The 263128-nt window shown below is 38.8% G+C and overlaps 1 protein-coding gene across 1 annotated transcript; it reads left to right on the forward strand.

Annotated features, from left to right (window-relative positions):
* Positions 1 to 105499: 105499 nt before the first annotated feature.
* LOC5578878 (protein jim lovell) lies at positions 105500 to 243286 on the forward strand. The gene is made up of 4 exons (XM_001664037.2): positions 105500 to 107199; positions 146930 to 148658; positions 160429 to 160563; positions 240580 to 243286. The coding sequence occupies exons 2-4, from the start codon at positions 147005 to 147007 to the stop codon at positions 241305 to 241307; spliced, it is 2517 nt and encodes an 838-aa protein (XP_001664087.2). The 5' UTR covers positions 105500 to 107199; positions 146930 to 147004; the 3' UTR covers positions 241308 to 243286.
* The last annotated feature ends 19842 nt before the right edge of the window (positions 243287 to 263128 follow it).

Below are 263128 nucleotides of genomic sequence, written 5' to 3' on the forward strand. Positions count from 1 at the left end.
CAATTGATGTCCTACAGGGCGTTAATATGCACCTTATCTAAGATCTACGTGAGACAAGGTCAAATTAATCCAGGGCATCAATACAGATTGGAATGTTCAATCGATACAGGGCATTAAGGTGCACTTGATCTACCTAAGACAAGGTCAAATTAGTGGAGGGCGTTTATACATTTTGACAATTATCCCACAGGGCGTTAAAATGCAACTTATTTAAATCTTGGAATATTCGATTGATGTCCTACAGGGCTTAAAGATGCACTTGGTCTACGAAAAATGAGGTCAAATTTTCCCAGGGCACTGATAAAGCTTAAATTTTCAATTGTTGTCCTACAGGGCCTTGAGATGTATTTGATCGATATGAGATAAGGTCAAATTACTTCAGGGCGTTGATAGAGCTTGGAGTTTCTATTGATGTCATACAGGGCGTCAAAATGCACTTGATTTACATGGGATGAAGTCAAATTAATCCAGGGCGTTTATGCAGCTTGAAATTTTTAAATAATGTCCTACAGGGTCGTAAAATGCAGCTGATCTATATGAGACAAGTTTAAATTACTCTAGGGCGTCAATACAGATTGGAGTTTTCAATAGATGCAGGGCATTGAGGTGCACCACATCTACGTAAGACAAGGTCAAATTAGTGGAGGGAGTTTATACATTTTGACAGTTGCCCCACAGGGCGTTAAAATGCAACTTATTTACCGTTTTGACTCATATTTCGAACACTTAAGGCCAGCTGTGACTTCAAATGCATCTGAGGGGCACAAATTAGTCGATATTTGTGAATGTTTTAATTTCTTCGCAAAGCCTAACTATTAGCTGTTGAGTGTGCCGTTAATTATGTTTATTTTAACTTATTTAGTATTGTTTTAACGCAGAAGTATGGAACAACATTTTGTTTCGAATGCCGAACACTGTGTTCATTCTGTCTCATATTCCGAACACCTTGATTCAAATTACGAACAGCACGAATAAATTGTATTCAAATGAATAATTTCGCAAATAAATTTATCTGAGCTAGTTCTACTGACCTCGAACTAGAGAATCATCACTACTACTGAGGTCTTAAAGAGATTGGAATATGTTTAAATTGAATTGCAATTGACTGCCATTTCGTGGTAATTTGATGACATATTTCAGCGAAACATTTCAACCAAATCGCCATACAAAAACCAAGTGTTCGGAATATGAGTCTGTTCGGAATTTGAGACAAAACGGTACATGTAACAAGGTCAAATCACTCCAGGGCGTTATTAAATATTGGAATATTCGATTGATGTCCTACAGGGCTTAAAGATGCACTTGGTCTACGAAAAATGAGGTCAAATTTTCCCAGGGCACTGATAAAGCTTAAATTTTCAATTGTTGTCCTACAGGGCCTTGAGATGTATTTGATCGATATGAGATAAGGTCAAATTACTTCAGGGCGTTGATAGAGCTTGGAGTTTCTATTGATGTCATACAGGGCGTCAAGATGCACTTGATTTACACGAGATGAAGTCAAATTAATCCAGGGCGTTTATGCAGCTTGAAATTTTTAAATAATGTGCTACAGGGTCGTAAAATGCAGCTGATCTATATGAGACAAGTTTAAATTACTCTAGGGCGTCAATACAGATTGGAGTTTTCAATAGATGCAGGGCATTGAGGTGCACCACATCTACGTAAGACAAGGTAAAATTAGTCAAGGGCATTTATACATCTTGACATTTGTCCCTTAGGGCGTTAAGATGCAACTGATTTACATGGCATGAGTCCAAATTACTCTAGGGCGTTGATAATGCTCGGACCATTCAAGTGATGTGGTGCGTAAAGATGCACTTGGTCTACATAATGTGAGGTCAAATTACTCCAAGGCGTTGAAAATGCTTGAAATTTTAATTGATGTCATGCAGGGCGTTAGGATGTTACGACTCTATTTGGGACAAATTACTCCAGGGCGTTGATACTGCTTGGAGTTTTCGATTTTGATATATGTGGAATAAGGTCAAATTATTCTAAGGCGTTGATAATGCCTGGAATTTCTATTCGATGTGGTGAAATTGCTCTAGGACGTTGATACAGCTCGTAAATTTCGATTGATTTTCTACAGGGCGGTGATATGCTCATGATATATATGAAATTCTATGCAAATAGGTTAAAATTACTCCAGGGCGTTGGTAGGTACAGGTTGAAAATTTCGATTGATATCTTATGGGGCGTTAGATGGTTGTTGATTTCATACATTATTTTTTATGTCTTCGGGTGCAAAATTCTAAAAAAAATCTGAGAAAAGCTTCTTAGTCGTCGACTAAGCGCGACTAAGCAGGACGACAGGGCTGATCTTTTGAACAAAAGTCAAAGCTATCTGACAATGTTTTGAGCACCGAATTCAAGAGCGTTATTCCTAGATTAACAAACTCCAGACTGAGTCCCGTCTTATACAGAGGAAAGATTAGGCCCTCCAATAAGCTTGTAGGCAGTTCTTCATCCCTTATCGTTAACAGAGGTGCTGGAAATGTTCAGATCGTCTTTTCCAGCAGCTTTACTATTCTGCAGCTCCTTGATCGATTTTGTAATCTCATTTGGCATTGGAGACTCCATAGTAGGCCGTCCCTTATTTTTCGAAAATACGAAATGTTATATGTTCGTTATTGTAAAGTGCTCGTTTTGGTAAGAAAAAAGTCAGGCAAAAATTTCCGTACTCATGTTACGTACACTAGAGCAGCGAGCTCGATTTGGCGCACGGGGGTCATCTACACCTAACACCTTTAAGGTCGTTGGGGGACCACTTGGCGTCCACGCACGGACTTCAAATTTTTACCAGAATTTTTTCTATTCTATTCTATTCTATTCTAAGTGCTTGCACAGCCAATAATGAAAAGCATCCTGGAAATATCGGAACGTCTCCTGATATTTTCTTGTCAGTATTAATATTTGCAGCATATCAGTGATATGTTACAGATATTAAAATGGCCAGGCCCACTGTGCAGACTTCGGTTTGAAGATAATTTGAAAATTTTGCGGCGATCAGATTATTCACGTATAACATGATAGACGAATATTTTCCAATTTTTGCAAGAAGAAACGGGGACAACCGTACCAACCGTTCCAATTCAGAGAAAAAGATACAATCGTTGGGAGTGGCTTTGCTAAGAATGTTATTGCACACTCCGTTTGTGGTCCTTTTCCGTTTCCTGGGATGGGACATGGTTTCTCCCTCTCTACGTGTTATTTCCGCGAGGCAATTCAAAATTTTTATATTTCCTTGCAATACCCAGAGCCAAACTAGTTTCAATCCTGCCAAATCAGTCCAGTTTTATGCCAGAACAAAAAGGTATCGAAATTTATGATTTTTTATACAAAAGTAAAAGACGCAGAACCTTCAATGTGGTGCCTCTTGTGATTCTCCCAGCAGTTTATGCAGGAATTACTGGATTAGTATACTTGCAAGGATTTCTCCACATGTTTATCTTCAATCTGCTCTGAGAAATACAATGCGAAGATTTTTCAGCGGAATAATCCCTGCAAATGTCTATAGGGAATCCATAAAGGGTTGTCAAAATTAGATTCCTTAATGCCATCTTTTTAAATCTTTTTTTTTTTTGCTTCAGGAATTCCTGTATGAATCGTACCCAAATTTCTTCGTGATTATTTGAGGGATTTCTTCAACCAGTTTCAGATATTTCTATAGTCTACCCCAGAATTCAATTTCTCAAGGGATTCATCTAAGAGATGAAGTCTTCAAAGGCTCATCCGTCAAAGAATTCTTGTATCAATTCCTCCTATAATTCATCTAGAAAATTCTACCAAAAAACTATTCATACCCGGTTCCGGAAACCCGGTACATCCGAAATGTCAGTTTCCATCGCAGTTTTATATATGTAATTCACATCGCTACTATTCGGTTAGAGTAAGGTGGGGCAAAAGTTCGACCTTAGTGGTATAATCAAAGTTTCCAGGAAAACAATAGCAGTTAAAACTAAACAAATACCATACAGTGCAGCTTCAACATATTGGCTATAATTTTACTGAACAAACTTGTGTCAAAATATTTACCCTTTTTAAGTTATAACAGTTTCAAAATTGATTGTCTTAAACGAACTTTTGCCCCATCGGTGGGGCAAGAGTTCGAATCTAGTGTGGGGCAAATGTTCGCAAATGAAAAACACAAAATATTGATCCTTTTATGACAGGCATAATTTACACCAGCCGTAAACTTAAGCTTGCCGAAAAATACACACTAAATTTTCAAAAAAAAATTGCCCAAAACCGGGTTAATTGTAAAATACTCAAAAATAGCAGTTTTTCGCAAAACTAAATGGAAATGCAAAATTTTGGTGACAGATTTTACACGATCAATAAATTCAACTAAATTTGAAGATATTATGTGGATTTTAGGCAATTTGCAAATTTTTCCGTGATTTTATACTTGGGTCGAACTTTTGCCCCGCAGATTCGAACTTTTGCCCCCAAATGAAATGTGTCCAATCCTTTATGATGTTTTTGTTTGGATGTATTTTGCCAAAAGGAAGAATGGATGGTTATTATGGTCCTTTTGGAGCACCGGAATGGCCACCGTGAAACCCGTAATATGGAATCACTAGGTTTTAGCACCAAAACTAGTCATGCAACGGCTTAATCTTCATGATTTTTCATCCTTGTAACTTTGCAAGTTCAACTATAGATAAATGACCACTTTGTTTCTTCTGGACCACCGAAATAACCCAGGAATGACCACCGGAGATACCCGTATTGTGGGACATTTCATTTTTTGTACCAAAACTAGGCATGCGACGGCTCAATCTTCATGATTTTGAATATCTGTGACTCTGCCAGTTCAATTATTGATGAATGAACACTCTGGCTTAACCCCTCTACCGGCAGATTATTTTGTTTTACGCAATAAAAATATCAAAACCTCGAAAAGTTTTGTGTTTCTCGATATTTTTCACCATTTTTTCCAAAGTTCTCAAAATAATCTTTAAAGTTTAAGAATTTATGTCGATATCTGTAATTGGTGATCTGGTTCTAAAGATATTCCGATATTCCTTGGGGACCTTCATTTTTTCACATAACATTCTCAATATTTTAATGTTCCCAAGCGTGAATATCCGAATGCGATGAAAATTCTGTAGCATGAGATATTTCCGTAGGTTATAGCTACGCGTCAGTCCCCCAAGGAATTTCTAATATCTCAGAATCCAGTTGATCAATGAACAACATTGACATAGATTCTAAGACAAGACGAGCTCTTTGAGAACTTGTGAAAAAATGGTGCAAAAATATCGAGAAATACAATAGTTATCGAGGTTTGAACATTTTTATTCCGGTAAAATATGAAGCTGCCGGTAGAGGGGTTAATGTATCCACCGAAATAACCCAGGAATGCCCATCGGAGATACCCGTAATATGGGACCACTAAGTAGGCATGTGACGGCTCAATCTTCATGATTTTGAATGCCTGTGACTCAGCTAGTTCAATTGTAGATGATTGACCACTCTGACTAATTGTGGCCGAAAAAAAAAATTAAAGTTCGTAGACACAAAACACAATTTGGACAAATTTAGATGTTAAATTGTGAAAAATAATGGAATTGTTCTGGTGGACTTCGATCCCACGACTTCTAATACGCTGGGCTGGGCGCGTTAACCAACTACACCACAGAACGGGTAACGATTCTGCAGCGCCGTCGGCCAACCTGAAACCTAAGAACTGGATATTCAAAATCATGAAGATTGAGTCGTTGCATGCCTAATTTTGGTACGAAAACTGAAATGACCCATAATATGGGTATCTCCGGTGGCCATTCCTGGGTTATTTTGGTGGTCCAGAAAAAACAAAGTGGTAACTTATCTATAATTGAACTAGCAGAGTCACAGGGATAAAAATATGAAAATTGAGTCATTGCATGCCTACTTTTGGTGCTAAAACTTAGTGGTCCCATATTACGGGTATCTCCGGTGGCCATTCCTGGGTTATTTCGGTGATCACAACAAGCCAGAGTATTCATTCATCAATAATTGAACTAGAAGAGTCACAGATATTCAAAATCATGAAGATTGAGCCGTCGCATGCCTATTTTTGGTACAAAAACTCAAATTTCCTACAATACGGGTATCTCCGGTGGTCATTCCTGGGTTAATTAGGTGGTCGAGAAAAAACAAAGTGGTCATTTATCTATAAAAAGGGGGGTCTGTAGCCTTGAGGTTACGCTTCCGCTTCATATGCGGAAGATCATAGGTTCAATTCCCAGCCCCTCCACAAAAAAACCGTCCAGCCACCAGAAGACGCCTCACGGAGGATCGTGCTTTGGGGAGCACATCCATCCTCCGTCAGTCATGATGACTGAGACAAACTGACCCTCTTCGCAGGCAGCTAGCCTCACTAACAACAGAGCTCTCTCCTACCTGCTCCGTGTGAGAGTAAAAGAGTAGGAGAGAGTGAAAAGCAGATGTAAATATAGATAAGTTAAAAATAGATCTGTATCGGTAAAGAAGGTACAGATCAAATGATTCCGGCACAGTAGTGGCCACGAGCACGGAGTGCCTTAAAAAAAAAAAATATCTATAATTGAACTAGCAAAGTTACAAGAATGAAAAATCATGAAGATTGAGCCGTTGCATGCCTAGTTTTGGTGCTAAAACCTAGCGGTTCCATATTACGGGTTTCCCGGTGGCCATTTCGGTGCTCCAAAAGGACCATAATAACCATCCATTCTTCCTTTTGGTATGCATACTACATCCAAACATAAAAAATCAAAAGAATTGGATACAATTCATATGGTTTTGGGGCATAATTCCGAGTAAATTCATCGAATTGTCCAGATTGGCTACCTTCCGGGACACCTGGAACCGGTTCCGCATGGACCACACTGGACCGAATTTTTCAGGGGATATGCACCGGTAATTGGTTCATTACTACAGAGAAATTTTATGCCAAAATATCAATCAACCAAATAGTCCCGATTCGAATTACAAATACAAAACTGCGATGGAAACTGACTTTTCGGATGTTCCGGGTTTCCGGAACCGGGTATGAATAATGGATTGATTTGAGAATATCTATTCACAGTCCACGTGAATACCTATTCAACAATATGAGGACGATTCAGATTACTTGTTTAGTTACGAAACTACGAGTTGTCAAAGTAAGGGTCTCTAAAGGGACTTTTTTCAGATGTAGCAGGTTTTCAGTGGCCACAGTGACCAATTCCGGATCTCCAGAATAGACCTGTGCGCCGCCGCGCCACGCCGCCGCCGCCGACTCATTTTACGTCACGCTGACGCCGATTGAGGCATCGGCGGCGCGCCATACGCCGATCAATATTAAGCCGCTGATTTTGTATTTTCACGCCGATAATATATATCAGCTCAAAAAAATTAAAAATATTTTGGAAATTCCTTAAGAAATAAGTAAGCATCTTACGGGAAATCATACATAAATGCGTCAAGAGATTTCTTCACAAAATCATCAAGTGAACTCTACAAGAATTCTTCGACGGATTCCATCGAAAATCCTTTAAGATTCTTACCTTCTAGAGTTTCTTCAGGAATTAATGTTCTGTACATGTGGATTTATTCAAAATTGATTCCAGGAATTCCATCAGGACTTTTTCCAAAGATATAGTTCTTCTAAGGTTCCTCAAGGAATTTCAAAAGGTTCTATTTTTGGCGGTTCACCCAAGATTTCCCTAAACGTACAGTATTGGACAAAACATTTGCAATTTTTTTGATTTTCCATACAAAATGACCAATTTTGGTAAGCTATATCTCAGTTATTTATGGACCGATTTGAATGAAATTTTCACAGAACATCAGATATAACTTGAATTTTACCATATATTTTTGGATAATTTTTACAATCACGAGTTTATAAGTTTTAACGGTTTATCTAAAGTGTAATTTTCGACGAAAAATTCAAAACCATTTATCTCAAAATCTGATAGCCTACACAAAAACTGTCTTCAGCAAACTTGTTCACCTCGTTGAAATCTTCAACTTTGCTGAAGATACCATGAAGCTATTCCTTCAATATGTTTAGTTATATCATTTATGAAAAATCGACAAATAATTCACTTTAGTCAAACTTTTACTGCTTTTGAACTTGTGATTGGAAAAATCACTTAAAAATATATGTCAAAATTCAAGTAAGAATATCCAATGTTTGATAATAAACCCTCTCTTTTGGAATGGTACACAAATTGTGTCACGCTAATTTTCAACTTTTTTGGCCACCTCTCTTGTCACGCTTTTTGTATGAGAACTCATTTTTTTTTGTAAGGCTTATCACGATTGGCTTGACCCCCCTTGGAGCGTGTTGTAATTTGTGCATGATCTTTTTCCTCGATTATTTCTTTATGAAATAATAGTTTTTATAAAAAGTGATTGAATAATTGAATCGTGTGAAAGTTTCATAATTTTTCGTTTCGATATCATGCACTTTCAGAGGTCGCAAAATGTTTGCTCAATTTCTAAGGCGCGACCCGCTTCAAGAAAGTTGGGAACTACTGCTCTAAAAGGCGTGTCGCCTATGTCACCACATGAAAAATTTCCCAAAAATGACTATAATGAACTACAGTCAAAGCTCCATGACTAGTCATCGATTCATAGAATTTACTAATTATATGATGATGCTTGAAAACATTATTCCAAAGGATATCTGTTCCATGATTTAAAATCTCCATTTATCGATGCACGAGTTCCTGAGAAATATTTATCCAAGTTCTTCCGTCCATCTTTTAAGGAACTATTTCTAAACTTTCTTCAGAGATTATTGAAGCAGTTTACCTAGAAAATATCCCAACAAATTTCTCCAAGAGTTCCTCCAAGTTCATGCAAGAGTTCCTCAAACAAATTCGGCAGATATTATTCCAGAGAAAACTTCAAGAATCCCCCCAGATATTTCCTAGTGTTCTCCATTGATTTCTCGGGTAGAAATCCTCACAAGTATTTTACCAGCATTTTTTTCAAGTTTGCTTCAGGATTTCCTTTCAAGATTTTTCTTGGAATCCCAAGAAAAAAATCTGGGATACATGAATAGGTACTCATTATTTATTTTTATTAACGTTTAAACTTTAAACTTACTTGAATTTATGATCTATACATCTTCGTAATCAATTATAGTAAGATTTTGTACATGTTTTCTGTTCAAAGAAAATAAAATGTGGATATTTCTCGAAGCTGTAATTTTCTTATAGATTTTATAGAAATGAATCAAAGAATATGGCTACAAATATTTTCTTTAAAAAAAAAACTCAGTAAAATTCTACGAAACTGAGTTCATAAAAGCTTGAGTATTAAGGCTTGGTAATAAATGTGAGCACAAACGTGGATGTGATAGTTTTACAAGTGTTTAAAGTATCAACGTATTTGGGGCACCATTGAATCCTTACCAAAATAGCTAGACAGAACTCTATTTTACTCCTCTATAAGCAGATTCAATTTTTCAATTTTCGCCACAAAAATATTTAAACCGCAATATTTTTTGCTTTCGTTACTTTTACACTTTATCAAATTAAAAAAAAACACTTCTATTTTAAAAATGCTTATTAAGCTCAAATCGGTTGAACCGATTAGCTTCATTTTTTCACAATAGACTATTATCAAAATATTGTTTTGACAAACAAATAACCGAAAATGAGAACATTCTATAACTTTCAATTATGTGGGTAATGGCTACGAGTCAGTCGCTCAAATCCGGAATATCTCTCGAACCAATTGACCAGTGATCAAAATTAAGACAGATTCTAAGTGTTTTGTTTTATCTCATAAGCAGATGAATTGAATGCACCTGTAAAATTCTGAACTAGTGCTGCCAATGAAATGTAATGTGTTGTTAACAAAATGTGAATAGTAGTAATAGAAGCTTAATTTAGTTTTGCCCAATTGGGATGATAGTGTTACCTTACACATAATCCGTAAATATAAGAAACTAATTTAATGTTTGGAATGATATTAATAAAGAAATTAAAAGTAAATGGATTCTAAAAACAGAAGAGTTTTTCAGAACCGATAAAAAAACCGGTGCAAAAAAAAAACGTAAAACAAAAAAACTAAAGCAAATTATTTTTTTTTATTGTGGTATAAAAACAATGCTGCCGGTAGATTAACCATAAAGATTGTAAGAAAGATATGGGAAATGACAAATTTTACGGTATTTGAACCATACGTATACTCAAAATTTCATATTTTATATTCTCGATTTTTTTTCTGTTAAATTATCCCCACGCCGATGTACGCCGCCGCCGCCGAAAACTGTCAACGGCGTGACGCCGATGACGCCGCCGCTGATTGAAATAATTTCGGCGCACAGGTGTACTCCAGAAGGGTTTCTGAAACTAGACATATGTGCCTTTCATTTTAGCCCAACAGAACAAAATTCGGTCAACACACTGTTTTTGCGAGCTTTTTGAATTTTGAACCCTAAGTCACAATTTGTAACTTTTTTCATGGAAGCTCCCCTAGGGGTCATTCAAAACTTTTGTTTCCGTAAAAACAAAATTTCCCACAAAAAAATAATTGTTAGAAAGTTTCAAATTGCTAGGTTATTTCAATCAAGAGTTACATTGATTTGAATTTTGAAATGGGTCAAAAAAGACCCAAGGCCCTTAATAAGGTTTAATGAAAAATCCTTCTCCAGGTATCCTGAAAATAAGAAAAACCTAGATTCTTCTTGTATTTATGTTTCATGTGGAAATTAATGACGATTTGTTTAGCAAAATTTCAAAAGAGTGTAGAGAATACCTTTCTTAAATGAGTGGTAGGAGTCCACGGCTACAAAGCAAAGTCATGCTGAAGGTTTCTGGGTTCGATTCCCGGTCGGTCCAGGATATTTTTGTAATGGACATTTCCTTGACTCCCCTGGGCATAGAGTATCATCGTACCTGCCACACGATGTACGAATGCAAAAATGGCAATGTTGGCAAAGAAAGGTCTCTGTTAACCCGTATAGGCCTGAGTGAAAGCAAAAATACTGAAACCCTCACCGCTCAGCGAATTCTTAACGGATTCAAATGATTTTTTGTCAGTTCACTGGCCCACATATCTAGTTTCTGGAAGTGGCCAGAGGAACTCGGAAATATTCCTTAGGCCGGAGTTATTCCGGCGAGTCACTGGGTCAGGTCGGGTAAAAAAGGGCTATTTTTTGGGACATGTCAAGTTACCTTTATTTATTTGCAATGACAATCATTTTGACTTGCATAAATCATTAAGATCTGATATTCAACATTATATATGAAGAGTTTTGCACCGTTTAAAATATACCTGATGTGGCCATTCGGATGTAATGCCCGGAAGAACCGGCTGTAGATTTGTTGGATACTAAACCGTTTCAACTCTCGAAAAGTAGGAATCAAACTTAATTGTGCTTTAAAATGCGTTCTCATAAGCTTAGCACAGATGTTCAGATACAAATTGGCCACTTTATTGTAAGTTTGAGGCGTCCCGGGACCCGAAAATGGCCATTTTTAGGATAAATCAAATGCAGGACTCATAGTTATCCAATTCAATCGTTTCCCAAAAGGTTTACACATGCAATTTTCTTGAAATTCCGTCAAGTAGTGGCCACATTATAGCCGATTCCGGAAATTATCTGTGACTTGAAATTTGCCTACCTTCAGGGGCACAAACGCACACTACCCTTCTCACCCGATCTGACCCAGTGATCCACCGGAATAACTCCGGCCACAAGAATATTTCCGAGTTTCTCTGACCACTTCCAAAAACTAGATATGTGGGCCAGTGAACTGACAAAAAATCATTTGAATCCGTTGAGAATACGCTGAGTGGTGAGGGTTTTCAAATTGTTTCTGTCACTCAGGCCTATACGGGTTAATAACTGTGGAAGTGCTAATTAAACACTAAGCTGAGAAGCAGGCTCTGTCCCAATGGGCCTTAATTTCAAGAATAAGAAGAAGTTTCTTAGAAAAAACTGATGAAGAGAAAACTTGTTTTTTAAACAGGTTTTTACGTAGATTCTTACGTAATATAAATTTTGAGTGTAATCAGACACCTCTATTTACATTAAAACCAATTGATTCCGGAAAAGCTTCATATCATTGCTATGAATTAAGATATACAGTCAAACAAGCTCATGAGATAGGGTTTCTCGTAGTTTCTTCGGTAAAATAAATTTGAAGTGTTATAAGAATATATCTATTTCTTCTCAAACGTGTTTACTTTACTTCTATAAGCTAGATAAATTCGAAAAAAAAAACTACATGCCATTGCTTGTTTTTCGATTTGCAGACAAAAAGATTGATGAAATAGGGCTTTAAGCAGTTTCTTATGTAACATAAGTTTTGATTGTTATCATAAGTTTCTTTTCTTATTCAAGCAGCTTTATTTGACTTGTACAATTGATTTTATGTCAAACTTAATGTAATTTCTTTGAATTTTAAGCCACAGACAAACAGGTGAAAAAGTTTTTTCCTTAATTTTTAAGTGAAATAAATTTTGGGTGTTTTCAAAAATGTGTATCTCTTTTAAAATTTGGCAACATGACTTCGACAATCAATCAGCCCTGTCGTCGTAAAATTTGAGCTTCTTAGTCATATCCTTTTGAGGAGGGCGTTGCTATAGCCCACAGGGCGGTTGTACTCCCAGGCGTTGAAAAGTGAGTCTCACAGGAAAATTGTATCTAATTAATATATATTCCAAACACATGAGAACTAATATGCATTTTCACATGTTTAGTTTGTGGTCAATGCTCATTCCAATTGAAATGTGAAACGGAGAAAGACACATAAATTGAAAAATATGTAGATGGCATCATAATAAGAGTGGATATAGCTATTTCTAATTTGATCGGTGATAAGTCAGAGTGGACCAAGTTCAAAACTTGAGAAACCGGATTATTCTGTTATTAGATCAAAACTATGCAAAATCACCATGGCAGCGATAACTTCTCAGGAATGCGAGAAAATGCAAAACATTCAAAGTAATTTGTCATATTTTTCGGTATTGAATGATTTTTCTTCTCATTCGTTAATAGAACTTGATCCATTTTACATTATTCGATGAATTGGATTTTGATTTCTGTCGATTTATCATGTGTGGGTAGTTACTCAGAAATTACAACGATTTCTGTGCAGACAGAGTGGACCATGTGTCAGAAAACAACGAATTGATTGATTATTTGTTTTTGTAGTCGATTCCAGAATCCAATGAAAGTTGTTGGTAGTTATATGGTGTCTGTTTGGAATATCCTAGAACCCGCTCATTTTACCAGTATATTTTGGCCGGTATTCAAGATTGTTACTCGGTTCTTTCTGACTTAATGCATATTTGGTCTTCAACGTTCTGACCTAACAAAACTTTAGTTTTCAAGTTATCGTAGTGTTTGAATTATTCAAACGATTTGTGAATATTTACAGTTCACTCGAGGAAAAAACCAGCGATTGAATACTTATCACTTTGTTGTACGAAATATGTTGTATTCATAAATTTAGACAATCGTTCATTTCAAACGGCTAATACCATTGCTCACCTAGTTTTTACAGCAGTTCTAACTCAGTTTTTTCTTAGAGAAGTTTCAAATATGACGTCCATCAGTTTTCTGGATTTCTAGAAAGTGTCATGCTTTTTCCAATACCTAATACATGCACTGTCACATTTTCGTAGACCACCCCTCCCTCAAATGATGGATGCCGTTTTTGGGTGACCCTTTAGTTAGCTTTTTGAGGGTGACCACAAAATTAAAAACAAATGTTGCACTAATGGTGATTTTTTTTAAATAAAATTCAAGATGACCAAATATAAAATGACCAAAATTATTGCATATGAAACCTACATAGGGTAAGTGTACCAGTTATGGCCATAGCGGTTTCCCATTTGGCCATATGTGCAGCTTCGATAACTATTACATTTTTAATCTTTTCGAATGTTTTAACATCACGATATATCCTATATCTTAATGTTAAAACACACAAAACCTTTCAAAATGTGGAAACCAGCGCTGGGAAAAGTTCTGAAATTCACACTACAGTAGGCAAGCGCTGCAAGTCACAGTCAGCGAAGCCAGTGAAACTCACGCTTATTGTTGCTGTAGGAAAAACGCCTTGAAAATAGCAAAACACCCGTTGCTAAGGGCAACCCAAAACTACTGTAGAAAAATGTTCTATTTCCCGCATTTACAGCCTTCAATGACACTACTGATTTAGAAAATTTATGTACCCAACATAGGCTACTTGATGAGATTAACAATTTTGAACTACTGTACTGCCCATAACTGCAAAACAATCACATTCGACATTTTTGACAAAATGGAGTTAATACCATGGAGAGTCAACAAATGATATATACTTTCGATCAACTTACTGAAATCTGTGAGATTGTTCTAGAAAATTCGAAAAAAATACCAAGTTGTTTTGTCACATTGGTAATTATAACCGCATAACAGTCACATTGAGATTATAAATGGGCCTCGTAATGTGATAGCAATGAAATTTCTATCAGAATTATTTTCTGACAATTCACCTAATATGCGATATGATTTGTACAAAATATCAGCCTGAAATAAGCACGTTTGAATTCCTGGCAATTTTTAGAAATTTTTGTTTCCTCCCATACTGCCGTAAAATGCACACTTGGTATTCCATTTACTCAATGCCTACTTTTGTCGAATGTTACAAATATGCAGTTATGGGCAGTGTATTAGAAGAGCCACGTGATTTTCTCAAAAACTCAAGCCTACTACTACTACCATTCCCAACTCTGGTGGAGACATTCAAGTTATCTCGTATGGTCAAATAGGGAACCACTATGGCCATAACTGGTTCGCCTACCCTACTTTGATTTGTGTTTTAGGATATATAAAAAGAAAGATACGTGAAGAAATATATGAAACGTATAAAAAAACTGAGCTTTTTTTCAAACTGCTATCTAGCGTAAGTGGGATCCACTGATATGGCTGAGAAGCAGAAAGATTTCCGAACAAACAATTTTGCCATAGATGTCATTGATTGGAATAAATACGCCTCGAAATGCGGCTTATGTGGAATTGCCGAACAGATTTGCCTGCAGTTCTTATGGGAAAGGCTATCAAATATATCGAGGATGCCGACAATAGTCACAATTACATGTGATGTTTGAAGTATTGTAAAACGTTTCGTAATAGTTTTCAACAAGTCTGCCTGTGTGATCCAAGACAGGATTGAACAGCGCATAAATGTAACAAATATTTAGTTTGTCTGCGTATGTCCGAGAAAATTACAAATAAATCACGGCATCAGCTTAGACTGCTGAAAATACGTAAATTCTCTTGTATTATTTTATATGAAAAATTAGAATCAAAAAATTAAGTTCTCGAACTAATGTTTAAGGTTTTTTAAAGCAGGACATCAAGAAACTTTTAACCTTATTTTTGGTTTAAAATGGAGGTTCGAACTTCAGCCAAATATATTGCTTAATTTAAAATAAATTGTCACTCTTGAAGTGATATCAAAATGCAAAAACTTTGACAATTGCGTTTTTGATGCGTACTTGATAATTATTTTTCGTCACTATCACATGCAAATTCTTGGCCCAAAATGAACAAGAATACGAATTGATTGTCTTTAGAACATATGAAATGATTTTTTTCTGCTTCAAAACTTCAAAAGTTACTTGAGATGATTTGATCGATATTGTTGCATGCTGAAGTTATGTCGAAATTTCAACAAAATTTTTATTTTCACACGAAAAAGTGATTTATATACCAAAGGAATATCCGAATTTCAGAATTTAGTGGTGGCAATGGGTCGTACAGCTCGGAAATTCCAATTGTTTTTCTACAGGGCGTTAATTTGCTCCTGATTACTCTAGGGTGTTCATAAAGATGTACCTGATATGTTCGGATCGAGGTCAAATTTTTGCAGAGCGTTGATAAAGCTTTGAATTTTAAATTATTGTTCTAGATACAAATGATCTACATACGACAATGTCAGAAAACTTTGATGCGTTTTAGAAGCTTGTATTTTACAATTAATATCCTTCAGGGCGTTAAGGTGCACCTAATCTTATTGAAATGAGGTCAAATTACTCCAGGGCGTCGATACTTGGATAGCTTGGAATTTTTAATTGATTTAGGGCTTTAAGACGCACTTTATCTACATAGGATAAGGTCAAATTTGTCGTAGGTACCGCTTAGAATTTGCAATTGATCTTAACCAGGGCGTTTAGATGCAGCTGATCCACATAACACAAGGTCAAACTATTTCTGTATGTTGAAGCAGCATGGAAATTTCGATTGATTTTCCAAAGAGGTTTTAATATTCTCCAGATCTTCCAAAGATAAAGGTGAAATAAAGTCAAATTACTCCAGGGCGTTGAAATAGCTTACCAATTTTAAATGATGTAGGACCAATTTTAATTGGATACAGGACGTTCAAATACACCTGATCTATTTAGAATACTGTCAAATATCTCCTGGGTGTGGATACATCCTGTAATTTACAATTGACGTTCTACAGGGCGTTAAGATGCACCTAATCGACAAAGGATAAGGACAAATTACTCCAGGGCGTTGATACAGCAACGAATTTATTAAATGATATCCTACAGGGCGTTAAGATACAGCTCATCTATTTGAGGAAAAATCAAATTACTCCAGAGCGTTGATACAGCTTGACAGTGCTATGAGGTGCGCATGATCTACTTAGGATAAAGTCAAATAACCGTAAGGGTACAGCAAGGAAACTTCGATTGATTTGCTATACACGGATAAAAATCTGATCCCCACACCATGATTTACAAATCATGAAATTCATAAATTGGTTAGGTCATAATATCAGGATCACAAATCATGGTTCCTGGAGTCATAATCATGATTCCTCATAAGCGTAACATCCAGTGTGAAAACACTAAGCGGCGCTTTTTGCTTCATCTCATTCGTATCGATCGCTCTAACTTCAAGATGACGAAGTGGTTGAGTGGTAGAGTGCGTGGCTCACAATCGGAAGGTTCTTGACTCGAATCTCAATGTATGCTATTTTAACTTTTTTTATTTTGTCGATCATAAACGGATGCGCGACTCAGCATTTTTGGCTTTTGAATCATGATTCCGAGCAATCAGTTACAAAAACCTAACGCGTGTGTTGCGTTACGGCAATCTGACTCATGATATCATGAGTCCAAATCATGGTGTATTTTCATAAGACGAAAACACGCTGGAATCATGATTTCATGAGTCATAATCTTGTTTTTGGATTCTGATTTCTACCCGTGTAGGGCGTAAAGAGGCTTCAGATTTCGCCAAGATCTTTGTGGACTCTTACTTCAGGGCGTTGATACAGCTTGGAATTATCAAATTAAGTCCTAAAAGGCGGTCACATGCACTTAATCTACATGGAAAAAAGGCCCAAATTAATGCAGGGCGTTGATGCAGCTTAGAGTTTACAATAAATGTCCTACAGGGCGTTAAGTTGTATCTGATATACATGGAATAAGCTCAAATTACTCCGAGGTGTATCAACGCCATGGAGCACGAAGGATTCGATTGATTTTCTACAGAGCGTTCAGATGCTCTAGATCTCGCAAAGATCTGTGTGGAATAAAGCCATTTTTTCCAAGGGCGTTGATAAGGCTAGGAATTCAATTGATATCCTACATAGCGTCAAGATACACCTGATCTACATGGAATAAGGTCAAATTACTCCAGGACGTTACTACAGCATAAACATTTCGATTGATTTCCTACAGGGCGTTGATATGTTCTAGATCTCACAAAGATCTATGTGGAATAATGTCAATCTACTCCAGGGCGTCGACACATATGGATCGATTTATGTCATACAGGGAGTTAAGATGCATCTGATCTATGTGAAACAATATCAAATTACTGCACGGCGTTGATAAAGCTTGGAATTTTCAATTGATGTTGATATGAACCTGATCTACATAGGGCAAAGTCAAAACACTCCAGGGCGTTTATACAGCTCGGAAATTTTGATAGATTTTCTACGAGGCGTAAAGATGTTCCAATGTGTGAAATATAGTCAAATTAGTCTAGGGCGTTGTAACAATTCGAAAATTTCGATTGATGTCCTACAGAGCGTCAAGATGCGCCTGATATACATAGTAAGGTCAAATAATTACAGGGCGTCGATACAGATAAGAAATTTAGATTGATTTTCTACAGGGCATAAAGATGCTTCCGATATTGCAAAAATCTGTGTGGAATAACGTCACACTATTCCAAGGCGTTGATACAGCTTGATCAATTGATGTCATACAGGACGTTGAGTTGCACCTGATCTACATAGAGCAAAGTCAAAATACTCACGGGCGTTGATACAACTGTCTTCAGACCGTTAAGATGCATCTAATCTACATAGAATAAAGTCAAACTACTCCAGGGCGTTAATATAGTTTGTAATTATTAAATGATATCCTTCAGGGCGTTAAATGCAACTGATCTAATTGAGACAAGGTCAAATTACTCCAGGGCGTTGATACAGCTTGATCATTTTCGATTGATGTTACACAGGGAGTTTAGTTGCACCTGATCTACATGTTGAGAAGTTAAATTAATTCAGGTCGATGATACAGCTTGAATTTTCAACTGATGTCCTAAAGGGCGTTAAGGAAAATATCTGAGAAAAGCTTCTTAGTCGTCGACTAACCGCGACTAAGCAGGACGACAGGGCTGCAATCAATTTTATGGAAAATTCCATTGCTTTGAATTTTTATTTATAGGCAATAGGGCTCAGAGCATTAGAACCTTATATTTTTCTAAGACGATGTGCAATGATATTTTTCTCCAAAAGAGATAACTTCAGGCAATTAAATGGTAGAAGAAATACATAAATCTGTTCATAATAAAGTTAAAATTTTTTGTTGATTTCGGACATTTTTACAAAAAAAGCCTCTTATTACTGTTTTTTCTTCTTGCAACGGCCACGTTTAGTATTTTTCTTTTGAAGATTTAAACTAGAAGCCCCCCATCATCTCCCCTTGCTACGACTTTGTCTGATATATTTCCCTGCAATACTGGTCCTGAATGTATCCAACGGTAAACTAATATATTTATTTTTGTCTGATAGCTGTGATATGAGGTAGTAACGCTGTTTTTTCCTGGGGTTGACCATCTTTGCTCAGCTCCTTACTTTCCATCCACCATGCTACGACCACGTGTGCTTTTTTTCTATAAGCGTTAGACAACAATATTTTCGTAAGTTATAAACTTTTAGCATTTAGACAAATATTTGTAAAGTTATGATTTTTATTAAATCCGTGTAACGCTATTATGGGGTCACCGTCGTCTACGGCTTTTTATCTCATAATAGCGTGACAGTTAAACTACTTTTTTCGTAGACGCTTCAAACTGGGCTAACGAAATTCATACATTTTGTCTTATGAAAGATGGAACTATTATTGCAATACGAACGCAATATCAAGGCGTCAATAAGCGCGTATTGTTCGCACGGGCTAGTCAATCACAAGGCTCTTGGTTCGAATGCAGGCTGTCATGAAAAGATTTTTCGTGTATTTTGGTTTCATGAGGCAAATCTATAAATTTCAACCCGATATCTTATGGTGAATTTTCATAAGAGATTTCTATGTATTTCGATAGCCCATTTGCCTCAGTTTTAATTCTTATACAACTTCTGATGGTCTGAACTAGGCAAATCCTTCACAACTCATCCTAACTATAAAACTTGTTACGCGCATCCTACTTATTCTTATACTTCAATGTTGTAGTTCTGTTAGTCAACCCGACAAAAAAGACGACAATTGTCAGAACGGGATTCAAGCCAAGAAACTTTCAGTTGAAAGCCAAGTTCTTTGCCACACAACCAATTCTTCGTCTTGGGTAATATCTCGTTAGGCCAAAAAGGTTGTTAGGCTGAAAGGGCCATTAGGCTGAAAATGATTGATAGTTCTCATAGGTCGTAAGGCCGAATGAGTGATTCAAACGTTATTTCAATCATACGATCCTTTCGGCCAAAATTTAATGGTCTTCGGCCGAACGACATTCTGTCTAAAGGTCTGCTTCCGTCATGTTGATTTCTTGGTGATAAAAACGAATGAGTTGATACAAAGCTCACCGTTTAGTGTTGTCACTTTGGATGTTAGGCTAATTAAAAATCATTATTATCTAAGGGGTGCGGACTTGAACATTTTGGTCATTTAATTCGAGCAAATTTTTTTCCATGAGTTCTAACCGTTGTTTGTTTGTCTGTCTTGCAGGAAACCATTTTCAAAGTGCATGGTTAATAGACTTCACACAAGACATCACCAGTTTACAGCAGACAATAAATTCAATAATTCTACAGTTTCTGGACTTGAATTATCAACAAACATATTTCAAAAACTTCTGAACGATTATCGAATAAATAGAACGTTTCGTCAAAAGTTGATGGTTTTTGTGTTACATAAGATATACAACATTTTTTAGCGTGACTAGGCATACTCGGATCATTTTTACGAGAATTGTAGTTTGACAGCAGCCTGACTGGGAAGTGTACAACGGTCAGATGAACTTATTTTGGTCACAATCGCATTTACTTCATGTTGTTCGCTATGAAGAGGATATGAATACAAAAAAAATAATAGCAGTTCACCAACATACTACTATATTTAGGTATTCTTCTTTTTAAAATAAAAAAAATAATAATATCGTCGAAAAACACCTAAAAATTGTAATTACGTTTACTTGAATGTTAACGCTTTTTCACGGTTTGCCCTCCGAATGTGTTGGTTTTCATGATTTGCATATAATGGTTTTAGAAACATATTTTTATCCATATAGGTAAGTTGGATAAAGTAAGGATATGGGTATCAGCTATGATTAGTAATGCAATCCAAGCTATATTCACGCCTAACCAAACGAATCTTGAATTTCCAATGCGTATTAGTGTTACTTTTCGGTATGTTTTAAAATGAACTTGTTCTTTACTAGACAGTTTTTACTTGCTAATTTTTTTTTCCCGAAGATACCATCATTTTGGTGCGTAGGGATCATGAGATACGTAAAGATATATGGTATACGAAAAGGGTCATCATTTATGAGAGCCTATTGTGAGTTAACAATCCTCTTGAATTCAAAATATACGGATTTCAAAGTGCTTCCAAACATCAAAGAGTCATGTTACCGAACTTCATTGCTATAAGCACATTCATTTACTGTTTATCACAAATTAATGTTACCCCCAAAATACATACACACTCCTCAAATTTCCATTTCTCATGAATATGCAGTCCCCATCCATTACGAACTCTAGCCAACAATGCTCGCTCTAGTGTACGTAATAAAAAATAATCATCGATGAAATATATTCATATCGACGATACACGCTCGCAAGGACCGACATACTAGAACATATATCTCTTCGTCTGCGTCCTCCGCGGTCCTGTCCTGCGAGTGCTGCCCAAATCGTTCCATCCAAGAAAGCAGAACTGCTTGGAACGAACGAAAACAGCAGAAAATCAATTCCGTCGCTATAGTTCAAGGACCAAAACCGACGGACTCCGAACCGCTGGGAAACCTCCGAAAGTGAAACAAAATTTGCATTAATTTCCTCCCCGAGTCAGTCGAACGGGAGAAACCTCGGTGTTCAGTCAGACTTGTACCGTTATGATACATATTCCGAACACTTTAGACTAACAGGCTATTTCCATCCTTCAAATGTAATTTGCTGAATATGCTTCAAAATTATTGTATTGTGAGTGAAAGTTATTTGCACTTTCTATTCCATTTCGTTCTAAGGTGAAAATAAATCTAAGCCAAACCTCAAATTTTCAAGAGCGCAAATCTGGAGAACCAAACATCCGTTTAAGCTGAAAATTGAATCAATTGGTCACTAGCTGTTAGTGACCAATCGATTAAGTTTTCAGCTTAAACGGTTGTTTGGTTCTCCAGATTTGTGCTCTTGAAAATTTGAGGTTTGGCTTCGATTCATCTTCACCTTAACATCATAAAAGACTGACATCAGATTTGCAACATGATTTTCTGATTATTTGCGGCGAAAATCTAAAATTGGCCTCCGAACTTATGCTATTTTATTGATGCTTTCAAAGAAAAAGAAAAGCTATTCGCGATATCTTTCAACAAATAACAAACATTTGGCGTTCTTCCAAATTAATAATGTTAAATCTTTCTATCTATATCTTGTCGCTTTTATAATTCTGTATAGTTTTTGCAACATATGTCATAGAGAAGTCTGAGCATTTACAAAATTTGTCAACGGAAATCCTTCCTGAACTTTGAACTACAGAGTCGTTAAAAATCCTATAGGTTTAAATTACTGTCGACAACATTGAACTTGTTATGCAAAAGACCGTCCTGCCATGCACATTTACTTTTATATTTTAATGAAATGTTTAAACAAAATTTACATTTAAAACATGAGCGTTCGCAATATGAGCCTGGTTGGAATATGAGACAAAACGGTACCTTACCAGTCGACCAACCAACCCTTCCATCCAGTTATCAACACATATAAAAATGCTCGCACGCACTCGTAAAAATTACGCAACTAATGTGGCTCAAAGTAAAGTTCGGTCGCATTCGCTATGAGGATAGAAGAAGGATAAGGAAAAAAAATAGGAATGTGTATAATGAACAAGTTTATTAATGTGAGCTCTTGATGCATTAGACGGGTTTTCGATTCCGCGGACGGGTGAGGTAGGAATGTTTTTCCCATAAAAGTAGATGTTCCACATGAATATGTCGGCTTGCGAGGAAACAGGGAGGACGGGACTGGTGGCACAGGTAAAGTAAGACGAAAATAGTTCGAAAAATTAAGCGAAAGGGTGCCCCTACCAAGGGAACGATTTCGAGGAATAGATTGTGGAATTCGGCGGTTCATATCCTCGAAGGAAGTTTTGGCTTTTTATGAGATCTTGATACGAACAATATCAGGAGTACTGTGTGGCTGGAGTTTGGCAGTGAAAACAAAACTAAACCATAACACAAATGGAAGAGAAGGGTTTTTCGTGTGCCTATATGTAGATTTGACATGCAATCCTCCCACTCGGATGTGTTGTGCTCACTCGAGCCAGAGCTCGAATGTCATTGACTTGAATTACAAATCAAATAACTGGCAAGGGTAAATGGGTTTTTATGGATGTTATTTTTCGGAAACTTATCGTTACTTTGGCACCCTATAAATTTGGAAAGCGTTTTTAGTTTAGTTTTGTTTATATGACCCGTCAATTGGAAGTACTTGAAATCATTAGATAGTAAACGTGTAGTCGTAATAATACGCTACTTAATTGCTATAGAAGTATACCGAACGACATAGCAGACATATATCCTTGTTTTTCAGGATTCATGTTAGGCGGTATCAATGTTGCGGAAATCATCAATGGCGGGATCGTTGAGACGGGATCAATGTTGTGATCAATGATTCTCTGCTGCTAACTCCTTCCTGATCTTGAGTGGAACAATCCCACTTCGTCAATGAAACACGCCTCACTTAAGGTCTGCGTATGAGTCGTCTTGTGGACCCAATATAGATTCCAATACATTGCCACAAGCATGACAGACTCTCGAACTGGCTTGGTGTGAGTAAGTTCGAGTTACCGAACAAGGTGTGATTTATTATTAATATATCCATCAAATCGACAGTAAACTACCAGTTTGTAGTCAAAAACCCTTGAAAACCAGAAATCTCGTGAAATCTCGTAGGGGAAATAGTTTTTTTTTCACAAGAGCGCAATTCACTCTGAACAGTTATGAACACGTTCATAAAACACTTTAGCTTCGTTTACTCGCGAGCACGACAGATGCGAGTAAATCAGCACTCTGATGCTCGCGAGCATTTTGTTTTGTTTTTGTTCCGATTCAGCACACATGTTCGTCGCTTTCCATCACTGATGATCAGCTTTCGGGTTTTATACGGGTTTGCGTGAAGCAAATGACTAAGTACGATAGTTCCAAACCGATGTTCATGAGATTACACACTACTCCATCCAACGAATCTATGACAAAAGGTCGAAGAACAAAAAATAAGGGACAAAAGGTCGAAAATCTTTTTTCAAAGAAGGAAATTGTATTTTCCCCCAAGTCAATCATTTTCGACCTTTCGTCATTTCGACCTTTTATCCTTTTGACCTTTTGTCCTTTCGACCTGAGCAAATCTGACTAGATCAATCCGTTCTCGCATTTTGCACTACATGGTTTATGTGTATATTGAAGCACAGTGGACTCAGCGGAGAACATTGAGGGAGCCCTAACCTAGTAGTCCGCATTAGGGCATCACTGTTACTAATTTGCACAATAAATCTTCGTTCTCAAAATAATCAGTAGATAATTCCTACCGTTCAACTGGTACTCGCCAGCGCAAAAGTTCATCAGCCAATTTGTTGATGTTGACACAGTCGTAAGCACTTCTTATGTCTAGCATACTCAACAGCGCATGATCACGGTTAGTTAGTTAGTTAGTTAGGGCATCCTGCATCCCTTGCCTTTGCGGAATCCGCAGATTTTCTCCGAGAAAATGTCTTCAAATTCCATAATCCATTCGATACTGTTTTTAATCATTACCTCCATAACTTTTCTTAAACAAGACGCTAGCGCAATCGGTCTGTACTATTTGGCCAAATCGGATCATTAGCCAGAAAATCGGCACTATGTTGAACATTTTCCATCTTTCAGGAATAACTCCTGTGGCGAAAATTTCATTATAAACCCTTGGGAACACCGTGCTCGCAGCAGCAGTAAGCTTTCGCAGAGCGGCGTAGGATATTTCATCAATACCAGGCTATAAATCACTTGTTTCTTCTAACACTCTCTCTATGTTTTGACTGGAAAAGTAACCTTGATCCACGCCATCCAACAAAAGAGGCAGACTAGGATGCTCTGGTTCTAGGGTAGACGAAGAGGCCAGTCTTTGTAGCAGTTTACATCTTAAAGAATCAATTCTTTCCAAGACTTCTACTGAGTAAGACTCCCATTTTATGCAGCGAAAAAGCTCTAGCATTCCCAACATTGCACGAAGAAAACTCCATCTCAAACACAATAGAGTCGTGAAAGGATTATTCAACGTGTCCTATGTGAAGCATAAGCTGATATCCGCTGATGAGACCGTTTTATCGATAGCACTAGAGGCTCTTGATCGATCGAATCTAGTGTGATTTCCATTGTTAAAGACAACCACTCCATCGATTCCAGAACGTCCCTTGTTGACGGCTCTCCTATCATTTTCTGCATAACCCAAAGTGAGTGCTTTGCATTCCAATCTCCACCCACTATGAATGTTTTGGGGATAGAGTTAAGGAATAGTTCTAGCTCCTTTGCGTTTAGAACTTCGCTAGAACTGTTGATTGAACAACAAACAACGTCGATCAGAAAACGGTGTATGCTTCCGATCGCACTCGCTTTAACGCTTCATGCTAATGCCTCTTCGTCGTTAGATTCTAATGCTCTTGTAGCTTCTGTAGTGCACGATGTTGACGCTTCTTCAGTTGTGGCTGAGATAGATTCTACAGTACGCTGAGTACTCCTTGTATTTTCCGACAAGATGCTCCTATCTTTATCTTTCCACATAACCATTCTGCAGCATTGCTTATGAGGAGGTTACTCAGAGAGTGTAGGGATGCCGCACCACCGACGACTCACTAAAACCAGCCCATGGTCTCAGACCGTTTTCTCCCCGAAACCACCTTAAGGGAGTTTCTTCAGGGAGGGACCAGTGTATATTGCACTTAACACATGTAGCAGAAGTCGCCTAGGCGCACTGCTTCTCCTTGCCGACTTCAACAATGTTGACACTTTACGTTCAAAGACCTCAAAGGCTCTCAAGTCGACCTCTTCCAACGTCCAATATTCGTAGCCGTACAGAACTACCGGAAGAATTAGAGTCTTGTACAACGTGAGTTTGGTCTTCGTCTGTAAGCTGCGGGATACGCCTTTTTACTTCGTGGGTAACATCATTATCGCAAGTCACTAGAATTCCAAGGTACACAAATTCTTCAACTACTTCAAAAATATCACCACCTATCATTACCTCACTACCAACATCACCTATGGGCCCACGATGTCTACCAGCGACCATGTACTTTGTCTTTGTGGTATGAGCCCAATTCACGTTGTCTCCCTTTTAAAAGGAACTTATGCCTCTTCCACGGCTCGACAATCAAAGATAATAGTGCCATTTTTATGCACGCAAGCTTGCCATATTGCTCCTTCTAACGCTATGTAGAACAATAGGTATGAAAGTGCATCGCCCTGCTTCAATCCGTCTAAGGTTACGAAGGATGTTGAAATGTCATCCGCAATCCATATACTTGATTTCGATCCTTCCAACGTCGCACGAATCAGTCTAATCAGCTTCGTCGGAAAACCATGTTCCATCATTATTTCCCACAACTCGTTTCTTTTAACTTGAAATCAATGAACAGATGATGAGAGTCCCATTTTGAGTCTACAGTTACTTTATTTACGACAAGGCATGAACAAAGAGCTGTCACATGATATGTTTTGGTGTAAAAACAGAAATGTCCCCAATGACAGGTTCCTCCGGGAAATTCCGGTGGTCCCAAAAATGGCCACTGTAGTCAATTATCCATTTTAGGTCTACAATAGCCCTATTTAGTTCGAGACATGAAAAAAGAACCGTCGCACGATATGTATTGGATCATGGACGAGAACAGCTTTCCCGGGAAGCTCACAAGATTGATCAGAGCAACGATGGACGGTGTGCAAAACTGCGTGAAGATCTCGGGCGAACACTCCAGTTCGTTCGAGTCTCGGCGGGGACTACGACAGGGCGACGGACTTTCGTGCCTGTTGTTCAATATTGCGCTTGAAGGTGTCATGCGGAGAGCCGGACTTAACAGTCGAGGCACGATTTTCACGAGATCCGGACAATTTGTTTGCTTCGCGGACGACATGGATATTATTGGGAGAAAATTTGAAACGGTGGCAGATTTGTTCACCCGCCTGAAACGCGAAGCAACAAGAGTCGGGCTAATGGTGAATGCGTCGAAAACAAAGTACATGCTGGTTGGCGGAACTGAGCGCGACAGGACCCGCCTAGGAAGCAGTGTTACGATAGACGGGGATACCTTCGAGGTGGTGGACGAGTTCGTCTACCTCGGATCCTTGTTGACGGCTGACAACAATGTTAGTCGGGAAATACGAAGGCGCATCATCAGCGGAAGTCGTGCCTACTATGGGCTCCAGAAGAAACTGCGGTCAAGAAAGATTCACCCCCGCACCAAATGCACGATGTACAAAACGCTCATAAGACCGGTAGTCCTCTATGGGCATGAGGCGTGGACTATGCTCGAGGAGGACTTGCAAGCTCTTGGGGTTTTCGAACGCCGAGTGCTAAGGACGATCTTCGGCGGCGTGCAGGAGAACGGCGTGTGGCGGCGAAGGATGAACCACGAGCTCGCTCAACTCTACGGCGAACCCAGTATCGTGAAGGTAGCTAAAGCTGGAAGGATACGCTGGGCAGGGCATGTTGCAAGAATGCCGGACAACAACCCTGTAAAGATGGTGTTCGCCACGAATCCGGTCGGAACAAGAAGGCGTGGGGCGCAGCGAGCTAGGTGGATTGACCAGGTACACCAGGACCTGGAGAGCGTGGGTCACAGTCGAGGATGGAGAGAAGCGGCCATGAACCGAGGGAATTGGCGAAATATTGTTGGCGAGGCTTTATCAAGATAATTGATGTAAAGCCAAATAAGTAAGTAAGTATGTATTGGAGTTCAATTTCAAGTGTCTCTAATTACAGGTTCCCTCGGGGACATCCGGTGGTCCCGGAAGTAGTCACTGTAGTCAACTATCCATTTTGAGTCTACAGTTGCCCTATTTACGACAAGATGTGAAGAATGAGCCGTCGCATGATATGCTTTGGTGTCAAAATCGAAATGTCCCCTATGCAAGGTTCCCCCGGGGCACTTGGCGGCGCCATGAGTGGCCAAATCTGTACAAGACTCATTTTCAATTTATAATAGGGTATTTTATGATAAGCTAGGGAGACAATAATATTGCGCGACATATTTTGAGTGAATAAATTGTTTGATCCCAATTCGGATCCACTACCGGCACCGATTCCGGGTAAATGGCCATATTTTGATTGTTTCTGGACCGATCTTAATACTTGGCGCACCAATCGCTTCAGAATTTGATCTTCTATCTTCATGTGTAGTAAAATTTTGATTTTTTAGCCGAGACCTTTGCTAAAAACACGTCATAATTTTACTGCATAAGACATGCTTTCGGAAATCCGGATTATCACCAGTATCCGGTGGTCAATTTTTGTCAAAGTTACAGCATTCCAAAGTTGGCCCAATTTTTGCCTGTCCCAGTTATTTTGACAACCCCCTGTATATCAAATATTCCATCATTTGCGATACTTTAAAAATGGGGAGGGTACAAAAAAAGGGCGGAGGGCTCCCTGCAAATCTTAATACAACTCTTCATATTGTATTTAAAGTTGAAAACATTATATGGCACATGAATTCCGCTGTCCTGAATATAAAACACTGTGTCGGTTTATTGATTGATTAGATTAGATTTTTAAATATAAAATGAGGGATTCCACGGAGGCATGCAAGTCGATTCTGATCGACCATTTCAAAAATATCTGAAACTTTGCACAGTTTTTCAGTTCCATCTAAATCGTCATTTTCCGATATGAAATCTTCAAGTTGAGTCACGACTAACTTTTCAAAAGGGTGTATGTGAAAATGGTTCAAAAATATTCCAAAAGCTGCACAGCAAAAACGGATCGTTCGATTGTTAGACAACTAAAGAAACAAAGTTAGACAACTAAATAAAGATTACAAAAAAAAATACACACAGTAAAAAAAATTTTTTTTTGCATTAAAAAACATCATTTTTGTCACAAAAACTCAAATATCTCAAAACTCTATCGGAATACCAACGTAATTTGAGGGAAAACGGTCCATTATATTAGCTATCTACCATAAAAATTTGGTGATGGTAAGCCAATAAACAAAAAAGTTATGACATTTCAAATATTTCACAAATTTGACACTTAGTGAAAACAATTTTTTTGACGTTGGATAACGTCTTACGGCAACATACTGGGGTACAATTTCGAAAAACGAAAAATCGCTCGCGTCACGAAAAGTGGTTAGATTTTGACTGTTAATAACTTACTAATGCCCGGATAGATTTTCTAGATTCTTGCACCAATCGATTGGAAATCTTTCTACGAATCTACTCCAACAATGAAAACTATTGATTCTCATGGCTAAACTATTGAAAAATTGAGAAATATCGAAGCATGTCTTATTTTTCGAAGAAAAGCACATTTTTCCTGTGTATTCCTGACACAGACATCATTGAGAGATATCTTAGCCACTTTCGTCTTTCGAAGGGAAACGCCCCTTTCGGTCTTCTTCTTACTTCTCTTTATTATCTCGTGTTCAGTCGAAGCCAATCAAATTCCACTTCACGCGCACGCGCACGACCGCATTTTAATTCAATCGTCTTCGGTAATCTTTTGGTGTGTTTCTGTCTAAGAATGGAATGAAAACCCAGTTCGATGGATTGTGACTACCACCAACCGTCCTTATCAGGACGACAATTTAATTTTGAAAGAGAGTTATGAGAATTTTACACCGTGAAGAGCGACATTACTGGTGAATGGATGTGATGGATTCATATTTCGATCAGTCATTTGCCACATGCATGCCAAAGCAATCAGTATAAACTTGTCGAATTGAAAGCTAAAACATATCAGCAACAGCTTTGTTGATGATTTGATTTGGTAAGAAATTGTCGATCGAAACCAAATAAGCGCATAGAGAAAACTGCAAAAATGCTACCGCCGCCCGACGGGAACCTAGCTAAAACTTTGTTTGCCGTTGAAAAACTAATCATCCGAAATTTAAATTGGTAATTAAATAAATTAATTAATTGATAATAGGTGAAATATCTTAAGCCGTAACTCTTTTACGTGGAATACATTGTTGTGGCTCTGAAAAGGGCCGTTTTGCTTGAAATTGCGTCCTAATTCAATTTAAACTCGTTCGCCACGGATACGACGAGCCAGCTAGAAGGCCTTCGGCATGATGGTGACACGCTTGGCGTGGATCGCGCACATGTTAGTACCCTCAAAGATAGGCCTCGCTCGCTTCCTGCTGGGCCATGACGCCAAGCTGTGTAATCGCAAATCGGTCTTGAAGTCCTGAGCGATTTCACGGACCAGGCGCTGGAAATACAACTTGTCGATCAGCAGCTCCGTAGAATTCTGGTAGCGACGGATCTCACGCAGAGCGACCGTTCCTGGCCGATAGCGATACGGCTTCTTGACTCCTCCGGTGGCTGGGGCGCTCTTGCGAGCGACTTTCGTGACCGGCTGCTTGCGAGGGGCTGCTTTCCAGCCATCGTCGTAGTAGTGTTCTCTGGACGGATTGAAACAAACGAATGATTGAATTTGCGCGGCTGCCGGTCCCTTTTATGACCTTCTCTTGCGAGCGAGCGAGACGAACAGTGAACAGCGAGCGAGCAAGAAGAATTCATCCATCGCGTACCGCATAAAAGCAGCCGAGCCGGCGGCCGAGCATCAGTTTTGTTACAATCGTTGCCGAAGTTAGACCGGCCTCGGAAAAGGAAGCGCCAAGCGTGACAACATCCAGTGCATCATCACCAAGCCCGCCATCCGCCGTCTGGCTCGCCGTGGCGACGTCAATCGTACCTCCGGTCTCATCTACGAGGAAACCCGCGGTGTGCTGAGCTGAAGTCATCCAGAATTCTGTCGGCTACGCTCTGAAGTGGCAGGGCCATACGCTGTACAGATTTGGAAGCTAAATCGTCCCCATCACCGACAGCAAAACTACCACTGAATTCACAAAACCTGAGCATGAAATGGCGATCGACGATATCCTCACCCAACCGTCCTTTTCAGGACGACAATTTAATTTGGAAAGAGTTTCGAAAATATTTCACGCAACATTATTGGCAATAGTCACAGCAACAGAACTGTCAGTGAATCAAAAATAATAGTTTTGGTGAAATTTTTAGTGATTTGCGGTAAACATTTTACCAAAATCAGTAAAATTCCAACAATATCTACAAATTTTGTTTACCAAATGTTCCGCTGCTGAGTTATTATCAAAATTCGTAACTCACCCTTAGTGTGTGGACAAGAAAACCAGCATCAATAATTTACAATCATTAAGGTGAAGAAGAATCGAAGCCAAACCTCAAATTTTCAAGAGCACGGATCTGGAGAACCGAAAACCCGTTTGAGCTGAAAACTTAATCGATTGGTCACCACCAGCGAGTGACCAATCGATTAAGTTTTCAGCTTAAACGTATGTATTGAAAATTTGAGGTTTGGCTTCGATTCATCTTCACCTTAAGCTGCTGCAAATCCAGTGTCCGGTTTGTGAAATCGCTGGCTACGAGATGGCTGAAGGAAATCAGCTCAAGCCGCTTGTTCAAGCGCCCATCATCATCGCCACCGCAAATCTTATCGGGCGAGGAGGATTTCAACCTGTTCGCTGGCAAAATGTGTCCGCGTTACTCGATTCTCACAGTTCAATCGGCCCTTTTCAGTGCCAACAAATATGTCCTAAAGAGTTATTTGTGTAATATTTGCTAATGTGTTTACCATATTCTTACATTTATTCATCTCGTAGCATCATACAATATCTGATTAGTTATGAATAATTGACAAAACGACAAATCGAGAATGTTTCCGAGTCGTGCTGTCGGAATGCAATAAATATATTTTCTATTGTTAAGGAATGATTCAAATATTACATAACCCAAAATGTGCCAGTTCTAGACCCCCTCCTTCCCCACGTAACAACTTTTGTATGGAAGATTTAAATTGTGTATAAGGGCTGTAACACTATGGAAGACCCTCTCCCTCCCCCTGTGACGGAACGATATATTTGAACGATAAGGCCTGATGTCGTCACTGCGTTCGCATGTTTTCCAATCTCCGTTGTGATGCGCCGTCATTGCCAAAGCCAAGATAAAATTTTCCTCAGTACCGCCAGATGCAATTTCTTCTTAGCAGACGCAAAAGTTATCTTCTTTTTTTTGACGTTGGATAACGTCTTACGGCAACATATGGGGGTACAATTCAGAAAAACGAAAAATTGAGCATGTAACGAAAAATGGTCAGGTTTTGACCGCTAATAACTCAGTCATTTATCGATAGATTTTCAATATTTATCCATGAATCGATTGGAAATTTATCTACGCGTCGATCCAAATGGAGGACACTATTGATTATTAGCAACAAACTATTGAAATATCGTAAAACGTTGACCCCTTTCTTATCTAACCAATCACGTTCAAGCACATTTTTCGGTTCCGCTTCCCACTATAAAAGCGCACCGCACCCTGCTTCTTCCCTCATTCTTCTTTTTGCCGTCAGACTGTGAACACGGTCGGCGAGCAAATTTCGAGAGTCATTCGCGTCCTCAGTTCAGTTTTCAATAGGACGCGAATACAACACGCATTAGAACCGAAGAACCACGCATTTCGGAGCCGCAGCAACTGAAGCCGCTCATTTGAGTGCACCAGCCAGCATAATCGTTTTCGGCCAGAAATCGTCGCTACCAGCCAGTGCTCCGCTGTCATTGCCATGCGGGAGGCTAGCGCGGTCATTCTGGTTCATTAGATCGAGCGGCACAGCCGTCACCGTCCGTGTAATATTCCCTAATTTGTTCGAGATGGCTGAAGAAAATCGACCAAAGCCGCTTGTTGAAGCGCACATCGTCATCCGCACCGCTAATCTCATCGGGCGAGGAGGATTGAAACCAGTGCACCGTCAAAATATGTCCGTGTTACGCAAATTCAACAACTCAATCGGCCCTTTTGAGAGCCAACAAATGTGTTTTAAAGAGTTATTTGTATAATATTCCCTAATGTGTTTACCACATACTTGCTATAATCTCTTAATTCATCTCATAGCATCATACAATAATTGATTTATTACGAATAATTGACAATACGGCAATTTGGAGCTGTTTCCGAGGATGCTGCTGCAGTGCCGTCGGGTTGCAATAACAGCATAATGCTAATCTGTACATCCCTTACCCAGACATCAGTTTCATATAGCCTATTTCCCAGATAAGAAAACGAAGAATATGAAAGGAGGAGCATCATCTGCTATTCTAAGGGTATAAAGCATTCCTCCTTCGTTGAATCTGGTTTCATTCTGTTTTCGCTTTCGAGCTGGTAAGAGCTCCTCCAAACCTGCTCAGCTCCTCGCCACCAGAGGCAAGCTGTTGTACGAGATGGCTGAAGAAAATCGACCAAAGCCGCTTGTTGAAGCGCACATCGTCATCCGCACCGCAAATCTCATCGGGCGAGGAGGATTGAAACCAGTGCGCCGTCAAAATGTGTCCGTGTTACGCAAATTCAACAATTCATCAATCGGCCCTTTTGAGAGCCAACAAATGTGTTTTAAAGAGTTGATTGTGTAATATTCCCTAATTTCCCCTTTTCAGGGCCACAAAATCAATGAAAAGAGTTATTTTGAATTAATACATTTGAAAAACAATTCTTCAATATAATCTCCCAAGCTTCTGAATACATGTAAAGTGATTATTTTGTATTAATACAAAATAATAACACACAATGTCTATAATAAATCAGAATTGACATGCAACAAATAGTGTGAAAATTAATTGGATTTTTAGCAAAAGAAATGTTTCATAAGTTTGTGACTGTCTCAAGCCAGCAAATAGAAGAAGCTAACGTTATCCAACGTCAACTTGGCGGTCGTATCTCGGAAACAACCTCTTACTTTTTTGACGTAGAAGTACGTCTTTCTTCTCTATACAGGAGTGAAATTGGAATTTCAAAACCAAGAGCGTTACGCTGGCATGAAATATTTTAAACGTTTATAACTTTTCGCTAGCTTAACGAAATTTCTTGATTAGCACCTCAATCGAAAGATAAGACATCAAAGCTTCATGTCGTTTACTTACTGAATCCCACATACCTGTCCAAATAGTTTAATAACTGTTTTAAAATAGAACGTTGATTTTAAGCAAATCTATAAATAGGGGTGGCTAGAGAAAATTTGACGTCATTTGCTTTTCACTCTCCGATTGGCCCGCACCTCAGCAGGCGACAGATCGGCTAGCTCTGACCGGGCGTGCTTCTCAGGCACAGACATCGATAGCGATCGACCCCCCGTTTGCCTTGCTTCGCTCAAATCAAACTGTCGAGCGAGCGAGAGAAGATGCCGTCCGAAGCTAAAGCCATCACCGCTGCCGCCGCCTAGAAGAAGAAGAGGAAGCAGTCCACAGGTGAATTTGCGGTCGAACTGTGAACACGGTCGGGCGAGTCATTCTCGCTTTGTGGTTCACCGCTTGTTTGCGTTCACCCAGCCATCCTCATCGCCGCCGCAAATTTCATCGGCCGAGGAGCTGTTGACCCGCGCTTCAAAATTTCGACTCGTGATGAAATCATCATTGGTGGTCAAGAAGCAATCCCGTTAGGAGCAAATACCAGAAGCCCCCTGAGTTTTGCTGGTCCGAGCAGTGTCATTTATCCGTAACAACATCGAAGCTAACAAAGCCATCGGTTCTTTTCAGAGCCATCAAATTTGTGGAAAAGAGTTAAAAGAGAAATATTTCCGACTTTATTTATAACTTCTAATATTCCTAAATCAATTTCACGGCTTCACACAAAATTTCATTTGTCATGAATAATTTATGACTCAACCATTTGAGATTGTACTCGCGGACGCTGCTGCAGTGCCGTCGGGGTGAGTGCTCAACATTTCACATATATTGTAAAATAGAGTGGCTTTTCCAACAGCGCCTTTTATGTTCCATATTTTATGGGAACACTTTGATTAGGAAAATTATCCCATGTAACAAAATTGCGACATATTTAGAATGCTTTTGAAAAGACATTCTCATTGAAAAATTGTAATAATTTTGGCACCCATGGATCAGAAATTTACCGTCATAATAAAGAAAACTATTCATTATCAATAGCTCGTATTGAATATTTAGTTAATGTCAACCATTCCAGCAATTCATGTTCGACCAATTTGTCACGCATTAGCATTCTCCGCAATTTTCAAGTAATTCCAAGCCCAACATATTATTGGCACATACCCATTTCCCAGATTGGTCGATCAGAAAGCGAAGAGCACAAAAGGGAGGAGCATCATCTGCTATTCCAAGGTTATAAAACATGCTGCCTTCGTTGGATTCAGTTTCATTCCATTTCCGCTTTCGAGCTGGTAAAAGCTCCTCCGAACTTGCTCAGCGAGAAGTACCTCGCTGCTAGAAGCCTGCTGAGCTGTTAATCCAGAATCGCTAAAGATTTCAAGATTGAGCTACGTTTCCAGATTTCAACTAAATCCCTGTGATCCGCTACCCTGTTGCTGTTGTGCACCCACGAAATATTTAGCTGGTTTGTCGAATAAACTGAGAACTTATTCACATCTTCTTATTATTATTCTTCTTCTTCTTCTTCTTGGCATTAACGTCCTCACTGGGACAGAGCCTGCTTCTCAGCTTAGTGTTTTTATGAGCACTTCCACAGTTATTAACTAAGAGCTTTCTTTACCAAAGTTTCCATTTTTGCATTCGTATGTCGTGTGGCAGGTACGATTAAACTCTATGCCCAGGGAAGTCAAGAAAATTTCCATTACGAAACGATCCTGGATCGACCGGGAATCGAATCCAGACACCTTCAGCATGGCTTTGCTTTGTAGCCGTGGACTCTAACCACTCGGCTAAGGAAGGCCCCAACTTATTCACATGCATTTGCAACTTTTTCGATTTTCCATACAAAATGACCAACTTTGGTAAGTTAGATCTCAGTTATTTATGGAAATATTTTCGAATGAAACTTTCACAGAACATCAGATGTAACTTGAGTTTTAACATATATTTTTGAATATTTTTTCCAATCACAAGTTTATAAGTAATAACGGTTTGACTAAACTGTAATTTTCGACGAAAAATTCAAAACTTTTATCTTAAAATCTGATAACCTTACACAAAAACTGCCTTCAGCAAACTTATTCATCTCGTCAAAATCTACAACTTTGCTGAAGATACCATGAAGCTATTCCTTCAATATGTTTAGTTATGTCAATTATAAAAAATCGTCAAAAAATTCACTTTAGTCAAACTGTTACTGCTTTTCAACGTGTGATTGGAAAAATCACTCAAAAATATATGTTAAAATTTAAGTTATGTCTGATATTCTGTGAAAATTTCATTCAAATCGGTCCATAAATAACTGAGATATAGTTTATCAAAGTTGGTCATTTTGCATGAAAAATCAAAAGAGTTGCAGTTTTTTTTTCTCAGCGAAGAATCACACCATCAACGAAAATAGCGCGAAAGCAATAACCAATCGCGTGCGAGTAGCGAACGGAGTGATGAAACAACCAAGCGAGAACCCCACCACTCGCCATCGGTGAACGGAGCTCGAGCAAATAAAACCACTGGTTGTTCTGCTCCCAGCTCATTCACAAATCGAACGGCATAACGAACGGATCAAAGGGGGGTCGGTAGCCTTGAGGTAACGCTTTCGCTTCATAAGCGGAAGGTCATGGGTTCAATTCCCAGCCCCTCCACGAAAACACCCGTCCAGCCACCAGAAGACGCCGCACGGAGGACCGTGCGTAGGGGAGCACATCAATCCTCCGTCAGTACCAGTTGGTGACTGAGACAAACTGACCCACTTCGCAGGCAGCTAGCCTCAAACGACTCAGGAACACGGCAAAACGAACCACCACAAGAGCAATGGACTATGGCTTATGGAAATCGATTGGACTAACAGCAGACCACTCTCCTACCTGCTCGGTGTGAGAGCAAAAGAGTAGAAGAGAGTGATAGCATATGTAAATATAGATTAGTTAAAAATAGATCTGTATCGGTAAAGAAGATACAGATCAACTGATTCCGGCACAGTAGTGGCCACGAGCACGGAGTGCCAAAAAAAAAAAAAAAATAAATAAAAAAAACGAACGGATCAAGCAACGGAGCAGCAAAGAAGAGCGCGTGAAAGCCACAGCAGTGTGCGAGTAGCGAAGCAACGAAGCGAAAGCAACAACTGAAAAACATTCAGTGGACGGATTAGTAGTCAGCGCCAACCGGCGACCTGTTGGAAACTAACGCCAGCGAAATACACACCATCTGCCTCTCCTTACCATTCATATTCTTGTACTTGATGAATTCAATGAAATGGTTTGGTTTGGCGATGGAGCAAAGAGTTATTTAGGATGATTTTACTTGACAAAGAGTTGTTGATAAATATTCCAATCAATAAGAGTTGTTTTGAAAAAGTTCACTTTAAGCAGAATTTTCCTCGGAAAATTTCTGCTTTACCAAAGAGTTGATAATGAAATTCCTGCAGCAAAGGGTCGAGTTACTCCCCACAAATATTTCCAGCCATGACCAGTCATGGCCCCCGCTTCCAAAATTCTCGAGTACGGAAATTGAAAAATGTATTAAAATTGCGACAGATAGTTGCTCATTACAATTGGTCAGGAAACAGTTTATTGAACAGTATTTAAAATCTGTCGCAATTTTAATACATTTTCCAATTTCCATACTCGAGAATTTAGGAAGTGTTCCCCCATTATATGATAAATCAACGATGCTGTTAGAAATACCATACAATGCTGAGTAGTATGATGTTATTACGGTCCGACGGCGCTGCAGCGGTAAATTCTCAAATTCATGTAATTATGTGGGGTAAATTATGTGAACCAAATTGTAGTATACCGCGATATTTAGATCATTATAGATAAATCAGTGAATATCATCCAATAAACCCTTTTATGAACGTATGTTGGCTCTGCAAAGGGCCGATTGAGCTTGGATGCTGTGACCACGAGTTTACCACGAGTCGAAATCTAGAAGCGCGGATCGGTCAACCTAGAAATCTTGAGCGATTTCACAAACCAGATGCTGGATTGGCAGCTTGAAGATTAACCGCTCAGCAGATTTCTAGCAGCGAGGTACTTTTCGCTGAGCAAGTTCGGAGGAACTCTTACCAGCTCGAAAGCGGAATTGGAATGAAACTGAATCCGACGAAGGAAGCATGTTTTATAACCTCAGAATAGCAGATGATGCTCCTCCCTTTTGTGCTCTTCGCTTTCTGATCGACCAATCTGGGGAATGGGTATGTGCCAATAATGTGTTGGGCTTGGAATTACTTGAAAATTGCGGAGAATGCTAATGCGTGACAAATTGGTCGAACATGAATTGCTGGAATGGTTGACATTAACTAAATATTCAATACGAGATAATCAATAGTTTTCTTCATTATGACGGTAAATTTCTGATCCATGGGTGCCAAAATTATTAAAATTGTTCAATGAGAATGTCTTTTCAAAAGCATTCTAAATATGTCGCAATTTTGTTACATGTGATAATTTTGCAAATCAAAGTGTTCCCATAACATATGGAACATCAAAGACGCTGTTGGAAATGCCTCTCTATTTTACAATTGTTGTGGAATGTTGAGCACTCACCCCGACGGCACTGCAGCAGCGTCCGCGATTACAGTCTCAAAATGTTTAGTCATAAATTATTCATGACAAATGAAATTTTGTATGAAGCCGTGAAATTGATTTAGGAATATAAGAAGTCATATATAAAGTCGGAAATATTTCTCTTTAACTCCACTAATTTGATGGCCCTGAAAAGGGCCGATGGCTTTGTTAGCTTTGATGCTTTTACAGATAAATAACACTGCGGGATGTTATCAGTTGATTGCCATGGTCAAACGGGGAATCCTCAACTCAAATGTATAAATTTGAGCAAGTTATTTGCTTATACGACGAACCGAAAGTTTCGTGGCGAAGATGGCGCACAACAGTAACAGGTAGTGGATCACCGGGCTTAAGTCGAAATCTGATGATGGCGGCGATGACGATGGCTGGGTGAACGCAAACAAGCGGTGAAGCGCAAAGCGAGAATGACTTGCCCGACCGTGTTCACAGTTCGACCGCAAATTTTCCTGTGGACTGCTTCCTCTTCTTCTTCTTCTTCTTGGCGGCGGCAGCGGTGATGACTTTGGCTTCGGACGGCATCTTCTCTCGCTCACTCGACAGTTTGATTTGAACGAAGCAAGACAAACGGGGGCGTCCTTCGCTATCGATGTCTGTGCATGAGAAGCACGCCCGGTCAGAGCCAGACGATCTATTGCCTGCTGAGATGCGATCCAAGCGGAGAATGGAAAGCAAATGACGTCAAATTTTCTCTAGCACCCCTATTTATAAATTTGCTTGAAATCAACGTTCTATTTTAAAACAGTAATTAAACTATTTGGACAGGTATGTGAGATGAGTAAACGACATGACCCTTTGATGTCTTGTCTTTCAATTGAGGTGCCATTCAAGGAATTTCGTTAAACCAGCAAACAGTTATAAGAGTTCAAAATATTTCATGCCAACGTAAGGCTCTTGGTTTTGAAATTCAAATTTTACTCCTGTATAGAGAATGTTATGTTACTTTCAAACTGTGCGGCATAATCTGCGTTTGCATTTACGCATTCAGTTCCCGATGGTTAGTGCCTGTGCTTTTACTGTTCATAAGTCGCAAGGTGGAACTTTCCCCGAGGTCGTATACGACTATGACAAAAGCCAGGATCAGCAATTGGTATATGTTGGTTTGTCGCGGGTTACTTCACTGCAAGGACTATTTTTGACAAACTCTACCAAATTTTTTAAGTTCCATCACGCCAAAAGCAGCAATTCTCCCAAGAGGGTTGACTTGAGGAATGAGCTGCAGCGCTTAGGCAATCATCGATTAGTGACGGTTTGAGACGAACTGCGTGAAATACTGGATCATAGCGGCCAAGCCTGCATATTGATGAGTAGGTGTCAATGTACAGAGCCTAAATGCTCATGCAATGGATATTGCTACAGCCCAAAGCACTGGACCGATTCTATCGATTCTAACGATCGAAGCACCCGAACTATCAAACATCTAATCTATTGGAGGAGTTTGGCGAACTACAGCTGGAGCCAGAATACCCAACCAAGCAACACAAGGAAGCAACGACCAAACAAACAAATTCAATCATCTGGCATTATTCCTGGAACACCAAACACTGGTTCTCGGAACCACAGAACGACAAATGGTTCTTTTCAGGACTACCAAAATGAGTCCAAAAGAGTTAATTTTTGAAAACTTCATCCGATCAATAACAATACAAAATTAGTACACTTACAAATTCATACACATGACAAATTATTAACCATCGTAGTTCTACGTTAACCCCGCGGTAATGTAATAGACATTACCCACCCCAAATTTTTCATTGTTAATTTTTTTTAGGACCGCAGTTTGTTGCTGAATTTTTTGTTAAGGGTACCACATGAGGTTAACAAGTTGTTTTCATGATATTTTATTTAATTATTCATAACTATTATAGCATCTATTAGAAAGTTAGACGCGATCCAGTGTTGTGATCTAAAGTCTTGATAGTGTCATATTTTTTATTGTACGTAACTGAAGAAAAATTCTCTCAATAGTGTTGAAACCTTTTGATAAAAGAAACCTATAAGAAATCTAATATTGAAGACAAAAGCTACAAAAAAAATTTTCTATACAGGTATACGACTAGTTTACCTGCAAAAAGTTTACCTCGTAGAGAACAAGGCGGGTCTATACTCAGGTGATCTAGTATACGTAAAGCAGGTCGGTTTGCTCGGCGCTGGTTTTCTCCACAAAGTAAAAATCTGATTACACCTGGGTATAGACCCGCCTTGGTAGAGAATAGACTTTGTTAATCATATTTGGGAGAAAGCGAGTAACTTCAACAACATCAAAAACATGATAGGTACATACCATGAACATACTCACGAAAAAGCTAAAAATATACTACCACTATGGTTATAAAAGATTTAATTGTAAAATTTTTCTTCAGTCAAGCAAACGACACCAAACTAGTCAGTAAAAACTTAAAAGTGATTTTGTTTATTAAAATCTAACGAACAACATGAGTAGTCACTTTCTCAACTGTTGCAGGCTGTTTGCAGAAAAAAAGTGTTCGAAAGAGCTACGAAATCTCACCGAAAGCACCATAGATAAACTGAAAGCGGCTGGTTATGCTCCGCTGATATCTCCATTGAATACAAATTTACGCATTTGTACGTCCTGCCGTTTAAACGTTGACAAACGGGCAATCTGTACATCATCGGTGGATCAGGTTGCAGGAAGTTCGAAAACAACAACAACTGAGGAATTACTAGATGCACCGACAACAACTGAGGAGTTACCAGAAGTACCAAGTGCAGATAGTCTTGCCACGGTACCATCAGCGACATCTGTTTCAACAAATCAATCAGAAGATGAGTGCATCCAGAAGGTCAACATCGAACGCTTCAACGAAGGGATAGCTGGAATAAAAGTGACTCCGATTAAATGGACGAAGATGGGTTACGTCAATTATCCCGAGAAAAAATACCGTGAAATCAACGAAGCTATACGAAGAAACCTCTTCAAATTAGGACCTGAGGATGTGGAAAATACAGACTACGATGAGGTAATTATGAATATGAAGGAAAGGTTCTCGAATCTAGCCACGACAAGGAAAGAAAAATTATTGATTTTGTCGATGCTGCCGAGCTCGTGGTCTATTCAAGACGTCATTGATGAGTTCCAAACCAATAGAAATACAGCAAAAGAGGCAAAACAATTCAAAAATAACTGTCTTGCAACCAAAAATGCTAGGTCGAGTACTTCATTAACAGATGAGACAAAAGAAAAAATAATTCAATATTTTGAAGACGATGAAGTAAGTAGAGCTATGCCTGGCCAAAAAGATTATGTATCTGTAAAAAAAGATGGAAAGCGTCAAGCAATCCAAAAACGATTAATGATGACTACTTTGAAAGAAGCGTATACACGCTTCAAGGAAATTAACGAAAATATTAAGGTAGGTTTTTCCTCATTTGCAAGCCTTCGTCCAAGGCAATGCAAGCTTCTATCCAATTCAGGAACACATAATGTTTGTGTGTGCACAACACACGAAAATATTAACCTAATCTTACATAGTTTGAAAAGAATCAATTTATCAAAGGATATTAAAATGTTAACTGGTAGTCTTTTGTGTGAAAATACAACATCAAATTGCTATCTACGATCTTGTTCGGATTGTCCAGATTCTTTATCATTGGAAAATACTTTATTCGCTGAGTTTGATGAAAATTATATTGATCAGTTATCATTTGAGCAATGGGTGACCACGGATAGGTGTGACCTAGAAACTATTGTAAAACCTGTAGATGAGTTTGTGTCATTTTTTTGCTTGAAATTAGAAAGTTTAATTCCTCACGACTTTATTAAAACAGAGCAATCCCGCTTTTTAAAAAATACGAAAAATACATTACAAGATGGTGAATTTTTAGTCATTTGTGATTTTTCTGAAAACTATAGCTTTGTATTGCAAGATGAAGTGCAGTCCCATCACTGGAACGTACAACAAGCTACAATTCATCCATTCGTTATTTATTTCAATGGAAGTACGCAAATTGAACATTTTAGTTTTATTGTAATTTCCGAAGATTTAAGACACGACTCAGTAGCTGTAAATTTGTTCATTGATAAAATGATTAACTTTTTACGCGTTGATAAGGATAAAGAAATCAGAAAGATATTTTTCATGTCTGATGGAGCAGCATCGCAGTACAAAAACCGTAAGAATTTTTCGAGCCTATGTCAATTTAAATCAAAGTACGGAATTGATTCAGAATGGCATTTCTTTGCTACGTCACATGGCAAAGGTCCTTGTGATGCTATTGGAGGAACCATAAAGCGCATGGCCACAAGAGCAAGTTTAGCCAAAGAACGTGAGCATCCAATTAAAACTGCAAAAGAACTATTTGATTGGGCGAATCGCAGAAAAGAAGAAGATTTAACAAAATTATCATTTTGTTTTACTACTACTGAAGAGAACGAATTAACGGCATCAGAGCTCAGCGAGCAATATAATAACGCGAAAACGATCCAAGGAACCCAAAAATTTCACTGTTTCATTCCATTGTCAGAAAATAAAATTAAAGCAAAACTATACTCGAACTGTACTGATAATGATGCAAAAGTGTTCGATATTGTAAAAAAATTGAATAACAATAAATAAATAAATAAGTATTAATAAAATGTTTTCATGATCTCATAACGCATACCCAAATCCAAAACTTTTAAAGTTTATATATAACATTTAGAAACTCATCGATCATACTCTAAAAAAAAATATCCTGGTAAAAAAAAATTATTTTCGTGTAATCTGTTAATTCATTTTAATTTATACATATATACATATACATATAATATTTATACATATACATAATATTTATACATATAATATACATAATACTAATGAAAACATGAAAACGACTTGTTTAATTCACGCAAGGCCCTTAACAATAAAATCAGCAACAAACTGCGGTTCCCGTTATAATTTACACCAAAAAAAAAATTTTTTTCTACTAAATGTGAAAATTGTGACATGTTTGAAATGTCATAACTTTTTTGTTTATTGGTTTACCATCACCATGGTAGATAGCTAATATAATGGACCGTTTTCCCTCAAAAAATTACGTTGGTATTCCGATAGGGTTTTGAGATATTTGAGTTTTTGTGTCAAAAATTATGTTTTTTAATGCAAAAAAAATTTTTTTTTTACTGTGTGTATTTTTTTTTTTTGTAATCTTTATTTAGTTGTCTAACTTTGTTTCTTTAGTTGTCTAACAATCGAACGAACCGTTTTTGCTGTGCAGCTTTTTGAATATTTTTGAACCATTTTCACATACACCCTTTTGAAAAGTTAGTCGTGACTCAACTTGAAGATTTGATATCGGAAAATGACGATTTAGATGGAACTGGAAAACTGTGCAAAGTTTCAGCTCAATAGAAAAAAATTAATTAAAAAATTTACCAAATTTTGGTGCTGTTGCTTGGAATCACTCAAATGCAAAAAGTTCAAGTATATTTTAAAAATGAGCTGGGCAGACACGAACAATCTGAAAACGCCATTATTTTTGTTTATTTTTATACTTTCAAATCCGGGGTGTCCGGTCTCTGTGCATTCAGATCGACTTTTTTTGTCGAACAGTATAATTTTATGCAGCTGCTCACTACCGTGCTTGAGAAGTTCGGCCGGGAGTTCATACTTCCCAGCAGCCTTGTTGTTCTTCAACTCTTTAACCGCCTTCTTAACCTCATCTAGTGATGGAAGCTCTACAGCTTGACCATCGTTGTCGATATTCATTCTGTTCTCCGATGCTCTATCTTTCCTCCATTCAGTATCGTTTCGAAGTGCTCTTTCTGCATGGCAGCCACCATCGTTTTATCTGTCAGCAAATTAGCTTTACGGTCGTTCAGTTGACAGTTGCCCTTCGTACGCGACAGACGTGCTTACTCTTTTCACAAGCTTCTCGCGAAAGCTGTAGCGATATTCAAGATGTCTTCTTCTCGGAAATATTATTTCAATCACAAATTTTCCCTTCTCTCGATAATAGACAGTGTTTTTGATATACACTTCCAAAATTAGAATTTATATTCAACCGTCGAAAAGTTTTGCCACAAATGTTTCCTATTAAAGATGTGTTGCTCATTTGAGCTATGCTGTGAAAAGATTTTTTTTTGCGTTAGAGCCTTAAACATTTTAAACGAAAAATTATCTGCTCTCGTATATAGGCTGTTTTTGCATTAAGTCGCATTGATAGATCTTTCGATTAGAGCTTTTGATATTTTACAAAAAAAAAATCCATTCTCAAGTAATTTTCATCGAGTGTTACGTCCAAACTGGGACAGAGCTTGATCTGCAGCGAAATATTCTATGAGCGTTCCCTTGATGAAACATTGCGAACTTTCTTTGCAAATTTACGGTTTGATATTTGGGTGTTTTCAAACATGTATATCGCAACAAGCTCAAAGATACTCTATGTTCTGAGATGTAGAGACCCGTCACGAGTTTTATTTAGTAATGCTCTCTAATGTCACAACATTTTTTGAAATTCTTAGCTTGTTAAATCTCTGGGAAGAACAGCATATGTTCAAAAGAAGAGAGAATATGCTATGAAAGCAGAAAAACAAATTCCATCAATTTATTTTGTACATATAAGGAATACTACACTATACCAAATACCCCTTTGAAAATACAATTAGAAAAAAAACAGCCAATTTTAAAAGAAGGAAGAATAACTATGAAGACAAAAAACTCCAATAGCTTGGATCAAGTTTAATCTTAGACATATGCAAGAGCAGCTTTACTTGAACGGTTTGCCTACTTTTCCTTCAATGTCGGTTCCCCAAATGTCGTTTCCCCAAACGCCAGTTCCCAGAATGCCAGTGCCGCCAGAAAACAACCCGTTTCCTCGAATAGCTTAATTCCCGAGAAGTTTTTAGCTCTTATGATTGTCATAACTTTTTGTGTTTCAATGTGGTGAACGAACCGGTCATCTGATATGCACCCTTCTTTACTTGATTGGCAGTTCTTTCGAGTTTCACCATCATCGGCACTTTTGGCAAGATGTATTTAGTCGAGAATGAAGTTATTCTTATCTATAATGTCTTCTTCTTTTAATTGCTTATCATTCATTCTAGCCTAGCCCAGTCCATGAAGACTATTCTTGCACCTGTTTGAACTGCATCACTTTTCGGGCAAACGAGTCATTCGGGGGTGGCATTCCGGGAAATGATATTCAGGGAAACGACAGTAGCACAATCATGTTAAGTAGATGTAAAATTGTTAAACAGCATTTTCCCCTTAAGATTTTTATTGGGTCTGCCGATGAACCACGTAGTCATTTATTTTTGATTTTCAAAACCACCTGCTGCCCCCTTTGTGATCTTTGCTCCGTACAAACGTTTTGAAATTTGTAAGGTCCGTGGTCTTTGGCCAAACCATGACCCAATAAATGATCAAGTGGTTTATTGACGGCCCCTTGGATGGTTTGCCTGAGACAAGGGAAGTAAACACTCGCCTATTAAAAGGTTTTTTTTTGAACTCAATTCCGATTTTATCCGCATGAGATCCATAACAATGATTTTGACAAAATAATATTTTGGCTGATTTGACGTCTGTGTCCGGAATTCGAATCAATTTAGTAGGTACATTTATAACGCAAAAAAAACTAAATAATCAAATTTATTGTTTCCACTCTATAAAAACGTCCCAGGTAACCGATAAGCATTTGAATAAGCCGCCCAACAGAATGCTTATAGCACTTGATCTGCTTTATGTTTTATTTGAGCAGTTTGATTGCTTAGCTGTCTTAAATCAGCAGAAGCACTGCTTTCTAAAATCACTCTGTTGTTAATAAGCATTTTTACTGCAAGGTATGTTTCAGTTTTGAGCAGCCGAAATGCTTGTTTATTGCTGTACAAGTGTTAAGGAAGAAGAGTACAGATTGCATGTTACTAATTATAAAAGTGTTCCGTCTCTATCACGCCAATGCCTCATGTGTGGGATGGCTTTGCCATCTGATGAAGTAGCGGAAGATATATCAAAAACAAACTACTTTTCGTTCTTTCACCTCTTTAACGCATGACGGTTTCACAAAAAATATCAGCTGAAGCCATACGAAGGAATAAAATCGTTTGCACAATTTCATTTAATTTCAATTTTATTTTTATTCGAACGCGCCGGTATCAAGCTCGCTCTTACATATTCTGCATCCTGCTGCACTGCTTAGGAACAAATCAACGGGTAGCTTAAGTAGGGTATTAAATTTTCGCTCGGCGCTGAATCTTCTGTGGCATATTCTGCAGCACGGAGCATCATCGTTAATTCTTTACCATCCACCAGTTCGTGAATTCGAATCTCAATCCAGCATACAGTCAACAAAAAACTGCACCACATCAACAACAAAACATTAAAAATAGCAACGGCGACAGAAAGAGAAAGAGAATGGAGATGACAGGATTTTTATTTTGTTTTGTTCTCCATGGGTGGCGTTACACTTTTTTGACAGTAATACACAACGTTTCTGAAGGAATAGCATTAAAGCAGCCCGTTATTTCGTTAAAAACCTGCTTTGGTGCAGCACTTAAGGCAGCTATAGGTTCAAAGAGCATTTAATGCATTGCCGTGCTGACGCATATAATGCTGTATGAATGCTATTTGAAATGCTTATTGGTTACTTGGGGTTTAATAACGATTCTGGGGAATGTCCCATTCTAGGGAATGGTTTTCTGGGGAACGTCATTCTGGGGAATGTCGTTCTGGGGTTTGACTTTCTGGGAAATGTCCTACAACTTTCGACCTTTTGTCCATTCAACCTTAGGTCCATTCGACCTTTTGTCCATTCGACGTTTTTTTCATTGGACCTTTTGTCCATTCGATCTTTTGTCCTTCGACTCTTTGTCATCTTCTGTTCTTCGACCTTTAGTCTTACAACCTTTCTGTGCCGCTCTTTTCTGTCGGGACCACGACGCTTCCCGAAGCATTCAAAACTCCAGGGAGGCTATTGTATGCTCAGTCGGCAATTCGATCAACCTACCTTGAGTATGCCCAAGTTCTTCGCTTTGTTTGCCTCTGCAAACGGCAGCCTAGCCGCCGACACCTGGATGCCCTGTGGGTCCTTTCTAAGGTGGATGGCCTTACTGGGTACGTCGATGTCACACTGCACTTTAAGGGCCACCGAGACCTCCGCTACAAGTCGTTTCTTGAACTTCAGTCTTCGTATCCTTTCGGCAGCATAGTGATTCCCTGCTTTTACTGTCCTCCAGCAGTCCTCTAGAAGGACTCCGTTCAGCTCGTCATCACTCGGCAACGCTGCTTCAAGATACTGTGCGTAAACATTGGCGACATCTGGTTGTTTCAGTCGTGTTAGTAAGTATCGAGACGAGACGTCGATACTCTACACCGCACAGTGGTATCGCCCATAGGTCAAAAATGGAAAAATAAATTGTCTTGTTTTTCGCTCCCTTTCTTTATGATGATCTCAAGAATATAATAACATAAATTTCATAAACGTTTTTGAATAATATTCATAGTAGAGCTATGAATAATGAAGTATATTTTTCATGTTTTGAAAATACGTGAAAAATTTGTGATTTCTGCATGTGTCTTCGTAAACCAGAAATAATCATTTTTCCAATCAGTTTAGGTTACAGAACCTTAGTACAGAATTAAATCTATCATTTCCGACACATTTGAGAGTGTCATTGACATTTAGGAGCCAGTACTGATGTGAGTAATGATGATGGAAATATTCTCATTTCATAACTTTACTTTATTTGAAGTACGTTTTTGAATATGTTCTTAACCCGTATAGGCCTGAGTGAGAGCAAAAATACGAAAACCCTTACCACTCAGCTAATACTTAAAAGATTCAAATAATATTTTGTCAGTATACTGGCCCACATATCTTGTTTCTAAAAGTGGCCAAAGGAACTCGGGAATACTCCTGTAGCCGGAGTTATTGCGATGGGTCACTGGGTCAGGTCGGGTAGAAAAAGACGATTTTTTGGGACATGCATATTACATTTTATTTATTTCCAATGGCATTCATTTTATTTTGCATAAATCATTAAGATCTAATATTCAACTTCATAAATGAATAGTTTTGAACCGTTTAGAGTGTACCGGATGCAGCCACTCGGACTTAATGCCCTGAAGAATCGGCTCTAGATTTGGTAGGTATTGAACCGCTTCAAATCTCTAAAAGTATAGATCGAACATAATAGTTCACTAAAGTGCGTTCCCATAAGCTTGACACAGATGTGAAGATACAAATTGTGCATTTTATTATAAATTTGAGGCATCCCGGGGAACCAAAAATGATCATTTGTAGGATCAATCAAATGCAACTGACATAATTATTCAATTAAATCGATTATCAGAAGGTTTACGCTGATGCGTTTTTCTTAAAACTCCTTGATATAGTGGCCACATTATAGCCGATTCTGGAAATTATCTGAGACTTGAAATTTGCATACCTCCAGGAGCACAGAAACACAGAACTCTTGTCACCCGACCTGACCCAGTGATCAACCGCAATAACTCCGGCCACAGGAACATTTCCGAGATTTTTTGACCACTTTGAGAAACTAGATATGTGTACGAGTATACTGACAAAAAATAATTGAAATCCGTTAATTATTCGCTAAGTGGTGAGAGTTTTAGTAATTTTTCTTTCACTCAGGCCTATACGGGTTAATCACATTTGATAAAACTACTGCCATCAAATGATCATGTTTGAGAAGGAAATTAAATCTGTGAAGGTTTTAGCTGCAAATATTTGCAAATAAGTGAGTAGCGTGCCTTCAAAGTTGTTGGTTTTTACCAAAAGAGGCAATGATAAAAATATTCATAGAATTTATCACATACAAATGTGTTTGTAAGTATTTTGGAATGAATGAACAAAATAATGAAATTTTCACTGTAACAAATTCAACTCGATATGAGTGCACTTGCAACATTGTATATTGATTCAATAATTGTTTTCAGTGAGTGCGTTAAGGCAATTGAATCCTTATTAATTAGTTATGGTACAACAGCATGACACGACTTCCCAAAGTGTTCGGAGGAACTACATGAAAATTTTCTTGTATTTTTTATTAGTATCAAAACAAGATCTCCAACAACATTCCAGGATGTCTTCTTTCTGGCGTTACGTCCCCACTGAGACAGAGCCTGCTTCTCAGCTTAGTGTTCTTATGAGCACTTCCACAGTTATTAACTGAGAGCTTACTATATGCCAATGACCATTTTTGCATGTGTATATCGTGTGGCAAGTACGAAGATACTCTATGCCCTGGAAAGTCGAGAAAATTTCCAATCCGAAAAAATCCTCGAAAAAATTCGAACCCACGACCCTCAGCTTGGTCATGCTGAATAGCTGCGCGTTTACCGCTACGGCTATCTGGGCCCCTATGGATATGTAGATTCCAATGATAAAAAAATAAAATTGAGAGGAAAAAAAAATAAGCAACACAATATCCACAAATAATCAATTAACTATTTCTTAGCTGTAGGTATTTGAAACATGAGGGTTAATTACAATAGGAGACATGTTCGTTATTTGATTTTGGTAAAGATCTGATGTCTAATTAAAATTATAAATTAATAAGAAATACAGGTATTTATTAGGTATGTACATCTTGAGCACTTAAAAAATGTCTTAAAGCTTTTTATATCCATATGCTTATAAGCATGTAAAGCAACTCTGAGCATGGAATCTTCTTAAATTGGAAAATAAAAATCTTGAAATCGCTTCCAACGAATACATTACCTGGTCCTTCTCAATAACATATTAAATATTTTAGTTAGTCTTGGATATACAAAGATAGATAATTGATAATGAATTATATGAATTGTATCGCAATCGGCCTGTACAAATCAGCAAATTTTAAGCGTTGATAGTGACAACGAGCAACTCTGATGAGAAGATCCTGGAGCGCTGCTTTCAGATTTTGGAGTTCAAAGCATTGCATTTGAAATACAATTTTTCTTGCACCAAATGAATACCAAGAAACACCCGAGAACGTATCTTAAGTGGTTCAAGCTTAAAATTTGGAGCTCCGATTTGAATACCCGTTCGTTCCATTCCAGCTCATTGATATTAAAAATGCAATTTACTTAGTTGACATTTTCTAATATCGCAGACATTCAAGACATTCAATGCCTCTGACAAAATTTCCCCAAAACAAACTTCAATATTGGCTAATTCTTAAATTACCGAAACGGTCAGCTTCCATCACCTTTAGCAACGCTGGCTGGCTGAGACTGGTTGTGGCCGGAGGGTTTCGGTCAGTCTGTCGGACGCGGAGTCTGTGCTTTTGTGTCTACCAACGAAAATAAAAAAAGAATCCTCCCGTCAAGGTCGACAAAGAGTGGGAAAAAAAAAGAACCTTAACAATAAAAGAACTTGCGGGGGATTTTCCAGCGAGTTTTTTTTTTCATTTTCTCGCTTTCGTCTCGCGCTTCTTCACGAGGATGGTCAGTTTCACACCAAGTTTTCCGTTTTTACGGCTTTCCAGCAGTTTGCACTCTCCAAGTCACAGCAGAAGTCGATAAAAGTGGGCGCGGCGGCGACGGTAGAACGTCTTCTCCGTGAACTCCAAGCTACAGATCGATATTCTTCGAGATTTCGCTTTTCGGTTCATTCATAGCTGGCAGACTTGGAGTTTTTTTTTTTCTGGCGGTGCAGAACTTCCAGAAGTGATGTCACGAGGAAAACTTTCAATTTCTAAAATTTCCTTTTCTTCCTTTGGCCCAGAGGAAAAAGAACAACGAAGCGTAATAATTTATGGCGCTCCTCGGGGCTCTGCTCGATGAATGGATTCGAGGGTGTATGTGTGTGAGTGCGAGCTTGGTGTGGTTTTGCTCCTTCGGGCTACCAATCCGAGAGGGAAATCTATCTAACGAGATAAATTTTAATGGTGCTCCGGATTAAGTGAGTTTTAATTTAATTACAGAATGCGGCGAGGAACATTCACGTTCGGGCACATTAGAAAATCGCAAAAGTGCAAGAACGATACACGTCGCGGCACGGAACTAAGCCAGAATTAATTATTCTAGTAAATTCGCTCCTTTGGTGGTTGGGCGCACCTGATGGCCTTTTTAGGGGTTTATGAAGGTTTTTTGGCGGTGGGGAAGGAGGTGCTGTTCCTAACCGATGCATTTAATCGACTTTTGTGGGCTACCCGCCACAGTTGATTGGTGCTCCGATAGTGAAGGTGATGCTGCCATGGCTAACGCTGCTGGTTCTGTTTTGGCCAGCTCAATTAGGCCAACGGCAAACTTTGAAATTAGCGCAGAAAGTTTATGCCATGACGAGAGCAATGGTGTAGATAGGGAATAGATGTTTAGTTAGAAATTTCAGCTACATAACAGTTAGCAATACTTAAATAAACAATTCCGACTTTTTTGGGAATCATCGACGACCAAGAGTTTTCACATTTTACTTTTGGATGAATTTGAGAATTTTTTTGTTTTGAGTACAATTTGAAAAACTCCTAAATTTTGAAAGTAAATAAAGAGCCAAATTAAGTACTGTACCATACAATTCCAGCTAGAAATGTGTATCTTTTGAAAGAAACGAGTATAATAAGTCCATTCTGAAGGCCAAATACTAGATTAAGAGTTAAGTAAATGACACTGAAGACAACCTTACAGTTGAGGTTGAAATACTCGTATCAGAATATAAGAACTTCTGGTAGGAATTAAATCGTACAGCACTAAATTCAGTTTATTTTTCACTCACTAGTCTATGGATTCGATTCCCAGTCGGTCTAGGATCGCTTCGTTGTGAAACTTTCCTCGATCTCCGTGATTGAATTAGAATTCGTTGTAGCGAACACATTATTACTTGTATATATTTGGAGTCATACACTTTTGTGATCTACTTAGGGGTCCTCCATCAACAACATGATAATTGATGATGGGAGTCTGGTCAATGACCACGGTCCATATAAATTTTAAAATTTGTGTGTGGACAAATAACCACAAGGGGAGAGGGGGGTCTAAAAATAAAAAAAAAACCACGTAGTTAATGAACAGTCATTCACTTACATTTGATGGCGCTACGTCCTTCAAGACATGACCTGCGCCACAATGTTACGCAAACTAACTCGGTCCACGGCTGCTAATCTCCAGTTTCTCGATCGCCATACACTTCCAAGATCTGCTCCAACTCCACTTGGTCACTCACTTGGTCCACTCGTTGGGCCCCTCTTTGTCTTGTATCAGCCGAATTCGAGATGAACATTATTCGGATTGTTGTACAGCATTCTCACAACGTGGCCCGCCCATCGTATCCTTCCAATTTTTGCGACTGTCTGGATACTGGGTTCACCGTAGAGTTGCGCAAGCCCGTGGTTCATTTTTCTCCTCCATACGCCGTTCTCATATACTCCAAACATCTTTCTAAGCACACGTCGTTCAAAAACTCCTAGCACTTGCAGGTTCATGTCTCATGTACGTGGAATACTACCGATCTTATCAGCGTCTTTACAAGGTACATTTAGTACGGAGGTGGAGTTTACCAGATTGCAAGGTCTTATTGAGTCCGTACCTCCTCGAACTTATCTCACGTCTGCCAATGCAAGCCCTATCGCGCTCGGTACCTCCAACCAGCAGATAGTTCGTCTTCGACGTATTTACAATCAATCCAATCTGTTCAGGAGGGACGAATGACCTTCGGGTTAAAGTCTCTCTCGAACAACAACAACAACCAACCCGTACTGCTTCACGTTCAAGCGTGGTAAATTGCTCAGCAACCACCTGGAACGTTCTTCCGACACTTCTGTTTCCCTGTCGTCAGCAAAACAGACGAACTGGCTGGATTTATTTAGGATCGTATCCCGCATGTTGAAGTCCACCCATTTCATTACACCTTCTAGGGCAATTTTGAACAGGAGGCAGGGAGGACCATCACCTTGTCGAAGTCCTTTGCGTGCTCCAAACGGATCTGATAACGCACCCGATATCTGCACACAGCACTGTACACTATCCATTGTTGCCTTGATCAGTCTAATCAGTTTCCCGGAAAAATCATTCTCGTCCATAATTTTTCATAGCTCTTCGCGGTCCATGAAAAGGTGGTGCGTAGGAAATTGATATTCACGACACTTTTGAAGGATCTGTCGTAACATAAAGATTTGGTCCATTGTCGATCGCCTGTCCTCGAAACTGGCTTGATAAGTTCCCACAAAACTGCTTGCTAGCTGGGATAGATGGTGGAAGATGATTTGGGAAAGCACTCTTTAGGCTGCGATAATTTCTTTATTTCTTTATTGTTGTTGTTTCCTTCCGACATTGAGGTCTTAATGAAGAAATCTTAAAAAAGTTAATTAAATAAACGAGATCTGTGCAATCGCTGTCTGAATGACTCTACCGAAGAGTTAAAATCAAACAGCTCGTAACCTTCTACAAAACCTCTACTAATAGAATTAATCGGATCATGCTCCGTAATTTGTATTTTTGGATTCATCCTGAATAACTCGTCTGGACCGTAAAACACGCTCAGGGGCATAGGGTCGAATACGCTCCAACAATGCTGCACAATCTACTTCGCTTCGAAATATTTTCGCTCCATATACAGCTCTATCGATTCTGTGACGTACACGTAACGGTTCAATTTCCAGCAAGGCACAACGATCCTCATAAGGTGGTAGCATATCAGAATGACGCCAAGGTGGATTTATCAAAGCACGCCTCACGATTTTTTTTTGAACAGTTTCTATTTTTGCAATCCACACGGCTCCATATGGCGACCACACAATAGCGGAATTTGGGGCAAGTGTGGCACCTTAACCCTTTGGGGCCGGCGCGGTCATATATGACCGCAGAACAAAAAAGGCTGTAAAAAAGAACCAATGAACAAATGTATATACTGTCTTCGGCAAAGTTGTCCCAAATATACTCTTTTATCAGAAAAAAATATGAAGTATATGCCTTTATGACCTAATTGACAACCTGGAACATCCTGAACATCCTGAAGTTTGGAAAATTGAACTATAAGTACATACAAAGCGTGAAATGCTGTTTGTGAACATAAATGATGTTCAGGCTAGATAATACAGAATTACTCTTTTAACGAAAACACTATTTCACTTGCTTTGCTATGTCCTGGGATGTTCTAGGACGTCCAAACTGTCCTGAAGCACACTCTTTGAAATCTACAACCGTAACAGTAATTGTTTGGGTTAAAAACAATAACATTACAAATTCAAATAGAATCTACCAACCTCTGAGAATCTCAAGAGCTATTTCAACGAACGTTTGGGATATTCCAGGCCCTCCAAATTACCCTGGAGTTCAGAACTTCAGGTCTACACTTGTTCCAGTAGTTATTCTCGCTAAACTGAGTGAAGTTATATAATCTACAATGTTTACTGAACCTTGTCACGGATCAAAAGGCTACTTTAAGAAACGTTTGAGGTATTCCAGGCCCTCCAAATTACCCTGGAAATCTGAATTTCATGTCTACATTTATTCAAGTAGTATTTATTGCTAAACTGGGTGAAGTTATATAATCTACCATGTTCACTGAACTTTCGCACGTATCAATAAGATGTTTTAAAGAACGTTTGGAGTATTCCGGGCCCTCCAATTCATCATGGAGTTCAGAACTTCAGGTCTACACTTATTCCAGTATTTTTTCTTGCTAAACTGAGTAAAGATATATAGCTTACCAAGTTTACTGAACCTTGTCACGGATCAATAGGCTAATTCAAGGAACGTTTGGGATATTCTAGGCCCTCCAAATTACCCTAGTGTTCGTAACTTCAGGTTTACATTTGTTTCAGTAATTTATCTCACTAAACTGAGTGAAGTTATATAATCAAACATGCTCACTAAACCATCTCATGGATCAATAAGCTCTTTCAAGGAACGTTTGGGATATTCCAGGCCCTCCAAATTACCCTGGAGTTCAGAACTTTAGGTCTGCACTTTTTCAAGTAATTTATCTCGCTAAACTGAGTGAAGTTATAAAATCTAACATGTTCACTGAATTTTCTCACGGATCAATTATCTGTTTCAAGGAACGTTTGAAGTATTCCGAGCCACCCAGATTACCCCGGAGTTCAGAAATTGAGATCTACAATTGTTCTAGTAATTTTTCTTACTAAACGATGAAGTTATTTAATGTTCACTGAGCTTTCTCACGAATCAAAAAGATATTTCAAGGAACGTTTGGAGTATTCCAGGCCCTCCAAATTACCCTGGAGTTCAGAACTACAGGTCTTCCCTTGTTCCAGTAATTTTTCTTTCTAAACTGAGTGAAGTTATATAATCTACTATGTTGACTGAACCTTCTCATGGATCAATATGCTGTTTCAAGGAACGATTGAGGTATTGCAGATCCTTCAAAATTTCCCCAGGACTTCAAAACTTCAGGTCTACTATTTTTCCAGTAATATTTCCTTCTAAACTGAGTGAAGTTATATAATCTACCATATTCACTGAACCTTCTCACAGACCAATTGGCTATTTCAAGGAACGTTGGTGATATTCCAGGCCCTCCAATTCACCCTGGAGTTCAGAACTTCAGGTCTACCCTTGTTCCAGTAACTTTTCTCGCTAAAATGATCAAAGTTTTCCCTTTGGGGCCGGTACGGTCATTTATGACCGCAGTCGGGAAATGGCTGTATAAAAAGAACCAATGAATAAAATTTACTGTCTTCGGAAAAGTCCTTGCAAATATACTTCCCTGTCAGGGAAAAATTTTAGGTGTATGCTTTAATGTCCTACCTGGCAACCTAGAACATCCTGAACATGCAGAAGTCTGACAAATAGAATAATTAGTATGCCAAATAGAATATTAGTAATGCCTTTTGTAAATACAATTGATGTTCGTACTTGGTAATACATACCTATTATGTCAAGAAAAACGCTGCTTCACAAGCCTTTTCATGTCCTGGGATATTCTACGACGTTCAGACTATCTCGAAGCTCAATTCTCGAAATTTACAGCAGGTGTTGCTTGCGCTAGAAATAATCAGCGATGCCAGATTTCTTTGGAAATCATTCCGTAGACGAAAAGTGATAAGCGGGGGGAGAGATCCCCGGCATTGCAATTCCGTAGATTTCCGTTGGAAAAATCCGTAAATTACCGTAGAATAATGAGAATTTCCGTAGCTTTCTGTAGAAAATATACATTTTCCGTAGAATTATCTTACGGATTCGTAGAAAGTGCTCAATTCCGTAGATCTACGGAAATTTCCGTAGATCTGGCAACGCTGCAAATAATAATATAACTCAAACGGAATCTATTGACCCCTGAGAATCTCAAAAGCTTTTCCAAACTATCCTGGAGCTCAGAATTTCAAATCTGCCCTTTTGGCAGTGTTTTTTTTCGCTAAATAGAGTTCAGTTATATAATCTACCAGGTTATATAAGGCCCCCATAGCCGAAGCTGTAAAGACGCGGATATTCATCATGACCATGCTGAGGGTTCCGGGTTCTATTCCCGGTCGGTCCAGGATCTTTTCGTAATGAAAATATTCTTGACTGCCTTGGGCATAGAGTAAAGGGTGTCCACGATGAAATTGCCACACACAAAATTGATTCACAAAATTCGAGTTTTCATCCGATTGCCATCAAAACTTCAGAGATTGATAAATAACTATTAAACTTCATTTTACCATTTTACTCGTATTTTATTAACAGTCCATACGTAAATGCCCGCACCTTGGCCTCAACCCCGGCTATGAGATTCTGCACAATCTGTGAATCAACCGTTTTTTGCATGTAAACCCATACTTTCATGGACAACGAAACATATGTGAAGGCTGACTTGAAACAGATCCCCGGCAACCTGTTTTTCACGGCCAAGGATAAGTTCAGCGTTCCGGAGCATGTCCGCACTCAGAAGAGGTCCAAATTTGCGAAGAAATTCCTGGTTTGGCAACTAACACTAAGCTGAGAAGCCAGCTTCCTCCTAGTGGGAACGATATGCCAAGAAAAAAGAAGAAGATTCGTCGACAAACACATATATTCAAAACGTGTTTCTACTCGTTTACGCATTTAGAATCGACTGACGTTTTCACAAATTGTTCTCAAACAAAAGGTGAAAAGCAGGGGGGTTGGAAATAGTATATTTTTACGTGACATAATTTATGGATGCTTCCCAATAGATGTCGCTAATTATGACTGGAAACTTTGTCGAATACACCATGTTTCGGAAGTGCTTCGCTTCGTGATTATTAATTTATTACCACTAAATCCTGACTCTCATCGCGTTGTAGATCTCATGTACTGAACATCCCTACAAGTTAGATAATCTAGAACATTCGAAATGATCTGATAATATTTGCTGAACACTCAGAAGGTTCAGAATATACGGTAGATTACAGTTCATCACCTTGTATGATGAACAAGGTTGTTATTACAAGCATAGACTTCAAGTTATGAACTCAAGAGCAGTTTGGAAGACCTAGCACCTCCCAAAAAAATATTTGTCATCATTTCTTGTTATGTTTAGCATTTTGAGCACCAAAACTATTCAAAGGCGTTCAAAAAACTGTATAATAGTTCTTGGAAAAAATCAGGCCCTAAAGGGTTAAGCAAATTGTTCTCTAACTTTGCCCAAAGCTTATAAAATCCACTTATTTAGCCTCATGATGTTAGTTGCACATCTTTTCATAACCACTGTATCATTCAAAAAGAAAATAACTGCAAATAGTATTAGTTTTGGAGCTTCTCAAATACCATCCAAAATAACCTATTTTTCGACACTATGGGGCAAGTGTGCCACCCATATGGGGCAAGACGGCCACCGAATGAACATCGCATGTAATTCTACTTGTAATGAAATTTTCTTTATTTCTTAATAATAATACTTACAAAGCATACGCTAATCGATAATTTAAAAAAATAATTTAAGTTTACCGTAACAAGGGGATGATTTATAACAAGGTTCAAAACATGCGTAGCTCTCTATTTCTCAGTTCAAATGACTTAAATAATTATTTTTGTCTCCATTAAATAGAATATATGTATTACCCTTATATTACGGCGAATATGTATAATACTACACTAGATCAGCACTAAATAACGGTGAAATATTGATGTAAATATGTAAAACGGTATTCAATAAGCCGAAAAACAAGATATTTTTTGAATATTTAGAGAAAAAAATCCCTTTGGGGGCAAAAATGTCAGTTATTCCCCTACTATACTTCAGAAACCACTACTGGTGCCTCATTACGGCTTATTATTATGATTTTAATGATGATGTTTACATTTTTATAAATTTAATTCCAACAATATTCGTTTACCAAATAGGTGGCACACTTGCCCCTATAAGTGTAGATTTCAACCCAACTGGTATTCGTATGTAGAACTAAATACTTTTTTCGTTCAAATTCCACAATAACTTACACATTTTAATAGTTTCACGATCTACAGTACATAAGAAAAATCTGTTAATAATTTACCTTTTACCATGCTATTTAGAAACTACGAAATCTTATAAAAATCCACTCCAATTTGGTTGTCTTTGCAAAAGTCGATGTTAATACATGAAAAATAAAGCAACTTTCATCATATTTTAATCATTGCACTATGAACTATAAGGGAACATACTGTTAAGCTCAAAGAGAAAAAATATATTGTAGTTTTTATAAAAAGCAGGGGTGGCACACTTGCCCCAAAGTCCGCTAGATGCAAAATCGATGATAGATCTGACAAGAGAGCAATATGTACAGAAATGGAGATTTGCTTCGACGGAACGAAATGATGCAACATTTGGGAACGCTTATTATGAGGAAGTTTAAGCAACACCAACGTGTTAAGGTATCCAAAAGTTCTTGAAGTTATCTGCAGTCAGCTTGCAGTTCTTACTGCTAAAAATAGCTTCAGGTCGCCTGCGTAAATCAGCAATCCATTATTAGCGAGCCAAATAGTCACATGTACCACATGTACTCCATTTTTTGAATATACATGATGGGATACCCAGGACGATAGTGCAATTATGAAGGATAGTATTGAACGAAGCAACTGCACCATCCACATCATTACTTTGATACACTCCGGACCAATCCGCCTGCAAAAGCATTTGATCCAATGCATTAAAATCACCTCGATGAAAATCGCGTTCAGACAGATCGATATCTTCATAAAATGATACTGGTGGCAGCGCAGCTACAGCAAACTCGAGGGTAGGATGATAGCGATCAAGTGGAACATCCTTTTCGATTGCCAACGAGGCAAATTCATTGGTCCTAATCGAGTCAGTGCTGAATACTAGATCCAAAATACAATCACTGCAGTTGCGATTCAAATTACGTTTTCGTAATCCATGAAAAGCCATACTGTCAAGAAGGATTTGGCTCGACGAAGATATATGTGATTGAAGTGACAAAAGCATAACGGTTGTTAGTTTTCCAGATTAGGCGAGGTTGATTGAAATCGCCGAACAGTATCATAGAACTGGAACCATTTTGTAATATGCAAATGTTGGACATACAATCAAGATGATACTGCGAAAACGTCCTGTCTTGGCTTTTATCAGGAGGGATGTACAAAACGCCAATAAAGATAACAGTTGTTCGAATGGAAACGTTAACCCACAATTATTCAACCCTATCTTCAGAAGCAAATACAACCTGCAATGATCCAAACTTTTTGTGTACGCCGATAAGGACGCCACCACCACGACGACTGGAGCTACTCGTAGAAGAGCGAACAACAAGGAATACCATGTAGTTGTTTTTTAACAATTGACGACATTGAATAAGATCGTCCAACCATGCCTCGGTGAAAACGTTAGCGTCATAATTCAGATCAGATGTAGAAAGGAAAACGTCATCAATGTTTGTCCTTACGCCCCGAACATTCTGTTAATAATTACGTAGTTTACCTGACAGGTCTCTTGAAGCTGGAGCCAGTGCCAATCGTCTGTCCAAAGCGGGTTCACGTGAACTGCAACTCGAAGATATATCAGGCGAATGAAACTTGCAGGAAGACCAATACTTGCCCGTTGTCACCGGTTGGAAGACCCCTTCGTCATCCCTGACCACAGGGGCTTCGGTGAGCTTTCTTCCATCCGGCAACGCTCCTCAAGTAACTACTAGCACGCTAATTTGCCTTTTAGGGCCTGTGAGGCTGTTATACGGCTAATACAGGGCATGTAAGCACTGTAACAGCGTTATATTAGCACGCAGGGTGAATTAAAGTGTTGTTTGGATACATGGCTTGTACCACGATTTGCGACTACGATGCATAAAGAGATTCAACAAAGCACTTACACTAATGAAAAATCTCGTAAGGAACTGGCATCGTGTGTGTGAAAAAAAGCAAAAATATCTCTTTCCTTGTTTTGCTCACAGAAAACCGTAGAAAACATCAGCAGCTTCGTAGTCACGAACAAGGCGGGTTCAGCCCTTAAGGTGACAAATTATGCTCACTTTGAGGAGAAAACCAGAAAGGGTAGGCGAGGAAGGCTGGCCTCGTGTTTACAAACATTTGTGACAGGTTGTCCGACGATTGACTTCTGATTGGTTGGAGAAATAGTGTTGTCAAAAATTATTCTAATATGGCCGCACCTGCTCCTTGTGTGCTCTATACTTTTTTTTTTCAATTCCTTTATTTGGTAGGCCCAAACGCCCTGAAGCTTAACGGGGCCGATCTGTAATACAATTTTCAAATGAAAACCAATAAACTAATGGGGATCACAACTTGTCTGCGAACCCTGACTTGCACACATTTTTTTATTGTCTTTCAAGCGCCTAGTTGATAGCCTTCGTTTGTAGGTAGTATCGCTTGTTTCATATGGAGAAGATGAGCTGCTCCCGTTGTCGTCGTCATCATCGATCATGGTGTTTTGCGGGTTTGCTCCCGTAGGTACTACTATCGGTGTGGACTTTGTTGGTGCCGTTGGTGCTTCGTAGTCAGCTTCGTTGTTATGCGCTTCTTGATCCTCAAGTGAGTTGATAATATCGACAAGTCCGTTACTGCTCATCGGTGGGAAATCAGCGTCGTTGAACATTTTTTCGATTGGTGATGATGGTGTGGCTGATGTGCTCGGCTGTATTGCGTTTTCAGATGCGGTTATCTCCAGACATTTCTGCTTGGGATGAACCGCCTTGGAGCACCATTTACACGTCCTCTGCTGTTTTTTGTGTTCAACGAAGCAGACCTCGTTTTCAATCGTAATGTACGACGGAATCGAGCCCTTCAGTCGCATTTGCAGTACTCTCACTCCGTTGGGTACACCCGGGAAAAACTGCCTCCATCGCTCGCTTTGGATTGATATGACGTCTCCAAATTTCGTCATAAAATCCCCGACAGTTTTGTGAGGTACAGAGGGAGGGAGGTCATGTACCCTCACGGTCACTGCCTCACTGTCAACATACACAGGAATCTTGAATTCCTGGTTGTTGCAAACGAAGATTCGCCTTATATTGTGCGCTTTTTGATAGCGCAGCGCGGTATCGTTGTCCACCATTTCGATGAAGACGCACTTACGAGTGTTATGTAGCTGTATGCTTCTAACATCTGGAAGTTGCAACTTCAACTCGTTTTCCAGGAATTGGTGAACTTTCCCAGCTTCAGGCCTCGCTGGAAGAACGCTTAAATCCACCACTAGCGTATTTTTACGGATAATATACATTTTTACCGAAACGGAGCTCTCGAGCGAAAGTAAGCACGTCCGACGAATACGAGAAAAGACTGTCAACTGGTGCTCTATACTTCTTTCTCTCTTTTCTACAATTTCGTCCACACTTATGACAGCACGGTTTAAAATTCAGCGTTATTTAGGCCAGGCAGTAATGTTTGTAAACAAAATAGCAAGTTAAAGATGGCCTCCTAACCATTTTCGCCAAGTGGGATCACCTTACTCTGGCTACAGAGTACAATGAACCCGCCTTGGTCGTGAATAGGTTCTGACGTCGAAAATGTACGAAAAGTGTCTTTCATCAATCAAAGCGTGGTCAATTTGCGATTCATTATGTTGAGGTGATCTCGAGGTGTACTAATACGGGAGACTAGAGATGGGCGAAAAGAATCGAAGCCGTTGAAAAGACCCGGATCACTCAAAAGAACGAGTGGCTCGTTTTTGGCGAGAGTTGGTTCATTTGATCAGCACAGATCAGACAACAAATGACCCGGACAAATAAAGAATCGATTATTTTACTCTATTCCTCTTCGATCGTTTCTTGGGGTTCACAGCTTGACACGTGCCTTGCTTTGCGCGCCACGACATACATGCAAACACAGTATGCTGCAGCTCGCACTCTCAGCATATACAGTCAAACAACTAATTTGCCCCGCCCAATTGTATACAAGTAGATGAAATATAGAGAGAAAAGTACCTACTTGAATGGCAAAGCACAATTTGCTTCTTCCTTTTGGTTCGGGTAGGGGGAATCGACCCTGTTTCTATGGGAGAACGTACGATGAATGAGAGAGCGAAAGATACGAAAGCTACGTCGTGCAACACGGAGTGAGCCACTCTTTCTTCTGTTCGCTCGGTTCAGTCCACTCTTCCTTTGCGAGCCGCTGAGCCATTGAACTGTTCAAAAGAATGGATTCGGATCGGATCCGTTCACTAAAATGAGCCGTTTTGCCCATCTCTACGGGCCACCTTATTTGTTGGGGGACGCTTCGGCAAGATACTGAAGTCCACTACACGAGTCTTCCTGTACGAAAACATCTTGTGTTTCACACAGTAATCGCGAGAAGCTTGAAATATGAAAAAAGACATCGTTCGCGCACGAAGGCCAACTGTCAACGCCGTTCATCATGTCATTCATTCGTAAACAAACTGATCGACGTAAATTTTGGAATAACCTTCAAACTTCAAGTCTGTATTGTAGGGCTGGCCATTAGACCTGTTCATATTTGAAAAAATGTCTGGAAATCTTCCGGTCAAGCAGTATTCTGAATTCTCATGCTAAGAACAATGTCTGGTCAAATTTTCAACTCATTTGATAGAGATTACACTATTTTACGATGTTCACCTCACGGTTTCACGGTTTGTGATATTAATTAAACAATACGGACAGCATGACCGCTTATTTGAATTTCCATCTAAAGACTGATGAGACTTTATTTACCTAAAGCCTTAAATACTAGTTTACAAATTTCTCCTTTGCTGTTTACTGTTTATGCTTAACGGGTAGCTCAAGCTCAAGAGCGGGTAGCGCCCTTGGCATTGGACAAATGTTGTTGAGTTTTTCTGTTATGCTTTATTGTTTGGGTTTTTACTTATGCCGTTATAAACTGAAGGTTTATGACGGTCGGGGTTTTTTGTGATGGTTTGCTAAAAAAAGGTTTTCTTCTAATTGTTTTATGACTTGGGGATTTCTGAACTGAACTATTAATTTATCTAGTATGCTAATATGCTACACCTCCCTTTTTAAGAAAAATGTTGATTTTATGAGACATTTTACAAATTTTTTTTTTTTTTGCTTTTTATGATTTTATTAGCCTATTTTTGTGTACAATTGATGATTTGTTCGTTTTTATATTGACTATTGTACAATTTGGTTCGTTTATTTCCGTTACTGCAAATGGTCCTATGTAGAAAGGATCTAACTTTTTCCGGTTTTCGTTTGTTAAGTAAACTGTATCTCCTATCTCTAATTTGATTGGATTTGTTGTCATATTGCTATTCTGCTGTCTAGTTGTCTTACTTTGAATCAAATTATTGTTTGCTATCTGATTTGAATTCTGAATTTTAAATCTCAATTCGTTATAATATTGATCTATATCATAAATTGGTTCGGATGATGAGTGTCTGATTAAATTTTGAGGTAGACTTGCTTTATGACCAAAAATTAGTTCGTAAGGTGTAAATCCGTGTTCCGTGTGTGGCGTTGTGTTAAAACAAAATTCATAGTATTTTACCCAATCATCCCAGTCCGTTTGGTGGGCGTTAACGAAACATCGCAGATATTCGTTAAGACATCTGTGATTCCGTTCAAGCGCACCAATGGTCTGAGGGTGATATGCGGTACTGAACGTTTGTTTTATTTCCAAAATTTTACATATTTGTTCTAAAATTTGGTTATTGTATTCGGTCCCTTGGTCTGTTCGTAATTCACAGAATTGACCGTATTTTAGAATAAAATTTTCTACAAGTGCTTTCGCAATTGTATTAGCTTCTTTGGAAGGAATAGGAATTAATACGATGTACTTGCTTAAATTACATTGTATGGTAAGAATATATCGATTTCCATTATTTGTTCTAGTGAAAGGTCCAGCTGTATCTGCTGATACAACTTCGAAAGGTTTTGAAGGAGTCGTCGTTATGACTTCTGCTTCCTTCGTATGTCTAAATACCTTATTTAGTTTACATTGTTCACAACTTCTAACGTAGTTTGTGATGTCAGTTTTCATATTTTTCCATTTAAAATATTCTCTTATTTTAAGGTAAAGTCGATGCTGACCTACATGACCACCTACCGAAGTAGTATGATACTGTTGTAGGATGTTTCTTATATCTTCCTGCTTTGTTATAACTTTTGGAGGCTTGAATAAAATAATTTGATAGTTGGAAATGGCAGTATTTGCGATTTCCTTTAAGGTATGCAGGGAAATATATTTGAATAAGTTATCCTCCATTGATAAAGCAATTAAATTTCTTCCATATTGGCCAAGTATTTTTCCGATTTCCAGAAGCGCAAACTCTAGCGTTTGGCTTCCATTAGCGCGCATTAGTGTAATATTAGTTGTTCCTAGGATTTTTTTGTAATTATGGTTAAAAATTGTCATTCTCAACTGATTATGGTGTACTTCACAACCAAGTTTAAGAAGTTTAGTGGTCTGAGAGGGATTTTCGGTTTGCCATGCGGTGAGGTGATCAGTCTCGCTGCTAGCTTCTCCTTGATCCGTTGATTCGTTCATGTTAGCTTTTTTCTTCGTCATGGCTCTTGTGTTAACCATAAGGACACTTAAAGCTTTTAGTTGCTCTGAAGTAGTAGGGATAACAATGCGTGAGAGCGCGTCCGCACAAACGTTTGCTTTCCCTGCTACAAACTCGATATCAAAATCGAATTCTTCTAAATCGACTCTCATCCTGGTGAGTTTCGACGTGGGATTCTTCATATTGAATAGGTAGACCAGAGGTCTATGGTCTGTTCGGACCAAAAACCTGTTTCCATACAGATATGGCTTGAAGTAGTTAACAGCCCAATGAATTGCTGTTAACTCTTTTTCAATTATTGGCTTATTGCGTTCTCCTGGGGTAAAACTTTTGCTTGCAAACGCAATTGGAAAATCTCCTTCTTCATACATTTGTGAGAGTACTGCACCACATGCTATATCTGACGCATCTGTGGTTAGTATAAACTTCTTAGAAAAATCTGGGTAACGCAATATTTGGGGTGACATCAGGTACTGTTTGAGTGTCTGAAAACTCTGCTCGTGTTCTGATGTCCATTGGAAAATTGAACCTTTCCTTTGTAAATCGTTTAAAGGTTTAGCAATGTGTGCGAAGTTTGGCACAAATTTTCTGTAGTAGTTGCAGAAAGCTACAAATCTGCGTGCTTCTTCTGCATTTGTAGGTGTTGGAAAATTTTTCAAAGCATCAAATTTGGAATTATCTGGTAGGATTCCTCTGTCAGTTATGTTATGACCTAGGTATGCAACTTCTGTTCTAAAAAACTTGCATTTACTGGCATTAAGTTTCAAGTTATAATGCCTTAATCGCTCGAAAATTCTTCTTAAGTTGTCAAGATGATGATCTGTAGAACATCCTGTGACTACAATATCATCGATGTAGATAAAAGCACATTCTGGAGTGAGTCCAGCCATTGCGATGTTCATCATTCTTTGGAAGCTGTTTGGGCTAACATTCAACCCAAACGGTAGTCGTTTGAAATGAAAATGTCCATTAGGTGTGGAAAAAGCGGTGTACTTCCTAGACTCCTGATCCAAGGGGATCTGATGAAATCCGGCCATAAGATCGAGGGTACTAAAGTACTTGGCTCTTCCTAACTGATCCAAAATAGTGTCGATGCGTGGCAGTGGAAATTTATCTGCCAGCACCTTTTTATTAAGTTGTCTGAAGTCGACGACAAGTCTCCATTTCTTTGAAGCGTCGTCTGATTTTTTCGGTACTAGAAGGATTGGAGAGTTATAAGAAGATACGGAAGGTTCGATAATATCTTCCTCTAGAAGTTTCTTTACCTGGTCCTGAATTTCCTGTTGTTGTGAATGTATACACTTGTAATTTGGTATATACACTGGTGCAGTATCCTTCAGTGGGATGTGCTGCGAATAAAAGTTATTGGTGTCTAGTTTTTCTCCTGGTAGACAGAATATGTCTGAAAATTCTTCAATCAAGTTTCTGAGTGGCTGCTTCGCATATTGCGGAACTTGTTCCATGTGGGTTTCCGAGAAAATTTTTTCTACTCTTATCTTCTCGTGGGATTTATTCCTACTGTTTCGTGATTTTATACAGTTGTACTCATTTAAGGAGTCAACTTTTGGCTTAAAATTAGTTATAGCCACTTGTTTATTTGTGGTATTTATTATTTTAACAAAAGGGGTGTTTGGCGAAACTATAGTGTTGCCACAAAACACTCCTGGAATGATTTCTTCTGACAGTACCACTGAATCGGTGGTAACGCTAAAATTTGGAAGTTTTCTAATAACTTCGCATCTAGCTGGAATCAAGATACTGTTATTAAGTTTATCTTCTATTGGTACTGAGACCATACAATTATTAAAATTAAAATTGAGTAACCAACTTTCGTAATCTAACGTACACTTATATTTTACAAAGAAATCTCGACCTAATATTCCATCGGTCAAGATTGGGAACTCATTTCCAACTAATTGGAATGAGTGATTTACGGTTAAACCATTTGAGAATGTTATGTTGGAATTGGCTTCACCAATCGTAGTGGTGACGCCATCTGTAATTCCTGTGACTTTAAATACTATGTTAGGATTAAAAATTTGCGTGGCATTCAGCTTGCCTTGCTTAATAATGGATATCTCTGCTCCTGTATCTACAATAAATGTACATTTGCAGCTTGCCATTCCTACGAACAGTGTGACAAAATTTGCTGCTGACGTGTTGACTGTGTAGATTAATTTTGTGGGGTCATGTTTTGACCCAATTGTCCTAAAAAAGGCATGTTATTTTGAGCAAATAACATGGGGTTTGACGCTGTGGGCATCATCATTCCTTGCTGCTGGTTTCCCATTATTGCCATAGGCATGTTTGTTGGCATGGTTAATTGCACTTGTTGCGGTTGTGCGCTTGCGGCGTAAATGCGCCCTGATTGGAAGTTGGATCTTCCGCGTCGACCACGATTGTTCTGGTAACCACCATATCTTGGATATTGGTTAGATTGTGGTTGCTGGTGCTGAGGGTTCCTGAAATTTTGGGAATGTTGGTGGTGTCCCCTGTTGTTCGAAAATCGTCGGTTGCCACGATTATTGCGGAACCTTTGATTTTGGTCTTGGTGGTAGTTGTTACCTCTAGCGTTAAATGAAAGGACTTGAGTCGCACTCGAGTTGGTATTTTCCAATACCTTCTGTATTGCGTCTTTTATGTCTGTGAAGGTCCCTGCCTTCAAAATTATCTTAGTTTCCTGGGAGTTGGTCCCATTCACCAATGTTTCCACTCCTGCCTTTGTTGCCATATTGTTTGCAACTGGCTCCGGAATGTCGCTCTGAATGTATACTGCTTTCAGTTTGGTGGTAAGAGAATCCACCTCTTCACAGAAAGTTTCGGCTGAGCCCTTCTGTCTTACTGCTTTTAGTTTCGCAGTGATATTTTCGGGCGTGATTTTGCTTGCACATCTACGTTTTACATCTTGTGCTAGGGCATCTATGGTATTTATTGCTTCAGGCAAACCCAATCTAGCTTTGCCTGTGAGTCGTGTTTTAAGAAATTTTATTGCCGTGGGCACCTGATCAGCTGGTGTCAATTCAGCTAGTAGGTTTACAGAGTCCACGAATGCTGCTAGACCATCGGCAGACCCGTCATAGGTTTGGACGAGTGCCGTGGCTTCTTTGATTTCAAAAGGCATGGTGACTGATTTTACGGGGGTATTTTTGAGCCGATTGCAAATAATTGCAGTTTTGGCTATTGACTTGAATGTTGGGAGTATTTTTGAGTTGTCTAGAATTTTATGACAATCCTCGAATACTGGTTTTAACTTTTCGTAATATGCAACTTCTAATTGCCAATCTTTCGGGCTAAGTCTGTATTGGAAAGAATTTAGAACCGTTTTATACTCCTTACGAAGGTCTTTAAGCTTTTCTGATTTTTGCAAGATTCCCTGAAGAGTTCTGGCTCTATTTATACTTTTCTTAAGGTTTTGATATTCCCTTTTGGTTTCATCTTCTATGAATCTTAGCCTATTCATTAAAATTTTAAAAATTTCCAACTAAATCTGATAGTATAGAAAGGTTTTACTGATATTTGTGTATCAAACTTTTACATTTACATTTGGGGTATAGGGTTTTACAGTAGGTTACATATATACATATATTTTTGACATACCATTGTATTTAGCTTTTCTGTAGTCGCTGCACATGCGCCATCTCGTTTACTCCTTGTTCGTGTTCTCGATCACCGATTTTTGAGCTGCTGCGATGACGATCTGCATAAGTTGAATTTCTGCTTTCCTCTTCTTCTTCTCGTTAGTTTTGATCCATTTTCTGATGATTAACACTGTAATCACTATCGCTATTATTGATCCGATTGCTATGGGGTATACCCAATTGCTTGATAAATCACTTTGTCCGTTTATGGTGTAGCTCAACGCTTCTTCCGTTGTTGATATCAGCGGCGTCGTTGGCACCGTCGTCGTCGATGTGAACACTATGGGCCAACAGCCCCGCACCCCGCACGCGAGTTTTATCATTAGTTAGCTGTTTTTTGCGGTTCACACGCGCTGCTCGATCGCATTGCCTCGTTGTTTTTGAACGTGTTCGTTTTTTGGTACTTATTCCACAGTAGCTTTGTAATGTTTTTTTTTTTTTTGTCGTTAATTCACACGCGTTTTCGACAGTTTTAATTCATTGTTCATGTGACGTTTTTTTTTGTCTATCACTTGCTTCGAACGTTGTTGAGCTGGATTTCATGTTGAATCACGTTTTGTACACATTTCACTGTCACTATTTCTGCGTGCGTATGTTGTTCAACTGTACCTCTGATTGCGCCGTTTGGCGGATCTTCGCACTTGTGTATTTATTGTGCGCGCGCATGCACAAGTAGCCAATTACGATTCCTACCATTATGATGAATCCACCCGCAATTATTCTTACTTCAGTGGTGTTCTCGTTGTTATTGACAATTGTATCACTGAACCAACCCATTTTGTTGCTTTAAACGTTTAACACTTTTACTATATTTAACACTTGAAGACTGCAGATCATAGTCCGGTCGCCATTTACGATGTTCACCTCACGGTTTCACGGTTTGTGATATTAATTAAACAATACGGACAGCATGACCGCTTATTTGAATTTCCATCTAAAGACTGATGAGACTTTATTTACCTAAAGCCTTAAATACTAGTTTACAAATTTCTCCTTTGCTGTTTACTGTTTATGCTTAACGGGTAGCTCAAGCTCAAGAGCGGGTAGCGCCCTTGGCATTGGACAAATGTTGTTGAGTTTTTCTGTTATGCTTTATTGTTTGGGTTTTTACTTATGCCGTTATAAACTGAAGGTTTATGACGGTCGGGGTTTTTTGTGATGGTTTGCTAAAAAAAGGTTTTCTTCTAATTGTTTTATGACTTGGGGATTTCTGAACTGAACTATTAATTTATCTAGTATGCTAATATGCTACACTATGCTTCAAGTTGAAAATGTGTTTTTAGGCTTATTTTAAGGTTTGAAAATCATAACTCAATACTAATAAATCAAAATCACATGCTTTTACCACCTATTGAAAGCTAATTCTATTCTGGTAAAGTTTGTCGAACACGCCAGTAAGATTAAATAAAGTTCAAACATTGTTTGATCGAAATTTGTTCTCCACGGTACCCAGAAATCACGGTGTTCTGAATATATATGCTATAAAAACCACACATTGGCATTATTTTCCCAGGCCCTAGTCACCAGGAAACGAACATAGTAAATCTATGAAACCATTAACCATTAACAGCTTACATGTTGCTTTAGGAAATAAATTACAAAAAATGCCCGAAGATCGAACAACCCATCCCAACCTGATGATAGTTAAATCGTGCATGACACATGTACCGTCGAATGAATGAATTGAACAAGTTAGCATTGCTTTTTCTTTCCGAGTGATGATTGTTTTGATCGTATTTCACTGACTATTCAGAACGATTTGAAAACAATCATAATCATCGACTGAGAAAAAGCAGTGCTAACGTGTTCATTTTTTACATTCCTTGAAGCTCATTGTGGTGTTCTTGGCTCACCCACAGCGGATTTACGAATGTGCTAATTACCTATTTTTAACAATTTATTTTCGTAAGATAAAAGGTATCTTTGAACGGGGTTGAGTTTTAAAAATGCATAGTCATCATGTTCTGGAAATTCAAAATCCAAAATTTGCATACAGGTATGTTTTTCAGGGAGAACACTCCCCAAAAATAGTGATTTTCTAGAACCTTGAAGCACAAACCTCAACCAAACTATGTTTAAACTTGCTCCAATCATAAAACCGTGTTCGACAAAAGTTCGTAGAATTGAATAAACTGCTATGAAGAGGTATTTCCGATAAGTTTTAATGTTCCGTTCAGTAGTTTCGAATTTTTAAAGCTTGAAAATAGTCCAAAAACACATAATTTATTTGAAGCACATTTAAATTTTCTCCAAATTGACTGAAATTTTGAACAGAACTACATTTTGATATGAAAAATCAAAATGTTGGTTGACTGAGGAACTTCCAGACATTTGAATAGGTCTACTGGCCATTTGAATGGTTATGCAGCAAACATCTATTCTGGCAACACAATACTGAAAGAAATTTATGTTTTTCCACCGATTAGGTTAGATTAAGATTAAAAATCTTGATAAAACTTTTAATACGCTCCGTTAACCTACCGTCTGTGGGAAAAACAGTTACTTTTTGTGCGCTTCAGGACCACATTGACCCCAAATTTAAACAGCAACAACTTCGCGAAATTGATTTTTTTTTATTTTTCTGCAGTTTTGGGAAGAAAATTTAAATGAGTTCTACTAGAAAATACAAGAGAATTTGATAGGGAAATGGTTCATCACGTGGAGGGATTGTTGCGAAAAAAGGTTTTAGAATAGCGAATTTTGAATCTTTCATCGCATCATGACGCCAGCCCAAAAAAGCTGTTTCCTGATTCCCCTAAGTATCTATGACGCTCTCTAACTAGATCATAGGATGGTTCTAAATTCTTATGATTTGGAATGTTGACGTTGACATCAGTTGAAGTTGCAATTTTAGAGATAACTTTCCGTTCTACGGTTGAACAGAGAGCTACCGCAGCTTTCACATTACTGATTTCCACAAAGAATCATCGATCGGCAGCGATGATACCTTGGAAACCATACTAATGGTTGTTGTATTTCAACGCTTTGGACTCTATTAGTATACTTTGATTAGGTGGTTTCGTTCAAGTATACAATGATTTTCAAGCCTGCGGTAGAACTTTGACAGCTGCGGTAGAACTTGGCGGCTACCGCAGAATGGAAAATTTTCAAAAGAACCGTTATATATCAATAATTAATGTAAACTTGACATTTTTTTAGGAAAATTTTTGAAGATCATGTTTTTTTGCGTATTCACCAACAATTTAATCGCATGATTTTTGTTTAAAACAATGTAGAGACAATATTGGAAAGGTTTTGCTTGTTATTAATTCTTGCGGTTTATTTTTGATAGACAAATAACACATAGTAAACAGACCATGTATTTCTTGAATTAAATTAAGACACTTTGCTCAATCTGTTTTTCAACAAAGTGTTCCACTGGTAAAGACACACCAAGATGACTATGCAGTATAAATTTAATCAGGTATATTTAGGCAATGAATTTTTATTTTCAAAACACTGTTTTAAACTTTAAACTAGGTGGCTCATTTTGCCCCGCCCCTACACTTTTTATATAATATTCTGTTTTCCAATAATTTTGTTTACGAACATATCTAATTTATGGTATTGTTCAGTAAAATCAGAATTTTCAATGGATTAGTAAAATTAACCAGAATAATAAATACAATCGTTTTATAACATTAACCTCCCAAAACTATAAAATTTTCATAACAAAAGACAAATTTGTATATTTTTGTGAATATTTAGAATATTGAAACGAATATTCTTACGGTTTTTATCGTGGTGGCTATTTGATGCATCCTCTAACAGAGCATAATGACAATAGACCTTAAAACACAGTTTTGAGGTCAAAAAGGTATGTTCATATTTCCCCCATTGCTTCTAAGTGACGAATCATGTAAGTTTGCAACGTGAGAGCTCAGTAAGGAATTATTTAATTCTGTGTTTCACCATATTTACATCATGCCAGATTCCGGAGAAACCATAATAAATTATATGAACTCGATTTAATTCGATTGTCACAAAGAAAAGTACAACTTTTTTGAAAGCACCAGTTTTCAAGATTAAAGTAAGAATCTCGAGACACATGGGTTTGAAACATTTGGTGCCTGCAATTTGGCCTGCTTACTGGAATACATAAGTTCTTAACTTTAATGTGCACCAGCGTCTCCTACTGGACCCCTCTGAGGTCATATTGACCCCAGAACACAGACAAAAGGTTGAGCTCGAATGTGCCTGAATATGCGAGAGGTTATCTTAGCTATTATTTAAAACCGTTTCTGAACCTCTTGATTCATAGCGTGTGTGATTAATTTACCCTTGTAGTATAAGTAAGTATGTATTGATTTTTCATGTATCTCAGGAACCGCGTACAACATAGGTAGATATCAAATAAGAATGGGTAGTCCCAGCAGCTAATACACGGCAGTCAGATACTTTGAAAATACAAGTGCTGCAATTTTTAATGTCTTGTGTTAATGGTACATTGTTGAGAATCCTGTTGATGATGATTTTGGGAAATTACTAGCAGACTAGTTTGAGATCTTAAACATTAGTTAGCGGAATCATATAAATTCTATCATTGTCTTGGAAAGACAAGCAAAACCAGGTTTTAAGGTTTGCTTTTAAAAGACACTGCACAGCTCCTTTGAAATACAATTTGTGGAAATTTTGCCGGAAAACAAGTATTAAAATCAGGGTTTTTGTTCATAATCAAAAATTGTCCACGAAGAAAACAATAAAATTTACTGTATTCTTATAATATATTTTAATCAGGGCTTACTAGGAATTTGCTACGCATATATCTAATGATATATCACAATTCTGAATAACATTGCGCTTCAAGCTTGTGTACGTCATCAAAGATCACACTGAAGATCCGGCATTTATTTGAAAGGAATTGCTTAGAAGATTATGTGGAAAATGCATGATTTTATATTATTTTTCTTAGAAACCCCCGGATATTTCTACGGTTTTTTATGGGTTTTATCAAACATTTCTTAGCTGTTTCACTGAAAAGTCATTATTTTTTCGGCCATGTATCTGTCTATTGCTTTCTTGTCCATTGCTAATTGACATGTGTTAGTAATAGATTCAAGATTTTGGGATTTGTTCAAATCTTCTATCTATTCTATCCGATTAAAGGTCTCCTAAAAAAAATATTGCAAAAAAATTCTCGACTGGTAAGATTAAAACCCGCGACTCTCAGGATAGTCTTGCTGAATAGCTATGGGCCTCGCTATGGAAAAAAAGAGATGAAATTTTCATGAAATACTGTTCCGACATGTATAGCGTATTCGTGAATAAAATTAAAAGCTAGAACTTAAGATGTATGTACCCTTACCCCGCCTATGTCCCGCTTTTCGGGGAAGCGTTGTTGTGCATAAAAGTAACACACCATCCAGCAGCAGCAGTAGTGATTAAATTCGCTCGAGGGCTTTAGGATATCCTCCCACACTTTCGTTCTCGTTTGTAAATATCGACGGCAAGCCGTAATGAAGTTCCTCGCTACATTCACTCATCTTGGGCGCTTGTTTGTCGGTTCGCGTCCGCGAAAAGCCCATCAAGCTTGTTTTCGATTTTCCTTTTTCCAGCGCTTTGCCTGACGGTCACCAAACGAACCGACGACGGGGGGATGCCGAGATCCACCTCTTCCAATTACTCGTCTTGTCAGCTGCGTTCGGTCTCCATCTTCGTCTTCGTAGTCGTCGTCGTCCTGCGAATGTCTACATCAACAAATTAATGAGTTAAAAATTTAATTCTAATTTGCGCCAATCTCATCTTGCTGTTGGGTGAGGGTATGTGATATTTCGAATGATTCCGTGAAATACCGTTAAGATAAAATCCCGCAGAATAATACAGATTCCAATAAGGTGAACTTACGTTTTTTTTCGATTTCGTTTTGTTTAGTGAAGTTGAAAGAAATATGACAGAGTTTTTTTTATAACAGACAAAAATAGGGCGAAATTTTCCAAATTGTTTTCACCACTAACTCTTGAATCTCAAATATCTGAATAAATATATGAAACAACGAAATTTGTTATGGATTTTTCGATTCATTTTCGTCTTAGTCTTACTGAAAAATATTTGAAAATGTAGATTTCTCAAAATGATTGATGTGAGTTTCTACAGAATTCCGAATTTCGAAGATTGTTTTTTTATCCTAACAATTCGATTGCAGTTACAAAAAGTGGTTTGAAATATTGGTCAAGCATATCACTGTCCGCTCAAGAGTATGCTTTAGAGAGTAACATGAGAAACATGAAGGGCCGCTCGACAACGGACAAGATGTTTACTTTATACATACTCTCAGATAAATTCCGGACGTATAACTCATCATCTATTTTTGATTTCAAGGCCAATGAAAAGAAATGATCTGTGGCACATAATGTTTGAACATGGTTTTCCGGCGAATCTAATTAGGCTGATACGTGCAAGGCTGAATTGTTCGAAATTAAGTGTTCTGTTTGCAGATGATGTGTCAATCTCTTTCGTGACGTGAGACGGATTAAAGCAAGGAGACACCCTTTCGAATCAATTGTTCAATAATACACTCGAGGTTGCTATAAGAAGATCGGACCTGCAGAGGAACACCACTATCATCACACGGTCACATATGCTCCTTGGCTTTGCGGACGATATCGACCTTATTGGAATCGATCGCAGTTTAGTGGAAAGGCCTTCGTGTCTCCGAAGAGGGAGGAAGTGAGGATAGGCCTGACCATAAATTCAAACAATACGAAGAACGTGGTTGCAGGTAGAGATAGAGGTAGGGCTAGTATTGGTGATACTGAGGAAGTGTTTGACAAGGATGTGGTTGAAGTTTTTGAAGCGTGTTTTACTTTGGAACACTTATGTCTCGATTACGGAAATAGCGTGCTAGAAAAAAAAATACATATCGCATTCCCTTACTCTGCTGGCCTGGGACGGGTGTTATAGCTTCCAGAGATAGAGTGGTTCAAATTGATGTCGATATACTTTGTAGCCCTGGAGAAGCACCAGTTGTCGAAGTTTATCCGCTCCGTGCGATACTCTGCACTTCACTTACCTACTTTTTGTGTGCAATTTGTGCGCTGAGACCACAACTTTTTTCTCTGCTTTCTTTCCATCTGCAGTCTCCAACTCAATCCCACTCATCCAAGGGATGCGTTTCCTTAGCAGCGAAAGGGTTCGCTACCGATGATGGTTAAAAAACTTGTATAATTAAGAAAAAGCCAGCCAACAAAACCATCATCATCATCATCATCATGCTTCCTTTCATCACCGATGGCGTCGCTCTGAAGAGATAGGATTCGATTGCACTTTGGGAAGACATTAACTGTCCCGTCCTGTTGGACGGGCAGCACGTGACAAAGTTTCAGCTGAGAGCTCAGTGTATTGAACTTGACGAAGATTCGAAAAATTCACGGAAACTTCTTCTGCAGTCTTTGTTTTGAAATTCCAATATAAGCATAACAGTAGAATATAATACTGGGCCCAAATAGCCGTAGTGGAAAACGCGTCGCTATTCAACAAGATCAAGCTTAGGGTCGTGCATTCGAATCCAACCTGTTGAGGAACTTTTCGCGTGAGAAGTATTCTCGAATTCCCAGGGCAAATAATATTTGTACCTGCCACACGATATACACATTCAAAAATAGTCAAATGAAAACTATCAGTAAATAACTGCGGAAGCGCTCATGAGATAGACGAGACAATAAGGGCATAAAATTGTCCACCTTACGGATGCTTGCCGTACAGATGATTGCCAAGTTAGGCATCCCAGAAAATCAAAATGTACGTATAATGAAATCACCTGGAGGCTTTGCATGTGGAATATGTCACTTATAAGATATCGCGAAAAGGCCTTCTACGTACAAAAGTGAAGGCGATATACGTGCATATAAGATGTGATGAACAATAAGCAATACAAAGCGAGTGTATAAATTTTCTACCGAACTAACTTGTGATCTTATGCGACTTAACTTATGATAACAAATGTTGATTTGACAGCTGCTACGGATTGATTCGATTTACTTTGCACGAATATACGGGACGAAACAAAATGTACAAATGAACTCAGAAAAAAAGCGTTTTATGCGAGGAAACTCATGAAATATCCACCGTGTTTTGCGGGTTTGATGTAATTAGTACGAATAAACGAGTTATTGTGTTAACTTTTATGCGACTTCTGGTTGTCTAGAATAACAGAAGTTTGCCATATTGGACGATAACCATAACGTATGATTGCTATAACATACGTTAGCAATAACAATAATATTGAGCGATATATTGTTGGAGCAAGTCTGAATAGCGTTAGCGTAGTTACGGTATACTTCGTAGATTGGATACAAGCAACACATGTTTCTTTTTAATAATCTCATCCTGACTACTTTCAGGAACAAGGCAGGGGAGTATACCTTGTTCAAAATCATAAACAAGAATAGTAAAAGCATGAATATCACTATTTCCGGCCGCGCCCATCTTTACCGTAAACATTTGTTTTTTAAGTGTTTTCAATTTAATCTTTTGAATGCCGGCAATCAAAAGAGAAAACAATAGTTTATTTATAGTATTAATAGTATTTCGATAAAAGCTTGTCGATTATGCAGTAATATTTTTGCTCAAAGCCAGTAAAAAGCAAAACCGATCCCTCCAGAGTCATCGGATTGTATAAAATAACGATACGCGTAAAAAAAATCTCCGGCGACGAAAACACGCGCGAAACCGTGAGCAAAATCTATCGGACGACGCAAAACCGAACTGTCCTGCTTGGGCATCACGATGCACTCTATGTTGTTGGAGCAAGTCTGAATGGATTTTAAGGGTATGCGGTATGAGTATTTTCCTTGGTGATACGAAATGATTTGCGACATTTTCAACTCTATTCGTAGCGAAACGAAACGAGTAATTGAAATTTTCCGTAAAAACCGATTTGAAAACCATACGATTTTTTTCTGAATACTGCGCTATTTTTTTTTGTCGATAGTTTTAGTATTCAAACACGTATGGAGACTTTTTAAATTTTTGGCAGCTTAATTCAATTTGTCAAGAAAGGGGAGGGGGTCTTTCATCTTACTGCTAGTCTTCTGTCTATTTGGACGACAAACATATCTCTAAACTGCCGGTAATATACAAGTTCCCCTATCTGCTACGTCTATTGTTGACAGCCACCCACCTCTTCGTTACCCTTTTTGAATTAATATTCTACAAATTTTGTAAGAGCTGTAACCTAGGACAGGACGTGACAGCTCAACTAAGACTGCCCCGTTGTTTTTCAGTCGATTACGTTGACGATACAAAAGCCAGTGCTACCAGTATCCTTTTTAAGCAAATCTTGCGAACAAATTCTAGCATTAAGGCTCATAATTTGGTTGTTTCTTGTACGCTTCTTTCATTTAGTGCAATAGAAGTTGCAGGCTATTTAAAAAAAACAGGTTTATATTCAGAATTGGATATATTTTTAGAGAAAATTGAAACAGTTTCCATTATATTGCTCTCAATTAAATATTTTCAAACATTTTTGTATTGTAGGAGCACATGCGATAAACGTAAGATCGAATATAAACAGATTTGAAATAAAAAGATTTCATGAAACATTTCCAAACTTTTAGTAAAAACTCTATTTTATGAACTGGCAACACGGCTGGGCTATCAACAAAGTGCCCTGCTGTAATCCAACTCAACGATGTGAAAGTAGGCCTTTGCCAAAACGACCAATTAGGAGTGGTCTTTTCTGACAGGCAATTGGTTTCGTTTTTGTATTTTGACCTGACACGTCTTGTCTTAGGCTGTAACATTTGAAGACACCCGTCCACCAATTCCCTTCAGCGTTATGAAATTTGTGAATAGGTCTTTTTTCGTTTTGGTCCGGAACTGAACTCGGAATTTCGCAAAATTTCGTTTGTTTCCAATTTTCCGTGGAAATATTTAAACAATTTGGCGAAACGAAACGAAATTGTAAATCAAATATTCCGCTCGCATGAGTTCCGTGGAATTCCGGGAAATTTCGTTTCGAACGGTATTTGACGGAATCATTCGGTATTTCACATGCCCTTAATGGGTATACATTGGGAATGAAAAAAGTCTTCTAATGAGTAACAGAGTAACGATAGTGGCAGTGAACATCCCCGCGTTGAGTAAAGGCAGCAAAGAGACAGCGTTAAAAAACGACCTATTGCTAAGATGGTTCAAAAGATTCATTTTGCTCTGATTCAAATTAGAAAAAAAATACAAATAAAGAAAAATCTGGAAGAGGTGAAACAAAAACCAGCAAGGAAATATGAACGTTTTTTTCTTTACTGATGTATATATGTATATATAATGACGTTTTCTTTTTAATTCTAAATCGGTTTTGCTTGAAAATACTAGGTATAAGAAAAGTTTTTTTTTCTGAAGACGTTTGATTTTCACGGTTTTGTGTTGTAGTTTTTTTTATGTGCGATTTCTCTTGATCAAAACCTTTAGCTTGAAAAAAGCTCTCCTTGATTCGTGCAATGCGGTAACAAATTTCATTCTTTTATTCGTATTCACGCGTCATTTTTTTCACGTTCCGATGACCCTACTGATGGCGGCACTGCTGTTTAATTATTACTGAGTAGTCAATTAAGCCCAACATCTTAATAACAAAACCGGTTTACATGCAAGTAATTAAAAAATAAAACTTAAACATAATTACGTATGCATAAAATAAAACAAATATCTTTTTTATTAAATGCCAGCATTTGAAAGATTAAATTAAGAAAAACTTAAATAACAATTACCCATAGTCCATCTATGACCTTTTACCACTCCCAACCTCAGCCTCCATAGCATTTATGAGAGTGTCGCTGAGTCGGTGGTCTCTCATTAAGTAAGTGCTACATTAACATTTCCTTCACCTATCCCAAGTTACGGTAAAGAAAGACGTGGCCGAGAATAACGATATTCATGCCCTTGGTATTATTGTTCAAGATTGGATCAAAGTTTGTTACCCAGCCTTATTCCTGAAAGCAGTCTGAATGAGATTGTCAAAGAGAAATATAAAGATTGTTAGTATCCAATCTACGAAGCATACCGTAATTCTATAATTTGTTTGACAGATAAATCAAGGCGTCGTCCGATAGATTTGGCTCACGGTTTCGCGCATGTTTTCGTCGCCGGAGATTTTTTTTTTCCTGTTTTCAAGCGTCTTGCTGGGTAGTGCTTCGTGAAGCCCAAGCAGGACAGTTCGGTTTTGCGTCGTCCGATAGATTTGGCTCACGGTTTCGCGCATGTTTTCGTCGCCGGAATTTTTTTTTTATTTTCCTGTTTCCAAGCGTCCTGCTGGGTAGTGCTTCGTGAAGCCCAAGCGGGGCAGTTCGGTTTTGCGTCGTCCGATAGATTTGGCTCACGGTTTCGCGCGTGTTTTCGGCTCCTAAGATTTTTTTTTTGTTTTGGAGCGTCTTGCTGGGTAGGTGTTTGGAGGGCACAAGCAAGACGGTTTGTTTTCGGGACGCCAAGAAGTTTTGCTGTCAGTGTCAGTTTTGTGTTCAGTCGAGGATGGATTACCAACTGGTGAGTTCGTTTCATTCTTGTGATAACACATATTTTCTTGAAAGCGTAACTTTTGAGTAATTTTAAAACAAACTTTGTATGGTTCGTCACTATAAGTGTCGGCATTGTGTTTTTTTCTTGTACAATTTCAATATACATATATTTGTCTCTTTTATACGTTATTAAAAATTATCTTTTGAATTGTTCGACATTGTGAATGTTGACGTATTTTTTAAAACTTGTACCATATCGAGACAAGATGCACAGTGGTACTCATATGTAATTTTCAAACAAACTATGTATGGTTCGTCACTACAGGTGTCGGCATTATTCCTGTTTCATATAATTTAAAATATGTACATGTGATTTTCAGTTTTCGTCATTGGTAAAAACATCTTTTGAATAGAGTAGTGTTTGATCCTTCGACCTTGACGCTTGCTCCTGCGGGGGCGGGCGATGGGGGCAGGATCAAACTTGTCGCGCGTCGTTCGCTCAGAGAAATGAAAAAGCGCCGCGGATCGCTAGTAGTGTTTGATCTATTGATCGCGTCGCTTGCTCTTGCGTGGGCGAGTGACGAACACTTGTTCGGAGTTAAAGGCGATTATCGAATTATTTCGCGAATCCGGTTAGGCGTGATTATATCATGGCTCGCATCACCAAACATTGGTGACTCCCAGATCTTTACCTTATCCCACTAACCCAGTATCCTCTCCATGACAACCGTGGAGATGCAGAGGTGATCTCGGTCTCTAGTAACAACGGTAGTCACACTAACATTCCTTCCATTCCCCGATGACCGTAAGGACGTGGCCGGCGCCGTTATTGACTTTTAAATTTGAGCTCTCGATTTGTGCACATTGAAGAATGGTAAGCTAATCCCAAGCCCCATTCATTAATTCCCTGTGCAACTTCGATTGTTCTGGTCAATCACGGAGTAGCAACTACGAATTGTACGGTCATCTATGCTTATGCTTATGCTTATGCTTAATTTGTTTGACAGATAAATCAAGTTAGGATAACCCTATCTTGAAAACTTGAAGGCTGTAAAGTAGCATCACGCCGTTGCTGGTAGTATTGTTGAGTTCCTTCTTCGTCGGTCTTGGGCGATACTCCTTCTAAATAATAATATTATTTAGTAAGTTAGGATATGATAGTTTGTGAAGAGATTATAAAGAACCTTTGGTAAAAATACAGAACATCAAAGGTATAACTGTTGCGAATCCTCCATTAGGTTGATTTTAAGTTATTGAGGCCTTCCTTATACCGAGTGATCAGAGTCCGCGGCTACAAAGCAAATCCATGCTGAAGGTGTCTGGGTTCGATTCCCAGTCGGTCCAGGATCTTTTCGTAATGGAAATTTCCTTGACTTCCCTGGGCATAGAGTATCATCGTACCTGCCATACGATACACGAATGCGAAAATGACAACTTTGGCAAAGAAAGCTTTCAGTTGATACCTTAAAAGAACACTAAGCTGCGAAGCAGGCTCTGTCCCAGTGAGGACGTAATGCCAAGAAAAAGATGTATTTTGGTGACAAAATCGCATTACAACGAGAACCACGCTCATTTACAACCTCCATTCAATAATGTTTGATGATCCCATGCTGCATGCGGCAGCCACGTTACTAAACAATACTTCTTGATGTTCCACCAATATGACAATGACTGGTCCCCGAATCCCTTTTATTATTTTACAGCTTGCTGCAAGCCTCTCTCGCAACTCTTCGTCTTCTCGAGAAGCTCATTCAAAGTAACATCCAAACTCCCTGCCAAAGCTTAGCCCAATTCTCCAGTAAGTGCATACGTTTGCATATCTCTCAACTCCTCTTTTCCCGTCACTTTCTTCCAGTTACCCTTGTGTGCACTGTCAGACTTCCATTCCGAATCTGGCTTTTTATGGCCCCAAACAACAGTCGTGAAACGAAAACAAAATTCCTTGTTCTCGTTCGCGTTGTGCTCCGTCTTTAATTACTATTGTAAACATGTGTCCTTTCCAAACATTGAACTCTTTCTTCGTTTCGTGCTTCGTTTCTCCATCCGAGCTGAGCTGAGTGTATGCAATGCATGTTTGCGCTTATTGCCCCAGCAGCCAAAACAGTTCAAGGATAAAAAGGAGGAGGGCGTGTTTGGGAACGAACCCATCTTCGTTTGGCTCGGAGAAAGTGACGTAGAAAACAATTGCCCGCCGTTGTCTGGCCCATTGTTCGATGTTCGGTTTTATTGCCTTCGGGGGTTCAGCGATAAACGTTCTACCCACGACGACGAAGAACAGTAACATGCGGAACAAGGTTTATGCTAGGTAGCAGATTGGACTAATCGTTCATATGGTTGCATCTTAGTAGGTTATTTAGCAATACTTCCTTTTCATGGAATGAGCTACAGGAACATTTTCTATCGATGATTTCTAGTTTAGAAACCTGGCCCGCAAAATCTCAATTCGGTTCAGGGTTGCCATTATGCCAGATTTATCTGGCACTGCAAGACTTTTAATCGAGGAAAAGACAAAAAGACAAACCAGTCATTTTACAAGACTTTTTCAAATTCAGCCAGACTTCACAGACCGACGGGTAGCCATACTTACTTTAATTACGCAGGATTTAGATTTTTTTCTTATGACTGGTAAACTCCCTTTTCAAAACAATAGTTTGATGAGAGCCTGTTGTTTAGAAATGAGGCAAATTGGTGCAATCGTTTTTGAGTAATGAGTATTCATGTGTTTGGTTCCACTCTGGCCGTAAAGAGATGTTGAATACTTCGAAAAACATCATTTTGTAATTTTAAGTTTACTTGAAGATAAGTCAACCGATCTTTATGGTTTTTTTGAGAGAATCTTCTTGAAATCTGACATTGTTTTGCCTTTTTTTGATAAATTGAGTAAAAACAAAATGGTGGCCAAAGGAGTTTTATATGGGGAATGTCGTTCCCCCAAAAAAAATCATTATATTTCTAAAACCAAGTGACCAATGATTCAATAGCGATACAGATTTCAAAAACAAAAGAGTTTTTCAGAACTGCTAAACTATTGAAAAACAAAAAAAAATCATCTTGAATAAAATATTGTTTTGTGGTAGAAAAATGATGATGGCAGTAAAGGGGTTATCCTAGTGACTTTGATTATTATGCGATGGTATTTTAGAATTTAAATCATATTTACCCTAGACTCTTCTGTTTATTGAAAAATGATGCTGATGTGAATTTAGATTTTTTTTCTATGTTGTATATTTTTTTTGTTACCGTTTAAATTCGAGTCTAGTAGTATACCTGCACAATGGTGTCTGCCAGACTTTGCAAGACTTTTTATTTTGAAGTCGCCAGACATTTTCAAAAATCTAGTAGCAACCCTGATTCGGTTTATAGTGGAAAAGCAAAATCAAACATTAAACTACAATAACGAATAGGGTAGAAGTACCGGTTTGGTCAAAGCACCAATTGTAGCCATAGTGGATTATACGCTGTTTTACACAGAAAATTAGCATGAAACATTCCGTGTTTAGTATATTACATTCACATGGTAGAACTACATATATTTAGTCATCCAGATTTATTCAAAAGAAACAAAAGAAAAACATAATCATCCTTACAGTTTAAATTCCTTTAATCCTAATTAGGTCATTCTTATTAGAATGCAATAACCAATTTAGGAATCAAAGCTAACAAGGGAAGGTCACGATGGTGTTACACGGGGTTTTCAATCGGACTATTTTTGTTAGATTCTACATGTCGAAATATGAAAAACCCAAAGCCTTTCGGGTGATGAGCCAGTGGTGTAGCCAGGAGAAGCACTAAAAGGGGCAACTTTATACGTTTATAATATTATTGAGCTATTTTAAAATTTGACAACATATTTTTTCAGTGTATATTGTGATGGTAGAGAACAGAATTGAAATTAATGTATGTTTAAGATGTATTTTTTCCATGTCATAGGCGCAATCGGGATGGGTTTCTTCTTAGTATACTATTCTAATAAAATCCTTTTTTATGTCCATATTCCATGCTAGGTACACCTGTGGCATAAAAATACATTATAAACATACATTAATGTCAATTTTGTTCATTACTCTCACAATAAATACTGAAAAAAATATTTTTGGCAAATTTTCAATTGACTCAATAATATTATATTCGTACAAAATCGACCCTTACGGAGCCCCTCCTGGCTACACCACTGGTCCATCACCCGAAAGGCTTTGGGGTTTTCCATGTTTCGACATGTAGAATCTAACAAAAATAGTCCAGCTGGAAACCCCGTGTAACACCATCGTGACCTTCCCTTGTAAGAATGTGACCGAGTGTACGTGCTGAAGATTGTTTTTTTTTTTCGCTCTGATTGATTCCCGTTTTTTATGTGTTTATATCGTTATTCGTACGCTACCGAACGATTAGAGGCAGTTGATACTACACGTTATCATTTTCCATCGTGTTGCAGCATAATAACTGATCTTAACTACTGAAAACGATTGAAGAAGCAAACTGTTTTGGTGACATTCTTATCGAAGCAAAGGATTGTTTTGCACCGATCGACGATCGACGATTCAGGCCGTTGTCAGTTTCTTTTGCCGACGCTTAACACCACCTAGCTTTGAGAAGCGGAATCACGTATCAAGTTAGGGTGTGACAAAATGGAACAAAATTGTAACTCATGCAGAAACGAATGTTGCGCTGATCAATCTGTAGTAGTTTGCGAAGGTTTCTGCGAAGGTATCCGTCGATTCCATGCTAAGTGCGTTGGACTTTCCGACGAAGAAGCGGATGTTTGTCTCTATCGAAATATAATGTGGATGTGCGATGACTGCCGTATATTGATGGAAGATATGCGTTTTCGTTCATCTATTAACGCTGTGAAGTCAATGAACAATCCTGTTACAGCCGAGGTTGACTCTATTAAAAGTGAAATTACTAAGATGGGTGAAACGTTGAATGAGTTGAGCGCTACAATTGACTCCCTGATCTCTACCTCTCAAACTTCATTGCAAAATGTATTTTCATCGTCGCCAAATGAAGTTCCGCCGCTATCATCAACAAAAATTCCGTCCAACGATCCATCTTCCGGTTATGTCGAACAGCGTAAAGAACCGAATGATACGTTCAAGCTCTACCTTTCGAATATTGCCAACGATGTTACTGCAGATGAAGTGAAGCAAATGATCAACGACGCAATCTGTGTTGACCGAATTTACGCAATCCATTGCTTGAAACCAAGTTGGAAAGACGTTTCTACAATGGACTTTATCTCGTTTAAAGTAGAAATCGATGTGAGACACCGAGCTGAAGCACTAAAAGCATCAAATTGGCCAAAAGGAATTCGTTATCGTGAATTCAAGGATCACTCAACAACGACGTGGCGACCTGATCATTGACGAAGTCCAATTATTTGAAAACGTTTCTATGTATATAATCTGCTGATTTGCGAGCAAAGTTAATGAACTAGGTTTGAGGATATTTCATGCTTGAATATGTATTGTTGTTAATTGTCCTATGCTTTGTATGAAACTAGTATTAGTTTTAGTATTAAGAAATCAGTCTGTGCAGTTTAATTACTGAAGATGGTGATCAATAAATAAATAAATAAATAAATAAACTTGTGCTGGTGGCCTATATTGACGAACGCGATTTTCAATGCAAAAATGTGGGTTATGCTCACTCCGATATTCTTCATACATAATATAGATTTGAAGCTTTCATATGCCATTCTGAAATTCACATTGATAAAGATTTAAAAAAAATTTGTCTTATTTGCAGTCAGAAATGTCTACTCTTAGGCTGGGCAGAACCGGTACTTCTTCTTCTTCTTCTTCTTCTTTCTGGCGTTACTTCCCCACTGGGACAGAGCCTGCTTCTCAGCTTAGTGTTCTTATGAGCACTTCCACAGTTATTAACTGAGAGCTTACTTTGCCAATGACCATTTTTGCATGCGTATATCGTGTGGCAGGTACGAAGATACTCTATGCCCTGGGAAGTCGAGAAAATTTCCAACCCTTTTCGCCGCGATCCTCGACCGGTGGGATTCAAACCCACGACCCTCAGCTTGGTCTTGCTAAATAGCTGCGCGTTTACCGCTACGGCTATCTACCCTAGTTTAAATAGCAAAAGCTCAAATTGCCAAAGTCGGTAACCCGTTTACAGAAATCTATACAACTGAACGTTTGGTAATTCGTTCGGAGGACGAATAGATTACAGAACATTTGGTTATTCGGATATTGCAGTTCAGCTGTCAAAAAGACCGAATCTTCGGTAACCATTTACCGAAGAACGGTAATCCTGGTGCTCACATTTTTCCTCGGAATCTCACACTCCCACTGAGGAAAAAACAAACTTGACAAAGTTTATCAATCAAGAAGCTTTATTTCATCAAACAAATGACATATTTGCCTTCAGCCGGCTTCATAGAAATAGAAATAAGAATTCGCAGGGCCCTCCAAAACAAGGAGAGGGACGCAGCCGATGATTTTGAATTGACACGATGTCAGTGTCAGCGTAATCAGAAACAAATTGGTTCAGAAGCGTACAAGAACTGCCATCGCTGATATCTGGGCTGCAATTTTTGAAAGTTAATACATAAAACATACGCTGTGAACTAGACTATCGAAATGCATACATTTTGTCTTATGAAAGGTGGAACGGTTATTGGCGAAAGCGTTTTAAGCACCAACTCACATCAAGGCGTCGATAGGCGAGTGGTGTACGCACGGGCCTAACGATCACAAGGTCCTTGGTTCGATTCCAGGTTGCCGCGAAAACATATTATTGTTCTGAAATTTTGGTTTCATGAGGCAAAGCTATGAATTTCAATCCAATTTATTATGGCGAATTTACCTAAGTGGCTTCTATGTATTTCGATAGTCCATTTGCCTAAGTGTTAACTAGATCGACTTGTCTTCATCACTATAACATGTGCAATTTATTAAATTAATATCGAATAAAAACAAACACCAATCCAACTACAACAGAAAACATACTGTCAATAAGCTTGGTACCGATGTCGTTAATCATGAGAGAACGATTACCGAAATTTCAGTTCAATATTTTACAGTTTTCGGTAACATTGAAGATTCACAGATCCGTCGTTAAGAAGTTTGACAGATACACCATGAGTCACCGAAACTCATTAACTTCAATGATGAAGTGCTGTCAGAAAGTGGTCGTTAATCGAAACGTCGGTATTTGGAAGAATTACCAATCAGTTTCCACAATTTTTTTTACCGCTTACTCTGTGCATTGTACTCTGTACCCATAGTAAGGTGATCTCACTTGGCGAAAGTAATTAGAAGGGCATTTTGAACTTGTAATAGAGTGAGAGCAAAAGTAGAAACATTATTTACGTATTAGATTTACGTATTAGAAAAAATCTTGACAACACTGTTTCTCCAATCAATGAGAAGCCAAACACTGTTTCAGATGTTTGTAAACAGAACAGCCAGCTCTTCCTCACCTATTCGCTTTGGTTTTCTCTTCAAAATGGGCTTATTTTATGGGCATTGATGAAGCCACCAAATGCAATACTACAATGTTGGTATGTTTTTTCACTATAGATCAAAAGAAAATGTCCTTGGCTAGCATTTCATACAAAAAACGCAACAGAAAAATATAATGTGGCACATTTATTGATAAAAAAAAGTTAACAAAGAGAGCCTATGAATGTTAGATACCCAGTCAACATTTTGGTTGGTATAACTTTTGTTATACATCATTCTATATGAATCAATTCAATCGTATAGAATGCACGAAAAGGCTATATAGCTACCAAAGTGGAGGCTATATACGAACTTGGCACGACTTTTTCGGACTTTCTGCGATCAGATATACGATGCCACAAAATTTGGATGAAAATAAAAAAAAAGTTTCCAGCGAGTCTCTAACGCGAGACCTTTTGATCAGGAATCAGGCACCTAACCACTGCACCACCAAGGGTTGCGTATCTGATGGGTGATTATTTGCCAATATTAATACATGTTTCATGTACAGCGACACATACTTTGTTGTTCTTTGAGCCCCATCGTCAGCAGATAGACAAAGTTTGGGTGGCAATTTTTGCTAAGTTATTGCGATTTCATACGATGCTTTCTGGATTGATATATGATCTGTCAGTTTATATAACATAACGCGATTCTATGTTGCACTATTTACGACATGTTTTGTTGTCAACACAGATTGTCGTTTATGAATCGTATTGGGGATTTATATACAACTTGTATTGACATTGATAACGCTTAATATGCCATCTTGTGTGATTCTGATTTTGGACGCATGAATATGTGATTTTGGATGCACATTCTTATACGATACGTGGTTCACTGGGTAGTCCCTTTTGAAAAGTAACGGTACATGTTAGTGGTACATGTTAGACAAAATGTTCGTTAATCCAAACAAATGCTCCGCTATCTTATCTGTACGGATTCGGGATCCAGTTATTTCCGCATACATGCTGCATGGAACCGTGATTAAACGTGTTAACTCATAAAAACACCTGAGAGTTGTGCTGGACTCTCAATTGACGTTAAAGCAGTATGCTCAACATGTAGTCGAAAAGGCGTCCAGAATCATGGGCTTTATCATGCGTGTTGTTAAGGACGTAAACAATGTGCACTGTTTGAAAACAATGTACTGTTCATAGATCCAATCCACACTCGAGCATTGCTTAGCAATTAGGCATCCGTACTTTCAAAACGGTTTATTAGGGATCAAATACGCTACTCATTTTTATAATTTGCACTAAAGAGCTACACGACATTCACGAGACGCGACGAAGACAAGATATAACACTTATAGTTCTTACAGTTCTTAAAAAGAAAGTTTTAAAAAACCTTTTCGTCGACCGGTTTTAGGCGCGATATACCCCATCTTCGGAACAATGTCCGACTGATTACACTGTATTTTCATACGGTGTTCGCACTCGACCAGGTCAAAGAGATGTTACGTAATTGTCGTGTATGCAGGATTTAACAGACACAATGTGATGGCAGGGTCATCTTCGTTCATCAATGGTTCGGCACACACATAAATTATGCACACATAACTCAAGTAAAAGCACACAAAAAAATACTTTGAATATCAAAAACTGATCTTGTTTCTTCTGTTGGAACAAGTAACGTGCACAAAGGATCAAACACTACTCAACTCGACCTTTTCATCTTGCAAATATATTGTCTGTGGTAGATAGAGTTAATATATAAAAAAAATTGTATGCGAGGATAACACAATGTTTCATATATTTATTTTAGTGTGTATGATTTCTTGTCAGTGTACAATAGTTTTTAAATGAATCTTTTGAGCGTGATTTTTAATGAAAATAGTTAGAACTTCATCGCGTGATCGGGAAGTCAGTATAATAAAGGATTTTGTTGCGGACGGTTGTGCTGGTTTGAAACCAGTTCATCTATATTCGGCCGATGGCGGAATCGGTCGAAAGTGAAATGTATAAGTCAGTGGTTCTCAACCTTTTCGGTGCTGCGACCCCTTTTGAAGCTTTATAAATGCCTCGCGGACCCTCCAAGGTGAATGTTCTTGAAATGAAATGCAATCAATCAAATGCAACAATCCTGCTATGATCCATTGGAAGAGTTTACTAATAATTGAGCCAGGAATGCAGATTTCTGACTAATAGCATCTATTCAAAAGTATGACAAGGAACCTCCATAAACTAAGTTAACAAAATCCAACCAAAAATAATGCAGGGCAAGTAGGATGAACCCCTTGAGCACCTTCATCTTTCACTTTAACATTGTGGATTGTTCTCCATCCGAAGGTCTGAAACTCTGCAATAAATCGCATTTACGTCCGGTTTTAGAATAGAGTAAAGAAGAACTTGGGACAACGATTCACTTTAAGATGGTGAATTTTGCTCGGCCGAAACTTTGCAATTAAAACTTTTCTTTTTAAACAACGCATTTCAGCCCAAATATGAGCTCGATAGCTTTCAAAATATCCTACCGACGTGAAAAAAAGCAAAGAATAATATACATTATTCAACATTCCAAATCACCCTGTTTCAAAGTTAGTACCAAACGCTTAAGTTTAGGCCAGAAACACATATTTACTCAATATTTAAATGCATTTTTTTGGATTACGGTCAAAAAACATTTTTCCTGATATATGAGATTATGTCACACCCCTTGGTTTATATTTTGGGTGTATTTTGTTTACCCTATCCATTCTGCTTTGTCAGATAGGAACAACCCCAGTGTTGAAAACTTGAACGACTAAGCGAACGTCAAACTTGATCAAAAGTCTCAAGGTTCAGTAAAGTAAATTTATTTTTGAATAAGATATAGGGAAAGTGTACTAGTTATGGACATAGTGATTCCCTATTTGCAAAATTTGGATAATTTTTACATTTTTAATCTTTTCGAATGTTTTAACATCAAGACATATCCTGTATTTTACTGTTAAAACACAAAAAACTTTTCAAAATGTGAAGGCATTCAATATATCACGTATGGCGAAATAGGAAACCACTATGGCCATAACTGGTATACCTACCCTAGCTGTTATTCGCGCGGAAAAATTTGCCAAAACAGTAACAAGAACACGCCCTACCGTGTTATCGATTAAAAAAAAGTTTTAGTCAAAAATTTTAGGACCCTATTGAAGTTCATCAGATATTATCAGCTCTGGATGCTCTGCATTGAATATTTTCAGAGACTTGCTAATGGGCTGCTATATTCTGCTGTGGGGAGATTTTATCAAATGTTTCGCCAGGGAAGCTTTGTCTTCGACGGATCGTCAGATATTCCGTCTTTCTGTGGAATCTTAGCAGAAATCTAACAAAGATCACTGAGAAAAAATCTATCGAAAATTTTACTTGAAAACTTAATGAAAGATTCACAACACTTCCGCGAATGGTTTTTGTAAAAGCTGTTAAAAACATGCTTTGTTCACTACTTCCAATAACCAACAAAGTTCTAAGAAATTTTTGCCAGGAAGCTGGCAAAATCAGCTAAGAATTTAACTATTTTCAAGATCACACTGAATTTAACTGGAACGGATCAGCGTTAAGTAATCATCTATGGCTTGCTATGTTAGCCGACAGAATGACATTGACGTAATTTCCCGGTATTATCACAATTGAAATAAATAAGAGAGGTTACGGCTTAAAAATATTTGTTAGACGCAAAATTCGCAACTGGGTAATAAGACAGCATCCATTTATTACGTAATGCTAAAATTGGAAATTTATTACCCTCGTCCGTAACGCTTTTTGTATGAAAAATTTTAATTTTTTGTGTGAACCATAACGCTTTAGCCTACTCTCCCTCTCCCCCTAGAGAGTTACGTAATTTGTGGACGGCACCTTATATACAGTCATCTCTCCCTGTGTTCCAAGGGACCATCGAGTTAGCCATGGAAACCAACTTTTACTATGGTTTTCTATCTCGATATCGAGATACGGAATATCGAGTAAGGGAGAGTTAACTGTATTAGAAAAAGATTTCCCATATCGAGAAACGACACTTATTCTCATTGGCTTCACGGACTCCCTAGGGGTCTCGTCACGGCCCCCTAGGGGTCCGCGGACCACTGGTTGAGAAACCCTGGTTTAAGTGGATTCATTGTCAACTGTTGTTAATAATTTCAAAAAAAAACTTGAAATGTAGACTTGTTTGTATGTAAAGATCATTCAGAAATTTTGAAAATATATGTTGAATATGCAGTTTGATAATCTCGGCTTTTATTTTTCCAAAACTTTAAAGGGGAGACAATCCTACGTTTCGGTTTGGTCAAGCCCCTTGACGCCTCCCACAATGACATTGGCTCAACAAACCTAATTGGATAGCGGTTGTAAAATAACGAGGTTTTTGTTAGACTGAAATTTTGTCACAATGCACAAATTTGAAGCTTTTCATACACTTAAATTATTTAATGGAATCCGGTGATTTTTTACAGTTTTCGGAAAGAAATCACCGGAATCTTTAAAATTTTACCGAAACTATGGCCTGAAAAATTTTAACGAAACTAAGCATAAATGGCTCCATTTGGAATGATGCACGTAGATTATCATTGAAACTTCTCAATATTTGAACACATCTAATTGCTTTCATGAAATAACTCCTCTACCGATAGTTTACTTTTTACCACGACTAGAATGGTACCAGAAACGTAAAGGCTCATTTCCCAGAAACGGTACCATCAATTTAATTCATTTTTTTACAACAGACTCTCATCAAAGTTTTGTTTCGAAAAGGTGATAAAACTGTGTAGCCTGAGATGTTCACGTAGATTATGGCTACGCGTTGGTCTCCAAGAAATTCCGGAACATAGATGGCCTTCTTTAGCCAAAAGGCTACAAAGCGAAGTCATGCTGAAGGTGTCTGAGTTCAAATTCCGGTCGGTCCTGGATCTTTTTTTTTTTTTTTTTTTTTTTTTTTTTACTTATCTCGTTTATTTGGCAGGCTCGGGCGCCGTATGGCATAACAGAGCCGAAATCTTTTCTTTTTGTTTACATTATATACATTTTGAAATTTGTATTTATTTTAAAAACTATGTTAGTTTGGGAAAGTTTTAAGGTTAGGGAATACATTTGTACATCAGGAAAGGAAAGGATTTTTCGGGATATCTTAAGCTACTTAGACTACTATGCTGATGAAGCTTGAAGGGACAGGATGTCCAGATCTGTAACGAGTCTAAACAAAAACGGTTTATGGGAGACACGACGAGAAGAGGACAATTTGAAGGGGAAAAAGAAAGACAGGGAACGAACGACAATCAAACTCGGACATTGATACGCTTCAAAAACAGATAGATAAAATTCATATATTCTAAATCAAGGCCCGCCAACACTTCCCTGACAGACTTCTGCTGTTTTCCTCGGATCCGGAGAGTTTCAGTCAGTTCAGATCTGATGCCACGATGTTCACTGCATCCCCACACAACATGCTCGATATCCTGGTAAGCCACGCCGCAAACACAGAGATTGCTTTCTGAGAGCCCAATACGGTGGGTATGCGCGCTTAACGAATAGTGATTGGACATAAGCCGACACATGACACGAATGAAATCACGGCTCATGCCCAACCCCTTAAACCATGGTTTTTTCGACACCTGTGGAAATATGGAATGCAGCCATCTACCCATTTCTCCGTCTCTCCATTTCTGTTGCCAGCTGATCAAGGTCTCCCGACGGGCCAATGCAAAAAAATCATCGAAGGCGATTTGACGCTCGTAAACATCGCCTTCTTTAGCGCCTACCTTAGCCAGAGAGTCCGCTTTCTCATTGCCCGGAATGGAGCAATGGGAAGGGACCCAAGCTAGGGTAATAGTGTAAGAGCGATTTGACAAAGCACTCAATGCTTGGCGTATTTTATTCGGGAAGTACGCTGAGTGCTTCACCGGCTTCATTGACCGCAGAGCCTCCAGAGAGCTTAGACTGTCGGAAAAAATGAAGAAGTGCTCGGGTGGGAGAGAACTGATATACTCTAAGGCGTAATGTATAGCTGCTAGCTCAGCAACATATACAGAACATGGCTTTTGAAGCATGAAGGAGGCGCTATGAAAAACGTTGTAAACACCGAAACCAGTGATATCATCCATTTTTGACCCATCAGTGAAGAACTGCCGGTTCTCGCTGACATGCCCGAATTTACTTGCAAACATGGGAGGGATAAACTTTGAACGAAAGTGATCTGGTATACCATGGATATCTTGCTTCATGGACAAATCAAATACTACAGAGGAACAGTCGAAGTCTAGGAAGTTATCACGATTGGTGTTAACCGAAGATGGGCTAACCTCCAGCGTCATGTACCAGTAGTACACACTCATGAAACGAGTTTGCGGGTTATGTTCAAGCAGCTTTTCGTAGTTGTCAATAACCAATGGATTGAGAACCTCACAACGGATGAGGAACCTGAGTGTTAACTCCGCGAAACGATCTGTCAGAGGCTGTACTCCTGCAAGTACCTCTAAACTCATTGTGTGAGTCGAGTTCATGCAACCTAGCGCGATGCGAAGACAACGGTACTGAATCCGCTGTATCTTCAGCATATGTGTTTTCGCCGCGGATTGAAAACAAAAGCTACCGTACTCCAAGACCGACAAGATGGTTGTTTGGTACAGCTTGATCAGATCTTCCGGATGGGCTCCCCACCATGTTCCGGTTATAGTTCGCATGAAGTTGATTCGTTTTTGGCATTTCTGTGTCAGATACGCAATGTGTTTTCCCCAGGTGCATTTGGCGTCGAACCAGACCCCAAGATATTTAGAAGATAAGCTATGAGTGATTGTTTTACCCATGAGTGTAAGCGGAAACTTGGCAGGTTTGTGTTTCTTTGAAAAGACAACCATCTCAGTTTTCTCCGCAGAGAATTCGATACCCAGCTTTAAGGCCCAAGTAGACAAATTGTCCAGAGTATCTTGTAAGGGTCCTTGTAGTTCGGCTGCTGTTGGTCCTGTGACAGAAACAACACAGTCGTCTGCAAGCTGTCTTAACGAGCAATTTTCCATGAGACAGTCATCAATGTCTCTCACATAAAAATTATAAAGAAGGGGACTCAGACATGAGCCCTGTGGTAGACCCATGTAGCTAATTCGTGAAACTGACAAGTTGCCATGAGTAAAACTCATATGCTTCTCGGACAACAAATTGTACAAAAAATTGTTCAAAATTGATGAAAGGCCACTTGCGTGGAGTTTGTCTGAAAGAACATCAACACAAACTGAGTCAAAAGCACCCTTAATATCCAAAAACACTGAACCCATCTGTTCCTTTTGGGCAAAGGCAAGTTGAATTTCTGAAGAAAGCAGCGCAAGACAGTCGTTCGTTCCTTTGGCTCTGTGAAAACCAAACTGCGTATCTGACAGCATGCCATTCGATTCAACCCATTGATCCAGTCGAAAGAGAATCATCTTCTCTAACAACTTGCGAATACACGACAACATCGCAATTGGCCGGTACGAATTATAGTTCGACGCGGGTTTCCCGGGTTTTTGGATGGCTATTACTCTCACCTGCCTCCAGTCATCCGGAACAATGTTACACTCCAGAAAGTGATTAAACAAGTTCAATAGGCGCCTCTTTGCGACGTCAGGTAGGCGCTTAAGCAAATTGAACTTGATTCGATCCATTCCTGGAGCGGAATTGTTACATGAAAGGAGAGCAAGTGAAAATTCAATCATCGAAAAAGGTCTATCCATGGCGTCCCTATCCACCGGAATATCTCGTCGCACGCGATCAACAGGAACGGAATCCGGACAAACTTTCTTAGCGAAATCGATAATCCACCGAGGAGAGCTCTCTCGATCTTCATTAACCGACGATATATTACGCATTCTTCTTCCGACGGTCCAAAGCGTTCTTAACGAGGTCTCACGCGATAATCCTTCCACAAAATGACGCCAATAACCGCTTTTCTTCGCTTTAACCAAGCTTTTAAACTTGCGTTCAAGGGAAGAATAGCGCTCATAGTTGTCAATTGAACCACGTTTCCGAAAGTCTTTAAACGCGGCGGATTTCTCGCGATAGAGTGCCTTACACTCTTCATCCCACCACGGATTGGGAGGCTTCTTGCGAACCGACGGACCAGGCACAGGACGGCGTTGGGCTTGAAGAGCGCTGTTGAGAATCAACTCGGATAAAAAGCGATACTCTTCCAACGGAGGAAGTACTTCTACCGCTTGCTCTCCATCAATGATCGTTTCCGCGTACTTTCCCCAGTCAATGTGTTTCGTGAGGTCGTAGGCGAGATCGATGGATGGAGACTGTTGTGTTCCATTGGAAATTGAAACTACGATCGGCAAGTGATCGCTACCATGGGGATCCTGGATTACCCTCCATGAACAATCCAGCGATAACGAGCTTGAACATATTGAGAGGTCTAAACGGCTATCCCTAGGACTTCCATCTTGAGCTGGAGGTGCCACTCGTGTAACTTCCCCAGTGTTGAGAATTGTCATATTGAAGTCGTCGCAGAGGTCATAAATCAACGTTGATCGGTGGTCGTCATACAGTTCTCCCCAGCCTGTTCCGTGGGAGTTGAAATCCCCAATGAACAACCGTGGTTCAGGCATAACTGAGCAGATGTGAGAGAGATCTCTGCGAGATATCGCCGATCTCGGAGGAAGATATATGGAGGCGACACTGAGGCTTTTGCCTCGGATAGTCACCTGACATGCAACGACTTCAATGCCTGACATCGGCGGCAGATCGACTCTGTAGAACGAGTGATGCTTTTTGATCCCCAAAAGTACTCCTCCATATGAGTCGGATCGATCCAGGCGAATAATATTAAAATCATGGAAAGGAAGGGTCACATCAGGTGTTAGCCATGTTTCTGATAACGCAAAAACATCGCACTGTAAATTACTAACTAAAAATTTAAAACTATCTAATTTAGGCATAATACTACGACAGTTCCAGTGCAGAACAGAAATCATATCTTCGACCTCTGTGGATAATTTATCCATCAAAAGATATGATCGTTGCAAGGAGGGGCATTCTAGAAGCCAGTTGCTTCAAAAGAGGAGTCACACATGGAAGCAATCCTTTGACAATGTTCTTCACTGGGTCAGAAGCATTGAAGAAATTAAGGATGATATCCACAATGCCAGAAAGCGTAAACATTGGAACGCCCTGAGGTTGCCCTAGGGGCTCCGAATGCGAACTTTCTTTTGGCTGAGCAGTCTGAAATTTTGGGTTATTTGGGATTTTAGATCTTCCCGGTAGTGGCGGAAAGTCTCTTTCCTCTTGGAGTTTGAATCCAGGAGGTGAAAGCTTTGAGACTTTCGCGACAGGCTTAGTATTTTTCATGGCTGGTGGGTCATCACTGCTAGGCAGATTCCGAGGCTTTTTGGTGGGTCTCTGGAGTCTCACACGCTTCCTCGATGAACCCTTGAAAACGAAGGAAATTCCTTCACCAACCTCAGAGTCGGAGCCCTGATCATCAAGAGACAGAGAAGAGTAGATATTTTGTGATTCAGCAGACGGAGCAGCCTTTTTCAACATCTCGGCAAAACTACGCCGAGAGCGCTGCTCTAATGATCGTCGCTGATGTTGCTGCCGGCGTACGTACGTCGGGCAGTTTTCGAGGGCATGTGGTGGACTTTCGTTGCAATAAACGCATTTTGGCGGTATACTACATGCACCATCCACATGTCTCTCCCCGCAAGAAGCACAGCGAGGTTTATTGCAGCAATACTGGGCAGTATGGCCCAGCTGCTTGCAATTTGTGCAATTCATTACCTTCGGTACGTACAGCCGCACAGGTAAACGAAGTTTGCCGATTACAAGAAAATTCGGCAAAGCAGATCCGGAAAAGGTCACACAGAAGGATTCAGAATGTGAATAGATCTTCTTTTCTCCCACCAGGGATACGGAATGCAATTGCTTGCAATCCAGTATGGGGACAGATGGGAGAGAAGGGTTTTTGAAGCGACCACAGCCCTGCATCAATTCTTCGCAGGTCATACTGCCTTCGGTGACCACTCCCGCAATCTCAACCCGATGGCTTGGTAGATAAGTTTGGTACTCACGAGTAAAGAGCTCACAGGCCACAATCTCATTGGCCTGTTTACGGTCACTGACGGTGACGCGCAGCTTACCAGAACCCACTGTGTCAATTGCGACAACGGAAGAGAATCGCTTAGTCAGATCCTTACTGATCTGAATAGTATTCAACCGTTTGCCTTTGGATCGAAAGAAAACAACAAAAGGCCCACCAGAGTCGGGCGGGTAGGCCTTGAGGCGGGGGGACGTAGGAGATGATAGAATATTGGTGTCCATTTGAGACACATCAGATTGAGGGGACACACATGGATTGGGCATAGAGGTGTTTGTGTTTTGTTGGTTCAACACATTCGAAGACTCAGTGAGGGGATACGACGTTCCCCCGCCATCATCATCTACACCCATTGCGGTAGCTTAACACCGCAAAGGGCGCACGAATAACTCAAACTAACACTATTCACAGAAATGGAAATTGAATCAAACTGAAAAAAAAACACACACACACATACAAAGGGGAAAGGGAAGAGGGAAAACTTTCACACGCAGTAAAAACTAATCAAAAAAGACGTGAAGAGGAGAAGAACAACGAGAGGTACTTATCTTTTACTCTATCCACGCTGGCGTCGTCGATGCTGTAACCGATGGGCGTCTACGCTTGGGGAGAGGTAGCAAATGGCGGACGACCGTTCGCTGGCGCGTCTCCGCTGTCGCACACTACAGAGGATGATCACTGCGTTGCACTCAGGTAGCACACGGGACGAGGTACGGGCTGCCATCGACGGTACACGTGATCCGAAAAGAACAGGCCGCTCGCTGGTACTTGTGGATGTGTGGTCTCTCGCTCTCTCTGCTCTTACGCTATACACACACTATAGCCGATGATCACACTGCACTGCACACAGGTAGCACACGGGACGGGGTGCGGGCTGCTTTCGATGATGCACGTGATCGGAAAAATCCACGCGTTGGCGAAAACGTTCAACAGTTTTGCGCAAAACTCAATTTAACGGCAACACAATGGCTTCGCCGAAAGTGTTCCGCTTCCAAGCCGAACTAAGGCTCTTCACTCCAATAAACACACTTGGCACTAAGCCTCGAACAACCAAATATTCGGGAAAAACGGGTGTGAACCCGGACACACGAGAACTATCGACTGTCTCGCACGGTAGCTCAACAAGGAATGACTGGATCTTTTTGTAATAGAAATTTCCTTGATTTCCCTGGGCAAAGGGTATCATCGTACCTGCCACACGATATAGGAATGCGAAAATGGCAATTTTGCCAAAGAAAGCTCTCAGTTAAGAAATGTGGAAGTGCTGATAAGAACACTAAGCTGAGAAGCAGGCTCTGTCCCAGTGGGGACGTAATATCACGAAGAAGAAGAAGAAGATACTGGAAGGATTGTAGTAATAATCCAAGAAAGATTGTGATAAGAATGATTCTGATGGGAATTCTGATTAGAATCCTGAGAAGTTATGATGGAAATCTTAGAATTATAAAAACATTTTTGAATTATTCTAATTAAAAACCTGATATAAAACTGATGTGAGTTCTGAGATGATTCTGATGTGAATCTCAAGAGAATTCTGATGTGAATATTGAGAGGATTCTAAGAAGACTCTGAATCTTGCGAGGAATCAAATAAAAATATTGAGAGGATACCGATGTGAATTTGGTAAGGATTCTGAGAGATTTCTGAGAAGACTCATCAGAAACTCTCTCTGAATCATGCTTCCTTCAGAATCCTTGAAAAAAAAAACAAAATTTCAAAAATAAATCATTGAAAATTAATGCGTTATATATGAAATAAATATGAAATAAATCCAAAATGTTCAAAATAAGCTTCCGATAGTTATACCAAGTAAATATGGTTTAATATGGGACAGCATGGAAACCAAAATTTGATTTGGGTTGGTTCTCGCGTACAGCATACTGAAATATCCGGTCTCCTGTAACTGAACATGTTAAGTGACCAAGTTGTTATTGTGGTTCAAAAAAGTTCCACATGAGCTCGCAAGATTTGATACATAATATATCCATATACATTCACATGAATACATTCCAAACATATTAAAATTTTATCAGGAATCATAGTTGGATTAGAAGGTGTACAATACATTTTGGGCTGTTTGGGCACGTCAGGAGTTTATCATCAATGTTAATCAGACTAGATAGCCGCGTAGCGGTTATTTCAATTGGCTAAGAATACACACTACGGATTGCCTGTTCCGGTGGTAAAAGTTCCCTAATTAATGTGGCTTCAAGCCTACCATGCCTGAGAATGAATGGTTAAGGGGGTCTAAATGAAACCTAACCACAAATGAAGCCTGTGGAGCCCAGTGCCCTTCCTGCGCTGCCCGGAGCAATGGAGTAGATGACCTTGTGTTTCTACGAGATAATCGGCTACCCTTGTTTAGTCTCAAGTCTGAGTCAAAATAAGAGTGGAATTATTAAAACGTTGGAATTTAGTTTAAATTCCCACCTTTACGGTTTCGCATTATGCGTTTTACACAGTGTATTCTGTGATTTTCGCCTTCAGCGAGTTTTAAGTGATACCGATCTGTTTTTTTTTTATTTGCTGTTGGTCCTTTTCGTGCTGAGATTGCAAAAACCTTAATACTACCTAGTTTGGATAGTGGCTACAGTTAGGATAGCCTTGATCAATCTTCACAAACTGGGAATTGGTTGTGATCAGAGTCCATGGATTCTCTCAAGAATTGCGGTTTCTTGATGAGTATCTATTCAGTTTTACGCAATTACGATTCCAATAACTTAGTTAACACTTATTAAGAAAGATGCAGAGAACTCTACGACCTATCATAGGTACTACAGGATATTGTGGAATGTTCATGGGATGGGAAGGCCATAGGAAACGTTTGTTAGACGTTCTGGCACATATAAATAATTTTTGGGCATTGGTTTATATTAGAATAAACTCATCGAATTCTGCATTTGAAACCTTGTCACCTCCCCCTAAGAAGGCCGCATGAGACGGAGACAAAACGGTTGAAAGAAGTTGCAGAGGAATTGATTTCCCACATATTAACTCTGCCAACTAACAACCAGGTCGATTTAGTGGAACCAAAAAAAGAAGCTTCACGGGTCTCACCATGGAGAAATCAAAAGCAGAGATTTTACATGCTTAATAATTAGTAAATGGTTTATTACTTACATGTTAGTTTATACTTAATCCTAGTGTGGAGTGGCGTCAGTGGTTTACATCCCTCGGCGGCTGCACAAAACGGGTCTGCCCGGACAGACAAGGGTTAACCACCGGCGCCAAGCCGGCATCTCCATCGCTGACCACGCCATGCACAGAAGCGAAGGTCCAACGATGAGCCACCGTATCCATGGGTTTTGGAGTGAAAAGAAAGGCCAAGATGGACACATATTGAGGGCACTTTAGATCACTCGCAGGATAAATTAATTTTTGGGATGAATTTTTAGAAATTCGACCCTCTCTGATCTTACCGCTCTCTAGTAATCTCTACCACACTACTCCATCATTTTTCCCGTTCGCACAAATTAAATTATTCCACTAGGTGGATACATTGAACTGCGGAAAAGAATCCAGTAAAACATTCTGCACTATCTCACCACTAGTCAGCTTAATACCCAGAATGAAGCACATCTATTTTCACATCCACTCTTAAAATGCCACAAAATAGCTACTTGGCTACCGTCAGTCAGGCTCTCTACGCTTTAAAACGAGGATTCTACCTCTTGCCTGCTTAATACTTAACTGACCACTGATGGATACATCTTTTTGCGACAACTCTATGACCCAGCTCAGTCCATGTTCGTGTACCACATCTCATCGGTGGGTGGCGATAACGAGAGACGAATGATCTAATCGAGAGATGGGATGCTGCGAGACTGTATCGGCATGTGGTGAGGGTTACTGATAGGGTTTTTATGGGTAGTTTATCAGTACAGATACCGTTGGATTCTCTTAGAGATATGATCGTAACGATCGGCCCTATGTGCTCACCATCTGTGTTCTATATTTTTGCTGGAGAGGCATGGAGAATTGGCTCTTTTGTAACTGTGGTCAGCTATTGAACTCGGCTGACCATGATGTGTTCTGTTGTGTATGTTGTAAGTGTAGTGATTTACATATGGTAAGGGATCTATAATTCCATTCCATATGGTAGACTTTGTGGCATTATTTAGAACCACACGCGAGGACGGTAGTAGTGGGTACGCAGGTTAATCGATTAATCGTTCAATCGATCGTCGAAATAAAACATGCCTACACACGGGTTTGCGTAAACGATTCTGATAGCATGGACCGCATTCGCAAAACACTGAACGTATTTGCTACGACCTCAAAATTTGCAATTACAGTTTTGTAATTCATAAATTTCAATTAGTTTCAATAATCTCACGCACAACGTAAAAAAACATACTGCAAACTCAGAAAGTTCCTGAAAACTGTAGTTCGCTCTGCACTTTCAATTCATTCGCTACACAGAAAAATACGACAATTTTAGTTAAATTATACTTCTATATCAGCCATTTCACGATTCCGCCAGCCAAGAGGAAAATTTACGAAGAGTGAAAAAATTGCGACAGGGAACTTGAAACACGTTAGCTATCACAAGCAGCTTGCTGCGATCCGCAATTGACAAATAATTGTTTTGTTGCCATAATAACATAAATTAACACTCATTACGCGTGGTAAAGATGATTACATTATGGGTGAAATTATGAAATAAATCCACGTGCTCGCCTGGGATTCGAACCCAGGACTCTTGTATACTAGACGAGCGCTTTACCAACTAAGCTACTGAGCCACTTGGTGATCCAATAACTCAGTTAGATACAAGTTTAGAATTCAAATCCCCACAGATCACGCAGATCCCTTTCATAACCCACAACCATCCATCTCCTATATACAACACACGCGCGCAGAGCGAGTGCAATTTATTTTGTGATGAAATTATTTTATTTTTTTTTACAATTTCAACTAGTTTTCGCTGTAGATACTCGTAAATTATACAAAATAAACACTTCATAATCAAATCAAAGTCGTGAAAATTAAGGCCTTTGGTTAATCATTTTCACAAAGCAACCATTTTTTTTTTCATAAAACTTTCTCCAATTTGTATGAGACATTATGATTCGGTAAACATCTTGAATTAATTATGATAAACAGAAATGTGCAGCCTCTTCATGATTTTTATTCCGGACACAATAACACTCTTGCTTCATAGTCCGGACACTTTGATTCGAATTCCAGACAGCTATTGAAAAACACAATTAGGTAGGGTAGATGTACCAATAGTGGAGGTACTAAGCACGATTGAACTTCATTTAACCGCCTAAATTCAAGAAGCGCAATTAATGCACATGTTAATGTTTTAACGGGAAGTAACGACCATTGACTTAATGAGAATAATAATTTCATCGCAGTAATCCACGGCATGTCAGTGAAAAATAATACCTCCACTATTGGTACACTGTTCCTTTAGTTGCGGTATATTTTTAATTAGTGTTCCTATAGTTGAGGTATCCGTTGTTTTCTTATGGGATCCTCCACTATAGGAACACTTTACCGCAACTATTGGTACAAGCAAGAAAAGTTTTAGCAATATTAGTATTATTTCATCAACTTTAAGGCAATTTGGACGCTCTTTTCAGCTATTTCGTGTACCAATAAGCCAATACGTCGATTGACAGTGTCGTTTCTGTGGCAAGTGAAATAAAATCAGTGGAAATGGCACTACCGCAACTATAGGAACACCCACAACTAAGGGAACACTTACCCTACCTACACACTCAGTTGAGCTCGGCTAATTTTCATTATTTTGCCGAGATCCGCACAGCCGAGTAGTCAGCAACAGAATTTTAACTGACATGTCAGCAAAAAATCTTTATTGTTTGTTTATAGCAGCACATATGGGTGCCGCTGACATAAAACGTCACTTTTGCTGAGAACTCAGCAAACTAACTTTAACCGAGATTTAAATTATCATGGATTGCTATAGAAAATGTTTATTAAAATCATCTTGCAAATTGGGAACTTTTTAACGACAAATTTTGAAACATTCCGAATGAAATTTTTCCCATACTAAGTCAAGTGTCCGGAATTCAAATCAAAACAGTATAAGAATCACTTAAGAAAAGTGTATTTTTGATAAACATTACTAAACTAGAGAATGGAGTGAATGGCTTGATACCGTAATACGACTCGATGAGACTCAAATGCCGCTGGCTTCTCGAACACCCAGTACAGATAAATAGTATTGAGTACACAAAATTGTATTGCAAAATTTGAATTGTTCCTTAAGATGAGCATTTATGTAAGTTCAATAGATATGAATCAAACACTTTATGATGTGGTAAAAAGATCAGTATATTAATTCCCGATAGCATTAGTTTTATGTCTCCATTTTGTTTCGAGACAAATAACGACACCGTGTCACGTTTGAACCCTCTCCACGAAGAAAAAAAGAGCAATGCATCTGTCCAGGCCAACTAGACACATACAACGGAACCATCACGTACCCAAGCCAACAGTCGCGAACGGTCGCAAAAAGGCAATAAACTAACAGATCCACTCCCACCGCGCTGCCAACGAAGACGACATCCGAGCACCGATATTGGCTCAAATTCAGTTATGTTTCTCCCACATATGTGGGAACAAACACGCCTCACATATGTGACCGAAGCCCCTCACCACACACACGCTATCATCGTGACTTTCGTGCCGTCGCCGCCGCCGAGGGGACTCGGAGAGCGAAAAAAGAAGGCCGGCACTCGGTTTCGGACTCGGATGATGTCGAAAGCGACATCACATACGACGACGAGTTCAACGTCACCCTCTTCGGATTTGGGAAGCCCCTGAATTGCAAAGAAGAAGCGTTCACCAATTTCGCTAATCTAAAGGACCCTTCGTTTCGCTGCACCCTCGCTACTTTCACTCCGCATCGGCGTCCTTTGCCTCCCCCAAGGCTTCCATTCACCCAATGCGTTGCTCCCTCCCTACGAGTGTGAGCCGACGTATGTATCCTCGGTCCCTTGTGTGTTGCTTAGAAATTAGAAGTTTAGGATTCGCCCTTGTATGTACCGTTGGCTGCGATTTAATTATGCGCATGTGCTTGCCTCGGATTTCAAACTGGGAAAGGATACAGAGCACAACGAACGGCATCCGAACCGCTCCGGAATGGGGTGTCATATGAATAGGAAAGGACTGCGCCGCGAAATGTTCGGTGAGTGTGCACGGCGAGAACTCACTCGGTGGGTTATGGTGAGTGGGGTTGGATTTCTTTTTGTGTTGGGTGAGAGGAAGAGAGTTTGCTCACTGGAAGGTGAGTGAACACGCGAGCGAATGTTACTAAATCGGAAGGAGTGTGGCGAGTGAATGAGTGGTGAGCTTTTTTTCACAAAGAGAGCTTGCTGAGTGCCTTGGGTGAGTAGCAGTGCGGAAAATGGGGTGATGTTTTTGTTTTTTCCTTATGCTCGCTCATTCGGCGGGTATTATGTACGATGTTGGGGGAGAGAGAGTGTGAGTGTGCGATTGTGTGAGTGCATCGCGAAGGGATTGTGTGGTGTGTGCAAAAGCTCATGTATCGCGAGAGCAAGTGGTGCTTTGGGAAGAGTGTTTGTGCGCGCGAGTATGAGTGAGTGTGGGGTAAGGACTCACATGGATCTAGCCGTCGGTTGCGGTTGTCATGCGGGGGAGTGTGTGAGCATAAGAATAAATTGTAAGAATCAAAAATTCAACAACTCTTATTATTTTCCGATGCGGTGGGAGAGCACAGTTGTAGTGAGAGCACGTACACGGGAGGTACAGGTGGGAGCTGGGTTTCTTGGCTTCTCGCTTGCTCGGGTTTTATGAAGGAAGCCACTGCGGCTCGCTCGCTCACTCGTTCGATTCGATCGAAGCCTGTTTGGCACGGTAGGCGGCTTGTGTATGATTTCCGAATGTGTTTTGCGATATATGTTTGAGAGACTCCGGCCGTCGCGCTACAACTTTTCAGTCGGTCTCAAGCAGTCACGGCGTAAAGCTCAAAATGTGCGGTTCGATAGTTGATATTTGGTTTATTTAGTGTTTTTTGGACATTCAATACACATTGCACTACCAGCTGGGGAAGAGTTGCAATTCGGACAGTTTCGGAAGCAAGTGATTCGTATGAACAGGTGAACACAAGTGATTTGAATTCCGGAACCAAATCCGTTGATCGGATCGGGTCGAATGCAGTCAAATCGATCAAAATCGCGAACAAAACATAAAATTATGCGAAGAACACCTTCGTAGTTGAATGCGCTACCGCAAGAGAAAAAAGAAGAAAATTTTTAAATCTTTGGGCTGACGAAAAAGAAGAATTTTATTTCCACGACAAGTGTTTCGGAATCTTGAAAAATTGTGCAATTTTAGTTACGTTCTAACCTCGAATACAAAGAGGCAGTGATTTAAGTTTTCCAGCGAAGCAAAAATAAACGGGAAGCTAAGTGACCAAATTCCAGCGTCAACATCTCATACACCCCAAGAAATAACAACCAAACCTTGGGAATTCCTGCAAGCAAACAAAAGAACCCTAGGAAAGGTCGGGATTTTACGGTTGGAAATTCCCTTTTTCCCATCTCAAGGACCTCCGTTCGCTTTCACATGTGCGCCGATGCATGATCTAATTTATAGCTTCACTCGAGAGAAGGGTCACAGCAAAGTTCAAAGGACTTGCAAGGCACATAACCTACCTGGAGTCATGCAAGTGAGCGAACAGTCCTGAAATAACAAGGCAAGGCACATTCTTCATCCCTGGATTCCTCAGAACAAAGAACCCGAATGCGGAGCGACCTCAGGAAGGTCAATAAAATATGTCACCATTTCAGGTGGTGACGATCGAAGAAGGTAGCCCACTAAACGGGGAAGCAGCCACTTTGTCGTCTACGGGGTCGAAGCAGCAAAGACGGCGACAATGATCAATCGAACCAGACGGAGGAGCTGAATTTCAGTTTGCCCATGGTTGTTTGAGTGCAATCATTATTTTGTTTTCGGACCGCTCGAAATTTTTCGGACCTTTGGAGAACAGAAAGCAGAAAATTGAAATTACTCGCAATTTTGGAATGAACAAAAATTGTGCTAAATGTTGTAGTGCGCTCATGAAAAAGTAACATTCGGGATTTTTGGTAGTGCAAGAAAAATTACGTCGAAAGCTGACAAAGAGCCAAGAGTTTTCGTGATTTTATGTTAGTGTCCAGAACAAAAGCAAAGTGTAGAAAAATAAGCACATTGAGGCGGAACAAAATTACATTTAACTCCATTTGTGTTTTGTGTCATCACCCTACGTTAAGAAAAGTTTCGGATTTTTGCTGTAGTGAATGGTATCCAATATAGAAATAGTGTAAGCAGATTCAGATTTAGAAGAAAACAAAAATCGATACGATTTTCCGTGTTTGTGAGCGAATGTTCGGCGAATCTAAAAACGCGAAGAGTGCGCTAAAGCTACGTAGTGGATTTTAAAACACTTTTTTTCCCGATTTGAAAGCATATAAACCAGGTACGTGAGAAATTCTTCCCTAATTTTTAAAAATTCTTGCCTCATTTCATAAATGGTTCAAGTGCGAAAATGGTGCAACTATATCTGAATTGATTAAGATAGGTTGTCTTGGTCGACCAGGTGGTCAGGCATTTAGTTTCCTTTTATTAAGAAGAATGGATTCTTATTGCAATCAGGTAAAAAATATGAGGAACTGTGCTACGTTGAATCATACGCCAGTCTTTTGTTTGATTGCCTACACAATCAAGGTGTATTATGATTGGCGTAAATAAAAGGGGGACTAAAGGGGGTCTAAGCCCCCCTAAGAAAATTAAACCTGCCAAGCAATATATGCTCAAGGAATTCATTGATCATTAGGGTCTCAAACCCCCTCTAGCTTTCACTAATGTGTACTATTGAAATAAATAGTATCGATCAATATTATTAATTGCACTTTCTCCCTAAGTGAAACAAAACCTTTATAATTTAGTCATTTATTGTGAATAAGTCAGGACCGAATGTTATCAGTGACATCATTTTGAAAAATGCATTTATTCGGTGCCAGAGTTAGTTGAATTATACTATCCTTCCGCTACCGATATTCATGATAGGAAAAATCACTCCTTAAGAGGAGACTAGTTGTAAATTACTAAATTCAAGCGATAAGTTTAATCTAGTTGGATTTTCTCGGATTTCCTTTCGTTAACTTTCAAACAGTAAAATTCGTATTGATATTCAAATTTTTGAAAGATAGAACCATAAACAATGATAGACTTTGCGGTCGTGCTGTAAGCGTCAAAATTTTTTTAGGCGCAGTGAAGCGAAGGACAGCTTCTATTAACTTTGATTTAAATGCGCCAACTTATGGAACGACTAAATGAGGCCAAATTTTCAGGATATCTTCTTCTGGAAGGTACCCTATGGAATAATACAACTTTATTTTTCTAGCATGCTGAACTGGGCCAGGCTATTGAAGAATATGACAATTTTAAATAATCTTTATTGGAAATAGACCCACTTTGATTCACAATTCATAACAGGGTATGCCCAGAGAAATAATATATACTTGTAAATTTTACATATTCTAAACAAATAGCTTATGTGCTGTCATCTCTTGTTTTTTAAAGTTGAATGTTTCCGTGTGTCTTAAAATGAACACAAGAGGAAAGAAGGCAAGTGTGTTTCGAATACTTAAATATACAAACATTTTGTGTTAATTCAGAAGTATCCCATTTAGTGTGATTTAAACTTAATTTGGAGTTGCTTCATTAAAAAACGGAAGATTTTTCTAACCAAAATACACAGATAAAATGTTACATCGAGTTGCATGTAACAAAATTACATCCATCACATTCACCATATGTTTACATTCGTTTTTGAAATGATAATGTTTGATACAAAAAAATCCTTAATTGAAAATTAAATGAAATGCTCTCTACATTTACGCGTTCTGGAATGTATTCTTCTTTTTCTTGACATTACATCCCACTGAAACAGAGCCTGCTTCTAAGCTGAGTGTTCTTATGAGCACTTTCACAGTTTTTAAGTGGCAGCTTTCTTTGCCATTTTCGCATTCGTTTATCGTGTGGCAGGTACGATGATACTCTATGCGCAAGGAAGTCAAGGTAATTTCCATTACGAAAAGATCCTGGACCGACCGGGAATCAAACCCAGGCATCTTCAGCATGACTTTGCTTTGTAGTCGCGGACTCTAACCACTCGGCTAAGGAAGGTCCCTGGCGTTCTGGAATTTACGTAATGTGAATATTTCAGGATTTTTATCAGTGCAATCGATCTATATAAATAAAAATATAGTGGTGTTTGTATGTCACAAAATGTCTTGAGAACGGAAGAATGGATTGAAGTAAACTTTTCACAGTTGCATTCGACAAGGGATGCTATGTAATAGAGCGAGGAAAAAGTTTGTTAAAGTCTTCGGAATAATCAGGAAAACGGGAGAAGACTAATGTGTCATTTAGTATGAGGGATCACACGACGTTTCACAACAGGCTACTTGATGGGAAGACGAAATTTGCCGGGACCACAAGTGACATAATATAACTACATATACAAAAAAAATGTTTTGAAAAAATCTGGGGTTTCAAGCAGCCCATTAATTTTTCAAATTTTGTTTCAAACTTTAGACTAAGACTTCTTTGCCAAATGATGATTGTTCCACGTGGTAAGCACAAAAATACTTTCCAAACCCGAAGAGATCTTCGACCGACGGAATTTGAACCCAGGACCATTAGCTTAGCTAACTAGCAGCGCGTTTGCTGCAACAATTTAAATTCTGGATGAGCTGCAGAAAACCTTTATATCAAATCTTTTCCAGTTACATCCCTAAGAACATCGTCATGTACTGTTAACTTAAGTATTGTTACTAAATTAGCACTTTTTATTCTTACAATAAAAGCCAATCGTGTTTCAAAATAAGCAACCTGGCAATTCGTTAACTTAAATTTGGTTAAAATTAAACAACCGCTATCCACACAGCCGAGCTCTCGCAAAAAAAACTTAGTGTGTTGTTTAAGACACATACATCGTGACAAAATATACTTTGCATTTAACAAGATTGTAACAGAACTTTTAAAATTTAAACAAACTTTTTAGTTTTATGAGAAAGGTAGCGAATGATAAAGTTGTAATCATAACAGATTATTTTATTTTTTTAAAACAAAAATCAAACAATTCTTAAGGATTTTTTTTCAGAAAAAGTTCATAGTCAATATCACACCGAACATGAGTTTGAAACTTTACATTATTTCCATAGGAAAAAAACAATCTTCAATACATAATACTTCACTAAAATGGGTGTTATTTAACAAAAGTCATGGCAAACAACGTTCATTTACTAGAGGATAAGTAAAAAATTAAATCTTGTCAATTTCACCCGAATTCACAATACTTAAGATTTTTTGGAGTTCTAAGTGATCAAGATGGGTGAAATTAAAATGTTTTATCAACTAAGATTTTTTTTCAGAACTTTAAGTACCGTAAAACGGAGTAACATTGATCAACAGGGTAAATTTGATCGGAATGTCCCTCCTAATTAGAAGTTGGAATCAACATTTATTGACGGAATATTTTCGATGCTTGAATGGAGCAGCTCATTTTCTTTCATGAGCTAATGAAAGTTAAGTTTTTTAGAAATAACACGCGTAATTTTTTAAACTTAAAAAATATCATGTTTACCAAAGATTTCACAGTGAACCACGTATCGTATAAGAATATGCATCCGAAATCACATATTCGTGTGTCAGAAATCAGAATCACACAAGATGCCAAATTGAGCGTAATCAATGTCAACAAAACTTGTATATAAATCCCCACTACGATTCATATACGACAATCTTTGTTGACAACAAAACATGTCGTTAATAGTGAAACATAGAATCACGTTATGTTGTATAAACTGACAGATCATATATCAATCCAGAAAGCTTAATATAAAATCGCAATAACTTTGGCAAATTGCCACCTAAATTTGTTATCTGCTGACGATGGGCCTCGAAGAACAACATAGCTAGTGTCGCTGAACATGAAATATGAATTAATATTGGCAAACAATCACTAGCTTGTTATATAACGCTTAATGGTACAGTGGTAAGGTGACGGATTCCTCTTCCAGAGGTCCTGCGCTCGAGGCTTACTGGAAACTTTTTTTAATTTTGTGATGTGTAACAAAAGTTATACCTACCAAAATGTGGACTGGGTTATGTCTCACATTAGTTCTTCAAATGATATTAACATGGGAATTGCGGTTTTTACTGATTATTGCATCGCTTAAAACGATTCCGTTGCCAACATTATCATAAATATTTTCAATTGAGCAAAATTAATGAATAACTAGGATGCATACAGAGCTTTTTCAGGAAATTAACTACCTTTAGGCGTATTCCTCTATTCAAAGTGTTTTTTAGTTTAAAATAACTAAAAAGTAAATGTTTTGTAAGAGTTTGGCCATCATATTTGGCTTCAGGGGCCATGAATTGGATAAGTAACGGTATTTTCTATATAACCAAACATTGTTTATATGGTTGATCAATATTACCTCATATACGCTAAATGAAAAATATTTTTTAAACATGCTTATAACTTTAAGAAAATAAACTACAGTATACAGTAATGAGCAATGGGTACCAGTAGTTCTTATAAAAATATAAAACGTTCAACATTTGCATTTTCAAATGAAGTTTTCAATAAATATGAAAACAAAAAAAGTTCAATGTTAACCCGGTTTACGGTGAATCTAAAACAGCATGGGTGGTCCATTTCACATAACGATGTATGGCAAGACGACTTTTCATAACGGTCGTTTTGCTTAAATCAACTTCATTCAAGAATATGTAGCATTTTGAAAAAGGCATATTATTCTTCTTTATGCCAAAAGTCATTTATGCTAAATTTCCATTATTCCAAATTTCTATCACGCCAAACGTTCTTATGCGAGACGTCTTTATGCAAAATGTGCTCCCCTTAATGTTTTGACAATTTCCAGTAGTGAAAACGGTTCTACGTCATTTCTTGAAAAGCCTTCCCGAGTGAATAAATAAAAATAACCTTAACTTAAGGTATTGGCTACTAAACCTGCTGGTTCAAAACAATTTGAAAAAAAAATACCGATTTGAAATAACAAAGTAATAAATCAAAGATGATTTTTATTACCTAATTAAAAGGTATCATTTTTTAAAAGCAAATTTCAGTTTTAATTTTTTATAGCTTTTAGTTCAACCAAGTACAACAGTTGTGATTTGTATTCTATCATTTTGCAACAAGGATATATATCGGCACCAAACCAAAATGTATTCCTCAATAATCTTCTTAAGAACAATACTCGACAGTTTTTATTTACAGTATGGCCCTTTATAATACAGTAAAATCAACAAATATACATGGAAGTCGCATAATAATGAACGCAGTATATACGGTTCGAATAAACCGTAGTTTGAAATCGGTATATCTCAAAATCCAGCTAATATAGAAACTTGGGGTCTTCAGTAAAGTTGTTCTGGAGGTGAAGCGCTATCTGATGGCACTTCATTCAATTCGAAATTTGACCGCTAGTTGGCACTAGTGGGCATGGAACTTTTATTTTTGTTTTACGGATATTTCAGGATCCTGACCATTTAGAAGGATGTGGCAAAATTGTTCAGTAAGTTAAGGACTATCATTGTTCGAGCTAGTTATTTCAAAATATTGCCACTAGGCGGCGCTAGTGAGCATGAAGCTTTTGTTTGTAGAAATCTCAGGTGCCAGGCCACTTATAAAGATAGTGTCTTCGGCAAAGTAGTTCAGTAGCTCAAAGGCTATCATTATTTAAACCAAGAAATAGTATATATTTGGCGGCGCTAGTGAGCATGAAATTAATGTTTTGCGGATACTACAGAATGTTGACTTTTTAGACAGGCACCTTCGGCAAAGTTGTTCAGAAGCTCAGCGACTATCATTATTTTATAAAATCTTGAACTTTAAGGACTAAAACAAAGAAAAAATTTGAGCTACTGAACAACTCTGCCGAAGACGCCATCTTTCTAAGTGATCAAGCTCCTGAGATATTTGCGGAACAAATGTTTTATGTTTACTAGCGCCGCCTGGTGGTAAAATTTTGAATCAATTAGCTCAAACAATAATAGTCCTTGAGTTACCAACTAACAACTTTGCCGAAGACGCCATCTTTCTAAGTGGTCAGGATCCTAAGATCTGCAAAACACAAGCTTCGTGCTCACTAGCGCCACCTAGTGGCAAAATCCCGAATCTCTTGGCTAAAATAATGATAGCCCTTGAGCTACTGAACAGTTTTGCCGAAAACGTCATTTTTCTAAGTGGTCAGACTACTGGGATATTCGCAAAACCAATGGTGTTGTACAAAGTACAACGCCCGACTACTCGCGTTACAAAAATTCACGCGACGTTCGAAAGGTTAATAATATTCGAAAAGTCTAAAATTCAGCCACTGTATGCTAAATCTTCAGCTTATTTTGTAAAAAAAATAAGACCTTATTGTTGCTGTAACCCAATCAAGAATAATAATACAGTTGAATTTACACGATGTAAAATAAGGTTATCAATCTTGTCTTCTGGAGAAAAATGTTAGTACATAGGTTCCTATCCATCTTCTATTGGTATAAGAAGTTGTAGATAATTCATAATGAGTTCCATTAGTTTTCAGTTTGGTACACTCAAGCTTTTATTGGAATTCTTTTGGCTTGAGGTAGCCCCGTACTTACTTGATACTTGATGGGCAACAATTCCTTGCTATTGCGTTGAATCTACGAATGAACAAGCCTTCTGGATTGGACCCGGTCCTGGGCCAATCACTAAAACGACCTTAAATCCTCCTCAACAGCAAAAAGCCATCTGGTGCGCGGTCTTCAACGGAGGCGACGGCCACTTTATGGTTCTCTGCTGAATATTAGTTTAGCTTGACATTCCTCCGACAGCCCGCATGTCCAGCCCATCGTTGCCTGCCGTGTTTCATACGCTTAACAATATCAATTTCTCTATAGACTTGGTATAACTCGTGATTCCGCCAAATGCCATTGTCCAATGTGCTGTCAACTATTGTTCGGGGACTTTCCATTATTCATTAGACACTTCCAAACTTTTGCCACATATTTCGAATACTTTGTTTCGAATTCCGGAGAGCCTGCGAAAATCATAGATAGAACCGTCAAATTATCAATTGGATTCATCAAACCATTAAAGAGAGATCTAAGGCAGTTGAACATTACAAATTTTCATAGATATCTATGAAAAATGCTTATTGAAACAAGCCTCGAAAGTGAGAACTTGTCACCTCCCCGCAAGAAGGCCGCATGAGACGGAGACAAAGATGGTAGAAAGGAGAAGCAGGGATATTGGTTCCTAAACTCATGAACCAGTCAACCTTACTACCGGGTTCGAATACAGGGAAATTCTCCGAAATCATTACTCGAGTCATTCCACGGCAAAATCAAAGCATAAATTTAACATAGTAAAATTAGTAATGGTTTAATTACTTACGGTTAGGGTGTGTACTTAAACCCAGGTGAAGTGAGCGTCAGTGTTCGGTGTATCCCTCGGCGACCGCAGAACCAGGAGCTTCTCCGGACAAACCGTATTGCCAATAGCACAGCAACCACTCCGCGACAAAGCCCACCATGACCGTCTGGGATACCCAAGCACTGAGCCAGGCTGATGGCCACCACCGCCATCGATTTAGGGGTTGAAGAGAAAGGCCTGAATAGAGGAGGTTAAGAAGAGGAGCACATAAGTTTCGGCTTAGAAGCACAATTCGGGATATGCCGTAGAATTAACTTCCTCCACGCTTACCGACCTCAAAACAACATATCTAAGCTACTCCATCATGGCATGTATCGACATGTAGCTAACTGGGGTGTTCTGGGCTTTTAGGCGGCTGTAAGAAACAAGCACTTATTGTTTATCACCTGGAGAACTTTATCGACGAGTTCTACCTTTGCAGCCGGCACTTCTACATATTTTCACCACAGAATTACTTAATACTAAATACAAATCACGACTGGCATACGCGATAGCAAAACATTCGTATAGACTTTTCCTAGGACTTGCCTGCTTTGGGATCAACTGGCTACTGATCGAGACACTGCGGCTCAAGACCATATATGAGCATAGATAGAAAATAGTTCGATTATCTGTTAGCTGTGTGGTGATAGCCAAACTGCCAAACAAGAATCGGGCTCGGATGCTGTGCTCTCCCTTACCTCTACACAGATCGGTCAGTGGTGTTGACGGAGATCATGATCAACTATGGTCGATTATAGCTGATCAGAAGATGTGTTGTGTTGTTCTGTTGTGAGTGTGATGATGTTTTGAACGGCTCCATCCCATTACCCCGAACGCCATTACCTCGAACGCCATTACCCCGAACGCCACTACCCCGAATGGGTCACTACCTTGAATAGTATGAGGTATCTCGTGCAGTATCTTGTGTTGCGGGCAAAAAATGTTGACCATACTGTTATAAAATATTGACCATCCATGTTTGCGTCTCTAATGTAAAGTTAATAATGCGTTGAATTCGTCGGTAAAATTTTCATCATATATTTTCCCCTCTTTCATATATCAGCTACTCTATCGAAATATCTTGTTGGCAACTATCTTCTTCTTCTTGTTCAAACACCTAAAAGTGGCTATTTTAGACTAACACCCACCCTCCTTTAACACTTTTTGTATGGAAATTCCACAAATTTTGTATAAGCTGTAACATTTTGAGGACATCCAACCATCCCCGTTAGCGTTAGGAAATTTGTGCATGGGCTTTTAATAAAAAATGCCTTTTATTAACGGAGAGCTTTCCTGGTAATTTATTATTCCTGTACTTGTGCCTCTGTGCCCAAGGAAGTCTAGAAAATTGTCAATGCAATCAATGTCCTCCGCCACCAGAATTCTAACCCATAACCCTCAATATATTTTTGCTGAATAGCAGCGTGCTAACCGGTATTTGGACTCCTTGGTGGTGTTCATATTTCAATGTTCTTCTGAGCATTGCAGTGTGGCTGTGTGAATCTCACCAAAATCAGAGGACAACTACAAATGAAACTTAGTGTGTAAAAATTATTTGTTGAAAAGCTAGTCCCTTTTTTTCAGCTAATATTTGAAAAATACATTGTTAACCCAAAACCATTTAATACTCATAAAGAACCTACAATCTACCTTCTGAGTTAGTCTCAAAATATTATGCATTCGGAGTAATGGCGTTTGGGGTAGTGACCCATTCGGGGTAATGGCGTTCGGGGTAATGGCATTCGGGGTAATGGCATTCGGGGTAGTGGCTTTCGGGGTAGTGTCATATAGTCGTTTTGAACATGGTTAGATGATTTGTACTTTCATTTATTGTGGTAGACTTTGAGTTCCACAGGTTCTCACGCGACACAACCGTGACGGTCATGTGTAAGGTTACAAACTTTTGAACGGCAAAGATTGGAACATTTCGTTTGAAATGTTTCCCATACAAAGGAGAGTGTCCGGTATTTGATGCTGTCCATAATATGAATCAAAACGGTGTCTTTGACTAGACCCACAACCTTTTTGCAAGAGAATACGCTTCCTCAGCAACACCAATAAGCAAGTAATAGCATCCTTAACAATATAAATTGAAAACCAAATTCAGGGAAAATAAAATATATTATTTTTTATGCGACTTTAAAGACCGCAAGTGAGGAAACCTTTTGGCAACACAAATAAGAAGGCGTCTAGACTCGAACTATGGACGTTTATAACATAAGTCACATATCCTCCCCACTAGTCTATTAGCTCATCTGAAACAAAAACTGTTAGCAAACGCGTTACCCAAATAACCAAAATGTACGTATAACGAAATCACCTAGAGGCTTTGCATGTGCAAAATTTCACTTATAAGATGTCGCGAAAAGGCCTTCTACGTACAAAAGTGGAAGCGATATACGTGCATATATTATGTGATGAAATATAGCATACAATGCGAGTGTGTAAATTTTCTTCCGAACTTATCTGTAACCTGTTTTTTTGCGGGTTGGATGTAATTTGTGTGAATAAACGAGTTATTACGTGAACTTTCATGCGACTTCTGGTTGTGTTGATATGAAACAAGCTTAAGTGATTTGTTACTTCATTGCGCCTCCTTAGTGACAAGCTAAAAACACACTTTAAAGTATCAAAAATTGTGCGACAATCGAATGAATGCAGTACTCTTTGCAACACATTATAACAAAAAAAACATTGCATTCTTTTAGCATGGCAAATCTAATAACACTTTTTTCATGCTTTTCTTTGTATGACACATCGAAGAACCTTCCACGACGTAATGATTCTCTATGTCACACACGTTGTAAACTGAAAGAACACTACAAGATGGTTGGGATCGAAAGACTTTTCGACACTGAACTTAGTATGAGAAAATTTGTGCATGTTTTCAATAAAATCTAATTCAATAAACGATGGGCTCAAACGCATACGAGTGTAACTATCATTTTGGTCAATTTTGAGTCAAGTTTACTGAACATATCTTCTTTTTTTAGGAGTTTTTGCCGACCCACAGAAAAAATACATAATGTATAGAATGTTGACTTGTTTTTGTTTTGGTTTCCATGAAATTGATGAAAAAAACTCAAAGTCGACTTTTTGTCAATTTCACCCCTTCGCTTTTAACCCATTAACATATTTAGGAAACATCTTATTAGGAGATGTTTCATATGCTCTTTTGTTTTAATTAAATATTTAATTTATAACAAAAGCAATACCTACTTCACACTTCGAATGGAACATTCCTTAAGAAGGTAAAGTCCACGGCTACAAAGCAAAGCCATGCTGAAAGTTTCTGGGTTCGATTCCCGGTTGGTCCAGAATCTTTTCGTAATGAAAATTTCCTTGATTTCCCTGGGCATAGAGTATCATCGTACCTGCCACACGATATACGAATGCGAAAATGGCAACTGTGGCAAATAAAGCTCTCAGTTAATAACTGTGGGTGTGCTCATAAGAACACTACGCTGAAAATCAGGCTCTGCCCCAGTGGGGACGTAATACCAGGAAGAAGACCTACTTTACCCAGCAATATTACTACAATTCACCTTCAAATTCCAAAACTGCAGTGAAATACCCCAATGGTCCAACTGTACAGTTGCGGTAAACGTATCACTGGCAACAAGCGCCACCCGCCTCAGACGACAGCAATGAGGACGCACGCTATGTCTGAACCAGACGATTATAAAAATCGAATGTACATCGGATTTTTTCTCGCTAGAGATCAGTATTTAGTCTATATTTTCATAATCGGAAGATTTTAAAATATTCTATCGGTGATTTTGTTTTCCATACATTTTGTATGGGCGAAAATGCGTTGAAAACTTGATTTCCATAGGATTTAGTATGAAAAATGGCTAAAAAGTGAAAAAAAATCAAAATTTCACCGATGGAATATTTTAAAACTTTCCGATTATGAAAATATAACCCAAATACTAAACTCTAGCGAGAAAAAATCCGATGTACATTCTATTTTTATAATCGTCTGGTTCAGACATAGCGTGGGACGGCGTATAGCTACCACCTCACCACACTGTAGTCAACCTAAAGGGAAGCTGTCAACTCCGATGGAAGGGGGCTCCTTGCGGATCGGCTAGCATAACTAGGGGTGACACATATTAACACATCATAAGGAATATGTTATGTGTAGGTGCTACCAGCCAGCAGCGGTAAACGTAAGCGGAAGGTGGTCCTTGTGGTGGGTTGAGAAGGTGGCTCTGCTCTGAATACGGAACCTACTGTCGTCGTCGTCATCGTCAGGAGTGGCAGTAATGTGCACGAGAGCAAAGCGGTCTTTGAAACGTGTTGGAAACCTCGAGTCTTTTCATTGCCGGTGCACTTGTTTCTGCCGCATCGTTGCCGACAGCGGGCGACAGCTGTACTTTGGACCAGTAATAGGTGTACTGCAGTTTGTAGTTTAGGTCGCAGGAATTTGCTTTGGGGACTTTCTGGTTGACGATCAAGAACGGTTCCTTTTTTGCTATGATTTTTTCACCTTTGTTAAACGGTGTGTATGAGGAATTAATCTCAACTTGTACCAATCCTATTCACGGTGTATCCATCCACTAAAAAGGCACACGATATGTTTTCCATTACCTCAACCCCCGAAGCAAAGGCGAATGCATGAATAAGACAAAGTAGTAGGTTTCACAAGTCGCTTGTGCCAACACATGATCCCTCAAGTTTTGCATAACATAAAACGAAAGTGGGGTTAAAAGTCCCGTTTCCACTTGTCACCCACATCAACTTTCTCGTGCATGTGAGAGCATATTCCCATTTGTGTCGTGGGGGTGAAAAGGCAACTGATTTAATTAATTACGCTCCGATCCCACGCCGTTTGTAAGACGATAGCAATTAGTTGGATTATTCAGGATACATGTAAACTCCCTACTTGAATTTTTGGGAGATCAAAATCTCCAACGAAATTACTACCTGGCCGAAAACTGGTGCGAATAACACTTGGTTTGGTCACAGGATCACCATCACTATAATTGCTATCATAAAATAGTTAAAGTCTCCCTCTCCCTATGGCCGAGGACACAAGGGTCAAAACGCAATTAATCCTCGGTCTCACAACTATCCAGCAGAAAGTGGAATCAAGGTGAGTGAGTGTGTGATGCATAATTGTTATCGCCTGTTTACACGCAAACATCCCTTCAAATTATGTATACCGATTGTAACATATCGGAATCAGAAAAGGAACCCCCTCTCTCTCTGAACGGTTCGCTTGACCAGTGGTCAGATTGCTTCCATTTGATACCGAGCAGGGTAATGTGATTATAGGGTTCCGTATTCAAGTGCAATAGTTTTCCACCCCAGGGGCCCAGATAGCCGTAGCGGTAAACGCGCAGCTATTCAGCATGATCATGCTGAGGGTCGTGGGTTCGAATCCCGCTGGTCGAGGATCTTTTCGGGTTGGAAATTTTCTCGATTCCCAGGGCATAGAGTATCTTCGTACCTGCCACACGATATACGCATGCAAAAATGGTCAATCGGCAAAGAAAGCTCTCAGTTAATAACTGTGGAAGTGCTCATAAGAACACTAATCTGAGAAGCAGGCTTTGTCCCATTTGGGACGTAACGCCAGAAAGAAGAAGAAGAAGTTTTCCACCCCTCTCTAGAGCGGCCCCTAGTTGTCACTCAAATAGGGTGACTATCTGGTTGAGTTTAAAAATCAGGGCATACAATTAAATTTTGTTGAACATTTTATTACAAAAAAGTTTAATTTAAAAAATTGTGTACATCCTTTGAGAATGAAAGTAAAACTAGCAAAATTACATACGTATAAGAGTTATTGTTGAAACTTATTTGAAATCAGGATTTGAAAAGAGATCCAGACATTTGTATTTTTCGAAATGATCACCTGGATAGAGCATGTAGTAAAGTTGCTATCATCATTCATAGGCGTAAAAAACATCAACTTTTTGTTGTCATTTGAAACAAAAGTTTTCGAAACATTGGTTGTTTCTGTTGAAACACAGCTTGGGATATAAACTTCCATAGCTGCTTTCAATGCACTGGATAGCAAGTTAATTGCTTCAAACAGACTTGCGGAAATTGACTCGAAAAGAGTCATTTTTTGTCTTTGGTAACTTTAATACCAAACATCGCTCATGAAATAATTCGCAAAATAATTCCAGCAGCAGAATTTTATTTGACAGGTGCTCTTTAGGATATTTCTCAATTACATACCCTGATATCCCTACTTGTTTTTCCTCTTCCTCTTATAGAAACCTTTCTACGATTGATTTGGTCTTAACCAAATCTAATCACCTTTGTTGATAATTGAAGTTAAGAACAAAATATTTTATGAGGATATATCCTTAAATATCGATCAGAACACTTGAAATCTTGAAATCGAATTTAAAATCAGGAATTGCCCTTCTTAATCAGGACGGTAACCCTATACTCAGAGTATCTGTAGCTGACCCCTGTCCAAATTGACCATTACTGGCGCTGAGTACTTCGAGTCCGGTAAAGTGTAAACCCCTAAGCTGGGAAAGGCCTAGTTTTGATTTATGACTTTCGAAAACCCGACCCGATGATGATGGTTGTGGTCAATCCACGCCAGAAGCGGCAACATGTGGAGTGAAACGGAAGGGTTTAAATTTTTCACACCGATTTTCGAACGGAGATGATATTTCTGCGGGAAACGACCAAGCTCCGCGGAGGGAACCTACATATGATTGTTCTATTTAGGCGTTGAAGGTAAATCCATTTTCATGAGCAAGTAGTGCCTCCGAAGAAGGAGGATTAGCAGGAAGAGACTGTTTTATTTTTCGGTTCTTGCTTGCCCCGCCGAAGTCGTTCATGTGGTTGAGAACGGGTTTGATGGGAATCGGCGGCGAAGGTGAGTGGAGAAAGGGCTGGCAAATTAATTAACATAATTTATGCCGTGACATGATTCCGGTGGGAAAATACCACTTGATGCTGTCTAAGCCATGTGTTTTGTGTTTTGAATTATGCTTTCGGAGCAGTAAAGAGTTGGAGTTGTACATTTGTGGGATCATATATTAGTTTAATAAACTACCAATGACGAGCGAACTTTTCGAAGATTTTAGTATAGAAGATGGGCTTTTCTTAGTCGAGTGATTAGAGGCCACGACTACAAAGCAAAGCCATGCTGAAGGTATCTGGGATCGATTCCCGGTCGGTCCAGGATCTTTTCATAATGGAAATTTCCTTGACTTCCCTGAGCATGGCGAAAATGGCAACTTTGGCAAAGAAAACTCTCAGTTAAAAACAATGGAAGTGCTCAAAAGAACACTAAGCTGAGAACAGGCTTAGGCATAAACTATTAATATGGATTCAATTTTTAAAAAGTCTTTGAGAATACTGCAAATTATATTTAATTATTTTTTGAACTTTATCGCAAAACTTTAAGTTGATGTTTATTTACGAATCATAAAAATATCGCATTTTTTTCAAATCGATCGCGACTCATAAAAGATGTGTACATAAATAAATACAACGTTTAAGTTGTCGACCCAAAGTTTTTGATGGAAGCAATGGAATTTGAACAAATTGTTGTTTGAAACCAGAGAAGATTAGTAGGGCGTTAGATCAAAGTCAGAAATGCTCAATAGGGATTGTTTGATTCTACCATTCCAGATCCCCGAATGGCCCATTACCCCGAAAGACATTACCCCGAATTCCTAAATCACGGGACAATGTCTTTCAAGGTAATTGTTCATTCGGGGAAAAAAAAAACATTCGGGGATTTTAGGAATTAAGTTCCAGTAGTCAACAACGAGAACATTACGATCACAGCAAGCCGTGCGCGCGGGCGGCTGCGTTTTGAATTTTCTGTCACGTTGAATTCGGTTTCGCGCCATTTATAATTCGACTGATGAAAAATATAATCGACTAAATGTGGCATAACAAATATTTTATAAAAGTGATAAAAGTATTTTGTTTTTACGAAGAATAAATTCATTTACAGCTTGTGCCGTTATGTGTGATAGATTTTACGGGATTCCGCAGGTGGTTGGACCGATGCTACGCCACCCGGATTTTTTTGCGTTTGTAAAAGTGTGTAAGTGACAGAAAAAAAATGATAAAGCATATCTGATTTGGTTGCAAGTTCTGGTGCTGTATAGTGCTTTCTTGACTACATGCTTTTTTGTTGTAAAGGATTGAGTTTGCTTTGTAAAGCCCGAGCAGGTGGATTCTGTTTTGGCGTCTCCGGAGTGAAATTTGTGGTTTTTTTCGATTTGACAATCTGTTGGTCAGTCAGCCCAAGCAAACGGATTCTTTTTTCGCGTCGCCGGAGTGAAATTTTTTCGGATTTGGTTCTTCGTGTCGCCGGGGTGAAATGTGTTTTAACCCTGTTTCACACCTTACTGGGCAGTGGGCAAAGTAAATTCGTTAATGCCGAGAACATGACTTCAGTCAAGGATGGATTAGCAATTGGTGAGCTCGTTTCATACTTGTGATCAGTGGCGATTCCCTAACCTCAAATCTACCTGTTTCACGAATAAACATTCTTGACTTTACGCAACCAATTTGCATTTATCAAGTGAAATGAAGAAATGAAGATTCCAATCATTTACTATTTGCTTTATGATCTCAATTTGCCGAAAAAGGCATTTTTAGATGCGTAGAACAGGTAAAAAGTGAGGTTCCCAGACAACCAAAATGTACATTTAACGAAATGACCTGGAGGCTTTGTATGTGCAAAATTTCACTAATAAGATGTCGCGAAAAGGCCTTCTACATACAAAAGTGGAGGCGATATGCGTGCATATATTATGTGATGAATAATAACATACAATGCGAGTGTATAAATATTTTACCGAACTAACCTATGATCTTATGCGACTTAACTTATGATAACAAATGTTGATTTGACAGCTGCTACGGATTGATTCGACTTACTTTGTACGAGTGTACGGGACGAAGCAAAATGTACAAATGAACTAAGAAAAAAAGTGTTTTATGCGAGGAAAATCTGACGAGTTTATCCCCGGTGTTTTGCGGGTTTGATGTAATTAGTACGAATAAACGAGTTATTACGTGAACTTTCGTACGATTTCTGGTTTTCTGAGTTACGAGTCGCCTCTGCTTGTGACAACACATATTTGTATCGTGGCAATTTTACGTTTATTTAATCGCTAAACAAACTATGGACAATTCGTCACTAGAAGTATCGGCATAAGCCCTTATTATTGATGTATAAATTTTTGAGATTAACGAATATGTATTTTGTTTCGCAACTACCGATAAATAACCTTCGAATAATTTGACATTGAACTTGTCAACGTATTCAAATAGAGGCTACATGAATCGCATCACTTACCAAGGTAAATCCTGATCAAGTAGTTTTTGAACGCTCCCACAAACAAAACTCCTTCCTGTGAAAACCATGGAGATGCAGAGATGATCTCGGTCTCTAGTAGCAATGGACGACACACTAACATTCCTTCCCTTCCCCGATGACCGTAAGGACGTGGCCGGCACCGTTATTGACATTACTAAATTTGGAGTCCTCAAAATTGTACGTTGAAGATGTCTGCTACTCCCAAGCTACAGGGTGTCCGCAAATTATCCGAACAGCAAAATATTGGAAAGATGATCTCACATTGAAAACAATGAAAAATCAATGTCCATGTACCTTTTATAATACATCTATATGTTAACACAAAATACAACTTTAAAAAATTTTGAAATGATTGCCTGTTACTGATATAGGCAAATTTAATTTTTTCGGAGACGTTTTTCCTGAGGGCCGCTAGTCATACTGGGGATGTGTTATCCCTAAAACCGAAAAGAGATGAATCCAAATGTCCTATTATTATTTGAAGTAATCTACAGGTTAGTGGCTTCAAGTTACTCTGGAAATAGAAAATTGTACGGTTCAAATCCAGTGAGTTCTATGGACATTTCTCTTCCGTCATAAAGCTCGGAAAACAGCTCCCTTTAAGACACCTCAATACATTTGGGTTGGTTTTGCAATTATTTGAAATCGGAAGTGTGTCAAACTTATTTCTTAAGAATATAATAAGCCAATGTTTAAAACCATGCAAGAATATTGAATTAATTATGCTTGATTGTATAGAGCCAGGTCTTCAAAGTTTGTACGGATAATTTGCGGACACCCTGTACTTCTGTTGGTTCCTATTAGTAACGCGCCCTAACTAGAGATCAGGGAGTCGAGGTTTCGATTCTCACTGAGAAGACGTGTAACTTTTTCACAAATCTTCACATCAATTTGTCCATCTAATCCAATTGCAAATTATATGTAATGTTTAGCTTTTCGGTAGTTGTTAAATTTCCACGTAAACCACGATTCATAATTAAAAAACAAGTATTTATCGAACAACGGACTCATGTTCCGTAACCGGTCGTTTGAGAACGTCGCGACCCATTGGAAGCCCACACAATAGAAACCTCAGCCAGTACAATTGCTGGCTAGTGTTGTGTGATATTTCATTACCTAGAAAATAATGCGCTCTCGGGCTAGGCATTGGATATAAATAGAAAGCGTTGTGTTTGGATGGGCATCTAATTCTTCCGAAAGAGGTGCACTTTGCGAAAAAGGACCACGTGATTATTGAGCTGAAATCGAATTCAGGTTAACTTCTGCGTTTATGAGTCCTCTCATGGCGTAGTGGTAACGCGCCCTAACTAGAGATCAGGGAGTCGTGGGTTCGATTCTCACTGAGAAGACGTGTAACTTTTTCGCAAATCTTCACATCAATTTGTCCATCTAATCCAATTGCAAATTATATGTAATGTTTAGCTTTTCGGTAGTTGTTGAAAAAAAGGTTTGATTCCACGTCGCCAAGCGCCAGAACGATACCGTCGCATTCCTTGACGAAAGATCGTCGGCAACTTTGGTGGATGATGTGGTCGCCAAACGGCTGAAGGCAGAAGGGACACTCATCGAGCCGTTGATTGTCACGTGGACCGGAAACATCAACCGGTTTTTAGAACGAGTCTCGAAGTGTCGAAATGATGATGAAGGCGAAGGATTCGAGAGGGAAGTTTCCGCTGTTCAACACGCGAACGGTGTCTGAGCTGCAGCTTCCGAAGCAGAATGTTCAGTACGCAGAAGTGATTCAGCGATACAAGCATCTCGCAGGGGTGCCAACAAAGGACTTTCCGTCTGGGTGCCAACGATTTTCATCGGGTTGGACAACCTTCATTTGTTCGCTCCGTTGTAGTCACGTGTCGGTAAACAGAACGAACCAATCGCCGTACGATTTAAGATAAACTGGAGATCTACGGTTCCGAGAAGCGAAAGCCCACGATGCAGAAGTATTTAAATGTGCACTCCGTCGCACCTGTAAGCAACCAGGAGCTTCTTGACCTGATGCGGCACCAGTACGTGCTGAACGGAACAGCGTGTTCATCGTTCACCGTTCCAGAACCGGCGGATAAGAAGCGGGCTCGAGAAATGACGGCAAAGTGAATAGGCGATCGTTTTGAAACGGGATTGCAATGGTACCAGGACGAGAGAAGATATCCCGACAGCCACCCAATGGCCGTTGGCCGGCTGAAAGTCGCATGGAACGGATGGAACGCAATCCAGCGCTGAAAGAGAACGTGTGTCGGCAAATCTAGGAGTTCCAAATGGAGGGGTACACACACAAAACAACCGACGCCGAGTTAACGGAGACGCCACAAGGTGTTGTGTGGTATCTACCGCTAAATGTTGTGGTTAATCCACGGAAACCGGTCAAGGTACGCTTGGTCTGGGATGCTGCAGCGTCGGTGAATGGGGTCTCCTTGAATTCGAAGTTGCTCAAGGGTCCGGATATGCTAGTCCCCCTCTCACGGGTAATCTACCATTTTCGAAAGCATCCGGTCGCCTTTGGTGGGGTTATACAGGAAATGTACCACCAGAACGGAGGATAAGCAGGTGCAGTGATTCATTTTCCGAGGCAACAGCGACGATGCTCCGCAGGTGTACGTTATGGATGTAGCGACTTTCGGCTCCACATGCTCGCCCAGTTCTGCGCAGTTCGTGAAGAACTTGAACGCCGAGCAGTTTTCGGATCAGTACCCAGAGGCTACGGTAGCGATCGTCAAGCGGCATTACGACGACGGCTACTACGACAGCGTGGACACGGTGCAACAAGCGGTTCAGCGAGCAAATGAGGTGAAATACATCCACTCCCGGGGAGGTTTCCATATCAGGAACTGAGTGTCCAATGTAGGCGAGTTCCTGGAGAATCTTGGAGAGCGAAGTTGTGAGGTGCATTTCAGCCTGGACAAGCGTACCGAATACGAGCGTGTGCTGGGAAACGTATGAGATAAGGTTTGAAACGTTTTCTGCTTCTCCAGCACATCGAAGTCGGAGTGCGCTGTAGTCCTCAGCGGTGATAACCATCCGACGAAGCGAATCGTGCTTAGCATCGTGATGGCGCAGTTTGATCCGGTGGAGTACCTAGCGCCAGTCAGCATTTTAGGTAACATGCTGATTCAGGACCTCTGGCGGACAGGGTGTCATTGGAACGAAGTTGTGGATGAAGTGGAAACGCTGGACGGACATTCTGGCAGAAATTCGAGCTTTTAAGCTGCCACGCAGTTATTTCGGCAGTGCACGATCGGACGAGGTCCAGGATGTGCAGTTGCATATATGTTCAGATGCGAACGAGACCTCGTATGGATATGTGTGCGCTCGTGATGAGTCGAGCGAAGGTGATACCGTTGAAGCAGCTGTCGATTACGCGCCTGTAACTTTTGTGCAGCAGTGCTTGGCGCACGGGGTACGAGTACAGCAGTTCCTGTACGGGAGGGAGGAGGAATGGCCGAAGAAGAGTTTGCCGCCGGCGAACATGACAAAGGAGTTACGGGTTCACCTACTGCTGCATGATGTGAAGGTTCCGGCGAGTGAACGCGAGCCGATTCTTGAAGTCGGTGGTCCTGGTTCGAACGATGGCGTGTGTTAACCGATTCGTTTCGAATTGCAGGCGAAAAGGGAGAAGCTACCGATTGAGGCGCTGCGAGCAACGAGAATTCACCTAAAGGTGCGGATACCAAACGTGGAGTCTTCAGTTCGCGTGCCGACTTACGGTTTCCGGTGATTCTTCCGGATGACCTCCGGATCACGCAGCTGATGGTCCAGCATTACCACGGGAAAAGCGGCCGCGGATACCGCCAGGCGGTGAAGAACGAGCTGCGACAGCTGTACTACATCCCCCATGTAGACGCAGTGGTGAGAAAAGTGTCGGCGACCTGCTTGTGGTGCAAGGTGCATCGTTGTCGTCCTGAAGCTCCGAGGATGGCTCCGCTTTCAGTGCAGCGAGTAACACCGAATTTACGTACATTCAGCTACGTCGGCAAAGATTATCTGGGACCGTACGATGTGACATTAGGATGTAGGATGGAAAAGAGGTAGATCGCGCGGTGCATTTAGAGGTGGCGCACGGGCTGACAACGCAGTCGTGTTTGAAGGCGATACACATGTTCATCGACTGTCAGGGCTAACCGATCGAGTTCTTCTCAGACAATGGGGCGAATATGCGAGGACCAAGCAAGGAAGTAGTGAAGGATGCGCAGGGCATCGGAGATGACTGTGCAGACCTACTAACGAACGCAACTGGACGCTCAACCCTCCGGCAGCACCGCACATGGGAGGCGTCTGGGAGCGGTTGGTCCGCTCAGTGAAGGAGGCGCTTCGGGTGCTCGACGATGGAAGATGGTTGACCGACGAGATTCTGCAGACGACCATCGTTGAAGAGGAAGACATCATCAACTCCCGTCCGCTGACGTACGTGTCGCAGCAGTCCGACGAAGCAGAAGCACTCACTCCATATCATTTTCTGAGGGGTGTTTCACCGGTGGCGCTACCACCTACCCATCCAGCGGTTGGCCTTGAACGCGCCCCTTCCAGCGTTCGCAACAATTGGTTAGCGTTAGGTGGGAACGGTGAATAAAGGAGTACGTGCCGTCGTTGAACCAGAGAACGAAATGGTTCGGTGAAGCCAGACCGTTACGTGCAGGAGATCTGGTGTTCGTAGTCAAGGGTGCCAACCGGAAGTGCTGGGTCCGTGGAGTGGTAAAGGAAGCCATAAAATCTGGTGACGGAATGGTCCGTCAAGCGTGGGTGCGTACCAATACCGGAAGGTACAAACGAGCGACAGTGAAGCTGGCCAGAATGGAGATAGAGAATGGTAGCCCTGAGCCGGATGTGGCTTCCGGGACAGAGTTACGGGCAGGGGAATGTTCCGGCAGTCCTGTCGCCCCGTTAAGACGTGAGTCGTGAGCGACAGATGACAGCGAGAGGTGAGATAGAAGGAGAAGGAGAGATGACAGATAGTAGGACTGTCATCGATAGCAGGTGTAAATTAAAAAGAAAATAGAAACGGAAAGTAAGATTTAGTTGATAGCCTGCAAGTTCGCGGTAAATTAGTGGAGGTTAAAAATAATTCGGTTTGTGAAGGGTAGTGATGCAACATTGTAGGTGAAAGGTGTTAGGTGACTATTGTATTTGGATTTGGAGTCAATAACCAGTAAGTTTTTGAAAACTACAATTAGGAACAGAACCAATGAAACAAAAATTCTTCTAGTAAGCCTCGAACGATTAGAAGTGAGACATAGGACCGACAGACAACGGACGCACAAACTATTTTAGGCACGTAGTTCAATACTGTACACCGAAAGAAAATAGTAAGTTGTGGACGATCAAGACAAACTTGGACATTTCAAACAGATTCATATAATCCATTGATGGACAGTGCGAAGCAAATAGCGAACTTGGAAAATAGGGAAAGGTCAGCCATAGTGACGAGAACGAACTAAAATTGTAAGTGAGATTTGGAACGCACTAAATTTGTGCACACTGAAACATAAAATTTAATTACAACTACGGTTTGATCTGCCAAATTAAAAAGGCTGACTTCCAAAAATCGTTTGTGCTGCCAACTTGATCCAAACACAAGGAAATATTTATAACGAAAAGATCCTGAACCGACCGTGAATTGAACCCAGACACCTTCAGAATGGCTTTGCTTGGTAGCTGCGGACTCTAACCATTCGGGTAAGGAAGGTCCCCATTGTGTTATGATGCCTGCGATACAATTAAACCTAGTGTGGGATAAACTTCATACACTTAGAAAATACTCCCAACACATTTTTTCATAAAAACTATTTCGAACAGTTTTGCATGGAAATGAGGAACTTGTTGCTATATCTAAGGAAATTTTGAAGCACCGTTTATTTATCCAGTTGCAAGTAATAAAGTTTTTGATTCACAAAAACCACTTTCCCTGACTTTTAAACACTTGCACTCGCATATATGCTCGATGCTCGACGAAACTCCAAACCAGCAAACCAGCAAAGCAAGCATGGAGACGCTTGGTCACAATCGAAAAACGACGACACTTCATAGCAGGAAAAAAAATCATCTTCATAGAGCAAACTCAACCCAGAGAGCGTGAACGAAAAGAAAAATTGCTCAAGTTTAACTGCACGTACTTTAAACTTTGTCCTTCCGGTGAGGACCAAAAGGTCCTCAGTCTCCTGCCCCGGCAAACATAATAGGAAATCTTCCACGAAAAGTGCGACAAGCCAGTAAACAGGCAGACGACGAGGGCAAGGCGCATATAAAAGTCCGGTTTTTAAGTTTAAGGCTATTCGGAAGAATTTGCGCTTCAAGAGCTTCGTACGACTTCAATTGGTTTGGTCGCTTGGAGGGACGATTTTTTGTGGGTCGTCGTCTGCTGTTGCACCGGCGCTGCAAAAAGGCGAGGGGAGGCTTTCTTCTATGTCCTATTTTAAGTCATCTCAAACACACACAACAACCGCACACCGACAAAAAACAGGACTGGAGAAAAAATCGTTAAAGCGAAACAAAACAGAGCCGGTGTTTGTGTTTTCTTAGTGCACCAACCAAAGGGATCCACCTTTCATACGTTCCCCCCTCTAGCACCTGATTCTGACGCCGACCGGTACCGGTACTATTCAAATTTGAAGTATTGCAGCAAACATCCCTTCGCTCTCAGAGGCTCATAGTGTATCTTCCGTGTCTTCCTGCTGCAGGTGTGGGACACCATGAATGACGAGTGGCGAAAAAACAGGCCTTGCCAGTCGTTGAGAAAGTGAAAGATGTTGTGCGAAAAACGCGAAAGTCGATTTCACGTATTCCAGAATTTTGCATTGCTTCGTCCCTGGTCGTTCATACACATTTGTCGGCGCTGAATGGAAGGATTTTCCCCGATTTCTTTTGTTCATTTCTTTTTCCGCTCCTGTATTTTGAGATTTTCCAGCATCACAATGGAAAATATAATAAATCTTGTTTTCTTCTCGGTGAATTCATGTGAGGAATCTGCTTGAGAAAGCGCGCGAGAGAGAGAAGAAAAAATCCTCGCACGAAATATTAAATTCACAATTCTTTTCATTCAACTATTACTTCAGGTTGGGTAATTTCATCAGCAGTGAAAAATTTCCAGCACCAAAACGGATTCATAATTTAAGTGCACCCAATTCATTTTCGTCGCTTTTGCCGGCTGCTGCTCATTTCGTTCCCCCATCCTCTCCCCCATCCGGGTTGACACCTTTTCCCTTTTTACATTTCAGTCAAATTAGGAATGCACATGTAATTAAATAAAATAACAAATTCGTACATGCATGCAAAACTCGGGAAGCGGAAACAGCTCCCCACTGGCTCCCTCGCTTATCATCATCAGCCCTGAACGACACGATTCCATGGGGTATGGCTCTCCGGAGAGGAAACCTTCTAACACGGTGACGACGACGTCGGGGCGACATAAAAAAGACGCCCGAGCAACTGGAAAAGAAATACAAACGACACTCGTTGTAATTATTTTCCGCTACACTTCCTTCCCAAAGGCTCCGGGTTCTGTCGGCAAGGGTGTTCAGGGTTTCTTCAGAATGTGTGCATTGCAAAAATGAATGTGTGCTAAGGGCAAAGGGCGCTCGAAAGGGTTGTGCATTTCTTGTTTTGCTTGCCGGCTTTTTGAGCATGGTAACCTGGGTGAAAAATCGAGTTTTTTCGAATTCACACCCTCAAACAGAACGTCAAAACACGTGGAATTGATGCTGAAGAACGGTTATGAAAAATTGGTGATGTTGACCACAAAAACGGAGAAAAGAGGATGATCGACAGGTTTATTGCTTGTGTTTGATTGAATGTAGATTCAAACATGATCACATTCTATTCTCAATATACCTAAATTGATCTTTTTTACAGTTTTGCGTGTCTGGTTTTTACAAAGTTATCAATTTAAACAAACCTTATGCAAGAAAATAAGTACAACGAAGAGCTTCTTAAGCTCAAGTATGCAAATTGTCTATCAAAAGTGATTTTGGTGCTCAAAATTAACTTGAAATTAAATAAATGATGCATCGTGTGTTATCGTGATTTTCTGTTCACCTTCATAAACAACTTCTTATGCTAAATTTGGATCTCCCGATAGAGCTTTCAAACAAATAACAGGATTTACAATATTCTACCGAAAGGAATGAATGTATACAGTTATACAGCTTTAGATGAAGAATACCACCTTAAGATTCAATTGTAGGCATTGGCTGAAACATTCAGGATGCTTCCTTGTGTTAATCCATGTTGTACATCATGAGTGATAGATCTTCTCTAACTTATGAAATATAGTTTATTAAAACCAACTACTTTTCCCCGAATTGTGTTTCCCCGAATGATCCTTTTCTATGAATGAACCTATTTCCTCGAAATGTAGTGTAGTTTAAAGAGGTGCAACTATATCAAAGTTTCAAAATTTTATACTAGAAAAATCATAAGTAATCGGAAGGGCTAAACCCATGTTGCCAAAAATTCTAAGGACGGTAAAACTCTAAAGGTCCGCCAAATAAATAAAGAAGGGTGCATAAAGAATGGCCAGTTTGTACAATGTGGTATAGCACATTGCAGTTTGTACACCATCTTTAAATGCAAAAGTTATGACACTTAGGAATGCCAAACACTTTTTGGGGAAGTGGGTAATTTGGGGAAACGGGGTATTCGGAGAATTGTCATTCGGGAAACTGGCGTTTGGGGAAACGGCACTCGGGGAATAGTAGAACAACCAAACACGATTGTGCTTCTTTTCCCCGTATGGCCCTTTTCTCTGAATGCCATTTCCTTGAATGATCCGTTTCCCCGAAATGTAATATAATCTTAAAAGGTGCAACAATAGTTTTCAATGACAAGATGGTGAACTATGATATGATAATGATAAGCAATCAAAAGAAGCAAGTGTTTTGTTATTCTCAACTAAATTTATGTTGCTTAAAATGTCAAAGACGGTAAAACTCTAAGGAACAGCCAATTAAATAAACAAGGGTTCATAATGGATTACCAGTTCGATCACCGCATTAAAATATTAAACTGACAATTAGGCCGGAACAAATCTTAAAATCTTCTTTTGTCACCTTCCATCAAAATGTGTCGAGGGGGGGGACAAAAAATAATAAAATAGAAATTCAGGGAAATTCATCATTTTTTTATTCTCATATGGTGAAAAACAATGTTTTGCTACAAATATCCGTCAAATCAAAATGTTTGAATAATAAACACGACATTTTTTTTATTGTTCGTAACATCGATCGTATAACATTTTTCATAAAACGGCTTTAAAATTGTACTATAGCTACATCCAATTTCAAGAAGACTGTGAAAATGTTGCACTTATATGCAACTAGAAATCATATTTAGATTGTATCAATTTGGTCCAACATGTATGTAACATTAAGGCGATTCCAATTTTCCAATTCCAAAGTGTTTGAAAATCCAATCTCTCATATCTTCCTTATAATCTTCACCATAAATATAGCGTTCTGTGAAATTTTCAGCTTTCTAGGTGGTGATTTGAAGGTGGCCCAAAGACGATGTAGGTTTACATGAAAATTAATATGCAGAAATTCTGAAAAATGTTCCAATTACGTTAGTACTGTAAGTAGGTACAAACATTCATCCCATAAGGAAAACTTATTCTTCATGTCTTAATGAAGGAAGTTGCTGAGAAAACAAATCCGTTTTGAGCAAATTTTGTTTGGGATTTTTGTAGATGTTTGCAGGGCTGTGAAGCTAAATAATAGCAAACAAACTCATGAATATCTTTTCTCCTATAGGTCAGATTGAATTGCTCTCTTCAACTTACATTCCAGTATTAACGTGCTTGGAACATTTTTCAACATTTCTCCATAGTAATTTCCATATAAACCAACATCGTTTTTGAGCCACCTTCAAATCACCACCTAGAAAACTGAAAAAAATCACCGAACTCTTTTTTTATGGTAAGGATTGTAAGAAAGATATGGGAGATTGAATTTTCAAACTTTTTAAATTTTGACTTCCCTGGGCATTGAGTGTCATCGTACCTGCCACATGATATACGAATACGAAAATGGCAACTTTAGCAAAGAAAGCTCACAGTTAATAACTGTGAAAGTGTTCATAATGACACTAAGCTGAAAAGCAGGCTCTGCCCCAGTAGGGACGTAATGCCAAGAAGAAGAAGAATTCACGAAAATCATAAAAAAATCTATTTTTATAGGCCACACTGTTACAGTAAAACAAACAAATTGAGGACTTGTAATCCAATAACACCTGTTATCTCATATAATACAGTAAAGACGAATTACAAAGCTAGCTAAAAACACGAAGAATAATGGTAACCTACACTGAAAATAAGATATTTTATTTATTTTCCCCTTCTTACTTTTTGAAAATTTGGAAGGGGGGGGAGACAAAAGTAAAATTTCAAATTTGTTCCGGCCTTATGAATGTTTAAAACTTTTCGGTGAACTGGACAATTCAGTTCAGTGATATCTATCTTCTATATAAATAAAAATGGAATGGTGTTTGTATGTCACGAAATGGCTTACGAACGGGTCGACGGATTTGAATGATTCCTTCTTCGTTTTGTTCGTCACGGGTACCGATGTGTTTGTGTGTATAAAAATATCAGGATATTCACCGGGAAACTTGGAAAAACGAGAGTGCACGGAACTGTCATTTTGTATGGGACTATACATAGCGTTTTTCAACAGCCTACTTGATGGCAAGACAAAGTTTGCCGGGACCACTAGTTTAGAATAATTATGACAAATTTAAAAATAATTTTGTCTAATGATGTTCGTTTCCGCTTTGAAATGTTTCCTTATTTCATTCAAACATCAAATTTTATAAGAACTTCATAAAAGAATTCTGGTAGACTTGCCTACATAACGTTCACTTAGATTCTACTTCATAATTCATTTTTAAGTTCAATAGATATAAACATGCTTCTGGAACATCGATTGAAACTTCAACAGTACAGATTTCTCTAAGATTTAAGGCAGAATAATTGGAGAGATATGTGACAAATTTGTGCAGCCTTCGACAAAATTAATTATGTAATGCCAAAAAAACTGAATTATTTTCCTGAAAGACCACCAAAAATTTATTAGTTAGTTTTGCTAAGAATTCTACCAAAAAATTTAAACATTTGACCAAAAAAATATTTCAAAATACTTAAACGACCCAAAGCCGACACAGATTCTGTCAAAAATCTTGGAGTCTCGGTATAAAACATCAGAAAATCAGGATATTTGAGATTCCGCAGGAATGCAATTCTCCACATATTTATCAATTGATTGTGTTGGTAATTTCTTAAGAAATTTCGTAAATAATTCTCTTCGATGCTTCTATAGACATAACTCTGGAAAAGGATTGAAATCCACATGTTTCTTCTAATTAATTCTAAACAACATGAATTCGATATTTTTGTTTAATGTATTGTTTGAACAAATAGTCAAATTTTGTTTTCAAGACTTTCAAAACATTTCAAATTATTTACACAATCTGGAGTAAATACCTTAAAATACAATAGTTTTCTTTAGATTGCCATATGTATGTGTTTCTTATAAATATACATTGGGGTGCGGCTTATTATTCAAAAGTTCTCAAAACCAAAAATTCGTGTGCTCTTATGAATTTAAATCTCATTAAAAGAGAAACTTCAAAGTTTGAGCTAATAATTTTGAGATTTAGAGGTGGGCAAACGTCTTGAAGGTGAATTTTCAAGTTATGAAAAATTGCCTTCAGTGAAGTTACCATAGCTTCGTTATTTTCTAACCAATTTTGTAGTTTTACCACCATTATCTTAAAAATGTAATTTACAAAAACTTTGTCGAACACTGAATTTGTCTAAAAACAAAACTAGTTTTAGTTAAAAGTATTTTACTCCAATTTTTTCCTCATTTTACTAAAAAATTTTAACCTAATGAATTGAATTCTCAACTGTTTCTAAATCTTTTTGCATGGTGTTGATGCCAATTTAATTGTATTCAAACTGTTCATACAGCACATTTCACTAAAAAAATAGTTTTGGACAAGTTATTCAACAATAAACTGCACAAAAAAAGTTTTTTCACGAAAAATACCAGTTTTTTTATTTATACCAGTTAAACAACATCTCCAAAGCTGAACCTGAGTTTTCTCACTTATTAAACCTTTGAAAAGGACTTTGCAACCATTTTTAAATAATTTGGAAGCAAAAATATATTTACCGTTATGTCACTAGTCACCGTGCGGCCTCCATTCACCGTGCACATATATAAATTCCTACAGAATATTCATACAATTTTCACAAATTATTCTTTTGTCAGCAAAATAAGATAAAACTGATGAAATGAAGTAGTTTTTGTCACAACGCATTTTGAAAAACCTAGTTAATGTAGTCAAAATCATGTGAATTCTGTTTGATTATGATATTTTTCAACACTCTTAGTAGAAACGCCAAAAAATCACATTTTTTCATTTTAACGATAGAGTATGATTTTTTTTTTAATTTCAACAAGTTTTTACTGTGCATACTATTAGTAAAATGTATTTAATCGTATGAGCAATAAGATTCTATGCAAATTAGAATTTTTTATTTTGTTTCAGTCGAAACCCAAATGCACGGTGAATGGACCCTTTTCAATATATATGGTTCCTATTACCGTGCATTAGTGTAAAAGGCATGAAACTATTCGGTAATATTAGATTTATTGTTATGTTGTCATTAAACTACTTCATATTTAGTTTTTGGGTGAATATGGAATGGTTTGGACAATACAGTCAAACCTCCTATAACGGTTTTAATGAAAAAATAATGATTTAGACAATTTTATTTTTTTATGGTTTTTATTGTAAATGATGATTTGAATACTCTTAAAAATGAGTGCGCACACTACTAGCAACATAGTTGCACCATCAACAACGTTTCTTCGAGATACAAAATTAAATCATGACGAAAACTATACGCACGGTGAATGGTGACATAGAACGGTACGAGGCGACCTTAACATTACATTTTCAAACATAATGCTTGAGTAATTTTTGTTATGCATCACTAGTTTTAGATTTTTCCCTGAATTATTATATAATTGCACGCTACGTAGTGGTATTCTAGTGCGCTTCAAATTATTTGGAAAAGTTATGTAATTTTTTGAAGTGCAAATTTTTCTTAAATGCACGGTAAATGGTGGCTTGACGGTATATGTGTTAAAAAAAATATTTGCACTATCCAACTCGTAATTAAAACAAGATGCTTTATAAACTTAGGTTTTATAGAAACCATGCAATTTCTGGCAAAAATCTAAAACAATGCAAACAAATTTGATTTTTTATTAAAAATTGTGTTCTTAGGTAGTTTTTGTTAGATAACTGAGGCAAAGCCATTTTTCAGACAAATGTGCTGTAAGTTAAAAAAAAACTACATTTGATTCAGAAACATGTTAACATTAATGGAATCGGTTGAGTATTTATGAAGTTATGCTCAAACAAAGAAGATTTTCTAGTAAATGAAAAAAAAAATTGGTGAAAACTATTTTTAACTAAGACTAGTTTCAATTTCAGACAAATTTGATGTTCTACAAAATTTTTAAAAGTTTAATTTTGAAGATAATGGTGCTAAAAGTAAGATAAAGGTGCTAAAATTGATTGGAAAATAACGAAGTTATGTTTATATCACTGAAGGCCATTTTTAATAACCTGAAAATTCACATTTAAGATGCTTGCGAGCGCCACCTCTAAATCTCAATATTTTTAGCTCAAACTTTGACGTTTCTCTTTTAATGTGATTTGAATTTTTAAGACTATCCGAATTTCTGGTTTTGCGAACTTTTGAAAAATAAGCTGCATTCTAATACACATTCAAGCATTTTTGAAAATTTGGTCACAACTTAATCAGATACAACGGATCAAAGTTTAAAATTTTAATACTGGCTGACAACTGACACTGAGATTACATGTGGTGTTCAAAATAAGCGTATCTACCAAGAATAATGCAACCCATAGACGCACAGACGGTTTAACCAACATTGACTCCGCCCCCAAGTTAGTTCAACCGATTCATGTTGATGCAACCGACTGTCAAAGTTTGTTGCAGCAACACTATATTAATTCGCATTATCTCGTCGACTCTAGTGGATATGTGATTGTTATTTTGCCGAATTATGTGGCTGTGGGGTAAGTATTTCTACGATTTAAGGGCAATAATTGTGGTAAGGAAGAGCAGAAGATTCAAAATTTTAGTACCTGGAAGAAATGGATATTGATGAGGAATTCCAGTTATGATACGCACGAAGTATTTCTACTAAACTCTGAAATTTTGAGGGGTCTTTGTCAGGGATTATTCTGAACAAGCATCGATATGCGAATGACTGGGGCCTTCCTTAGCCGAGTGGTTAGAGTCCGCGGCTACAAAGCAAAGCCATGGTGAAGGCGTATGGTTTTGATCCCGGTTGGTCCAGAGCTTTTCATAATGGCAATTTCCTTGACTTCCCTGGGCATAGAGTATCATCGTACCTGCCACACGATATATGGTTGCGAAAATGGCAGGTTTGACAAAGAAAGCTCTCAGTCAATAACTGTGGAAGTTCTCATACAACACTACGCTGAGTAACAGGCTCTGTCCCAGTGGCGACGTTAATGCCAAGAAGAAGAAGAAGAAGAAGAAGAAGAAGCAGAAGCGAATGGTTATGGGGATTTCTCCAAACATTTTGTCATGAATCTTTAATTTTCTAAAGTGATTCTAACTTGTAGTTTTTCCAAGAATCCTTGGTTTATTCTAGGGATTCCATCAGAAATTCTTCCTGGGATTCTACCAGGAATTTTATCAATAATTCTTCTAGAAACTTATCCACAGGTTCAACCAGAAATTCCTCCGGGGAAAATACGTCAGGCATACCTTCAGGAATTCATCCTGACATGCTTCCAGAGTTTTTTTCATAGATTTTCTACAAATTATTAAGGATTTCCTCCACTGACTTCTTCAACGCTCAATCCAAAAAAAAAAATCAAGTGATTTGTTCAGGTATTATGCTGCCTCCATGAATTCCTCTAGAGATTGCTATAACAATTTCTCCAAAGATTTTTCTGAAAGTTAGTTTCAAGGATTCCATCATGCATTACACAGGAATCACATCGTGAATTCTTTGAAAATCTTGACCAGGAGTTCTTCAAGATATTCATTACCAGGAATTCCCCCAGGACTTTTGTCAGGGCTGCTTCCTAGGACTCCTCCTTCAATTCCACCAGAAGTTCCATCAGAAATTCCAACAGGAATTTCTTAGGTGATTCTTTCTAGTATTTTTTGTTTAGATTCCTCCGGGGATTTATCCAAAAACTCCCCAAGGAATTTGTTCAGTGATTCTTAAATGCTTCCTTCAAGAATTCCACCAAAAAAAATCCTCCTAACAGATTCTTTCGTGATTCTTTCCCTGCGATTGCACCAGAAATTCTTAAAATCTCTCAAGGAATCTCCCTAGAAATTGCTGACTCTTCTAGAAAATCCTTCAGCGATTAATCCAAACATTCTTACAGGAATTGCTTCAGGGATTCTTTCAAAGATTCCCACATAAATACATGCAGAGATTTATTTCCGAAATTCTCACAATTATTCTACAAATTAATTTTTCCAAGGATTCCACCAGGACGCTTTTAGGGATTCCACATGAAATATTGCAAAATAATTCACCAAAACATCCTGAACGGCATTCCACCAATAATGTCTTTAGAGATTCCGTTTGCAATTTTTTAAGAGTTTCAACCAGGTTATTCTACGGGAATTCTTCTAGGGAATCTCAAAAGAATTCTTTCATAAATTCCTTTGGTTTTTCCTTCAAAGATTGTCTCTGGTATCCCTGAAGGAACCCAACGAGATATTCAACCTGTGATTTCTTCAACAATTACTTCAAGAATCTACCAGAAATTCCTGAGAGGATTCCTAAAGGAATTATCCATCAATACCTTCAAGTATTTGGGGCTTACTTAGTCGTGTGGTTAAAGTCTGCGACTTCGTTATGGAAATTTCCTTGACTTCCCTGGGCATAGAGTATCATCGTACCTGCCACACGACATATAAATGCGAAAATGGCAACTTTGGCAAAGAAAGCTCTCAGTTAATAACTGTGGAAGTGCTCATAAGCACACTAAGCTGAGTAGCAGGCTCTGTCCCAGTGAGGAAGTATTGTCAAGAAGAAGAAGGTCTTCCAGTATTTCTTGCAGGATTTTTTTCCAAGCAATCTATCAAGCCTTATAGGATTTTTAGGAACTCCTTCAGGGATTGCTTTAAATGTTCTTCCAGAGGTATAATTCGGAATTTCTCTATTGATTCCAGGTGGTTCCTCGAAAGGTTTTTCAATAAATTGCTCCATGGATTCTTCCAGAAAATTTCCTAAACACTCTTCCAGGTTACTTCAGAGATTCAACTTGGAGGCATTTAAAGAAATGCTTCATTTAATCCTCAGTGTAATAATTTGTTGTATCCCTGGATGAACTACTATTCTTGGGATTTCGTAGAAGCTTCCTGATGAAATATCTAGAGCAGAGAAAGGAAGAATTTTATTTCAATCCTTCGCGGAATTCCTAGTAGATCATCTAAGCGGAAATATTGGTGACTGCTCAGGAAAAAATCTTGTAAACTTTTTAGACTTGTTTTGGTTAATTCCCTGATAACTCTTAATAAATTCTTAGAAGAGAAACCCTCGTAAACCCCTTTTCATTATTTTCTGGGAGAGCTTTCGACGTAAATCTGGTAGATTTTTGTGGTGGAAATTCTGGCGAAACTCTGGTTACATTCTTAGTGTTTGCCCCTGGGGAAATTCCTTAGTATACTCCCCTAATCGTTATTATCAGAAATAATCTCCATGGTATCTATGCTCACCAGTCTTCTTCTTTTCTGGCGTTACGTCCCCACGACCCTCATCTTGGTCTTGCTGAATAGCTGCGCGTTTACCGCTACGGCTATCTGGGCCCCTCGGTCTGCTCACCAGTCATTTTCTATAGTTAAGCTGCAGGTCTGGACAAAATTAAAAAAAAAATCGTAGGGCCCGTTTTGAAGCTACGCCCTTTTGATTGAGTAAGTCCGCTACTTCTAGAGAAGTTTGAGATATTTAAATGGATTTTTATTGGCCGTGGTTATCAGGAGAAATGAACCATCAAAATTTGGTTCACTGTAGGTGTGTTTATTTATATAACACCTATGGGCGGAGTTCTGAATGAGATGATCGTCAAAATTTTAAGTTACGCCCTTTTGAAAAGACTTAACTTCCAGTTTTTGTTACCGAGAAATCTTAAATTGTTCTGTGGCCTTGTTGGTTACCTGCTTTTCTATCTATCATAACAGGTTCATGAATCCTACACAAACTAATGATTTATCTGTCAGCTTTCATTTTTTTTTTTCGAACGCAATCTGTGCCTGTGAAGTTCAGACTCACCCACTCCTATAATCAAACGTAAATAAATCATACGTTGCTAAACAAACTTTTCATAGGTGACAAAGCCAAAAATTTAAAATTATGCTCTGTAAGTGCTACGATTTTAAATTCCGTTAAACAAACTAATAACGGATATTCCATATTTTGCATTATTTTTTTTCCAGTTTTGCATCGCTGCTTTCCACATCGTTAATTTCATTTTGTTTCATACCCTGCTACCCATAACCGAAAACTCAAGTCCAAAAGTTTTCTTTGACTTAAACGTGCGCTTCGATATACAACGTGAATTGCATGTTCAACAATCAAAATCGTGAGCTCATTGCTTCACCAAACTATCCAGAATATTGTTGTATGAAAACTAATTTGGATGTAAGATAAATGTGTCATTGAAAAAAATTGAACATGCTCAACGGTATTTTGATGCATAATTAATATGATAAAAATTAGTGACTTCAATGGTTGTACCTCCAAAAGGGTGTAACTCCATATTTTGTTGATCTTCTCATTTAAAACTTCACCTAGAAGTTACAAATAACTAAAAACACCTACTTTGAACCAAATGTTTAAGGTTTATTTCTTCTGATGATCACGGCCTATAAAAATCCGTTTAAATATTTCAGATTTCCTTTAAGTTTGTGGACTTATGCAATCAAAAGGGCGTAACTTCAAAACGGACCCTGCGATTCTTTTGCCCAGACATGTAGCTTATCTATAAAAAACGACTGGTGAGCACAGATACGATGGAGATTTTTTTTCTGATAGTAATGAATTATGGTGAAATAATTAGAGAAACTGGTGAAGTTTCTGAAGGAATAACTAATAGAATTTTTATAGGAAATTGTTGATGAATTCCTTGAGAAATTTGTTATGAAATCCTTGGAGAACATCCGGAATCTTTGAAGGTTTTTTTCCAGAATGCTTTGGATGAACCTCTTGAGGATTTTTTGGATTGCCGGTAAAATCTCCGGAAACATTTTGGTGTAGTTTCTTAAAATATTTATTATGAGAATTCCAACTCAAATCCTTAGAGGTTTTTCTAATGGAAATCCTGCAGAATAGCCTGGGCGAATTCCAGCTGAAATCAATGGAAGAACCTCTGGTGAAATACTTAGAGGAATCTCTGAAGGATTTATGTGAGGTATTTTCAGTTGGAATTCATGAAGAAACCCCTAGTGGAATTTTCGAAGGAATTCCTGGTGGAATTACTTATGGAATTCTTGAAAGAATCCTTATAGAAACTCTTTTTTTGAATCCCAGGAGGAATTTCTGATAGAGTTATTGGAGGATATACTGGTGGATTCCCCATTTACTGATGAAATCCTTTTAAAAAAAGTTCTGGTAAAATCTCTTGAGAAATTCCTAACAACCCTCAAGAATCCCTAAAGATATTCCGCGATAAGTTGTAAAATGCCGAGAGGAATCCCTTGAGGAATTCCAGGATTGATTCCCTAGGGAATTTCATGTAGAATTAATTAAATTTTGGAAGCAATCTTTTGAGGAATTCCGGTGGGGAAATCCTAATAGAAAAATTCTGGTAAAATCCCTGAAAGAACTCCTGATAACCTTCGAGAATCATTGGATATATTACGGGAGGAATTCCAAGAGGTATCTCTTGAGGAATTCCGACATTAATTCCTTGAGGAGATTCGGGAGACATCCCTTCTTTAATTTCGGCAAAAATTTCTTGAGGAATCCCATAAAAAAATCCGGGAGGACTCTCTTGAAGTACTCCTGGAGGAACCACTGGAAGCAAATTCTGGTTGAATCCCGTTATAAATTCTGAGAGATATCTGTAGTATATACCCTGATGGAACTCAGAAAAACCCAAGATGAATTTCTGAAACTTTAGACGAATTCGTGATAGAATCCCTGACAGAACTTCTAATGGGATCCCTGGAGGAATTCATAAAGATATTCTTGATGGAATCATTGGAGGAACTCCTTATGTAATCCCTAGAAGATCTTCTGATGGAATGCCTAAAGGAAGGATTTTTAAAAGGAATGTGATAAAGATGGTTGGGAAACGCTAGTGAAATATGAAGAAATAAGAGCACACATTTCCTAGGAAACCACTTGCCATCTATTTGCATAGGCAGTTCATGGGATGCCGAAATTTCAATTAAACATGCTGACGTCGATGTTAGTGCAACATTCCTACAGGCAGTACGATCAGTTTGTCAAACATTTGGCTCTACTCACCGGTGGTTTGAGCTAAATCAAACGGCCGACCGAACCGCCAACTGTCAAATTGTTTTCACAATCTGTCAAATGGCTTCGTCGAGTAGCATCATACACGGTCAAATTTGGCAACAAAATCAGCATCAACCTGGGGGCGGATTCAATGATGGCCAAACATTTTGAGTCGTCTGTGGGCTGCATAAAACAGGAGTGTTTCGAAAAGTAGTCGCAAACATTTAAAACAATCTCAAAATTATTGGGTTGAACCTTACAATATTTTTTTATCAGGGATACTTTACAATTTATTTAAAAATTATGAGGCAATCATATTATTTCATGGCATGGCATTTTGTATGGTAATTGTCAAATTCCTTACAGATGATGAAGAAAATCTTGCCCACCTCTAAAAAAAATATGTTTTATAAAATGTGATAAATTTCAAGAAAAAATGTTTTTTGTTTATTCCCATGACATGGCGTAAAACATATTTCGAAAAATTCATTAACTAGCATTTGAGAGCAAATTCAAAAAACCGAAAAATTTGATTTAAAGGACCTTTTTTTTATATTTCCTTTCTACACATTCATGGCAATATCGACCTATTGAAACGAAACAAAAAAGAATATTGTAAAAGTTTCTTTACATATTTATAAAGTATCGTAGGCCTCTTGTATTCTATATAATTCCCACTGTAAATGATAGCGCCTCAAAAGATGATTATAAAAAAACTGGCTTTCTAAAACCGACCTTATTCCAATATCAGATTTTTCTTAGAGCAATAAATTATTTTTTTGACATCCGTATTAAGTGCTGTATGAAGTAAAACATGTGTTCCGATAGAAGAACCTTTTCATCTTATTCCGTTTAATATAAATTTTGTTCAATACAAATAATTTAATCCTTGGCAGACACAAAAAATAAGATATGTGCAAGATTTTATATTTAATGCTTTATAAACCTTGTTGTAGTTATGTCAAGACTACATTTTATTCACTATTATTTTGTATTTTTATTACTTAAAGACATGATGAAGATTTGCATGAAAAATGCTTAGAAAAAGATCAACTATGCTCTGAGATAAACCGTTTTGAATGTTTGCGATTACTTTTTGATACACTCCTTAGGGCGGAATTAAAAGGTACAATACTTAAATTTATGTTTTTTATTCTTCTAATTGATATTCTGAACAAAAGGTTGAAATATGTTAAAGAGACTGATTGCCAAGTTTAATTGTTGCACTCCTTATTTAATTTTTATTTTGCCCTACATTAGCCAAAAATTTCTCATGAGGGGACTATTTTTCCTACTTTTCAAATCGCTCTTTTTGGTTTCGAAAGAAATTCATATTTTTGATTTAAAAATTATCATAAATATAAAATTTTCTGATACTTTCACAACTTATTTATCCATCAAAACAAAACAGTCTCATACATAAATCATGAAACTTATTAATATTTTGTCAAAAAAAATATAAGCCAAAATCGTTTGAATATTCTCTAAATTTGATGTGTTTTTATGTGTTCATACACTATTATGGGTCGTTGCCAATTGAATCGTATGTGGAAAGGGGTGGCTTAAAATCTTGACAAGGTGACTCGTAAAAGTATGAGCGCTTCAACCTACAAGCTGCGGAGCCCATTGAGAGACCCCGACGCTCGGAGGCAAACTGAACTCAATTACCGTAATTCGGGGTGTAGTTGATCAGAGGGGAGAAGTTGATCATTCCCGTACCCACATGTATAGACTGTTATAAGAGCTATGACACGATTTCAATTATCACAATTTCTGAGTTGTGGCATTACCTGATAGCTACTCTTGATTTTCATAAATTTGGTTTGGCATTCAAGGTAATTATATCATGGAAAAACAGATTTTTAGGAAATTTTTCATGAACTGCTGAAGGGTTCTTCTCCAAACAATCGACTTTTTCCACGGCTATACAAATCTACAGTTTTAATAAACTGTTTCATACATTCCAGATATGTTTTGTGTACCCAGTTTCGAATTTGTATTGAGGATACAAATTCCTTTTTTAAGAGAAAAAATGATCTTTTTGCAAGAGGGTTGCTAATTTCAAAGAAAATTGCCTACCTTTAGGCGTTTAATGTGGTGTAATCTGTAATTCACAACTTTCAATTAAAATATTACTCGATTTATCAATAAGTTGTAAGATTTTTAAGTCTTGATTCAGATTCAGAGACCCCAAATTTAGTGAATAGCATACTTCTTTATTTAAGGAAACCTATCGCAGTAATTGATCAACTTCACCCCGGAATCAAAAACACCACTTTTTGATTTCCAGAAATTGTTTTTGTTATTACGATAGTAATTCGTCAAAATTTCATTTATATAATTCGTTAAACATTCAACCAGTACAGGTTTTAAAAATATTTGGATGATAATACATGCATCCCACTAGGAATTATAGCACAGAATCGCTCAAAAGTGATCAACTTTCCCCCAGTTTACGGTACCCCAAAAACACATGGTATCATTTTTTCGCAATCTAAATTTCATTCGAATGTATGAGAATTACATTTGACACATACATTCCAGTTGGATTGCTCTGCATTATTGAGGTTAACACAGAGAGAAAAATCCATGTGAATTTCAGATTAAATCATGCACATAAAGGGAACGCCAGATTTGACGCAAATTTACACCACCCATCGTGTAAAACTATATCACTATCATATGGATTTTTGCTACACATCGTGTAATCCAGCATGAAATCTCACCGATTCCGTGACAATTCGCATAAATTTTCATGATGTTGATGTAATATTACATGATTTGTAATGTAATTTAACATCAGTTTGGACATTCCCCATATCTGCGTGATGCAACGCTGAATTTTACATGAAATGTTTTTTTTTTGTGTAAAACGATAGATTGGTAATGATAAATGCTCATATTTTGTAAGCCCTTCTTCGTGATTTGGATACAATTAATTTTCGTTTCAATCCGATCGCTCTCAAATTCACCTCGCAAACAACTATTTCCTAGAAACCCCTCCAAATTTCACCTCGAATCCAAAACAAGATTCGTCACCGCCTTGTCGCCATTCATCAGAATAAATATTATTAAAGTTTTCCTTCCGCCACTGGGGCCACTAAAGACGACGACGATACTTTCTTCCGCTTACGACCGTTTCCACGACCGGTAGTGCCAAGCCGAAGAAGTCTGGTCTCAATTGCGGGAGGGCAGGGGGGCGTGTCGCCGGTGAATCTTTAAGCAGAGAAAACTTCTTTTTTAGTGGAAAAGTAAAGCGCAGTGGAAAAAATCTGGGAACAAAATTGAAATTCACTGTCACTGCCTTCTGCCACCGTTCGTTTGAAGGGAAAGGCAAAGGAAAAAGGTGAGGAAGCAGCAGAGGTCGCTTAACCGCCAACCGCCCAAGACCAAACAAGTGGATGATGGTGGGGAAGTATAAATTGAATATTTTTTTAGCGGCACCAGAGCTGCTCTATGCTCTCTGGAAGCGACCTGTGGTTTTTCTTCCTTCGGGGTAAACACACTGATCCTAATGGTTTGCAAGGTTGTCGACTGCGAAGAATATATGTGCTCTTTGCATGTGGGTTTTTATTGCCACCGAGAAACGCGTGGCTCCGCTAAATAGTCGCAAGCATTCGTGTTAGGCAAATTACAGTGTGCATGCTTGCCTAGCAAATTGAAAAATTGAGCTATTAAAGCTACCCGGTTTCATGGTTTTGATTTTCAGCTGCTGCGAAGAAAAACTTTGTTCGTAAAACGGTTCGCGCGCAGTTACCTAAAGTCATTATCCAATTTGTTTTCATTTCCTCAACTAACGCGATACATTACTGCCATTGATCGATTTCACGCCATTGTAAAACGGTTTTCTCTTTTCCTCCCATTTCAGATCGGAAATCTTCGTCTTCTGAAAGAGATCTACCCCTAACTGTCGCGCACATGCAGCTGCTAGACTAGAGACCAGATGAAAGAAAAGTTTGAAATCATGACGGATCAGGAGCATTACAGCCTTCGGTGGAACAACCACCAGAACCACATTCTACGGGCATTCGACACCCTGCTGCAGACCAAAACCCTCGTTGATGTCACACTGGTCTGTGCCGAGACGAGTATTCGGGCGCATAAGGTCGTCCTTTCGGCGTGTTCGCCATTCTTTCAACGGGTGTTCTCCGAAACGCCCTGCAAGCACCCTGTGATAGTGTTGAAAGACTTCCGCGGATGGGTTGTGCAAGCGATCGTTGACTTTATGTACCGCGGCGAGATCAGCGTTCCCCAGGAACGGCTCTCAGTGCTGATCCAAGCTGGAGAATCTCTACAGGTTCGGGGACTAGTAGACCACCCTGTAGCAGGAAACACACCAACGCCAGCGCAGTCGCCAGAAGACTTCAGTCTACTGGACTCCTCACTAATATCGCCAACTTCTCCGTCACTTCCGTCGCCAAACTTCAGCCACCACCATGCCCGCCATCCGCATCCAAATTCTACGGCAACGAGTATGTTGGGCGCCAGTACTCCGAAGCTCCTGCTGCCACCACAGGTGTTCGCCGATCCTGCCCTGAATCTGCCCAACCCTGATCTCTGCACATCTCCAATGCCCCGCCGGAAACAGGCTCGCCCAAGACGTCGATCAGGTGACTGTGCCCCACAGGATCTCAGCAGTAAACCCACCAGCCCCGTTCCCCCCAGCATCGATGACAAAGAAGATGAAGACAACGAACTTGACCGTGAAGATGACGAAGACCAGGAAGAGGAGGATGACGACATCAAAGAAGTCATTCGGAGAAGTGACAGCGAAGACAAAAAGGACCCCAGCCCACACAAAACGCCAAGCAAAGACGACGACAACGAAAAAGAAAGCAAAAATAACTCGACTGCATCGACGGCTACGCTCTCCGGAATGGATGGACCCGAGAACCTATGCATGAAGAAATCCTCATCTCTAAGCAGTAGCTCTAGCAGCGGAAACAATTCCTCCAACAAAGACAGTAGTTCTCGGTTATCGGATCAATCGAGTTTAAAAGACAGCCCTCCAGAATCAACGATCGGTCGACTTTCGCTCAAGGACATCCGCCACCTGAATCGCTCGGCGTTGGTCCGCTCGATGAGTTCCCTGTCGCCTCCGCCTTCATTTCACTTGAACAACAATCCTCCATCCAGTCTATCCCACCATGACAAGCGAGTCAAGCTGGAAGATCGGGACGATGATCGGCTTGGCGACGATGACGGGCCCCATTTTTTAGACCACATGGACCTTGCCCTAGCCGCACACCAACACCCATTAGCCCATCTCTCGCATCACAGTTCTTCGCCGCAGCTTCGACCTCCGGGCCTTACGCCGGACGGTGAGAACAACAACAGCAGTAGCAGTAAGAACAACAACAATGGGAACGCCTCCGGAATGGGAAACGGAGCCGGCCGCGACGGAAGCACCGGTCCCGGTTCGATGGGTGCCAAAGAAGGCCGACTGGGTCCGAAGGATTTCCTGCACAGTCCGACGCTGAATTTTCCGCCGTTCTTCAACCAATCGGACGGCGGAGGTCCTCCGAGGCCCCCACACTCTCCGCTTTCGTTCCCGCATATGCCGTCGGTTTCGTCGCTGACGCTGACCCCGCCGCACAGTGAGTATTTGAAGATTTTTTTCTAGGATACATTTCTACCATACATTTGCACACATTCTCTGGATTATATTGTCGGGGGACAATGCGATCTCTCACAACATTGAAACGTGGGCATTCGAACCTGACGTGCTCCACTGGATTTTCACACCGGAGAGACGTTTCTTCAGTCAGGAACCTTACATCAATCTCATCGCCAAGTACTTCTTGTGACAGTTTTTATAGGATGCACCTTTTTGCTTGACTCGCATCAATTCACCTAACCTCTCTGGGATGTGACAAAAGTATTTCCACATATTTTGTCCGGGCTGATTAGCATTGGCGTAAGCGCCATTGCTTGCTCTCAATGATAACAGCGATGATTCAAATTTTTATCTATTCGAAATCACCCAGTTATTCGACTTTGCTTTGGGTACTTAACCCAAAGCTGAACGTCCAGCGATAAAACTTTCTCATCGTAATTGACTTAGTGTTCATTTTTCATCATATTTGCACATTTTCATAACTTGGACACAGACGTCACACTCATTCCCACCACCCTCACCAAAAAAGCGAAAAACTTTGCCCCGAAAAATGAATGATTAATAATTTATGACAGTCGCCGGTTGCGACTGACCCAAAGTCCAGCTCTTGTTTATCTGCGAGTTACCTGACTGACAACGCGACGACGCTCCTCATTCAGGTTGGCCTTCCATTCACTCCCCCACCCGAAAGCAGCAGCAATAAGCACACAGTAGTATCTTCACAATTTTAATTGATATAAATTTTCACCGCCACAACTTCGAGCAGGTCCCACGCAGAGCACGGAGAGGTCAGTCTGATGTGCACAGTGGCTCGAAGCTGGCCAGAAGTTAAGGAAATGAAGTTTGCAAATTTCATCACAAATTCCCTAATGATTCGGATCGATTAGTGCTTATTTCAAATTGTAACACCATGTGAACTGTACAGATATCAGCTATATCTATCGAAATTTCTTATTTCTATGCTAAACCATGACCAGATCTGTCTCAACTGGTCTCAATTACAAAAAAAAATGTTTTGAAGATATCTCGAATCGTGTTTGACATGTTTATCGATTGGGAATGTCAACAAGACTATAACAAAGAGCTTCTTCAAAACCTTGGAATGTTACAAAGTTTGTGTAAGTTATAATTATTGGGTTTACTGCCTAAAAGAAAGAAATATGCCATTTTAGACCAATTCTGTAGTAATGTTTTGGAAGTACTTTTTTTTTGTTTAAGCGACCGCTTCCATCACGTTGACTTCAAAAATCATATTTTTCCAAACAATTTAGGTTCTTGAACGTTCAGGGTTAGGATAATATTTTTGATCAGCTTTTGTATGAAGTGCGACCACTGTGATGCGGCGGTTGTGTCCAATTGCTGGACGGACACATTCCCATATGAAAACAAAGTGAAACAGCTTTTCCTTCATTTGGCGTAATGCGCGTCCCAATACGCGCTTGGCCGCAACGGATCGGCGCACGCACTTTGTGATGGGTCCAACAATTTCGGCGGTTTTCTCACATATATTAAAGTGCGAAATGTTTGTACGAATGTTTCTTGCTTTTCTTCTTCGCTTCAAAGAACTGAAAGGTTATGGAACCGGCCGAAAAGGAAGCTTTCATTGGAGGCACAAGCGGTCAGTTGACGAAGAACCCCGTGATAAGTGCGTCCTACATGATTTATCAATTCACTTCAAAATATTTTTTTCAATTACAGTCAACTTTCCCGTACTCGATTTTCTGCAATTCGATATCGAGTTAGAGAACCATAGTAAAAGAATTACTTCGTTCTATAAGGGTTCCCAAACACAAATGGTCATGTGTACGCAATTTTTCACGAAATCAGAGATCCCTTTATGCATCTCTACTGGATTTTCAACACATTTTCTCATACATTCGCTCTGAGTCATCAGCCCACTCAAGTCTGCCGTAAATATAGCAAAAAAAAAAACTGCCGTATTTCACACAACCTTTTACCTTCAAGAGATAAGTACCGTAATCCGGGCAAATTGATCACAATTTTACAACTTTTTGTTGTGCTATCCTTCAGAATTCAAATAATGTCAAATAATTTTCGACAAAACAAGTACTCAATTGATCTTTATCAATTTATAAAATTGATTTTTTATGAAATAATATGTAACATATCATAAAAATAGTTTGAATATCAAAAAATTAAAATGACACATTGGGGCGAAATTGATCACCATATCACAAAGCAGATTTTAGAATTAAAAATTTCCCTGTCTACTAAATTTGGGCCTCCTGAATCTGAAAATGATGTCAAAATTCTTATAACTCAAGTATTTGATTTGAGTTTATTGCAAAATTATACTTTGAAAATCTGCCCAATACGCCTAAATGTAGGCAATTTCCCTTAAAATTATCACATTATTCTAGATTAAATGGTTTTATGCGCAAAAAACTATACTTGCTATGCTGTATGATATGAAACATACGTTCAGTAGTTCATACATAAGCTTACACATCATTTTAAACACACAAAATTAACATGTTGGCATTGCAGCAGTTCACATTGGTCCACGGATTGAAATTAAGTGGAATAAATTAATAACTTGAAAAATATAAGAGATAGGGACCAAGACCCAAGTCTTCTGAACATTTGTTTGTTTGGTCAAGGCGCGTCATACGCAAAAGTGTCCTAAGCGCAAATTTCATAGATTTCGAAATTCACTCTCAAACTTTTTTATTTCAAAAGATAGCGCAACAAAATGTTCTACAATATTGAAGATTATAGAAGATATGGGAACTTTGTACAACATCATTTTTTTCTATATCTGATAGTTTTAGGGATATAGGTCACTTTAGAACTTTATGGTGAAAAATCGGTTTTTCCTCAATACTAACGAAAATATCAATTTTTCACGCCTGATATGTTCTAAAGAACGAATCCCACCGGTCGAGGATCTTTTCGGGCTGGAAATTTTCTCGACTTCCCAGGGCATAGAGTATCTTTGTACCTGCCACACGATATACACATTCAAAAATGGTCATTGGCATAGTAAGCTCTCAGTTAATAACTGTGGAAGTGCTCATAAGAACACTAAGCTGAGAAGCAGGCTCTGTCCCAGTGGGGACGTAACGCCAGAAAGAAGAAGAAGATGTTCTAAAGAGTTAAAGATATAAGCAAAATACACATTTTCTCTGAAGACGTCATACAGTATCGGACATATAAAATGCACCAAAGCCATTTTCCCATACAAAATGGTCAACTTCAGAGAGCTATATCTCCACCGTTTCTCAACCGATTTTTCTCATTTTTTCTATGACGAACTACAAATTACCTCAATTTTTGATAATTATTGAAAAATTTGTGAGTAAACTATTGATTCAAAAGTTACAGATAGGTTGAATTTTGACATAAAAAATGAATCAAGACACAAAGTGGTGTAGCAGAAAAACTACGCGTCGTAGCATCTTGGTGTCTTGAGTGCATTTGTTCATTGCGTGATAGAGACCAAATGTGCTGAAGACACCGAAAGGATGCGACGCATAGTTTGTCTTATACATTACTTTTCGTCTTGGTGCATTTTTCATGTCAAAATTCAACCTATCTGTAACTTTTGAATCAATAGTTTCCACACAACTTTTTCAATAGTTATCAAAAATTGAGGTAATTTGTAGTTCGTCACTGAGAAAATGAGAAAAATCGGTTGAGAAACGGCGGAGATATAGCTCTCTGAAGTTGTCCTAAAAAAAATTAGGACGTTTTTTAATGATTCCTTCAAGGATTGTTAGAACAATTATTACAACTATTTCTTCAATTAAAACATGAATAACTCCTACAGGAAACACGCAAGGTTTTTATTCAAGATAAGGATTTCTTAATCGGTGTGTTCAGAAACTTTGAAAGGTATTCCCCCATCAATTTTGAAATGAATACTGTTAATATATTCCTTAGTTTTTCTTCCAGAAGTTTCACATATTTTTTAAGTATTAGTTGTTTAACCGGTTTTCGTATGACAATCCATATGCATGCATGTGCTGGAAAGAGAAAGGAGATTAATCCCTCTCTCGGCAGTTTCATTTTTAACGCTAAAAAATATTCAAACCGCGATAACTTTTTTGTTTCTCGATATTTTTGCACCATTTTTTCACAAGATCTCAAAAAACACTTCAAGCTTAAGAATCTATTGGTGATCTAATTTTGAAGATATTCCTATGTTTCTTGGGAAACTGACATCCTTCATATAAAATGTCTTTGGCGGCCATTTTATTTTACGTCAATTTATCAAAAAAAGTAAAATGTCTACTATACAATGCCAGGTACACACCTAAATTATTTTACCGGAATCCGTAAATTTCACCGTAATCTCAACAGCTAAAGAGTTCGGTAAAATAGAATACAGTAGTATCGTCAAACTTTTACGGATTTCGGTGATTTTTTTTCAAAAACTGTAAAAATTTACCGTACTCTGTTAATTTATTTCACCGAACTGTTGCTGTTGAGCTGTTGAGATTACGGTGAAATTTACGAATTCCTGTAAATTAATGTAAGTGCGTAATAAGGAGCAAATCTGAAAAAAAAATCATATAAATCGGTTCAGTATTCTTGGAGAAATCTGAAAATTACGATGTGAGGTTTTTAAATGTTTTCAAGATATTTATTGGCCCTTTATTTTTTGCAATTTCTCATCGTAATAGGTTGCTTTTCATCACGAAATCCTTTATTGATTTGGCTGATATTTGGCATATGCTTTCTATATACCCAAAAATGCCTATTTGCATCTTCGGTTCGCCATTTTTACCCTAGCGTTACTTTTGAGAAGGGCCTAAGAAAAAAAGCCTTAACAATTTTCAAAAATTAAAACTCAGAAACTATTTGTCTGATCGGTTTGGTGTCTTCCGCAAAGTTTTAGGTTATTGTTGGAACTATCTGGAAAAAAATATACACTGTAAAAAAATTTTGTATTTTTTTTTTTCGAAAATAAAGCTTAAAAATCCATTTTCTCAAAAATCGTTTTTTTGATTTTTTTTATATTGTTTTATATTTTAAAGTAGACAAAAATTGGAGTCTTTTGCACAGTGGGTGAATCATGGAAGTGAAGAAATCATGGACAAAAAAGTTATGTTTTTTCAAAAAGGTTGATTTTTCAATATGGAGTCGCAGTAAGCGGTGATACCAAACGGTCGCGTTTTTCGTACGTCTGTCAAGTTTTTTCTCGTGGAGTATAAAAAAAATGAAATTTTCAAACGTTTTGTTCCATTTCAATAGTGGTTTGACAAGAAATTCAAGAATTTACAGTTATTTTATATTCATTAATAGTTATTGAGAAGATTTTTCAAGCAATCTTGCTGCTCAGCTGCTCCAAAAACTTCCGTTAATTTGTGAGTCCGACTTTTGGCTGGTGAACAAGCAGTGCAAATTAGTGTCGGTTTTGGCGTCCGGATACATACATAGATGACGGGACAAATCACCAATAGCCCAAGGCTACCAGAAACGCAGAATGCTGTCTTTGCTGACCACCGAAAAGATACCGTTGATTGTCAAAACTCAACATGCAAGCATTGGCGAGTTGCACGATTGAGGAGTATACATGAAATCAACAAACGTTGGTACTCAACTGAAATCTGGTGAGATCGTTTTGAATACTCAATAATTTTTGGTCAAATTGCACACATCAATAATTCATGGAATGTATTGCGGGTTCCTATTTAGCGGGTAAGGGGCCAAATAAATTTTTATCTCGTTTCAGAGAGCAAGCCCAGGCGCTTAAACCAAGGCTCTAGAGCCAGAACATGAGGAAGAAATGCCTATGTCCCATCCCAGGAAAACAACAATGGAGTGTGCATTAACTTTCTTAGCAACGCCACTCCCAACGATTTGACCTATAACCCTGAATTGAAACGGTTGGTACGGTTGTCCCCGTTTCTTCTTCCTTGAATTGAAAAATTATTGCCTATCAGTTTATTCATGCGTGAATAACCTAATCGTCATGATTTTTCAATTGCCTTCAACCCCAAAGTCTGCACAGTGGGCCTGGCCATTTTAATATTTGTATCATATCGCCGATATTCTGCAAATGTTAATACTGACAAGAAAATACCTTAATTAATGGAGATATTTCCAGGATGCTTTTCAATATTGGCTGTGCAAGCGCTTAGATTAGATTAGATTAGATTAGAAAGGTTGATTTTTCAATATGGTCTAAATAAACTTTTTGAATGCTTTTCGACCCGATTTTATGAAAGTACGCAAAATTTGCAACAAAAAAGGTATATGAGAAAATTTTGCTAATTGCTACCGTTTCCGAGATACAAAAATTTTAAAATAAATTTACTGAAAATTTACAACTTTTGGTTGTTTTCGGATGTTTTTCGAGTTGATAATATAAAGAATATTTGTTTTTTTCTGAAAGCATTTTCATGTTCTTATACAATGATGGAGCTCCTATTTTGATAAAGATTTCTTACTTTTTCATAATGTATACATTTTTTTACTATCATTACAGTTTGAAAATTGCCTAACTCCCATTTTACCTACGGAAACTGGAATAAATGAATGGTATTTTTGTGTTCCCTGAATAGTTATTGCTTTTGATAATTTTTCATTAAGCTGCTCGTTGATATGTTCATACTCTGTTGTAGTTGCATAAGAAAAGAAAATTTGTGTTAGTTGCTCCTCTTTTCGCTTTTGAGCCCAATCAAATAATTCCTTGGCATTTTTGATGGGATGTTCACGTTCTTTAGCTAGACCGTTGTTTCAATGGATGTTGCTGACGTTGCTTCTAATGTCTCCTTACTAGAAACATTCAAGCTGGAGTTCGTTGATTCTATTGAAGTTGCTGACGTTGCTTCCAATGACTCCTGACTAGGAATATTCATATTGGAATCCGTTGACTGTATTGAAGTTGCTGATGCTGATGCTTCTATTGTTTCTTCTTCCATGCAAACATCTTCCTCTTCACTACTTGATAAGTCATCACTACTTGATAATGCTGTTCTTTTGGCTAATTTTAAACGACACGAATCGCAAATTTTAAGTTGTTTATTAAGCTGATTTTCATCTGCAAATCCTAGTTCAACTAATTTGGCAATATTACTTTCCGTGAGATTTCGGTAGCTTTTTGAGCAATTTTTTGAAAACACATTGACACAACCTTTGTTGATGGTGTTCATTTTATACTTCATTGTTCTAAGCTATCTTTTACTTTTCACTTGATTATCACTTGCTTGTTTATCACTTACTTGTGTCTTTGCTGCATCAGCTCTTTTTTATACCAACATGGGTACTTGAATCAACTATAAGGTACGTTTCTGTCCGACCACAAAATATACCAACGTGCTGTACTTTAACAAAACATCAGGTATATTTGTGTGAGACAACTGGGCACGTTACTCCTCTACTCATGAAGCTTTTGTTTTTGAATGCAAATATTTCATTATCTTAAATCGATATAAAGGCATTTCACGTATTGATTGCTTTATATCCGTTATTTTGAGATTTTTTAACTTTTAACATGTTCACATTATCTACTCTTTCAGACAATGAACAAATTTCTAACCTTATGAGCCTCAAAAAACATTCGAAAATGACCGAAAATTGAAAATTATATCATAATATTGTATAAAAAATCGCTGTATCTTTAAAACGGTAAAAGTTAGCCTGATTTTCCCGTATACCTTTTTTGTTGTAAATTTTGCGTACTTTCATAAAATCGAGTTGAAAAACATTTAAAAAAACTATTATGACCATTTTCAAAAATTCACCTTTTTCAAAAAAAAAATCATAACTTTTTTGTCCATGATTTCTCCATCTTGACTCACTGTGCAAAAGACTTCATTTTTTGTCTTCTTTAACATATAAAAAAATTATAAAAAAAATAAAAAAATACGATTTTTAAGAAAATTTATTTTTAAGCTTTATTTTCGGAATATAAAAAATACAACATTTTTTTTACAGTGTATATTTTTTTCCAGATAGTCCCAACAATAACCTAAAACTTTGAGGAAGACACCAGACTGATCGGCCAAACCGTTTCTAAGTTCTACTCTTTTGAAAATTATTAAGGAATTTTTTCTTAGGCCCTTCTTAAAAGTAAGGCTAGATTCAAAATGGCGAACCGATGATGCAAAAAGGCATTTTTGGGCATGAAGAAAGCATGTGCAAAATTTCATCCAAATCAAAAAATATAAAAATGAAATTTGGGAAGTCGTCATTTTTTGTGGAACCGCTCTCCTGCATTTATATGTTTTGCAGGGTAAAACGTGCCACCTGAGAATTGGCGTTAGCCGTGCTGTAAACGTACGCTCACAATCATGCTTGCATATACGTTGCATACATAAGTGCGTTTGGTCAGATGTTATTGTTGAATTATAGTATACATACTGATACGAAAAATGTGCATCTGTAAGGTTCATATTTGCGCGTAACTTCAGCGTAGCATTACGTTTGCTGGAATTAAAATTAAAACGGCTGTTTTGGTGTTATGAAATAGTGGTGGGCGTTTCGCCCCACGAGTTGATAGAAGTTAAAGTCCTTAAATACGCTTTTTATGGATAAATTCAACATTGTTTTAGCATGGAATACAAACTATGGGAGTGCACAAGGTGTCGGTGATAGTTTCAAAAGCTTGGTTATCCATCGACTGAAAAAATGACATAAAATTGCAACAAAAACAGCAAAACAGTTTTTTTAGGTTTTCACGATTTTTTTCAGCAAATCACATAAAAATATAAATAGCTAAGCATTTCTGCACATTTTCTATTATCTTGGGTGAAAACAACGTTCCAAAACACGTCGTTCGTTCAAATCGAGGGGTCGCGTTTTACTCCGTGGGCGCATTCTACACCTAATTCCCCAAACATTCGTTGACACTCTCTCATTCTGAACAAAAAACGGAAGCGACTTAATCGAAAAGACCAGCATTCTATCTGTGGGCCTATTCACAAAACGTACCAAATCAGCTGATCGAGAAGCTCTTTGACAGGTCTTCTGCGGAAATGACAGCCTCGTAAATAAATGCATAGACGGACCTGTCGCCTGGAAGGGCCTGTTCTGTATCGGCCGATTCACTGTTTAACGAGCAACTTGCGACGCGCCTCCATCATTCCCAGTCAACATTTTGGCTGGTATATTTTTTACTATACATCATTATATATGAATCAAATCACTCGTATAAAATGCACGAAAACGCTATATACACACCAAAGTGGAGGCCATATACGCACTTCCCACGACTTTTTCAGACTTTCCGTGGTCAGCAATACGATGCAACAAAATTCCGATAAAAATTAAAAAAAAAAGTTTTCAGCGAGACTCGAACGCCAGACCTTTGGATCCCTAAACAAGTACCATACCACTACACCACAGACTGCTTCATGAATGACGAGTGATTATTTGCCAATATGAAAGGAAGTTTTCTCTACAACACACACGCTTTGTTGTTCTTTGAAGCCCACCGCCAGAAGATACCAATCTCGGGTGGCAAATTTGGCTAAGTTATTGCGATTTCATTTGATGCTAGTCTGCATTGATATATGATCTGTCAGTTTATACAACTAGACGCGATTCACGATTATACTATTTACGGCATGGTTTGTTGTCAACAAAGTTTGTCGACAATGAATCGTAGTGGAGAATTATATACAATTTGTGTTAACATTTATTCGTTTTGATTTGGCATATTGTGCGATTCTGATTTTTGACGTATGAATATGAGATTTTTGGCAAACATTCTTATGCGATACGTGGTTCACTGGGTTCATATAACGGAGGGTATTAGCTGCTCTATTTCTAAAGGTGTATAAGTTTGAAATATCTGTAATTCACCAGTGCCTCCTAGTTGTCGTGTTCTGAACAAAGTAAATCTGCATCCTATAACCACATACAAACAAACCTAACACTGAACAAATTTCCATCGACCACTTATTTGGCGATCATTTCAAATTTGCTATATTTCAAACCTCAGACCCAGAGGCGCGCGCATTGTTTTTCTTCGTGTTTGACGTTTCACACTTCCGCCATCTGCAGGTCTTGATGCACAATACAGTGTTTCGTGCAACACACTCACCAGACGATGTGGGTGCAAGCTGGGATATGGATTTTAATTGAATTTGTTCTAATTGTAACGTCTTTTTATCTGTGCTATAACCTTTGAACCAAGGAAAAACTTTTCCATACACATCAATTTTCTAAATTATTATGTGTTTTGTGATATGTTATTATCAGAATATAGGACCATCCAAAGTATTATACGTTATAATCATTAAGGGGAATCAAAAAAAAAAAAAAACAAAAACCACTAAAATTTCGCAATGTTATAACGATTTGGATTTGGAATCAATATGATTCCTAGGCACAGTTACAGTAACTTTATTTAGCACAGGCAGAAGACAGGCTGAAACCGTTCTAAGTAAAAATCAAAAAGATGGAAGGTGAAGCAATTCGGGTACTTCTCACTGCTCCAGCTAATAATCATTCGTTGTGGGAAATCCACGCGGGGAAAACGTGTCATACCTCGCGTATATGTAATGTGGATTGCTAACGACTTCTCCTTGGCCTTCCTCCGATAATCAGAAAACAAAAGAATGCATCTCCCAGCCCATCTCCGGGGAGAATAAAAATCCCCCAAATTTCCCGTCTCTCATAAAAGCCGAACGCTTTCTAACGGTTAATTTTCACGGGTAGCGGGGGGCAAATTTCGGGTCGGAATTAAGACAGATGAAATGGAGATGATATCGCGCGGACAAACTTCTTTTTACGATCCTAATCTTAATGTGACTGGGCGTCCGTCGTGTGAGTGGGAGTGTGCGTGTGGCTCAAGTGAGTGCAGATTTTCCCCCCAAAAAAGCACACGAAAATGCCAAAATGTTACCACAGCCCGAAATGAATATGTATGGAGGTATCTTTATATGGTCATTGTTTTTCCCAGGGTGATACTTTTTGATGACGACGACGGCTCCGTTTGTTGGATGGATGGATGTGACCCACACTCAAGACAGAAGTCCGGTCGAAACAATGGAAATATCTTAATTTTTATTGCGCTCATACAGCCGATGTTTTTCGCGCCCGTTAGGTGACCCTACGGCTATTTTTCGGCTGAATTCTCGTTTTTTTTTCGGTTGGCGCTGAGAGTGGTGATTAAGGTTTTGGACAAATAGCTTTTATATGGAGATATGTTGGAAGAGCGTTGTTACGTTGAAGTACTAAAGGTAGTGGTCCGCACTTTGAGGGGTGCAATTACGAACACTGAAAATTTGGATCATGTCTAGATTTGGAAAATTCCATGTGTGTCTGAACAGCAGATTAGAAATTTTTCATTTGGGGTGTACCAATTAAGAATGCAAGAAGTCAAAAGTTTGGCTTAAAATACAATTTAAACTGCATTAATAAAACGTAAGCATGACTACTTCTTCTTGTTTTACGTCCTCACTAGGAAAAAGCCTGCTTCTCAGCGTAGTGTTCTAAGAGCATTTCCTCAGTTATTAACTGAGGGCTCTCTTTGCTAAAGTTGCCAAGTCGCATTCATATATAGTGTGGCCGGTACTATGATACACAGGGAAACCAAGGAAATTCCCATTATGAAAAGATCCTGGACCAATCAGGAATCGAAACCAGACACCTTCAGCATGGCTTTGCTTTGAAGCCGTGGACTCGACCCACTTGGCTAAAGACGGGCACTTGCCACGGCTAATATTTGATTTGAAGGCATTCTTGATGTTTAATTTCAAAATTTCTTTAAATACGTGAATCACTGTTAAAGCAATTACACTATTACAATGATGTTTCCTCTTTCACAATTTCAGTGTTCAGTCTGGACTCCCCGCTGGGCCTCTTCCCGCCCGGGATAGACCCCGGTAAAATGTACAGCCCCCTACTGGAAATGTCCGACCCACGCGGAATGCATCACGATGGCCCACCGTTCCATTTGAAAAAGAAACGTAAGTACTCCAGCTCATTCTTCTAATGTTCAGAAAAAAAAATCAACCACCCTCAGAAATTGCATTGCAACATGTTATCTAGCGGCGTACCGTGTAGTGCCAATTAAAATTTCCCTTCCTCCCGTTGTCTCTAGTAAATCAGCACCCAAAAGTAGATACGTTAATTATCATCATTGCCGAAAATCCAAGTGCATTTTTTTCGGGGGTGGTTTCATGAGGAGATTGCTGCAATGCAGACAAAGTCGCAGCCCGGTCGGCACAGTAGCGTCGTATTATTGATGTAACTTTAACCGGTGGAAGAAGTCCGGAAAAAGTTACGACGGCACATGTCGTAAATAAGGGGGATCAATCCACCTTTGATGAGTTGATGGCTTTTTTACGAGCAAGAAATTATTGAATGTTCAATAGGGCGCGGCTTATTTTTTAAAGTTCCAATAACCAAAATTTCGTGTGCTCTCCTGTGAATTTAAATCATATAACAAGAAAAAGTGCCAATCGGACAACACCTCGGTCCATGTGACCATCCCCTGTAATTGAAAATTTGACAAAACCAATAATTTTGTTTACATTCTTCAATTTATATCTTCGAAACTCTAAGACATAGAAAAAAAATTTCTTCGGCAATAGATCCTTATGATTTATAAGGTTGGTGTCTTTGGCAAAGCTGTTCGCCAGAATAAGGGTTATATGGTGGGGAGAAGTCTGAATGAGAATTTATCCGCTAGGTGATGTTAGTAAAAATATTTAATTGTATGTGGCTCAAGATCATCACCAGCTAAAAGGTTGCAGGTGTCTGCATAAAAGAGCAGACCAAGAGCAATCTGGCGGTGAAGATTCTGACTTCACCGACATTCATATACAATACCCGCAAGATTCTCGCACTTTTTCTATACTACTTGCATACAGTTTCTAAAGGTGTCGCACTCTTTTATGTCTCCCAAAGTATTTCCTTAGGTTTCTCTCAGGAATTCTCATTGTTTCCCACATAATTCTCACAAGATTCCAACAACCGGAATCCCTGAGAATTTCCATAATATTTCCACGGGATGTTGACAAAAATCCTAGGATTTCACAAAGATTCTCAAACTATTTCTGCAGTATCTCCACAACATTTTCACAGTATTCAAACATAAGTCTGACAGCCCAGGATTCTCACACTAATACTATGATTTTAATTTTACCCTTCCCACTGGAAACTCAGGTTTTCCAAGATGGAAACTGGATGGATGAACACTGTAAATCCAGGATCCACAGTAGAATCCCAAGATCTATATTGGAATCCCAAAATTCACAAAGGGATCCACACTAGAATGGAAACCAATGATCAAAGTTATAACTCCAGGATTCACACTGAAATCGTAAGATCGATACTACAATCCCAATATGCTCACTGGAATCTCAGGATGCATACGATCCATGCTACAATATCAGGATCCACACTGGAAAACCAGGGTCAGTTTGGAATCCCAAAATTCTCCTTGGGATCCTAGGACCCACAATGGAATCCCAAGAACCACACTGATACACTATGATCCACACTATGAAGGACTGTACAGTCCCAGTATCCACATTTAAATACTACCAATATTCACCTTAGAGTCCTAGGATCTTCACTGAAAAACACAATCCACATTAGGACCCCAGGATTCACACTGTAACCAAAGGATCCACACTGAAATATCACGATTCACAATGGAATCTCTGAATGCACCATAAGAGCCTGGAATCCACTCTAGAATCCCAAAATTCCAACTGGAATCAAGATCCACACTGAAATTCCAACATTTCCACCGGAATTTCAAGATACAAACTGCAATACCTACATTCTCACAGCAATCCCAGTATCCACACTGAAATCTCTGGATCCACACTTCATTCCTAGGATCCACGCTGAAATCCATGAATCCATACTACAATATCAGGATCCACTCTTAAATTGTATGATCCTCATTATAGTACCAGGAATCACACTATGATATACCAGAAAGCACACTGAAATACTACGATTCACACTGTAGGCCCAGGATTTACACTGAAATCCTACAATCCACACTACAATCCCAGGGTCCACACTAGAATTAAATGCCATACTCCATTCCGAAATTCCAAAATCGTTGATTTGGAAATCATGCTTGTTGTAAGGCAAGCGTGGTGATGCCAGCACGAGCTACTGGCAAAACAAATCGAAATATGTTATGCTTGCAGCGCAACCTTGTGGAACATATTTGAAATTAAAAAAAAAAACTGTCATAAGACTGCCCTTGAGCAACTTTGCCGAGGATAGTATACTTCCAATTTGTCAAAAAAATAAATAACTGTGCTACTTTCGGATGGCTTTCTCGGTCTGGAAGTCGAAAAATTATGTTTTTTACATTCAGAAAAACATCGTTTTTCGACTTCCAGACTGAGAAAGCCATCCGAAAGTAGTATTCTAGTTCCAGTCGAAATTGCCATTATAAATAACTGTGTTTATAAAAGTACCTGATCTCAAAATCGATCACCGGGCGTTCATGGGTTAAGTTTCAGTGTAACCAAATATGCGAAGTATGTCTTGAAAACCAAAATTTTACCATAATTTGAATGTATAACTCAATTATTGCAATATAAGCAAATTTGGGGGGTTGGGGACGGACCTGGTGTAGTGGTTAGAACACCCGCCTCTCACGCCGAGGATCTGGGATCGAATCCCATCCCCGAGATAGTCACTAAAAAAATCAGTGACGAATTCCTTCGGAAGGGAAGTAAAGCCGTTGGTCGCGAGATGAACTAGCCCAGGGCTAAAAATCTCGTTAATAAAGATAGAAAAAAATGCAAATTTGGCAACACTGCCATCCATGTTTAGTTAGTTTAGAACAACTTTTTGTCCAAAAATATAACGACTTACTTTAAAAAATATCTATATTATACAGTGAATATAAATTGTCATCGAAACGGACGAAAAACAAACAACAAAACAAGCGCACTTACAACCGTTTGTACCAACATTTGTGGATTGGGATAAAATCAAAACAAAAATTGGTCATGACAATCACAGGAGGTGACATTGTTGCAACTGTTTCAACCTGTGATTAATCAGTTATTTCAAACAGGAAATAAAATTTGTTTTGTGGATGCTGTTCGATAATGTGGCAATGTTTACCAACACGGAGAAAGCTCTCGAAAATTGCAATGCAAAGCCTAGAAAACCGCTTGGCACTTAGGTGAGCGACCATTGTCATATTCTGTTCAAGTGGTGATAAACTATTGTTGCAGAGTTAAATTATTGGAACAAATGTAGAAGAATGTCTTTGTTGCTGCGTGTTTGTTGACAATTGATTCACTGATCTTACATCAATAAAAATGGAATGAAGTTTTTATGAAACAAAATGGTTTGAGAACGAGTCAACGGATTACCTGATTCTCTCACAGTTGGATTCTTGACGTGTTCCGTGTGTCCGTGATTTAGTGTCCAAAAATCTAAAAACTTCAAGGGTAAAGTAAGAAAACAGGAAAAGGAAACTGACACACATTTATTGAAAGAGTTTTGTTTCGTACTATCAAACTTGACAACACAAATTGATTTTCTGGAAACACTGCTGCTTAGATGTTATAAATGTCCACTGTTAGTGTCGTTCCAAATCAGTTTAAAATACTCTGACATTGCATTGAGCAACAAACTTTACCTCGAAATCCAAGATTGCTTGGCACTTTATACGGAAAATTCGGACTTTTTTGCATAAAAACCAGGGGGGCGATATGACGGCCATATTTTGTTGCCTCTTATCGAACGCAAGCAGCGCTCACCAATACTATTACGCTATAAGCAATGCAGCTGGTGTGAATGTGGGAAAATGAACCTAGGCACACAAAATCTACGCATATTGTTCGTTATTATTTCCATAGCGTAGCTCGCGGTTTAAAATAAGAGTAAGTTTCATATATATTATCATAAAAATCACAATGAAGTGTTGTTTCCTTCTTTCGGTGTCGATTCTCATAATCAGAAGAACAATTATCACGATGATAACATTTCGCATCACAAGTTTTCAACCAATATCGATGCGCGGGATAGATGGCTAAATGCCATTGCGAACGCGGATTAAACCACTGATAAATAAACCGAAGACTTTCAATGCACATTCTCACATACCAGCTTTGCGCAGTTTTTGTCTTGTTTGGCGCATTTTGTACCATTTTCACTCATACGGAAGGTAAACATTCAACGAATACATGAGTGTGCGTGAGAATTTCAACTGGAGTATAAATTTATGCTCCCGATAAGAAGGCACAACAAGACCTGTCAAATACCATAGTGAAAAACTATGATGCCATCCCTCTGATAAAAACGCAATATCTCAAAATTGGCTCAAAACACTTCTGGGAGTTAAACGGTTTTGACGGTAAAATATCTGATAAGCACGGTAAAGCCTTTTTTTCAATCATAATGAACTCATTCAACGAAAAATCGATTTAAAGTTTTGAAATTAACAATAAGTAGATTTGGCAACACTGTACCTTACAAGAATATTCGTTTCTAGACTGCTCAAATGATTTCTGTCAAAAGCCGAAGTTTATTTTTCTCTATATTCAATAGTTTCTAAGATTTTAATTGTAGAATTTTTGCCACGAGGGGTGGTCCGATTGATATAAAAATTGGCGTTATACACATATCAGTGAAAAAACATTTGATCAAAATTTGGAATCATTGAAGGTCAATTAGACGTTTTTGTAGACACTTGGTATGAAATGAACCCATAAGTAAAATCTAACGCTAAACTTAAAATTCCATCATATGTGTTTCTGCTCATATTAATTTGACTAAAAAGGTATGGGCACGTGATCACTCCATTAATATACAGCAATAACATACATTATTATTTGTTGTTCAACAACATTCCATTTCAAAACTTTCGGCTTCTTAGAATAATGATATTTCTGACGAACAAATGTGTTACAGAAAAAAGGGTTCGCTGGACTTCAGTGCAAATAAAACGTGGAAAAAGAAGAAGTTGTAAATACATTGTTGAAAAATTTATATGACTGTAGATGAAACAGCAGAAACAATTTATTCCATCAGCTAATACTTTTGTTAAAATTTCAATGGAATTCATATTCTTAATTCTAGTGAAACTCATATTCACATTTGTGGGCTTCGTGGCCGAGCGGTTAGTGTCGTCAGGCAGTGAGCGCATCGTGTCATGGGGTGTGGGTTCGATTCCCGCTTCAGCCATAGAAACTTTTCGTCAGAAATGTTTCGTGACTGTGCCACTGGAGCATGCTTGTCCGTTGTCTAGTGTTAAGTTACAGTCTGTGCAGCTAAATAGCTGAAGACGGTGTCCGTGTCTTTTTTTAACATTTTTTGGAAATTGATGAGCCATTTGTTTTTGCAAAGGATTTCAACACATTTGACCATTATTTCATAAAAAAAATTCAGTTTATTAAATATTGCAATTCTTTAGACAAATTTAGTTGACTTAAAAAGTTCTAGCCAACAGCAAAGTATTGTAATTAATTTCTGCAGTAAATCCAATATTTTTGCCTTCAAACATACATAAACTTCAAGATTTTTTGTCACTAAATCTAGTAAAATTTGTGTAAAATATTAGAGGTAGATCTATGGCACATGAAATACTCAAACAGATTATAAGAAGATTCATACCTAAGGAAGTTTTGAAAAGATATCCTGAAGAAGTTTCATTAAAAATGAAAGCATGGAGTTTAACAGCAAATTCTAATATTACAAAGAGTTTTTGCAGTTATGAACAAATAATCCTACTAATTATAACATTTTCGTAAATTTAAATAGTTTTCAGTCAATATGGTATATTATTTGGTGATATAAAAACAGTATTGCTGTTATAAATAACACCCAATTTCATTGCTTTTCTCATTGTCCGCATAAAATTGATGCAATTTCCCTGAACCCTGTACGGAATTCTGTAATAATTCAGAATCTCATCAAAAGTTTGGTTGAGATTATACAAAAATTAGCCAATCAAATCTGAATATTCAAGTCAAAACTTCTGATAAGTTTTGTATGTTGAACTTCAAGTTGTCTAAACATATTTTGGTTGGAATTCTAAAGATTATGATTTTCCTTAAAATGTTTTACCAAAAGCATCTCACGTAAACTGATCTACACACTATTTTTAAAAAGAGAATTTCATTGCAATCTGAAAGGATGATGCCAACATCTGTTGGAGTTGCGAGGAATACGTCAAATATATAGTGTCCCAAAGTCACCCTTTTAACCCAACGTGCATTACAGTTCTTTAAACATCATTAAGAACCATTTTTAAGCAATGAACATTTATGTTGCTGGAACCACTTTGGCCGTAATAAGATCTTGGTAAGGTGAAAAAACATCCTATTGTATTTTCAAGATTTCTCGACAACTCCACTGATTCGTATGATTTCACATAGAAGCTCCTTTTCACCTAATATTGTTGAGCCCATTTTTTTGATAAATTGACTTAAAACAAAATTACGACCAACGAAATTTTAAATGGGGAATGCCGATCCCCCAAGGAACATCGGAGTATTTTTAAAACCAGATGACCAATGATTCTTAAAATAGAAGAGATTTTTGAAAACTTGTGACAAAATGGTGCAAATGAAACAAATAGTAATAGCGATTTGGATATATTCTACGGGAAAAAAATGAAGCTGCTGGTATTGGGGATAATATATATGACCTTTAAGAAAAATGAGATTTTTTTACTTTGTTAATTCGTTGCAAATGTCCTTCTTTTTCTGCTTCTCCTTCTTCTATCATGCGTTACGTACCAACTTTGACAGAGTCAGCTCCTAAACTACATTAATTAGCTGAGAGCTTTCTTTGCAAATTAATCATTTTTTCATGCATCGTGCTGGAGGTACAAAGATACACTATGTTCTGGGAAGTCAAGAAAATTTCCTTTATGGAAAAATCCTCGACCGTTGGGATTTGAACCCACGACCCTCAGCTTGGTCTTGCTGAATAGCAGCGCGTTTAACGCAACGGCTATCTGACAACTCCCCTCCTCCTCCTTAAAAATCCTTTACTTACTAAAACATTGAAGAACGCAAAAAAACATAAATGCACTTTGCGAAAGAGGATCACGTGATAATTGAGCTGAAATCGAATTCAGGTTAACTTTGCGTCCATGAGTCCCCTCGTGACGTAGAGGTAACGCGTCCTATCTAGCGAACATGGATTCGTGAGTTCGTTTCTCACCGAGTAGACGTGAAACTTTTTTGCTGATTTCACATCAATTTATCCATTTAATCCAATTGTAAGATATATGTTATGTTTTGTTTTTCGGCAGTTTTTTAAATTTCCACTCGACTGATAAGCCGTTAACCACGATTCATAATAAATTAAACATTACACTGTTTAATTCGTAGTTATATCAAGAACATTAAAATTTGTAAACTAAAAACACTGCAGCAGAACCGTAACTGCTTTTGTGTTCATGGAAAAAAATAAAATAACGATGGAAAATGTATGTTCTAATTCAAATCATATCTGAGTTGCTGTAAAAAAATAATTAAAATTGGCCCATGTCATTCAGTTCAAAGCTTTGACAATTCTCGAAAAAAGTCGCACCCTACTGTTCAAGAGATCCCATTTGACATCTAAGTAAAGTCGAAAACCATTCTAAAAGGGTTATTTCCTACTAGATTTGAACCATTCCTCATAACTCAACCACTAAATTTGACGGACTACCCTGCCTGGGTAACGAAAACATACCACTCTGCTCGAGCAGCAAGAGGATATGAAATTATCGTATTTTTTCGCCGTCGTATGTTCATTCTGAAGGCTCCCTGCCTAGAGGACCAAGTTGAAGTTCCCACATCACAGACAGGACCCGACCGAAAGCCCCGAAAAAATAACGGATGCTCATATTCATAACGATGTTTATAAACTTACATGTCTGTCTCTCGGTCGCTTCCACTCTTGGCGTGTGTCATCGTCGTTGTCGTCGTCGTCGTCGTTCTGGAGTTTGGTTGTTGGAAGCGGTTGTAGGACAAAAGGTCGAAGGACAAAAGGTCGAAGGGACAAAAGGTCGAATGGACAAAAGGTCGAATGGACAAAACGTCGAATGGACAAAAGGTCGAATGGAAAAAAAGGTCGAATGGACAAAAGGTCGAATGGACAAAAGGTCGAATGGACGAAAGGTCCAAATTGTACCGTTGAAAGGATTATCGTACACTCAGTTGCTAACATTTTAATCACAAATTCCTCCCTTCTCATCTGAAGTTTTTCCTTCTTTTAAACGAAAGCTGTTCTTCAGAACTATCGTTTGAAGCAATAATTTGTATTAATGCTATTATTTCCAAACAAAAGATTTATTTTCTGAATGTCAGTTGTTATTATTTTGATACTCCAAAGCATAAAGTAATTATTATTAGCTTTTTATTTGATACATTTTCAATAGAGATTTGTCCTTCTTTGAAACATTGGCTGTTCTTTTGGAGTTATACATTATAGTGATTTTTTACTGTTGTAGACACTTGTATCGACGACTATTCCTTCTTTTATACATCGACTGTTCTTCATAGATTTCACTTTTACATCTTGCCTGTTTTTTTTTCAAATGAAATGTTGCCTTCTTATAAATATCGGCTGTTCTTCATGCTTCACAGTGTTTATGAGCATTTCAATTGCATTTCTAACAAAGGATTTTCCTTCGTTTGAAGTTTTGCTGTTTTAGGGCTATGCATTAGAGTTTTATCTGACTGTTGGTTTCGTCTGATTTAAATTAGCATCAGGGAAAAATAATCATCTTTTTTCTGGAATTAGGTCCCAACTAGGGTAGAGTTTGCTTCTCAGATACACTAGCATTTACTGAGAGCTTTTCTGATAATTTGATTATTTTTGTATTTGTGCATCATGCTTTTTATTAGAAGATAATCTGCAACCCGAACCGTTAGAAGATAGTTCAAGGAATGCAGGTGTGATGTCGCACCACCGACGATCTGAAATCTACCCATGCTCTGAATGGAGGTTTACAGAAACACACACTACTACAGAAACACTACTCTTGGATTCTATTTCAGAGGGCACTTTAACATATGCAGCAGAAAAAGCCTAGGCAAACTGCTTCTCCTAGCCGCCTTGAACAATGTTACAGGGAACCAGCCTCCGCAGAGCGAACCCTCTGCTCTGCAGTCAACTCATGGCGGCACGCCATAGATGCTATAATTCCAGTATAATCTGAATGACAGACGCAGTGCATTCCAGCACTCGGCATCCCAACACATAGCACATAGAGTGGCATGCACCCTCGATGCACTTAGAGTTACATAATTACCAGGAGAACATAAATGAACTAACCAGTCCAAACCGCTTTTCAACGCATCAAAATCGTAGTGTGCTGCGCTAGGTTCACAAAAATTCTGGAAGCGCGCGCTAGGGGAGATTCAACGCATGCGCTGCTCGGTGCTACGCTCGCCATCGGTATCCAAGTTGTAAAACGACTGCACGGTAACGAAGAGTCTCTACAGCTATTTTTACCTTATTATGCAAGTGTCTAGATGGTCTACATGATACGATCGAAGACGCGCGATCCGGAAGCTCCAATCTAGATTCTCGTTTCAAAATTTTTGTCTTTACATCTATTATTGTACTGTTTTTGAACAACGCGAGTGACGATGCGCATGAGACGCATTGAGAAATGACCCTAAAAAAAGCGAGGAACACCAACATAGGTCTCAGAATGTACAGTGCACGGGTGAGCATGAAAGGAATGTGGCTCTTGCACATAAGGCTACAGCACGTACACAGTAACTCTGGATGCACTACGCCCTGAAAAGTCTAACACAATTTGACCCCGAAAAGATCGTTGTCCAGCTGAAATTGAACCTCCCTCAGTATGGTCTTTCTGAAAATATGCGAGTTTTCTTCGCGTCTGTTTTAGCTGTAGCGCTTGTGATAACTTGATTTTTTATCTAAAGAGTATAGTTTTTGGTTCTTCCTAAATTGTTGTCCATTCGACCTTTTGTCAATTCGACCTTTTTTGTCATTCGACCTTTTGTCCATTCGACCTCTTGTCCATTCGACCTTTTGTCCATTCGACCTTTTGTCCATTCGACCTTTTGTCCATTCGACCTTTTGTCCCTTCGACCTTTTGTCCATTCGACCTTCTGTCATTCGACCTTTTGTCATTCGACCTTTTGTCCTTCGACCATTTGTCATAGATTCGTTGGAAGCAGCTAGCTTGCAGGCATGTCTCCGCTTCCTTTCCGCTACCGCAGTGTGGTGGAGCGTAGACTATCTATCTGCCGTAGGTTCAAAGTTCTCGAGCAGAAGCCAAAAAGCGGGAAGACAGGAACCCCACATGCTCCCCGCATGTGCTTCCTGGTGCGATTTTTTTTTCGTTCTTCTTTTTACTGGCATAGACCAAGAGAGAGAGATGGCAACATTTTTGGCGGAAATTTGCCAAATAAATTCGGTTTCCACGTTCACATTCCGGCTGTGTGATTATCCATGTGAACGTTCAACCGAGCTGAACGACGTACGTTGAGGTATGCCTACGCGTCCCGTGTAGATGATTGTGTGGTTTATTTGCGAGGCCAGGCGCAGTTCATAGTTCTTCCGGAGTTGGCCGAGTGCCACCGAAGGATTTTTTTGGCTAGCAGGATGATGGAGAGGGCAGCAGTACCTTTGGTTGCTTTCTTTCTATAGACCCGACTGGAAGAGAATAATTCAAACACAAGTTACATTGAAGGGCTATAGCGGAATGGAGGTGGTGGCTTAGGTCACGGAAAGTTGACGTTATCTTGTGCAGTCATCGGTAATTTGCCGTTTCTACTCCACTGGATGTGGGTTAGGGATCACAGTTGGATGGTTTATTGGGAGTTTATGGGGGAGATGGATTCAAAGCGGTGGTTTTGATGATGTGTGAAACAATAATTTGAGGATTATTTCAAAGTAATCAGAATTGAACCATAATTTTCCTTCCTTTATTGAGACAGAATCCAGAAGCTTGGAAGCTCCCTCTCCAGAAGTTTGGAAGCTTCCTTTCCAAAAGCTTGCAAGATTCTTTTCCAGAAGCTAGGGAGCTTCTTTTTCAGAAGCTTGAAAGCTTCCTCTCCAGACGCTTGGAAGATTTTTCTCCAGAAGCCTTGGAAGCTTATTCTCCAGAAGCTTGAACGCTTCTTCTAAAGAAGCTTGGAAGCTTTTTCTACAGAAGCTTATGGAAGCCTCTTTTACAGAAGCTTACAAAAATCTTGCACAGAAGCTTGGAAGCTTCTTTTTTAGAAACTTGGAAGCTTCATCTTCAGAATCTGGGAAGCTTCTTCTTCCAAATCTTGAAAGCTTATTGATTATTGAAGCTTTGAAGCTTTTTCTTCAGTAGCTAGGAAGGTTTTTCTTCAAAATCTTTGAAGCGCTTCATTCAGAAGTTTGAAAGTTTTTTCTTATGAATATTGGAAGTTGTTTCTGCAGAAGGCTTCTTCCACAGAAGCTTGAAAGCTTCTTCTTCAAAAGCTCAAAAGCTTCTTTTTCTGAAGCTTGGCAGCATCTTCTTCAGGAATTTGGAAGCTTCTTCGACAGAAGCTTGTAAGTTTTCTCTACAGATTCTTGAAAGCTTCTTGAAGCTTGGAAGCTTCTTCTACAGAGGCTTGGAAGCTGCTTCTTTAGAAGCTTGGAAGCTTTTTCCACAGAAACTTGGAAGCATCTTCTACAGAAGCTTAGAAGCTTCTTCTACAGAAGCTTGGAAGCTTCTCTTGCAAAAGCTTGGAAGCTTCTTGCATTCATCGATTTCTCTTCATCGTTGCTCTCTTTGTGCTATTGCAGAAAATTGATTCTCTTTTTGTATCATATTTTTGTGTGTAGGATGAAGAATTACTATATCTTGCTTCATGAACAAGAAATATTACAGATTTATCTAATTTAGCGAAGTTATTAGCGAAAGAGAGGATCGATGAAGAGAAGTCGCTCATGTCAGATAGGCCCTATTGAAGTAACAGCACAGAAATCTTCTTCGACAGAAGCTTGGAAGCTGCTACGCCAACAATTCTGAAACTTCTTCAGACTGAATAAAACTTATATATATATAAATGTACTCAAATTTATCAAAAAAAGCAATCGGCACACCCCTTTCGCCAGTAAGTCTCGTAAACTGCACCCCCAAAGCCTATTAACGATGTCGCTCCTCGTTACTTAAACGCTCATAATTGTCAATCTCACTCACATCAATTTATCACTGCAGCTGCTCTTTAACCCACTCGAAGATCACGCTTCCCCAACAGAAACGGAATCCCTAAAAACCCTCATTTTTCACGACCGCACTCTTGTGTGATAAAATTATTCATATCTTTGGCTTTATCTCAAACTTGATCAAGACATATAACCCCCATCTGCACGCGCGCGCTTTTATGGTTCATCGGCGTTCCCCACGTTCGCCATCCCGCCGGAGTCTTCAGCGACTGATTAGCTGCAGCGCACCATTGCAGGCATCCAACCCGAGCGAGCGTTACAATCATAAATGAGGACGACGTGCGAGAAATCCTTCCCCAGCTTCAATTTCCGAACGCTGCTCTCCTATATCAAAGTTTCAAGTTTATCCAACAAAAAAAAAGCCAAACGATGATGATGAACGATTCAATGTTGGATGGTGATGGGTTCGATATGGGGAGGGGGATCAGAGCTGTTGGAGGCGATGACGAAGTTAAAAACAAACACCCTTCGGAAAGCTTCAAAGTTCATATGTTGTGTTGAGTGGAACTGGGTTGACGACAGGGGTGTAGCCAGAATTTACATAAAGGGGACAAGCGATTTTTGACCACTCCAAGCTCAGTAAATTGTTTATGTGCGACCTCTCTTGTCGACATTGCACACTGGTCCAGGAAGCTAATTTAGGCGGACATGAGGTTTTCGTCAAGATTCATTGATTTTAGAGCCATAGTTTATTCTGAGAATATGTTCAGAATTTTCAGTACTACAAAATGTACGGAACAAAAAATTTTTTACGGTGATCGCAAGAGTGACGTATACGCCAACTTTTTTATTTTAACGAATCGTAAGTTGGTATGTTCAGCAAAGTTGTAGCAAATGATCATAGAAACAACTTTGCCGAACAAACTTTTTCTCGGTTTTGCTTCAGAGCCGAGATAATTAAGTATTTTTAATAAAAAATCGTTTTTTGCTCTTAAGTGTTTTATATTTTAGTTTTATTGGCCTACTATGTTCTACAAAGTTTTTATACTTATCATTTGCTACAACTTTGCTGAACATACCAAAGTTGTATTTCTTATGGTTTTCATGTTATTTGAGTTTTTCATCTTAAAATTAGCTATTTTGTATGCCTTGTATCTCAACTATGAGCACCTCAAAAAAATATATCTTTCCACCAAATGATTTTGCAGTCTCTTAAGTACCTGTGAGCAAAATTTGGAGAAGATGATATTTTTCTATCTCGTTTAAAATCGATTTTACTAATAGACGATATGAGATAAATCCATATTTATTGAATATTCCTACATGTTCAACTCACAAAAGTCATGGCTACCTAAGCATATCAAACCAAAGGTAACACGTGTATTTATATAGAAATATAAAGTACATCGTTTTTCAGTTGTTTTCGATTAACTTGAAAGCTTCTGCAAGAAATTCATCGTCTTTTCCTCTACCAGTATTTAATCTATTCCTAAGCAAGATCAACGGGTTGAAAGTCAACATAAGCCGTATAAAATACATATACAAAATTTACAGTCCGATCGAATTCTGTGGCATGATTTTCCCAGAATCTTCTGATGGATTCCACGTTTCATGTTTTTCTTTGGTAAAGCGGCATGCCGGATAACACCACTTCCGTGCAATAGTTGTAGACGTATCAGTAAGTGTAACAGCATTCTAAAGGATCGCCACGAAAAGCCCTCAAAGGAAGGTTAGGGCTGAGACTGTACGAACCTCTTCCAGTTGGTAGGAACTCAAATGGTCGTAACACGGCATGCTGCTTTTAACGGGAAGTAGATATTGTGTATTTCTTTCACTACTGGACTGCGAAGTGCGGCCTCATCAGTCCGAAAGTGTGAATAAAAGTGAGGGATTGCATTGAATCCTGTTGGTGTCTGCAGAACACTTATTCTTCGATTTACGAAGAATAAGTCTCCCGAAGACACCTACTCGATTTGATTCAATTGCGCACTTTTGTTAGCGTTTCCACACTTGTAATAACTTCTTTTCACAGATCTCAATCATTTTAAAAGTAGTCAACTTTAATCGGAAGATTAACGAGGAGGCATTTGAACAGTTTTTGTCAGAAACGTACTGTTAGTATCGCCAGTTCTACGATTGGTATGTACTCTCTCCAACGGTGCAAAAACTACTTTCGCATAGAGTGATGTTGTCCGGCATGCCGTCGAAGAAGCATAAAAAATGCGGAATAAATCCATCAGAAGATTCTGGGAAAATCATGCCACAGAATCCAATCGGACTGTAAATTTTGTATATGTATTTTATACGGCTTATGTTGACTTCCAACCCGGTGATCGTGCTTAGGAATAGATCAAATACTGGTAGAGGAAAATACGATGAATTTCTTGCAGAAGCTTCCAAGTTAATCGAAAATAACTGAAAGACGATGTACTCTATATTTCTATATAAATACACGTGTTACCTTTTGTTTGATATGCTAAGGTAGCCATGACTTTTGTGAGTTGAACATGTATGAATATTCAATAAATATGGATTTATCTCATATCGTCTATTAGTAAAATCGATTTTAAACGAGATAGAAAAATATCATCTTCTCCAAATTTTGCTCACAGGTACTTAAAAGACTGCAAAATCATTTTGTGGAAAGATATATTTTTTTTGAGGTGCTCATAGTTGAGATACAAGGCATACAAAATAGCTAATTTTAAGATGAAAAACTCAAATAACATGAAAACCATAAGAAATACAACTTTGGTATGTTCAGCAAAGTTGTAGCAAATGATAAGTATAAAAACTTTGTAGAACATAGTAGGCCAATAAAACTAAAAAATAAAACACTTAAGAGCAAAAAACGATTTTTTATTAAAAATACTTAATTATCTCGGCTCTGAAGCAAAACCGAGAAAAAGTTTGTTCGGCAAAGTTGTTTCTATGATCATTTGCTACAACTTTGCTGAACATACCAACTTACGATTCGTTAAAATAAAAAAGTTGGCGTATACGTCACTCTTGCGATCACCGTAAAAAAAATTTTGTTCCATACATTTTGTAGTACTGAAAATTCTGAACATATTCTCTAAATAAACTATGGCTCTAAAATCAATAAATCTTGACGAAAACCTCATGTCCGCCTAAATTAGTTTCCTGGACCAGTGTGCATTGGGTAATGTGAAGTCCAAATTTATACTAAGTTGAATTTATCTGCTGAGTTTCGATTCCAGCTAACAGCTTGGATCATTGACGATTGGGAAAATTCTAAAGATTCCTATTGATCGATCAGTTAGATACCATAGATCAATCTGACTTTCTTATAGAACACGATTGTTGGATAGTTGGAATTATATATAAAACTAGTCAGACACACTCAATGTGCTTACTCCAAACTTGTTATACTACATCTTTGCAACAAATTTTGAACAAACTTTCAAAATAACATATAGTTTAAAATTACATTACATCATTACACTGATTTTGTTATTAAAGATTAGTTGTGTTGAAAATAGATTTGAACACCCACTTCATTTCAAATTGGCATTAGTATTATATATGAGGATTTCCTCCTTCGTCCCGGCCACGTCCTTGCAAAAGCCGAGAGACATGGAAGGATAATGGATTGGACACCTACTTACACCCTTCTGAAAAATCACCTTATTGTGAAACACAATTTGCGATCTGACATTTTCTGTAAGGCTATATGAGAATTTCGGAGAATTCTACATCCTTTCATAGGTATCACGGGAGGTTGAGTATTTCAATGTGCAGGGTAAAGGCCATAAGATACGTTTGATACACGTTCTGGAAATCACATGGGTAATATTTGCACAACGGCTCCAGATCGGACCAAATTCACCGAATTCCTTTTACAATACTCCTCGGCAAATATTCGCTCCACTCTCAAATAACTGTCGTATGAAAAATTCGACACTCTAATACTTGGAAACGAACCTGCTGGCTCGTGCCACCATCGCGAAACATTGTAATTTATTTCCACATGCCATTAAATCTACAAATATAATCTTTGCGATAAAAGATGCAGTATTATCACTTCACGAAATCTAAGTCATTCGCCAAGCAGAATCACGCCATTATCCGATTCAATTTTCAACGGCCGAATTGAAAACAACGCGAAACTGAAATAAAAATGGCACTAGAGATGAGCGAAACGGCTCCTTTTATTGAACGGATCCGTCCGACCCGAATCATTCACCTTTGTGGATCTTTCAAACAGTTCAGTGGCTCAGCGGCTCATAAAGGCAAAATGAACCGAGCGAACGGATCCAACGGTTCATTCCATGTCGCGCGCCATCGTACAACAATCTTTTGCTTCCTCATTCTCCATACATTCTCTCTCAGAAACTCACGATTTGACCGGACACCAAAACGATATTCGGCTGATTTCCCCTACCTAAACAAAAGATTCAAAACTATGCGCTTTGCCGAACCCATAACGCATCACCTTTTCGTTGTGCGTTATGGGGTAAAGATCTACCAATGAACCCTAGACTGCTTCAAATGAAGAAAACAGGATGTTATAGTAATCAAAAGAACACTTATTAGTCCTTGTTACACTTTAAACCTTGTTAAAAGTGACACGTCTCGGTTTTTCCAGTTGGACAAGGAAAAAAAATGAGTCGAATTCAACAATATGTTTTATAATCTTTTATTTATTTTGTTCTCTAGTTTGAAGAAATAAGGACTACGAGTATGATGCATGAAGAATATCGGTGTAGTTTCTTGACATTATCAAGGGATCCGATTTTGACTGATAAAGGGGCGCGTCTGTGGAGAGTGTATCCACCACACTCTTCAAAGGGCATAAATAGCGGAAACTTTCTATTAGAATCCTTTAGAAGTTAGGAATTACAAGTGTAAGAAAACCGAATACTTTATCACTTCTCGATAGTGGTAAAATAACACGACATGCACCAAATAAAGGACACGGGATATACAACAATAGATCAAATATTGGTCGCAGTGGTTTATGTTCCGAACAGAAAAAAAATGCGCTTTGCCGTTTAGGCGGGCAAGTTGTCTCTTTATCTTTCGTTTGTCTGGTGGACTCAGCACAAATATCACTTGCTCTCTTTCACTTCTCCGTGAAATTAGTAAACAATAAGGCCAGTAAACGTCAAAATTCCATACTAAATCACAACAGTACAGAACAAATCCATATCCTGAATGCAGAGCCCCGTAGTTCAAGTGGGCGGGGCATATTGTCCGTCTATACTGAGAGAGCTAAGAACACGGATCAGCAGCAATGAATACTTGCATGTGCGGCGTGGCGCGCAATGCAAGGCACGTGTCATCATCGATTTGATGACACGGTGGTAGGTCATTTGGCATAAAGTCGTTTGGCATAAAGCCGTTTGGCATAATGGTCTTTTGGCATAAATTCTTTTGGCATAATGGTCGTTTGGCATAATGGTCGTTTGGCATAATAGTCGTTAGGTATAATAGTCATTTGGCATACTGAGTCTGAAACCAAGAATTTGTTAAGATGACATTCGTTTTTACGTTTCTATTGAATCTTTCTGATGACATAAGGCTTGTTGTGGAGTCATTTGATGCAAAATGTCACTTTATTCTACAATCATATGCTCTTGATTAAACTTAAGCATATTAGGAAAGTTATTGCCAATAGTATTCTATTATTTATTCTGAAATTACCCTTCTTTCAAATATTGATTCTTCATTTGAGTTCCGCTATTGGTATAAATTTTTGCACTGAAGATTTTATATACTTAGCGCAAATTTACCCTTCTTCCAAACCTTCTATGTTTTTTTCTAAGTATGATGTAACCATAATTATAGGTATTAAACTGTTGATTTCAAATTTAAATAAATTTTACCTTCTTTTATACATAGGCTGTTCATTGAAGTTTTTTTTTAATATTGTTTTGCTTCCAACTGACAAAAGAGCGGCAATCGATAACATTGATCTGCTCAAGTTATTTGAGAAAAGTAAAATCGATTACTGCAGTTACTTTGATGGAATGTGCTACTTTTTCTCGAACGCCAGTTCCCCGAATATCGCGCTTCCTCAAATAGTCCACTTCTCCGAAAAATTGTGGTATTCATAAATGCCGTAACTTTATACATTTCAGGGTGGTGGACGAACTGGCCATCTTATATGCACCCTTCTTTATTTAGTTGGCGATTCTTTCGAGTTTTACAGTCCTCAGCATTTTTGCCAACATGTGTATAGCCGAGAATAACAGAATACTTCCTTCTTTTGAGCACCTATTTAAACTGCACCACTTTTCGGGGAAACCGGTCATTTGGGGAAATAGAATTCGGAGAAAAAAGTCACTCGAGGAACTGGCATTCGGGGAACCGACATTCGGGGAAAAGTAGTACAATCACTTCGATGATTCTGGACGCAATTGTTGATGTGTTTTCGTTTTATTATTTCGCAATAGTTTTCGGCGTCCAATCTTCTATTGGTTCAATCATAAATTTTACCTCCTTTCAAAAATAGGGTTCTTTATATTTATACTGTTTTAAATTTTATTATTTAGTAAAGCTAAATGTTAACCATTTTCATATTTTGCTGTTTTATCAATTCTTGCAATACGTGCTGTTATAATGATAATTACTTTAGAACCGGCCAATATCCAACATATATTGTTTTGCAAGCGTATGATCTCTTTCCGAGATATGCTCGAAAAAATATTATCTCAATCACAAATTTTCTCTTCTTTCGATAATAGATGGTGTTTTTGATGTACACTTCCAAAATTAAAATTTATATTGAATCGTTGAAAAGTTTTGGTTCAAATATTTTCATTTAAAAATGTGTTGTTCATTTGATTCATGCTGTGAGAAGATTTTTTTTTTTGCGTTAGAGCCCTAAACATTTTTAACGAAAATTAATCTGCTCTCGTATAAAGGCTATTTTTGCATAATACTGCAGTAATAGAGCTCATAATATTTTGCAAACAAATTTTCCCTTATTTTATCAAGTAATTTTCATCAAGTATTACGTCCAAACTAGGACAGAGCTTGAACTGCAGCGAGTCAATTCTAAGTTAATCATTATGCCAAACGGCCATTATGCCAAATGACCATTATGCCAAATGGCCATTATGCCAAACGACTCTATGCCAAACGACTTAATGCCAAACGGATTTATGCCAAACGACTTTATGCCAAACGGGGTACAATCCATTTTGAAATCTCAGATTTTTTAAGGAAATCTAAACATATCTTTCAAAATCTAAAAGGTGACATTATTTTTCCATGATTTGTACTTACATTTTTATTATTCCATTCACTTTTACAATCTCAAAGCTTGAGTAGCACCCTCTGAAACTAACTACCAGTAGCTTTGTAGTAAACTTTTATTAATACCAACGTGTCGTTTGTAGTATATTCGAAAGGTGTAACGTCTGACCTTGTTACAGCAGTCTACGGCTTAAGCGCCACCTTCCAAATTAGAAGGACAGGAGACTGTGATCAAATCCCGGCATGAAATTTCTCCACTCAAGACAAGTTATAGTTATTCCAGTATACAAACTTTACTAATTTGAACAAACCAACTAAATCAATTCAAACTCACTAACGCAATATGCCTCCTACACAACCGATCAGGAAGTGGGTCTCGGCTAAAATTAAACCAATTCGTTAATCGTCACAAGCTCAAGCGCTCGAGAAAAAATGGAGTTCAACCAAATTTGAAGTAATTAATTCAAAACAATTAATTTCACCAAAAATCAATAAAATTCAATAAAAAACTTGTTTTGAGTTTTTGCTAATATTCAAAAGTTGCAGTGACTAAACTTTATTTCACTGGCGCCTATGTTCAGATCTTGAGACGTCACGGTAACAAATCTTATAAATAATTTCCTACAGTATTGGACAAAATATTTGCAACTTTTTCGATTGTTCATACAAAACGGTCTAATTTGGAGGCTCAGATCATAGTTAATTGTGGACCGATTTGAATGAAATTTCCACAGCACGTCAGACATAACATGAATTTTTGAGTGATTTTTCCAATCACAAGTACAATAACAGTTTGACTGAAGTGAATTTTTCGACAATTTTTCATTATTTACGTAACTTAAAAAGTTGAAGGAATATAATTATGATATCTTCAGCAAATTTTAGATTGAGGCAATATGAACAAGTTTGCTGAAGACAGTTAATGTATGGGGCTTTCCTATTTTCAGATAAATCAAACCGTCAAACCGTTACTACTTTTGAACTCGTGATTGGAAAATTCGTTAAAAAATATATGAAAAATTTCTTACTACGCGGCTGTAACTGCATTTTTGTAACATTTGACAAAAGTAGGCATTGAATAAATGGAATAACAAGTGTGCATTTTATGGCAGTATGGGAGGAAACTAAAATTTCTAAAAAATACCAGGAACTCAAAAGTGCTTATTTCAGGCTGATATTTTGTACAACTCATATCGCATACTAGGTGAATAGTCAGGAAATAAATCTGATAGAAATTTCATTGCTATCACATTACAAGACCCATTTACAATCTCAATGTGACTGTTATGCGGTTATAATTACCAATGTAACAAAACAACTTGGTATTTTTTCGAATTTTCTAGAACGATCTCACAGATTTCAGTAAGTTGATCGAAAGTATTTATCATTTGTTATCAATCGTTTTCAAAATATTGAATATTGTCAAATTTGAAGCTTAAGATCAAAAGACAAACTGATTTTTTATTAAATCAGTAAAATCATCTAGTTTTATAACACCTACAATTTTTGTGAATACGTTTCTAAGGAAATGTACTGTATTTATTTATTCTTCCTCTATTTTGAATTGTCCCGTTCACGAATAAAGCCCACTTGTGCGATTGTTGTTTGTGTGTGGAACGTCACAATGAACATGAAAGGTTCAAGGGTGGTTCAAAAAATCACGTTTCCTCCACACCGCTCATTCAATTCTAGTTCATATTCTGAGTTGGAGAAGTGTTCAATATTCTGAGTAATTTTTGCCAAAAAGGGATTCCCACTGCACTAGTAGAAAATTGTAGAAATTTTTTGAAGTAATGCCTGGAGTTATTTCTGAAAAAATTTCCGAATCTGACATATGTGCAGGAAATCCCTAAATATATTACATTTTATTCAGAAAGCGAAAAAGACAACCTAGAACCAAAATTCTATGAATTTTGGATGAACTTTTTGCAAAACTATACGTAGCATTCCAAAAAAATATGTTTAAGGTGAAGATGAATCGAAGCCAAACCTCAAATTTTTAAAAGCACGGATCTGGAGAACCAAACATCCGTATAAGCTGAAAACTTAATCGATTGGTCACTCGCTGGTGGTAACCAATCGATTAAGTTTTCAGCTCAAACGGATGTTCGGTTCTCAAGATTTGTGCTCTTGTAAATTTAAGGTTTGGCTTCGATTCATCTTCACCTTAAGGATCACTAAAATTATCTAAGAAAAATAATAATTTGGCGAGAAATTTATAAAAGCGGTTCATAAAAATCGTAAACTCATCTCTGGAAAAATTTCGGGTGTGGTAGTTAGTTTGCAATTTACAAGTGCATACTATGCGTAGATTAACACTATTTTGTTTACCGTTTTTTTAATATCGTGTCGTTTAAAAACAAGACAAATATTGGAAAAAAATACTGGGGTAATATTTCTAATGATTTCCAGAAGCCATTTGAAGAAGTCTGAAAAAAAAACGTTTCAGAAAAAAGTATGGCAGTTTTAAAATGAATTCATGGATGAACTTCTAGGATAATTTTTAGATGAGCTCCTAAGTAAATATCTGGAAGAATCTCTGAGAAGTCATTGGAAATTCTAAGAACATTCGAAGATACTCATCGTACCTGCCACACGATACACGAATGCGAAAATGACAATTTTGGCAAAGAAAGCTCTCAGTGAATAACTGTGGAAGTGCTCATAAGACCACTTAGCTGAAAAGCACGTTCTATCCCCGTGGAGACGTAATGCCAAGAAGAAGAAGAAGAATTGAAGATAAATACACAAGAATATGAATGCAGTTGACAATGTTTGAAAACTCCAAACATAATATTTATTTTGGCAGAAAATAGTTTCCGATTTTTTCCCCAGTCAGGGGTGAACCCCCATCTCTCACCCGTTGGTTACACCCGTGATTGTCGACGACAAACTTTTCAAAGCAATAAAACGGTCGATTGAAACTGTTGCAGACTTTAAAATATGTAGCATCAGAGCAGGAGGAGGAGCGGCAGAAGAAACTCAACTCCCGAACACGTTATACCCCCGCGAAGAGCTGCCGGCTTCGGTTCGGTTCGGGGTGGGATGAGGCAGATAAATGATCCCGCTGGGCTCACATGACAATGTGGGAAATTATTAATCATCTCACCCATGCGGCATGCCGCTCCGATTGAAGCTGCATCACGCTGCCGGGTGGCAGTTCATGTTATGCTCGGTGAAAGAGATAACACTCATCATCAGTCGTCGTCGTCGTCCCAGCTTCGGTATGGGACGGGCGGAATAGGTCCAAAAGCATTCCGGACGAACTCGGGTGGATCGTTTGAGGTGTACCGGGATGATCGGTATGCCGAGATCTAAGCTCGTATTTGATTACGGCAACGAGATGATGACGACGATCGAGCAAACATTGCCGGGGTACCGGTCTATGCCTTCCAACTGGGTGTGGGCAATGGACATATGTGAGGCGAGGGGCGAGTCCAGGGTGTGATTGGTTCGTGCGAAAATCTATCACGTGCTAAACGTAAAGTGAGATTGATCATCGGGGCCGAAGCCCAAAAGAGCCGAAAATCGTGAGATTCCTGCAGTTTGCGGGTGGAATTCGAGCTATCTCGTGGCGGTTCTTTTGAGCTCGGAATAGAAGAGGGCATTCAATGGGGCCAGACAGTGGGGCGCGCTTTCTCTCGCGGAAGTTTTGGTCTATTTATAACGAGATGTTGGGCATACTATTGGGTATTGATATGCAGGATTCAATTTCATCGTAAGGAAAATAACGAGATTTGGTTCATTGAATAAGCAGTAACTCAGCTATGAAAATATTGTACAATATTGATTCCAGAGTGCTGCCTTGATAAACACCAGCTTCTACAGGGTATCTGATAGATTTGGAATTTTAATAATATTGTGCGATTTTATTTTTTTTATCATTTTGAGTTTTTTTCTCTCAAACCTTCATGCCAAATATTTTCGTATGATTTTCCGGATCAGTAGGATGCCTTTTAGATTTATTGGAATGAATCAAGTTCGTAACACGTGAAAAAATAATGAGTGATTAAATGCCCACCTCAAACATCACACTTTTATGGAGCAATGCACGAGTTCACTAATTTGACCTTTTTTTTGTTCATAGTTTAATTTTGCTGAAAAATTACGATAGAGTCGCAAATTTCAAACCAATTCATTCTATTGCTCATTCCAGCCACCCCTAATTGAGCCATTACCTGTATCGAAACGACCATTCAATTACTGAATATCTGCTTTCATAAGAGATCACCCTACAAGAATAGACCTTTCCCGAATTGCCCCGCGGCGATCCGTTGAACCTCTCCGATCAGTGCTGCACAAGACAACAATTTTCAAAACAAAACAAATACTGACTCCGAATAGCACAAGCCAAAACTAGACCCCGCTTGCTGAACTCAGTCGCCGGAGGCTCCTCGTACGCTCATCAATCGTTCCCCAAGAAACCGACTTGATGATAGTAATTTCGTCAATATTTACCCTTCTCGACCGCTGGCGCTGGCTGAGAGCTTGCGCTGATCGATCATTTGGGAAAATCCCCCCAGGGTGGCGTTCGGCAATCCGCAGAGTGCGCAGTCAGCTGGGACAATTCATTTCGATTGATGAATTTTTATCTGATTTTACGAGCTTACCTACCACTCGCTCGCTCGCTGGCTGGGTCTCTCTCTCTCTACATCAGCAACCACCCACACTTGCACCGCACCCCGATCGACCGATCGATCGTCGATTGCTGCTGCACAGGTTAGCACCTTTGCACACATGAGTAATTTGTACAAATAATGGTCAATATTATTGTTTGTGCTAAATGGCTTTCTAATGCCTTAATCTATCTATCTATATAAATAAAAATGGAGTTGTGTTTGTATGTCACGAAATGGCTTCCAAACGGGTCAACCGATTTTAATGATTATTTTTCCGTTTTGTTCGTCAAGTGTTCCGACGTGTTTGTATGTATAAAAATCCTAGGATATTCACCGGGAAAGTCCGAAAAACGAGCGTGAACGAAACTGTCATTTTGTATGGGACGATCCAAAACAATTTTCAACAGCCTACTTGATAGCAAGACGAAGTTTGCCGGGCCCACTAGTATTGAATAAAACACGATTATAATTTAATATGTTTAGATTGCAAGAGCCCAGATAGCCGTAGCGGTAAACGCGCAGCTATTCAGCAAGACCAAGCTGAGGTTCGAATTTCGCCGAACTAGGACCTTTTACAAAGGAAGCTTTCTTAATTTCTCAAAGCATAGCATATCTCCGTGCTAGCCACACGATATACACATAAAAAATTAGTCAATTGGCAAAGAAAGCTCTCAGTTAATAACTGTAAAAGTACTCACAAGAACACTAATCTGTCCCAGTAGAGACGCAACGCCAAGAAGGAAAAAAAGAAGAAAAGGATTGATTTTGAATCGTTGCAAGACACTTTTCCACCGATAAGTAGGTATTTGAATCGAAAACATTCCGTTATGAACAATCAGCATGGATTGAATCCTGAGAAAATTGAGAGAATCTCTCACTTATCTCTCTCTGTGACAATCATGATTTGTAACACATCCGAATCGGAGCATTAGATCGAAAAAAAAAATAGATCGAAAGGATAGCAGTGCATGATGTTCGTGTGACCAACATCTAGTTTGCCACGCTCTGACAGCTTGAGTACCGGGTCTATAAGTGTCAAATCAATTTTTTTATCCAAAATAAAACATTCTCTACTACATGGCATTAAACAAACAATCAAAAACTTCAATAGTGAGTATTTATAAAATAATTCTGTTTTGTGATAACAACGCCACTAGCGTTCTACTATTTATATTTCTATTACCGCTACAGATGGGATGCTTATCTTCGCTTGCTTGATCGTGCTTCAAAATCAAATGAGAACGAATTCTGCAATGCCTAACAATCAGGATGTGAGTTCAATTTTATAAACAGTTGTTAGAAAATTGTTACAACACATGACAATAGTTAAGTTTAACAAGAATAGATAAGCCTCACCAAGGGGTCAAACAATATATGAAACATTAGATTTTTGATAATTTGATTTGTATAATTGAAGTTGAGATTAAGACGCGAGTGAATTCAATTTTAATTGAGAGCAAAAATGTACAATAAATCTAACGAAATTAAGTCAAAAGTATCTCGAGAATGAAAGCTGGACCACGGCTGAGATTTGAGTACGTCAAAAACAGCCGATAGTCTTTCTAAGATAATAAAAAGCGATTCTTAATTATGTCGGGAAGAGATAAATTCTAGAGTAAATCCAGAATAATTCGAGAGCCAATCGCTTTATTTTTGATAGGTCAATGAATAGGTTAGAGCTGTTCCAGAATTATGCAAATAAATAATAAAATGAGTTTAAATGAACTTTTAAATTAAGATAGAAAATGTATGCCCGAATATATGTTACAAAATAAAAAATGTTCAATTTTGTCCATTTGTATGTTGAAACTCTTGCTGTTTTTCTACATTTGTTCAAAACAATCAATTTTCTAATGCAGGAGTTGGATAACGGTATCCGGCTTTGCGTGGTAACGGAGAATTTTGTAGATTCCATACCAAAAACTGTCATGTTACCGTTTTGATTCATATAACGGACACTTAAGGCTTCAGTAAAGTACAACTAATCGAAACACATATAAATTGTATCGCCCTGTATGGAACCTCAACGTAATCAGGCCTCACAAATACTTAAATTTTGAATGCTGGGTGAAAATTTGGATTCCACATCTTGAATTCACTTTAATTAATCGAAATGTTCACTCTCTTCATGATTTTTATTCCGGACAAAATCACACTTTTGCTTCATATTCCGGACACTTTGATTCGAATGCCGGACAGCTTTGGAAAAACACTATTGGAATATCATTAATTAAACGCACTAAGCCACTAGAAAAACATCAAAACTAGTTGAGCATTGCAAATTTCCATGGCTTGCTATAGAAAATGTTTATTAAAATCATCTTTCAAATTGGGAACCTTCTGAAGGCAAATTTTGAAACATTTCGAGTGAAATCTCGATACCGGCCACACCCATCTTCTCCGTTACGAAGAATGGGAAGGATGATGATGACATGAAACTTATTTAAAGAGAGGCCAGCAACTCACCGACGCCCTCATAGATGTCAAGGAGTTGGATGATAGGAAAGAGATTGGATGGAATTTTTGGGAGTTAGTAAGAAATTTAATGTCACTCCATACACGTGTCTTCCAGGAATGGAGCACAGGTATTTCTACCTTGTGTTCTACATAACTAAAGAGTTTTGGTTTAAGCGCCATTGCTTGCTCTCTGAAACGAGAAAACAAATTGAAAATAAGTACTTTAATTGGATGAAAAATCTGTATCTCGGCTCTCCTAAGCCCAATTTTACAAAATTTCGACACCTACAGAAATTCATGGATTTTGAAATTATTTTAGAACCGATTGTTTGATCTGTAACACTAAAAACACCGGAGCAATTCCTAAAAATATCGGCAGTAATTTGTAGTTAAAATTTATCGCGATGATCTATAGATTTTATGACGATTTGGTTGGAAATACTGCAATTCGATTGTTTTAATAGCACCATACTTTAAGGTTTTGATTGTTAGTCTTTCTAAAAACTACAATATATTCACAAAACTGCGTAGAATACAGAAAAAGTATGATAATAAATCTTCGAGCTGTTTAGTAGAATACCTATAAGTAGATGAAAAAACCGAATTTAGTACTATACCATTTAATTCCACTAGAGTTTGTATCCTTTGACAGATACGCGTATTTCGACCTCAACTGTGAGACCGTCTTCAGTGTCGTGTACTAGACTCGAGTCTAGTACCCGACACTGAAGACGGCCTTACAGTTGAGGTCGAAATACGCATTTGAGGTCGAAATACGCGTATCTGCCAAGAATACAAACTCTAGTGGAATTAAATGGTATAGTACTAAATTCGGTTTTTTCATCTACTTTCAGAAAAAGTACTTTTGCAACTAGGTATAATTCGAAATTGAATGCGATCACCCAAACATTTTATGTTTTGCAAAAAATACTCAGCACAAGTTTGTAGAACACTGATGATGATTTTCTTTTGAAAGAACAACAATTGTGGTTAATTAAGGAATAATACACTTATTTTGACAAACAAATTTGTTTACCACTTATTTGGGCTGTTTAATTAACCTTCCAGTCGTCACGCGGTTTGCCACCGTCAGAACCACCATGCTGCTGTTGTGACCAAAAACCGAGTTTTTTTCAGCAGATACAACAGCGCGACGATTGAAGTGCTAAGGAACTACATAATATTCATAATTTTTTTATACAGAAAAATACAAGATTTCTGCTGCAATTTGAAATTCTTCAGATCAATCAATTTTATGATTTGAAATTTTCTAATATTGATGAATATGGAATTACAGAACATTTTTGATGATTTTTCAAAATCTTCATTTTTTCACAAAATTGTGTAAAAAAAAACGAAAAACTCGATTATTAACACAGCTTGAAATTTATCGAAGTGATCCATGATAAATATGATTTTTAAATATTCTATTATTTTGGGTTGACAAGTTTGTAGAACAAAAATACATTTTGAACTAAAATTTGAAATTGCGATTAAAACTTTCTCAAAATTTGTGTTAACAAGTTTACAGTACACTGTTGGTGGGACCCTGTAAAAAGAGCTGCAATATTTTCAAAACTTGTAAATAATACAGATACATATTTCCAGTGGTTTGATATTTATTTCGATGATTCATCGATCTTATTGTTTTAACCCCTCTTCTAGCAGCATCATTTTCTCACCACGAAAAAAACTTTCCAATCGCAATAACTTTTTTGTTTGACGATATTGTTGCACCCTTTCCTCACAAGTTCACAAAAAACTCTTCTATTTTTAAAACCTATTCTGGTTGCTTTTACCACTCTGACCGAAAAAGATATTGAAAACTTCAAAATCATTATGTTGTAATTTTGAAATGTCTTGGAGATAACTCAACCGATTTGTATGTGTTTGTTCCATAGAACAACCTTATTACTTTAAATTGTATACACTACATTCTATTTATTTGATAAATTCACTATAAACAAAATAATAAACGCAAACAAAATCGAAGAATTTTCAAAAACAGATATTTGATAATTAATGTTGATATAGATTATAAAAATAGTTTTTTTTTAAGAATTTGTACAAAATGGTGCATAAAATTGAGAAACAAACAAGTAATCGCGATTGCGGTGAAAAAATGTAGCTGCCGGTTGAGTGGTTATAATGTTAATAAATGCGTTTTTTATAACATGGAATTTCTCTCAAATACCTATGAATATTTTGATATAACAATATTGTTTTACATTTAAGACAAACAAGTTCACAGATCACTGCTGTTGAATTTTTGCTGAAAGATCTACAGTATCTTTTTCATCATTTATTTATTTTACAATATATTTTCCCCATAAAAAGTATAAGAATCCATAGAGAAAGCGGTGATTAAACCTCAAAACCTTAGATATTTTTAAATAAATCTCAATAATATTCAAACGTATTCCTGCAAGCATCAATGCAGAAATTGCTAGAAATATTAAAAGAGGATTTATTTGCAAAAGGTTAGAAAAATTTCTTGTAGGAGGTTTTCTCGAAAAAAATGTTTTTGGCTTGAAAAATAATTTGAACATTTTCATGAAAAATCTTTGTAAGAAGTATACAGTCGATGTTGCCTGCATTACCTTGGAATACATCTTATTACGTGACGATATGGTCATTTTTTGAGCAAGTATAACAAACCAGTGTTGTTAAAAACTCAATTTTTCATAACTCAAGCTTGAGATTTTTCATGCGTGAGTTGTCAATCACGCAACTCAGCAGTCAAAAAATCGTGGATGAGTTGGCTCACGTTTTTGACTCATTGTCTCGTATTTCCACAGTTTACTCACACACGGCAATAATTTCTTGTTAGTCTGGTGAAATAATGGTAATCCTTTCTAACGTAAGCAACAACATTCGGGTTTCACGAGTTTTTGTCGGGGTTTGCGACTGAATCATTTCTGAAAATTTACGGTTTGAGTTGATTGAATGGTTTTGCATCAAAATCTCAAGCGTGAGATTTGCGAAGCAGATCTCTAATGAGTTTGCTCTCACGGGAGAGCATATTGATTGAGATTTGAGTGCGAGTCTTTCAACACTGTAGCAAACATGCGAACAATTCTGCAAAATTGAACAATTTTGCCAAAGATGCAATCAGTTCTGGATCTCCTTCCTTTACGAAAATCATGCAATATTTGGACAACATTTGGTTGGGAGCGTTACAGGAGCGTAACACATCGATTTCCAACACCTACTTAACGAGCCATTTCTGAAAATATCCATTATGCATCGATGTCCAACGATTTTTATGGACCGAAAGCCGCCATCTTATTTGCTAGGCCACCATATTGGTTTCCAAAATGTTCAATTGAAAGCTTTTTTCAACCTGGACAAACTTATAGAAAAAAAATCATGCTTCTAAATGATCAGGATCTTGAGATACAATGATTTTCATGAACCGGAAGTCGCCATCTTGTTTTCTAAGCCGCCATCTTGAAATCCAAAATGTTCAATTGAAAGCGTTTTCAAAACTGAACAAACTTGTCGAAGAAATCATGCTTCTAAATTATCCGAATCTTGAGATACAAGCATATATCTGTAGCGTTTGTGTATAGGCTCACTAGCGCTTCCTAGCGGATGAATCCCTAAAAAATATACTCACCACGGGGTAATCCTTGAACTAGGTAACAACTTTGCTGAAGACACCGTGAAACTAGTGAAAATCACAAGAATAGTTAACATTGAAGTGAAGCTAATATCAACAGTAATTTGGCACCTCCATCCAGCGGGTGGTGAAGCGGAAGACGGCATTTCCAAATTCATTTAAAAAAAAACACTACATACCATTAGCTATATTTAAAAATACAAAAACTCTCAATTTTTGGCATTTGCAATTATAACCACGAATTTATTCCACTTACTCCTCTGTGCATCGTCCCTAAGTCCTCGCTACCCCAACACTACTGCCCAAACCGCATTCGTAAAGGTTAGAGGCAGCCTTCTCCGACTTCTATTGGCACACTGCGCACTGCACTGTGTCTCAGTCTGTGGTGCACCAGGCCACAGACAAAAACAATAGTCGACTCGCTGGTGGTATTTCACCTTTCACGTGCCGTTATTACACCACTATTATTTGCATACAAACCCTCCTCGGCTCGCGATCGCCCTCCTCCCCGTCGCAAATTCCACCCACAATCCATTCACTGGATATCGCGCGATGGTGAGATCCCGATATCGTGGCGCACACAGAGCGAGCATTCAAATGATTCAACGGGGCGCGCGCATCCATCAAACCCACCCAAAGCGAAACCCATCATCCTTGTTTCGACTAACTACTGGCGATTCGCCTCTTCACTAGGGCGACTCAATATGAGTTTTTGAAAATCCCATTTCCCGTATGTTTTTCACAATCCTAAAGATGAAAACAGAGCTCTGCCAAGTTTTCACCCATGTTGATGATAATTTAAATATGGCTCAAAGACGAGTTAGGTTTGTAGGCAAATAACTATTGAGAAAATTAGTAAAATATTGGAAAATTTAAATTTTTCAACATATTAGATAAATCCGACGTTGTCTGTCAAACTGTACACTACAGATTAATTATCAGAACTTCAAGTCTGAAAGACTTCCAGAGCAAGTGCTCCTCAAAGCAGCATTTGGGGCCAATATTATACAATATTTTCACATCTGACTTACCTCAGTTATCTCCGAGATGTCAAAAATCTTTGTTTGCGGATGACACAGGCCTCTACGCCAAAGGACGAAGCCAGCGTGTCATCTGTAGTAGATTGCAAAAAAGTTTAGATATTTTTTCTTCATACTTGCAAAAATGGAAGATTGCTCCTAATGCTTCCAAAACTCAACTAATAATATTCTTACATAAACCAAAAGCTCTTTAGTTGAAACCTACACGATGAGAAGGGTTCCAATAAATTGGTCAGATTAAGTTAAGCATCTAGGGCTCATGTTAGATAAAAATTTAACTTAAAAAAACACATTGATTGCCAATCAAGCCAAATGTAACAAATATATAAAATGTCTATATCCACTTATCAACAGAAAATAGAAATTTTGTCTTGAAAACAGATGTTTGATCTTCAAACAAATTTTCAGGCTGGTCTAACTGTCGTTATTTCAGGAGGAATGCTCTGTAGAGGGTTTAAAATGAAATTTTGAAGGTCCCTCCCTGGGGTTGTGTTAACGAATTACATAGAATATCCAATCTGGACAGTGGAAGTCGTTTAGCTCAATTTACAAATTTTTATATAAATCATTAATCGCCACCAAAGTCTTTTAGTAGTTTTGACAGAACTCTATTTTCAGCATCAAAATCAAAATGAAAAATATGGGAGATGGGATTTTCAAACGTTTTCGTTATTTGAAACACCCTACTACTCCCATAATCGAATACAGTCATACATTAATCTACCATGTTTAGGGGTCCATATTGGCCTATTAGCCGCAAAATCGCAATCCGCTATGTGGCGCTTCGGGTTCGAGTTCGATTTTATTTTCGGTATTATCTTCTTCATTGAGGTCCCTCCTGAGCGGAGGGAAAGTCTCAAACCAGAATCAATTTGCCTGCAGGGCGACTTGGTTTGTGTATTGAAAGTAAATACGAAATAAAGTCCAACTCCTACGAGTTTCGTCGATCGATATGTGAAGTGATCTTTGGAGGAGGGTGTGTCTTAACATCGAATGGATTGAGGTAGGCTTAGGCACTGCATATGGGGCCCGTTTTCGGAGCTTATCTCCAACATTGATATGGTAAACTGCTCTATTGAGAGACGATTGCCTTGAGATACGTGGAAGGAGAAGAAGCAAAGAGGGAAATGAATCGAGAGATTGTTGTAATTATGCAATGTTATCGATCGTAATGATGGTCTATTACTTGTAATAGCCACCGTACACCAGTCAGTGTCTATTTTGTGTAGGATTCGGACAGATTTCATCTGGGTTGAGATGTTTGAGTTCGGCTCGATATTTTCACATGTAATGAGAGAACAACAATTTGATTATTTTGGACAAGAGATTCTAGTAAGTATGGAATACATGAGGCACTATTGTAGGGCAAAGTATATGGTACCATATTACCTTTAAAACGTAGCGACGCGTAGTACTAATGTAGACACATTTCAGCGAAACGTTTCAACCAAATCGCTATATAAAAACCGAGTGTGTGGAATATGATTCAAAACAGTATAAAATATTCAAACTCTTGGGAAAAAAGAACTGAAACACGGAAATATTCACAAGCGTCACAATTCAAAAAGATGCACCAGTTGCTTTAGAAAAAGAACGAAATTGAAAATAGAACGGAAGTTTTCAAGTATTTTTTCAATCAACAAAAAAAAATAAAAGTTTTGTTTGGTTATCTTTACACATTATGTGAAAAATCTTTTGAAAAAATCTTAGGAAGAATATTTTTTTAAGAAAATTCTACTGTAGATGCTTTCATTGATATGTATGTTCAAAATAACATTGCTGGTTTGATTTTGAAGGTGACAATTTGTGTCTTCAAAACACTTTAATTATTTATTATTTGGAACAGACATTGGGCTTGAAAATGATTGGACTATTGGCAAGAATTTATTCACAGACTATCCTACTCCTCATTCAACTATTCCTTCCCACCATTTTATTCTAATTTTGATCGTGTTCGATTTTTCTGCAGCCAAATGTTTGTTGATAGACGCAGAACCACGAGGCTGGTAGAAACCCAGCGGTGACCGAGTCAAAATTTTGGGAACTTAAACGCCTGTAAAGAGCGCCGGTACCATTACGAAAGCGCACTCCACTCGACGGGGGTGTGGGAAAAACGGTTGCAGTTTTGATGTTAAACTAGGAAATAACAACCGGTCGTTGCGCAAAAAAAAACTCGAACAAGAAAGCAAATCAAAACGAGCAACAACAGAAGCTAAAAAAAAAAACGGAAAGAAATATCGTTAAAACGGCACTCGACCGCCCGTCACCGAGCTGCAAAACTGGCTGGCGTTTCGGCCCGAGTTGTCAAATTTTAAATTTTGTTTTGGGAAGTGTGTCTGGTGCTTCCGCGTCAAACTCTGCCGCCCTTTCGACTTCGACGTTCGGATATTAAATTGCTCAGAACCAATTCGCGTGATTTGACAAATGTGCTCGCCTGGTGCGCGCTTTTCGCAGGTTTCGCAATTTCTCAATTGGCGGCAACCGGAAGGCGAACTATGAGAGTGTTGTTTTTTCTTTTCTTTTGCAAACTGGGTCAATTTGAACGCTCACTTATCGAGACTTTTAACTGGTGCTTGGGTTTGGAGGATTCCCATGTGAATGGAGCAAAAGTCGTGAATCAAAATGGACCAAGTTCCATCATTTCTCAGCCGGCGAACCATTTGATAGAATTGTTTCAGGTGATGTGCGAGGAACCCGGACAATGTGCATTCCTCACCGGCTCGATACAATGTACCAAAACGATCCAATTGCTGACCACTTGGAGATTCATTTCACAATTTCGCGTCCAACACGCGCTGGCTGGCGGTAAGCGACAAAATTCCCACGGCGATTCTTCCTATCGCTTTTCAGTGGTCTTCACATGACGACCGCAATGCCGCCTCAGTTACCACCAAGTCGCGTTCGTCGTAGTCTTCATGAATGATCGAGGTAATTCAATTGCCCCTAACCTGCGCTTCCCTTTGAAACTTCCACTCGTTCTACCTTTCCTTTAGAAGTGTATACTCTAGAATGGTTTGGTTGTCAAGCGTTTCGTAAATTTTGGTCGGACGAATAAAGACAAGTATTTTGATGTTAATCATTCTAGAAATTAAGGTTGATTCTGGGTATTCCTTTATGACTCCCACAATTCTGAAAGTAGAGTAAAGTGGGGCAAAAGTTCGAGTGGGGCAAGAGTTTCTTTTTAAGATTTCTAGCTCAAATCAAATCAAAACTTAGAAATGTCATGGTGGTTTGAATGCTATTCAAGTAAGAGAGTTCCACTCCAAATATCATAAAAATCGATTAAGATTTGGAAAAGTTATGGCTATTTTTTGTTTTTCGACGTAAATATTGTAATATTTGGTCAAATTTTCGATGCATGGAACCAAATGAAAATAAAATATTTTGTTTTATGTAAGGGCGTTTCTAGGCCTATCATAAGGATGCTTTGACGTGTATTAGTTTTTCCATAAATAGTTGGAATCAATTTTTGGCCCATAGCGGGGCAAAAGTTCGACCCATGTATAAACCCACGGAAAATTTTTCAAATTTCCTTAAACCTACATATTATCTTCAAATTTAGCGAAATTTGCCTGGTCGTGCGAAAAATGTCACAAAAATTTTACATTTTCACTTAGTTTTGCGAAAACCTGCTATTTTTTGGGTGTATTACAATTAACCCTGTTTTGGGCATTTTTTTATGAAAATTTAGTGTGTATTTTTCGGCAAACATAAGTTTACGGCTGGTATAAAGAATGCCTGACATTAAAATATTGATATTTTGTGTTTTAGCCAACGAACTTTTGCCCCACACTAGATTCGAACTTTTGCCCCACCGGTGGGGCAAAAGTTCGTTTGAGACAATCAATTTTGAAACTGTCATAACTAAAAATGGGTAAATATTTTCACACAAGTTTGTTCAGCAAAGTTATAGCCAATATGTTGAAGGTTCGCTGTATGGTATTTGTTTTGCTTCATCTGCTATTATTTTCCTGGAAACTTTGATTATACCACTAAGGTCGAACTTTTGCCCCACCTTACTCTATTCCTGAAATTTCTAGAGTTAGACATAGGTTTGCAAAATTTTTAATTTTTTTTAATGGTGTAACTAACTTTCTTAATTGTAGAAATTATATTATACATGCTTCAACAAAGTTGTGGACTATTCAATTTCAAGCAACTTTACCAAAAAAAAAGTTTTTTTTTGTATCTCTTAACCGATAGAGCTTTTTTCCTACGGTGACATAGGGTGGTCCGAACAAAACTGGTTTTATGGCCATAGAGTTTTCAATTCAAATATCTCATTTAAGTAGTCTATGAAACACTTTTAGAGCTTTGAAAAATGCGTAATTTGATGACTGAAGAAACTCGCTATCTCCTTCCGTTTGGGAGTTATTGTTGTTTTTCTCACAAAAACATGCCTACTTTGATTGTGAATATCTCTGATTGGGGTAAACATAAAAAAATATCTTTTGACGGCATTCAAAAGAGAAAATGAAATGGTATATTATATAAAAAAATACAATGTGTTATTTTTGTAACTATAATAAAATGCCCTGAAAAACAAAGGATTTTTAGCAAAAAAACTTCAATAACTGTTGAACTATAATAGATATCATCAATATTTTTGCATGAAAATTTGCGTTTTGTTAAATTCTAAAATTCGTTCATATACCACTTTGAAAATACCTGGGTAGGACGGTCAAAGGATTGATACGCATTTTTAACAAAACTCGCTTGATATACACAGCACGAGCGTTGTGCTGCTGGCGATGATGCTCTTAATTTCCTATCTGTTAAGCAATTCCTGTACAGGGTGTCCGCAAATTATCCGTACAAATTTTGAAGCCACGGTTCTATGCAATCAAGCGGATTAAATTCAGTATTCTTGCATGGTTTAACTTTAAAACATTCACTTATTACATTATTGGGCAGTAAGTTTGATACATTTCGGATTTCAAATATTTGTGAAACCTAGCCAAATTGTTTGAGGTGTCCTAAAAGGAGCTGATTTTCGAGCTTTATGACGGCAGAGAAATGTCCATAGAAGTCATTGGATTTGAACCGCATAATTTTGTATTTCCAGTCAAACTTGAACCCACTAAACTGTAGGTTACTTCCAACAATAAAAGAACATTTCGACTCATCTCTTTTAGATTCCAGGGACAAAACATCTCTAATATGACTAGCGGCCCTCAGGAGAAACGCCACAGAAAAAATCAATTTTGCCTATCTCATTAAGAAGCAACAATTTGAAAATTATTTAAAGTTGTATTTTGTGTCAACTTACAGATGTGTTTAAAAAGGTACATGGACATTGATTTTTTGTTGTTTTCAAAACGATATCATCTTTCCCATATTTTGCTGTTCGGATAATTTACGGACACCCTGTAGAACTTTTGAAGCACACTCTGTACAAGTTCTTGACCTAATTGTCGGGAACATTTCTGCAAGATATTCCCTAATTTATTTCTAGAAAATTATTCGATTATATTCCTCATGGTTCATACAAGTAGAGTATATTTCGAAATATTTCTAATAAAAATGTTTTCGGAAACACTGAAAATGCAGATTTGTTGAAGAAATTCCAGCGTGTGTCAGTTGTTATTGATAGTTGAGTTTTCGACATATCTTCCAATGATCTTTTAGTTGCACCTTTTTCTGCAAAATTAGGCAAAAACGCGGTAAAACTTCCCAGTCCGTTTTCTGAATGCCTTCTTCTTCTTTCTGGCGTTACGTCCCCACTGGGACAAAGCCTGCTTCTCAGCTCAGTGTTCTTATGAGCACTTCCACAGTTATTCACTGAGAGCTTACTATGCCAATGACCATTTTTGCATGCGTATATCGTGTGGCAGGTACAAAGATACTGTATGCCCTGGGAAGTCGAAAAAATTTCCAACCCGAAAAGATCCTCGACCGATGGGATTCGAACCCACGACCCTCAGCTTGGTCATGCTGAATAGCGGCGCGTTTACCGCTACGGCTATCTGGGCCCCTGAATGCCTACTCTTTATATATGGGACAGACTAATGTTATACGACAGGCCAGAAATGATTAGTTTCTTGCAGTAATCTCTGTTAAGCTATCTCTTGAATCTTCATTTCATGTTTAATAATAATAATTCAAAGAAAAAAATAAAGCCTTTAAATTTTTCAGTTTGTTTTAGATTTTGTCAAATCTATCTAAGGTCCAAAAAAGACACAAATTTCGGTCAGAACTTAAATCACTAATAAAGTTAATCTAACCAATGATCTTGAAGCTTTCTCAGTCTTGTACTAATGACCGTCATGGAAACAATCACTTGCTGTCTAGGAGTGCATCAATTTGAAAATTTTCCTGGACTTCCTTGGACATAAATATTTTGTCAACGATTTTTCTACCCTAGGTTTTGAATGTGAACGCGCCTCTGGGTAATAAGATTTTCATAATAGTTGATATGGTTTTCAGATTAAGATACGATTTTTACATTTTGAAACGATTTGCTGAAATCATGGATAGTGTTTGGAATCTTTAATGATTAAGTCATATTTTTTGTATTCTTAGCATTCCCGTAATATCCCTGGATTTCTTGTATTCATGGGATTCCAATGGATATCTAAGGATTCCGATGGAAGTCTTTGAGATTCCCATCGGCAATTCCAAAGATTCCAACAGGTATTCAAAAGGTACATACACAAGTCTCAAAGGTTCCAACAAAATTCCAAATCTGTTTGGGAGCTGGTTCTTCCCTTATTTCCGAGTGGACTGTATTCTGTGGCTTTTGGATAGCGGTTCCTTGGGTAGTTGAAGTGGACGTCCGGTGATTTTATTGAGCGGTCGGCAAACCGAGTCACAGTAAGTTTTCTCGGGTTTATCCACAAAATTGCAAAAAAATTGCATTTTATCAGAATTTTCATATTGAATTTTGAAAATAAAACCAGCCGAATCTAATAATTTGCGGAGACGATCTCTTTGAACTGACTTCTCAATCATGCGATGAAGCTCAAACCGAGTTTCGCGCTTATTCTATTTCGAACTGTCAATTCAGATCACGCTCAAAAGATTCTAACCAGGTCAAAAAGGCCTATACACAAGACATTTCAAATCGAGAATTTCCTCCGGAACATCAAACTTGCATTGCAGTAGTAGCCCCGGAAGCTGCCCGAGATTCGCCGTTAGATAAGTCTCATTATCCGTGATGAGATAATGAGGCTTCTGTACCGTATCGAAATTAAACAATCCCACTCAGAAAGAATGATTTTGATTCCGTCTTGCGTAAATCGAACCGACGACTAATCCACGCAAAAGTGCTTTCAAGACTGAAAACTTCGTCCTGCTTCTCCTCAACTCGCCTGTCGCGTTTTCACCTTCTCGCACCATTCATTTGATTCGTTTTCCTTCATAGCCCATGCATCCATACAATCCCGTTCACAGGCCATCAACTATTTTACGCATACCACTTTACTCATTTACGATCATCATCGATTCCGATGTGACGCTCATTGACGTTCTTCGAACACTCTCGCAAACTTCCAGTTAGCTAAATTGTACACGCATAATGAGTTCTTAAAAATTATACAGCTCATTCACTACAGCTCGACAACATCTTTGTCATGGAGGGGGTTGGTGGTCTACCGCTTCTGCTCCATAAACAGAAAGTCATGGGTTCAATGCAGGCTCTTCCCTGTCCTTGTACTTTAAATTGTATACCTCACTTGCCTCTATCCTGCACTCTATCACACTCAAACTATTCGTTCATAGCAATCGCAAGAACCAGAGACGGGTAAGAAACCGTTTCCCTACGCTTTCATTCTACCATTATAATAGCACGCCATTCCTTATGCCTGATACATAGGCAATCTGCTATCCAAAAGCAAGCCTCTCTTTGTGGGCTTCGTGGCCGTGCGGTTAGTGCTACCAAGCATTTATCCGCATCGAGTCAAGGAGTGTGGGTTCGATTCCCGCTTCAGTCCGGAAAACTTTTCGTCAGGAACGTATTTCGACTGTGCCACTGGGCGTTGCATGCTAGTCCGTTGTCTAGTGTGGTGCTTCCTTCAAAGGACATAAGGGCCCATTCACAAATTTCATAACGCTTTAGGGGGTGGGTGGGTGTCCTAACATTGTTACGGCTCATACAAAAGTTGTAGAGTATCAATACAAAAAGCGTCACGAGGGGGTGGGTGGGCCAATTTAAGCGTTATGAAACATATGAACCAGCCCTAATCGTCCACAAACGTGTCTGTGTCTGTGTCTGTCATAGAATTACCTTACCTTCTAATATCCATATACTCCCGCAAGAACTGACGTAGATGCAGGCGTATATCTGGCCTACTGTGAGCCTGTTTGAAATGGAACATCAATAGGCCTATTCACAAGACGTTTCAAATCAGCTGATCGGGAAGCTCTTTGACATTTCTTCTGTGGAGATGATAGTCCCGTGTTAGCACCGGTCCTCCACCGATGTAAACAAATGCATAGACGGACCTGTCACATGAAAAGGCCTATGCCTCGCCCTTTTTCTCATTTGTCTACATGCTGACGTGGCAGGCGCCATTGCACTGTGGGCCAGGGACGCAATCTAGCGGGACAAAGTTTATAACTCGGTAACGAAGCATTTCCGGCATTTGGTGTCTTCGGCATTGTTTTTTGTAACAACAAGGACTATCTACTGACATAATTGGATAGTTCGTAAATCGTTCGTATAGATGGTGCAACAATCCAACTTTTTTCAGTGACGTTCTAAAGACTTGGCGTGGTAGACAAAGTTGTTCATTTTCATAAAATAAACAATTCTCTCCAAGACGTCAAAATTCCACAGCCTACTGTTAAGTTATTGATAACATAGGACCAAATTTGTAAAAAAACGTGTTTTTTAACCGAGTTTGATATTTTTTTTTGAGAACCTTGTCATATTATATTTTTTGCTGATTAAAATAAAACAAATAACAACGCATAAAATATGCAGAATAATGAAAAAACTTCAAAAATTGATCGATATTCAAACCTAAATATATTCGGAAGCGCAAATAATTGCAAGCTCAAATTTTCAGGCAACAAAGAAAAATACTAGATCAAACAGATATAAAATATTCAGAGAGGTATATTTTGGTATTTCTGAGGTATTTTCATTTTTTAAAATAATTATATTACTCCAATACAGTAAAATTTCAAGGAGTCGCTCTTGATTATGTGTCAGTTAAATATCGTCATTATGACTCAAGATGAGTAATTTATTTTGTGAATGTGTTACTTTTGATACAAAAAATCAAATTATAAAGCGTATTCCTGCCATTATATCTACTGAAATTACAGAGCACACGATTTGTTCTAAGCGGAATGAGCGTTAATCGATCCTTGAATATTTTGAAACAAAGGATTCAGATATAAGGTAGCAAATTGGGGATCCCTTTGGCTTTGATAACTGTTTAAGAATTGTTTGAGGTTATTTAAGCTTAAATTTACGTTCGAATTCCAGTGATTTCCTTAAATGGAATGCTTCCAAAAACTGTAACAGACGAATATCCAGATGAAATCCAAAGGCTGCTTGTTCTGTAGGCAAACATATCAATTTCATGAAAAAAATTTTGTTTTCGCTAATATCAAAATATTCCTAAATATTTCACATGAAAATATATTTCGCGTTATAAAAAGAAAACCTTAGAAATATTAAAAACTATCAAAAACATCAAAATATACTTCCTTGAAATTTTGGCATCCGTTTCATCTAGATTTGTTCTATGTTGCCTGTGAATTTGAGCTTGCGGTATTTTGCACTTTTGTTATATTTTTATCAGCAAAAAATATTTTATGACATGGTTCTTAAGAAAAATGTTAAACTCGGTTAAAAACCCGTTTTTTTTTACTAATTTGGTCTTATTTTGCCAATAAATCGAAAACAGTAGGCTGTGGAATTTTGACGTCTTCGAGAGAGTTGTTTATTTTATCAAAATGAACAACTTAACCTAACTCACCAAGTCTCTAGAACGCCACAGTAAAAAGATAGTTTGTGGCGTCACCTATGCGGATGATTCACGAACTATCCATTTATGTCAGTAAATGGTCCTCGTTGAAACAAAAAACTTTGCCGAAGACACACAAATGTCGGAAATGCCTCGTTACCGAGTTATTAATTTTGTCCCGTCAGATTGCGTTCCTGGCCCATAGTGCATTGTAGCCTAAAACTAGAAAATCACCAGCACTTACACACAGAGGATGCCTGTTAGTTCCAAACAGTCATGGTTACTTGTATAAGTGCAGCTGATCTAGCGATACTGAAGCAATCACGGGCGACCAATCAAGCTCAAGTATTTTGCTATCCGTCACGATTTGGAGCCTTCTGCATTTTATACGTAAGCAGTCCCTTCCGGTTCTTCGCTATATGAAAGAAAGATAGATTCAACTTTTTGGTCACATCTCATTTATTCACACCCCAAGCAATCAATAGTTCGGAATGTTTTTAAACAGTAAACTTCAAAGTTCAGCATAAATCTAGTTTTGATAAACTTAAGGGAATTTTATGTAAACTGTAAAGTTCGATCAATCACTTTAAAAGTGAGCTGATTAAGCCAAAACTTGCCCTTTTGTCCGAACTTTTGCTCGATACGACTCACCAGCGTTGACTGCACGATTCCGAGTTGTTTTCCAATGTTACGATGAGAAAGTGGACGATTTTCCAGGTGTTTGTGCAAAATTAATTAGCAATGTTACTCTTCGGGTGATGCCATTTCTTGAATTTTCAAAATTTTGGTAGCGATAAAAAACACTGTGTGAAAAATATACTCTTAACTACATCTACCCAAACTATCGAAACCTAATTTTTCTACAGCATTTTAATCTGAAAATATTACTATTCTTGACCGAAATCTGAACATTTTTTTTTTAATATCAGAATTTACATCGTATTTACTATGATTTGCACTCAAACGTAAATAATTCTACTTGATTCCGCAATCTCGAACTATGGACTTCAGAGATTTTTAGCTTGTTGTGAATGCTACTGATTGAACATTCAGCATTCATTTATTATGTAATGTTAAATTTGGAAATGTTCGACCCTTTTTCCTCCTCCTCCGTAACGGTTTTTGTATGAAAATTTTCAAAATTTTGTATGACATGTAACGTTTACGCCTATACCTTGCTCTCCTCCGAGTGTAACGTAATTTGTGGATGGCGCCATACCAATGCGTTGTTTTTAGTATGTTAGAAAACCATATGAGACATTTTGAACCAGTCTACCGCCCAATCGGAATGACGCACGCGGAGGAAAGGTACGGACGTAAGATTCAACCGTTCCAGCTGGATTCCCCCTTTTATTCGATTCGAATGGTTTGCCCCGAGTGGCGCATTACGGGTGGCGGCGCGGTGCGGTGGTCAAAAGATGTGTGAAGAACACTGTGCCGGACAAGAGCATACCGGAAGTAAGATCTCGTTCTCCACACTTTTGAACTACCTACGCTACAAGGCTGCTGACGATGCGGCGACTTTCTTGGCGGTGCGTGTTGACTCTGGCGTCTTTATCGAGGGTCATTAGATCTGGTACGAGTGTGAAGTGTATCTCATTTCGCGGTTGACGGATTGCGCCGTGTCGTCTCTACTCGGCGAGTTCTGGGTTAAGATTGTATTCTTCTGTAGCCGCTAAGAGGAACTTTGGGTAATCATGTGTGATTAGAGCGAATGAGGCACGCATTCGAGTGCAATCGAGAATGAGGGTGGGAATTTGCGGACAATGGATATTTGGAATTTGAAGCCAAATTTATGGTGTTCAAATTTTTTTCCAAGAAAGCCGTCCTAGATACATTTGAGAAAACCATACTCTTTAGAATTTCAACGCAAAGGAATTTCTAGAAATAAAGTTTAAATCGTAACGCAGAAATAAAATTCTTCTTTCTTTATTAATTAAAGAGTATGTATTTCCAATAGTCTCTAAGATTTTGGACTATTTACTCGTGATTCTCAGCTTATGCTGTTAATTGATTAGTTTGAAGATTTTATTTGTGTTTATCGCAGTAATCGTAATGTAGTATTGTTTATGGCCGCGTATGTAGCATATATGCCCTAGGTAACTAAGATTAAATATTTTCTCAATTTCACTTTCAGCCGGTCAGCCTCTCCGGATCCTTCTGTATGAGTTCAGCTCCATAACCATCCTTGCCAGCTGCTTTATTGTTAGCTGATAAATAGCATCCCTAACCTCCCTCAAAGCGGTTTCCATCGTCCGCAGTACTGACGAAAGTATTTCATCCGTTGCTTTGATCCAAATTTCCTGCGCCCTCAGTACCATTCAGGTGTTCATCGAAGTGTTGCTTCCACCTTTCATGTTTGTGCTTGCATATCTTTGCTCGCGGCACGAAGCCATTACGGGATGCGTTGAGTTTTTAGTAGAACTTTCGCGTTTTTTTTAGAGATCAGAGCAGCTGTTCCATCTTCGTGCTCTTCGCTTCCTGGCATTTTTTCACTTGAAAAAGGCGGGCCTGTTGTTATTGATCCATGTTCTGGATTCTGATTGCTGGATCCGTTGCTGCAGCATAACAACATACGGCAAATCAGCATCACCTAGCGTCCAACTTCAAAATCTATCGCTTGTCTATCGCACAGACCCAGCAGCGTGGGAAATTTTTCGCACTTCAAGGACATATTAGACTTTGCGACGAATCGCTAAGACCACACACATCCACGTTGCCATTTATCTACCGAACACAGGAATTAGCATTCAATTTGACACACCACACAGTCCTATCGTCCATCTCGATCGCCAAATCAACAACCTTAGCAAAATAGACCCCCGCCTCTTGTATGCGAATATCTCGATCATGTCGCGTGATCACCCGCGCAAAAAATAGGAATTCAAATTCTCACAATTAATCTTATCCCCGATAGAAATCACCACTTGTGATCGGCGCGTTGAAAGCTATCGGTGAGTCCTTCGCGACGACGCCCAGGTCAGTGCTTTTGTCCTAGTCGGGTAGCACTGCGGTTAGCTCCGACAACAAGTGCTCCCTTGACCAGCCAGACCACGGCTTCGGCTGCTGGATGATTGATTTTCTAAGCCACACCATGCGTACCTACTGAACCGAATAATGTTCGAACAACAAACGAAGTCGAGAAAACCGCAGCGATTAAAATGTGTCACCGTGCAAGAAGCATAGTTATGTTTCGAGACACGTCCCCACCCACGTCTCCCCGCAAAGCTACTTCACCAGAAGCACCGATCGCTACCACCACTTGACAATGACAACGACAACAGATTAAAGCCGTGAACAAATCAACCGGCTCCGATTCTCTAATGGAATTAACCACCGAAAGGTAACCTTAGACACTGGATGATTGATTCCAGCTAAACCGCTTTGACCGAGAACACTTCTTATGGACTTCTTAGGGGGTGCCTCTCGTGGTGATCTATTGCGTATGTAGCACGCATGAAATCGAAGATATTATTAGTCAAGTTGTCACATTGAATCGTTGTCAGATGCGAACCGCAGTCCCATGGTTAAGTCCCAAGGGCTGGGCTAGAGACACACGGGAGCAAGATTGTCGTAAAGTGGAGCGGTCTTCATGAGACGGCTGAAAATCGTCTCCGATCAGCAGCATCAACAAACCAACAATCAATCATTTCAAAAAATAATAAAATGATAATTTAATATCACGCTGGAATGATTCGATGTGGTTTGCGAGTATGAGGGATGGGTGTTTGATTTGGTTTTATTCTTTAAGTATACATGGCGTGTTAGCTTATTTACTCAAAGATTCTTAAGAATCTGAAAATTATGGGCTATTCTATACATGTTGTGATCTTATATGATATGTTATATCTTATGACATATGATTGCAAAAGTTTTGGAATGAATTAGAAAACAGTTGCCAGTATATACAGATCAATTCTTCAAACTGTTCTATAGACAACTTATTCAACGTAAATTCACGAATTTTGTGGACGTATACTGATTTAAAATTATATCAAACAATCAGTTATTAGACTATAAGATCTTATAGATAGTAGGATCCTGCTAACGTATCTGCGCCCCAATTTGAATTTCACGTATCCTACATTATTGCATAGCCATGAGTAAGTATATCATCAACAATCTTTCAATATATCACTTATCGCGTATATAGATCATAAGACCTATATTCTAGGCAGTAATGATATGGTCCACAACTAATTTTGAAAATTATTTAAATCCTTGGAATTTAGATCTTGCGTATAATTAGTTATCTGATAGGGAATTGTGAATGCAGTACATGCTAAGACTGTTTTAGGCGCATTAATTGCATTATGTATTCAATTCAATAGATTTTTTTTATTACCTGATCAGTTATCATCCAAAAAAATAAACTTGTCGTAAGGAACATTTATCGACTAGCCTACTAGAAATTGCAAGCTAGTCTATTATCTAGTGTTGTGCTTACTTCTGGGGATGGGCAAAAAGCTTCGGAGCCGTTCAAAACTTTCGGATCACTCAAAAGAACGAATAATGGGTGGCTCTTTTTTGGGAGAGTCGATTCATTTGAGCAGCACGGATCAGACATAAAGTGACCCGGCAAAAAGAACGAACCGAGTCTCTTCCTTTATTCTCCTTCGTTCGTTTCTCGGCTTTATTATAACGCTTGTCACGTGCTTTGCTTGCACGCCATAGCATACATGCATACAACAAGCTGTGTTGCTATATTCACCAAAATGGTTTTGATGAGCGAATTTGACGGATAGCGCCGACGATTTTTGTTGCGTAGGATTCATCCAATGCATTGGATACATTGCAATGTAGCGCGGTTGTTGCACCATGGCCAGCTTCATTTCTCGAACGCATGCAGGAAAAAAAAATACCGAATGTGATTGAACACTAAGAAAAAAAGTCATCGAATAACTAAAATTTATGCGTTAATGATTATTTTCTATTCTTTTTTCATTTATTCTGGGATTTTTTCGAAAGTCCATCTTAGCTTATAAAATAAATCACTTTATTCTTTAAGAAAATCCACAGCTCTTTGGGATTCTTCTGAAAATCCTCTCGAAACTCTTTAAAAATCTCACCAAAATCCTTTCTGAAACCCCTGATCCATTGTTCCGTAAATTTCTGGAATTATCCCAAAAATCTCTGAAATGCTTCCGGCAATCCTCATGGAATCCTTTATATGAAATCATTCTGGAATTTCTCAGGAAATCCATCTGTAGTTCTTTCATAAACCTATCTCGAGCTGTTCCGTCCAGAAAACCTTTTTGGATTATTCCAGAAATGCTGGAATTCCTCTAGCAATTTTTTTTATGATGCTACAGAAAATCTTTCAGGGAATCTTCCAAGAATCCCTGTAAGATTTTTCAGAAAAAAACCCTTCTGGGATACTTTCAGAAATCTCTCGGAAATTCCTCTTAGTTTCTTTTGTAAACCATTCTGAAAGTATTAAAGTTATCTTTCTGATCGCTCTGTAATTCTTGCGAAAATCTGTTTATCTTTTAGATCATATTGGGGCCTTCCTTAGCCGAGTAGTTAGAATCCGCGGCGATAAAGCAAAGCCATGCTGAGGGTGTTTGGGTTCGATTCCCGGTCGGTCCAGGATCTTTTCGTAATGGAAATTTCCTTGACTTCCCTGGGCATAAAGTATCATCGTACCTGTCACACGATATACGAATGCAAAAATGGCAATTTATGCAAAGAAAGCTCTCAGTTAATGACTGTAGAAGGGCTCACTACGCTGAGTAGCTGGCTCTGTCCCAGTGGGGACGTAAATGCCAAGAAAAAGAAAAAAAAATCATATTGGAAATTCCTCTTTGATTTTTATGGAAATCCTTCCAGGTTTTTCCCGTAAAATTCTCCTGGAATTTTCCCGAAAATGTTTCTATGATTACTTTCCTGAGGGATGAAATTTTTTGAAAAAATCTGGGATTCTTCAGAATATAGCTTGAAGGGTTTTACAAAACTTCCTCAGGATTTCTTCCGGAAATTCATTCGAAATTATTATATTAAACCCTCTTAAATTTTCCGTAAATCTTTCAGTAATTCTTTTGTGAATGTACTTGGTTTTTTTTTTGGATATCCCTCTTGGATTCTCTCGAGATTATTCCCATTCTTTTGTGATTCTCTAAGAAATTCATCTGAAGCTACAGTAAAATATCTATTCTCTCACTGTCAGATGATTTCGTTCAAATTCTTGGGATTCTTCCGGAACCCCTTATGGAGTACTTCCGGAAATCATATTGAAATTCTTCCAGACATCTCTTGGGGATTTCTTTTACAATCTTTATGTATGGAAATCCAAAAAATCAACAAAATTACTATGGAGATATTTTCCAAATATTGTATCAGAAATTCTTCCGAAAGCTTCTCGAAAATTGAGTGGAAATCCTCCTGGCCCTTTTCTAGAAATCCTTCCTCAATTCTATCAAAAATCCTGTTTAAGGTTTTTCAGAAATCTTTCTGGGAACAGATCTGTGTGGGTGTGAGTAAGTACGAACATGCATAGTGAGTACTGAGCTGAACATTCCGTTGCTCTAACAACTAGCAACCCAGTCGGCATCGCAGTAGGCTGCGAGTGCCACACTAATATTGTTATCCAAACAGACAACGCTCATTCCTCCTCTTTCGATTGCTGACCAGCGTGGAGGTAAGACGTGCCACAGCATACACCTGGGTGATTCCTTTTCGGTAGTATTCGGCTTTGCACAATATTAGTGTGGCACTCGCAGCCTACTGCGATGCCGACTGGGTTGCTAGTTGTTAGAGCAACGGAATGTTCAGCTCAGTACTCACTATGCATGTTCGTACTTACTCACACCCACACAAGATCGAAGATTCGTTTTGAATTATTCTGATACAATCTTCCTGTGATTCTTCGGGAAATTTGCTTGATTGAAACTTCCGGACACCCCTTTAGTACTATTAAAAAATACCACTAAGATTCTAACGGAAATCTTTCTGTTACTCTGATAAAAGTCACTCTGAAATAGTTCCGGAAATTCCGTTTGAAATTGTTCCTTAAATCTTTCTAAAGTTCTTTCGGCCATTGCTCTGGAGTTATTCCGGATAATTTAGGGGAATTCTTCCGGATGTCTTAGTGAAATATTCCCGAAACCCTGAGAATTTCTTGAAAATCTTAAAGGGATTTTTCCGAAATAACTTCTGGGACACTTTTGAATAACGCTATGAAATACATCCAAAATTCCGTAAATCCTCATGGGACTGTTTCAGATTTTTAATTGATTAATTCTTTCAGAAATCCCCCCAAATTCATTCATAAATCTCTCTGTCATTATTCCGCAAATTATCTCAGGATTCTCCTGGAAATCTTTCTATAATTCAAAAGAATTCCCCAAAGGATTTTGAGAATAATTCCAGAAAGATATTCGGAGAAGCCCTTGAATTATTGTCTAAAGAATCCCAATGGTATTTACAGAAGAATACTAGAACGATTCACGGTAGAATCCCAGGAAAACTTCCACTATTATCCTTGAATGATATTTGGATGAGATGGTATTCCCGGATGAATCTCAGAAGCTTTACGGAAGAACAGGAATAATTCCCGAAAAAAAATCAGTGGGGGTTGTGTACAAGACACGACCGCATGACGTTAACTACGCCATTTAATTTGCTGCATTTGTATTATAGTCAAATGTCATAATTGCAACCTTCCTTTAGTTATAATCCAGAATGTAATGGTTTGTGAATTCAGAAAATATATATGTTTAAAATAAAATTTTACGTTACGTAATATTTGAATCAATCCTTAACAATAGAAAATATATTGCATCCCAACGGCACAGCAGCAGCGTCCTCGGAAACATCCTCAAATTGCCGTATTGTCAATTATTCGTAATAAATCAATTGTTGTATGCTGCTATGAGATGAATTATGAAATTAAAGCAAAAATGTGATAAAGACATTAGGGAATATTACACAATTAACTCTTTAAAACACATTTGTTGGCTCTGGAAAGGGCCGATTGAATTGTTGAATTTGCGTAACACGGACACATTTTGACGGCGCACTGGTTGCGTCCTCCTCGCCCGATGAAATTTACGGTGCGGATGACGATGTGCGCTTCAACAAGCGGGTTTGGTCGATTTTCTTCAGCCATCTCGAACAAATTAGGGAATATTACACAATCAACTCTTTAAAACACATTTGTTGGCTCTGAAAAGGGCCGATTGAATTGTTGAATTTGCGTAACACGGACACACTTTGACGGCGCACTGGTTGCAATCCTCCTCGCCCGATGAGATTTGCGTTGTGGATGACGATGTGCGCTTCAACAAGCGGCTTTGGTCGATTTTCTTCTGCCATCTCGTACAATCAGCTTGCCTCTGGTAGCGAGGAGCTGAGCAGGTTTGGAGGAGCTCTTACCAGCTCGAAAGCGAAAACAGAATGAAACCGAATTCAACGAAGAAGGGATGCTTTATACCCTTAGAATAGCAGGTGATGCTCCTCCTTTCAAATTCTTCGTTTTCTTATCTGGGAAATAGGCTATATGAAACTGATGTCTGGGTAAGGGAATTACAAGATTAGCATTATGCTGTTATTGCATCCCGACGGCACTGCAGCAGCGTCTTCGGAAACATCCTCAAATTGCCGTATTGTCAATTATTCGTAATAAATCAATTATTGTATGCTGCTATGAGATGAATTAAGAAATTATAGCAAGTATGTGATAAACACATTAGGGAATATTACACAATTAACTCTTTAAAACACATTTGTTGGCTCTGAAAAGTGCCGATTGAATTGTTGAATTTGCGTAACACGGACACATTTTGGCGGCTTTGGTCGATTTTCTTCAGCCATCTCGAACAAATTAAAGAATATTACACAATCAACTCTTTAAAACACATTTGTTGGCTCTGAAAAGTGCCGATTGAATTGTTGAATTTGCGTAACACGGACACATTTTGACGGCGCACTGGTTGCAATCTTCCTCGCACGGTGAGAATTTCAGTGCTGATGACGATGCGTGCTTCAACAAGCGGCTTTGGTAGATTTTCTTCAGCCATCTCGAACAAATTAAGGAATATTACACAATCAACTCTTTAAAACACATTTGTTGGCTCTGAAAAGGGCCGATTGAGTTGTTGAATTTGTGTAACACGGACACACTTTGACGGCGCACTGGTTGCAATCCTCCTCGCCCGATGAAATTTGCGGTGCGGATGACGATGTGCGCTTCAACAAGCGGCTTCGGTCGATTTTCTTCAGCCATCTCGCACAAACAGCTTGCCTCTGGTAGCGAGGAGCTGAGCAGGTTTGCAGGAGCTCTTACTAGCTCGAAAGCGAAAACAGAATGAAACCGAATTCAACGAAGAAGGGATGCTTTATACCCTTAGAATAGCAGGTGATGCTCCTCCTTTCAAATTCTTCGTTTTCTTATCTGGGAAATAGGCTATATGAAACTGATGTCTGGGTAAGGGAATTACAAGATTAGCATTATGCTGTTATTGCATCCCGACGGCACTGCAGCAGCGTCCTCGGAAACATCCTCAAATTGCCGTATTGTCAATTATTCGTAATAAATCAATTATTGTATGCTGCTATGAGATGAATTAAGAAATTATAGCAAGTATGTGGTAAACACATTAGGGAATATTACACAATTAACTCTTTAAAACACATTTGTTGGCTCCTAAAAGGGCCGATTGAATTGTTGAATTTGCGTAACACGGACACATTTTGGCGGCTTTGGTCGATTTTCTTCAGCCATCTCGAACAAATTAAAGAATATTACACAATCAACTCTTTAAACACATTTTTTGGCTCTGAAAAGTGCCGATTGAATTGTTGAATTTGCGTAACACGGACACACTTTGACGGCGCAATGGTTGCAATCCTCCTCGCCCGGTGAGATTTTCGGTGCTGATGACGATATGCGCTTCAACAAGCGGCTTTGGTCGATTTTCTACAGCCATCTCGAACAAATTTGGGAATATTACACAATCAACTCTTTAAAACACATTTGTTGGCTCTGAAAAGGGCCGATTGAATTGTTGAATTTGCGTAACACGGACACACTTTGACGGCGCACTGGTTGCAATCCTCCTCGCCCGGTGAGATTTTCGGTGCTGATGACGATGTGCGCTTCAACAAGCGGCTTCGGTCGATTTTCTTCAGCCATCTCGTACACACAGCTTGCCTCTGGTAGCGAGGAGCTGAGCAGGTTTGCAGGAGCTCTTACCAGCTCGAAAGCGAAAACAGAATGAAACCGAATTCATTTTTTTACGATTTTTTTTTTACGATTTAATTCATATTTATTTTCATGTTTGATTTGGGGGGGGTACAATTATTCTTACATCTATATTGGTCGGCCAAGGGCCTTTCAATCTTGGTCGTTTTGATATGGTGTTGTGGAATTTAAATTTTAATATTCTAGTTTAACAATTTGGCTCTTTGGAGCTCTGGTGATTATTAAAAATTTGATAACCTAACTACTATATACACAAGCAAAACAAAATTTGATAACCTAAAGGGGTGCGACTATAGCGCGGACGACCTGCTGGTCTGACGTGCGGCAACGAGCCCTGTACCTTCCGATAGACTCACTAAAGCGATCTTCAAGGGTTTGTATCTCGGCCAGACGGAGGACCTCAGAGTTTCGCATTCTCCTTGGGGCGTTCAGTGCCATTCTAAGGAACTTGTTCTGAACCCTCTGGAGTTTGAGATGGTGTGATTTAGCGCAGCTCTCCCAGACCGGTATGCCGTACTCGATCACGGGACGGATAATTTGTTTGTAGACAGCAAGCTTGTTCTTTTGGGACAGTGTCGACCTACGGTTTGTGAGGGGATACAACATTCGCAGCATCGTGCTGCACCTCGTGACCGTTTTGTCGACTTGTTGTCGAAAGATCAGCTTGCTGTCCAAAGTCAAGCCTAGATAATCGGCCTCGTTGGACCATTCCACCGCTGTGCCGTTTAGGGTGATTTTGCAATCCTCAGCCGGAACAAGTCTGGGGGATCTGGAGTGGGGGAAGAGGATGACCTGGGTCTTCGCCGCGTTAATACATATCTTCCAGCTGGTGAGGTATTCTGTCAGGACATCCAGGCCTCGTTGGAGTTTTGCCGTGAGCGCTCTGATTCTTCTACCACTGTAGACGATGGAGGTGTCATCTGCGAACAGAGACAGTGCGCCGCCTCCTGGGAGTGCGGGCATATCGGAGGTGAATAGGTTGAATAGCAGGGGCCCTAGGATACTGCCCTGGGGGACGCCTGCGATGATGTCGTGCGCATCGGAAATTTCTCCGTTTAGTGAGACCCGGAATGTCCTCGCCGACAGATAGTTGTGTACTATTTTCACCAGGTAGCTGGGAAGATTATATCGTTGAAGCTTGAACACCAGGCCATCATGCCAGACATTGTCGAACGCTTTTTCGACGTCGAGCAGGGCCATGGCAGAGGTTTTGGATAGAGACTTGTTCCGTCTGAGGATGTTGGTGACTCGGGACAGTTGGTGCACGGTTGAACGACCGCGTCGGAAACCAAACTGTTCATCGAGCAGGATGTTGTTTTGCTCTACGGAAGCAAGAAGTCGGCGATAAACTGCCCTTTCGAAAAGCTTTGATAACGCTGAGAGAAGGCTGATGGGGCGATAGCTTTTAGGCGAGGAAGGATCTTTCCCAGGTTTCCTGATGGGGACGACTTTGGCTGACTTCCAGGACAATGGGAAGTAGCTAAGCCGGAGGCACTGGTTGAAGATCACTGCGAGGTGATCATAGAACTGGACGCTTAAGTGCTTGAGTTCCAAGTTCATGATGTTGTCGAAACCTGGGGCCTTCATGTTTTTGGAGTGTTTTAAATAGGTCGAGAGTTCGTCAGCTGTGATTTCCAACTCCTCCGAGAAGTCGTTGGGAATCAGATGGTGGTTGTTTGCATGCTCATTCACGGCAGCTTCATGCGGACTGATGATATTGTGTCCAAGATTATGTGAGCTGACGAAATGTCGACCTATTTCGGCTGCCTTCTCAGCAGGCGTTATCAAGCGATCTACGGGGCTATTGTTATCTTGTGGAACCAGCGGTGGAATTGGTCTAGGCTTGGTTTTTAAAATTTTTGTGAGCTTCCAGAACGGCTGAGCACAGTCTGGGAGAGCGCGGATTTTGTTTGAAAAATTTTGATTTCTGAGGTCCAACATTCTGGCCTTGATAATTTTGTTCATCCGATTGACATCGGATTTAAGGGCAGGCAGCCCAGTTCGCTGGTACTGCCTGCGGATGGTGTTGCGAAGTCTGATCAAATCTTTAGTAAGTCTATCAATTGGTATGTTATTGCTCACCTGACTGGTTGCCGGCACGTGTTGCTCCCTGGCCTGGGAGATCGCTTCTTCGATGGCCTGCAGCTGCCGATCGACGTCATCGGTTGACTCGGGTCGCACCTCGTAGTCGACGTGGGTGTCGACACACTGCCGGAACTGGTCCCAGTTGACGCGTCGATAGTTGCGCCGGGTCTTGAGATGCCGGTTGACCGAGGACCCAACTTCCACCACCACCGGATAGTGGTCCGAGCTGAGTTCCTGGTAGACGACCGGATGAGAGATGCTTACCATGTTGGTGATAAACAGGTCGATGAAGGCGTGGGCTCCCGATCTGCTCAACCGGGTGGGAGTATCCGGGCCCAAGATGTTGAAGTGGCCCTCCTCCAAGCCTTGCTGCAGGATGACTCCGTTCCGATTTCTTCGGGGGTTCCCCCAGGCTTCGTGCTTCGCGTTGAGGTCGCCAGCGATGATGTACCGCCCGTGCCGCCGAGTGAGCTTGGTGATGTCTTGTCGCAGGGCCGTTGCCGACCCGTCGTTGAGGCTTGCTTGCGTTGGGTAGTATGCAGCGATGATGGTGATCGGGCCGTCCGAAGCTTGCACTTCTACTCCTACGGCCTCGATGAGCTTGAGCTGCAGGCTCGGCAGCAGGCGGCAGTTCATGTTGTGGCGCAAAGCGATGGCGACTCCCCCTCCTTCAGAGTCGGTCCGATCTAGCCGCACAAGTCGATAGTTGGGAATGGAGACGCTCAGCTCAGGCTTGAGGTGCGTCTCCGTGATGATGGCGATGTCGATGGTTTTCTCTTCGAGAAATTCGACGAGCTTGATAGCTTTGTTCCGGAGGGAACAAGCATTCCAATTTGCGATCCTGGTGATGGCCTCACGGGCCATATTTGGATAGGAACGCAAATACCACCGAGTTGGCGGCGTCGATCTGTTCCGACTTGGAACGGCAGGCTCGTAGCCGTTGGAAAAGGTTCCTTGTGTATTCCAACATTTGCTCCGGCGTGTACAGGGAGCCGTCGTCGTCGGAGGGAGGAGGAGTGCCGGAAGCACTGGGTCCAGGATTCCCCCATCCAGGAGGAGGCGCATTCCAGACCGATGGAGCAGCGGCGGTGGCCGCGAGGCGTTGCTGAACGGAGGGGGCCGACTGGCGGGATGCCTGCCGGTGGGTTGGTTGAAGCGGTGGTAGATTGGGCACTTGGTAGCGGGGCGTCGGGAAGTGCTCCTCAGTCAGCGGTGGGGGTGGTTGGCGCTGGCGTTGCCGTCCCAGCTTCTTGGCGGACGCTTGCTGGCGGATTGCCAGAAACTCCGCACGTTTGGGGCAGTTGCGGCTGCTGCCCTCGTGGTTTGCACCGCAGTTGGCACACTTCGGTTCGGTGCCCTCCATCGGCTGGCAGGTCGTAGTGGCGTGCGCACCGGCACATTTGCCACAGCGGGGCAATTCCTGGTCCCATGCCCGAGCGCGAGGCAGTTGCCACACTGCGTCACGTCTCGCTTCTTCGGGCGGTAGCGCTCCCATTCCACCACGATGTGGAAGAGCGCTCTCACCCTCGTCAGGCCCGCCATGGTGGTGGACCCCTTCTCCAAATGGGCCAGGTAGAGCTGGTCCCGGTGTCGTCCTCCTTGTGCTCGCCGGATGGGGAACACATTCGTCGGCTTGAGTCCAGCCGCCTTCATTTCATCGATGATGGCTTCTGGGGTGAACTCCGGTAGCCCTCGGATGAGAACTTTCAACGGCTTGCTACCGGGGGCATCGTGGGTGTAGAATTCCACCCCTTTTGCCTTCAGTAGCTTGCCGGCCTTGTCGAAGTCGGCGCCCGAAGCGCACATGATTTTGGTGCCGGTATGGCACAGCTTGAACAGCGGCCGGATGTTGTTGGCCGCTAGCTCGGATCGCAGCGCCGAGAGGTCCTTCGAAGCCGTGAAGAGGGGGGGAACTTTCGCGCCCGGGGGGGCTTGGTCCACAGGCAGGGAGGCAAACTGGTTGTTTGCCAGCAACCTGCTGTATGCCGCCGGGTTGGCATCTTCATTCCTGGCTCGTTTCGGCGCGCTGGTCTGCCCGCTGTCGGCCAGCGGGGCGGGGATCGAGGCGGAGTCCGCCTTTTGCTTTCTATTGCGACCCATCGCTATGGGCCGCGGTTGCTCTGCTTGCAGAGATGCCTTCTGGCTAGCCACCCCAAGGAGGTAGGTTAGCGCCGGAGAGCAGTCGCGGGAGCGGGAAATCGCGAAAAGTGCACTTCGCACACGAACGGGAGAGAATTCGAACTTGTGTCTCGCAACTCAATAAGAAAACGCAACCGTTCACAACGGCAGTTCGATTCGGAATAAACCGAATTCAACGAAGAAGGGATGCTTTATACCCTTAGAATAGCAGGTGATGCTCCTCCTTTCAAATTCTTCGTTTTCTTATCTGGGAAATAGGCTATATGAAACTGATGTCTGGGTAAGGGAATTACAAGATTAGCATTATGCTGTTATTGCATCCCGACGGCACTGCAGCAGCGTCTTCGGAAACATCCTCAAATTGCCGTATTGTCAATTATTCGTAATAAATCAATTATTGTATGCTGCTATGAGATGAATTAAGAAATTATAGCAAGTATGTGGTAAACACATTAGGGAATATTACACAATTAACTCTTTAAAACACATTTGTTGGCTCCGGAAAGGGCCGATTGAATTGTTGAATTTGCGTAACACGGACACATTTTGGCGGCTTTGGTCGATTTTCTTCAGCCATCTCGAACAAATTAAAGAATATTACACAATCAACTCTTTAAAACACATTTGTTGGCTCTGAAAAGTGCCGATTGAATTGTTGAATTTGCGTAACACGGACACATTTTGACGGGGCACTGGTAGCAATCCTCCTCGCCCGGTGAGATTTTCGGTGCTGATGACGATGTGCGCTTCAACAAGCGGCTTTGGTCGATTTTCTTCAGCCATCTCGAACAAATTAAGGAATATTACACAATCAACTCTTTAAAACACATTTGTTGGCTCTGGAAAGGGCCGATTGAATTGTTGAATTTGCGTAACACTGACACATTTTGACGGCGCACTGGTACAAATCCTTCTCGCCCGATGAGCTTTGCGGTGGCGATGACGATGTGCGCTTCAACAAGCGGCTTCAGTCGTGGCGGCGTGTAGTTGTTCCATTCGCGTTCCATTGAAAACTGAGCTGAGAATGCGAAAGGCACTCGAGACTTGCTCGCTGACCATGTTCACAGTCTGACGGCAAAAAGAAGAATGAGCGAAGAAGCAGGAATCGGTCTGCTTTTATAGTGCGAAGCGGAACGCAAAAGAAGCGTGGAAAACTGCTTGCACGTGATTGGTTGCGTAAGAAAGGGGTCGACATTTTTCAAATTTTCAATAGTTTATTGTTGATATTCAATAGTTTTCTCCATTCGAGAAAATTGCTGTATACATTTCCGACCGATTGATGGGAAAATTTTTAAAATCTATAGATAAATGACTGAGTTATTAGCGTTCAAAATCTTTCAAAATTTCGTGACGGTCGCAAAATTTTAGATTTTCAATTGACACCCAGTATATTGCCGTAAGACGTAGTTAACGTCAAAAAACCGGGAGAATCTATCAAAGATATTATGGAATCTTCCAGCAAGATTTCCGGAAGACACCCAGAAGTATTACAGAAGAATTCTAGGGAGATACTCTATACTCAAACGGAGATTTCTTGAAAAATCCAGGAGGAACGCTCAGAAGCGCCCCAGAAGTAATTCCTAAAGAACTTTTGAAAGAATTTTTGAAAAAAAAAGTAATTCAGTATTCAGGAAGGAAGGAAGGAAGGAAGGAAGGAAGTATTCAGAGGATCCTCAGAAAGATTTTTGAAAGAATACCATAAGGTTTTCCGAAAAATTCATTCAAAGATATCCAAAAGTACTCCAACAGGATTTTTGAAAGAGTCCCGGAAGTATTATAAGGATTGCGGTGACATAAGTAGGGTTGTTTCCATTTGATTTGAAAAAAAAAAATAGAACGGTTACCTGCAGGTAGATAATTTGAGGAGGAGCAGCTGAAACTACTATTCAAAATTAAAAGATTTGAACCCAACGGAAGAAAAAAAGTTCGTGAATGAGCATGCTTATAATTTTCCTGAAGGGTATGATTCTTAAGCAAGCGATCGTAAACTAAAAAATGAGCATTGTTGAAGATTTTGCTAGGGGATTTCCGGCTACAAAAAACGTTGCCGTTCATCTGCCTTATACGAGCCTCAACGATTCGTTTGCGCGAAGGGCAATCCCAAAATTTAGACTTATGGTTGCCTCCACAATTTGCGCATACTAACATTTTGATATCTTCCTTTACAGGACAAACATCCTAAGCGTGAGAAAAACCTCCGCAAATCATGCATTTAGCATCCATGCGACAATATTTGGTACCATATCCCCACTTTTGGCACCGACTGCTCTTAGTGGGGTTCCGGAAATGTTCCCATGTCACACGGACATCGAACACAAGTCTAACTCTTGAGAAAGCCCTTTCTAAAAATGCCATAATGATGACTTGTTTTGGGAAAAATCCAAGTAAATCTTCAGTTGAAGTAAAAAATATGTGCTTCTTCTCTTCAAAATGTTTCCACAATTCCAAACAAGGATCGGAAAAGGATCAATAGTAAGAAAAATAGTACTAAAGAGTGCCAATAATTTTGAAAAAAAAAATACGACAACATTCAAATAGATGTACCCTTTGTAGAGAGGTTTCTTGAAGTTTAACCAAAAAACTTTTCGCAAGGCAATGGCACCGCGAAACCAATCTTCAAAAGAAGTTAAAAGTAGTGGAATCGAAAACAAAAAGTTTTGCGCATCCACTTGAGCGTGAAAATCTGCTCCGAAATTCCTCGAAATTATCGCACATTCAAAACTTTACAAAGCCGCCGCTTTTCTCCGCTGAATACGTCGAAAAAAATCAAAAGTCTCCTTCTAATGACTTCGGATGCACCACATCATCAAACACATTCCTGACCTTCCTCGCTCGGAGAACTTACTCCTCTTTCGATACGCAGATCGCAACGCAGATCATATTCGAAACCGCGATTGCGACGACGGCGATAAACTTCAACGCATAGAGTAGCAAAGCGCATCCTTCCTTCCGCTTCCGCCCGTCATATCTTTCGTCGTCACACGCATCACGTGGCATACAAGTCACTTCATACATCGAGGATGTGTCTCATCCTTGCATGAACTCTCTAACGTTCGTGTGGATGACGACAAAGTTTTTTGATTTCGTAACTCTTTCTCAAAGCACGAGAGGGTAATCCTTTTCTCTGGTATGCCCTTGCAAATTGGCTTTGCGGAATGCGGGAAGGTGCAAAGGAGGCAGCACGAGGAGCCCAAACAATTATTCCAAAGCATCAAAACATTTAGAGAGAAGATTAACTTTTTGCATCTTTCATCGTTCGGGTTGATGCGTTTTCTCGCATGGCTTGGATCGGTGTAAGAGATACGGGAAGTGTGGTTAGGAAAAAAATATATCTCTGAGCTCAAGTGAAGTCAGGAAACGGAGCTGTAGAGCGTTTCCAGCTCAGAACGAAAATAAAAATGGCATTTTCATACTGAATTTTTAAATTTTGCGTATCAGAGGCTATCCAATAAAACATTTTCAATCAAAATTTTGATCAGCTTTCTAAACTACGTTTTGAAAATGCCTATCGAAAAAAGGGATGTTTATAATTTGAAGAATTATAAATTAGCAATAAATAAATAGCAATTTTTTTATCGTTCTTTTTCAAGACGTAGTCTAGGTAATTTAACAAAATTTTATTGATGAAGGTCATATAAGATATAATTTAAGAAATGTAAAAAAAATCTATTCAATTCGATATCAAACATAAGTCTTGTTTAAATCACTTTTATTAAGTCGAGTCTAGTACACGACACTGAAGACGGCCTTACAGTTGAGGTCGAAATACGCGTATCTGTCAAAGGATACAAACTCTAGTGGAATTTAATGGTAAAGTACTAAATTCGGTTTTTCATCCACTTAAGAATATTAAGATAATTCTTTCCGACGAATGCCAGAATAAGTTGTCTTTTTCCAAGTTATTCATTTATTTCATTTTTGATCTCTTCAGATGACTTATACTCACTTGAGAGAGCTTTCAAGACGACTTTGAACAAATGTTCAGTTTTGTCGTCATAATAAAAAAAAATGTGCTTCTTCTCTTCAATGTGTTTGAGAAGAAGTTCACGATCTTTAAGAGTCTCCAACAAAACGTGACAATCTCCTTTTTTTTGCGATTTGGAAGGAAACCTCGATTCCCCTAATGGAGTTTAAGATCTCCTGCTCAAATCCCCCATATTCGGAACAACTGACCACGATAGGCGGCACTCTTTGCTTCCTCACTTGTGCTTCTTCTCTTCTAGATTTTTGAGTAGAAGCTCGCGATTTTTAAAAGTTTTGGCAAAACACATTCTTCTTTTTTTGCGATTTGAAAAGAAACCTTGATTCCACTAATGGAGTTCAAGATCTCCTACCTCCGATTGGCAGTTATAACAGTTATAACAGTTAGAGATACGATTTGAAGTTTAGGCATTTGACTATAATTTCAATAGTAAAGGTCATATTAGATAGTCTTTGAATCAATATTGTACAATATTCCGTTCAATTTTGAAAAAATAGCGTCTGCGCGATTTACGTTTTGAGCTGGAAACACTCTATAGACACTGACTGTCAGATGAAAGTATTTCGGGGCTGTTTTTTGGGTTATGGCATCTCCGTCAGTTTTTGCCCAACTCTACCGATTTAGCTTCGATTTCCGCCTGCGAGCACGCGGTGGTAGCGAAGGTAGGCAAATGCACGTACCAGTGCGAATACAAACCGTTCCGTTCGATTGTTGTGTCTGTATTTTTATTGCCATTCAAAGCGATGCTTTATTTTTAAAATTTCGATTAAACAATTCCTCTTCGTCCGGGACGGGCATTGCGGTTCACCCGCGCCCAACGACTCTGACCTGCCAATAAAATGAAAACGCGGCGCGGCGGTAGTCATGTGCAACGATAGTCGTCCTCAACATCGTCGTCATCGCTGTAGTTTTCATATGACCTACCCTAGGGCAAACATTGATAACTCAAGTGTTCGGCCCTGTTTCGGAGGTACACTGCTGCAGCGAAACCCCCTTTCGGTTGATTGACAGTGTGTTGATGGAGCTCTTACTCAAAAGTTTGTGGTACATTTCCAAATGTTCGACTGGTTTTGGTTCCACCGTTTGAGCAGTGGCGTAGTTAAGGCTTTCAGGAGTCAATGGATTATAGGAACAAGCCATCCATAATTTGTTTGAAAATTACATAAACATAATGCTGCCACAAAAAAAAACATGTTATCATAAGCATGGAACGAGCTCACCAGTCGGCAATCCATTCTCGACTGAACACGAATACCCTTTTGTAGTTGCACAACGTGAACCGGTCACGATTGATCTTGAATCCGTCGCTCACTTCACAGGAGCATGCAACGGATTCAAAAGACCACACATTCTGAAGATTTCTGAACCAAATTGCTGGGGAGGAATCATTTTTAAGTCGCTCTGGAAAGCACAATCAGTATACAAATGTCTGTTTATCTAGAATTCATATATGATTTCGATAAGACCTTCTAGGATAATTTTAATAGCACATTTAAACTGCTATTCCAGCCTGAGGAATTATAATGTTCTGAATGTTTTGACGTTCGTGTGACGTTTATGTTTTGAAAATTTCTTTTATGAAATCTTGTACTAATTTCTCTATTTATCATAACATGTTTCGACTAAACCTTAAACATTTCTGACCAAACATTTCGTTCAAAATTTTTGTAAATAAGATCATACAACAATTAGTCTTAAAAAAAAGAGTAAGGATCATACACGTGCAAATATGTGGCTTATAAATATAATTTACAACTAGCAAATACGAATTGTAGGGTCAACAATGCTCATGCTCATACTATTGAGTTATGGGCCCCTACGCTCTACCACTTCCGATCCCCTCCAGACCTGATTTTTTGCTCCCTGTTTACATATTAGTTTGTCTGAAAATGAAGATCTACCGCTATGAATATAATCTCACCATAATTTTGGCACCCGGCTACGCCACTGCGTTCGAGCCCCGAATCGATACCTAGTCCATTACCTAATTTCGATCGCCTGACTTGAGCCGGGCTCCGTTCGCCGACCCTGGGCTGTCTCCCGTCGTTCGTTCACCGTAACTGTTCTAGCCAAATCGGTGACTAATCATCGGCCCGCTTTGAATTGGTCTTAATTTCCCAACCGCACGGCAGTCTTCCGGTATTGTACCGACTATACGCCCTCTCTCTCATGCTAGTTCGTCAGCTTCCCATCGAATGGGAATCAATTACAGAGCTCTGTCAACCAGCAGATCAGCCCTTCCCTGCTGGACTCGGCTCGACTCGCACGCGGATCATCGTGTTATGCGACGATCGATGCCGATCTACACAGATCGGATGAAATTTTCTCCACGATTCCTACTTCCCAATTTCGGCCGAATCGAAGAATTAGTGCCCTGTACGCTGTACCTACAGGCATGTCGGGTTTGTTCGACGACGACGAACGACGAGTCAAGTAGCAACCGACAGAAATCATTATAAATAAAGCTCTCCCGCGTTCCGCCGACAACTTCCACCGTTGCGAAGAGCGAAGAACAAGCGATGACGAAAACGGGACTTCGTGTGGCGTATTGCATTGAGTGCTGTTTCAATTTTGCTGTCAAAAATCACGATTTCTTGTTTTTGGGCTTGTGCGGCTGTTGTTTGGGGTATTGCCACCTTTTCTAGGGCCAGGACACAGAGAATTTTGTTATTTCTTGATAGGATTTTATCGAAAACTTAACACACCCAAATTTTGAACATTCCTCATTAGGAGCTTTTATATAAACTTTCAGAAATCGTCCTTTAATGAGATTTATCAAACAATATTTAGTTCGATTGGCTCATAAACAAGGACATTACTATGATGCTCGAAAATCGATAAACAATCGCTCTCACAATTGTGGTTCCTGTGCAACATTGATATAGAGAGTTTCTTTGACAGTATTTGTAATTCAAATTATGAACTTTTTATTGTCTGCTAATGAGAAATCAGAGGCTTGAAAGAGCTTTTAGCATAATTTTTGGAACATTGTGGAAAAAGAAGAACAAGTTGGTTGTGCAAATCTAAAAAATATGATTTAAGCTTATAGTGCATTTAAAAGCATTTTTTCGGTATTTATTTGACGGAATTTCGTTATGTTTTTTTTTTTTCAAATATTAATATAAGCTACCCAAAATTTTAATTTCTGTGGGATTTTATTGGATTTCTTTATAAATAACTTAACTGGATTTCTTAGTACACAATTCAATTAACGTTCTATTTCCTCCAAAAATCCCTCCACGGATTATTCCTTTATTGATTTTTTAGAAGTGCCTGAAAGAATTTCTTCACGATTTCCATTCCATCCGCAGATTGTGAGCAGTGATGCCGATGCTCATCACATCATCTGCGGCAGCTCAGATATCAATTTGAGAGGCTCCAATCTGATGATACTTAAGGCGAAGTAGGCCGTCATTGAAATTTGTACGTATCGTTGATGATTGTTGCTAATTTATCTCACGATTTCGAATCAAAGAAAATCAGTTGGATTTGCACTGACACAACTGAAAAAGTATCAGCATACTTTATGCATGTTAGCGCGTACAGTGATACATTTTCATGTCAATAATCTATCAAGACTGACTTTTATCACTTTGAAATGCGAGCTGAAAAGTTATAATTGTTGCCAAAACGAATGACGGGCTACTTAGCCTTAAGTACAGATCTTTGATTACATAATATAAGCAATCGCTCAACCTTCATGATATCTACCAGAGAATAAGTTTTATACGCTCTGCTCGAAAAAAAATCAGACATAAGTTGACGAATTGGCATGTATCAGATGGGGAATCATCTGATCATCGCTACAGCTTCTTTGAACATCCGAATGTAATTTCGCAGACTTTGCGTTTAAAGAATCCCCGGTCAAACTGGAACGATACATTGCATTAGTAGCGACCAAAGTCCATTGGAAATCCAAGTAATTATTCTACAACATCCTACATTATGGAAGCTTTTGAATAAGCATGCTCTCTGCGGTCTATTAACCCTCTAATACCCAACCCCGCCTTTAGACGGGGTACACTTTGGAATTTTGTGTATTTTTTCGTAGCTCGGAAACCAAAATGATTTTATTTTTGGCTTAAATCTTGACTCATAACACGCATATGAGAAAAGTTTTTATGACGTTTGAAACTTTTTTGTATTTTTGAAAATTGTTTGAAAAATTGTATTCTTATATAACCTACAAATGCCTGGGGTTTATTTAACGTGTAATATAAAAAATCGTTCCTTTTATATTTTTCTACTATTAACCTATAATAGAAGAAGGGCTTGGTGGTATTAAAATACTTCCAAACCTGTGTTTCCGTTAATAACACGGAAAATAAAAATATTTTCAGAAAAATATTTGAAATTTATTATTTTTAAAAGTACCGCGAAAACTTGAATTTTTATTGTTGCCAAAAATCAGTAACTAGAATAGGCTTCAAGAAAAAATGAAAAAGGATAGGGATGTTCAAAAATAAAAATTATAAAAATCAAAAACCAAAATTCATAGATTTGCGAATAAAAATAAATCATTGCCCAAAACGTGTTTAGAACGATTTTAGATAACTTAAAATGATATTTAGATCGAAAATCAAAATTTGGGTATTAGAGGGTTAATACTACAAGAGATACCCCGTGGTGGGATTTCGATCTTACTAGACTTAGGAAATAATGGAGAAGGAGTTGGAGTTTTGTGGGCTTTGTGGCCTTGCGGTTAGCGGCGTCAGTCGTCTAGGAGTATTGTGCCACGAGGTGTGGGTTCGATTCCCGCTCCAGTCGGTGGAAACTTTTCGTCAAACGAAAAATTTATCACTAGGCTACTGGGTGTTTCGTGTTGTCCGTTGCCTAATGTTAGTGATCGTTCAGTCTGTGCAGCCAATATGCTGAAGACGGTGTAAATTGTCTTTAAAAAAAAACATAAGCCGTTCAGCTGAATCAGAGTCCTTCAAGTTGGCTCGAAAGGCTTACCAGCAGGCTCTTCGAACTGCTGAACGATCTGAATGGAAACTACTGAATCGATTCAATGGAAACTCAAAAGTTTTGCTCAGAGGCGCCTCCACGTTCGAAACCATGGGTAGGACAAACGGTGGCATTTTTTGTACAGTGAAGCTAAGAAAAAATTTAACCATATGGAATCCTAGACTGGAAATTGAAAGTTACTATATTTGAGGGGCTAAAACGCAAAGGGGTGTAAATTAAATTTTGGTCGGTTTTGAGATGAGAAATTTCTACTATTTCTAAGCGTTGTAACGAAATTTTCAGGTGATTCTTCCGCTCATCAGAAAGAAATAACATAATGCTTAGAAGACCGGCTTGTTGTTTTTTGACTCCCATGCATTTTTTATAGAATGGAAAATCTCTTAAAAAAACAGTACATTTTCTCAATACTAGTTTTTTTTCACTGACACTCGTTTGCTTCTTATCTCCTCATTTTCATGCCGGTCGTTACCACAAGAAAGATTTTCGTCTTTACAGAGCTGGTAGCGACTGAGTGCTTCAAAAACAGGAAAAAGAGACCTAAATTCAAACAAAAAGAGGCCAAAAAGATACCAAACAGGATCCAAGAGAAGGAAACCAAACCTAATAGGAGCCAGATTTTTACTGTTATTACGTTTTACTGTATGTTTTTTAGGAATTTCTTTTGGGTTGTCATCAGATAAAGTGTTTAGATTTCACTCCGGATATTTCTAAAGGCATTTAATAAATTTTCCTAGGGAATTTCTCCAATAATTTGTTTTAGGATACCACAAGAATTCAACCTATATGCGCAAGGGGAACCACAGAAATGGCATATATCCAAGGATTGTTTTAAAAATCATCATAATTCCTCTAAAAAATTTTTTGTGAAATTTTTCAAGATTTTCCTAATTTCTCCAATATTTTATCCAGTGATTCATCATAGATTTCCCTGGAACATTCTCCAAGATTTCCGGTCAAAACATCTAAAATTGAATCAATAACTTCTTCCTCCAAGAATTTCCAAGGATTTCCTATAAATAATACAAGATTTCAACTAGGGATTTCTCTAAAGATACCTTCAGCAATTGCTCAAGAGATTTCTTCTAAGGTTTCTATTGAATATTCCTCCAGCAATTCTTTCTTTGTGTAGGAATGATCGGAGGAATTATTGAAAACATTATTGTAGTATAAACTGGTGTGAATACTTGAATATAACATAGGAATTTTTCGTGAAACCTTCAAATAAATGTTTGGGAAAACTGAAATACTTGGATGAAATGCTGGAGAAATTTCTAGATGTGTTCGAAGAACCCCTCAAGAAATTTTGGATTTCTGGGAGGATTGTGGATGAATTCTTGAAAGAATCCACATGAACAACGGAGGATTACTTGCAGGGTTTTTAAAAAAAATCCCTCTGCTATGTGTTTTTTTTTTCTAAAACTCTGGAATAAACCTTTGAGGATTTCCTCGGGAGGAATTCTATAAAAATCTAGAAAACTGGAGATTTCATTTCATTCATTGTTTCTGCTCCAAGCATTAGTGAAAATTTATCTGGTGGACAAAAAAATCAAAGTTATACCTGAGAAAATTACTGAAGGAAGTAACTTTGAAGTTCCCAAGAATTTTCTAGAGCAGAAATTCTGTAGGAATTCTTCAAAACATCCTTTGAAAATCTGATACTTACGAAATTCTTGACGAGTCTGTTGGACCCGCTATAGTCTTTGAAGGTTTCTCTAGAGCCTGTTAAATGTTGCATCTGGATTGAATGCAAGCAGAATAATGAAAAAAAAACTTTGGACACCGTTTTGGTTAAGGTGGAGGCGTTAGAGATTTGTCATTAAAAAAAATAGGCTTTTTTTAGACTTGCACTAAAATAGGGAGTCTCTTTAAATAAATCTGCTACCAGCCCTGTCTCTATCAGGAACCAGGTTCCAAAGACACGTTTTCCCACCAGTTGCCTGCCTCTAGGATCATTCATTGGATAAACTTGTGTTATCAATCATATAAAAAAAGAATATCCCTTATATTTATATCCCTTTTAAACAAATTTTTACTTAACAAATTTGACAAAAATAAACCAAACGTCTTGTCTTTACAACCAGTGAGATTTTTCCAATTTCCTATATAACAAATTGATAAACACCAAAAATTCTGTGAATTTGTGTAGTTTTTTTTTTTTGCACCGAAGTGATCCAGCTAGTACCAACATTCGATTCTTTAAAAATGTTTCATCGTGCAGAAGTTCCATCAAATATATTTCTGGAATTTCTCCAACAATTCTTAAAAAACAGAAACGTTTCAGAAAACTGTAATGATCTGCTCTAAATAATACTTACTAAAAGCAACTTCCAGAATTGTCTACGGCAAATCTGAATCTTAGAACTTTTAGAGAGTGTACTTGGGAGTTCTCTAAGGATTCCCTTGAAGATTGTTGTGTCTTTCATCCTGCATAAGAATAAGTACGACTTTGATCGAGTGTTTATGTATATTGAACAGATGATAAATAGTTTAATTTATTTTTCAAGCTTTTTTTGTGGAATCGTGGGTAGGACAATCCTTTGACTGTCCTACCCAGGTGTTTTTATGCGTAGTACATGTCCTACCTGGCCTACCCACTTCCCGCGCCACTAGTTTTGCTCGTTTCAAATCTCCAGGACTAAATGAGATGTAACCTGTTCGGATCCAGAATGGATTTGAGTTTATCAGACATGTTTCGAAAAAGCTTCTTGTAAGCAGTTTTGCTACCAAGTATATTCCCAGATATTGGTGTGATATCACTGTGAAGTTTATCCCGAGAGGAGAATGTGCGTCATACGAAAAAGCGAAGAGTTTTTGCCATCCTAGAAAGTCCAATCACCAATCTGGAAAGTCTACAGGGACTCCTTTAAACAAAGTTGTATACGATATCGAGAAAGCATTCGCTCAGAAGCAATCATGTTTGGGTGTTTTCTTAGATATTGGGGGAACCTTTGATAACGTTTCTTTTGATGCCATATTGGAAGCTGCACGAAACCATGGGCTACCTGGAATGATTACCGATTGGATTCATCAAATGCTCAAAAACTGACATATCTTCTCGAGATTGCGTCAAGCAGCGATTCGAAAATTAAGTATTTGCGGATACCCTCCAGCGGGGCCTTTTTTAGCCGAGTGGTTAGAGTCTGCCGCTACAAAGCGAAGCCATGCTGAAGGTGCCTGAGTTCGATTCCCGGTCGGTGCAAAAACAGCAACTTTGGCAAAGAAAACTCTCAATTAATAACTGTGGAAGTGTACATAAGAACACTAAGCTGAGAAGCAGGCTCTGTGCCAGTGAGGACGTTAATGCCAAAAAGAAAAAGAAGGATTCCCCCCAGTGGGAGTCTTATCACCATAGCGTATCTCTCGTAACCGATACGCTATTGAGGCAACTCAATAATAGCGGTTTTCCAACTTATGGATTTGCCGACGACTATCTAGCTTTGATAGCACTCTATTCGAGCTGATGGAAATTACTCTTCAGGTAGACGAGAGTTGGTGTTCCCAATATAGCCTTTTGGTTAACTTGAATAAAACATCTCAAGTCCTTTTCATGGAAAGACGAAACCGCGATGGGATTTGACGTTTACCTCTTTTTGACTCTGAGAATATTGTGATTGATCGAGTAAAGTATGTCGGAGTCATTGTAGATTCCAAACTTTCCTGGAAACCTCACATTGATTTCTGAGTCAAGAAAGCTTTCATCAACAATCCGTGGACGTCTGGCTATGTAGAAAGAAGTATATTAAACAATATGGCCTGTTAAACTGATAGCTCCCTTTTTGAAGGTAGAGCTGGTGCCAATGTATATTCTCGTGAGCTAATGCTGAATCAGTTTCACTCACTGGGTAGATACTGTTTTTCAGGCGGAAATATTTACTTCTGTTCAGATAGCCAGGCTGTTAAAAAAGCTCTTTCTTCGGCTAACTCAAAGTCGAGGCTTGTTATCGCATGTCGAACTGAAATTGAGGAACTGAATTCAATCAACTCTGAAAACCTTGGCCATTCTTCCATCGCTGGAAACGAATTGGCTGATGAGCTTGCTCGCAATGGAGCATCGCATGATTTCATTGGCCCTGAGCCAGCTGGAATCGGAATTTTGAAGTGCTGGATGAAGCTTCAGATCAATTCTTGGGCGGCAACTCAGCACAAGCAATATTGGAATAGTTTGGAGTCGTGTCGTCAAACAAATTTGAACCTTACTGAGCCATCTCCAAGGGTGTCGAAGTACTTAACAAATCTGTCAAAGCAGAATTGCAGTCTCTTGGTCAGAGCGTTGACTGGCCACTGGGTACTCAACTATCACATGGAAAGCATTTAGCGTGCTGGCACATTTGTGTGTGATAATTGTGATTCTATTATGGAACTCTGTATCACCTGATATGTAACTGTCCATTTTTTGCGCAAATGCGATCCCAATTACATGGTAAACACTTATTTAGTGAAACTGATTTCAGAGGTCTGAATCTTCAGGACATTCTGTTATTCTTAGCCCGCTATGGTAATGAGCTATAGGCTCTTTCTATGCTCATGCGTTCTAAGTCGTTGTTTGAACCCATGTGGTATGAAGCTATATGCTCTCATTTCGCTTATGCAATTTCCTCTCTTCAAGGAATTCCACTCCTATTTCCTTATCTTACCCTTCCCTTTCCGCATCCATTGTGCTAAATATAGGCGATGGCACAAATCTCCCAACTGATGGGGAACGCGCCTTTGCAGCTGGCTGCTATCTTATACCTGATACCTGATAACCTATACAAAGAGACTTGATTGACGCATTATGTTCGTTTTCATGAAATGAGTTCATGATTCAGATACCCTGCTTCTTGATTTTATGACTCAACTTGTCACTTTTCATCACCAAAACCAAATTCATAAATAACAGGTATCTAAATTCATTAAAAGTTCTTGTGTTTCCAAGAACTGTATTCGTGATTCCAGATCCATGGCCTAAATTAATACTATTAGTATGAAAATAAGAATCATAAATGCCATATAATTGAATACATGAATAGCATGAAAACACACATGATCTTCATTTATAATTCCAGCATACAAACTTCATGATTTCGTAATTTATATTGACACTTTTTTGCAAAACAAAAAATAAATGTAACATACAGCTAGTGTTACTGTAAAATGATTCATTTTTTGCCGTATTTTCATAACATGAAAAAAAAAAGTTTCATAACATGAAAATAAGTTTTTCATAACATGAAAAAGGCCTCAATGCTGCTATTACTTACTTTTATTCGTAATAGCACTTTGGAACTGTTAGTCTAATACCTTGACAATTTGATATGCTAGTATCACCTCCGACGTTCAAAATATAGACTGCTCCGCAGCATATCATTAATTGCAAGTATCTCAATCCGGACATTCCGCATCAACAACAAAAATTGAAAATGCTACCATGGAAAGGTCATCGCGTTCATCGGAGAAATCATAGCTCTGCTGGGAGATGTGATCTACTGGTTCTGGTTCCCACTGCGGTTGCAAATTATCATCCGATCCAGTACACACCTCCTTCGTCATCTCCTAACTCACCCGGTTCGCCGTCGAGATAATTAATACGATCGCCTAATTCGATGCTTGTTCAGCCTAATTGGACAATTTGACTACTTTCTTTCGCTGCTTTGCTGCTTCGTTTTGCGTCGCTCCTTTGAGCCACATTCAGGCAGCGGTCCGAACAGTCAAATCGGTACAAAACAAGAAAGATAAAAGGCATTCCACCATTCAAACGCTGAACATGACGGATGCGGACGCGCAAAGGTGATCCAATGCGACGCGACGAGACTCGGAGTGCGGCGAGGGAGTGAGAAGATAAAAAATCACTCCGGTTCCACCCCCAAACAATTGAAAAGTTTGTTCGAGTCACGACTTTTGGCTCTCTTGGCTGCTCTGAGTTCACGTTGTTATGAGCAACTTCTAGCACCACCACGACACCAGCTCAAGCTCAGCTTCGGCTCAGTCGAGTTCGTCGGGGTGAGCGCATCCGCGTCCGTCGTGTCGTGCCCGTGTGGTATGTGCCGAGCAACCAATATCCAACTACCTACACGGCTACCAACTACAACTACAACAGCGCGCTCCAGATGACTGACTGACTGGCTGGTGGTTGGACCTGGCGGCGCATAACGACCAAACGAGCACACTGCGGAGATGAATCTCGAAACGAAACCAGCAGAACATGAAAAATCTCTTACCATGGCGCGCTTCAGCAGGACATAGCTGGGCGCACAAGTTCGAGGGCTTGTTAGGAGGACGTCGACCAACGACGCATATTCCAGACTCGAATACCTACACTTCACATGGAGCATGTTTGTTTCAGAAGTTGATGTTTGTTCTCGAATATGAGGGATAATTTGTCGCTCTGCGTGAAGCTCTGGTTTGTTCGGGCATTAATCTTGTGGATCGGGATGGACAAGATGAAGAAGCATTTCTGTCGCTGGTTGTATGGGCTCGTGCCCATAACGACTATGGCACGCAGTTTACACCTTCTACTGTCCGCGTGTACTGCTTAACGGGTTGAAAAATTGAGCTATTTCATCAGGTTCGCAACTAGAGTAGCCACGAAACCATCTTGAATGATGAGAGTTACCTGCTTTTCAAGTTTTACCTCACAGGAAGTGAATACTTCCTTGGGTGGTCTTCAGAAGAGCCAAATGCGTAAATTAGCCGCAACTAGTAGCCTCGAATAGCGGCGGCCTCCTCGACTCCGTTACAAAACAATTAACCTCACTTAGCCCATCGATTACACCGAAAGCGTTTCCCATTTCCTAATCTAATATATGCTCTTATCAAAGAATTCACCCATCGCTAAAATCCATCGCTCGAGACGAGGTCAGTCAATACCCATTCCGCTTACAGGAAACCCCTTCCGCTGCCGCATTCCATCGGTTCACACCAGAATCATATGATTTTCTCACCTACCGTTTTTCCGTATTCTTTAAATTTCATCATCGCACTTTAGCTTTTAATTTGCTCACCTTAAACCCCCATTGGCGCCAATCGCCGAATTTCTTCGAAAACTCCCAGTCCAACTCCAACAGCAACATAGTTCCGAGATGAGGCAAGTAAATTGCATGTTTGGACAACGCTTTGGAAATCAATGAGCAAAATCGAACGCCGCGCCGCCGCCGCCAATCAATTCATCATTCCGGGTAATGCCTCATATGTGTAAAAGCCGACCGCTAGCTCCGGCTAATCGAGCTTCCTTCCTTTCCATACATAATCTTCCTCTCTGCACAGCATCAATTAATCGATCAATCGGATCGTCGAGTCTCGCTCCGATGCCACGAGATGAATGAGGGAAAATAGCATCAACTTGCGGAAAATCTGCAAAAAAAGCGCTGCAAAGAGTACCTTTTGAGCTCGCGCCGAGCAAAACGATTCAATGGGAAATCGAAACAAATGCAAAGTTTGGTGTGAATGCAGGTATCGTCTCGTCTAGCCTTACGTCGTCTACCAACGTCTGCCATTTTAGGGGCAACTCGTGTGTGAGATTGAAGGGCACAGCGGAAGAGTGTTGATGGAAGCTGTGTCGATTCGATGATATGAAAGAGCGGGTTTTTTTTTTGTGGGTGTACTTTCACGGTATTTGAAGGAGAATTTTTAATCGACCATTGAACTCATTAAATGGTTCTGTTTTTTGTGCATGGAGGGTATGACACTTAAGTTCAATGTGAGATCGTTCTGAACTGCACATTTTCACTTTCGATGAAACTGCTTGGAATATAGTCTTCAGATCTACCGGTGTAGGAAATGATTCTTAGACGGTCTATGCATTTTAAACATACTCAATCACCACCTCACCTCGTCTTCTTATACACTCTCTGTCTACTAGAGTCGACGGCCTAATTATTTCAGAGGTTATTCTTTAACATGCTAGTACCTTATACAGAAGGTGCGAACGGCCAGCTTAACAATCAGTCCGGATTCAGGAGAGGTAAATCTACTCTGGACGCTATCCAGTCGCTATTCCAGTTCTTTAAGACATGACCTGCGCCACACCAAAAAACTCGGTCCATGGCTGCTTATCTCCAGTTTCTCGATCGTTCCACACTTCCAAGATCTGATCCAACTCCACTTGATAAAACCACCTAACTCTCTTCGTCTTATACCCACCAGATTCGAGGAGAACACCATTTTTGCGGGATTGTTGTTCGACATTCTCACAACATGCCCCGCCCAACGTACCCTTCCAGCTTTGGCGACTTTCTGGATTCTGGGTTCAGCGTAGAGTTGCGCAAGATCGTGGTTTATTCTTCTCCTCCATACACCGTTCACCGTTCACGGTTCCGGGTCATTTGGCCGAATGCCGTTTGGCCGAACGCCATTTGGCCGAAAGGGTCATTTGGCCGAATGCCATTTGGCCGAATGTCGTTTGGCCAAAATAGGAAATAATAGTGAATTACAGTTAACATGTTATTGTAGTGAGTTTCGCAGCTGAATTTCAAAGAGCTTATTCAACTTACAGTCGAAGCTCGTTATAACGACAACTTTTATTGCGACAAATCTCTCTTTAACGACATTTCCGATGGTCCCTTCAAATTCCCATACTAATTTCAACTTTTATAGCGACATTTCTCTATTTCGACCGTTCTCTATTGCGACATTAGTGTTATATTCAATAGTCACTCAATATAACGACACTCGTTTAGCAATTTTAGTACATATTATAATCGTTTTATTCCTTCATGCTCCATAACGACATCCAACTTCTTTATAACGACGATTTTATAGCGACATCTCCGTATACCGACGGTCCCTTGCGATGTCGCTATAACGAGCTTCGACTGTATTTTTAAAGAACGTTAATCATCATTGATATACACATAACTGGCTCTTTAATGTTAGTTCAACAAACAGTCAGTGCTGAAAGAAGAAGGGGAACTGGGGGTAAAATGAACACCCTAAGCAATTTCCATGTTTTCTTGCTTATGAAGCTGTCAGATTCTTTTTCAATTGAAGAAGGATGTTTATGCAATGTAACAAGATGAAATATGGTGATGGAAATAGAATTTTATCAACATTATTATAATTTTTAAAATTTCTTTACACAGAGTCAATGTTCCAAACCTGTGGGTAAAATGAACATGTAACGGGGGTAATGTGAACATATACTTGGGGGTAAAATGAACATACAATGGGGGTAATATGAACATAAACTGATGGTAAAATGAACACATGCTGGGGGTAAAATGAACATGTAGATGGCTATCCATGTCTGTCTTTGTATTTTCTCCGGAAACCTCTCGGCATCTGATATCAAATCCGTCAGCATTCGCCCTGCCATGGTGTTCATATTACCCCGATTTTGAGTGGTTCATTTTACCCCCAAAGAATCAACATTTTCAAATCATCTGTTCTAATAATTCAGAAGATAAAAATACTTTCAATTTCCGTCTACTTATCATAAATACTTTAAAGATGTGGTGTGCTACGCTGTTTAATAGATTATTGATGATTTTGGTCATAAAAACCTTAAATTCCACGAGTGAAAAATTACATCATATGAGAAAACGGAGAGACGTACTTTGTTTTTGTTTACTTTTCCAGCTTTTGACAGTTCTAGATCGCTTTAGAGTTGTCGAAATAGTCCCTTAGTCTGAAGATTAAGGATGGTGCTATATTTTGCATAGATTTATAACATAATTACCGTAAAACACAAACCTGTTCATTTTACCCACAGTTCCCCAACATCCTAAATGTAAGACAATATTCACTTTTCTGCTAGCGGTAATAGCTGCCAGCAGAAGTTTTTGCATTGTGTTTATAGTCAGCTTTTGACAGTAATTAGATCGGTTCACGACTTATTAATCCTGCTGCAGGACTGGATTGCTTCGATCCCTCGAATTTTGGCTTCTTATTTTCCCAGCGGAGAAATTCTGGGCTTTTTCCACATAATTGTTTACCGAGTCAATGGGTTTACTGCTATACGCAAGCAACGAAGCAGAGCTCTGTTCACACGTTGCAATCCTAATATTGGAAGATAAACATAAAGAACAGCCTATGATCAAAAGAAGGAAAAATCTCTTATGAAAATTTAAGCAACTGCAATGCAATGAATTTTTATATTAGTATAACTACAAAGAACTGCCGATGATTTATAGAAGGTAAAATTCCCAATTAGAATATAAGCTGAATTATTGCCAATAGTAATGAAACCAGTATAATTCGAAAGAATAGCCTATGCTTAAAAGAAGGAAAAACTTCTAATGAAATCATTAAAAAACTGGAACCTTATCATACCGTTGGTAGCCCCAGATGAAACAACCATGAGCTTAGATTCTTGATGCAATGAGTGTAGTTCACAACTTTGTCCTAAATTAACGGGTCAATTTTATCATTTTCTTGGAGCACTTATATAGTGACAAACATGACGTACCGTCACATCATTAAAGTCAATTAATTAGCGGATCAATTATTGGGTAACACCTAAGAATCTTACACATAAGTGTTGTAGTAATTTGATATTTTTTTGTTCGTAATTCGGCCAAACGACCCGTTCGGCCAAATGGCATTCGGCCAAATGGCGTTCGGCCAAACGGCATTCCATCGTTGCTTGATCAGTCTAGTCAGTTTCCCGGGGAATCCGTTCCCGTTCATTATTTTCCATAGCTTTTCGTGGTCAATAGTATCATAGGCCGCTTTTAAACCGATGAATAGGTGGTGCGTAGGAATTTGATATTTACGACACTTTTGGAGGATCTGTTGCAACATTGAGATTTGGTCCATTGTCAGGGATTGAATCCTGAGAAAATTGAGAGAATCGCTCACTTATCGCTGCATATGCAGCACATTATGAGAGACTGTCGGATCGGGGGGATAGCAGTGCATGATAAAACCCCTCTGAACAAGCTCCAAACCTGGGGGACACTATTGCTATCGGATGTTCGGGAATTGTTTATCGTATCAGTAAAGTAAAACACCTACCCCCAACAGTAAACTAGCGGATAAATGGATTTTATCATCGCTCTCTCTCTCTCTCTCTTTGGGGCTCTCGTTCTTTGCTCCTAATTATCAGACTTGTTCCAACTTGCGATACAATGCCGATCATAGACCGCAACAGATTGGATGTTTTTCTTCGCTTGTTTCGATCGTGTTTCAAAATCAAATGAGAGCGTATTCTGCAATGCCTGTCCATTGTCGATCGGTCGTCCACGAAACAGGGAGTTATCATCCCTACAAATCTACTGGTTAGCGGGATTGACGGCGGAAGATGCTCAGGGAAAGCACTTTATAGGCTGCGTTAAGAGAAGTGATCGCTCGAGAGTTCTCACATTCAAACTTGTCGCCCTTTTTGTATCTTGTGTATATTATTACCTCCTTCCACGCCTTCGATAGCTGTTATGTATCCCAGATACTGGCTATCAGTCGGTGCAGACAAGTAGCCAATCTGACCGGGCCCATTTTATTGGTTTCGCTTCAATAGCATCCTTCCCAGCTTTTTTGTTGTTCTTGAGCTATTTGACAGCATCCTTAACTTCACTTCACTTATTCTATACAGTTGGCATGACTTCTTCATCCGCCGTACCGATAAATGGCGTCATTCTACTGCCTTGGTCTTCCTCCTCTGCGCCATTCAGGTGTTCATCGTAGTACTGCTTCCACCTTTCAATCACCACATTCGTCCGTCAAGATACCTCCATTCTTATCCCAGCACATTTCGGCTCACTACACAAAACCTTGACAGAATGCATTGAGTTTCTTATAGAACTTACGCCTTTCTTGAGAGCGATACAGCTGCTCCATCTCTTCGCAGCGCACACTATCTCCATAATTGAGGAATGGATGAGGTCTAGGAAACTGGGACTGACCCATCACAAGACTGAGTTGGTGATGGTCTACAACCGCAATTCCTAGCGAAGGGCGCTTATCTCGGTGGGTGATTGTATCATAGAGGCATCTTAGCGTAATGATCGATGCGAGCTCAGCTTGGCTAGCCACGTTGAGTTTGATTTGTCTGTAAAAGGGCATCTATACTATACCTATCTATCTACGGCGCCTTCGACGATGATGTCTAACAGCTCTGCTCTTATTGCCAGCGAATGCGAGCTATTGGAAGCAATTGGAAAACACGTATAGGATCATGTGCAAGAGTAGCAAGCGCATACCGAACGCTTCCAGAAGAGGCGCTGTGCATCATAGCCGTGATGAGGCCCATCGGGTTCATCATCAAGAAAGATATTCAATGCTTTAACCAAACGGTGCTGAAGAAGTCCGCAACGCGTGTTAAGAGGTTGGCAGCAGGAATGGGATAACTTCACTGAAAGTAGATGGACCCATCAGCCAATACCACATATGTCAGACTGGTACAAAAGAAACTACGGGAAAGTGAACTTCCACCTGGCGCAGTTCCTGCCAAGATGTGGTCGCTATATGCAGTATCTACTTGTACAAATTCGGACACGCAGAATTTCGTATTCGATTGAGCATATCGTATTGCCCACATTTGAATTTTGTGAGAGAGGGGACACGTCCTCTGACAATGAAATGCGGAGGACTTGTGGAGCTGCCAAGTTACTCCTTTTTCTACAATTTTTCTCGGGTTTCCTTCTTGTAATGAAATGAAAAATTAATACATTCATGGACATTCTGGGTCATTTAAGAGCTTTCTGGACAATAGATCTTCAAATAATCGAATGATTATGATAACTGTACATACTCAGAGATGTTCAAAGAAATGAGCATCAGTCACTAGATCTACTGTCTACAGGCCTTGAGATCTACTAGCGTAGTCAGCTGAATGAATGATTTAGTGAAACCGCAAATGTCCATAATGATTCAGGGAAGTAATCTACATAGAATAACGATAGTTTTGATGTGGTGAGACCGCTGTGAAGACCTGAGAGAGAAGAGACAGCTTACTGACAGTTGGCATGTTTTCTTGCTTTCTTTGACCTCTTTTTTTTTATTCTTTGGTTGTACACAACGGTCAGATGAACTTATTCTGGTCAAAATTGTATTCACTTCTGGTTGTTCCCTATGAAAAAATGTGTGAATATAAAAAGATTAATAGCAGTTTGCCAATACACAACTAAATTTAGTAATTCAACTTTTTGAGATGTGAAAGCATCGAACAACACCTAGAAATTTTAATTTAGTTTACTTGAGTTTTGACCGTTCTTCACGCTCTGTCCTTCAAATGTGCGGTTTTCCAGTGACAGTTGGTGACAGGTTCTCATGTTTCGAAAGTAATCAAAACAAAAAAAAATCGGAGGTCATATTTCTTAACTTTAAAATTCATTGAAGATTATATTTCATAATTAGCAAATTCTTGTTTAACAGAAGTAATGCTGATCGTACTAATCAGGATTTTCACAAATCTCGTAGTTTGCATAGATTTGTATTAATTAAAAAAAAACATTTCTATAAAGTTTATTGCAGAATACTTTCAAATGTTCTTTCTAGAACTCTTCCACAAAAATACCCCTACTAATTTGTTCAAGGATTTTTCAGATAATCATATTATTGTTTCTCCTTAGATGTCGTCGTAGGATTCCTCCAAAAAATTCATCATACAAGTATTTTACAGAGATTTTTTTTTTCTTCAAGCAAAACTAGCGACTCTTTTGGGTATTTTTTTTTTTTTAAATATTCCAACAAATTGATTGAAGAATTTTGCAATTCATTTTTGAACATTCAGGAAAAAATTAAAAATGCAACTGATCTTATGTTTTAGAAATTTATCCACTCTTCATTTTTAATTAAAAAAAACTACTGCAGGACTACCTTAACATTTTTTTTTTTTTTTTTTTTGAAGATTTCTTTGCAAGATACTCTACGAGTACCGTAATCCGGGGTATCATTGATCAGCGGGGTAACATTGATCGGAATGACCCGTCTCGTAAAAATTTCGTATCGCCATTTATTGATGGAACCTTTTCAAATCATGAATGGTTCCTCTCTTTCTTATATTCATAAGCTAATGAAAGTGAAGATTATTGCGTAAATTGCGTTTACCTTATGCGTAAATTTATCAACTTTTCGAAACAATTATTTCAATGGGTAAGGATGACACTACCGAACATTCATGTCTCACATAAGTTCTGCAAACGATATGAGCAATGAGAATGCGGTTCTTACTAAAAATGGCATCGCCGAAAACGATTCCGTTGTCAAAACTTTCATAAGTATGCTCAATTAGGCAACATTAACGAATTACTGTTACGAATATAGAACTCCCTTAGGAAATTGCCTACCTTTAGGCGTATTCCGTGATTCGAGGTGTTTTTAATTTTGAAATAACTTTAAAATTAAATGACTTGTAAGCGTTTGGCCTTCATATTCGGCTTCGGGGGCCATGATTTAATTAAGTAACGACATTTTCAATATTACCGAACATGGTTTACATAGGTGATCAATGTTACCCCATATCAGCTAAATCAAAAAATCGCTTAAAACATTTTTTAAAACATGCTTAAATTATTCAAACAACAAAATACAGTATAAAGTCACAAGCTATTGGTGGCAGTACTTATTTTAAAAATATAAAATTTGCAACATTTGCATTTTCAAACGAAACATTTGAGAAATATTCAAAAAAAAATGATCAATGTTACCCCGGATTACGGTATCTCTATATTCATATCTAATTTATATTAGATTTCTAGAGAAACACACACAAAAAAGTTTTGGAAAAACTTCTGAACATATCCATCAGAGAAGAGAGCTAGATTGTTTTTTGTAAGATTCACTAGAAAAATTCTTGTTCTTTCTTTTCCGTCTTTTCTGATGGACAATGATTGGCGTTAAAACGGGTGTAATTTTTAATAAAGATATTTGTATTTAACACATCCGAAAATGTTTTTCATGAACCCCGATGTTTCATGATACTGAATCTGTGAGCGCGAGTGGACGTGAAAAAATTTCGGCTGTAATTTTTTTTTTGTATTGGAAGTTTTTAGAAGAATTAATTTGGCCATTTTGCGTTCTCTACCTGTTTTAAGCGTGATTTATGGTAAATGGTGTTATTGGTGCGTTTCAAGTTTGTCTGCATCCTAAGGAGCGGATCTGGCGAGGCCTGAGCAAACGAGTCGGTTTGGTGCTTCGTTCTTTTTCCATCGATTTGCGTGCGAATTTCCGGGCAGTTTCTTGAAAGAGAACCCGAGCAATCGAGTCGGTTTAGCGTTTTCCCCTCATTGTACGCGCGATGGGCCGGGTGTGCGGTACGAAGGCCCAAGCGCTCGAATTCGCTTTCAAACGTCCGGTATCAGATCCAGGAATATATTCCGGAATCAATTTGTGGATAAAAAATAGGCATTAAAGTAATGGTTGTCTTGTAGGAGGAATTCACTTTGAATATATGAACAAATTCAACAATATTGTATGACTAATTTCCAAGAGTTTAAAGTAAAATTTTAGAAGTCACCGCTCGATATTCCTTGAAAAATTTGATTATACTTCATAATTCATCAAGGAATATCGAAACAGCTATAAATCTATCGGAAATTTCAAGTTCTTCATATATCTCTGTCTCGCGATGGAGATCGCCAAACGAATCGATATCGATCACTATCGAAAATCACTCACTGTTATCTATTATATTCTTATTGCTCATCCATCGCAATGATGATCCATCTCGCATAATCAATTATACCTCGCATCTGACCACATTCTTCCTTCCGCCGATCTATTTGCAGTGAACCGACCCAAAGGACAGCATTCGGCGCCCCGCGGAGGACCACCCCGGTCCTGGACCAATGCCGAGCTAACCGAGGCCCTGCAGCACGTGTGGAACAAGAAGATGACCACCAGCCAGGCGTCGCGGATATTCGGCATCCCGTACAACTCGCTGCTCATGTACGTCCGGGGAAAGTACGGCAAGAGTCTCAAGCTGGAACAACTGCGGAAGGACTGCATCAGTGGGCCCCCAATTGAGCTGCTCCAGATGGGCATGAACAACAACAACAAGGACAAGAAGGATGGCCAGGACAAGGATATGCCTCTGCACCATCCCGGTGGAAATCCGAACGGAAGCGGTAACGGTTCATCAGATCAGCGAGGACCTCGCTCGGCGTCGTCGGAACCGGAGATGCTTTCGAGTCCAAATCCGCTGTTCAATCCGTTCCCGCCTGGGTTCTATCCGGACTTTCCGGGCGGATTCCCAGGACTACCGCTGAGTATGCTGAATCTCCTGCCTCCGGATCGACATCACCCCGGCTCCCATCAGCTTCCGATGAGCATCGACGAGGACTGTAAAAGCGATCGATCCAAGCAGTCCATGGACGACGACTTCCCGCAACCGTTGGCACTGAATCGCTCCGGGATGAGTGGAGGAGGAGCAAGCAGTGCAAACTCGGATCGAGGAGTGGACGGTCCGCCAACGGACAGTCGACGGGAAATCTATCAACAGAATGGACAGGACTAATATATGTACTTTCTTGACCGACTCAAGGCAATGCCGCGGTATCCCAAGTGGGTGGGTTGAGAAAGGTAGCGAAAGAGATACGGTGATGGGTGGAGGTGAGAAGCGAAGTGGAGGGTTGAAAGAGAAACGAAACAACTTTCGGCTGTGTGATACAAATCGATGAAACAAAGTCGACAAAGCACCGAACGAACCCTACCTTATCGACGGGGTTGGTGTCTGAGATTGCAATAAGCTGGCCGCCGATCAGCGTCGGCTAAGTTTAGCAGCGGCGGCTGATGAAAAACTGCGCCGCTGCATTTCGACTAAGCTTTAGACAGCAAAAGCTGATACAACTGAACAGAGAGCAAAAACAACAAACGAAAACGTGATAGCGGTTAGGTTTTATGTTAGTTCCAATGATTCCTAATGATTTTATTTCTTTGTTTTATTGTAATGATATATTAGTTCAATCATTATTTGAATGCAATGTTATAGTAGAACGAATGCAATATTTTATTTTTGTAATGAACAAGTGTAAAGTATTTTATTTTATTATATAATCAAACATAAAACATGCAAGTTAAATCTTTTGGGGCAATATTTATACTCGAAAATTGTGCGAATAGAGAAAATTAGTTTAAGTTTCGTGTCTTTTATCATAAGTTCAGTGAGATGGTGCTTTATGGAATATAGGTTTTAGTTTTTTACTTGCGAAAGCCAAACACACCGACCGATAACTATATGCAGTGGTAACAACACAATGACAGGTCTCTTTCAGCAAACGGAAGAGGTCATCCGCAAAACACGAAAAAACAATAGAACTACTAAACGTAAGAAATGAACAAACGTGCTTCCTGAGTATATAAGTTAAAGTATAAGTTTTAAAATCCAATCTACAGTGAAACTATAGGCAGAGAAACGAATGCAACAATTGGGAATGTAGCGAGGAAATAGATGGTACAGAACAGCCACACAAACACATACAAACGAAGGAAACTACTTAACTACTTATAACAATAGCTAATTTATTTATGAAATCATAACGAAGAGAACGCATACATCGCAGAACGTTGATGTCATAGTAGGATCAGTATATTTTCGGTTACTTTTAGTTCCAAATGTAGCATAATTTTTATTTTTGTTGAACCATTTTATACGTTCTACTGGAAACACTTCTTCCGTTCGTATGCAAAAAGTATTATTTTGAGCTCCCTTTGTATATTGTATTATTTACTCTTTTCTGCACGACCAGCGTACTTCAAAGAAGAAGCAAACGGGCAACAACAAACGATACAGTATTAATCAAATAAATACAACAGTTTTACACAACTTTATTTTTTGGTTTTGTTTTATTTCCTTATTTGATCACCCCTACCCATGACAGCCACATATAATCAATAAAAGACTGATATTTCCCCTTTTTTGTTTTGACCTGTTTTTGTTTAAGTTTTTTATATCACAAACATTTCTATTAGAAAACAAAACAGCCAAGCAAAAGGTCAAAGGCCAATCAAAATGAGAACATTCGAGTATGTATCAATGTTTCATTCCAAGGCCGGTAAACACGATCACAGCAACAGACTACAAACAAAATCTACTAAGAAAAACTAAAGGCGGTCAAAGCCCGCAATCGCTACATTAGTGTAACAATAATAGAAACAAAAAAAAACAAACGCAGTTACAAAATGGAAACTGAAATGGAACTAATTTTAACTCGCATTACATAGGTTATAACGAGAAAAGGCGATGTGGACGAAAGTCCGCTCGCAAAACTAGATGTCTTTACTGCAGGATTTTGTTTCAGCTTAACGCTCTTTGGTTACAGTGCTAGACAGTGATGAATCTGTTCAATTACCTCAAATACTAACTCTACTAACCATAACAGTACAGCAAACCAAAACAGTGGGAGAAGGGACGGGTAAGCCTCAGTTTCTCTGTTTCAACAAACAAAACGCAATGCAACACAATAGACTATTTTTTACCAAGCAGAACAATTGTTACAATACAAATCAAATCAAACCAAGCTCACATTGAAAACAGAAAACCGATCAGAAACGCAATAGTTCCTCAATCAGATTGAACCAGTTACAAACGGATTATACACATACAAACGCAATTGGGCGCGCAGTTTTCGCGTTCAGTAACAATAGCCAAAGCCAACGATACGGCAAACAATAGCAAACAAATCAAACTCAAACCAACGGACCGGTAGCCAAAGCCGGTGCAATATGTTTAAGGTTATTTTGTTGGAGGATTTTAGGATGCGTTCAAGGTTTGGTGTCACGCCATTATTGTTTAATTTGCTATTAGTAGATCTCAAACCGATGTTTGTAGTTAAATATGCTGCCGAGCACAATTTGTTAAAATTTGGTAGATTTTCAACATCGTCTGTGTCATTTTTGAGCCTTGACAGCTTTCAATGTTCACATGAGCACAGACAAACATACCTAACTTTGACAAAACTTTTATAGACCACGAAGTTAACGATCATTTCAAACTTCATGACAAAAGGTGTACGCATCGTTTTTTTCTTGCATATGACGTTTCACAGTATCGCCATCTGCAGGTCTGGTTGTAAGAAACAGTACTTCATGCAACATGCTTACCATGATTTGCCCTTTGAAAAGACACAGGTAACCAATAAACACTAATATAAGGGATCGTTCAAATATTACGTAACGCAATAGGGGGAGGGAGGGGGTCTGACATAGTGTTACGGTCCATACAAAATTTTTAAATTTTCCATACAAAAGCTGTTACGTGGGGGAGGGAGGGGGTCTAAAATTGGAAAATTTTGCGTTACGTAATATTTGAATGAACCCTAAGGATTTTCAGTGCCAACTAGCCTAATGGACAAATTTCAAGTGCTTCTTGGCACTGTGTCCCTCAAGCTCTAAACTAGGCCGTATATTGGTATGAACCGCACGTAACGGCTGATGTTTGCAAACAATTTTGCAAATCACAAATAATATTGTCTGCCTCTATGTTTGTTGTGAACTATTTGTCCAACAGAAGAAAAATAATGAATAAAATGGATCTTGGAAGCATTGTGGTCGTTTTGTCAGGAGAATCATTCCACTGAATTTGCCGGAGAAAATCAGCGTTTCAGTCGATTCTACTTTCATCACATTGACTTCTGCAAAAATCAGAACTGATTTTCGCAGGGGTACTCTCCTTGCCTAAATTCATCTCCGGCTTAGAAACACAAACGCTGATGCACATTTTCTGCTTTAAATATTCGCCCAAATCAGCCACATCATGACAGCAGCGATAGCCTTCAGAGATGTCAGTTGAAGTCAGAATCAAGCAGCAAAAAATCATTTCATAGGAACAAAAGTTGCACAACAAAAGTGCGAAAAAAAATTAAGACTTCATATGTTATAAAATTTTGACATCTTCAACTCCAGAGACTCGCCTCCAAAGGAGTTCGCCAAAAAGACCTTTATTACAATATAGTTCCTATTAGCTCTGTTAGCTAAGTCGACTATAAGGCCAAATTAATGCCCATTTTTACAGCTTGTTGATTATTTGGGGAGCATCACACTAGGACAGCGGAGTAGTATTCAACGAGCAGTGGCACAGTCGGAATACGTTCCTGATCAAAATTTTTGAATGTAATTGGCTTGTTTAAGGTTGATCTGACAGAAGACTTCTTTTTTAAGTAGTTCTATGATATGGAGAGTGTGCTAAGCTTACGAAAAATACGTCAAAACCGAAAATATCACATATCTAGCTGAATGCTGTTAACCCATGCTATCCATCACCTGAAGGATGAGATTTTAATTTTGGTACTCATGATGAACTTTTAAGTGACTGAAACAACCAAATGTCGCAATGCGAACCCGCAGCATCTTGAGGAGGCAGTGTTGCCGGCAAAGGCTCGATGAGACACTGCTGGAGGACAGTCAAAGCAGCCTTTAACGATGCTGCCAAAAGCATTGTTGGATACGTGGAATGAATTACAAGAAACGATTGGTTCATCGTGGAGCGCCAAGAGGTTCTGATACGCGTCAAAACGTAGAACGATACATACTAAAGCGGAAACAGCAAACCCGCCTATTCCGGACCAAAACACGTCCCCTGGAAGAGGTGGAATGCAAGAGATTTCTGTACCGTTCACAAGAAACGCGGAAGTTTTATCAGAAGCTCAACGCATCCCGAAAAGGCTGCATGCCGTGAGCTGAAATGTACAGGGATAAGGATGGGAACATTTTGACGGTCAGACGCGAAATTATTGAAAGGTGGAAGCAGCACTACGATGAACATCTGAATGGCGCAGAGAACTCAGCCATGGAGGGTCAACACAGCGAAGATAATGGCTATGTCAGCACAGCGGACAGTGGAAACCAACCAGTTCCCTCGATAGAAGGTTGGCCGCATGTCTGCATCGGCTGATAGTCAGAATCTGGGAGACAGAACAACTACCGAAGGAGTAGAAGCAAGGCGATATATGCCCAATCTAGAAAGGAGCGTCAAACGGGAGTGTAAAAATTATCGTGCAATCACCATCCTATACGCAGCCTACAATGTGCTATCCTAGATTATCTTTCGTCATCTGACAACTATAGCAAACGAATTCGTAGGATGTTATCAAGCAGGTTTCATCTACGGTCGCTTGACAACGGAACAGATCTTTTCCATGCGGCAAAGCCTCCGTGAGAACCAGGTCCGACAGTACGACGGTATTGACCATGTAGAGCTATGAAAGATCCTGGAGAGAACAGCCTTCCGGGGAATCTCATAAGATTGATCAAAGCAACGAACACTCCAGTTCGTTCGAATCCCGCCGGAGACTACGGCAAGGTGAAGAACTTTCGTGCAATATTGCGCTTGAAAGTGTCATGCGGAGAGCTGGGCTTAACAGTCGAGGCACGATTTTCACGAGATCCGGACAATTTGTCTGCTTCACGGACAATATGGATATTATTGGGAGAAAAATTGAAACGGTTTCAAATGAAACGCGAAGCAACAAGAGTCGAACTGGTGGTTAATGCGTCGAAAACAAAGCACATGCTGGTAGGCGGAACTGAGCGCGGCAGGGCCCGCCTAGGAAGCAGTGTCACGATAGACGGGGATACTTTCGAGGCGGTTGACGAGTTCGTCCACTTTGGATCCTTGCTTACGGCTGGCAACAGTGTTCGTCGTGAAATACTAAGGCTCATCATCTGTGGAAGTCGTGCCTACTATGAGCTCCAGAAGGAACTGCGGTCGAAAAAGATTCATCTCCGCACCAAATGCACGATGTACAAAACGCTCATAAGACTGGTTGTCCTTTACTGGCATGAAACATGGACTTTGTTCGAGGAGGATTTGCAAGCTCTTGGGGTCTTCAAACGTCGAGTGCTAAGGATGATCTTCGGCGGCGTGCAGAACAACAGTGTGTGGCGACCAAGAAAGAACCAAGAGCTCGTCCAACCCTACTGCAAACTCTGTATTCAGAAGGTGACTGCGTGAAGGATACGCTGGGCAGGGCATGTTGCAACAATGACGGATAACATTCCATGTAAAGATGGTGTTCGCTTCAAATCCGGTCGGAACAAGAAGACGTAAGGCGCAGCGAACTAGGTGGATTGACCAGGTGCAGCAGAACCTTGGGAGCGTTTTTTGAAGTCGAGGATAGAGAGAGGCGGCCATTAACCGAGTGAATTGGCGAAATGTTGTTGGCGAGGTTTTATCAAGTTAATTGATGTCGAACCACATAAACAATAACGAATTTCTTAGGAGTTTCTCCTCGAAGTTCGTTGATTTTCACTGTAGAACTCTCATTAAGCTTGAAAACTGCTTCAGGTGTTCCTCATACATTGATGTGAACTTTAAAGCTCTTACGAGTACCGTTATGTCGCAAAAAGATTCGCATGAGCATATGTTAGCCTCTCAAGCAGCTAGAAAGTTCCACTCAAAATTTTATTTCAACTTTTAAGAGCTTAAAAGTAATTAATCGTGGGAAGAACTTCTTCAGTCACAACTCAGTGACTGTTTTAATTATTTTCCCTCAATCTTGTCTGATGTTTCGGTACACTTTGAACCCAGCTCACTTCTGGTATCTAGAACAGCTAAACTTTGAACGCATCAACAATTCAATCTTATCATTTACTATTAAGATCCTCTTCAATGTTCTGTTAACTTAAAATCAACTATATTGTTCCATAACAGAAAACAACAAATATAAAATAGAGAACAAAACCCTGGAACCTTTTGCTACATGATAGTAGAATACAAGTTACAAGCATACAGAATAAAAAAAAAGAAATATCGGTTCGAAACAGCTAGCCAGTTAGCTCGAAGTAACTTATTATTACATTTGATGTTTATACAGTTTAACACTCTATCAAATGCCGACAACTTACAGGATTTACAATAGAAACGGGATGCATTTTTCAATACCGACTAACAGAAACACAATTTTTTCGTTGTTACGAGTCGTTCCGCACCTTTGTCGCTGTTCGACAAACGGTTGGAAACGCTCTTCATCTATAACTACCGAACAGAAACGTTGAGCAAACGAGCATACAAGAGGCAGATAGAGACGGCCATAGCCGGATAACGTCACAGTGATATACCAAACTTACCAATAGAGCCAAAACCGAATATATTTTTATTATTTACAGTAAAACTACAAACACAACGCAACTACAGTAACAGATTTTGGGGAAGTGTGAGGTTAGAAGCAGTGGCAAACAGGCAAATGGCGAAGTTTTACGTTGCTATAAACCATTCTGTGTTTGTGCTATAAAATTAATTAGTTCTCCCACCACGTCCAGTTCAGTGCACAACAAACGGTTTGAGGTATCTGTATTTTGTATTCTTTGGCAGCAAAACTCAATTTAGGAAGAAGCACGTTTAAAAACAACCCAAATGAAAAATACTTACATATAAGGAATGTACAAAAAAAATCTACTGAGTGTCGTAAGGTCTTGAAATCTTGAATTTAGGAGATATTTGTGCAAATTAAATAAGACGGAAAATAACATTTGAGGAGTTTACTGAAAAGTCAAAAAACGACCATTTTAGTTTCGTGTAGGAATTCACTCAAGCACGCACCAAAAAAAGAACGAAAACAAAAATACATTTTCGGATTTGTATACGACCTGGGAAATGAATGTCACTCACTCTGTAAAAATTACGTCAAAATTGAAGGAGAATTCAGCCCTGCTGGAACTAAAGATTAAATCAAAAACAGGAGCACAACTTTCCAAAGCAAAGCAGAAAACCTTCTCTCAGTCGCCGAAAAAAAGTTCAATCCGAAGACCATAACGCAAACAAAGAAATCGTGATGAAACAGGTGTAAAAATAATGTCATATTCCAAATTGGAAACAGAAGAATATATTAGGTTATATATAATGTAATTCTGTAAACCACATGTACAAAATAAAGTAGCTACAATAAAACAGAATAAGCATGAAACAGAAAATAAGTTGCAATTGTTCAGTTCAACCAATTACGCATTTCACCATTGGCAAAGCAAGTTCTCCCTTGAAGTGAATCTCACATTCAGCAATAGACAATCTACTTTAAATCCGAAGATTCGATGGTTAAAGCTACAATTTTTGGTTGAAGCCTTGAAGTGGTTTTGAAAACTAATCCCAACCTGAAACAGAAGTAATTTGTTAACCCATTATTTTTTCAGTTACATCAGTCGCAAGAAAACTCAGCTGCTCAGTGAAACAACAAATAACAGAATGAATAAAACAGGGTAACTTAATGAATTTCATATACATTAAACAAAGCATACAAAAGCAACACAGTGGTGAAAGAGAGAAGAAATAGAATGTAACAACTAAATTATAGCAAACAAGGCATTAACGACATACTGATCAGGTGTTTTTAAGCAGAATCGTAACAAAAACGTTCACCCGAATGTGTGATTGGGTGACAAATGTCAAAACAAAACCAACTCATCCACAGAAGCATACAGACGAATGCGTGCGATGATTACAAACCCAGAGAAATACAGTAAAAATCTGAAATCATTTCGATATGTGATACCGATTTGTAACGTTATGGATTTTATGTTCGTCTCAGTTTTGAACTTAATATTCAATTGATTTAAACATTTTTTTACGAAAAGCAAAATTATAAATGTGTGTACATAGGCGAGCAAGACGTTTTGGTAAACAAATATAGTAAGAGAAAGTTTTCGGCACTAAGCGGCAAGCGAAATGTAAAATCTAAAACCAAAATCTAAAACGACACGTAAGAAAAGCAAATCCAGAGGTGACTTGGACATAAACAAAAATAATAATAATATTTAACTGTAATGGAATGCAATTTAGGCAAATGAAAGTAAAAATTTAACTGTTATTTAGGCACAATTATTTATAGAATGACAAATCGTGACGAAGCATAAACGAAAATTGAAACTCAAAATTCAATTTGGCTAAACAGGAAAACATACACACAAAAATTATAAGTGTCACGAACAAGAAAAAATCTTGTCAAGTAGACGATTGAAATGTTCAAGTGTTATTTATATTTATTTAATGCTCTATTCAAAAATCTTTCATTGGTTGGTTCAACTATTTCTTTAGTTTCGATGATTGGTTCAATAGTTAACAGGTTTTAAAAATTGTAACATATTCAATTCGGATAAACAAGCAGCAATGTAGGGCGAGAATTATAAAGCAAGTATGGTGAATCTGTAAGAAACAAAATATTTGGCACTTATTGATATTTACTGTTATATGAACAAAATATGAAACCGAAATAAAAACTAATTGATATAAAAGCAAAATTATGATTTGACACTTTTTTCCAAAAAATATCACAAAAAAATGAAGACTGCTTTTCAACGATTTTCTTATATTTTTATTGATATGGTATAGCAAACAAGTTTTTTTGATACTTTATCTATGAGGTGATAAGGTATCAAAAAACTTGCTTGACAACAATGCACAGTGTTCAGCGAAAAGACTTGCTGTTTGGTACCGACCTAATGCATTCTCTGTCCATATTCTCATAGCAGTCCCATGTTCTATGGAATTTCCTATAAACATATGACTGTTATGCCAATATGGGCAATTCTCCTCTATTTTAAAATAGAGGATTGTTTGATCCTTATAAGGAAAAGAAAGTTCTCATGTCAATAAATGAAAGATGCTCATGCATTCCGGTTTTTCTTATCTACGAATATTGTTTATTGCATAGAAAACTTTGTTAGCAATCCAACCAATTGCTGTCAAGCTAATGATCAAAAGTAAGATTACTGTAAATGTACGAAACCAAAAAGCTGTAGTTGCATAACCGAAAAACTGGCGTTGCAAATACTCGTTGCAGAATTCAAAATCGTTATCGGTGAACCACAGAAGTTGTCGCTTTCGGACTCCGAACCTGTTGAAAATTTTCTCATACTTAATTGCCAAGTTGTTCGACTCCAGTGCACTTTTTTCACGAAGAATCCACAGATGCGCAACGTGTCCTTTTCGATTACCTTCGATATAGTTCTGACAAATGAACACCAACCAGTCGTTTCCACCACCGTCACGTTCCACGTGGACGTTTGCAGAGCTAATGAAGCTGCCGTTGATGAATAGTCCCATCTGTTGCCGATAATTGTCATTTAAATCCAGTTTGAAGTTTCGAATGCATTGGTCATGGCCAAATGAAGCGGAAAATCTGCAATTTGTCCGATGGCTTGAATTTTCGTACAACGTAGAATACATCCGATCATCCGGTACAGTGATAACCAACGGAAGCAGAGTTAGTTCAGTCATAATCGAAGCGTTGAAAATCAGGATTGGCTGCTCCTGCAAAGTCGGACATGGTCCTTCTAGAAAGAGAGTGACTGTCAATTGAGGCAGGAGTAACACACATAGTGACACTGGCACATTGCAACCGAGCATATCGAATGATGCGATTGTGAGAATGAAACTTGATGCGATGCATTTGTGATTGAATGATTGAAATTGATAAGGAAGTGTTTGAAAATTACCTTCAAATGAAACATTTCGTTTCATGAGTATTTGGACAAGGCAGAAATGTTGCGCGTTTATTATTTAACTTGATACCTTGTAGAGCTCCATCTTCATCGGTCTTGGGTGATACTTCTCCAGTTGCCTCGAACGTTTAGAGTCGCGAAGTCCTCTTCAACTGCGTACAGCCAGCGTATTCGTGGTATTCCATGAAGTCGCCGACCTCTACCTGTTTCCCTGCTGAATATTATTTCCGCAATTCTTTTTTCAGACTTTCGCACTATATGACCGGCTCACTGAAGTTTGCCGTATTTCACACGCTTGATAATATTCGCATCTTTGTACACCTGTGATTCGTGTGTCTGTGCCACACAACATTTTCGAGTTTCCCACCGAGTATTGTCCACACTTTACGCTCAAAAACACCGAAGGCTTTCCAGTCTGCCTCCTTCAACGTCCTCGCTTCGTCCGTAGAGAGCCACCACAAGAATTATTGTATTATACAGGGCGAATTTTGTTTCCGTTTGCATGTTGTGGGACCTAAGCTGGAAACGTACACAGATAAAAATATTTAAATTTCAATCTAGCGTAAACAGAAGTTAAAAGAAAAAGTAAATCAAATTAATCTATTGTTACAGCATTACGTTGCATTTTCAACTAAAGATGCTTGAATGTTACATGAGCGTGTAAATTTAAAGTGCATTCGATTGATAAATAAGCGATTTGTCGTTGACATTTCAGTTTATTTTGATGTTCAAAATATTTGCATGAGAAAAAACTGAAATTTACAACATATTTTTAGCTGTGTATTTCGTAAAAGGCCCAGTTCGCAGCCGCAACACGTCTTTTCACTTCGCGGGAAACGTCGGTGTCACATATCACAAGTGTTCAAAAGGTAAACAAATTCGTCAAACACATCCTCATAGAACCCTACCTCAGCACCTTCACCACCAAGTCTGCATCTATCTCTACCTGCAACTTATATAATACGTTCTGGTAGAATTAATGGTCTAGCAGCCTATCCTCACTCTCTTTCTCTTCAGAGGCACGAAGGCCTTTTCCATTAATCTGCGAATGATTCCAATAAGGTCGATACCCTTACAAAGCCGAGGAGCATGTGCAACCGTGTGATAAGAGTGCCGTTTCTCTGCACGTCAGTTCTCCAAATAGCACCCTCGGGTGGAATGTTGAACAGTTAATACGAAAATGCGTCTCCACGCTCCAATCCGTCTAATGTCACAAACGAGTTTGACTCCTCATCTGCGATCCACACACTTGATTGTTATATTCCCGAAATTTATCTAGGATCATTCGAAAGGTAAACATCTGGTCCGTTGTTAAGCGCCCCTCATAAAAACCAGCTTGGTATTCGCAGATGAAGGGCTCCTCGAGCGGTCTCAGTCTGTTCAACGAGATGCGTGACAAAATTGTGAATACAAATTCAGCATAAACATTCCTCCGTCTGTGCTCTTTCTTGTACAATGGGCGTATGAGGCCATTCAACCATCCAGTAGGCATTTCTTCGTTCTCTCATAACTTCAGTAGTACTCGGTGGATCGACTGGTAAAGCTTCTCACTTCTGTGCTAAAGAATCTCGACCGGGATCTTGTTCTTCCCAGCAGCCTTACAGTGTTTCAGCTTGCTGGTAGCCTTTTTAACTTCTCATCATCATCTATGTTAATCCTACATTTCCATTTTCTCCATTAAACAATTGCTGAAAGTGCTCCTTCCACCTGACAGCCACCGGTTTTGTGCCTCACGTCATTGACCGTTGCACAAAATCTCCGCATATCGTTCTGATTCATGCTATCTTGAGCTTCAGCTACCACACTTTCTGCGGTGGATTCTGCTTTCCGTCCTGTACCGCTCGCTGTTCCGTCGAGTACCGGCCAGAAGCATATTGCTTCTGGCAACAGTCTTCTTTTCTGTCACTCTCTGGCACTCTCATCGAACCAATCGTTTCGTCTTCGTCGTTGATCAGCTCCAATAACCTCCCACGCCGTCGTTGCCACAGCTTCGTGGATATGATCCATTAAGCAGCTGACATCTCCGGAAAAGTTTATTCTTCCCAACTGCTTGTCTCGCTGCTGGTAGGGATGAATCGATCCAAGTAAACATGAGAAAATACTCGATACCGTTTTGACTCATATTCCGAACACTTTAGGCCAACAGTGACTTCAAAAGCATCTGATAGGCATAAATAAGCTGATATAGGTGAAAGTTTTAATTTCTTCGCAAAGTCTAACCGTTAGGTGTTGGGTGTACTGATAAAAATGTTTATTTAAACTTGTTTAGTATTGTTTTTACGTAAAAGTTTGGAACAACATTTTGACTCAAATGCCGAACACTGCGTTCATTCTGTCTCATATTCCGAACACCTTGATTCAAATTCCGAACAGCATGAATAAATCGTATTCAAAAGAATAATTTCGAGAATAAATTTATCTGAGCTGGTTTATATGGTCTTGAGCTAGAGAACCATCACTACTCCCGAGGTATAAAATTGATTTGAAGACGTTAAAACTGAATTGCAATTGACTGTCGTTTCCTGGTAATTTGTTGACATATTTCAGCGAAACATTTCAACCTAATCGCCATACAAAAACCGAGTGCTCGGAATATGAGTCTGTTCGGAATTTGAGACAAAACGGTACTTTCGATTCGATACCAAGTAAAATTGAGATCGATACTTTTCTGTTCAATAACGAGTAGGTATCGAATGAAACTACTTGAATTGAATGAGTAATTGCTAATGTACATTTTTGTTAAAGATTATGCAACCGTAATGTGAAGAATTTGAAAAATCCTTTTTAATTTTGTAAATTGCTGGCCGTGTTACCTCCAGCCTAGATGAGACCCCCTTCTCCAAGCCTCAGGGTCGGCGCTACGCTCGTGACACTCCACGAAAATAAAACACTCATAGATAGACTTCAGTAAAACTCCCTCTATTCCGTGGTCTCGTGTACACTTGTATTTCCACTTCCTTGACGTCCTACTTCCTCTACTACTGACTACTAATCTTCCTCGCTTTCCTTGCGTCCGTCGTCAACACCGGACGACTCCTGCCATCTTCCTTATTCCTTCTCCTACTTCTTTGCCACCCTCTGGAACAAATCCGGCTATCCGGGCCAGGGGGCGGACGACTCCTTCCTTCTACTTTCTCCTCTTCTGCAGCCTCTCACAGACGTCATGTCTGTCCCCTCGAGTGTGGTGACGGATCCGTGGATTCACTGGTAAAACCTTGTTTTTGTGACGCACTCGATGGTCGAACTAGGTACAGGGCTTTCACGGGCTCACTACATAATTGGCCAGTAGGGTCAAAGCAGGTAGGTTACTGTGGTACCAAACCAAACCGCGATGGCGATTTGAATTGAAAACCGCGAGGTCCTGTGGGCACGACGGATTCAAAATGGTGGGAGTTAGATACGGTACGGTCGAATTAAGTTCAGGACTGTTTTGTGACGGGATTTACCTGGATGTCCAGTTTCTCAATTATTTCCTCTCCTTCCTTTTAAATTATCTTCCCAATTAAATAAACTTCTTGAACTTCTCCGAATTTAATATGAAAGTATAGAGCACGCCTGCTATCTTTGAAGATCACCAGGCTTATGGAGTGTCTCACTGGAGATCGTTTGACCGTTGACCCATGTCTATTGATGGCGTAATCCGCTTCATCATGGCCACCCATTTTGCCACTTTCATGGCCGCCCATTTGTGTAGTTTAACGCCGCTCTGGCGATGACTAGCGGCACTACCGTTGTCCTTCTATAGGGTGGTACAATGGTGGCTGTGTTCGAGAAAACTTCTAGGACATCTTATTCTAATCTTTCTACAAGCGTTTTCTTTTGCTATTGCGACGGTACTCAGACGGTAAAGTCAGTTTGACATCTACTCTTCACCAGGGCTGTTAAATGTCATGAATTTCACGTGACTTTGACATTTGAATATTGCTCATATCATCGCTCCTAGAGAAAAAGTCATCGGAAAATGTTTTTCCCGGTGACCTTTTCCGAATTGCTATTGGTTGCCAATTTTTGCTGATGCGATATTTCGCATGTGAGGGTGCTATAAGCATTTTAATTTTGACATTTAACAGCACTGCTCTTCACATTCGAGTGCTTTTTAGTCGGAATTTTGTCCAACCAGCAAAAATCCAACCATCGAGTTATTCTATGTAGCGGATCCCCACTGTACATATTATTCATGACATTACACACGACAAATCTCATCAACACTCGACATCACACTGACACTGGTTACAATTGACAAACATTTATCGATAACTTAGAAGTATTTTTATTTAATGAATAAATTAACAGTACGACCCAGAAAAAAAATCATATTCACTCTATGTTTTCTTTGTAATAAAAATTACGCAAATGATTCTAGTAGTTTTCGACACTCACCCATCAATCAGCACGTGGTCTATTTGGGAGCAGGCATCGCCACTTGGTTGCCACAAGGTCATGGTAGTCGACACGTTTTCACTGATAATCGGCAGTGCTTCTCTTAACATTCACAGCATGAGCGATCAAACGAATGTCGAAAAGAAAAATGTCAACTGAATGCCTCTGATCACGATATCTTCGCTAGGAAACGTTACGGCTTATTATAATTGGGGTGAATTAAAAGGCACAAGGAACTCATCTACATTCTTGAATCTCTATTGAGATTCTGAATACATTAAAACGAGTTACGGTTCTCTTTGTGTCTGCCATTTTTCATAACACGCACCGCTTCCACTGTATGCGTGTCACATCCGATATAACAACCAATATCAAACTATGCACATTGTTTATGATTCGATATGTCGATTTATGAAATTTCATCGTGTCAAACGACATTCAATTGACATTTTTTTGTGTTTCTCGATGTTCATTCTACCATTCGTGCTGAGCGTGAGAGGTAGCGGATGAATGCAGAGAAGTAAAATGACTGCTGACCATTAGCCTGGGACACGGTTATATGAAAAAATTAAATTCTTGCTCCAGTCCACTTTTTGGATAGCATTTAGGTCCAATAACAACCGTGCAAAATTTCAGCTCGATCGGTGAAACTATATTTTAGCGCCAGCCGATCAAAGTTTGTATGGGATTTACTATGGGAAAACCTACTTTTGCAATGAAAAATCGCAAGAGGTTGCCCATTGTCCTCTATAAGTATTCTTTTCCGATCTGCGTATATGCGACTCCGATGACTTTCTTTTCATTTCATTTTTACCTCCCATAAACATAAGACTTTCTCTTTTATGTTTAGCGTAGATTAACACTATGAGATTAAAAAAAAACTTTCTACGAATATAAATATCTATTCATGATTAAATATTTGTAAACATACTTGTTTTTTAATTATGAATCGTGGTTTTACGGCTAACCAGCCGAGTGGAAGTTTAACAACTACCGAAAGCTAAACATTACATATATTTTGCAATTGGATTAAATGGACAAATTGATGTGAAGTTTTGCGAAAAAGTTACACGTCTTCTCAGTGAGAATCGAACTCAGGGAGTCGTGAGTTCGATTCTCACTGAGAAGACGTGTAACTTTTTCGCAAAGCTTCACATCAATTTGTCCATTTAATCCAATTGCAAAATATATGTAATGTTTAACTTTCGGTATTTGTAAACATGTTTTCTTAAAGCCTAAGGATGAATTCGTATTTTGAATATGCAATGGTGAGCAATTCTCGCTGAAACCAGGCTGCCATCGGCCCCGATCGTTAGAATTCCAATTTTATGTCATTGGTCGCTAGTTTTCGATAAAACTTAAGGGTGGTCCTTTCGTTTTTTTTCAAATTGGTGGACCCCTCGTACGCCAGCTAGCTGAACAGTTTGCGAAAAAGTCCATTTTTTGATAAATCTTGTGTATTTCTTCACGTGATATGTCTCATATTTCCTTTGTAACACATAGCAAACTTAGTGGCATCGTATAGAGTAAGGATATAGCTTTCATTTGAAGTTGAAAAAAACTTTGGCGGCCATTTTGAATTTGGCCGCCATCTTGAATTTTGTTAGAAAAATCGATTTTTCACCATTAGCGCACCGCTCGTTTTAAATTCTGAGATCACCATCAGAAACCTGAGGAAGAATTGCGTAAGATAGGCTACAGAAACTAGGTGAGCAATGGTATTTACCCTATGAAATGAACGATTTTCTAAATCATGTTCCACGATTTTGACGCATATGGCGAGTGCAATCAATGCAAACATTATTTTTTGTACAACAAAGAAACAAGTTATCAATCGCTGGTATTTTATTAGATTCAGATGAAGAATAGGATCATTGAGTGTAAAAATCTGGCGGCCATCTTGGATTTTGACGCCATCTTGGTTTTTAGTAGCAGAATTCAACTTGTTAGCAATCAACATGTTGAATTTTAATGCAACCGTTACACTCACTCTTCTTTTTGTTCTTCTGTTTCCTGACGTTACGTCCCTAGTGGAACAGAGTCAGTCCCTTAGCCTTTAAAACAAATTATCAAATAGGATTTATTAACGCTTATTTGCTACCTGATTGATTCTTCTGCATATCTTCGAGTTGAAAAACGGCATTATTTCTTTCAAATTATTTGGTCGAAAACCATTGATAGAAATGAACAATCAATTGAACAGCTGAGATAAGAAAAGAAAGAAAGAACCTGATTGTTTTTTTTTTTTTTAACGGAGGCCTCATAATTCAACATAATGAGCGCTGAGATGGTAAAAAATCATTCAACTGCTAAAAACCAAGATGGCGTCGAAATCCAAGATAGCCGCTGGATTTTACAACATGAGTTTCGGCATTACATTAGAACAAAGTCTGCTTCTCATCTTTCAATTTCACCATTTTTCACATGTTTGTTGGGCGGTAGAAAAAACAATTCTTTATGACTTAGAAAATCAAGGATTTTATTTTTTTTTTTTGCCCGTCTATCTATTTTGATTTCCATTCTAAATTAATGCAGTTTTGGCAATGTTTTCCGTTAAAACTACAGATATTACCACAAGACCACAACGCACAATCTATAAACTTCATTCAATGAACAACAATGCATATAGCAATAAAAAGTTTGTTTATTTCAATCAATGTTTCATCTACTGAATTTGTTATTCAATAATAATAATCATTATTCCTGTATTCAAAGACATGTCGAAGATTTTTTATGTTTTCAAAATTTGCATTATAAAATAAAGTTCCTATTCAATAACCTGTATTTATAACTAATAATGCTGAGTACCAGGCTTGGTTCCGGTAGGGACGTAACGTCAGGAAAATGAAGAATAATAAAAAGAAGAGTATACGTAACCTTGTTTTTCTCTGTAGCCTCTAAATTCGACAGTGCTAACAAAGTGAAAACTCATTCTACTACTTAAAACAAAGATGGCGTCAAAATCCAAGATGGCCGCTTGATTTTTTCACTTGAAATCAGTGAATCAAATTGTCATCAAAAGAGACGAAAAACAAACAACAAAGCAAGTTCGTTCACAACCGTTTGTTGCAACTGTTGCGGATAAGGACACAATCCAAAACAAAATTGTCATGACAATCACAGGGCACAACATTGTTGCAACCTTTTCAACTCGCGATTAATCAATTATTTTAAACAAAAAACCAAATTTCTTTTATGGATGCTGTTCGATAGTGTGTAAATGTTTACCAACATGAAGAAAGTTCTCGAAAATTACAATGCGAAGCCCAGAAAATCGCTGCGCACGTGGTGATCGATCTTTGTCATATTCTGCTCAAGTGATGATAAACTGATGTTGCGGAATAGAATTGTTGCAACAAGAATAGGAAATGACAATGTCTTTGTTGCCGCGTGTTGGGTGAAAATTGATTCACTGCTCAAAATAATAAACCTATTCTTCATCTGAATCTAATAAAACACCAAAGATTGAAAACTTGTTTCTTTGTTGTACAAAAAATAATGTTTGCATTGATTGCACTGGGGGAAGGACGTTTTGCATAAAGGCATTTCGCATAAGGACGTTTCGCATAATTTTATGGGTGGACGTTTCGCATAATGGACGTTTGGCATAAAGAGAATTATATGCCTTCTTTAAAATGCTACCTTCTTATATGAAACTGCTTAATGCGAAACGTCCATATGCCAAACGTCCGTATGCGAAACGTTTTTATGCGAAATGGGTCACCCCCGATTGCCATATGCGTCAAAATCGTGGAACATGATTTAGAAAATCGTTCATTTCATAGGGTATATATCATTGCTCACCTAGTTTCTGTAGCCTATCTTACGCAATTTTTCCTCAGGTTTCTGATGGCGTTCTCAGAATTTAAAACGAGCGGTGCGCTAATGGTGAAAAATCGATTTTTCTAACAAAATTCAAGATGGCGGCCAAATTCAAAATGGCCGCCAAAGTTTTTTCAACTTCAAATGAAAGCTATATCCTTACTCTATACGATGCCACTAAGTTTGCTATGTGTTACAAAGGAAATATGAGACATATCACGTGAAGAAATACCCTAGATTTATCAAAAAATGGGCTTTTTCGCAAACTGTTTAGCTAACTAGCGTACGAGGGGTCCACCAATTTGAAAAAAAACGAAAGGACCACCCTTAAGTTTTATCAAAAACTAGCGTTCAATGACATTAAATTGGGTCCTAAAGCCCTGTCCCAATTTTAGTACCAAACGCTTAAGTTTAGGCTAAAAACACATGTTTACTCAGTTTTCTAATGTTTTCCGTTGGTTTAAGCCCATAAAACATTTTTTTAGATTTTGTCACATCCTTTGGCTTAAACTCAAATTTTGGGTGTATTTTGTTTTCAGTGTCCCTTACGAAATGTCAGATAGGAACAACCCCAGTGGTGGAACTAAAACCCCTGTGGTGTTTTTGTCGACTAAGCGAACGTCAAACATGATCAAAAGTGTCAAGGTTCATTTATGGACCAAGTTTTTAAATTAGAGTTTAAACATGATATAGCCATTATTTGAGCGGGAAAAATTGCTAAAGTAATTACAGTAATATGCTTTTTCGTGTAATTAAATAAAAACAAGATTTTATTACAAATTTTAGGACCCAATTGGATTTCTAACGATGGGTGCCGATGGCGGCCTGGTTTCAGCGAGAATATCTCTGGTAAATTATTTCATGAAGATATACCTCTAACTAGGAGTGGACTATACCAAGTGTTCTTACGTTCTTACGCGCGTTAAAACAAAATGTTTGCCTCGTACACTTCTTAAAGGAATTTTGAGAATAAATAACTAGGAGATTGATTTCATATTATGTTACATAACAGTAAAATGTGTTTAGCGATTTAGATTGTAGACAAATCGAACGCAGCAATTAAGTGCAACTTTCAATCGATGCATTGTAGTTCTGGATGCCTGAGTCATAATTAAGTCGCAAGTTATGAAATGTGGGAGTATTAATCTTTTGAACGGGGCCCAGATAACCGTAGCAGTAAACGCGCAGCTATTCAGCAAGACCAAGCTGAGGGTCGTGGGTTCGAATCCCACCAGTCGAGGATCTTTTCGGGTTGGAAACATTCTCGACTTCCCTGGACATAGAGTATCATCGTACCTGCCACACGATATACAAATGCAAAAATGGTCAATTGGCAAAGAAAGCTCTTAGTTAATAACTGTGGAAGTGCTCATAACAACACTAAGCTGAGAAGCAGGCTTTATCCCAGTTGGGACGTAACGCCAGAAAGAAGAAGAAGAAGCTTTTGAACGATCGAAGTTTCGTAGCCGACTTTAAAAAATATGCGTTTGATCTAAGAGCATAAACTTTTCCACACTGATGTAGAATAAAACTATCCCTTTCGAAATTTTGTTGAATGATGATTCGCAGACTCGTTATAACATCAGACTACAACATTCAACACTATTTCTGGGTATTCCACAATCCTCTTAGATCGGCTGATGTAACAAGCCTGAGTTTAACGTGCGTACTTCTTTAGGCGCTCTTCAAACGTCTCACAGTGGTGCGCCTTCATACAAAGGCCGGACACAACCTCAAACGTGTCCCAAATCGCTTGCAAATGATAACTTATAAACTTTCTTCGATTCCCGATATCATTCCGTTGAAAATAAGCTTCAGGTTGAAAATTTAATTTTCTAATGAACATTGACCAGATTGTTTTTTTTTTGCCCAATAAATAAGAAAGCTATTATAATATTTAATTTGATTGTGATGCAAACATTTGTATATAAACCTTAACTAGAGATACAAATTCAACTTTCTTTTATAAATTTTAACTTTATTTTAAATGAATTATGGAACAAGATGTCGATTTCAATGATGAAATAGGTAAATAATAATGAAATGTGGAAATAAAATTTTTACCTCTAGTGGCAAAAGGGCAAGAAAAATTATTGCACATTTGAAAGTTTGCTGCTGCATAGTGGGTGACTAGTTGGCAAGGTGAACTATAGTTGATGAATTTAAGGCACTCCAATTCCCACACTTACGGTGCTGCCAAAAATCAAAAACAAAACTGATCAATCTCACATTTCGGGCAATCATTACTAAATAGTATTGAAGTCTATAAAAAATGTTAACAAGTGATGTTGAAAACACAAGCTTTTGAGGGTTTGTCCGGCCATGCGCCACCGTGCGTCTAAGAAATCTAACAGAATATGGATGAAATATAATTCATATCGGATTGCTAACACTATATGCAAAAATTTCATATACACTGGAAATTATTAGTCTAAGAATGCAATTTTTATTTGCCTTTTGATCTGAAAATATGCAAAATTCTTAGAAAATAATCTACAACAGCAGTTCAGTGGTCCCAAAATTTTTGAGGTGTTGCAATATTTAAATCGGATATTGCAGTATACTGCCGTTGTACCCATATTTGTGACACGGTCCGTAAGATTTACATAGAACATGGGACAAGTACGCATAGAAGGGCAGTATAGCGATGCTATACTTTTGGCAGGTAATGTATGTCAATCAAATCTGAATTTCATAATTTCATATGCATTAAATATAACCCATACCCTTGATTTGCACTTCCCGCCATTATTTTCCATTTTTCACTCCCACGACGATTACATTTCACTATCGCTTTCAATCGAATGGTGGTGCATCACCAGCATGCTGGCGCACATTCTGCTTGCAATTGTGCCACTATCTAGTGCAGTACTCCTAGAAGGACCATGTCAGCCCATACAAGAGCAAACCCCCGCATCTACTGCGGAAATGCTACGCAATGTGCTCCATATAAACTTAACGCTACTTCCGGTGGTGATAACCGAACCTGACAAGGAAGGATTTTCGATTCCATTTACGGATAGTACTTTCATGACCAGTTTCCGATTTACAGCCGAGTTTGGATCAGGGCAGTGCGTGGATCGTTTCCAACTGGGTGTAAACGCAGATCATGGAGCGTCGATGGATTTCTTCGTGGAAAGTATTCTAATTCGGGCTGGCAATGCATTTGTGGAAAACGTTTCCGAAGAGAAGGACTGGCTGGTATATGTCTGCCAAAATGTTAACGATGGTAAAGGACACGTGGCCCATCTGTGGATCGTTCAGAGGAAAAGTCACATCACGAGGAACTCGATGCGAAAGGATACCCTGATGGAGAAATACTGGGAACGGATCCAGCAATTGGGTTTGCGCAGGAAGGACTTACTCAGTCTGCAGGATAACGAGTTTGAGTTTTGCGACGAGGAATTGCAAAGCCAATTCAATCGGTTTAGTAGAACTTTGTTCTGGTTTCGAACGGTTGTGCTGATATTGATTGCGATAATGTTGATGATAACTATAGCGGGATTTGCCATAAGGTTTTTTAATGCCGCTTCGAAGCTTAGTAAAGTAAGGAACTTTTCGGCGACCAACTGAAAGACGACGTCAAACTGTTCCATAATAAAACTGTTGAAAGGATAAACACCGCCAAATATTTTTTATATCATTGAAGATCCTCTAATGTAAGGTTGATTTCACCTGTTTTAAATGAAAATTTGAATTTGAAAC

This window comes from Aedes aegypti, chromosome 3, assembly GCF_002204515.2.
Source record: "Aedes aegypti strain LVP_AGWG chromosome 3, AaegL5.0 Primary Assembly, whole genome shotgun sequence".
Taxonomy (NCBI): domain Eukaryota; kingdom Metazoa; phylum Arthropoda; class Insecta; order Diptera; family Culicidae; genus Aedes; species Aedes aegypti.

Coding starts and splice junctions, on each gene's coding strand:
- LOC5578878 (XM_001664037.2), top strand. CDS start 147,005: ATGAAAGAAAAGTTTGAAATCATGACGGATCAGGAGCATTACAGCCTT. Junction 148,659..160,428: donor GACGCTGACCCCGCCGCACA/GTGAGTATTTGA, acceptor TCACAATTTCAG/TGTTCAGTCTGGACTCCCCG. Junction 160,564..240,579: donor GTTCCATTTGAAAAAGAAAC/GTAAGTACTCCA, acceptor ATCTATTTGCAG/TGAACCGACCCAAAGGACAG.